At 45.6% G+C, this 288,358-nt stretch overlaps 3 protein-coding genes, 1 long non-coding RNA gene and 2 other non-coding genes across 12 annotated transcripts; 3 read left to right on the forward strand and 3 right to left on the reverse strand.

Annotated features, from left to right (window-relative positions):
• Positions 1–279: 279 nt before the first annotated feature.
• TULP4 (TUB like protein 4) lies at positions 280–185,372 on the reverse strand. Of its 3 annotated transcripts, none has more exons than XM_066372932.1 (15): positions 184,703–185,372; positions 123,349–125,553; positions 72,995–73,123; positions 59,018–59,179; positions 39,895–40,075; positions 36,886–37,020; positions 30,609–30,775; positions 24,570–24,794; positions 22,845–23,079; positions 19,910–20,054; positions 17,236–17,380; positions 16,131–16,224; positions 11,581–11,724; positions 7,004–9,519; positions 280–4,990 (listed from the first exon to the last, which is right to left on the reverse strand). In XM_066372932.1, the coding sequence occupies exons 2-15, from the start codon at positions 123,598–123,600 to the stop codon at positions 4,874–4,876; spliced, it is 4,647 nt and encodes a 1,548-aa protein (XP_066229029.1). In that variant the 5' UTR covers positions 123,601–125,553; positions 184,703–185,372; the 3' UTR covers positions 280–4,873. The 3 variants fall into 3 exon arrangements, with proteins under 3 accessions (XP_066229029.1, XP_066229030.1, XP_066229031.1); XM_066372933.1 differs by lacking the exon at positions 184,703–185,372 and adding an exon at positions 183,908–184,016; XM_066372934.1 differs by lacking the exon at positions 59,018–59,179.
• Positions 130,131–130,286, reverse strand: LOC136401692 (small nucleolar RNA U109). Its single transcript, XR_010750700.1, has one exon. It is a non-coding gene; the product is annotated as a small nucleolar RNA U109 (small nucleolar RNA).
• Positions 184,020–185,462, forward strand: LOC136398693 (uncharacterized). The gene is made up of 2 exons (XR_010750035.1): positions 184,020–184,128; positions 185,353–185,462. It is a non-coding gene; the product is annotated as an uncharacterized lncRNA (long non-coding RNA).
• A 20,624-nt stretch (positions 185,463–206,086) lies between these two features.
• Positions 206,087–220,254, reverse strand: GTF2H5 (general transcription factor IIH subunit 5). Of its 4 annotated transcripts, none has more exons than XM_066372925.1 (3): positions 220,158–220,254; positions 218,852–218,925; positions 206,087–208,937 (listed from the first exon to the last, which is right to left on the reverse strand). In XM_066372925.1, the coding sequence occupies exons 2-3, from the start codon at positions 218,884–218,886 to the stop codon at positions 208,757–208,759; spliced, it is 216 nt and encodes a 71-aa protein (XP_066229022.1). In that variant the 5' UTR covers positions 218,887–218,925; positions 220,158–220,254; the 3' UTR covers positions 206,087–208,756. The 4 variants fall into 4 exon arrangements, with proteins under 4 accessions (XP_066229022.1, XP_066229024.1, XP_066229023.1 ...); XM_066372927.1 differs by lacking the exon at positions 220,158–220,254 and adding an exon at positions 220,119–220,141; XM_066372926.1 differs by lacking the exon at positions 220,158–220,254 and adding an exon at positions 220,033–220,135.
• Positions 220,255–221,212: 958 nt separating this feature from the next.
• SERAC1 (serine active site containing 1) lies at positions 221,213–261,820 on the forward strand. Of its 2 annotated transcripts, none has more exons than XM_066372929.1 (17): positions 221,213–221,416; positions 226,434–226,525; positions 230,623–230,659; positions 231,932–232,068; positions 233,228–233,317; positions 234,582–234,713; positions 237,152–237,273; positions 238,972–239,100; positions 242,105–242,218; positions 244,320–244,482; positions 251,824–251,974; positions 253,178–253,316; positions 254,288–254,382; positions 255,329–255,426; positions 256,561–256,743; positions 258,466–258,609; positions 260,656–261,820. In XM_066372929.1, exons 1-17 carry the CDS (start codon positions 221,379–221,381, stop codon positions 260,790–260,792), a joined length of 2,001 nt encoding a protein of 666 aa, XP_066229026.1. In that variant the 5' UTR covers positions 221,213–221,378; the 3' UTR covers positions 260,793–261,820. The 2 variants fall into 2 exon arrangements, with proteins under 2 accessions (XP_066229026.1, XP_066229027.1); XM_066372930.1 differs by having other exon boundaries at positions 258,466–258,530; positions 260,656–260,718.
• Positions 230,028–230,159, forward strand: LOC136402063 (small nucleolar RNA SNORA72). The gene has a single exon (XR_010750960.1). It is a non-coding gene; the product is annotated as a small nucleolar RNA SNORA72 (small nucleolar RNA).
• Positions 261,821–288,358: the final 26,538 nt, after the last annotated feature.

The raw sequence follows: 288,358 nt of genomic DNA on the forward strand, positions 1-288,358 counted from the left end.
TGTCAGTGTACGTAGCACCTCTGATTTTATAGGTGCTATGACAGCTGCATCTTGAATGGGTCCTCTTCGAAAAGAAAAACAAGAAAAAAAACAAACGCAAACTCAAACCAACTCATCAGGAAGAGAGGCAACCCCTGACCTCTGAGCAAGAGCAATAATGGTAAGAATCTCAGTGTGGGAACCACTGGCGGAACCCTGGGATCACAGAAGCAATGGGAGGGTGTGTCATGCTAATGAAGAGCAGCGATTTCTGCACACAAGCAATTGATTTTTTTTTTTTGATCTGCAAAATTTTATTAAGCAATAGCTGGACAACTCTTACAATTTCAAATCATCAAGAAAAAAAATGAGATTAACCCCCATCTCAATAATAAAGACAGAAAACAACTTGGACAAACCGCACCATTTTGAATGCAAACCATGAATGCCTTCTAGAACACCTCCCTCACAAACTGACACACAAAGTATGTAAGAAGAGAGGCAAATCGGGCGAGCTCATTACAATGCAGCTGGGAGTCTCCACATACCTTGCTTGGAAAGGAAAACAAAGCAGGATGCTGACTGAAAACCAACCAACCAACCCGAGAGGTGCTGAGGCACAGGGGGCAGCATGCCCCTCCCCACGCCGGGCCAGAACGCGCGGGCCGGTCTGGTCTGGTCTGGTCTCGGACCTGTGCACCTGCATTGTGCACTTACGGTTAAAAAACTCAAGGAGAAAGAAAATGGCAGTAGTAATAAAGTCAGAAATTATCTCCAAATTTACAGTACCAAAATATGCATTTATAAACAAATGCGAAAACAATACCCCTTTGGTAAATAATACAGTGCCTTTTTCAGTCAAACGCATAACCCATGCTTTTGTATAACATGAAAAAAATTTTTTTAATCTACAATAAACAAGATCTTAAAACCCTAACCCTCCCCTTAAAAAAACCTGTAAACAGAAAATATAGGTACAAATAAAGGTACAAGAAAATTGCACAAAGCCAAAGGGGAAAAAAAAAAGCCACAACCCTTCAGAGTTTCATCAGCTGGAGGTAAGAAAATACCTGTGCACAAATGGTCAAGAGTTTTGAGTGTGTGCCATTACAAAATCCCAGGAACTCAAACATTTTTGACACATTTGTCTCAACTATCTCTGTTCACAACCACTGACTTGGCCAAAGACGGCCCCACACGGGACACAATGAGTTCCTTTTCCAGAATCTGCATTTGAAGAGAGGGTAACAGTGCAGAGCACACTCAAGAATTCAAGACAACCTAGGCCCACACCTTTGTCTTCTTTCAATTCTCTCTATACAGTCTTTGGGGCAGACAAGTGGCGACTCGTTTCAGGGCTGTTCTCAGGGGCGGCCACTGAGCACAGTGTACTGGCGGGAGGCTCCTTTGTCTCACCTGGAATCGGTGCTGTTGTGTCCTCTTATGAAAACAAACACGACTCCAGATGCATTTTTCTAGAGGTAATCTTCTAAAGACATTACCTGAAATTCCCTGACTTACATTTATTAACACAGGAAAAGAAACAGTCTCTACAAAAAGGCAATGTTTTGAAACATAATCTTGGGAGTGTGTAAAGTGGGGTGATGAAACAGTTCACATTTTGAGCCCTCAGGAGTTTAGAAAATTGTCCAGATCATTTTACAGATGGACAAATGGAAGCCCAAGGTCACCCTCCAACTCTGGGGTGGAGTAGGCTCACCCTGGTCCCCTGACTTTATGCTCCAATTACAGGATGAACGTCCACGTTTTTGCATGTCCTCGTGGGGACACTCGACAAGGGAGCAATGGCCATGGATGAAAATACTAATGCACACAATCCTGACATGTCCTGCCATCGGAGCTTTGACATTTTCTGCTTCCTCTGAACCAAGTTTTTCAGAATATAGCCAGTCGCTGTACCGTGTAGGAATCTGCGCCTTTGGTTTGACGAGGTTCAAGTTAAAACAAGTTTAAAATTGGTTTTTATGTTTGTTAATATATCGCTTCCCTCAAAAAGGCATGGATTTTTAATGTTTACTGGGCTAATATTTTTAAATGTAGGGATTCAATGAGGTTTCTTAATAGTCATAAATTGTTATTAGTAACAAAGTATGTAGAGTTCAATGCTTATAATATTGACTTTAGTAGCATTTAACAAACTGAGACTGACTTAAATGAAAACAATTTTTAAAATAAGTAAAAGCACCACCATTAACTTAAAAGACCCCCGCGGGCTGCAGACACTGTTTAAGCAGTCCGGGCATCTGAGCCACCTGCTCCTGTGGCAGGTGTGCAGGGTGTAGCACCGGGCGTGCAGAGGCTCGCTCACTCAGTGTGCAAACCACCCAAGGTGGGGCCTCGCCTCCACATGGGGAAAATGCTTGTTGGGGAGTGGGATAAGAATTTAGTAAGTTAGGCAATTATTTGCTACAAATACCTTCTCTTCACACATGTATTTGTGGCATTAATTTCAAAGATTTCCCACTGTAGTTGCTCTTATTCTTTAAGAGAGGTTCTAAAAAGTACCACCCTTGATGGTCTTTATATCTCAAAATCCAATCAGAACTTTAAAAACTGAAATTTATTATCCAATAATTCCTTCCTTTGGGACTTTCATTCTAATAAATCTCCTCTCATTTCTTATCACCTTTTATTTTAATTAAAAATAAAATTTTCAAAAAAAGGGAAAATACTTTAGCATATGCTATCTCAAAGAAATCTCCTTTGTATATAACCAATACCACAAAAAATTTACTTTTAAAGGATTAATAAATTTTTTCCCAATTAGAAAAAGATACAAACTGTCCAGCAAACAAACCTTATCATATCCTCTATATTTCTTGCAACAAAATATACCGCTACGGAGTCAGTCATTACAAACATGTTATTTTTCTAAATAAATTATAATATGGGCATAACTCATCAGTACATAGTAATAAAATACTTCTTAACACTATTAAAGCAAGATCAATAATTATCTCTTGGACAATAAAACAGAACTGCATTTAAATTATTTTAGAAATAGGCTATAACCATATTGCACAACTAATAATAACCATGAAAACATATCAAACTACAAAAACTACATAAAAGAATTGTATAAATCTGAATAGATTAATAAATTCTTTTTAGAAGAATTTATCTGCCAAAGGCTAAGTTCACTACTTTGAAATATAAGACGCGAAACTGGTGGGAGCTGGGACGCGTCCTGCCCATATCTGAGAAGCCCCTGTGTTCTCTGTGGGCTGGGGGGGGGCTCACATATGGCATCTTGTCTGGGGGGGGCACGGGGGTAACGCCTGGCATCTTGTCTCTGGGGGGACGTAGGGGGTAATGGATGGCATCTTGCTCTGAGAAAACAATGGGACAGTTTCTTTTCTAAGCTTTAAACAAAAACAGAATTAAAAAAATTTTTTTTTAATTTTCTACTTTTGTTTTCAAACAGAATCCCTATTTCGATAGTTCTTGTGCTCCTGCCCTAGGCGACATCTCCGATATGAACAACTGAGAACAGTGACCAGGGTTGCATACTGAGCAGTGTGTCCCGGAGGGTGGCGTGTGGTGGGACTGGATAATCTCAGGGATTGTTTTTGCAGTGAGCAATCAGTCGGCAGCCACCCTCCTCACAGACTGAGACTTGAACCCACATCCCACGGCCCCTGTGCAGCGAGCAGCTCTTCCTGGAGAAGTCCACCATCTGTCCAAGTGCGAACATACCTCTCCCTCTGAACCCTGGCAAATGCTTACAAAGTTTTGCTTACATTTCTCATTTGTTGAAAAACATCTGTAGTCAATTGAATTTTAATGTAGCTGAGAGAGGGAAGGAGTGCTTCCAAATTAGTATGGTCAGCATTTTTAGAAAAAATGAACAGGGTGTCTGATGGGAAAGATAACGTCTACGGTCACATTTCTCGATTCAACAATAAAAGGGGAGAGGGAATAAGGGTTGCTTGTCAGCAAGTGGGCACCCGGTGACTCTCCGTGGCTCCAGCTGAGAAAACCACTGCCCGCCACACGCTGGGACATCCCCACATCTCCTACCTTCTCCTCAAGTCAGCTATGCCGGCCCCACGAACTTCTGACACATTATAAAACTAGTGGAGTCTTCAATGTAAACATCCTCCAGAGAGGAGCATAGCCCTTGTACTGCTGCAGTCATACGACGCAGACTGCGCACGCGCATGCACACGCACATGCGCTCTCCCTGGCCTGCCGCCCCTCCCCCACGCCCTCGGGAGCATGCCCTGTCCACTCCCGGTGACAGCACGTCCGTGAAAAGCCTACTGAGTCAAACAGTACATTTGCCAAAACACCCTTCATTAATCAAGTCTCCTTTGGGGGAGTAGCATTATACGTGTGAATTAAATGTCCCCCCAAGAGAACCTGTACCTTCAGGATTTTTGGTTGTGGTTTTTAAAAAAAGTTTTGTTTTTACACGAGTGATGTGGAGAACAAAAAGAACGCACACTCACATGTCTAACAGAATCGCAGGCTGCAAGGCGGTCTGTCTTCCTTCCGAAGGAAGGGCCCCTGTCCGCAGTGACGGAGCAAACCCAGTGGAACCTTACCACAAGCAATTATGTTCCCAAAAGAACAACAGCAGGTGCCTCACACCTTGGCTTCCAAATACCACTGTCCTGTATACTGTTTTGTTTGATGAAAAAGAGGAAAAAAAAGAAAAGAAAAAATAAAGATAATAAAGAGTAATAAAAACCCAAACAAATGACAACGCTAGGGGTCAGTGCCCTCCCTGGGCCTGACAGACGTCTCCAGTTTGCGCTTGTCCACCTGTCCCCGGCTCCAGGCCCCACGCGGGCTCCTCATGCAGCTGCGGCGGCAACCAGACCTCTCTGAAATGCCCCTCTGTCTCTTCCTGTGCCCCGAGCCAGTCTCTTCACTTGAGGCGCTGGGTCACGTTGGCCAGGGCGACGGCAAAGGCTTGCACGGCAGAGAAGGGGTACTGGAAGTCCAGGATGTATGCGTTGCCATCGATCCTGCCGAACTGCATCACCTGGGGAGGGGGGCATTGAGACAGACATTACAGGGAAACAAGGCGGGGCAGGGCGCCAGGTCTGTGTGCTCATGGTGGAGACTGGCAACACGGTCCCGTAGACCCTATGGGATCTTTTTGCCAGCAAAAGAGACTGGTTGCCTGGCCTGTGGTGGCACAGTGGATAAAGTGACGACCTGGAACGCTGATGTCACTGGTTCAAAGCCCTGGGCTTGCCCAGTCAAGGCACACAAAAGAAAAAACTACAAGTTGATGCTTTCTGCTCCTTCCCCCCTTTCTCTCTCTCGCTCCTCTTTCTAAAGATCAATAAATAAAATCTTTAAAAAAATAAAGTGACTCTGGTAGGCTTCCACCTCTAACAATGAGTCTGTCAGAAACAAGGGGTTGGAGGAACACTCTGACGCAGTGGGGAGACAACGAGCACAATTCAGGGCATGGGAAGCCCGCCAAATGAAGGGGTTTCTTCCCCAAGGAAACAGGAGAGAGTACAAAGAAGAAACCATGGGCTGAAAAGGCATAAGAGAAGTATCAGTTGTAACTGTTAAATGTAACTGCTCAGAGAGGGACAGATATGGGCACACCTCCTTCCCACACGGCTCACCTCCCCAGCTGCTCTCCTTTGTCATTGCAGTACTGACAGTGGCCGTTACATAACTGTGACATTATGGCACATATATTTATTTGTTTATGCTCTTTCCTTCACTCGTCAACTCCATGAGGACAAGGCCTTTCTGGTGTTGTCACCGCTACAGTTTCTGTACTTACAGCAAGGGTTGCCAAACCCTCTCTGTCTTGGGCTGATAATATTTTAGGCTTTGTAGATCAGATGGTTTTTACCACAAACATCTGCCGCAGCTGTTGTACAGTGAAAGCTGCTATAGAGACTATTTAAGTGGCTGGGTATGGCTGTGTCCCAATAGAACTTTATTTATAAAAAGAGGAAGTAAGTCCAGGATCAGTCCGTGGGCCCTAGTTTGCCTATTCCTTGCTCAGAGGATTGCCAGGCATAGAGCAGATGCTCAATAAATATTTGGTGGGTGAATTAATGAAAATGAGATTTAATACGAAAGGTAAAGGGAATTCCCAGGATGGTGGAGAAGGGTAGTCCTAGAACAACTACTATGCAGCAGGGCTAGAGTGAGCTTTTGGGGTTGGAGCAGGAAGAACTGACAAACTACCCACTAAGCTTACCTCTACAGAGAGGAGACGTACATCCTGCCACAGAACTAGGGAATGACTTAATACATAGAAATAAGCTAACAAACACGACTGGGTAATTATCATGGCTAGCGGGGAAAACCTGTATGAAAAAAATAGGAATGTAATTAAATCTTACTACACAGCTCAGCTGTAAAAAATATTTACTTACTGGCATAATAAGGTAACCAGTGCCTACTGATTCAACTAAGAAAAGGAGGGGAGGCCCAAGCCGGCTGGCTCAGCAGTAGAGCACTGGCCCGGCGTGTGGAAGTTCTGGGTTTGATTCCCGGCCAGGGCACACAGGAGAAGTGCCCATCTGCTTCTCCACCCGTCCCCCTCTCCTTCCTCTCTATCTCTCTCTTCGCCTCCCACAGCGAAGGCTCCACTGGAGCAAAAATGGCCTGGGCGCTGAAGATGGCTCCATGGCCTCTGCCTCAGGGGCTAGAATGGCTCCGGCCACAATGGAGCAATGGCTCAGATGGGCAGAGCATCGCCCCCTGGTGGCCGGGTGGACCCCGGTTGGGTGTATGCAAGAGTCTGTCTGTCTCCCCACTTCTAACTTAGGAAAAATTAAAGAAAAAAAAAAAGAAAAAAGAAAAGGAGGGGAAAGGGGCAGAGTTCATGCCTGTGGCAGTCTCTACTGACCCCATCCAAGAGGATTACTGTATTTGTTTCCCATATTTCCCATGTGGCCTTTGGAAAATGCTCGTCAAAGGTCAAAGCACTGAGACCCTTCACCTGGTTTTAAAAACCCGGAAACACCTGCTGAAACCAGGACGCTGCAATTCCAGCCAGGGCCTGGGGCACCCTTACCTGCCGCCCCTCCAGCTCAATCTGGAAGTTCTTGGCCGACTCCTGGGTCACGCGCCCCCCAAAGTCCAGCTGGTACACCTGGGTGGCCTCGTTCCAGAGAGGCTGCTTGTTGGCCATAATGTACACGAAGCCCTGGCTGCCCAGCCGCCCATCCTCGCGCTCGCTGGCCTTCCGGCACTTGAACTCGTCCAGCTCGCTGGCCGTCCGCAGGCTCCGCTTGCTCTTCCAGCTCTTCTTGCCGCCCTGGCTCTGGTTCATCAGCTCGTCCCCGCTGATGAATAGCTCCGGCTCACTCTCCGAGCTGTCCTGGAACTCGTTGGTTTTATTTAACTTCTTTGACTTCAGCTGGTCTTTCTGACTCTTCACTTTCTTCTTCTCTCTCCCCAGGCGGGGACTGGAGATCAGGGAGTTAAAATCACTCAGAGTCCGTGCCTCCTTCTTCACTTTGCCCTCCGTGATGGCCTGAACATTCCCTTCCTCTGCTCTGCTGTCCAGGCGCTTCCGGTTCTTCTTTCCAAACTTTTCTGTCCGCTGGGGGACGGGGCTTTCTGTCAGAGAGAGCACCTCCTGGAAGTTGTCTGCGGTCTCCATCACCTCTGTCCCCAGGTGGCTCTGGAGGTCAGTGGGCAGTGGGGACACGAGGGGCTTCTCCACCACTAAGTGTGCCTTGGGGGGAAGAGTGCCCTGGGGGTTCTGCATGGGTGGGCACGCACTGTAGGAACTCCAGGGGTGCAAGGCGATGGAGGGCAGCTGTAAACTCGAGCACGTGCTGCTTCCAGGATACATGGGGGGCAGGGGGCAGTAGGACAGGCTGGGAGGGTAGGCCGGCTGCAGGACCACAGTCGGCTCCTGCTGTGCAAACTGTGTTGGGGACAGGGTGTCTTTCGAGGAGCATGGAGCCTGCACTCCTGGCAAAGGGGGGTTGTTATAGCTTCCTGAATATGGCGCTCCCATCCCATAGCCTGTCTGGAAAGTGGCAGTAGGGCTGGCGGGAGACTTGGGGGAGACAAAGGGCACGCGGGACACGTCCAGGTGCTGGCTCTGACCTACGACCAGTGGGGGCAGTTTCAGGGGGTTGGGCACTCCAGTCTGTGCTGTCCTTTCCTGAGGCACCCAAATGTCCTCCCCCAGCACAGGGTCCCACTGGTATGGCGGCGGCCGCTTGACAGCCACAGCGGCCTCAGCCAACGCAGGGTGCCTGAGGGGCTTCTCCGACGGACAGTGCGGGCCCAGGATCTCGTCCTCGGTGAAGGCCGAGTTAACGTAGTCGGTGCGCTCGCGGGCGCTGTCGGCTGGGCTGAGGAGGCTGTAGGAGGACTGTGAAGCCAGCGGGGAGGTGCTGGCTCCCTGTGCGCCCCCCAAACTGGCCTCCGGCCGCCCGGCCCCGCCGCTGCACTGGCTGCAGGTGTAGAGGGTGGCGGGGGGCCGCGTGGCGAACTGTGCTGCACCCTTGAGCTTGGCCGGGTGCTGCAGGGACAGGTGCTGCAGGGGCGGGTGCTGCGGCGGAGCGCGCGGGGGCTCAGGGGGCGCCGCGGCTCGGAGCACCGCCTCGCGGTTATTCCTCCGCAGCGTGGCGTGGATGAGGCCGCCGTCCAGCCGCTGCGCTGTTATTCGGCCAGGAGCCAGTGGGCCGGCCAGGTCTGGGTAGGGGGGCGGATCTCCCGTGGGGACAGAGTAGCGCGGCACCGTCAGGCGGTTCAGGGTCGCGCTGGTGCAGGGTTGGGGCACCTTCTTCTCGGTGGCAGTCAGCCTCAGAGTGGCCGAGCTGCCCGGGCCGGGGAGGGTGTAGGTGTTCTGCGAGCAGAGCACCCGCGTCCGCGGCCGGCACACCTCCTCCACGTTGCCGCTGCTGTCGAAGGTGGTGATCCTTTCGTAGCCCAGGGGCGGCTGGTAATGCACCGCCGTGGGGTACAGCGAGAAGTCGCCCTTCTTCAAGCACACGTCCACTGGGGGCTGCGGGGGAGGCGGCGCCGCAGTGGTGGGGGCGGCGGGGATGGTTCCTGGGTAAGGGGGTGGAGGGTTCAACTTCGCCACCTGGACCTCCTGGGGGGCCCCAAACACCAGCGCGTCCCCCTCAGCAGCCAGCGGCGGCGGCGGCGGCACGGGCCGCAGGGCCTTGGCCGGCTTCTGCAGGTGCTCGAGCTCCCGGTCTCCGTGCTCCGCCGCCGACAGCTGGACCGCCCCCTGCACAGGCGGCGGTGGAGGCAGGGGCAGCTGCGGGGGGTTTGGGATGAGACGGCCCATGTCTACGCCTCCGAAGATCACCTGTCCAGGGTTGGAGTAGCGGTTGGAGACTGGGTACTGGGTAGCATTGTCACTTGCATGCTCAGTTGCCCCCACGGCCGTGGTCTGATTGGTCAGGATATCCAGCTGCACGTTCTGATTGGCCAGTAGGGACTGCACCAGCCCGATGCTCTGCGTCGGGGACATGGCTTGGGCTGAGCTGTGGATGGGTGCGATAGGGATGTTTGCCGTACAAGGTGGGTTGTTCTCAGGTACTCCAGATGCTCCAGTCACTGGAAGAAAGTAAGAAAAGCTGCTTACAAAATACTGCCACGAAACTGGATCTGAATAAGCAAAACTTCTCAACTTATCCAGTCCTTTTGTATAAAAAATGCAATTGCTATACATGGAGATGTCTTTGCTTGAGGCAAGATGGGCCATGGCAACTATGTAGTACTAAGCAGAACTAGGATTCGACAGGGTGACAGGAGAGGCTGGCTGACCATCCCCCGGAACCAGAGTGAAGCCAGCAGGTTCATCAAAAGCTGAGCTCACCCTTCCTGTTAAGAGATGCCCCCTTCCCTGGGGTCCTCTAGTGAGATGTAACTGCTGCATGAATGTGGGTTCTGTCTTGAGTTTGCTATTGCCCCTATTCAAGACCCCTCCTTCCAGATACTGTGGACAGGCATCTTCCCTGCTAAAAGAGAGTTTCTTTGTCATGTCACCAGAATTAAGTCCTGAGACAAAATGTTTTCCCACTCCCTGGAACCATGGACAGAAGCAGCAGCAGCAACAGGAACAACTGAGCATCACGGGGCGGGGGGGAGTAAGAGACTTCTAAATCCAAGATTCTGAAACGGCAGGGAGGGCTATGAAGCTCCCGTGTGTGGGGCTTCACTGCCCTGCAGGTTTCTGTGGTTGCCAACCTGGCCCATTAGGACTCGGTACCCTAGAACATGGGCACCACCTTTGATGGGTCCTGTCAGAAAGCACAGGGCAGAAGATAATGTCACAGGTAAAAACCTGGGCTGAGAGGTCAACCACTCCTCCAAGGTGACAGCTTAAGTGGGGATGCACGTCCCTCCCTGTCCCATGTTGGGACAAGGGCTCCTCTGTGTGAGAGCCAAGACAAGAGAACGTGGGGCCCCTCTGGCCTGGGACCAGACTTTGAGAACCTTGCTTGGGTGTAAGTAGAGAAGTCTCTACATTATTTCTAATGCTGAAGGAGTACTTCTTTGAGAATAGTTACAAATGCATAAAAGGCAGACTAATTAGAAATTATTCTATCCTATTCATCAAGAGAGGATCCCCTACGAGAAAACACTATAGATATTTGAATGATTGTAAGCTGGGATTTTAAAAATATGTACCAGACTTTACCTTTACGTCAGAAAAGGCTTCTACACACTGAGACCTGCACTCCACGTTGAGAGAGAGATTTAATGCACAGGTGTCCCGCCTGTAGCTGTGCAGTCTGAGACACCGGGCTCCGTGGGCACCACGGGATCATCTGAGTCATGCCCTGCTTTAGCAGGGATTAAAAGGGTAAGGACTAGCCTAGGGCCAACTAGCCCGGGGTTCAGCCCTGATCTCACTGAGCCCTGATTAGTCCTTCACTTGCTCTGCATCTGGGCAGGTGACTAAGGATTGCTGTTAGGATAGAACAGGACAGCACAAGTCCTCCGTGACCAGGAGGTGTCATGACCACCTTATTGTCCTTGCTCTGGCAGCTTCCCTCTTCCCCAATGACTGACAGCACGTGACCTTTCACCTGTGTCATGCCTCACGCCCAGTAACCTTACTGAGAAGTTACACCTTTCCCAAACTAAGGCAGCGGGCACAAACGGACAGGCTCTAATCCTGCTGGAGGTTATCAAGAAGACAAGACCACCACCAGCCGACCTGAGAGCTGGACCCGGACAGTTGGGGCTCCCTCTCCCTGTCCCTGTCCCTGGAATGTGTGTCCTGCTAGCCTCCTGGCTCCCAGAGATGCTGCGAGGACACGGCCTTGAGACAGCCGTGTGGCGCTGAGACTAAGTGGATGGTGAACGTGACCGACCCCAGTCAGGGCCTCCACACGAACTTGTAGGAATCTGGCAGTGGGTGTGGAAATCTACTGGTCTGCCCACTGCCCACGATAAGCCTCATCAAGTTCCTCTGCTCATTAAACCTGCCACCTCCCACCTGGAGCGGCCTGCCTCTTTCTTTGGTCTTTCTCTGCCCCGAGTAAGGGGCTGGTTTCAGATTTCACCCAGGAAGCTACCATGGAGGTTATGGAGCAACAGCCGCTCGGTCCCTGTCACAAGCCCCTAAGTGTGGGCTCATGAAAAACTACGTGACGTGTGCGGACACACCTGGTAAGTCATCTTCATCTTCACTAAATACATTCGGGTTGAAGACAGGTAAGTTCACATACTCCATGGAAATCTTTCGAACCTCTGGGAGATAGATGGTCATCTGCCGCGGCTGGAGATGCAGGAGGCTGGTTTTATAGATTACTGGTGGGAGGAGGAAAGACGGTCAGTAGCCACAACAGGACAACAGCCAAATGCCAATGGGCTCACGGCAAGAGAACGGGGGAGGGGGGCGGCAGCTTCTCTGCCCTCAGAAGACAGGTCTGCAAAGGCAGGGCACAGTCTGAGAGCAGCTTTCCCTCCCTCACTGGGCACGACCAGTCACCCTAGCCCCAGTCGGGGTTCAGGGACACCAAATTCTTGGTCTAGACTAGCCACTTTGCCAATGGTTTGTCTGCAGAACCACACATTTAGAATATTTAAACCTACCTTAGACTTAAGTTCTTTTTTGGAATGAGCTGGGGTATGATAGATACAATTTTAAAAACCTCATTTGTAATCAGAAGGATCATTTAGTGGGAATAGCTGTGATAACAAGCCTGCCAAGCTCAGGGCAATCTTGAGCAGCGACAGAGTGGTCTGAGAGCAATGACGAGACTAGGGTGACATGGCTTAGGCGGAAATAAATGCCACCCTTATTCAGGACGGGGCTCTTGTCTTCATGACTTTCAATTCCAATGTCATGATCAGTATAGAGGTTTTCTTGGGCACTTCTACAAGGTTTCTTTAAACACTAAGATTTAATTTGATGAACAGGTATATTTAAGAGAAAGCCTAGGTTGCAACTAAAATATTTAAAGGAGACAAAATAAGTTAAACAATAATGAATTTGAATTTAAATTTCATAGAAGGTTAGAATCAGGATGAAATTGCCTGTCAACTTTCTTTTATGTTTGATACTCTTACCTGTGAGCTAGGTAGAAGTATTTTATTACTATTATTCATTATTTTTGTTTTGTCAAGATAAGCCAAATCCAATCCCCACAGCTGTCACCTCTGACAGCCCGCGGGCTAGGCGGCCCGGTGGCACCCCACGGTGTGGCAGGCCTGCTTTTCTGAGAGCCCTCCGTGAGGCTGGTGCACGGACGGGCGTGCGCCGAGATGACTTCCCAACCCAGTGGCCACCGCGGGTCTCACTCATGTGTTCATCTCTCTTGCCCATAGGAGGGAGTATGAATTTTTACTTTAAAATTCTGGATGGTTCCATGTAGCTTAAGAACTAATGTGTTAAAGTGCTATTCTGTGTTTAGATTAACAAAAAGAACTAAAATAAATATCTCAAGAGGAATTTAAAAAATAACATGTCTATAGGGGGGAAAAAGATGGCTGGGGTTAAGAATGAGATTTTACTGTACTCTTAAATCTTTTGAGTTTATTCCATTTTTCAAAATTAGGAAATGCAGGCCCTGGCTGGTTTGCTCAGTGGACAGAGTATCAGCCTGGCGTCTGGATGTCCTGGGTTCCATTCCCAGTCACGGCACACAGCAGAAGCGCCCACCTGCTTTTCCCTACTCCCCTCTCCCCCTTTTCTTCCTCTTCCCTTCCCACAGCCTGTGGCTTGACTGGTTCGAGCGCTGGCCCCGGGCACTGAGGATATCTCGTTGTATCAGCCTCAGGTGCTAAAAATAGCTTGGTTGATTTGAGCATGAGCACTGACCCCAGATGGGGATGGCCAGGTGGATACCAGTCGGGGCACATGTGAGAGTCTGCTTACTATCTCCTCTCCTCTTGCTTAAAAAAAAAAAGAAAAGCAATGCAATAAATTAAAAATAAATAAAACTACATGGGCCAATTATTCTAATTGCAGGAAACAAATTACCCAGTATGTGAACAGCACTCACTTTTTAAATCCACTAGAGCAGGGGTCTCAAACTCGCGGCCCGCCGAACAATTCTGTGTGGCCCGCAGACTAATCCACGAAGTTCAAAATATTTTGGATAAAATTAAGTAAGCCTAGGGGCCTACTTGTATTTTTCATTTCTCTAGCATCCTAGCTAGATATTAGCTTAGTTAACAGCAGTTGTGATGTGAACTACAGTTTCTGGTCGTTTTGTGACACTGAGTCAACTGCATGTACGATTGTGCTTGTTGTACTGATTTTTTTTTTGTTTTCAACTGCAGTGAGAAAAGTGTTGCGTAACAGTTGCCTTTTGTAGACCTAGTGCGGCCCGCCGAACGGCTGTGATCTTGCTCTGCGGCCCACATGCTGAGTTGAGTTTGAGACCCCTGCACTAGAGTGTCAAAGATGATTTAATAGGGTGCCATATGTAATAGACCGCCCAGGATTCAGAACTAAATTTCCTTTCTTTAGTAGAATAAAGTGGAAAGTTGTTTTAGCTTCACATTAATATGCCAAAATGCCCTTTTGTGTATGTGTATGTGTATGTGTGTGTGTGGGGGAGGGGGGAGGGGAGAGGGGAGGGGGAGGGGGAGGGGAAGGGGGAGGGGGAGGGGGAGGGGGAGAGGGAGAGGGAGAGGGAGGCAGAGACAGACCCCTGCATGTGCCTCAACCTGGATCCACCCAGCAAGTCCACCAGGGAGTGATGCTCTGCCTCTCTGGGGCCCTAGTTCTGTTGTAACCAGAGCCATTTTTTTTAGCACCTGAGGTGGAGACCACGGAGCCATCCCCAGCACTTGGGGCCAATGTGCTCTAATTGAGCCTTGGTTGCAGGAGGGGAGGTGGGGAGGAGGGGAGAGAGATGAGGGGGAGATGTGGAGAAGCAGATGGGCACTTCTCTTGTGTGTCCTGGCTGGGAATCGAATCCGAGACATCCACACACCAGGCTGACGCTCTACCACTGAGCCAACAGGCCAGGGCCGCAAATTTTTTTTTTTTGACTGAGACAGAGAGAGAGTCAGAGAGAGGGATAGATAAGGACAGACAGAAAGGAAGGGAGAGAGAGATGAGAAGCATCAATTCTTCATGTGGCACCTTAGTTGTTCATTGATTGCTTTCTCATATGTGCCTTGACCGGGGGCTACAGCAGACGGAGTGACCCCTTGCTCAAGCCAGCAACCTTGGGCTAAAGCTGGTTAAGTTTTGCTCAAACCAGATGAGCCCGCGCTCAAGCTAGCGACTTTGGGGATTCAAACCTGTGCCCTCCGTGTCCCAGTCCAGTGCTCTATCCACTGCGCCACTGCCTGGTCAGGCCCAAAACACTTTTTAAAAAGGTTAATGATTGCTCAGGCTGGGTAGCTCAGTTGTTAACAGCATTGTCCTGATACGTCAAGGTTACAGGTTCGATTCCGGGTCAGAGCACATAAAGGACTCAAGCAATGAATGCATAAATAAGTGGGTGAACAAATCAATGTTTCTCTCTCTCTCTCCCCTCACCCCAGATTCATAATTTTTTTTTCTTTTTTGATGAGGGGAGATAGTGAGATAGACTCCTGCATGTGCCCCACCTGGGATCCACCCAGCAACCTCCATCTGAGGCCTTTGCTTGAATCAACCGAGCTACTTTTATCACCCAAGCCTGACGCCCTCAGACCAATCAAGTTATCCTCAGCACCTGGGCTGATGCTCAGATGAATCGAGCCACTGGCTGCAGGAGGGAAAGAGGGAGAGAAGTAGGAGAGGGAGGGGCAGGGAAGCAGATGGACGCTTCTCCTGTGTCTTGACTGGGACTCAAACCTGGGACGTCCATATGCCAAGCCGACGCTCTATACACTGAACCAACCAGCCACACAGCCCAGAATTTTCCAGAAATAATTTTATAGGTTACACACAACACACTCAAGATGGGGGCCACCAGTCACAGGTGCACCCAGCCCAGCTAAGCTGGCTTTCCAGAAACGTGTGCATGCTAAAAGGTTAGGTGGCCTAGCAGGGTGGGGGGCAAACCAGCTCCTGGGCCCACGCAGGGACACCCGTGCCCGTCAGGACAATGGCGCACGAAAAGGGCCTCTTGCGTGTCGTACCTTTCAGCCCCGTGTGGCGCGGTAAGTGAGCCCGGACCACTCCCCCCACTCAAGCACAGACAGGAATGCCGAACTCGGGTTCTAGCCCGGGTTTGCGCTCCCTTACTTCCATTTCCTCCCTGTCTCGTGCTCGCACGGACAGGATATTTACTTGGTACTTAGAAATAACATCTATAAGATTTGCCACTAAGCTGTGCTCACAGCCAGCCAGCTGCTTCTTCGAGTCAAATGTTGTCTTGGGGAGTTTCTTTTAACTCAGGAGCCTAAAGACACAGGTACCAAAACCAGCCCACAGTGAAAGGCCAGAAATAAAAACGACCAGAAACCAACTTATCAAAACTTTGATAGAGATTTCAGCTATTTCTGTCATTTTTATAAGTTAGGGATGATATTAAAAAAAAAAAAATGAAAGCACCACTGGGAAAAAAATAATTCAAGTGATCATTCTAATTTTTGTGAAATCACACTGGCTGCAGTCGAAGTTGAGAGGTGAAATGTATCCTAACGCTTTGATGCTGTGAGAGCTCATTTTATGCGGAAGGCCACGGTGGCTGCCATCATGTTTCCCGGGCTGAGTTCCAGCCGGGACGGCGGGCCAGGACGGCAGGCCGGGGTGGGAGTGGTCTTACCTGCACCGAGGTTGGTCGGCAGGAAAGCAGCCAAGCCCACGATCTTAAATTTGGTTCCCCAGATGTTAGACGTGACCTGAGCGAGATAGTTGTGCTGTGGAGACAAACAGGGAGGAAACGTCACCATTTCCACACTTCCTGTTAAGTGAGAATGTCAACACTTCTTGTTGAAAAAGTCACAGGTGCTCCCATTCCAGCCCGGAATCTTCATTCCCCACGCACAGTACCACCCAGAAGACCCAGAGCCCCCCGCAGCACGTCAGGAAGCTGCTTTTAAGCGGGCGTCACCAAGCAGTGCCGCTCGGGCTGGGACTGAGGCAGATGTGCATCTGCATGTGTTTCGGATCAAAAGGCCACCAAAGGGATCTGGGCACGTCTGTCGGCTCCCCTCCTTTCGCGCAGTCCCTGGACTGGAGAGGGTGTCCGCTCTGAATCCATTTTTATCCTTGATGTTTCTTCTGGAATTATCAGCTGCTCAACCCCAGCCTGAAACTACCCAGTGACTGTTTTCTCAGTCAATGAAGTCCAAAAGAATTTAAAAGCTATCGCAGCCATGCCTGCATGAGTGTGTATGCAAAGGCAATCACTAAGCTGAAAAAAACACAGCTCCCCAAAGAGCCCGCGCCCTAAGGCAGAATACAAGGCAGGTAACTGTTTATCTAGAAGGAAGTCGCTGAGAAATGTCACAAGGGAGTTCTATACAAGAGGCTTTGGAGTTAAGTGTGGCTGAGCCAGGGAAGGAAGCCTTCCCGGAGGAGGTGAAGCTAGGACTGGAAGCGTGCAGGCTTCCAGTGACCTAGGCAGAGCAAAGACACAAAGTTGGGAAGAGGCAGGTGTGGCTGTGTCACCCGGTGGGAGAGGGGCGAGGCCTATAATTGCAGGACGTCCTGCGGGATGGGATGTGGAAGAGCGGTAACAAGCCCGCCTGAGGGAAGGGGCAATGAGGAGAACAAAGGAGCTCCGGTGGTTTACACTGGTGCCCGTGGCCTCTGGGCCAGGCATGGAGACGGAGTGAGAGCCCAGCCACCACCCAGTGCACACTGGGGAGGGCAGGAAGCGCGTGGCGCCTCAGACCCGTGTGACCAGCACGGAACCCAGACACTACCTGAGTGATGTCTTCCAAGGGAAACTCTCTCCGGGTCAGGCTGGGCGAGCCAACGGAGGGCTTGCGCATTGGCAGCCGAGGGGACCTGGACATCTCCTGAGCAGCCCGGGACAACTTGGGGGACTTCCGAGCCTCAATGTTGATTCTGCAGAGATCAGGGAGGGGGTCAGGCACTCACAGCAGGAAGGCGCTGTGCCCCCTGGCCCAAAGGCACCCACCTGCACTCCTGGCACACCCTGTGCCTTCCAACAGTCACCGGTGGGTGTCCATTCTTAGGAGCCAGGCCCTTTAACTTAACCAAGTCTCTCTGGCCTGTTTCTGTTTTATGAACAGAACAAAAGGAGGACAAAACTGTGTATTGAATAACACATTTCAAAATAAAGTGAGATTAGATCAAGAAGTCATTTGTAAGGAGCCTCAGAGAATTAACTATCTTTCACTTTCTACTAACTTAACAGTAAATTTAGAAATGTCCACAGGGGTTTGCAAAATCAGTCCCAGGGAAAATGGCAGCTAGAAGAGTTGCTTCTCACCTCATGGCTACAATAATTTTACAGCTCCTAATATACCATTTGGATTTCAACAGACATACCTAGCATTTCACGCCTGCAATATTTAAATCGCGTCAGTGGAATGAAAGCCGTTCTGCTGCCTCTTGATCCTAAATTCTGTCTGTGGTCCTCAGTACCTTTGTAACCTGAGGACACATGTGCTTAACTCAGTCTAACGCAAAGACAGTTACACAACTGAGTATGGTAAGGCTGGGGACATTCTAGGAAAGCCAAGCATTACACCTCACAGGTGCCGCTAAGCCCAGTAAGACACTGAGCACTCCCACAGAAGGGGAGAGGGGGCTGGGCTGCGCTGGCTCAAGCCCCGTGTCAGGAGACTGGCCTGCCTGCTGCATGGCGGGGACTCACACAGGGAAAGACGGAAGGAAGAAGGACCCACTGTGGGAATGGCAACATCCAGAAACCTTAAAAGGACATTCACAGGTAAAGGACTTAGTTATGTGTTAAATGTCCTCTCTGCTTAAGTAACAGGAAAAACTGAAACAGTACTTAAATGTAGAAAAGTTCATAATTTTATTTGCAATTTCAATAAGCTTCTTAGAGCAAAAATGAAAAAATAAATCAGTCAGATGGCTGAAGCAATTGGATATCTGTGTGGGGCAAAAATGGATGCTGGCCTCCCACTCACACTAGACACAACACTGACCAAAGATGGAAGTGTGAAAGCCTGACTACGGAGTCGCTGGAGAGCAGAGGCCTGGCTCAGGACCGCACAGCAGACACAGATGTCCTGAACTGGGCACAAAAGCACAAACCGCAACAGGGCACCTTCATTAACGTAGGAGACTGCGCGGCAATGCACGTCTGACAGAGGGATCCGGGCTCGAACACCTACAGAATCTCCCATCTCAGTAAGAAGTGGGCGAAGACTTGAACTGACACTTCACAAAGAAGATGCCCATATGGCTGATAAACATGTAAAAAGCTTTTTAGCATCATCAGTCATTGGGGCTATTAGGACTTACAATGAAATACCACTGCACGCCGTCCCGGACGGGTATGATTATTCTTTTAAATGACTCTATGCGTACAGGTGAGAATGACAGCAGCTGGCACCCTCACTCTCGGCTGGTGGGTCCACAAAGTCCATAAAAAGACACGTACTAAGGTCTGCAGTGGTTTCATTCACCATAGCCCCAGGCAGTAGACCACCAAATACCTATGAACTGGTGAATGCAGTGAGCACATGTAGTATATTCAGTATAGTAACTTCTATAATGCACACACACACAAAACTACGGACAGACATGGTAACGTGAGTGAATCTCAAAGTCATCATATTGGCAAAAAAAAAAAAAAGGCCAGATATCAGAGTACACATTGTTTGGCTCCATTTATGTGAAGGTGACAGAAGTCAGAACAGTCATTGAAGAGTGAGGGCTGAGTGGGAGGGGGAAAGGACCCTCCCCAGGTCCATGAAGAAGAACACACTTCCCTCCCGACTGGGCAGCTCCGCATCTGGAGGGAAACCGCACCTCACCCTGCAAAGCAACACGGATTGCAGCGCTAGAAGGGATCTCTGTGAAGGCCTGGTCCACCCACGAACGGCTGCAGACACGGACACTGGTGTCCAGGCCAGGGCGTGTCCGTCTGTACAGCCCAAAGGTGGCGGAGGCAGGGTGAGGAAGGTGCCTCTTCCCTGCCACACCACAGCCCTCCCCTCTGCTCTCGGCTCCCTGCCATTCTTTACTACAAAAGTTCAGGGTCTCAAAAATGTTTTGTTTCCTTTTTTTTCCCAGTTACAGCACTATAGGCATTGGATCTGGTATTCTCTTCAGTACATCACCTACACTGTACAACCTCTTTCTAATTTTTCTCACACTGGAAAAAAACAAGTAAGCCAAGGAGCTGTGGTCCCCCGAACCCCCACCCCAGTGCTGACCCCTGGAGAAGCCCTGGGGTTCAGCCAACTTCCTGCTGGGCGCCCTGTTCTGAAGAAAGAAGAAAGGGGAGCTGGGAGCCCAGCCACTGACCTTCCAGGGCGGGGCGGGCGCCCAGGCTCACTGTGTGGCGGGGGTGGTTTCAGTGGGCCCCTCTGCAGGCACGACACAGACCCACCTCCAGAGACACAAGAGTCGGGACACCCTGCAGTTCAGGATTACCTGGGGAGTTTGGGTGACTTGCTCGCTTGGGAGATTTTGGGAGATTTCTTGACAGCCCAGTCGTCACTCAGTTCGATGTCACTGGAGTCCGAGCAGTTGCAGCTGTCGATCACAGTGGAAACCAAGCTGTTCCCGCAGATTTCATCTGGGAAGGCACCACCAGCAAGTGTAAGGAAGTGACGTTACGAGACCTTAACAACGATGGTGACTGGACGCTGCAGGACAGACGGACGCTGCAGGCCCTTTCAACCCTCTGAGCAGTACAAACGTGCACGTGCGTCCTCGTGCCTCCTGACCATCCAGAGTACGGTCGGAACAAAAATTTTATTTAAGACATGTGTAAGACAACATTTAAAAAAAGGCAAGTGCATGTTCTTCTTGTTTCCATAAATTGATTATCAAACAAACATGATTTTAAGTTAATAAAACTGGAACTGGAACTAATTTCATTTTTTGAAAAAAACAAACAAAAAACTCGGGGTCAATGAGCATGAAAAAAACTCACTACTCAAAGGGTTAAGTTACTTGGAGGACACTGACTATAGTGGACTTCAAACGCTGGAGCCCAAGTCCCCTTGCGGATTTCCAGGCTACACCCAGCCCCGCTGGACGGATGTGGGCGCCCTGAAGCATGGCTGCCACCAGCGGGGGCAGAGAGACGCCGGTTCCTCAGGGCAGGAGGCCCCTCCCACTACGGGCCTCTAGGCACCACTCAGAGGGCCGGCAGGCAAGTTCGCCTGAGTGACGGGTCTCGTGTTTTTGTCTTGAGGTATTTCAATCCTGACTTTTCTACTGGATTTGTCAAGCGTTGAGCTGTTTACTACCCAAAAAGGATTATAAGCTGCCTGAGAGTAGACACCTGGCATTTCCTCATGACCACAGGAGACTCAAGGGCCGTGCACGAGGCAGGCTCTGAACACGTACTGTTGGTTTGCTTTGCTTTACGGCACCATTCTTTTAATTACAAACATAAAACATCTCTTTCTCCAAAGGACTGTTAGCTGTTGAGTCAGGGTGTGTGTGGTGTGAGTGATGAAGGGAACGCTGCAAAGAGGAGGGGGAGGAGGGGGGGAGGAGGAGGAGGGGGAGGGGGGAGGAGGGGGAGAAGGGGAGGGGAGGGGGAGGGGGAGGGAGGGGGAGGAGGAGGAGGGGGAGGGGGGAGGAGGGGGAGAGGGGGAGGGGAAGGGAGGGGAAGGGGAGAGGGAGGGGGAGGGGGAGGGAGGAGGAGGGGGAGGAGGGGGAGAGGGGGAGGGGAGGGGAGGGGAGGGGGAGGGGGAGGGGGAGGGAGGGGGGAGGAGGAGGGGGAGGGGAGGGGGAGGGGGAGGGGAGGGGGAGGGGGAGGGGGAGGGAGGGGGAGGAGGAGGAGGGGGAGGGGGGAGGAGGGGGAGAGGGGGAGGGGAAGGGAGGGGAGGGGGAGGAGGAGGGGGAGGGGGAGGGGGAGGAGGAGGAGGAGGAGGAGGAGGAGGGCAGTCCGAGGCTGGGCTCCCCCCGCCCCAGCCCTGGCCCTCAGCACACCACTGGCTCCTCGCACCCGTGCTTTAGTGGGAAGACAGGCACCTACGGGGCAGCAGCAAGCTCCTCACGCCAGTTCCTTCCAACGCTTAGCATGAGTGCAGGCTTCACAAAACTGTGTACCGGGAGGAGCCTGAGCGACAATGATACTGGACGAGAGGCTGACGCACGTTCTGGTTCAGCACCTCACACACTTCTCCCCTCCTTCAGGCACCTCTGGTCATCAGGGGCCCCTTCCTTCCACCAGCCCCTCACCCATGGTTTCCTCTGGGTCCACACCAGCTGCCTCCTGGTTTTCTCACATTGCTTCCTTTCTTCCCAGTCTTCTCTCCCAGTGTCCGCCCGCCTCCCTCCCAGCCCCCATGTCTGCCCCTCACTCTCCTGTACTTGGCACTACCGGAGTCAAAAGACAAAAATCTATCCAATCAAATACTGGCTGGGCAAGGGAGGCCAAGGTTGAAAAAGCCATTGCACTATGCCACTAGGGTAACTGGCCACACATGTCATGTGGCTTCAGGGACATCAGGGGCACTAGCCAGTCTACCAGGACGTGGAAAGAACAAGAATGAAACCAGTGACAATAGCCCTGATTTAACCCACTTTGTTTCAAGGTCAGGCTTGCCAGGCACTGGGGGTGCAGGGCTGACTCAGCTCCTTCCCCCCTGGCCCTCAGGATGTGGGTGGGGGCAGACAGAACCCCAGCAAGACTGCCGTGTGCCTGACACAGGTGACAGGCACAGAGCACGGCGCCGCTCAGTCTGCTGTCACACCGAGCAGTTTCGCGGGGGATGGGGGTGGGGGGAGGACGTTTGGGCTGGCAGGTACTAATGACAGGCATGCGGGCCTCAATAGTCACTGGTTGAGGACACTGGGAGGGCGCAGTGGGCACCAACAAGAACAGAGCCCTCCTCTCTGGAGATGAACAGGGCAGACCTGCAGCGACAGGTGTGCGGTGAGCACCTGAGCACGCCCGCTGAGCAAAGGGGCAGCCACGCAGAGGGCATGGCTGGAGAAGGAGGGAGTGCCTACCATGTAAGATCTCTGTGAGGGAGTTCGGTATCTTCCTTGGTCACCAACTAAAGGGCAGCTGGCAGTGATTGGTGAGGGCCAGAGGCAGCCTGCAGCAGGGCGCCGAGGGGCCGGCTGGGGGTGGGGGCACAGACCTCACCGTGCTCTGCAGGCAGTCTCAACAGCCCCTTCCGGCCCCGTGAGCACCACCCACCGAAGAAGCTGCCACCCCAGAGCCTGTGCCAGCCTCCTCACTGGAAGCCCCAACCACACGAGGCCTCAGGGAACAGCTCTGAGCCTATTCCATGCCAGCCCAACACAGGCTCACGTTCCCAAACTGGGCATGCGCTGTGCACAGGCTGCAGGAACCGCACCTGACAGCGAGGTCTTCAGTCCCTGCGGCGAGCGGGCCCACCTGATTTGCTATCCGTCCGGGGGTCCATGATGACGAACTCCGGCCGCAGCTTGCTGATGCGCCGCCCCTTGAGAATGGGCACGAGCCCGCCCAAGTACTCCAGGTAGAGAGTGTAGCACGGGCCGCCCACCTCCGGGTCGTCCTCTGTGCGCTTCATGGTGCAGTGCAGACGCTCGTTGCCAGCCGAGGGGTAGCTGACAAAGTCTCGCATGTTGTTGGGGTCTGGAATCGGGGGCTGGGGCAGGAAACGGAGAGGAAGGGGAGTGTGGGCTCACTGGTTGCTCCCACGGAGCACACCTGACAGACCAGCGGGGAGGGCTAGCCACATGGCGTGGAACAGTGACTCGTAACTCTGGGTGGACGTCACTTTCCCAGGAGCTTTTATAAAACACCTGAGCCAGGCTCCCACCTCAGACAATAAAACTGGAATGGGGGGGGGAGTGTATTTCCTAAAAGCTCCCCAGGTAACTCTAATGTGCGGCCGGGCTGAGAACTACTGGTGCAGAAGCAAGACTGCAAAGCAACTCGAAAGGAAAAATCACAGTAGAGTCTAAAACTGATGTTTCCGTAAAAAGGAACCAATAAGTCAATCTAATACTCAGAAGCAGAAGTAGAGTGCAGAAAGGGAATGCAGAAAGGAACTTACGGCCCGGGGAGCCCACAGCCCAGCAGCACCTGGCAGACACACCCCGCACACGATCACTGAGCACAGTGGTGTCCGAGTTACTGTCAGGGTAAAGACGCTGCCGGCCTGGGCTGGGTAAGGGTGGCTCCTCCTCCTCACAGCAGGGCAGGCGGCAGGCCCTAATGCTGGGCTGGGTTCACCCGGACTGTCCCGGTAAGTAGCTATGGAGAAAGTTACTCAACTTTTTTTTTCTTTTTTGTATTTTTCCGAAGTGAGAAGTGGGGAGGCAGTCACACAGACTCCCACATGCACCCAACTGGGATCCACCCGGCATGCCCACTAGGGGGCGATGCTCTGCCCATCTGGGGCGTTGCTCTGTTGCAGCCAGAGCCATTCTAGCGCCTGAGGTGGAGGCCATGGAGCCATCCTCAGCACCCGGGCCAACTTTGCTCCAATGGAGCCTTGGTTGCAGGAGAGGAAGAGAGAGATAGAAAGGAGTAGGAAGGGTGGAGAAGCAGATGAGCCCTTCTCCTGTGTGCCTTGGCCAGGAATCAAACCTGGGACTTCCACACGCCAAGCTGATGCTCTACCGCTGAGCCAACTGGCCAGGGCCAGGAAGTTATTTAACTTTTAGAAGCATAATTCTTGCTTTCTTAAGTGGGAACAATGCAGCATCGGCCAGGAAATCAGGACTGAATAAAGCAGACTGATCAGCAGGACGACACAGCAGTCAAGGCTGGAGCACTGCCTCTGCCCTTTGCCGTGAGAAAGCTAATGTCCATCACGCGAGGCGAATCTCTCAATGGACACATGGAATACAATGCAGGTGTGGAGGAAGGAGGTGTGGAGGAAGGTGGCCAAACTGCGGCACTGTACTCCTTTCTCACCCAGACACTTTGGTCAAGGGCAGGCTTGATGTATGTGCTCCTCTCTGGGATTCTCAACTGTCTTCTCTGTCTTTGCCCTCCTCTTTGCAAGGGTGGGGAGGATGTGGGGGAGGGGGTGGAGGAGGGGGGAGAATGGAGAGAGGAGGAGAGAGGAAGGAGGAGAAGGGGAGGGGAGAGGGGGGAGGGGGAGGGGGGAGATGGGGAGGACTTTACCTTGATGGTAGGGATGAAGGCAGTGGAGAGGTAGGAACAGAGGCGAGGGGGCAGGGTCAGCTTGCTGACGTCCTTGTCTTCCCGCAGGGCACTGGCGATGGCCTGCTGGCACAGCAGCTGCAGGCTGGACACCCGGTGCTCCACGCGCACCACGTACAGGGCTGGTCCCGATGCCATCAGCAGCCTGGAGTCACGGTGGCCCCAGCAGACGGAGATGATAGGGCGCTGTGGGCAGGTGGGACACTGCGTGTCAGCTTCACTCTCACGGGCAAAGGAAGGTCATGCATGCTTTTCTGAAGCAAAATGAGCTCACTTGACAGTTTTAGAGACTACTGGTTCTAAATACAACAGAAAATGCTAAACAGTATATTATGCAAATTTAGGACCTACACTGAAGAGCCAGGGTAGAGTCCTAGAAGAGCATACAAAGTTCCTTTACAGGCATTACCTCGGTTAATCGGGTGCCATAAAACCTAACAAAACTGTGGCAACAACATGTCTACCAGGGTGCAGTCGGCCTGGGTGCGCTGTGACATTCTGACTGCAGCTCTGAGTATCTGGGTCCCCATATAACCGGCGGTGGTGCCCATAGCTTGGGCAGGTGGTGAGGAGGTGGACCAGGTGATGGCCCTTCTGTTCTGTCCTGGCAGGGAACATTTCAGAGTCAAATCAACACTGGGTTTGGGCAGGCACTGTGTGACCTGGGGGCTATTAAATAATCCCTGCAAGAGACTCCTTTCTCCTGAGTCAGTGGGGCTGTGAGCATGAAGAGATGAAGGTGTCCCAGTGCGCCCGGGACCTTTCCCACCTCACTACAGCTGTTATGTCACCGTGGTTCTCAACCATCCTCGAGCTGAGGGGGCCAAGAGGAAGGACAGAGCTACCTGGAAGGGGAGAGAGGGGCGCACAGCTTCTGTGGCAGCCTCTCGAGGGGCCTGTGGCCATCACTTGCTTTGAAAAGGCAGCAGAAACTGTGTGCCAGCAGAAACTGCTTGAACTGAAAAAACTCAAAGCTCAGGGGTGCCATCAGTAAGATCAGCCAAGGAAGAAAGAAAGAGGTGAAGGGCTGTGGTGGAGACACAGTGAGAGTTTGTTCACTCTGAGCCAGGCAGATGGTTTCTAATTTAATGAGATCTTGAGGGGTTTCAGAGACCAGAAGTGGGGATATCATATCTTTTACATGAACGAGAAAAGAACAGAATTTTTACAACCCTTTAGTGACAAACATCAAGATAAAAAGAACACATGAAGACACATGCTTAAAATAGCTCCCAGGGTCAGCTAATCCTGGTTTCAACTTCAAAGCAAAGTGCCAGGCTGATGATAATTCGGCTTCCGTTTCCATGCAGAGACCGTGGCTCTGCACGGGACCGCCGAGGCCCGGGAGGGGGACTGTGGAGCCCAGCACTTGTGTCTCGGGGTTCAGAGCACTTCCACAATGGGCCTACTAACAAGAGGGTCCCACACAGAGGGAAGACCCTCCAGAGGCGCCTAATTCAGAACAAGGCTAGTCACTGCTGAAGACAATGCAAACAACTCCGAGAGCCCAGGGAAGGACTCACACCTGTAACAACAGGCAGGAAAGCAGCCTATGAGCTTCCTGAGAACAGGGGAGTTAACCCTCAACGAAAGGAGGCAAATGCACTCTTGCTGAGAGATCCTCCTTCAAGAGTGTAGAAGTCTATGGCCATAAATGCAATCTCTTATTTGATGTTTCCAGTTCCCACCCCTGCCTTCTTCCTTCCTTAATTTTTCACCCACTATCTTACACTAATAATTAAACCTTATAGAATATAAGGTGACCCCTCCCACTTGTTTTTTTTTAATGTCTATTTTATGGATTTTAGAGAGAGGAAGGGAGAGAGCAGTAGAGAGACAGGAACATCCATTCTTGTATGTGCCCTGACTGGGGATCAAACCGGCAACCTTTGTGCTTCAGACGACACTCTCACCAACTGACCTATCCGGCCAGGGCATCAACTTGCTTTTAATGCAAGAAAAAGTTCGTAGAGCTAAAACAAAACAACTGACTGACCAACCGATAACCCAGACCCAAATTACTGATGTCAGCAAGCTTCAGTCAATAGTGCTAACTCTGAAGCCTCGTCAGAGACTCAGACGTGCTGTTATCTATAGTAGTTAGAGATAACAGCTAAGGAGATAAATTATGGGATTTTAAATTACAGCAGGTAGGAGGGAAAGGAAATAAATTACAGTATATTTCCTCATAAAAGCTTCAGCCACAGGCATTGCTATTATGAGTAAATCAGGAGAATCAATTTCAGAGCTGAGGCCGCTGCAAGTCTGGGCTTGGCAATAGCTTTTTACGCAATAACCTACAATCTAATTAACTTGGACATAAATTATCCATTCTAAACCGCATTAAATTATTTTTATAAACAGTTCAGTAAATTGGCTAACTTCTGTCCAGCTAAGAAAATGTCCCTGCCTTTGCACTTCCTGACTAGAACAGCACAGATAACATGTGATTTTAGAATCACCCCAGAGAAGAGTAAATTGGTGCTATGTATAATTAACATTGTACTTGGTTTTTAATAGCATCATTATTTAACTTTATATTATTGAGGCAATTTTTAAATGGTTGAAACAGACCTTCAAATGAAAAAGAATAATTTATTAAAATGCTCAGATACTTTATGGACATATTTCTCCAAAGGAAGACCAGCCAAGCTCCTCTCTTATCCCCCAAACCCAGAGAATTTAAATTTAAGACCCATGATACTTTTATGTCATAGCTGATGAGAACTTTTACGGTAGGTAAGGCCGTCGGGCTCTATTGTATCTAGGCACAGTGAAGATTAGAAAAATGAAGACAACGTAGTCTTCAACTTCAAGAAAATAAAATGAGTACAGAAAAGTGTAATCCATGGCAAGGCATTAAACACCCCAAGGGTTCATAGAGAAGAAGGGCTGAAATCACTGGACAGATTTACAAAAGAACGTGACTAGTTTGAAAGGAGAATGGCAGGAAAGGACACTCCCTGCAGAGGGAACAGCATGGTGCCCGGAAGGGTGCCCCAAGTCAGCCAGAGCAGTGGACAGTGCTGCACGTGCTTGTGTGTTTCAGCACTATCATACACACACACTCTAACAAACACGGAAGTCTTACAACACAGCGTGCTTGTGTGTTTCAGCACTATCATACATAAACACTCTAACAAACACGGAAGTCTTACAACACAGCGTGCTTGTGTGTTTCAGCACTATCATATACACACACTCTAACAAACACACATACACACCCTAACAAACACAGAAGTCTTACAACACAGCGTGCTTGTGTGTTTCAGCACTATCATACATACACACCCTAACAAACACAGAAGTCTTACAACACAGCATGCTTGTGTGTTTCAGCACTATCATACATACACACCCTAACAAACACAGAAGTCTTACAACACAGCGTGCTTGTGTGTTTCAGCACTATCATACATACACACTCTAACAAACACAGAAGTCTTACAACACAGCGTGCTTGTGTGTTTCAGCACTATCATACACACACACTCTAACAAACACAGAAGTCTTACAACACAGCGTGCTTGTGTGTTTCAGCACTATCATACATACACACTCTAACAAACACAGAAGTCTTACAACACGGGAAGGGCTGGAGATTCCCATCCTCTCTTACCTGTCTTCCAGGTAGGCTAGAGACAGCTGGTATGAGATCTGACTGAGACAGCCACACAGCCTGCCAGTTCAGACAACCAACAAAAAGAACTAAAAATATATATAAATACATAACTCAACAACAAAAAACAATCCAACAAAAAACTGGCAAGGGTCTTGAAGAAACATCTCTTCAAAGAAGCAACAAATGGCCAATAAGCAGGTGAAAAAGTACATGAAAAGATGTTCAAAATAACTATCAGGGAAATACAAACCAAAACCTCACACCCATCAGGAGAGCTGCTATCAGAACTAAAACAAAACAGAAAATAACAAGTGTTGGCGAGAATGTAGGGGAGACAGAACCTGGGGCACTGTTGGTGGGAATGTAAAAGGTGCTCCCACCAGGAAAAACAGCATGGCGATTTGTCCAAAATCAGAAATAGAACTACCATAGATCAAGCAAGTCTGCTGGGTATTTATCCAAAAGAACTGAAAGCAGTGTTTCAAAGAGAGATTTGAAACAGAAGTATTTCCTGTTCACAGAAGAATTATCCAATAATAGCCAACAGATGGACAGAACCCAAATGTCCACTGATGGATGAATGGATAAAATGGTGTGTGTTGGTGTATGTGTGTGTATGGCATATTATTCAGCTTAAAAAGGAACAAAATTCTGACACATGCTACAACATGAATGAATCTCAAGAATGTTATGCTAAGTGAAATAAGCCAGTCACTAAAAGACAAACACTGCACGATTCCACTTCTATGAGGTATGTAGAGTAAGTTAAATTCATCGAAACCGAATAGAATAAAGCTTCAGTTTTACAAGATTAAAAAGTTATAGAGATTGGTTACACCACAATGCAATAAATACACTTAACACTACTAAACTTTACACTTAAAAATGGTTAAGAAGGCCCAACCTGTGGTGGTGTAGTGGAATGTTAATCTGGAACACTGAGGTTGCTGGTTCAAAACCCTGGCCTTCGAGGCTCCATTGGAGCAAAGATGGCCCGGGCGCTGGGGATGGCTCCTTGGCCTCTGCCCCAGGCGCTAGAGTGGCTCTGGTCGCGGCAGAGCGACCCCCTGGAGGGGCGGAGCATCGCCCCCTGGTGGGCAGAGCATCACCCCTGATGGGCGTGCCGGGTGGATCCCGGTCGGGCGCATGCGGGAGTCTGTCTGACTGTCTCTCCCCATTTCCAGCTTCAGAAAAAAACAAAAAAAAACACAAAAAAAACCCCTGGCCTTGCCCGGTCAAGGCACATATGAGAAGCACATGAGCTGACGCTCCCCCCCCCCCCCCATTTCTCGCCTCTCTCTAAAATCAATAAGTAAAATCTTTTTAAAAAATGGTTAAGATGGCAAATTTTATGTTATGTATTTTACTATACTTTTTAAAAAGATATATTTAGCCTGACCAGGCGGTGGTTCAGTGGACAGAGCGCCAGACTGAGGTGCGGAGGACCCAGGTTCGAGACCCCAAGGTCGCCAGCTTGAGTGCGGGCTCATCTGGTTTGAGCAAAAAGCTCACTAGCTTGGACCCAAGGTTGCTGGCTCGAGCAAGGGGTTACTCAGTCTGCTGCAGCCCCACAGTCAAGGCACATATGAGAGAGCAATCAATGAACAACTAAGGTCTCGCAACGAAAAACTGATGATTGATGCTTCTCATCTCTCTCTGTTCCTATCTGTCTGTCCCTATCTATCCCTCTCTCTGACTCTCTCTGTCTCTGTAAAAAAAGATATGTTTAAATAATTAATGTCTGTATCTAATTACAAAATACTCCAATCTGGTATACCTGCCTATCTGATGAGCTGCATAAGGTTAGGACATTAGTCCCAAGTTTATCATCACCCATCAATCGTCCACTCACTTGCAGTTCTCTCTCCAGTACACCCTGCTAAGAATTTTATCCTCTATTATAAAGAACCCAGACAAGAAATGAACTGGTCTAAAAGTCTCTGGAACATAAGACCAAATAGAAAGGTGCCTACCTGTACATACTTTCTCTAGACCATTAAGCTTTTAACCACTGTTTAACAATAACTTAGTAGAAATAGAAAAGTTACGTTACTGACATAACAAACATAAATCGGAGTGAATAAATGAAGATTCAGCAAGCACTTCTGCATGTTTCTGATTTCTACGACAGACTGCTTGACGATAAACATCAGGTCGCTCTGCCTACTGCCCGCTCATTCGACTGGGTGATGAAATCAAGTATTTTGATAAACAGGCAAAAACGTCTTTCTCCCTATTTTTCTTGGTTCATACTGCATAATTTAATTAAAGTCAACAAAGGATTAAGATCTGTCAAAGACAAGTGCAGTGAGTACAACCAGCTCACAAGGATTAGTGGAGACCGGGCGTCCCAGCAAGTGCCCCCCACGCATCCGTACTTGCACAAGTGTGTCCAGGGTGAAGATATGCTCCCCACGAACATTGTAGAACTTGACCATGGCGCTCTTCAGGACAGGGCCGTTGGGAAGGTCCCCAAGCTGGGTTTGCCGTTCCATACCAGCGACCGCCAGGAGGTCCCCCTGCGTGCACCACTGGGCCACCACCTCTGAAATCACAAAAAAGAAACGGTCGGCCTGCAGACATGACCCTCCCTGAGCTTTCACTTATGTAGTTTGTAAAGCAGATGCCGAACAAATACATCAGTCTCTCTCCTTTTCTTTCATGAAGACACGCTGCCTACTTCTCTGAAGACAAACAGACTCTATGAAAACCGAGTTTATTACTTAGAGAAGAACTGCAGTTTCCCTGAAACATAACTGCGCCAGGCGAAGACCATCTGTGATAAAGCTGGCGTGTTAAATCTCTGTCTCTAATGCCAGCATTTCCATAATGGGGCCTGCGGAACTCTGAGCGAGCAGGTCAGGGGATGCAGCCCAGGACTGGACATCCTAAGTGTGCTTTTCCCACTGCTGGGTCCCCCGGCTCCCTGAGATGACTCAAAGAGGTTATAAATGCTAAAAGTAAACCACGAGCCAAGCCTAAGTTGATACTCATTTGAGTTCTGTGCACCACGGCAGATAATGTTCAGGTAATGGACATACCTGCATATGAAGGCCCTGACTCTTCCTCAACAGTTATGGGGCTTAGAAACGAAGATAAATACTTCTGTTGTGTGGCAGAGTTGTCAGAGAAATGTCCACAACAGAGATGAGATGCCCCCCTACCAGACTTTCAGTGCCTACAAGAAATGGCTATTAAATGGTTTGTCTAATACTAATGTGAGCCAATTACTTATTCTTGCTGGTAAAACAAGCTGTTAGTAATAAGCTTTTCAGGATAGTATAGCTTTTCTCCCTCAAGACCCTAAGACTGTATGTGCCTTACACAGAGGTCCCCAAAATCTGGAACTCTGGGTCCATTCTGCACAGAGGCTGGACAGGGCCACACATGAGAGCTGGGTCTAGAATTCAGCAGCTCCTAAGTGCTAACAGGTCACATGTGATCATGCATCTGTCTTGTTCATGTATGGTACTGATGCTGACATTGAAACCAGCCATTCTGAGGTCACCAAAGTACTGAACTTCCCTTGAAGACTGGACAGTGACCCCTGGGGTAAGATTCCTCTCCAGACTCAGGGGAGCCAGAGCTTGCTCATCCCGCCAGCCACAGACAGAAACCGTAGGTAGAGGCAGCGGAGGACTGCCCGGAGGTGACTGCAGACAAGCACCAAGAGAGAACCCTGACAGCGAAAAGCTGATGAGAGGAGACTTCCTTGTTCTTCCTTCTAAAAGGATGTGGATAAGGCTGAGTGCAAAACAGCCAATGAAAAATAAAAGAACCAACCACATATCTAGCTGAACAGATTTTTCAAAGATAACAGGGAAGCGAGAGGGTTTGTGCACGCACTAAAGTGTGCTCTGGACACCCAGATGCCACGACCCTTCCAGCGAAGGGCCTCATCATAACGATGAAACTGAAATGGCCTTCTCTGGATGGTACCTTTAAAAACGCAAGGACGTCAAAACGAGGAGCCAGTATACTGACAGGTGCACATGACGGAAAGATGGAGCCGACCACGGTTTAGGGGGGAAATGTCCTGCAATCCTGTAGCAGTGAAGACAGCACTGAACTCCCAGGCTCCTCTGCTGGCCCGCTCTGGTCAGTGCATGAGCAAATCCCTACACCATCCTTTTTGTTATTCATTCATTTTAATAAGAGTCTTTGCATTTTTTCTTTTCCTAACAGAAAAGTGGGTTGTTGCCCTCACAGGGCTGACCTAGATACACAGTCACATTTAGAGGCTGCTCAAAGATGAGCCCCGAGCACTCTAGGTCATTGATTCTGTGTACTAGGTGGGGGCTGTCTGAGTTAAGAATGAGCCTAAATATTTACAAGTCAATGCTTAGGGATTTCTTTAACGCAGTTGAGGACTGGAGTGAATAAATAAAATGGAGTCACTATGGTCAAGCTGCTAAATTATTCAATAAAGTAGGCTGAGGCATGAGAAAACGATTCTATTCTTTAGTCCCGAAACTTAACTTTCTGGGCTTTCCAGCCCTGCATCAATGTGCAGATGCACCTTGGGTCATTATGCGTCAGTCAATGCCTGAACACACATCAAACCCTTGGATGAGCCTGGCCAGGTCGTGGCGCAGTGGATAGAGTATCAACCTGGGATGCTGAGAACCCAGGTTTGAAACCCCAAGCTTGCAGGATTGAATGTGAGCTCATCTGGATTGAGTATGGGGATGCCGGACTGAGCGTGGGATCATAGACATGATCCCATCGTCACTGGCTTGAGCCCAAAGGTCAATGGCTTGATCAAGGGGTCACTGGCCCAGCTGGAGCCTCCCGCCCAACCCCAGTCAAGGCACGTATGAGAAACAATCAATGAACAACTAAAAAAAAGTGCTGCAACTACAAGGTGATGCTTTTCATCTCTCCCTTCCCATCTCTCTCACTCTCTCTCTCCCCCTCTCACTAAAAAAACAAAAACCTCTTGGATGACCATCTGAATGAACTCAAGAAGAAATTGCTACCTTGTCCAGACCACTAGACATCTGAAGACTGCCATCTTGGATCAATGCAAGGGCTAAGAATGCAGGACTGATTCTTCTCAAGAATGTACTTTTTATTATAAGAACCCTTAGCTTTTCTTTCTCTTTTGGAACAGTTTGGGTATTGCCTAGTTGTGTTTCAGGTTTGTAAGTCCTAAGACCCTTAATAAATCTTTACCATTTATTTCTAGACAAAGCCTCCTGACTCTGAGTGCATTAGACACAGTTATAAAGTTATCCTGAGACAGTTATAGTCTACAAAGGCAAGTCAGTCTTTTAAAAGGAGTGAGACAGCATCATAAACCAGTTCTGATACAGATGACAAGGACACCAGTCATTAAGGCAACAGGCTACCTCCTAACACCCTGACGTGAAGTGGGAATACATGAGTGGGACTAAGAAGGAAACACCAGGGCTTGTCCGATTTCAACCAGGGGCACAGCAGTACCCTAAGGAGCTGAATTCCTAGTGCAGGAGTTCTAAACCCTCATAAACTAGAGCAGAATGAAACAAAACTCAAATATTCATTCACTTTCTGCCACTATACTGAAAAGACAAGGACGTAGAAGTCTAGATGTAGTCTGGTCAGGACCTGTGTTGTCCCAGAAACGTTTTGTAAGCTCTGCCTGACCTATTTTAGAAAATAATCCCTAATATCTTTGCCGAATGTTTTAGTAACCATTTAACTTTTTTGAATCTCCAAAAACTAGTTTGAAAATATAACTTAGAAGGGACGAGCTCCTGCTTCCCAGGGACCTCCTCCCACCCTCCGCGGCTCAGCGCTGGGCCGGGCGGCTCCCAGGCACAGAACACTCCCATCTTCCCGAAGCACCGGCTTTTCCGGATGATTCTGAGGGGTGTGTGGATTTTGGGGCTCTTAAACATTTTACACAAGAAAGTCAGCAAAATTACACTATTTTACTTTAACCAACAATCTTATAAATCTTTTTTGGTAAAATATGGAGGCTCAAAATTTGACATGCAGTCAGTGACGAGAACATCTGGTTCTTCTGTGGTAGCAAGAGCCCCTTGCATGGCATTGGTGCTGGGTCCAAAAGGCAGCCGAGCACTGGTGGAGAAAGAGCAGCATCCCTACCAAACAGCATGTGTGCTGCAGCTGTCAGGTGGAGGTCTGAGGTTCACTTAGGCCCCTCCCCCTTAAATGTCCCTGTTAATAATTCGTCTTTTTATTAGCCAATTAGATACATGTACTGGTGTGTGTGTGCACACGTACGCATGCGAATGTCCACATGTACAGAGAGAGGACAGAGGAACAAATTAAGTAGTGAAACATGATGGTAGAATATCAGGTGAAATCTTTTCTTTAATAAGAGTGCTTTTAGTGAGCACAGTAAGGACTGAAAATGTCATCGTCAATGAGGACAACGGGAGAAATCTTAGCCGGAACTGTGCAGTGACAGCTCCGCCCAGCAGAACCGCTCTCTGCAGTGACCTCCCACTTGCCATTCTCAGTGTGCTCAGTGAAATGACAGTAAGAGCAACTTCTGCAAAACAAAGAAACAAAATAAAGCCCAGTCTGAATTCCTTTATTTTACTGCAGTGTGGGGTGGAGTGAGTGAGACATGCTTTTGAAAGCTTGCTTTACTACCCGAGATGTTCTTCTTTGGACGTAGCAGAATGCGCCACCCAAAATATGCCTCCTTGGTATAAGGGATTTTCTGAGAGGAGGCAGATACAAGACTAGCTCTCTACTCTGCCCGTTTGCCTAAGCAAGACATAAATTTATAAATGTGTACAACCTCCCACCAGGAAGGAAGGACATCAAGTAATCACTGAAGACAGCTTCAGACCCTACCAACCCAGAGAAGGCCCTGGACGAATCTACACAATGAACTTTAGGAACTAGCCCTTATCTTCCATCAGTTCCCACAATTTGCTACCCTAGAAATGAGTCTTTTTCCTTTGTTTTGTCACTTCTCCGAAATGTACTGTTCTATTGTTAACATGCCGTGTAATCCCACGTTACAACCAACGCTTTGTTACTTATCACTGAGTGCTTCCCCGGTAAGCACGACGCCTGATTAATCAACTTCTGTTTGCTTTTCTCTTGCCAAGCTGTCTTTCGTCAGTCTCATTTCAGGGCCCCAGCTGCAGAACTCCACCTGGTAGAGGAAAGTGTTTCCCTTCCCTGTATCCTCAAGGAGTAAAAGTCACAATGGAGGGGAAAAGCCCCAAATATTAGAAGTCCTTGAATTTGTGATTCCCAGATTTTTATTCAAGGCACAACTTGCTCAGGAAAATTCTGCAGAGCAAAAAATCATTCTCCTCTCCCTACACACACACACACACACACACACACACACACACGCCTGTGCATGCGTGCACGTGTGACAAGGTGAGGAAGAGGTTTGGTCACGGGGACCATGATCTATTGGGCATACTAAGTTGTTTTGCACATGACATGATTATGGTTTGGTGATAAACTAAAGAATATCATAAGTCGTCTTTCTTGCTAAGACCTTTTTTTTAAGTGAGAGGAGGGGAGATAGACAGACTCCTGCATGCGCCCCAACTGGGATCCACCCAGCAACTCCGGTGCTTGAATCAACCAAGCTATCTTCAGCGCCCGGGGCCGGCCCTCAAACTGATTGAGCCACTGATTGTGAGAGAGGAAGAGAGAAAGAAAGGGGGAGGGTCACACTGCAGTAAAAAGAAAGATGGTCGCTCCTCCTGCATGCCCTGACCGAGGACCGAACTCCAGACATCTGCATGCTGGGCTGACGCTCTACACTGAGCCAGCCAGCGAGTATCAGTACTTTGATACTCTGCCCCTCCGGGGCGTCGCTCTGCCGCGACCAGAGCCACTCTAGCGCCTGGGGCAGAGGCCAAGGAGCCATCCCCAGCGCCTGGGCCATCTTTGCTCCAATGGAGCCTTGGCTGCAGGAGGGGAAGAGAGAGACAGAGAGGAAGGAGGGGGGGTGTGGGGTGGAGAAGCAAATGGGCGCTTCTCCTATGTGCCCTGGCCGGGAATCGAACCCGGGTCCCCCACACTCCAGGCCGACGCTCTACCGCTGAGCCAACCGGCAGCCAGGGCCAAGACAATTATTTTTCAAAAAAACTTACCAGGGTCATACAATCACTATTATTCTAAAATTGCAAAATTCAGAACATTCTAAATGCCAGTGGACACTGATTTTCTCTTGAGATGACGGCATTTCAGACAGTGGTCAGGAAGACATCAGCCCCGTTACAGCCACGTCTGTCTGACAACTGCAGGGCCTCCATATGTCTGTCAAGGTAACTAGACTGCACAACAATCGGTCCCTTAATAAAGCCCTAGAAGTACAGGGGCTTCTTTGTGAAGGTGGCTCACGCACCAGCTGCTGCCTCCCGCCCGCAGGAGCTGCTGTGCAACGCTGCAGACCGGGGCAGCCGGAGGCACACATGGCGCACGGGGGAGGCCCACCCTCTGCGGGGAGAGCGGCAGGTGAAGACAGAGACTGGCGGTTCAGAATCCCTCCTCGGGCGAGACTCGGGAGCGACTTGTCAGGTAGGAAGCGGAGCGAAAGGAAACGGCCTTTACTAACAGGCTCCCGAAGTCAGGAAGAGGTCACTGAAGACCAGGTAGGTCCTGGGTGTACGACACCCAGCCTGGAAGGCCGGCCCCTGGGCCAGGGCTCATCCGCAGCCTCCGTACCTTTCAGTCCTGAGCGGATGACAGTGGGAGACAAGTCATCATAGTTGTTCATCAAGCTGATGTCCCCCGAGGTGAAGCTGACGGTGAGCAGTGGCTTGATGTTCTGCACCGGGATGGGGTACGCTGCCGGGCCATCTGTGGGGACAGAAGTGCCAAGTGGAAGAGCCAACGAGCACATGACCCCACCCCAGGGCCACACATTGGACGGATCTACCAAAGAAAGCACATCTACACCACCCCCAACCTCACGGCCATGGCAGTGCTCACCAGAGAACCCTGGGTCTGCGGCAGTGAAAATATGGATGAAAAGTTTTAACCTGGCTGCTAATGTGCTGTGTTCTAATGATGTGTACATGTAAATTAATTGAATGTCATAAAACATACAGGGTGGAGCAAAAGTAATGCATGAATTAATAAATAACACAAGAATAAACTGTTTTGCGTGCTCACAACTGTGACTCTACTCCTGTCCCACTCTGTAGAGCAGGGGTCCCCAAACTTTTTACACAGGGGGCCAGTTCACTGTCCCTCAGACCATTGGAGGGCCGGACTATAAAAAAAACTATGAACAAATCCCTACGTACACTGCACATATCTTATTTTAAAGTAAAAAAACAAAACGGGAACAAATACAATATTTAAAATAAAGAACAAGTAAATTTAAATCAACAAACTGACCAGTATTTCAATGGGAACTATGCTCCTCTCACTGACCACCAATGAAAGAGGTGCCCCTTCCAGAAGTGCAGCGGGGGCTGGATAAATGGCCTCGGGGGCCGCATGTGGCCCGCAGGCCATAGTTTGGGGACCCCTGCTGTAGAGGAACGGCGGGAAGAGGCCCAGGCTGCACAGCTCAGCTGGTTGAAGCGTTAGGTTGCGGGTTTGATCCATTTCAGCGCACACACAAGAATCAGTTAACAACAACAAGTCAATGTTTCTCTCTCTCCCTTCCACTTTCTCTAAAATTAGTCAATAAATAAAAAAATTAAAAAATAACATTATAAAAATAGAATGGTGGAAAGAGGGATGAAAGTGTTTTCTGGATCCTGGTCTAACATGCAGAGAAAAATGGCTTTCAAGCCTGCTCTCTCAGGGACCCTCCTGAGAACGAGCGGCCTCAGCAGTTACTGTGAGTTCTCCATGAGGCTGTCAACATGAGAGCCCCAAGTCTGGAAAGCAGGCTGCGGGTGCACATGGCTCAAAGTTCTGCTTTGTCCGCAGCGCACACTCAGCATAAAGGAAGTAGAATGCTCTGTGAATTCAAGAAGTATTCACTGAATGTCAAGAAAGGAGTCATGATGGACCACATTCTGGATTCTTCCACGTGTTTCAGAAAGTAGAAGCTAGTCCCTCCCATGGGCCAAGGAGACTCAGGGCTCTCTCAGAGGCTCCCCGAGGCATCACACCTGTGCCACACTCACCTCTGGCGGCCGCCCCAGTGGGCCTGCCTGACAGCTGCTCTCTGTACTCAAGCCCCCTTGCTACCAGGAAACGCCGCTCTACCTGAAACCAAGCTCCGTCATCTCAAAATCACTGCACTGCTTCTGAGAAAGGCAACTGGTTCAAGCAGCAGCAGGCACCGAATTCTGTTCTCACACTTACTCTGGACTTGCTCATAACCTTGGTCTCTAGATCTTCTTTCTTACACTTGTAAGTAAATCCGCATTCAATCTCGTAAAGTTCTATGGTAAAAGCACACTGAGTCCAATGTTTTAAGGCACTGACTTTACTACTCTGAGGCTGGAGAAATGATCGACACTTCATTCCAGGCGGGGTCCTACTAGGAAAGGGCACGGTCACCTCCCTAATGGATCTGTGGGAGCTAAGAACACTTCCTCAAGGTCTACCGATTTCTTTTTTTTTATGTGTAAACATCGTCTTCTATTAAAATAAGTAAAAAAAAAACTCCACACACATACATGAATAAATGGGTACATATGTTCTCTGGGAAGCATCACATCTGGGACAGGAGGGAGAAGACAAGGCAAGAGCAGTGGAGTCCAGCGGGCCAGGTGCTGATGAGGTGATTTTTAAAGACTTCCTCAGACCAGGCCTTCATGGGGCAAAAGGGCCTCACAGTCACAGGATAGGGTAGAAACGGTCCAGCACGTGTCCTTGGCCACCGGGCACTGGGCGCAGTGTGAGCAGAGCCGCCCAGGCTGGGGCAGAAGTCCTGCAGCAGTGTGACCACTTCTACTCAGGCGGTCATCCCTTCCACTATTTCCAAATACAACTTTGTTTTGTAAAAACGGGTGAGTGCAGCAAATGGGACACTGAGGACGAGCCAGGGCTCTGGGCAGGCCATTGCTGACGTGTGCTGACCCTGGCTGGTGATGGCCACAGCAGCGTCAAAGGCTGCCCCTTCCCCTGGGCTTCTCACACATGTGGGGGCAAGATACTGCGTGGGTGAAGGAGGGTGGAGTCCAAACTCATCCCCACCAAGTCTGACACCGTCTTTCATTACCAGGCCCAGTGTGAAAAACAGACCCCAACTAATCCCGTTTAGTGTCACTGTGAGATATGTGGGGGTGGGCAGCAGGTTCTTCAGACTGAGAGAGGGGAGAGCGCCTCCCCAAATTAAAGACAGGGACATGGATGCCTGCCCAATGTGCCAGCCTTCATTACGGGAAGAACTAATGATCCTTTCCTCATAGGACTGAAGCCTGGACTCTAACATTAGGGATGTGGAACACCATACACTAAATTATTGTAATAGCACAGCACTTTTCAGCTTCAGCTCTCTTTATTCTCACTATGCCCCAGGGACGCAGAAAGGGTCGTAAGGTCCCATTTTATATCGAGGGAGACCTAAGCCAGTGGCATTCATCACCCTGGCCAGTGATAGCAAGAAAGGGGGTGGCAGAGAGAAGACAGTCACTTGGAGCACAGAGCAGGCCGACCGGCCCTGCCTCTGGGTTCAGGAGCTCTTCCCAGTGAGGCAGGGCGCTGTGCCCCCAGCACACCTTCCCCCTCCTCCCCACATGCTGTCCCTGCTGAGCAGCCAGCTACCTTGGGGCGGGGAGTAGTCATCGGAGTCTGTGTCGCTCTCGCTGCTGTCCTCCACCAGGAAGGCCGGGTAGTTCCAGGACATGCTGAGGATGCCGTCGGACTCGTGCAGGAGGACGTGGGCCAGCATCCTGCCGTGGCAGTCCATGACGATCACCTGCCCGTCGGCTGTGCCGAACAGCACCTGCAAGTGAGGACCGGGACTGCTGTGATGGACAGGGAGGAAGGGCCTCCGCTTCCCACAACCTCGTCGCCTCAACTTGTTTAGAAGGACTAAATATATTTAGAACCAGAAACACAGACCAGTTCAAGTAACTTGGGGGGGGGGGGATACACAAAGCATTGAGTTGTAAAACTTTAGTTGTCATTGCAAGAATTTCAGTCCTCTAATACTGAAATATGACCAGCAGCACAATAAACACTCATTATGGGCCTAACCTGTGGTGGCGCAGTGGATAAAGCGTCGACCTGGAATGCTGAGGTTGCCGGTTCAAAACCCTGGCCTTGCCCAGTCAAGGCACATATGGGAGTTGAAGTTTCCTGCTCCTTCCCCCATTCTCTCTCTCTCTTTCTCTCCCCCCCCCTCTAAAATGAATAAATAAATAAAATTAATTTTAAAAAATATTTTTAAAAACCCCACTCATTATGTTGTGTGGACATTATCAAATAATACAAGCAAAATCCTGGTTTCATTTTTTGTGGGTTATTTTGTTTTCTAGGGTTGGAGAAGAAGGGTTAAAAAGATAATATTCATTATTTTTCCGGAAAATAAAGAAGTGGCAGAAGTTTGTTATTAAGAATTTCTCAAATTTAGAAGACAAAACTTAGGTGTTTTATCTTAGGTGACCCAAGAAAAAACACATTAGGTTATGTAAGCATGTTATCTAACCATATTTGGAAAAGAAGATGCTTCTGAAAGAGATTGTCTAATGTTTTCACTGTGAATAAGGTGTTAATGTATCAAAAGTTGTATCAATGAAGTATTAATGAAGTCAGCACTTCACTGAGTGCTGACTTTGTACTAAGCACTATACTAAAAGCTTTATCTCATTAATTGTCAATAACCCTGTGAGCTGTGAGCTCAGTACCAGCAATGCTGGAGTGCAGACGTGCTGAGGCTGGCCTGAGGGAATTCCCCGGGGAGGTGGGGCCCAGGGGTGGAGCATGCACTCAGGGCCACGCTGGGGGACTGGACAGGCACAAGGCAGAGCCAGGCACTGGCGGGGCAGAGGAAGGCAGGTGGGGGTTACTCCCTCCCATCAGCACAAGAGCATCTCACAGCAGTACTATCAGGCTGGATGTCCCCGAGGGGACCCTGGGGCCTGGGAAGCAGGACGTCCACAGGGAGCACACTGTAACCTTCTGCTCTGTGGGATGGGCGCTTGCCTCTGCATCTGTTGCCATTAGAACTTCCGACATTTTGTGTCTAATGAGATTTGTCTACCCCTGAGCAACTCAGCATGACAACCAAGCTATGTTTCCATTGCACAGATGCAGAAACAGCCCAAGAGGGGCCAGGCTGATGATGATGAGGCTGTTATGCAGTAAGAGGCCATCTGACTACAAAGAACGGGGTGCAGGGCTTTCTACATCCCTGCCTCTTCTGCTTTTAAGATTTTGACATTAAGCTTGCGGGAAAAGAGCTTTGGTCACAGTGGACAACTCAGTATGCATTTTGTTGTTGCTGCTGTTAAATGAATGAATTAAAGTCAGTGATAATCAAAAGGCAATTTTAGGACATACAGTAAATGCTGATGATTAAGATAGATTAATTGCAAGGGAAGATATATTTCATTTAAGTAACAATAAGCTCACAGAATTTATAAAACTGTTAGAATAAATCAATTTGCATCAAATATTTCTGTAAACATGATCTACATTCTAATGACTGAAAGCTAAAATAAAAAAAGAAGGCTAGAGCTGTTTTTTCCCCAGAGCACACCACTTAAAGAAGAAACAGAGAAACCCAACAGGAACACAATAAAAATCATTTTAGAAACAGCTGAATTCTTGGCGGCCCTCAGAGGAAATAAGTCTGCATGGTGTAGCTGCGAAGGCCCAGTGAGAGCAGCGGGGACGGAGACCCTGGGGCGGCTCGGCCAGCCCAAACTCCGGAAAGCCAGACCCTGCACAGTCAGCAGCTTTGAACAATAATACAGAACACAACTGGCTGCACCTGTAACTGAAATGTACAGTTTACATATCTCAAATGTAAAAGATATGTGGGAACCCCACGGTAAGGCGAGTGTCACGGGCGATCAAGGCTCCCCTCGCCCTGTCCCTACCCTCACTCACTGGTCCAGTGTGTCCTGAAGAGCAGCTCTGTACCTTGGTGCTGGCTGAAGTGATCATTTATCACTGATGACCTTTAGTTTTTAATAACAATAACGCATTAGCAAACAATCACTCTTCACAAGGACCCAGGAAAGGAGTTCTCTCACCCCTCCGTTGTGGGTTCTCGAAGTCCCCAGTCTTCCATTGGTGGAATCATCACTACTTTCATCTCTTTTTTTTAAACCTAATTGGATAATGTTTTAAAATTTTATTTCTTGACTAGAGAGAGAGAGAGAGAGAGAGAGAGAGAGACAGAAACATCAATCTGTTCCTGCATGTGCCCTGACCGGGCATCGAACTGGCAACCTTTGTGTCTCAGGATGATGCTCCAACCAACCGAGCTAACCTGCCAGGGCTACTTCCATATCTTCCCTGTGCAGTTGTCTGATTTCTGATTCCCACAGAGCCTGTCGGCTCTTGAGGACTGGGCCGTGCTGGCTCTGCTCGCCACGCCCTCCCCCGGGCCTGTCTGGGTCCACACAGGGAGTGAGTATCTGTGGAGGGAGGGAGTAAATGCCTCCGCACTGAAGCGTCCTTTTCCATTCTAGAGAAACAGATGCCAGACAACAGAACAGAAACCTGTTCCTGAATTAAGGACCAGTGTACTTAGTGCGTTACCAGTGCTCAACATTACATTACAGCAAAGTATAACAAAAACTGGCCCCCACCCCACCCAACCCCAGCCCTGCAGTTCCCACCATCAACCAGTGGCAATCACAGCTCTCTTGGGAAGAGAATATGCGATAAAATTTGAGCGAAGGAAACATCAGCACTAACAGTCTAGTTGTCACACGGCGATGGAGGGAGTTACTGTTTTGGAACTAGTACGTCACAGATAACGGAAGAACACTGGTACAAGAGGAAATCAGATTTTTAAGAATCGCCTCTGTTACAAGATTTTCATGCCTCATCTCCTCCAGTGAGATAAGGCTTATGTGAGCCACAGACTTGAAAGGAACAAGAAGAGCAGCCTAGTCACGATGAGCACACACACAGCCAGTCTCTGCACTTCTACTGAACAAGGACACACCGCCCCCCCCCCCCCAATTCCGGTGCTCTCTCCCGGGGGCGGGCGGGCTCCTCCCCCTGAGCTGACTTCTCCAGGCCTGGCCAAGGTCCTCTTCTCTCTCCAGATCTCGGGCATGCTCCTGGCTCCAGGGATCCCACTCACGCTAGCTCCCTGCCCAGGCCTCTCCCTAAGCTCTGGACAATCACATTCAATTGCCTACTGGCCACTTCCATGTGTCAAAGGGCCTCAGAGTCCAAATGTCCCAGATGAAACGAGTGATCTTCTCCTTCCCCCATCAATACACACACAGCCAGGCCCTCTCCCCGCAGACTGTGGCCAGGGCTTTCTCTCCCACGTCCAGTACACGGTCAGGTATGTCACAAGTGCTCAGACATCATGTGTGAAGGCCTTTGGGATGCGTCCACACAGAATGAACCTCCCTCTGACCGTGGACCCCACCACACTCGGAACCTGGCTCTGTTTGCATATCTGTCTTCCCCATTAAACCACGGTTCTCAAGGGCAGGTCTGCAGCCAAGGTTCTCACGTGCTGCCTATCACAGGTAGATGCCCAGCGACTGTTAGTGAGTTTCTGCCCAATGCTCTGGCCTTTGCCCAAGTTCTCCTACAAACGAAGGAAGAACTTCTTTAATTTTTTCTTTAAGCTATAGACCACTGCTCTGCTCAAATCCTCCCATAAAACTGGTCTCCAAAAACACTTTGAATTGTAAAATGATAATGAAATAATTTAAATTTCTGTCTCCTATTTTTCCTGCTGTTTCTTCTGTGGCACTGCAGGCTTCCTGTGTGGGCTAGGGACAATGCCCTCTGGAATGTGGACACCAAGAACCAACAAAAGGGTAGAAATCTGAGGGTCCTCAGACCAGATCCGTTCAGTGGCGAACTCTCATAGAAGGGCAGTTTTTACTATCATTGACATTTTTAAATAATTATGGCACCCATATGTAACCTCTTAATTTCAAAGTATTCCACTCATAACTATTTTTAGGTGTATTATTTAAAAATATAGATCAATCACCAGTAGTTTAAAATGAACCAAGCCATAAACCAAAGGGGTTATGGGAAAGGATACAAAATCATTCGAAGGATTTACCTTTCGGAAGATGATGCTATATCATCAATACCATTATCTTTGGACCCTAGCACGCATCTAAATTCCTGAAAGATGACCACATTAGAAAATTTCAGCTACAAAAAATGCATGCTCCTATAACTGCTCCCCTCGCCTGCAGTCAACTAGCATATTGGAGCTGGTTCCAAGGGAACTGACTCTTTCCTCATTTACTTGCTTCTGTGATTTACAGCTGGGGGAGCAGATAACAAAGTGATTACAAATTCCTACTTAGTAACTTCAGCCCCACTGGTGGCAAATGTCCCCATGAGCAACTGAGGATGGGGACCAATGGGCCAGCACTGGGATGTCCCTCTACTCTGTAGGAGCAAACGTCTGTTCTGAGACGCCACTTAAGTCACACCATTTGTGTAACATCTCCCTGTTGGGTGTCAGAATATTAGCCTTCAAATGTGCATCAGAACTTGATTTGAATATTCTGCAACTAAAGGAACAGAGCCACCAAAATCAAGACAGCTGGAAATGACAAGTTGTTCAGTTGATTAATATGCTATTTCCTGGTTTAAAAAATAAGATAAATATAATTTCACAGTTGACTATAATAATCCTTTCTAAAACAGGTATTTTAAGACTCATTGTGATAAATGTGGGAAAGACATCTCACCCAAAATATCTGTAATAAAATAAAATTGTATCTTTGGCTCAATGTGTAATTTTGGAGCTGTGTCATATACTCACAGCCAAAAAGACCACTTAGAAACGACCCATAAAAATGAGAGATTCTCCTCTGTCCAAAGATTTTCAGAGAAGGAAGACAGTCTATCTGTCCCAGGCATCAAATTTAATGTTAAATAATTCCCATTGCTAGAACATTCTTCCTAAAGTCTCTAAGGCTCCATTTTAAAGTTTATTCACCCTTCTAAAACACCTACCGGGTGTCTGGGAGAGGAGGGGAATGGTCTGACTACAGAAAGGACAATTAAAACTCACATATAACTAGAATATCCCCAGAAGGATACACAAGTAACTGGGATCACCAGTTGCCTCAGGGGACAGAACTGGGTGGCTGGGACAACAAAAGAAAAAGGCCTTTCATCATATATCTTTTTAAACATTTATTTAGACTTTTATACCATGTGAATATACTATTAAAACATATATATTTAAGTATATGTATTTAAGTACCTATTTGAACGGGGCAGAAAGAAGTGCTTCAGGACTTATAGCTCTATCAGGTCTCTGGAGCAGGTGCAATGCCCGGGGCAGCCACTCACTGGGCAGTCTGGGGGTGACTGTGCACCTGTAATTCGGACAAGAGATGCTAAGTAACGCAGGGAGGGATCTTGTATCCTGTTTGGTGTAGACAGTCCAAACCTGTTGGAAACACCCTTTCCTTTGCAAAGGACTCAGGACTGGGAGTTGGCTGGTGGGAGTTGCGGGGTTGGTGCTATCCTGCTCACGAAAATTAGGGGACATTTCAAAATGAGTATGAAGCAATAAAGTATCCCCTAACTTTCATGAGCAGTATATTCTGCCTCATAACTACTTTCAACATTTTTTAAATTTATTGATTTTAGCGACAGGAGAGAGAGACAGAGAAAGGCAGTGGGGAGAGAAGCAGGAAGCACAGCTCATAGGTAGTTGCTTCTTATATGTGCTTTGACCCAGCAAGCCCAGGGTTTCGAACTGGTGACCTCAGCATTCCAAGTCAGCACTCTATCCACTGCGCCACCACAGGCCAGGCTAGTTTCGTCATTTCGAATTGATCATCCACCTCCAAGCGCTGGTCTCTTCTGTCAGCTAAAACAGTTAGATTCGATGAGCTCAAATCCTTTCCTGTTTCATAATGCTATGAATCTTTAAAATTCATCTAAATATGTTTCCCAATATATAAAAATAGTAATTCTTCCTGAGGGTACTAAGAGTAAATAATCTCCTGGTCTGGGAAGCGAAGGGCTCTGACTGGCCAGCACCTGTCAGGACGCACAGAGAAGGACACGAGCCCAGCAGTGCCTCTGACTGGCCAGTAGCTGTCAGGACGCACAGAGAAGAACACGAGCCCAGCAGTGCCTGTGACTGGCCAGCACCTGTCAGGACGCACAGAGAAGGACACGAGCCCAGCAGTGCCTGTGACTGGCCAGCACCTGTCAGGACGCACAGAGAAGGACACGAGCCCAGCAGTGCCTGTGACTGGCCAGCACCTGTCAGGACGCACAGAGAAGGAAACGAGCCCAGCAGTGCCTGTGACTGGCCAGCACCTGTCAGGACGCACAGAGAAGGACACGAACCCAGCAGTGCCTGTGACTGGCCAGCACCTGTCAGGACGCACAGAGAAGGACACGAGCCCAGCAGTGCCTGTGACTGGCCAGCACCTGTCAGGACGCACAGAGAAGGACACGAGCCCAGCAGTGCCTGTGACTGGCCAGCACCTGTCAGGACGCACAGAGAAGGAAACGAGCCCAGCAGTGCCTGTGACTGGCCAGTAGCTGTCAGGACGCACAGAGAAGGAAACGAGCCCAGCAGTGCCTGTGACTGGCCAGCACCTGTCAGGACGCACAGAGAAGGAAACGAGCCCAGCAGTGCCTGTGACTGGCCAGTAGCTGTCAGGACGCACAGAGAAGGACACGAGCCCAGCCGTGCCTGTGACTGGCCAGCACCTGTCAGGACGCACAGAGAAGGACACGAGCCCAGCAGTGCCTGTGACTGGCCAGCACCTGTCAGGACGCACAGAGAAGGACACGAGCCCAGCAGTGCCTGTGACTGGCCAGCACCTGTCAGGACGCACAGAGAAGGACACGAGCCCAGCAGTGCCTGTGACTGGCCAGCACCTGTCAGGATGCACAGAGAAGGACACGAGCCCAGCAGTGCCTGTGACTGGCCAGTAGCTGTCAGGACGCACAGAGAAGGACACGAGCCCAGCAGTGCCTGTGACTGGCCAGCACCTGTCAGGACGCACAGAGAAGGAAACGAGCCCTGCAGTGCCTGTGACTGGCCAGTAGCTGTCAGGATGCACAGAGAAGGATACGAGCCCAGCAGTGCCTCTGACTGGCCAGTAGCTGTCAGGACGCACAGAGAAGGACACGAGCCCAGCCGTGCCTGTGACTGGCCAGTAGCTGTCAGGACGCACAGAGAAGGACACGAGCCCAGCAGTGCCTGTGACTGGCCAGCACCTGTCAGGACGCACAGAGAAGGACACGAGCCCAGCAGTGCCTGTGACTGGCCAGCACCTGTCAGGACGCACAGAGAAGGAAACGAGCCCAGCAGTGCCTGTGACTGGCCAGCACCTGTCAGGACGCACAGAGAAGGACACGAGCCCAGCAGTGCCTGTGACTGGCCAGCACCTGTCAGGACGCACAGAGAAGGACACGAGCCCAGCAGTGCCTGTGACTGGCCAGTAGCTGTCAGGACGCACAGAGAAGAACACGAGCCCAGCAGTGCCTGTGACTGGCCAGCACCTGTCAGGACGCACAGAGAAGGACACGAGCCCAGCAGTGCCTGTGACTGGCCAGCACCTGTCAGGACGCACAGAGAAGGACACGAGCCCAGCAGTGCCTGTGACTGGCCAGCACCTGTCAGGACGCACAGAGAAGGACACGAGCCCAGCAGTGCCTGTGACTGGCCAGCACCTGTCAGGACGCACAGAGAAGGACACGAGCCCAGCAGTGCCTGTGACTGGCCAGCACCTGTCAGGACGCACAGAGAAGGACACGAGCCCAGCAGTGCCTGTGACTGGCCAGCACCTGTCAGGACGCACAGAGAAGGACACGAGCCCAGCAGTGCCTGTGACTGGCCAGCACCTGTCAGGATGCACAGAGAAGGACACGAGCCCAGCAGTGCCTGTGACTGGCCAGTAGCTGTCAGGACGCACAGAGAAGGACACGAGCCCAGCAGTGCCTGTGACTGGCCAGCACCTGTCAGGACGCACAGAGAAGGACACGAACCCAGCAGTGCCTGTGACTGGCCAGTAGCTGTCAGGACGCACAGAGAAGGACACGAGCCCAGCAGTGCCTGTGACTGGCCAGCACCTGTCAGGACGCACAGAGAAGGACACGAGCCCAGCAGTGCCTGTGACTGGCCAGTAGCTGTCAGGACGCACAGAGAAGGAAACGAGCCCAGCAGTGCCTGTGACTGGCCAGTAGCTGTCAGGACACACAGAGAAGGACACGAACCCAGCAGTGCCTGTGACTGGCCAGTAGCTGTCAGGATGCACAGAGAAGGATACGAGCCCAGCAGTGCCTGTGACTGGCCAGTAGCTGTCAGGATGCACAGAGAAGGACACGAGCCCAGCAGTGCCTGTGACTGGCCAGTAGCTGTCAGGATGCACAGTGAAGGACACGAGCCCAGCAGTGCCTGTGACTGGCCAGCACCTGTCAGGACGCACAGAGAAGGACACGAGCCCAGCAGTGCCTGTGACTGGCCAGCACCTGTCAGGACGCACAGAGAAGGACACGAGCCCAGCAGTGCCTGTGACTGGCCAGCACCTGTCAGGACGCACAGAGAAGGACACGAGCCCAGCCGTGCCTGTGACTGGCCAGCACCTGTCAGGACGCACAGAGAAGGACACGAGCCCAGCAGTGCCTGTGACTGGCCAGCACCTGTCAGGACGCACAGAGAAGGAAACGAACCCAGCAGTGCCTGTGACTGGCCAGCACCTGTCAGGACGCACAGAGAAGGACACGAACCCAGCAGTGCTTGTGACTGCTGGCAGAGGTCCAGGCCTTGCTGGAAAGCTCAGCTGGGAGAGCACCACCCAATAAGCCAAAGTTGTGGGTTCAATCTCCATCCACTAAGGGGCATACAAAAACCAACCACTGAAGGCCTAGTAAGTGGAACAACAAATCGGTGTTTCTTTCTCTCTCAAATCAATCAATAAAAAAAAAATTAAGAATAAAAAGATAAACAAAGCCAGATACCAGTTAAAGGACAGATTTTGGGGGAGGGGCAGAGACAGAGAGAGTCAGAGAGAGGGACCGATAGGGACAGACAGACAGGAAGGTAGAGAGAGATGAGAAACATCAATTCTTTGTTGTGGCTCCTTAGTTGTTCATTGATTGCTTTTCTCATATGTGCCTTGACTGGGGGGCTACAGCAGACGGAGTGACCCCTTGCTCGAGCCAGTGACCTTGGGCTCAAGCTGGTGAGCTTTGCTCAAACCAGATGAGCCCACACTCAAGCTGCCGACCTTGGGGTCTCGAACCTGGATCTCCCACATCCCAGTCCGACGCTCTCTCCACTGCGCCACCACCTGGTCAGGATAAAGGACAGATTTTAACCAGTAATAACGACTCCAATACTGAAGAGTCCAGCCTGAACTGAAGTCAAGTTCCACAAGTCCCATCTCTGCAGAGACGACTGACTGGGCATTTTAAAGGGACAATGAGGGAGCGGGAAGTAGGAAGGCAGGAAGGGATTCGAGCAGAGTCAGCAACGGGGAAAGTCACAGAAAGCAGGAGGCGGGTTTGCCCACGTGATTAGGTCATCTGGGCTTGCAAACTGCTGCTTATCCAAGTTGGGGAAGGACCCTCCCACAGACACCCTCCTGTCGGGTTGTTTGGAAGCCTTGAGCTTTACCAGGCAAGAACTTAAAGGGCTGGAGTTGTCATCTCTAGCAACACAGCCTTGAGCTGACAGAACTATGCTAGTGTTTGTTCAAGTCTGTGCGTGCGCGCGCGCGTGAGAGAGAGAGAGAGAGAGGGAAATCATTTGTGATGGGAATCTAGTTTTCTAGGCCAAAGTTGAGGCCTAGTTAAGAAGAGGGCTCAGCAGGGGCTGCCTAGAATTTAGTCAGGAGAGTGTCTGTCACTGGTAGTAGCACACGTCACCTCCCTCCAATGTGACACGTGGACAGACTTCAATGCTAAGGATGGGGTTGTTAGCAGAAATGCATTCATGGCTCAGAAATGCCACCCTCGTAAGCTCAGCTTTGCAGTTCAGCCATCTAGACAAGTCTTGGCATTCAGGGAGGGGTTCTGCATCACACGCCCCACATTCTCACACGCACAGTACAGTCCGGGTGCCCGCAGGCACTGTGTGGCCCAGCACCATACTTCAGGGACCATTTCGATAGTTCGTAATCGTCTTGTACAACTGAAACTTTCCACCCACTGAACAGCAGAGGCCCTGTCCCCCCCCCCCCCCCATCCCTCCTGGGCCGCTCCCCTTCTCCTCTCTGCTTCTATGGGTTTGATTACTTTGGATTCCTCAAGTAAGTGAGATCCTGCAGTACCTGGCCATCAAGAGACTGGATTATTTAATTTAGCACAATGTTCCTCAAGGTTTATCCACGTGTTATTCAGCCTTCCTTTCTAAGGCAGGCTTCATTATTTCTTTGGTGTATATACACATATTCTCTCCTTTTTGGTTGATGAACATTTACAGTTACACTGTTTCTACATCTTGGCTATTGTAAATGAGGGTGCGATGAATATGGGGTACAAGTACCTCTTCAAGACCCTACACCCAATTCTACTGGACAGCACCCACAAGGGGGATTTCTGGATCACACAGTAGTTCTGCTTTCAATTTTTTGAGGAACTCCCATATGGTTTTCCATTAACAGCTGCAACATTTTACATTCTCACCAACAGTGTACAAGGGTTCCAATTTCTCCACTTCCTCACCAACATTTATTATTTTGATAACAGCCATCTTGACAGGTTTGAGGTGATATCTGATCCTGGTTTTGATATGCATTTCCCTCATGATTAATCACGTTGAGCATTTTTCATCTATTTGTTGGTCACTAGGATGACTTTTTTGGAGAAATGTCTATTCTAATCCTTTGCCCACTTTAAAATCTGGTTATTTAGTACTTTGTTTTGTTTTTTTGATATTGAGTTGAAAGAACTACCTATATATTTGGATATCAACTACTTTTCAGATATATGGCTTGCAAATATCTTCTCCCGTTCCTGAAGTTACCTTTTTCCTGTTGTTTTCTATGCAGTGCAAAAACCTTTTAGTTTGTTACAGTCCTACTTGTTTCATTTTGCTGTTGGTGTCACATCCAAGAGATCATTGCCAAGACCAATGTCATTTTCCCTAGTGATCTCTTCTGAGTTTTACAGTGTCAAGGTCTTACAATTAAGTCTCTAATTCATTTTCAATTGATTTTTTACACGACGTAAGACAAGAGTCCAATTTTGTTCTTCTTCATGATCACATCTAGTTTTCCTAGCTCCACTTGTTAGAGACTGTCCTTTCCTATTGTGTGTTCTTGGCACCCTTGTTGAAGATCATTTCACTGTAGGATGCGTGGGTTAATTTCATGGATATCCATATTGTTTTACTGGCCCCTATGTCTGTATTTATGCTAATGTCAGACTGTTTTATTTAGTGCAGATTTGTAATATATTTTAAAATCAGGACATGTGATTCCTCCAGTTTTGTTCTTCACTCTCAAGATTGCTTTGGTTATTCCTAGCCCTTTGTGGTTTCATTTAAATTTTAAGAATTTTTTTTGTATTTATGTAAAAAAATACCACTGAGATTTTTATATGGATTGCATTTAGTATGAAGATTTTAACAATTTAAGTCTTCCAACCCATGAACACAAGATGTCTTTCCACTTACTAGTGTTTAATTTCTTTCAACATTTTGTTGTTTTTTTGTGTGTGTGTGCGTTTTCTTTTGTATTTTCCTGAAGCTGGAAACGGGAGAGACAGTCAGACAGACTCCTGCATGCGCCCGACCGGGATCCACCCGGCACGCCCACCAGGGGGCGACACTCTGCCCACCAGGGGGCGATGCTCTGCCCCTCCGGGGCACCACTTTGCTGCGACCAGAGCCACTCTAGTGCCTGGGGCAGAGGCCAAGGAGCCATCCACAGCGCCCGGGTCATCTTTGCTCCAATGGAGCCTCGCTGTGGGAGAGGAAGAGAGAGACAGAGAGGAAGGAGAGGGGGAGGGGTGGAGAAGCAGATGGGCACTTCTCCTGTGTGCCCTGGCCAGGAATCGAACCCGGGACTTCTGCACGCCAGGCCAACGCTCTACCACTGAGCAAACTGGCCAGGGCCTTCTTTCAACATTTTGTAATTTTCAGTGTACAAGTCTTTCACCCCCTTGGTTAAGTTTCTTAAGTATTTTATTATTTTTGATGTTATTATAAATGGGATTTTCTTAATTTCCTTTTCAGATAGTTCACTGCTAGTATATAGAAATGTATGGTAACTAATTTTTGTATATTGATTTTGTATCCTGCAACTTCAATGAATTCATTTATTCTAACGTGTGTATGTGTGTACTCTTTAGGGTTTTCTACATATTCACATCATTTGCAAACACCAAAAAGTTTTACTTCTCCCATTCCTATTTGAATGCCCCCTTTTCCCTTGCCTGACTGGCTAAGACTTCCAGTACTATGATGACTAGAAGTGGGGAGAGAAGTCATCCTCATCTTGTTTCTGACAACAGAAGAAAAGCTTTCAGTTTTTGACTGTTGAGCATATTGGCTGTGAAATTTTCATACATGGATTTTATTATGTTGAAATCTTTTCTTTCAATTCCTAGTTTGTTGAGAGTTTTTATCATGCAAGGGTTTTGAACTCTGTCAAATGCTTTTTCTGCATCTATTGAGATGATCTTGTGGTCCTTATGCCATATTCTGTTAATGCAGAATATCACAATTCATTTTCATATGCTGAATGTCCTTGCATCCTAGAATTATTGTGTATAATTCTTTTTTTTTTTTTTTTTTGTATTTTTCCGAAGTTGGAAACGGGGAGGCAGAGAGACAGACTCCTGCATGCTCCTGACCGGGATCCACCCAGCATGCCCACCAGGGGGCGATTCTCTGTCCATCTGGGGCGTCGCTCTATTGCAACCAGAGCCACTCTAGCGCCTGGGGCAGAGGCCAAGGAGTCATCCCCAGCACCCGGGCCAACTTTTGCTCCAATGGAGCCTTGGCTGCGGGAGGGGAAGAGAGAGACAGAGAAGGAGGAGAGGGGGAGGAGGGAGAAGCAGATGGGCGCTTGTCCTGTGTGCCCCGGCCAGAAATCAAACCCGGGACTCCTGCATGCCAGGCCGATGCTCTACCACTGAGCCAACCGGCCAGAACCTTTGTGTATAATTCTTTAAAAAAAATTTATTGATTGATTTTAGAGAGACAGAAACCGCTCTGTTCCTGCATGTGCCCTGACCAGGTACTGAACTGGCAACATCTGCACCTTGGGAAAATGCTCCAAATGACTGAGCTATCCAGCCAGTGCTGTGCAGGATTCTTTTACTGCGTGGTTGAGTTCAGTTTGCTAGTATTTTGTTGAGGATTTTTGCACTTAGGTTCATCAGGGACATTGGTAATATTTTTGTTCTTATAGTGTCTTTGGCTTTGGTATCAGGGTGATACTGGCCTCATAAAATTGAGATTGAGGAGAAATGGTATTAATTCTTCCTTAAATGTTTGGCAGAATTCAATAGTGAAGCCACCTGGCACTGGCATTTTTTTTGTTGGGAGGTTTTTTTTATCACTAATTTAATCTCCTTACTAATTATAGGTCTGTTTAGATTTTCTATTTCTTCATGATTTAATAGTGGTAGGCTTTTATTCTCTAGGAATTTATTTGTTTCATTAAGATTATCCAATTTGTTAGCTTGTAATTGTTCAGAGTAGTCTCTAATGATGCTTATTATTTCGGTGACATTGGTGATTATGTCTCCTCCTCTGTTGCTGATTTTTTTATTTGAAGTCATCTCTTTCTTTTAGTGTAGTAAAAGGTTTTTCAATTTTGTTGCTCTTTTCAAAAACCTCAACTCTGAGTTTTATTGATTTTTTTTTTGTGTGACAGAGACAGAGAGTCAAAGAGAGAGAGAGAGAGACAGCTAGGGACAGACAGACAGGAAGAGAGAGAAATGAGAAACATCAAATCTTTGCTGCGGCACCTTGTTCATTAATTTCTCTCTCATATATGTGCCTTGACCGGGGGGCTACAGCAGACTGAGTGACCCCTTGCTCGAGCCAGCAACCTTGGGCTCAAGCTGGCGAGTCTTGCTCAAACCAGATGAGCCCGTGCTTGAGCTGGTGACCTCGGGGTCTCAAACGTGAATCATCTGCATCCCAGTCCAATGCTCTATCCACTGTGCCACAGCCTGGTCAGACTATTGATTTTTTTTTTTAATTTATTTTACTTATTTAAGGCTTAAATTTTTTTTTTTTTTTTTTGTATTTTTCTGAAGTTGGAAACGGGGAGGCAGTCAGACAGACTCCCACATGCGCCCGACTGAGATCCACCCGGCATGCCCACCAGGAGGCGATGCTCTGCCCATCTTGGGGCATCGATCTGCCGCAATCAGAGCCATTCTAGCGCCTGAGGCAGAGGCCACAGAGCCATCCTCAGTGCCCGGGCCAACTCCGCTCCAGTGGAGCCTCGGCTGTGGGAGGGGAAGAGAAAGAGAGGAAGGCGAGGGGGAGGGGTGGAGAAGCAGATGGGCACTTCTCCTGTGTGCCCTGGCCAGGAATCAAACCCAGGACTCCTGCACGCCAGGCCGACGCTCTACCACTGAGCCAACCGGCCAGGGCCAAGGCTTAAAATTTTTTAAATTGATTTGAGAGACAGAGAGGGAGAAGGAGAGAGAGAGAGAGAGAGAGAGAGAGAGAGAGAGAGAGAGAGAAAGCAGCATTCATTTGTTGACCACTGAGTTGTGCGCTTGTCGGTCACTTTCCGTACGCACCCTAATAATATGCACCCTGACCAGGGATCGAACCCACAACCTCGGCGTATCAGGACAACACTCTAACCAACTGAGCATCCTGGCCAGAGCAATTTTTCTATTGTTTTTCTATTTTTCATTTCATTTTACTTGGGCTCTAATCATTGTTTTCTTCCTTCTGCTAACTTTGGATTGTCTGTTATTTATTTTACTAGTTCTTTGAGGTGTAAAGTTGGATTGTTTGAAATCTGTCTTCAATTTTTATATTTGTAATGTCTGAATATGAGCATAACAAAAATTGAGGGAAGACCCTGGTCAGATAACTCAGTTAGTTAGAGCATCTTCCTGACATGCTGAGGTCGCAAATTCAATCCCTGGTCAGGGCACATACAAGAATCAGCCAATGATGGCATGTACACGTGAAAAAGAGATTGATGTTTCTCTCTCCCTTCCTAAGTCAATAAAAAAACAGCTGCGGAAGATTACCCCAAATGTCACCTCTAAACTCTCTACATCAGGATTTGAAAGAGAAGAATCCATGGATGGAATCTATGAGCTACCAAAATTCTACGCAAAACAATGCATATAATCATGTATGTGTATGTGCACAGTTTTCTAAGGAATAGGCTCCCAATTTCTATTTGATATTCAAGTTGTCTACAACTCCCAAAGGGTATATAAATCACCACTTTAGAATAAAGAAAATACATGACAAATAGGAAAAAATGGGGACTTCAAACTCACAGCTTATTAAACAGTACTGCTTATATTTTAAAGAGTTAACAGGAAGCAGCCTAAAATCCCATTATGAACAGAACTATCTCAAGATGTGAGGAGGTGGTTTCACCGTGGAGGCTGTATAACTACACGAAGGGCACGCGTTGTCCAGGGGACAGGAAGAGACACAGTGGCCTCTTGCAGTCCACACCTTGAGACTGTGCAGGCACCACTTTAAACATACATTACTATCATTAGGCTGTCTTCATTCTTTCTCGTATTTTTTTTAATTTTTGAGAGACAGCGTGAAGAAGACAGGAAGGGAGAGCGAGGGTGAGAGGCATCAACTCATAGTTGCTTTCGCTTTAGCTGTACAATGAGCTTCTTCCACGTGCCTTGATGGGGGCTGTGGCAGCATGCTCTTGCTCAAGCCAGCGACCTTTGGGCTCAAGCTGGTGAGCTTTGGGATCACGTGGACAATATTCCCTTGCTAGCCAGCCACCTCACACTGATGAGCCCATGCTCAGAGCCAGTGACCCCAGGGTTTCGAACCAGTGATCCCAGCAGTCTGGGTTAACGCTTTATCCACTGCACTTCCACTGATCAAGCCATACTCTTTGCATCAAAAATTTTCAAAACAAGAGAGATACGTGTGACAGAGATGAAAAGGGAATATTATCTTTCTATGTCTCAGTTCAAACTTGACCCACAAAGGTATCCCATACCTTTCTTCTCCGTGTTCAGTTCTTCCAAGGACCCTCCTTGCAAGTGACCTACTGCCTTTTAAAGCAGACAGCGAGCACTTTCCTTGAACAGCTCTTGCCCATTAGCCTGAAGTACAGAACCAGGAAGGGCAGTCGTGGGGACAGAAGTTGTGGGCCAGGAGCCCAACCACCCGCCAACGCCACTCTCTCGGCTTCCCAAAGGGTCAAAGAAACCAAGCCCCAGTGCCTGGCTTGGAAGCTGCAGCCTGTTTCCACTGTCATGCCCATAACACCAAGCTGCCTGCTAGCTCAGCGACTTTTCCAGGACGCAGCACATGCTGCCGTGTCTGTCTCCTCAATGACTGCTTGTACCTCAAAGACGGGCCAAGCCTGACTGGCTGTGCCCCCAGCATCTCCGGGTCTGGTGCCTATCACACTCTGGTGTGCAGTCTGCCGGAGACACTGGGGGCACAGCTCAGCCGGGGGCTGTGACAAAAGCCTGGCGGGTTCCACCAGTCTAGGCCAGGGAAGAATGCGAAGCCAAGACTTCCACTTATCTATCGTTAAGTGACTTCACTTGTTTCTTCACTTGATCATTACAAAACCCTGGGGATTAGGCTTCTGTGTCACATCCTTGTCACAGAGGAGGAGCCGCAGGAAGAGGTCAGTGACCATGCAAGTAAGGGATTGTGGCCCGTTTCCCTTTGAGGAGACTCTACGGACAGTACAAAGCTACAAAATAAAACGTTGTCATACATAAACCCAAATGCTTCATTTGGACACACGCATGTTACTGATAATCAGAGGCCTTTGGGGGAGGGCAAGGGAAAAAATGTAGAGCTGAGATAATCTTTCTAGAATTCTCACAACGCTAAGTTTTTTTTGTTTTGTTTGTTTTGTATTTTTCTGAAGTTGGAAACGGGGAGGCAGTCAGATTCCCGCATGCGCCCGACCGGGATCCACCCAGCATGCCCACCAGGGGGCGATGCTCTGCCCATCTGGGGCGTCGCTCTGTTGCAACCAGAGCCATTCTAGCGCCTGAGAAAGAGGCCATGGAGCCATCCTCAGCGCCCAGGCCAACTTTGCTCCAATGGAGCCCTGGCTGCGGGAGGGGAAGAGAGAGACAGAGAGGAAGGAGAGGGGGAGGGGTAGAGAAGCAGATGGGCGCTTCTCCTGTGTGCCCTGGCCGGGAATCGAACCTGGGACTCCTGCACGTCAGGCCGATGCTCTACCACTGAGCCAACCGGCCAGGGCTAGAATTCTCACAACTCTAAGTTTGAGAAGAATAAAATACTGACCATTTCTACTTGAAAAAATGGAAACATGAAACATATAGTGACTAGAGGAAAGCAATTCAGTAAAAGAAAAGTGATTCAAAATAAAAGTAATAGTTCCATATTATACCACTTACTTTTACTAAATTACACTGCAACTTCTGGTATGACCTGTTCCTGCATTTTAAGGATTCTAATGTACTTGGAAAACACAAGTTTTATATTTACAAAGATTTTAACTAGTCAACACAGTATTTAAAAATCCATGATCAATAGATAATTTTATTAGATTATTACATATTGTTTTATCATGAAAGTAGAACAGGCACATTAAAGAAAATTTTGAGGTTGTTTTTAAAAACTGACCCAGAGGCTCATCACCATAGAATCACAATGTGCTCACGGCAGGTGGAGGACGTGCTCCCTTCCTTCTAGTTCCTCACACCACACACGCAGTTTCTCCCGGGTGTTTACGATGTGGTCATCACACCACATTTACCACTTAGAATCCTGACTTTTTCTCTTAGCGTTTTATCATAAGAGCTCTTCTAGATCACTACACCATCTGTTTAACCACAATCTATAATTTAAGTAACTCCTATGTAATACTTTAAGTGGTTACACCACAGTTTACTTAACCATCCTATTTTTAAACAAATAGGCTACTGCCAAATTTTTACTACCATAAAGAATGCTTTAATGAACAGCTGTTATTTTCTTCCCTTTGTTCCTTTTAGATAAATTCCTAAAGTATATTAACAGGTCAAAGTGGACGACATTTTTTTTAAGACTTTTGACATACTCTACACCAAAATGCTTTCTTAAATATCCAATACACTCTGGTACTAGCAATGAATGAGAATGCTTATTTGATTGTATTCTTATCAATAATCAAAATCATCTGTATTAATCACTAGTTTTGCTAGTAAGTGAAAACATATCCTTGCTGTGCTATTTTGCATTTTTTCCCTGAGAATACTTTTTTACTATATGATTACTGACTAGTTAAATTTTTTTTAAATGATTATTTATGTCCATTATCCACTTATCAATGGGCTTTTTATATTGATTTAAAACTAAATTTGTCTCAATATATTCTGTAATTAAAATGTTAATCCAATATTAACACATTGGTGGGAAATAATATTTTTCCAGTCTATGGTTCATTTCAAATTTTCATTTTAATATTTATATGTACACTGTCATTGTCCTTTCCCTTTATGGTTCTTTAAAAGGCTTTGGAGCCAACCCCCCACCCCTTCTCCCTCCCCCTTGTGGTAGGTAATGTCTAACTCATTTCCTCCTGAGCTTTCAGGGTTTTAACATTACACACCCATATTCAAGATGTATTACCTGCTGGTCATCAGGAGTCCATATGCCACATGTGATTTGACTTTCCAAGTTGATCTCAGATGACCAATGTCTTTGTCCACTGACAGAACCAACCAGGACAAACCCATCTCGATATGAAATAAGCGCTTGAGTCCCATCGTGGCTCCACGTGAAATCACTCACCTTTGAGACACACAGAGACAAAAGCGGTCAATTTGTAACCTTAAAGGGGAAGCACTTTTATAAAAAATTAGATAGAGTCATTAATTTAGCCTTTGGCTAAGATCAAGATGGCTTTAAAGAGAACAAATGTCAATATATTTTTGTATTATAACAATATTATATAATGTAAAAGACATCATTTGAAAAGCATGTGTCAGGGTGGTGCGAATGATAAACCTTGTAAAGACCCTCTGTGGGAGGTAACATCATGTTCATTTTACAGAGAAAATAGGCACAGATGGTATAACCAAAACTGGCAAGACCTTTTGTAAACACATGGTTTCATTTCTCTTGAGTCAATACCTACAAGTACAATTAACTGCTGGTTCATATGGTATTTAATTGAATAAGAAACTACCACACTGTTTCCCAAAGTGGTAGTATCACTTTGCACTCATCAGTAGTAGGAGAGATCCACACTTAGTGTTGTTGGTCTTTCTATTTTAGCTACCCCAGTAGCTGTGTAATGACATGACCTGCATTTTAGTTTTCATTACCCCACTGACTAGTAACTTGAGCACAATTGCATATGCGTATTGATCATCTGTACATCATCTTTTGAGACATGTCTGTTCAAATCCCTTGCCATATGCATCAATTCACATATATGTATGTTGACCTATTCATACATGTCAAGAAGTTGGCCTTCGCCTGACCAGGCAGTGGTGCAGTGGATGCAGCATCGGACTGGGATGCGGAAGACCCAGGTTCAAGAACCCGATGTCGCCAGCTTGAGCGTGGGCTCATCTGGTTTGAGCAAAGCTCATCAGCTTGGACCCAAGGTCGCTGGCTCAAGCAAGGGGTTACTCGGTCTGCTGAAGGCCCATGGTCAAGGGACATATGAGAAAGCAATCAATGAACAATTAAGGTGCCACAACAAAAACCTGATGATTGATGTTTCTCATCACTCTCCGTTCCTGCCTGTCTGTCCCTATCTATCCATCTCTCTGATTCTCTCTGGGGGAAAAAAAAAGAAGTTGGCTTTCAAATTGTGCTGTGAAAATTCTAAATACAATCTGGTTTGCCTTTTCATTTTCTCGGTGGTATCTTTCAAAGAGTAAAGATTCTACATTTTTAAGTCTAGTACCAATGTTTTCTTTCATGGTTCATGCTTCTTCTATCTGATCCAAGGAACTTTTTCCTAACCCGGGCTTGCAAATCTGAGGTTTCCAGAAGTTTAACTTTTACATTTATGTCTGTGATTCCCTTCGAGTTAATTTTTGTAAAGGATGAGAGATAAAAATCAAGGTTCCTTTTTTTCTTTCAAAATACAGATCACCAGTTGTCTCAGCACATTGGTCAGACTGCTCTTCCCTAACTGAAATACCCGGGCATTATAAAATCACCTTTGGCTAACTTGTAACCTACAGTATCTACAGTTGTGTCCAACTTTTAATTTATAAAATTGTTTATTTCGGTTTTCTCTTTCTCCTCTTAATCAGTCTTGCCAGCCGTTTGTCTATGTTGTTAATTTGTTTTCAAAGAACAAATTTACTTGTTTATTTCCTCCACTGTATCACTTTTCCTATTGCATTAATTTCCACTTTTAAAAATGATCTATTTTTATTGTATTTACTGTTGCTCATTTGGTAACTGTAAGAAAGGCAGATACTTATCTGATTAATGATCCTTAGATTATATTAGAAGAATAGAATTTTATTTCTTTCTAATATAAATAAGGACATAAATTTCTCTCATATTACCACTTTAATTCTATCTCACAAATTTATTTATTTTTTTGTATTTTTCCGAAGCTGGAAACGGGGAGGCAGTCAGACAGACTGCTGCATGCACCCGAATGGGATCCACCCAGCATGCCCACCAGGGGGCGATGCTCTGCCCATCTTGGGGCGTTGCTCTGCCGCAATCAGAGCCATTCTAGCGCCTGAGGCAGAGGCCACAGAGCCATCCTCAGCGCCCAGGCAAACTTTGCTCCAGTGGAGCCTTGGCTGCGGGAGGGGAAGAGAGAGACAGAGAGGAAGGAGAGGGGGAGGGGTGGAGAAGCAGATGGCCGCTTCTCCTGTGTGCCCTGGCCTGGAATCGAACCTGGGACTCCTGCATGCCAGGCTGACGCTCTACCACTGAGCCAACCGGCCAGGGCCTCTCACAAATTTTGATATGTGACTTCATCATCATCCAGATCTAGGACTTTACAAATTTCCATAAAATTTATTCTTTAACCCATGAGCTACTTAACAATGCGCTTTAAAGTGACCAAATTTCACATGACCCCATGGTCGCTGGCTTGTGCAAGGGATCACTGGCTCTTCTGGAGCCACCAGTCAAGGCACATATGAGAAAGCAATTAATGAGCAACTAAGGTGATGCAACTATGGGTTAATGCATCTCATCTCTCTCCCTTACTGTCTGTTCCTCTTCTTCTCGCTCTCTCTAAAAAACAAAATTATCAAATTTCAACAATTTCTTAGATTTATCTTTTTTTTAATAACTTCTAACCTAGTTGCATTGTATTCAGAAATCATGGTCTATTAAGCATGATACCTACCAATGGAATTTTGTTGAGGTTTTATTTATACCCTAAAACAGGGGTTGGCAAACTGGCCAGTGGGCCAAGTCTGTCCTACCACCCATTTCTGTATAACCTATAAACTGAGAATGGTTTAAAATGGTGAAGGAAGAAATAAATAGAAGAATGATATTTTGTTATATATGAAATCATAACATTCAAATCTTAGTGTCTATAAATAAAGTTTTACATTTCATCAGTGGAAGTTTTCTGGAAAATCATATTATTTTTTGTTACGTAGTAATTACATAATAGCCTCAATTGTGGCTCCTAGCCCACAAAGCCTTAAAAATTTACTATCTGGAGACCACACCTAGAGAACAGAGGCCACCACACTCAGTGGACTCCAGTGGCCAAAACCTTCTTTTACACAGAAATGAGAAGGCAGAGAAATGCAACACAAATGAAGCAAGAGAAATCCCCAGAAAAGGACCTGAATGAGTCAGATATAACCAAATTACCAGATGCAGAGTTTAAAATAACAATTGTTAGGATGTTCAAAGATCTTAGAACAACAATAGATGGTAATTACAAACACCTAAATAAAGAGATAACAAATATAAAAAAAGACATTGAAATAATAAAAAAGAATCAGTCAGAAATGACAAATACAATATCAGAAATTAAGAACACAATGGAAGGAATTAAAAGCAGGATGGATGAAGCTGAGAATCGAATCAACGAGTTAGAGGACAAGATAAATGAAGGCACAAAAGCAGAGCAGAAAAAAGAAAAGAGACTCAAAAAGTCTGAGGAAACTCTAAGAGAGCTCTGTGACAACATGAAGAGAAATAACATCCGCATCATAGGGGTTCCTGAAGAAGAAGAGAAAGAACAAGGGATAGAGACTTTGTTCAAACATATCAAAGCTGAAAACTTCCTTCAATTAAGGCAGGAAAATGTCTCACAAGTTCAAGAAGCACAGAGAACTCCATTAAAGAGAAACCCAAAGAAATCTACACCAAGACACATCATAATTAAAATACCAAGGCTAAGTGATAAAGAGAAAATATTAAAAGCCGCTAGAGAAAAAAAGGCTATCAACTACAAAGGAGCCCCCATAAGGATGACTTCTGACTTCTCAACAGAAACACTTGAGGCCAGAGGGAATGGCAAGAAATATTCAAAGTAATGCAGAACAAGAGCTTACAACCAAGACTACTTTTTATCCAGCAAGGCTATCATTTAAAATTGAAGGAGAAATAAAAAGCTTTCCAAACAAAAAAAACCTCAAGGAATTCACTACAACCAAACCAATGCTACAAGAAATGCTAAGGGGCCTGTTGTAAACAGATCAAAGGAGAAAAAGAATATAGCAAAAGAGAAATACAGTTTTAAAGAATAAAATGGCAGGGCCTGACCTGTGGTGGCGCAGTGGATAAAGCGTCGACCTGGAAATGCTGAGGTCGCCGGTTCAAAACCCTGGGCTTGCCTGGTCAGGGCACATATGGGAGTTGATGCTTCCTGCTCCTCCCCCTTCTCTCTCTCTGTCTCTCTCTCCTCTCCCTCTCTCTCTCCTTTCTAAAATGAATAAATTAAAAAAAAGAATAAAATGGCAATAAACAAATACATATCAATAACTTTAAATGTAAATGGATTAAATGATCCGATCAAAAGACATAGGGGATAAGAAAACAGAACCCATACATATGCTGTCTATAAGAGACACACCTTAAAACAAAAGATGCACAAAGACTGAAGATAAAAGGATGGAAAAAAAAATATTTCATGCAAATGGAAATGAAAAATAAGCTGGGGTAGCAATACTTCTATCAGACAAAATGAACTTGAGATTGAGATTTGTTTGGAGGTTCTAGCAGGGGAGCGCAGCTACTCGTATACCCTTGACCGAGCACGCAGCTTCAGGAGGGACACACATGGAGCGGTGAGGGAGGAAGGGGACACCCGCCTAGCCAGCCAGATCAGCCGAATCAAACCTGGCGATCAATGGGGTGACAGATGTCGCAGCCAGATCGCCCTCACATCTGACAAAATGAACTTTAAAACAAAGGCTATAGAAGAGATAAAGGAGGTCACTACGTAATGATAAAGGGAGCAATCCAACAGGAAGATATAACCATTATAAATATCTACGCACCTAATATAGGAACACCTAAATATATAAAGCAGACTTTAATGGATTTAAAGGGCGAGATCAACAGCAATACTATAATAGTAGGGGATTTTAATACCCCACTAACATCACTAGATAGATCCTCAAGAAAGAAAATTAACAAAGAAACAGCAGACTTACAGGACACACTAGATCAACTCAATTTTACAGATATCTTCAGAGCCTTTCAACCTAAAGCAGCAGAATATACATTCTTTTCATGTGCTCATGGTACATTCTCTAGGATAGACCACTTGTTAGGGCACAAAAGCAGTCTCAACAAATTTAAGAAGATTAAAATCATATTAAGCACTTTCTCTGATCACAATGGCATGAAACTAGAAATCAACCACAATAGAAAAACTGAAAAATACTCAAACACTTGGAAACTAAATAGCATGTTATTAAATAACGAATAGATTAACAATGAGATCAAAGAAGAAATAAAAAAACTCCTAGAAATGAACGATAATGAGCATACATCAACTCAAAATTTATGGGACACAGCGAAAGCAGTCCTGAGAGGAAAGTTCATAGCATTACAGGCATACTTAAAAAGCTAGAAAAAGCTCAAATAAACAACTTGACCCTGCATATAAAAGAACTAGAAAAAGAACAGGAAGTAAAGCCCAGAGGTAGTAGAAGGGAGGAAATAATAAAGATCAGAGCGGAAATAAATGACATAGAGGCTAAAGAAACAATACAGAGGATCAATGAAACCAGAGGCTGGTTCTTTGAAAAGGTAAACAAGATCGATGAACCTTTAACCAGACTCACCAAGAAAAAAAGAGAAGACTCAAATAAATAAAATTAGAAATGAGAGTGGAGCAATAACTGACACAACAGAAATACAAAATATTGTAAGAAAATACTATGAAGAACTGTATGCCAAAAATCTTGACAACCTAGATGAAATGGACAAATTCCTTGAAACATATAATCTTCCAAAAATCATTCTGGAAGAATCAGAAAACCTAAACAGACCGATTACAACAAATGAGATCGAAACAGTTATCAAAAAACTCCCAAAAAAGAAAAGTTCTGGGCCTGATGGCTTCACAAGTGAATTCTACCAAATATTCAAAGAAGAACTAAATCCTATCCTTCTCAAGCTATTTCAAAAAATTTAAGAGGAAGGAAGAATTCCAAGCTCCTTTTATGAGGCGAGCATAATTCTGATTCCAAAACCAGGCAAAGACAACACAAAGAAAGAAAATTATAGGCCAATATCCCTGATGAATTTAGATGCTAAAATCCTCACAAAATATTAAACCAGATCCAGTAATATATGAAAGAAATCATACACCATGATCAAGTAGGATTTATTCTGGGGAGGCAAGGCTGGTACAATATTCGCAAATCAATCAATGTGATTATCACATAAACAAAAGGAAGGAGAAAAACCACATGATAATTTCAACAGATGCAGAAAAAGCATTTGATAAAATCCAGCACCCATTAATAATCAAAACTCTCAGCAAAGTGGGAATACAGGGAACATACCTCAACATGATAAAGGCCATCTATGACAAACCCACAGCCAACATCATACTCAATGGGCAAAAATTAAAAGCAATCCCCTTAAGATCAGGAACAAGGCAGGGGTGCCCCCTTTCACCACTCTTATTCAACATAGTTCTGGAAGTCCTAGCCACAGCAATCAGACAAGAAAAAGAAGTAAAAGGCACCCAAATTGGAAAAGAAGAAGTAAAACTATCATTATTTGCAGATGATAAGATATTGTATATAGAAAACCCTAAAGTCGCAGTCAAAAAACTACTGGACCTGATATATGAATTCAGCAAGGTGGCAGGATATAAAATTAATACTCAGAAATCAGAGGCATTTTTATACACCAACAATGAACTGTCAGAAAGAGTAATTAAGGAAGCAATCCCCTTCCCCATTGCAACCAAAAAACTAAAGTACCTAGGAATAAATTTAACCAGGGAGATTAAAGACTTGTACTCGGAAAATTATAAAACATTGATAAAAGAAATCAGGGAAGATACAAACAAGTGGAAGCATATACCGTGCTCATGGTTAGGAAGAATAAACATCATTAAAATGTCTATATTACCCAAAGCAATTTATAAATTCAATGTAATTCCAATTAAAATACCAATGACTTACTTCAAAGATATAGAACACATAGTCCAAAAATTTATATGGAACCAAAAGAGAACACGAATAGCCTCAGCAATCTTGAAAAGGAAGAATAAAGTGGGAGGTATCACACTTCCAGATATCAAGTTATACTACAAGGCCATTGTACTCAAAACAGCCTGGTACTGGCATAAGAACAGGCATATAGATCAACAGAACAGAACAGAGAACCCAGAAATAAACCCACACCTTTATGGACAACTGATATTTCACAAAGGAGGTAAGAGCATACAATGGAGTAAAGACAGCCTCTTCAACAAATGGTGTTGGGAAAATTGGACAGCTACCTGCAAAATAATGAAACTAGACCACCAATTTACACCATTCAAAAAAATAAACTCAAAATGGATAAAGGACTTAAATGTAAGCATAAAACCATAAGCATCTTAGAAGAAAATATAGGCAGTAAGCTCTCTAACATCTCTCGCAGAAATATGTAATATTTGCCGATTTATCCCCACAGGCAAGTGAAAAGACAGGATAAACAAATGGGACTATATCAAACTAAAAAGCTTTTGCAAAGGCTAAAGACAATAAGAACAGAATAAAAAGACAAACTACACAATGGGAGAACATATTAGACAATACGTCTGATAAGGATTTAGTAACCAAAATTTATAAAGAACTTGTAAAACTCAATACCAGGAAGATAAACAATCCAATCAAAAAATGGGCAAAAGAAATGAATAGACACTTCTCCAAAGAGGACATACAGATGGCCAACAGGCATATGAAAAAATGCTCAACATCACTAATCATTAGAGAAACGCAAATTAAAACCACAATGAGATATCATCTCACACCAGTCAGAAAGGCGCTCATCAACAAAACAACACAGAAAAAGTGCTGGCGAGGATGTGGAGAAAAGGGAACCCTCCTGCACTGCTGGTGGGAATGCAAACTGGTGCAGCCACTGTGGAAAACAGTATGGAGATTCCTCAAGAAATTAAAAATCAGGCCCTGTCCGATTGGCTCAGTGGTAGAACGTCGGCCTGGCGTGCAGGAGTCCCGGGTTCGATTCCCGGCCAGGGCACACAGGAGAAGCGTCCATCTGCTTCTCCACCCCTCCCCCTCTCTTTCCTCTCTGTCTCTTTCTTCCCCTCCCACAGCCAAGGCTCCACTGGAGCAAAGTTGGCCCGGACACTGAGGATGGCTCTGTGGCCTCTGGCTCAGGCGCTAGAATGGCTCTGGTTGCAACAGAGCTACGCCCCAAATGGGCAGAACATTGCCCCCCTGGTGGGCGTGCCGGGTGGATCCCAGTAGGGCGCATGCGGGAGTCTGTCTGACTGCCTCCGTTTCCAAATTCAGAAAAAAAAAAATTAAAAATCATACTGCCTTTTGACCCAGCTATACCACTTTTAGGAAAATACCCCAAGAACACCATAGCACTGTTTCAAAAGAAGAAATGCACCCCCATGTTTATGGCAGCATTGTTCACAATAGCAAAGATCTGGAAACAGCCCAAGTGTCAGTCAGTGGACAAGTGGATTAAAAAGCTTTGGTACATATATACTATGGAATACTACTCAGCCATAAGAAATGATGACATCGGATCATTTACAATAACATGGATGGACCTTGATAACATTATACTGAGTGAAATAAATCAGAAAAAACTAAGAACTAAATGACTCCATACATAGGTGGGACATAAAAATAAGACTCAGAGACATGGACAATAGTATGGGGGTTACAGGGTGGGGGGGAGGAGAGGGAGAAGGTTGGGGGAGGGGAGGGGCACAAAGAAAACCAGTTAGAAGGTGACTGAAGACAATTGGACTTTGGGTGATGGAAATGCAGCATAATCGAATGTCAAAATAACCTGGAGATGTTCTCTCTGAACATATGTAGCCTGATTTATCAATGTCACCCCATTAAAATTAATAAAAATAAAATAAAATAATGCTAATAATAAAAAAAATTACTATCTGCACCTTCACAAGAAAGTTAACAGAACCCTAGAACATGATCAGTTTTTGTAAATGTTTTATGTGTATTTGAAAAAAATGTATGTTCTCTTATTGGTGGATTCAGAATGTATACACGTCCATTAGGTCAAGCGTATTAACTGTGTTGTTCAGATCTTCTAATATCTTTGTTGATGTGTGTTTTTGTTGAAACCTCTGAGTATATCAATGAATTTATCAAATTTCCCTTTCAGTTCTATTTTCTTCATAAATTTTTAAGCTATCATTATTAATAGGTATATACATATTTAAAATAGCTTCTTGGCAAATAAACTAAAGTTTTTATCACCATGTATTATCCTTTATAAACCAAACATTGCTTTCGGTCTATGTAAAATCTATTTTAGCTGATAGAACTATTAGCTACTTCAGCTTTTCTTATTACTTGATATTTGTCTAATGTATCTTTTCCATTCTTTCAAACTTGCATATGCTTTTAAGTTTTAAGTGTGGTTCTTAATAGTGTATAGTCATGTTTTTAAAAAATATAATCTGCCAAACATTATCTTTTGATTTGTGAATTTAGTCATTTATTTTTATTCTAATTAGTTATACTTGGTCCTGCTTTCTTATCACCTTAAGTTTCTGTCTCAGTTTACACTGCCTTTCTCTCTCATCTCTGCTTACTAACATAAAACGTTGGTACCTACAGCGTTCACCATTGTTTATATTTAGAAATGTACTTTCTTTAAAATTTGTGACATTAAAAAATAATAAGAAAATTTGTGATGTTACTAAAAATACCACATTTCAGGAAATAATAAAATAAATGAATGCAAACCAAAGGGACACGAACTTTTTGCTGCTTTGCCAGCTGGGGTTATGAGTTGACGCCGAATGATCAGCAATCTGCAGTGCGACAATGGCAAGGATTTGCGAGAAAAGTCTTTAACAGCTAGCTGGTTTGGTTACTGGAAAAAGTTGTTTTCTTGGGTAAATTCAGAACCTTGATTTCACTGGTCTTATGCTTTAACCAATTACACTACCTAGTTTTCCTTAAGAACTTAAAACATGTTTTAGAGACAACACATTAATTCTGCAAATAAATTTGAAAAGTCTTTCCTTCCACTTTGTAAAAATAACGCTTCTATTTACATGCATTTTAACTCATTGATCTTGCACAATACTTGTACTAAAAGGAAAAAGATCTTAGTAGAAGGCTAATAGTCATTTAAAAGAATCTCGTCCAAGACACCACCAATCTTACAGTCCCAAAAATGGAAACAGGATGTTTACATGAACTAACTGGGTTGATTACATTAGGTCAGCAGAGTGATGAGAACATGTCACAACTGAAAGAAGCAAAAGCAAAAACAGTTGTGCCCAGTGCTGTAAAGAAGGTGAGCAGCAAGCCCCTCCCACTGCTGTCTTTCAGTTGCAGAGGGTCCCCGTGCTCTCCTCGTTCCACTAACCAGTGTGCTCAGACACGGGCTGGCTGAGGCTGAGCAGGGCCCGGGGATAGCTTTATCTTAGACCTGCCTCAGGGACTAACACTATGAAAATATGCATGCACTATTCCAGACTCAATCATTTCCTAAAAGAGAAACTCTTAAAGCATCACTTAGCTCAGGGGTCTCAAACTCGCGGCCCGCCGAACAATTTTGTGCGGCCTGCAGACTAATCCACGGGCTTACTTAATTTTATCCAAAATATTTTGAACTTCGTGGATTAGTCTGCGGGCCGCACAAAATTGTTCGGCGGGCTGCATGCGGCCCGCGAGTTTGAGACCCCTGATTAGCTTTTGCCAGATGTTTGATTATTTTGTCTCAATGAAAGGCATGTTATATAACAAGGATCACCTGTCATTTCTTCTAAAGAGTATTATTTTCTCTTAGCAGATTTCAAGGATCTTCCTCTTCCAAGTCACAAACTGCCCTGCCTCCCCCAGAGACCGTTTCCGGGGCACAGAGCCTCCGCACCCTCCGCCGCTGATTCCCCCTCACCAAAATGTGTTCTCTGCTCAGATCTGACTTCTCCACAATTAAAAGCAACCATACCTCCTCAAAATGTAGGCATTTAATGATGACAACTGCTCAATGGGTCTTGCAATGTGTAGAATCAGATCCAAAAAGTAAAATTATATAAAAGCATGAATCAGAGTACAAGATACCCTTTATGCTGGTAGAACCCAGCAGGCACAGGCATTTGTGACATTCTCAGTGATCCATGTAAGCTCATTCACCCACAAGTCTGAATTCAGCCTTCCTTTCTTCTTTCTAACATGTCTGCTTGCATCGAATTCTGAATGACAAGAAAAGCTGAGGAATATGATGGTGGTAGAGACCACACAGCTGTTGCCTCTACCGAGGGTTTTCCAATTCAGTGCACTTTTGTCCCTTGATGCCAGGAAGCACCTTTCCTGGGTGTTATGTACTTTGTGAGAAGGAAAGTGCGCAGGCTGGCAACCCGATGTGGTCACACCTGAGTAACGGAGGGGTAGGAGGGAGATCTCTCGGGCATCTCCCATCTAAAGTCTGATCTTAGAATAATAGGGAATACAGTAAAGGTACAGCAGAATTGAAACAATTAAATATGCACTCTGGGAAGCAGGAATAAAAACATGAAGCAACTAAACAGTATTGCTACCTCAAAAATGTTGGAACAATCAATATATTATGAATGCAATACACGCATTTCTGCTAAAAGAGAAAAGTTTTTGTCAGGAAATGAGGCAGTGTGATACAGCACTTTGGACTCAAACCTGAGTTCAAGTTCTGCTTCTGCACCCGTGAGCTTATTTAACAGCATCTCCTGAAAGGGTTCCTGTGGAGACTGAGCCAACACGTGGACGGGAGGCACTGAGCTGGCATCCCCGGCTCCCGGTCACTGCAGCTCTCTGGGTAACACTTTAAGGACCTCATGCTGTCCTAATGAAACCACGTCTCACCTGACCATGGGGCGCTTCTGAGGAAAGAGTTCACACCTTGGTGAACAGGAAAATTACAGCACCTTAGAGACTCTTCCGGGCAAATTCAGAGAAGTGTCTGCAGGAAGCCATGAGGATCGCTGCCTCCAGACCTGAGGCGAGTCTCTGGTGATGGCATCATGGAGACTATTCTAGGGCAGGTGGGTTCTATGCTCGGGTGCTATAGAGGCACTAGCACCTCATAATTCTGTAGACACTCTAACAACTTCTGGAGAAGAATATCCTATGCAGACAATGCCACAAGCATTCCCCACGTTTAGTCTTCCTTAGTCCCAGTAATCCTCTGGGGCAGGCACCGTGAGAGGCCCTATGTTACAGATGAGGGAATGAGGTACAGAGGGGTGTCTCCACTGAGGAGTCACCCACCAAGTGGCATTCTTGGCCTGCATGGTTTCACTCCAGAGCTCATGCTCTTTTTTTTTTTTTTTTTTTTTTTGGTATTTTTCTGAAGCTGGAAACGGAGAGAGACAGTCAGACAGACTCCCGCATGTGCCCGACCGGGATCCACCTGGCACACCCACCAGGGGGCGACGCTCTGCCCACCAGGGGGCAATGCTCTGCCCCTCCGGGGCGTCTCTCTGTTGCGACCAGAGCCACTCTAGCGCCTGGGGCAGAGGCCAAGGAGCTATCCCCAGCGCCAGGGCCATCTTTGCTCCAATGGAGCCTCGCTGCAGGAGGGGAAGAGAGACAGAGAGGAAGGAGAGGGGGAGGGGTGGAGAAGCAGATGGGCGCTTCTCCTGTGTGCCCTGGCCGGGAATCGAACCCGGGACTTCTGCACGCCAGGCTGACGCTCTACCACTGAGCCAACCGGCCAGGGCCAGAGCTTATGCTCTTGACCACAACATCCACCTCCTTGGTGACACAAACTTCTCATGGTCATGGACATTTCCATATCTGTGGCTCTATTAAGAAGGCTAATTAGTAGTCACATGGTAGGTTCTAACTCCTTTTTTTATCACTCTATGGAGGAATGCAGGAAACTAACATGACCTTTTCAGTCAGTCAAAAATATTATACTTACCCTATCAAATAAACAGACTCACAAAGAAAGAAAATTCTACTTTACCCAAAGGTAGATTTGTCTTGTGTGGTTACATCTTATAAAAATCCTCAATCTGCTAATAATAACTGCTAATACCTTTACTCCTTGCAGTGTTCTGTCGTGTCACTGGTCTCTTTCAGACTTGGGGAGCTCCCAGCTTACTTAAGCCACAGAGCAGAGAGGAAAGGGTGAGAACCCTGTCCTCAGAGACACGTAACGCCAGTCCCAGGGAAAGCATCTGGGCGAGGAGAGCAGCACAGTCGTCCTGAGGACTCGGTTCTGGAGCCCTACCTGCTCACCGCTGGGGACAGGTCACAGGGGAAGGTCACGCATCCTCAAGCACAGAAAAGGCGCTCCCTGCAGCCATCCCCACGCGGGAGGAAGAGCAGAGCTGTCCCCTGAGCCAGAGGCTTTATGGAGTGGGGTTTTAAATAGCACAGCTCCGCAGGGTGTCCTTGGAGCAACTATTTTCCTCTGAGGGGGACAAATCTTTATCAGAAAGGAGGAGCTGAGGGAGGACCACAGGCAGCTGTGCTAATTGAGACCTGACAGAAGAAAGTGTAGAAACTCCGCTGGTGAGTGGCTGGGAGAGAGCCGTGCGCTTCCAGCAAGAGACCCACGAGGCTTACGGCACAGGGAAAACACCCTGCCAACGGGAGCTAGCAAGTGATCTTCCAGGAGTGCTCCCCAGGCCCCCAATTTACCAGGCACTCCCCACACTGCGTGCAGAACAACTCACAGGGTTCATTAAAGCTCTAGAACGGAGCATCCTCACGGCAGCAGCACGGCTGAAGGGGAGGAAGTAGGATCCTTCTCCTGGTGATATGCCCAGGAAGACAAAAGGCGGGGTCCTCCTTCCACTTATCTCTACTCCCCGTTTCTGGGAAGAGCTTACTTTGGCCCTGGAACACGGGGGTCTGGGCTGCCTCTCCAGCAGCCTTCCACTGCAAGAGGCCCCGGCCCACGCGCCCAGCCCACGCGCCCAGCCCACGTGCCTGGGCCCTCTCCAGCTGCAGGAGGCCCCGGTCCACCCACCTGGGCCCCTCGGTCGTTGACCAGCTCCACAGACCACCTTCCTTCATACTGAATCCACACAAATATGCCTCCATCCGCGTCGCACGTGGCCAGCTTCTGGTAGGGCTCGTTCCACCTCACCAGCACAACCTAGGAAGAAACCAAGAAGGTATTTACCCCCAGGAAATGAACCAGTACGCCCGAATTACGCCCACCGAGAGCTCAAACTTCAGAACTAAACAGAATGCACAGTTAGAGGAAAAGACTGGGGGAGGGTGTGGGGATCAGGGAAGGGAACAGGGCATGGAACAGCGCGCGCGCGCGCGCGCACACACACACACACACACACACACACACACACACACACACACGGCAGAGTCACAGGGAACCAGACCCACATAAGGGCTTCCTGACAAATGATAAACTATACCATGAAAATGTCCATCGCTATAAAAACAGAGGGCCCAGAGGCCGTCTGTGCCCTGCCTCGCCTCTCACAAGTGCAAGGATCTCTCATCTGATGGTGTATATGATGGGAAAACAATTTTCACAAAATCTACAGTGTATCTGAATCAGGGTATTACTTATTTAGTGCAGAGAGAGGAAAAGATAGGTCTATTTAGTTTCACTTCCCCCCAGTGTGAAATTTCCCATCTCTTTTCCAGACTTTTATTTCCAAATAGTTCAGCATCTAAACAAGGCCAATTTGGAAAACATACACGTTTGAAATATCTAAGTTATTTAGGATTTACCACAGAGGAAAGAGGAAGAAATTTTAAGTTGCAAAAATGTCTGAGTATAAAAATTTAATTTTTAAATTTGAAAAATTTGCCTGACCAGGCGGTGACGCAATGGATAGAGCGTCGGACTGGGGATGCCGAGGACCCAGGTTCGAGACTCCGAGGTTACCAGCTTGAGCACGGGCTCATCTGGCTTGAGCAAAAAGCTCACCAGCTTGGACCCAAGGTCACTGGCTCAAGCAAGGGGTTACTCAGTTTGCTGAAGGCCCATGGTCAAGGCACATGAGAAAGCAATCAATGAACTAAGGTGTCGCAACAAATTTGAAAAATTCTGCACTTGGATAATCACTTTCATCGTCCTCAACTCTCACTCCCTCAACTGAAAGACAGGCCCTGTGGGGGGTGGTCTATGGAATTGGATAAATGCCTAAGGACAGCCCTCAGAGAGCCCAGGAGAACCTTTAAGGACATGGGCTATGACATCATCCCAGGAGCCCAGGAGCCACTGGGAGCCTGTGCTCATTGTGGTCAATGTTGCCTTAGTGTCGTCACCTGTCGGGCCCATGCTGGTGATCGTGTCGACTTAAGTCACTCAGTCAGACACTCAGCTCACACTTAGGCTCATGCTGTGTGATGCTGTGACAGATGCAAATATGGAGAAGATCTGGCCCACTCTTCCAAACAGTCCAGCTGGGAGCCGGGACATCCACAAATATGTGGACATAGACCAACGTGTGCCCGTCAAACTGGGACTATCAAACTAGGATCAGCAAGAGCACACTTGACGTTCATAAGAAAGCTCTGAATCCTGTCTCCTCCCAGGGCCTTGTGCCTAACAAACTACTAACCCATGTGAACACATCGCACCTGTATAAATGTGTCTCCAAATTCTAACTTATACCACTGACCCCTGAACAACACAGGGGGCTTGGGCACTGACCCTACTCAGTCAGAAATACACCTATACTTTCTGATTCCCCTGAACCTTAATTAACTACAGCTATCCATCAGTTTCCATGAGCGATCGGTTCCAGAACTGCAATATACCAACACCCATGTAGGCTCCAGGCCCCTGTATAAAACGGCACAGACTGATGCACAATCATTGGCCATCTGCATCTGCAGTTGGTAGAACTGTGGATGCAAAACCTGGGGGATAGAGACGGCTGACTATATATTTATTGGGAAAAAAAGCATATGGGTAAACTCATGCAGTTCAAACCTGTGTTGTTCGAGGGTCGATCGTGCAGCAGACTGTCAGGTACCTCCACAATGACCAGACCCCTCCTCATGCCATATCTGTGTCCAAAACACAGACCAACACAGAGGCCCAGTCACTTCTCAAAGTTGTATTATGGGCACACCTGATTTTAGGTCCTCAAGTTTGTTTTCAAGGCCCCAGAAAGGTGGGAGTGGTCCCTAGCATTGGTCCGCCATGCATATTGGTATTAGCAATAGTTGTAAGATACAAAATAAATTCCTCAGATTTTCAAGAGGATACTCTTACCCACTTCAAATACACTGCTCACAAACATCAGGAGATATTTTGTCGCTTCATATTCATTTTGAAATATCCCCTAATGTTTGTGAGCAGTATAGTTGCAAGAATCAGAGCTATGAGGTTGCAATGTTGAGAGATGACAAGCACAAGTCAAATCTAACCTAGTTGATGGCTCCCACGCCAAAGGCAACTTCCCTGGATGCGGACAGACCCCCAGCAGCCCATGCACCCACCCCTCTGCCGAGAGCGCCTCCTAACTCGGGTTCCTGCTCTGCGTGTGTGGCGCTCACACCGCCCACTGTGAGAGTGGTATCTGTCACTGCACACTCACCCTCCCTGCACACTGTGAGAGTGGTATCTGTCACTGCACACTCACCCTCCCTGCACACTGTGAGAGTGGTATCTGTCACTGCACACTCACCCTCCCTGCACACTGTGAGAGTGGTATCTGTCACTGCACACTCACCCTCCCTGCACACTGTGAGAGTGGTCACTGCACACTCACCCTCCCTGCACACTGTGAGAGTGGTATCTGTCACTGCACACTCACCCTCCCTGCACACTGTGAGAGTGGTATCTGTCACTGCACACTCACCCTCCCTGCACACTGTGAGAGTGGTATCTGTCACTGCACACTCACCCTCCCTGCACACTGTGAGAGTGGTCACTGCACACTCACCCTCCCTGCACACTGTGAGAGTGGTCACTGCACACTCACCCTCCCTGCACACTGTGAGAGTGGTCACTGCACACTCACCCTCCCTGCACACTGTGAGAGTGGTCACTGCACACTCACCCTCCCTGCACACTGTGAGAGTGGTATCTGTCACTGCACACTCACCCTCCCTGCACACTGTGAGAGTGGTATCTGTCACTGCACACTCACCCTCCCTGCACACTGTGAGAGTGGTATCTGTCACTGCACACTCACCCTCCCTGCACACTGTGAGAGTGGTATCTGTCACTGCACACTCACCCTCCCTGCACACTGTGAGAGTGGTATCTGTCACTGCATACTCACCCTCCCTGCAGAGCCATCCCGCTTGAGAAAAAGGACAGTCAGGGTCATCTCTGAATACCGACACACAGTCATTTTGAATATGTTGTGCCAAAGAGTAATATGTAATTAGAGGTTATGATCCTTAGTTATATTTTTTAACTATAAAAGGTTAATGAAAACTATTTCAACAGGTTATTTTCAACTCCCAAAGGCATTTTAACAACAGCGAGTGATGCCTGCCTGTTAAAACGGTTAGGTGCTAAGGCAGCTTTGCCCTTACAGCGTTCAGTTCACTAAGTGGACATAATCTGGTGCTCTAATTGCAACTAGAGAGTTGTGAACACACACAGGTGGGCCCTCGACACAGGTGAATGGGGAGCAACAAATCCAGATTCACTTCTTTAAGCCTAGATTTTCAAATTCTCTATTTAAATTACTGATCTATTTTTTTTTAAATAGTAAAACCAAGACAGCAACAAAAGTCTTGAACTACACTGAGCATGTCATGAAATTTAGAATTTCCAAATGGTCAGTAAGAGCCAACTGTATAAAGTTCTTTCAGACCCAGTGATGATGTGACCCGAGCCCTGGGGTCCACAAAAGCGCACACAGCTACCTTTCAGTCCCCAAGGCCACAGGGTCGCCACTGAAGTCTGCGATCACTGACAGGCTCCAGAGTGGCTGCCGCAGGATGGACTACGGCCAACGACAGGATACGCACTACAGATCAGGGTTCAATCATTTTCTTAACACAGTGACCACTTATCTACCATGACCCTCCTTACAAAACAGTGTTTGATGACAAGGTGTCATATTTGAGAGCAGAGAGGTCAGTCACATTTTCTATACTTCTGTCTTTTTTGCTTTAACATCCAGGAATGGTTGCATATTTGGTTCACATCAATAATCAAAACCCCAAGTCTTCATGAAAACAGCCGGCATAGCCACAGCATGACACACACACAAAAGAGCAGACATAAGAAATTTTTTTAAGTTATTTCTGATGTCAAAGATTTCTTGGTCTTCTAAGAACAGTGGCAGTTTTTGGATAAGCAAAAAGTTCACACACTCAGCCCTGGCCAGTGGCTCAGTGGATAGAGCGTTGGTGTGGCATATGAACATCCTGGGTTCAATTCCTGGTGAGGGTACACAGGAGAAGCGACCATCTGCTTCTCTCCCTCTTCCCCTCCTGCAGCCAGTGACTTGATTGGTTCGAGTGTCAGTCCGGGGCAATGAGGATGGTTCAGTTGGTCCAAGCGCGTTAGCCTCAGGCACTAAAAATAGATTGGTACTCTAGCACTGGCCCTAGGTGGGGGTTGCCAGGTAGATTCTGGTTGGGGCACATGCAGAAGTTTGCCTCACTATCTCCCTTCCTCTCACCTGAAAAAAAAAAGTTCACAGATTCAAGTGCATCCTTTTGTAATTCCTCATCACCTGAGACGAGATGCAGCAGTAAATGGAAACGTACTCTCCACACGCCCGCACACATGTGTACTGTAAATTCTCACCAGGACAACTGAGTGAGTGGGTAGCTCCCCTAAGTTAGGAAAATAAATCTTTTTAAGGATTCTGGGTTGTTTGTTTGTTTATTTATTTATATTTTTCCAAAGCTGGAAATGGGGAGGCAGACTCCCACATGCGCCCAACCGGGATCCACCCGGCATGCCCACCAGGGGGCGATGCTCTGCCCATCTGGGATGTTGCTCTGTTGCAACCAGAGCCATTCTAGTGCCTGAGGCGGAGGCCATGGAGCCATCCTCAGCGCCTGGGCCAACTTTGCTCCAATGGAGTCTTGGCTGCGGGAGGGGAAGAGAGAGACAGAGAGGAAGGAGAGGGGGAGGAGTGGAGAAGCAGATAGGCGCTTCTCCTGTGTGCCCTGGCCGGGAACCGAACCCAGGACTCCCGCATACCAGGCCGACGCTCTACCACTGAACCAACCGGCCAGAGCCAGGATTCTGGGTTTTAAAATAACGTCAAACTGCTCATGTTGTTTCCCTGAGGTCATGTTCTCATTTCTCCTTTCACTGCCAGGTCCAGCTGCCCACCTTCTTGCGGGCAGCTCATTTCCTGTTCTCTGAATCCTTCCAGGCTATCTGGCCACATCAGGACGTGCCAGAATGTGCTGAGGTGGCCAGCTGTGTTCTCAGTCGCCAGACTAGGTGGCAGGACGCAGGGTGCTCAGACAGTCTCAGGCGGCACTGTCCTTCCCTTTTAAAGGAAAACGGGGCTCGGGTTCATATTGGGCACAGAAGAACCTCGGAGTTGAGGCTGTTGGCTGAAGTGCGAGTTCTTCTACTAAAAAGACCAAGGATAAGCTAAGCTTTGACCTCGGTTTTTCATTATTCAAAAAAAATGCAGCCTGTTACCCTCTCTAATGTAAGCTGATCTATCATTTTATAGGCTTTGCTAGCAATAAATATTTATTGAGGACCATTAGAAGTAGAGAATCTATACTAAAAACACAGGAAGGTCTGCTGGATGTCTGGGCTGTAATCTAACGCCCTAAATAAGTCACTTCGCTACTGACGCCCAGAACTATTTTTAGGAAGAACAAAACTGTGTCAGTTAAACCAATTCAAGGAGATTCACCTTTTACAAGAAAGAATCCTTCAAATGGTGTTAATAAGTATGAATATCATTTGTATTTTATAGAAATATATGGCACCTCAGTGAATAGCCAGTATCATCACTATTCAGAAATATTTCTTTCAACCTAAAAAGAATGTAATTTGAATAAATGCTAGATACAAATAGCTCCAGCAGTAACTCGCTGTGAATGATTATTACCACTTGGTTCTTCTTCTTCTGTAATTTATTAAGTAAAAGAGCAATAACATCAATTGTACAAGAAAAACAAAATGAGTGAGAGTTTAATTTCAGATACATTTACTCATTTAAACAAAGAACCAAGAGTGTCTTAGAATACAGGCTGGAAACAATTCACTGTGAACAGTGGTCTCCAAACTGGTACCCCCTGGCAGGAAGCCCCAATGAAACTGTGGTCGCGGTGACAGCTGAGCCGCCCGGCAGCGCAGAGCCCTGTGGAGCCGCGAGGAGCACGAGAAAGGACAGCGCCAGGCACACAGCGAACCTCCAGTCAAGTGGAGCTCTGTGTTTATCTGTGGGCTGAAACCTCGGGGACATGTCTGGTTAGGCGCGGTCTTTATGTCTATGGTTTCCTCTTCTGACAAATGGTTTGGAAGCTGGTCCCTCTTTCGAGACCCACCTCCTGTCACTTGCACTGCCCACCCAACTCTGTGTCTTAAAAATCCACACCCCGCAGTTCCTGCCCCCTTTGGCCTGGACAGCCCTCTGGCTCTTGGCACCTGGTGGCGAAGCTTCCCCGATAGCCCAGCCACGGCCCCTCGCCACAACCGACCGTAGCGCTGTCCCAGCAGCCAGCACAACCACTCAAGCCCTGCCTCACCCCCTAGGCGTTGTGCGCCTTACCAGCCAACAACTGCTTTGCCTTCCCGTTCTCGGGGCCCCAGCGCTGCATCAGGCACAGTAGGCATGCCGAAAATATTTCTAAATTTAATCCTGAGAACGATTAACCATATTTCTGTAGAATTTTATACCATTCTCTCTCTCTCAACAGTAAGATGTTAGAAAAGGATCAAATAAGAGTTTCTCTTTAGAGGGGACGGCTTTATTGAGACAAAAGTCACATACAATTCACCCATTAAATGTACAATTCAATAGTTTTCAGTATACATATTTAGAGTTCTGCAACCGTCACATGAAATTCTGGAGCACCAACCACTCCCCCCACCCAGTATTCCCTCCAAAGCTAGGCAATCACTAATCTTTCTATCTCTATGGATTTGCCTATTCTGAACATTTCACATGAATGAAATCATACAATACATACCTCCTGAACCTGGCTTCTTTCACTAAGAACATTCTGTAGGTTTGTCCACGCTATAGCATGTATCAATACTTATTTCCTTTATGTGTCCAAATAAATATTCTGTTGTATTGATATGCCATATTTTGTTTAGCTATTCAGTTGATAAACCTTTGGGCTGTTTCTATCTTTTGGCTATTATAAGTAATACTGCTATGAACATGTATACAAGTTTTTATACGAACATACGTTTTCATTTTGGGGGGGTATATACTTAGGAGTGGAGTTGCTGGGTCATATAGTAATACCATGTTTCACTTTTTAAGGAACTGCCAGACTGGAGTCCAGAGTGGCTGCACTGACTTACATTCCCAACAGCAATGTACGAAGGCTCTAACTTCTCCACATTCTTACCAACACTTGATATCTTTTTGATTGTATCCACCCTAGTCAATGAGAAGTGTTTTCAATTACGTTTCTCTGATGGCTAATGGTGTTGAGCACTTTAGCACCTTTTGAATTGCTTTTTGGACATTTGTATATCTAAAAGTGACATCTGGGTGAGGGGGGAGAGGTGAGGGGAGTCAAGAGGGACAGATATAAGGTGATGGAAAATGATTTGACTTTGGGTGATGGGTACACAATGTAATCAACAGTTCAAATATTATAGAAATGTTTACCTGAAACCTACGTACTCTTATTGATCAATGTCACCCCATTAAATTTAATTTTCTAAATAAAAAAATTTTTTTTAAAGTTACATTTAGTCAAAGGAAAGAAAAAATGACAAGCTGTCCATTCCTTGGCTCTCTCCTCTCCCCTCCCACTCAGTCCCCCAAGGACTGGCCCTTGGCTGGGGCGAGGTGGCAGGCCAGGCCCTCTTAGATGAAGCCAGCAACATGGAGGGGCATCTCCTCAATGGAGGTGTTGTAGAAGCTCTTGATGTCCCAAAGAGTCCTCTTGAATTCTTGTCACCATATTAATAGCCACACCCTTACAGCCCAAACATCCACCCCGACTGACTCTGTGGATGTAGGTTTTCCCACGGGCAGAGTTTCTCTTCTTCTTTTTATTATTATTATTATTATTATTATTTTTTTTTTTTTCTGAAGCTGGAAACAGGGAGAGACAGACAGACTCCCGCATGCGCCCGACCGGGATCCACCCGGCACGCCCACCAGGGGCGACGCTCTGCCCACCAGGGGGCGATGCTCTGCCCCTCCGGGGCGTCGCTCTGTCGCGACCAGAGCCACTCTAGCACCTGGGGCAGAGGCCAAGGAGCCATCCCCAGCGCCCAGGCCATCTTTGCTCCAATGGAGCCTTGGCTACGGGAGGGGAAGAGAGAGACAGAGAGGAGGGAGGGGGGGTGGAGAAGCAAATGGGCGCTTCTCCTATGTGCCCTGGCCGGGAATCGAACCCGGGTCCCCCGCACGCCAGGCCGACGCTCTACCGCTGAGCCAACCGGCCAGGGCCAGAGTTTCTCTTCTTAAGCCATCTGAAACACTGACTGTATCTAAGAAAAACTTTTGCTTTTATTTCCATGTAATCCAATTTACTTCTCTCATTTACATGTTCACAAATCTCATCTCCATTCATTCACTTAGTTCAATTTGTTGATAAGAACTAGAAGGAAATGGCCCAAAGACAATACAGGTATTCAGAAAACACAGGTCTGTGGTTAGAGCCCTGGAACCCAAGGGCCAAGCTTGGTGCCTCCAAAGGGCTCTGAACCTGCATGCCGGGGGGGGGGGGGGGGGGGGGGGATGACTTTCTCAGTCCTAGCTTCTCTAGGACACTTGCCAGGAAACGCACAGCTCCACATTCCTTACCGATGTTTGCCAAGCCTTCTTATTGGATAGAGTTTATATCATGAGGCAGGACTACACCAGGGATTAAGAACTCTACCAAGACTCCTGATAGGAATGCAAAATTACCATTCCTAGACTTCACACCTGCTAAATGGCACCAAGCCTTCCACTAAGACAGTTTGTAAGAAACGCAGTTTATACCTCCATCTCTTGTACAGTTAGAGTCACTGTATTGTGTATACCTCAAACTCCATATCGTCTGTGATCTAAGTTCCATCCTTTTCCATTCTGTCTCAGTTGCCATCTCCTGAGTAGAAATCTTCCTGCAGAGTATTTTCCATCACAAACACTATTCGTTGAAGTCGCAACACACCTTTCCATGTTTCTCCCCTCTATCTCTAATATTTTGATACACTGGAGTCTATTTGGACAAGTATGACATGCCCATACCTAAGTGAAATATCCTGAAAAGCTTAAATATTCACCAGTCAAGAAAAACATCTAGCACGTGAATCATGACATGCTGTATTTTCTGTTTCCTGTTAAATGGCCCTATATGACACCTTAATCCAAATAATGGGTATTCACCTTCCTCTTATTAACAGCTGAGTTTCTCACATCCCCTTCCAACAATTCTATTTCCTGTCATCATCTTTGCACAACTAATATTTTTGAATGATTTCACATTTCTGCATTTTGTATTTAATCTAAACCACAAACTCACAGGTGGCGAAAACACCCTTCTTCTCACCCCTCTCCCCACATCATAAGACCCTGTTGCTAGGGAAGAGTGGCTTTTTAATAAAGCTCTTATTAACCAACCGGGAAATTCATGGGAGTGCTCCCTCAATGCCACCACAGACCAATCTCTGATAGAGTCCTAAACGAAAATGATGTCAACCGGTGAGGTAGCAAGGGCTCCCAGCCTGGCACAGCTCTCCGCTGGACGAGGGATGGCTGCGAGTCCCAGCCTTCTCACTCACCACAGCTGCATGAAGGCACGAGCCAGCTGCTGCTACAAGGAGGAGAGAGGACCACCTTCAATGTGCAAGCTGCAGCTGAGCTGACCTCCCACAGGAAGCTTTTCCTGCCAGGGGAGCCCAAGCCCGTTCCCTGCCCTGCTTCCCAGTCAACCACCCCCCCTTCTACGGTGGCCCCTGGGCCACACTGCGCTGCAACCCTCAGTGTCTCCAGTACCTGGCACAGCCCTGCCCCAAGGGCGATGCTCAGCTGTTGTCTGAACTGATCCAAGTGGAAAAGAGGGCACACAGATAGAGTCACATATTATAGGTTTTTCTTTTATTCATTTGGCAACTAGTGTTGACCATGGTTACAGCTTCAAAATCATTTGTATCACAAAATCGGGGAAGGTGAAGAGTGGTGTCTGTACTGCAGAACCCTAGTCATATCATATTAAAACTGACTGACCCTCCTTTCACTTCCCAGTCAAAAGTGGGGAAGACTCCGGCATTTTAAAATGATTGCCGGAGAATCCATAATACCTTAAAAACACTGTACGTTTGGTTATGATTCAGTTTTTTAAAGACATGGTTATTAGCAAGGTCATACCACATGGAAGGTTTGAATCAACTATGGGAGGTCAACTGAGAACTGGATTTTAGGTAATGTTCATGCTTCTGAAGCTCAAAACAGCCCAAGAATTGTATGTAATTTGTCCTCATAATATTCATGTGAGCCTTCATAACTTTCTCATCAGTCAGGGAGCATTTTGCTTTTTTTTTTTTTTTTTTTTTAGTTTTTGATTTTAGAGAGTGGAGAGAGCGGGAGAGGAGGAGACAGGGAGAAGGAGAGAAAGGGGAGAAGATGGGAGAGAAGGGGGGAGGAACAGGAAGCATCAACTTGTAGTAGTTGCTTCTTGCATATGTACATGCCTTGACAGAGCAAGCCCGGAGTTTCGAACTGGGGACCTCAGCATTCGAGGTCGACTCTATCCACTGCGCCACCACAGGCCAAGCAGTCCGAGAGCATGTGCAGAGAAGACAACGTACACAGTTTCATCCGACACCTTTCCATGACTTATCCGTAGAGCTACCAGTAAGATTCGGGCTCCTAGAAATGAGTCCAGAATACTACACTGTTTGTGAGTGATTAACTCCATGGCCACTCAGAATTAGAGAATCCGCACACATCTGAAAAAAGGAAATGGAAGAGCAGCGGGGGTGTATCTCACCGAGGACGATGCCATGCGCAGTACAAGTCAGAAGACGGCACCTGACAGGAAAGAAACCAGAAGGCCCCGCTCAGGTGAGCTACAGACTGATGGGTCTCCACGTGCGGGAGAGCCGCCTGCTTCCTGCTCATGTCTGAGGCCCACGGCTACCCTGGGCACGGGGCCCCAGAGCGCCTTCCGATGACAGAATACAGCTCCGTCTGTGTCACCCGCCACCGTCTGACATTTACTTTTACTTCTGAGCTTGTGGGACGCTTGCACTTAGGACCCAGAACATGCTCAACCGAAAAGTAGCTAGTACAGGCACGCATGCGCCCGGGGCTGCCTGCAGCTCTTCTCCCTCAGGGGGCCGACTGAGCCCTCCTGCTACTTCCGTGCTCGGCCACACCAGCCAGCAGGGCTTCTGTGCTAAGAACTGAACCGCCCTCCTTCTTTCTAAGTTACACAATACACAGAAATACACAAAATAAATGGAAACCGTGAGAGCAAAAATCCGGCTGGGTTTCTTACCAAATTCAATTACAATTCTTTCATATTTAAAAGGCTAGAAATGAAATTCTGCATTAGCAAAATTATTACCAGGATGATGTATGCCGTGTCTTACAACACAATTATTTACTGAAGTACTGGGTTGGCCAGACTACACAATTAAGAGGCAAATGACACTGGGCTGCACCCCAATGAAAATGGAGGCGCCCAAGGTACTTGCACATTTACTGAGCATTTATTCTGCAGCAGACACCAGGCTGGAGCCAGAGAGACAACTAGGCCTGGCATTGGGCTCACACACCCGGAAGGGAAGGGCCAGGGTGGGTGGGTGGCGTGGGGGCAGGGCGAGGCAGGAGAAGGGGCGTGACTGGTTACTGGCTGGTAGGTAAGCACAAGACTGAACCCAGCGAGTGCTAGGAACGCAGGCAAAGAGCCCCAAAAGCAGTGCGGAGGGAGTGGGAGGCTCCCTGAGTCAGTCTCTGCAAGAAAGGGATTCTCAGATGTCCCAGCACAGCACAGCCAGGGGAACTTCAGCACGCCCTGCTAACACACTAATTATCTAAAATCTCTTCAGCGGGCAGGCAACTTCTATTCTGCCCAGAATTCCCTTTCAGAGTGCAAACTGCGGTGAGCTTATTAACAGCTGCAAACAGAAAATTATAATTACACGTTGCCTACACATGCGACACTTAGGATTCCATCCTCAAAATACTGAAGTGTTTAATTTCCCGTGTACAGCTGGTTGTCCCCATCCTTCCTCCCTGAAGAAGGACAGAGGACCCTCCTGAGAAGTGCCCTCCCTGGGCCCAGAGGAGGGGCGTGGAGAAGGCTGAGCCGACGGGGCTTGCTGAGTTTCCCCAGTAAGTCCCCTGAGCCTGTGGCCATGTGTCTGATTACACTTCCTTCCACTTCCCGCCCTTCATCAAACACCCAGGCTGAACCACGTCTTCGCCTTTCATTTCCTTATGAAGGCTTTCCTGTCATGTAAAACTTTCATTAATAAAACGTGTATGCTTCTCTCCTGTGGATCTGAGAAGAGACCCAGCTGAGAACTAAGACGGGGGTGGGGGGAGACACTCTTCCGGCCCTCTACACCGGGTGGGCTGCTGCAACCCAAGGGCGCAAACCGAGTGCTCGCCAGTTCCTGGGATGGACTGCTCTCGCTGCTCTGCAGACAGCTCTCTCTTTCTGAATTCAAACCTTCACAGTTGCCCTGTTCACTGCACCCATGGAAAAGCAGGAGGCCGTCAGTATAATTTATACACCCAAACCAACCTATTCTTGACGTGCTAGGAGGATAGAATTGCAATCTAAAGAACAGCAATTTTCCATCTCTATCTCATGGCACAAACTAATTACTGAAATTCAGTAGCACACCAAAAAATATATTTTTGCCAATCTGACAAAAATATAGGTGTAATTTTGATTAATGCATACCAGACAGCTATTGTGTTGGCTGTTGTCATTTTCTCATCCGACAGATTGAGGGAAGAGGTCAGCGTCCCTGAACAAAGAGCTAGGTTAAAAATTCTTGTGTCACGCCAGTTGCAATCTGCTGTTACAGAAGCAATGTTATAGTCCCACTTGGCCCAAGGAACACAAGAACAGGTGAATTGGTTCGGCAGGTGAGAACAAGGGCTGATACCACTGTCAATCAAGAGGAGGCTACTTTTACTGCAATAATAATGCTCCAAATGTCACACGCTTCCTTCCTGATCCTGCTTTACACTGACGAGGGTGAGCGGGCCCTGCCTCATGCTTTGTTTACTCAGGGCCACCAAGAACGGAGCCTCTGATACCTACACCATCATTGACTGCACGCCGAGAAAAGGGGTGTGAGAATGAAGTTTTTCAAGGTTTTGCATGCATTTCATTGGACAAGGTGAGTGAGATGTTCACATCTAACTTGAAGGGAAAGGAGGACAGCGACCCTACCACGTCCCTGGAGGAACGGAACAGCAGTCTGAGTGCCATGCAGCAAGCATGCCCTGATGTCCTGGTTCCAGCAGGGGCCTGACCCAGCCTGGGCCCTCGGGGTTACTCTGAGACAGAAATGCCCCCACTCATGCAGTTTCCAGAAAGGCCCTCAAAGAGCAGTACCCTGGCTTCCGGGTGCTTCCAGGACCACTTCCCACAGGCTCTCCACATGGGTGTCAGTTTCCACCTAAATTCCTCTTACTGTTAAACATTTCTCTCCCACTGACAAACACACTCCCACTTTTCATAATTATACCCACTCTTCAATCGCAGCATGATCCACTTTCTTCAATTCCTAGTAAACCGATGTAAAAATAGCGCCGCCGGCACCCTGGTCCCCACCCCCACCCTGCTACGGATGGGGCAGGCACCCGAGGCGCCCGCACTTCCCCGACCCCGCCCTCCGGACTTCACCCAAGGACACGCGCATGAACCTCTCCTGGTGACTCAGTTCTATCACAGTGTGCCTGTGGGCAGAAAAGGGGTCTGCAAGGAGACACCTTGTGTAAACAATGGCTATGTCTAGGAGATGGGATTACAAACATTTTATATTCTTCCTGCTGCATCTTTTTTACAAAATAAGTAATCATTTATATAACTCATACACATACACTCACACACACACATACACACACAGTTACATAAAAATTAGGAAAGACGTATTGCATTTGGTCCCCTCAGTATATTTTCAAAGGATCTATTTCATAATGTACTCCTTTTATATATATTACCTCTTCGACGCTACCTTTTTAAACGTTTTGCACCTGAAGTACAGAAAGCAAAGGCTGATTGTCACAGGATTGACTTGATTTGTAAAGAGGAATCTGTCTCAGAGGCAGGCAGGGTTAAGCGCTCTGTAAGTGTTTCTATCCTCTGACTGAGTTGCCTAAAAGCAAAGATGATCTTGCCAAGAACAAGCAAGTGATGAAGTTGGTGCAAGAGCAAATCGGGAGGAGAGGGCCAGGGCCCAGCTCTGCCCACGACAGCTGAGACAGCTGAGACAGGGTGTGCTGGAGGGGAGGGCTTCCAGCGGTGTCACAGCAGTACTAGAGCAACACTCCCCAGCCGCCACCTCCTCACTGAACTCTGAGGAGTGCTCTACTAGTGAAAAGCATCAGCAGACTTTTAGAATGAGAGAGCAGAGGCACAGGAGGCTCCCTCGTGTGCGCAAGGTCTCACAGCTGTGTGGCCTGAGCCACGGTGAGAAGCTGGCAACCGAGTCAAGAGCTAGCGCTGTGTACCTCACGTCACATTTCAGACCCACTCCAGGACCGAGCAAAGTATAGAAATATCAAACAGAGCACATCAGCATAAAACAAAATTGTGGCCCTGGCCGGTTGGCTCAGTGGTAGAGCGTCAGCCTGGCGTGCAGAAGTCCCGGGTTCAATTCCCCACCAGGGCACACAGGAGACGCGCCCATCTGCTTCTCCACCCCTCCCCCTCTCCTTCCTCTCTGCCTCTCTCTTCCCCTCCCGCAGCCAAGGCTCCATTGGAGCAAAGATGGCCTGGGCACTGGGGATGGCCCCTTGGCCTCTGCCCCAGGCGCTAGAGTGGCTCTGGTCGCAACAGAGCGACGCTCCGGAGGGGCAGAGCATCGCCCCCTGGTGGGCAGAGCATCGCCCCTGGTGGGCGTGCCGGGTGGATCCCGGTCGGGTGCACGCGGGAGTCTGTCTGACTGTCTCTCCCCGTTTCCAGCTTCAGAAAAATACAAATATATATATATATATATATATATTAAAAAAATAAAAATTAAAAATAAAAATAAAAAAAAATGTACAGGTATAACCTTTTTGAAAACTGACAATTTTCTAAGCTTTGAGGCCATAGGAGAAAATCAAAGAAGAACAGCATAATCCTCTAAAGAAACATGCACCGGCTAGTGTTTAGGCCTGCAGTGGACACCCCTGTTTCTCTATTATCAGCACTCTCGGTTTCTATGAGGGAGGGAGCCACTGCTCGTCCACACCGTGCTCATGACCGCACTGCACGCCCTGTGCCTCCCAGCCAGCTGGCTACAGAAAGAGCCATCACTCAGGCTGGCCCCCAGACCTTCCACACAGCTGCCGACTGTGACTGCTCCTCAAAGAACCCGACATGTCAGCCCCTAGGGATAGAGGAACTATTTTTCACCTGGCACTATAAGCAACTGGGGTCGTGGAAGCATGGGGCTATCAAAAACTACCTTCTCTGGAAGGAGTTGGCAAGAGAAGACAGTCAACACATGGAGAAAGGGGACCTAAGTGTGTGGAACGAAATGTGGACAAAACCAGACTCTCCCAGGGCATTTCAGCTCCAAGAGGCAGTTTATTCCTGCCTCTTGCAAGGTCATGCAACTTGCAACCAACCTTTTTATAGAAGTTTGTAATCATATTAGTTAAAACCTAAGAAATGATTTGTACAATAAAATCCCCAAATCCATTCTTTGATCTTCCCATAAAACGTACAGTTTTATGTATATAGGAAATACAAGGGGAAAAGCTTTCACTTTTATCGCAGGGAAAAGTTGTCCTTTATTGATTTTAGTTGCAGGATTTAGTGAGAAAATGAAATCCTTTGCCTATGAAGTAAGGTATTTTCAGTAAAAACATACCCAAGCTGGAAAAATTATGAAATTGTCTATTTGGATTTCATATAGCTCTTTAAAACTTTGATTCAGCAAAACCACATCATCCTGAGCTGAGACATTCCTTTTCAAACCTCAGAGCAGCATCAGAGATAAGAACACTGGCCAGTGTCAGCAAGCCTGTGTTCTCTACAAACGCCCAAGGCAGGAGGCCCCCTGCTGTCCCCCGACCCTCAGGTAAACTGCAGTCAGGTCAGTGCAGTCTGTGCTTGATCGCTCCTAGTGAGATGTCAACTAGGACAGTACCTGGACATCATTTACAGAGTAATTTACCTCAATGACTTCAGAAAGCTATTGAGAACATTTTATTTTTCAGGTGTTTTGCTTGTTAAACAATCAAGTAACTATACCTATAGTGGGGGCTTTGCTTGAGTCATTAGAAAATGAGTAGTATTATTTTTATAAGCATTTTATATGACAGATAAGACCAATTTCATTACCAGCTTTCTATATAAACAAAATTTCAAGGCTAATTATTTGCTAGTTAAACATAGAAATTACTAAGTCTTATCCTGTATGAATTAGATGGAATTTGGCAATTTGCTATAATAGCTAGAAAACAAGAAAGATGTGATTATTTATATTTACTCTGGCTAAGCCATTTTATTTATTTATTTTTTAATTTTTTATTTTTGTATTTTTCTGAAGCTGGAAACGGGGAGAGACAGTCAGACAGACTCCCGCATGCGCCCGACTGGGATCCACCCGGCACGCCCACCAGGGGCGACGCTCTGCCCACCAGGGGGCGATGCTGTGCCCCTCCGGGGCGTCGCTCTGTCGCGACCAGAGCCACTCTAGCGCCTGGGGCAGAGGCCAAGGAGCCATCCCCAGCGCCCGGGCCATCTTTGCTCCAATGGAGCCTTGGCTGCGGGAGGGGAAGAGAGAGACAGAGAGGAAGGAGGGGGGGGGTGGAGAAGCAAATGGGCGCTTCTCCTATGTGCCCTGGCCGGGAATCGAACCCGGGTCCCCCGCATGCCAGGCCGACGCTCTACCGCTGAGCCAAACGGCCAGGGCCTGGCTAAGCCATTTTAGATACTTGGATTGCTTAAAGCAGCAAGTCTCTCCAAACAGTTATGTTAAAAATGACAGCAGAATAGATGAACTATATAGAATTCATTTTTGAGGGGAATGTGCTTGAGACATTTACATGCACACTCATGAATATGAAAACTAACTTAAATTTTCAAAGACTCAATAAAGGCAGGTCACTAAAAAAAGATGTCAGTTGAATCAAGTAAAGGTGGTACAACTGTCAAGATTTAGAGAGAATAATTTAGATAGGGATGGTGCACACTGTTCCTTTCCAAGAGGCTTCAGAGGCCTGCTCATTATAAATGGCTGTACCATCAAACAGTACATAAAGACTTAAAATAAGTGAACTGTATGGTATGTGAGTTACAGCTCAGTAAATTGTTTTTGTAAAAACAGAAACCGATGCATGTGTGTGCGTGTGTGTATGTGTGAGGAAAACAACCTGAACTCCTACCAGAAACTTCCGTGGGTAGAACACCGACACTGCTGTGTTTTACACCGAGTAGCACGTGCCTTGCATAACAGAGAAAACATCATGGCGTCCATGTAATGAGCAGATGAAAACACTACTTTCTGGTTAGTCTGCTATTCAAAAATTATGCTCTAAAGTATTGGAAAATGTATAAGGTGCCCATGTACCATTTTCTAATAACTCACTATTTTTTTTTTAAGATTTTTTTATTTATTCATTATAGAGAGAGAGAGAAGGGGGAGGAGCAGGAAGCATCAACTCCCCATATGTGCCTTGACCAGGCAAGCCCAGGGTTTTGAACCGGCAACCTCAGTGTTTCCAGGTTGACGCTTTATCCACTACGCCACCACAGGTCAGGCACTCACTATTTTAACCAACTTTTCTGCCTCTCCTTTTATTTTTTGGATTAACCAACCACCTGCTAGTCCCAACCCCTTAAAATAAGGACATCTACTATGGTATGCTGCATTGGAGAACTTCATGAAGTTTTAAATACATATGTGACTGACAGGTGGTGCTTGACTATATTAGGCATACAGTGACTCTGATGTTCTTAATAAGAAGTGGTTTTCAACTTTTGGTTTGTGCTTCGATGCAACGCAATGAACTTGCACTGCAAGTTTAAATCTGACTGACAACTTGAAACACAGTTGCACATTCATGCAGGCGTCTCTCAGCTTCCGCCCCTCCGTGCTGGACCCACTCGGCCAGCTGTAGCGCATGAAGTTTCCTTCTCATTTATCTTCTGCTTTTACAACATTTTCCCATGTTGGCTACTCGCTCCTGATTTTTCCTATTTCCATAATTACTTCAAGATGAGAGAAATAAACAGAAAATAAATGAATTCTTTCCCAATTTTCAAAGTTTTAAAAACAGCTAATGCGCCCTGGCCGGTTGGCTCAGCGGTAGAGCGTCGGCCTAGCGTGCGGAGGACCTGGGTTCGATTCCCGGCCAGGGCACACAGGAGAAGTGCCCATTTGCTTCTCCACCCCTCCGCCGCGCTTTCCTCTCTGTCTCTCTCTTCCCCTCCCGCAGCCAAGGCTCCATTGGAGCAAAGATGGCCCGGGCGCTGGGGATGGCTCCTTGGCCTCTGCCCCAGGCGCTAGAGTGGCTCTGGTCGCAACATGGCGACGCCCAGGATGGGCAGAGCATCGCCCCCTGGTGGGCAGGGCGTCGCCCCCTGGTGGGTGTGCCGGGTGGATCCCGGTCAGGCGCATGCGGGAGTCTGTCTGACTGTCTCTCCCCGTTTCCAGCTTCAGAAAAATGAAAAAAAAAAAAGAAAGAAAGAAAAACAAAACAAAACAAAACAGCTAATGCTGTGTATTAGATAAAGTTCTCAGCACTTTCTAGGCATTAACTCATTGAGTCCTCTTATAAACCTATGAGACAGCAACTGCTATTGTCCTGATTTTTCACATAAGAATATAGAAAACAGAGATTTAAGAATAGCCCAAGGTCATTCAGCTGCTAAATGATTAAGTGATTAATTCGGATTTCTACCCCAAGTACAAAGACTTGCTATCTGACCACTATGGTATACTGCCTTTCTGAGTTAAGAAATGTCCAGGCCCTGGCTGGTTGGCTCAGTGGTAGAGCGTCGGCCTGGCATGCAGGAGTCCCGGGTTTGATTCCTGGCCAGGGCACAAAGAAGCGCCCATCTGCTTCTCCACCCCTCCCCCTCTACTTCCTCTCTGTCTCTCTCTTCCCCTCCCGCAGTGAGGTTCCATTGGAGCAAAGTTGGCCCGCGCGCTGAGGACGGTTCTATGGCCTCTGCCTCAGGCGCTAGAATGGCTCCTGTTGCAACAGAGCAACGCCCCAGATGGGCAGAGCATTGCCCCCTGGTGGGCGTGCCAGGTAGATCCCTGCAGGGCACATGCGGGAGTCTGTCTGACTGCCTCCCTGTTTCCAACTTCAGAAAAACACACACACACACACACACAGAAATGTCCAGTCTGGCCCAGGTTGATTGGCTCAGTGGTAGAGCACCGCCAGGCGTATGGATCTCCCAGGTTTGATTCCCAGTCAGGGCACACAGGAGAAACAACCACCTGTAAATTACATTTTGTCACAAAGACTGGCCATCCTCCAAATCATTTATAATAAATTTTTGCTTTGTTGAATTTCAAGAAATCACTTTTATTAAGATTTGAGCACTGAAACGCCAAATTTACCTGAAATTGTAAAATTAACAAAGGTAAGTAATCAATCTGATAGCCGCAGCTAGACTTAACTAAAATATTTGAAATGATTATTTCAGCTGTTTGATTGTGACCTTTATAATCAAGGTATTATATAATGTATTTTTGAGATTTTTCCTGACTGATATAAAAGCCAAGCTGTATGGTGCTATGTTTGATAAGACTCTTATGGAGAAGAAGGAGGAATAAAAATTAGAATCAAGGGACTTTATGTACCAAACACTACACTATATGATACACATAATTTATAAATAATAATGTATAATTAAAATATTTATATATTGTATATACATATAATAATCCTCATTAACTTTTTTTTCTTCTTGCTATTTAAGAAAAAAATTTTTTTTTAGCCAAGGCTGGTGGCTCAGTGGATAGAACATCAGCCCGGCATGAGTATGTCTGGGGTTCAATTCCCAGTGAGGGCACATGGGAGAAGTAACCATCTGCTTCTCCTTCCTTCCCTCCCTCCCCTGCTCTCCCTCTTCCCTTTCCGCAGCCCAGTGGCTTGACTGGTTCAAGTGTTGCCCCAGGTGCTGAGGATGGCTCAGTTGGAGCGCATCAGCCTCAGGTGCTAAAAATAGCTCAGTACTCAAGCATCATCCCTAGATGGGGTCGCCAGGTGGATACCGGTTGGGACACATGTGAAAGTCTACCTCACTATCTCCCCTACTCTCACCTTAAAAAAAAATTATTGATTGATTTTAGAGAAAAAGGAGGGAGAAAGAGAGTGAGAGAAAAAGGAATGTTGTTTTATGTTTTCCTGTTCCTGTATGGGCCCTGACTGGGGATTGAACAGGCAACCTCTGTACTTCAGGGTGGTACGCTAACCAACCAAGCCATCCAGCCAGGGCACTCATAACTCTTTGAGGTAGATGATGTCACCATGTCATAGAAGAATCTGAGGTTCAAAGAGCAGGCTACTCAAGGTGATACACTTAATAAGTTAAAAGGATTTGAAACCAGAACCTGCTGACTCCGGAATCCTTCTGCCACAATGTGTTCCTTGTTTTGACTATAACCGCCCCCTGGGAGCCATCATCCATGTGGTACAACCTGATAAAGGAGAGCTGAACTGGATGGCTGACTGTAGAGACGTGGTGACAGCAGCCAAGGACAAGAGAGTCAGTGAGAACAGTCTTACAATGTTGTGTCTGTAGTAAACCGTCATCATAAACCTCTGATATTTTTACCAAGATAGTAAGTTTAGTGGGGGCAGAGGTGCCAGGCCAGTCAGTGAGCATGTACTTTTTTCATTTTTCTTGGGAACTATTGAGTGGTTTACTCAGCTAGAACCTACAACAGAATCCACTGAGGCAGGTAGGACTACATGGGAAACAGCTTTCCAGATAAAAGTATTGTTTGTTTATTTTGGTCAACCAACTCTTTTTTTTTTTTTTTACAGAGACAGAGAGAGAGTTAGACAGGGACAGACAGGAACGAAGAGAGATGAGAAGTATCAATCATCAGTATTTCGTTGTGACACCTTAGCTGTTCATTAATTGCTTTCTCATATGTGCCTTGACCGTGGGCCTTCAGCAGACCGAGTAACCCCTTGCTCGAGTCAGATGAGCCCACGTTCAAGCTGGCAACCTCGGGGTCTCGAACCTGTGTCCTCCGCATCCCAGTCTGACGCTCTATCCACTGCGCCACCACCTGGTCAGGCTAGTCAACCAACTCTTAACCAATTAAAAATCTGACTTTGGGGCTGGGTACTGGAAGATATAATCTGGAATTAATTTCAGAATTTCTAAAGGTACCTCTGGGATGTTTTCAAAGCCGACGGTTTGACTGCGCAGTCTCCTCACGTTACAGACTCTCCAAACACTTATGAGGTGAGCCCCTGACTATGCTCTGAACCAACAAGACCCTCAGTCCCACAGACCCTAGGTCAGGGGTCTCAAACTCAACTCAGCATGTGGGCCACAGAGCAAGATCACAGCTGTTCGGCGGCTGCACTAGGTCTACAAAAGGCAACTGTTATGCAACACTTTTCTCACTGCAGTTGAAAACAAAAAAAAAAATCAGTACAAAATTGTTCGGCGGGCCGCGAGTTTGAGACCCCTACCCTAGGTCTTGCTCCCACAATCCACTGGCTGCAACCAACAAGGGCCCGTTTAGGTCTGATGCTTTGGATGTGGAGTCAACTACTCATCCCAGTTGGGGTGATAATGTTTCCTCATCCCAACTCAGACAGCTGGCTAATGACCTGTCACACTTGGCCTGAAGAAGGATCAACAACTGCCAACCAGTAAGAAGCTATAAAAGTTAATACACTAAACAAGCACAGAGTTCCTGTGCTAAAAGTCAAATTCAAATTATCAAAATTAAATTACTTCATCATAATGTATGCTACATTCAGGGAATAAAAGAATTGGCTTCATATACAAGAAAAAAAATTGTGTTCAGAATATTTGAGGTGATGTGTATTTTAAGGAAAGTATAATTCAGAAGGCTGAGACACACACCCAGAACCCCACCACCGCCTCCCTGCGTCCTGCCGACAAGACCAGCAGGCACCAGCAGACACTCCTCTAAACAGTCTTGTGAGGACACTGGTTCTGAATAGGGAACATCACTTACTCCCTGCCAAATCCATCTTCTTCTCTTCTTCTCCTTTTCTTCCAAGCCTTATCCAAGCCACCCCCTTGGGAACTTTTAAAAAGGGGGTTCAACAGGTATGCCCATCTAATCAGCTCTGCTGAAAGTCATCATTCACTCCTAAAGATCAAATACCAATTCCCTTTCATTGTGCAGTTACCTCACCCGTCCCTGCACTAACTCCATGTGTCGTGTGCCCTGAAACGCCATCCCCGGGTTTTGTAGGTTTCACTCAACCCCTGCCTGCAGGTGCAGTGCCCCGCGGTGCCGGACCGGGAAGCTCTCCAGTGTGCCTGCAGCCTTTCAGGTTTGGCACAGGGCACAGCTCCCACATGATAATATGTGGACCCACCTGTCACCCCACCCTGGGTGCCATCTATCCACCCTATCATCCTAATGGTACATTTCTGTTCATCTTTATAAAGTTCATCTCCAAATTAGTAATCTATGAGCTTGAAAACAGGCACTACCCCAACCTAAATGATGTAAATCCAAACCTTGATAATGGCTAAAATATGTATAAAATGATTGTGTGTGCCACTTCTACTTCAGCCATTCCATTCAAGTCCTCACAACAGTACCACAGAAAAGTAGATACAGCTAAGATTTCATTGACTGCACAAAGTGATGTCTTCACCATCAGACACCGATGGAATGTACACTGGGTAGGCGTCTTATTCTAAGTAAGGTAACAGGAGATAGAGCACCCCAAGTCTGAAGTCACCAGACTGAATAACCACGGGACTCTGAGGTGGGTGCTAAGCAGAGTGAATGGTCCAGGACAAGATGGGTTGAATTTTGTCACAGATTCAACACAATCTGCTAAACTGTTGCAGCAAATGCTTCTTATGACCCATTGGTGGCTAAATTGGCTGTGACCTTGATTCTTGAACCCAACTTCTCCTTCCATTTTCGGTACTGCCTCTCTTTGCCTCTCAAGATCCCCTTTTTGACTTCTCGCTCTTTTTTATTATTATTATTAAATGAGAGGTAGGGAGATAGTGACAGACTCCCTCCCGCATGCGCCCAGACTAGGATCCACCCAGCAAGCCCCTTACCAGGCGATGCTCTGCCTATCTGGGGTCATTGCTTCATTGCTCTACAACTGAGCTATTTTAGCATCTGAGGCGAGGCCATAGGAGCCATCCTCAGTGCCTGGGGCCAACTTGCTTGAACCATTTGAGCCATGGCTGTGGGAGGAGAAGAAGGAGAGAGAAGAAGAGAGAGAGGGAAGGAGAGAGAAGGGGGAAGAGGAGAGGTGGAGAAGCAGATGGGCGCTTCTCCTGTGTGCCCTGGCCAGGAATCGAACCCAGGACTTCCACACACTGGGCCAGCACTCTACTGAGCCATCCATCCAGGGCAACTTCTCAAGATTAATGGTATTATGGTACTGGACTCACTTATGTGAAAAGGACATTGCTGTAATTAACAGCTCAACCCTTGCTTGCTATAATGCCATCTCAACTTCTCAAATGAATGCCAGCGTTAACTGTCCACTGTCTCATGGCACACAAAGGGAGTCAGTGATGAAAGAGAACCACATCCATCCAAGCTTACTACGTGGTGTGTCCTATACCACATTATCAAAAGCATCTCATTTCATCCTACTGCAGGCTTATGAGGTAGAGCTTCTCTATCGATCATCAGCATTTCAGAGGTGGGAACCTTGGGAACCTGGCTCAGAGATTTAAAGTAATGTCACCAAAAAAGAAACTAATAAAGAACGGCAGACAAGGATTTAACCTTTGGTCCATTGGGACCCAGAGCTCCTCCTCGCCCACTCTGCTGCTTGAAGGCACATGGCAAATGGAAGAGAAAGAGCAGGAGTTCCACCATAACCAGATGTGCAGTGATGGAAGGCTACTTTTCCCATTCAACTTTTTGAAGGAAGTCCCCATGACTTCATAGGGCACTGAGCTCAATTCCTTGCCCTCTCCTCCTTAAGGGTCAGTGGGACACCCTAGACAGAGCCCAAAACGAAACAGACATATACACACATAGAAAAATTTTCCTGAACACCTGAACAGTCCAGTCAGATCAGTCCCCAGGAATCTGTTTCTTAAAGTTGTGCTCATGACAGTAAGATAAGACAGCACAGGGATGTCTGGGAGGTTCTGGGAACCATCAAACCAGAGCAGTATACCCACCTCCCCTCACATTCCCACTTCTCCTACAGACATGTACATGAGTGCCTGCCACACCAGACGCCAGCGACAACAGACAAAACACCAGGTTCCCTCCCTGAAAGCTCCACTATCCAGTGAGGGAGACACAGACGTGTGCGCAGATTACTGCACTGCACACGATCAAGTGTGGTGGTGCCGAGTCCAAACAGTTAAGCTCGAATCCTACTCCACTCATGACCTACTTTGACCTTCAGGTTCCTCCCTTCCGAACAGTGCAGACCCGATCAGACCTACTCAGCACCAGCAGGGCACGCTGATGCCGGACGCTGTCAACAGCGCCCGTCGTTACTGCATGAAAATAACCTAGGGCAGTGGTCAGCAAGCTCATCAGTCAGCAGAGCCAAGTATCAACAGTACAACGACTGGAATTTCTTTTGAGAGCCAAACTTTTTAAACTTAAACTAGATAGGCAGGTACATTCCTTATCGAGGTAGCGCCCGCACGTGGTACTTTGTGGAAGAGCCACACTCAAGGGGCCAAAGAGCCGCATATGGCTCGCGAGCCGCAGTTTGCCGACCAGGGATAAGTCATCAGCTTGGTTCCTAGTCGTTTATATGTACGCCTAATGTCTCCTCACTAATTTGCTACAGCTACTTTTTCAAAATGTACAAGTAATGAAGCAGTAAAAACAAAAACAAACCTATGTAGTTATTGGTAATGAGAAAACTACACGTTAGAAATATGGCCTCTGGGATGAGATAATCATATAAAAGTCCTAAGGGACAAAGTGTCAGGATTATTGTAGATGGGGGCCATGAGCTCCATACTCATTAGAAAGAATTTTATTTTAAAAATCAGGTTAGCTAGAGTGTATAAAATGCTTGTCATTTCAGAGTTCATTTCTATTATTAAGAACAATGACTCCTAACCATTACTGGAGCACTCCAGAGCCTTTTAAATTATCTCACGCTAGTCAAATTCTTGAAATAGAAATTGATTTTTAATTCAATTTCCTCTCTAAGAAATACGCCACACTGCACTTTTAGGAGAGTGTTGAGATGTCAGAAAACCAACAATGATATTTCTGATATTATGTAATCCAATAGGTTCTGTGGTTCAATGTTAACAGCTTTAAATTTTTTCCCCCCATCTCTACAGTAGCTTGATGGTCTGATTTTTCTGCCTCAGAGGAGCTAGAGAAGAAGAAAGGGCAGTTTAAACCCATGCAGTCATCTCTTCCAAAGGCCTGCTCAAAGGCCATCTCTTCCAAGTCCTTGCTTGTTTTGTTACTGTTGAGTCTTTGGTTTGCTTTCTTTAAGTCAACTTAAACAAACTGTTTTTTTTAGAGATAGAATAGAAGCCCTTATAATGAAATAAAAGCTACACAAAGCAAGGGCTATCCTGAGGCTAAAGTCATGGCTTTTCAATAAATTTGCATTTTTAAAAATTTTTTTTTCTGAAGCTGGAAATGGGGAGAGACAGTCAGACAGACTCCTGCATGCACCCGACCGGGATCCACCCAGCACGCCCACCAGGGGGCGACGCTCTGCCCACCAGGGGGCGATGCTCTGTCCCTCTGGGGCGTCGCTCTGTTGCGACCAGAGCCACTCCAGCTCCTGGGGCAGAGGCCAAGGAACCATCCCCAGCGCCCGGGCCATCTTTGCTCCAATGTAGCCTCGCTGTGGGAGGGGAAGAGAGAGACAGAGAGGAAGGAGAAGGGGAGGGGTGGAGAAGCAGATGGGCGCTTCTCCCTGGCCGAGAATCGAACCTGGGACTTCTGCACAACAGGCCGACGCTCTACCACTGAGCCAACCGGCCAGGGCCAATAAATTTGCATTTTTAATTGATTAAAAAAGATACAAAAGGAGACATTTCTTGCAATTGGCATCATACAATATTTCTACAATGGCTTTTTGGCACTAGAAGATAAAATAACTATAACAAGTATCTTCAGATCAGAGGAAACTACATAATGGCAAAGTTATGGTAACGCAGAGATCTAAAATCACACCATAAGGATTCTTTGTACATTACAGAATGAACAAATAATCTGCTGAATACTGTACAAATACTGCAAAGATAAACTTATTTAAAATTTAACTCTGCCTGTCCCACCAGGGGCAACCGTGTAATTATGCACTTGAAAAAGTGTGTGTGTGTGTGTGTGTGTGTGTGTGTGTGTGTTATAATGGAAATGGTACTGACATATGCAGTATACTCAAGTCATGCACCGGAAGTTGTTTTGGTGACGCCAATGTGAGGATCCACTCCTCTTTGGGGAGACCAAGGCTCTGTGCTCAGAACACTAAGAAATTAACTGGCTGACGCAGGGGTTGAAGCAATACTTTGCTCTATCCATTGAAGTGTAATAACCAACTAAGCTAATTAGCCCAATTCACAAATGCCATCAGAGACTATTAAAGATAGATGAGTTCCTGATATGCTTTAAACATAAGAAAAAGGCTTATCAGTTGCTGTTCAAATGAGCTAGGAACATTAGAAATTGCACTGAATCAAGCAGTTTAATGGAAAAGAACAACTCAATTTGTTATAAATCATTTTAGCATTAATGATCAAAATTTTACATGCAAAAAAATTGTAATAATTTGATAGAAGGTCTTCTATTTTACCGACAAACCAATCATGAAGAAACAGAACCATCAAAAGGAAATTCATGGATAGTTTAAACTTTCGCTTGAGATGTTATGTGTCACTTTTGATGCAAAGTTTTGAAGGTCAGGTATTCTAAAAACCAGGTAGCACCTCTGTGTGTCAGAGTCGAGGGCTACAGTCAGAGGGAGGTCACACGGGCACTCGGGTCAGAGCAGCACCATCTTCTGCAGGTCCCCTAAGGCCCCATCCTGCCCCCATTACCACCTACTTCCTTGCCAGCTTTCCTAATGCCGGCTCTCACACCCTCTTCACTAGCAGCACCTGGTTCCCTAAAAACGGTAGTCGTCTCTCTGACCAGTGGTGGCACAGTGGATAGAGCTTTGACCTGGGTTACTGGGGTCCCAAATTCGAAACCCTGTGGTTGCCAGCTTGAGTGCGGGATTATCAACATGATCCCAAGGTTGCTGGCTTGAGCCCAGAGGTCACTGGCTCAGCTGGAGCTCCCTGGTCAAGGCACATATCTGAAGCAATCAATGAACAACTATAATGCTGCAACTACAGGATGATGCTTCTCATCTCTCTTTCTTCCTGTTTGTCTCTCAAAAAAACAAAACAAAAATAAAATACTGTAGTTGTCTACATGTTGAGAAGGTTAATTATAACAGAATCACTGAGAACTAACAAGACTGGGATCAAATTAATATTTCCTCAGAATTTCTGCTTGCCAATTTTAATATGCCATTTGTAAAAGTTTTAAATTCTTCAGTCTAATTTTAAAATTTAGCCATAAATGGTTAAATATTACTTTTATTAAAGTGGAGGGCAAGTTTTGGGTTGTGTTCAGCCTTCTTGTAGGTCTGTTTTTTAAAACAGTCTCTGACCTCCAGTTTTAAACAGATACCATATGGCTTCTTCCTGGCTGTTATTTTTCAAAAACTGTTAACGGCAATTTTGGCAGTTCTTCATTAAACATTATTTGTCAAACATAAACAACTCTAGTGATCACCCATGAAGAGACTTCAGCAGCTTGTAAAAAGTAAATTCCACTTTCTTTTGACCGACAGTGACCCCTCTCTATCCTTTCTTGAGTCCCCTTTGGGCCACCCTGGAGTAGTCAGAGCGCTGGGAAACCTGTCACTGCTTCCCAGTGGAAAATGGAGACGAGCCCTTGGTCCTTCAGCGGCTGTCTGTGGAAGCATCCAGGTCTCTGAGGTCGCAGAGGAGAGGAGATATGGGGGGTGGGGGCGGATAGCGGCCAGCAAGCCAATCGGAACTCCTGTGGTTTAGAGAGATTGTGTTCTTGTTTCTTCCTTCAAAAGCCAAGTCCAGCATGAATATAGTAACCAAGAAGGCAAATAATAGCAAGAAAGACTTCTCTGCAGAGGCCACAACACTTTGGACATATTTTTAGGTCAATAACTCATGACCTTGTTTGGCTCAGCTCTGTAAGGACTGCGAAATTATTAGCTTGATTGTGATGCTCCGAACACCTGACTCCACAGATAAACTTCTTTTGTTGCTGGGCGCACACGGGGAAAGTAGAATTTTTGGAGCTGGAAGGGACCTTCAAGAATATTTAGTAAAGCCTGACCAGGCGGTGGCGCAGTGGATAGAGCGTCGGACTGGGATGCAGAAGACCCAGGTTCGAGACCCCGAGGTTGCCAGCTTGAGCGCAGGCTCATCTGGCTTGAGCAAAAGCTCACCAGCTTGGACCCAAGGTCGCTGGCTCGAGCAAGGGGTCACTTGGTGTGCTGAAGGCCCGTAGTCAAGGCACATATGAGAAAGCAATCAATGAACAACTAAGGTATCGCAAGGAGAAACTGATGATTGATGCTTCTCATCTCTCTCCGTTCCTGTCTGTCCCTATCTATCCCTCTCTCTGACTCTCTCTCTCTCTCTGTCCCTGTAAAAAAAAAAAAGTTATAAAACAAAAGAATATTTAGTAAAGATGAAGAAACTAAGACACAGAATTTCTGGGCAGGATGCCTTGTGAGTTCAGATTTTAAATACCATTCACTACTCCAAATGATAGCAATGATAGATAAAATACTTTTAGGAAAAAAGGAAAGGAGGGAGGGAGAGGGAGGGAGGGAGGGAGGGAGGGAGGGAGGCAGAGAGAGGAGGGAGGAAGTCAGTCATGTTTACAGAGAAGAGCACCAAGACACACAGAACAAAAGCAAGCTGGCCACAGGGGCTGAAGCCACAGCTCCACTGTTCAGAACCAGCTAGAGGCCCGAGTGGAACCAGCAGCCAAAAGCACAAACTCACGACCGGGCAGGAAGAAGAGGACAGCACCCGTCTCAGAGAAAGGCCTGGTGCATAAACCATGCGGCTGGATGAAGCACATGGTGCCTGTGGAAAGAAACCGAAAGGGCTTCTGTGGCCATGGTCGGAGGGCGGTCGAGGGCTGTGGCTGAGACAAAGCTGACACCCGGTGGGAGCAGCAGGACACAGAGCTGCAGCCTGTGCCTGGCCAAGGGAACAGATCGGCCTCATCGCAGCATCAAGACTAGCAGCTGAACCTCCAGTAGAGACCCGCTTCTAGGGGGGGGCGAGGTGGGGGGCTGAGACAGCTGTAAGACCACTCACTACACAGGGGCAGGGCAGGGCACAGACTGGACAGAGACTCCCACTTAAAACAGGCTTCCAAACCAAAAGCCCAATACAGAGAGGAAACCCATTTCAAGAAAGACTGACAAAAATTCAACAATCTGATAAAACCACTCCTGGCAAGATGAAAATATGCAAACTGAAAATGACTTTAAAAACATAAATGTGTTAAAACCTTGAAAGAGATAAAAAAGAAAAATACCACTTCCATTTTTTTTTAAACAAAATCAGTCAGACAATGAATCAAGTGGTAGATTTGAACACAAATATTGATCTGAAATTCCGGAAATGAAAAATATGGTCACTGGTTAAAAACTCAATAAATGGGAGAAACTCAACACCAGGAAGAAAGAGAAAGTCAAGCTTCTAGTTTGAAGCTTGATCAGAGTATAGAAAAAGAAATAAAATACCTATAAAGAGTCAAGTAACAGGTGAGAATAAACATAATCTAATAGTATGTCCAGACATGAGCCAGAAGGAAGGGTGGAGGAAGCAATACAGAGCTAACGCTAACCATCTCCCTGAACTGAAGACGGGGCTCTTGATCTGAACATGCACTGGATAAAAGTAAACCTTCTACATGGACTGTTTAAACATCAATGATGAAGAGAGAGTTTTGGAAAAAAGAAAAAGAAAAAAAGTGATAAAAAGAGTTAAAAGGAAATGATCACTAATTAGAATGCAGCGGATTTCTCAAAAGCAGCAATGAATTCTAGAAAGCAATAAAGTCCTATTTTTCCAACTTTTGCGGGAAAACCACTGTTAACCTAGAATTTCATACCGAGGAAGAGGGAGGATGAGATAAGGCATTTTCTGAAACAACAGAACTGGGCTTACTTACTTCCTGCAGACACTTACTCCAGGAAATAGACTGCTCACAGAAATTCAGGGACGCTTTAGAGCTTCACATTCATTTTGAAATATCCTCTAATTTTTGTGAGCAGGATACTTGACTAAAGGATACACATACCTCAACAAAAACAAGTTAAGAACCCTAAGGGAAGAAAGGTAACGCAGTAAGCTAAGAGAGAACCCAAGACGTGTGCAGGTTTCAAGAGTAATGGCTGAAGGCCCTGGCCGGTTGGCTCAGTGGTAGAGCGTCGGCCTGGCGTGCAGAAGTCCCGGGTTCGATTCCCGGCCAGGGCACACTGGAGAAGCGCCCATCTGCTTCTCCACCCCTCCCCCTCTCCTTCCTCTCTGTCTCTCTCTTCCCCTCCCGCAGCCAAGGCTCCATTGGAGCAAAGATGGCCCGGGCGCTAGGGATGGCTCCTTGGCCTCTGCCCCAGGCGCTAGAGTGGCTCTGGTCGCAACAGAGCGACACCCCCTGGTGGGCGTTCCGGGTGGATCCCGGTCGGGCGCATGTGGGAGTCTGTCTGACTGTCTCTCTCCGTTTCCAGCTTCAGAAAAATACAAAAAAAAAAAAAAAAAAAAAAAAAGAGTAATGGCTGAGACAAGTAGGCACCTGGGCTGCTGACTCCCAAGTCAGCATTCTTTCCTCCAACTCTCTGCCTCGTAATGGTACATTTTTCTATTTTAACTTCCAGTTAGCTATAAAACCACAAGTGGACAGCTCCTAAATATTATCAAATATGTTTCACAACATTAGATTCTTATTAATCCTCTCTAAATTTAAGTTCTCTGGAGTGTGATTATAATGAGAAAAAATTCCAAGAGAAGTTTTTATAGTTATTTCCCTTGCTGTGCATTTTCTTGGTCAAATTACCTGTCCCGCAGCAATGTGTTCCATTTCCTCCAAATTCAACCAAAAATCATGATTTTTTTCACCTATTTTAAAAAGTGAAACCATAATTATCTTTGGTTTGCACCTAAATGAGAAGATAGTTTGTGCGTCTCTAAACAAAACTGCATTTTTCTTTTAATATGTTAGGTCACTATTTTGATATGTATACATTAAAGTAAGATGTAAATGCTAATATGTAGTGACTTAATAAAAAACAAAACACATGTGATATATCTTTAATCCAAATGGAAATAGGATTTAAAATAACAACAGATAAAAAAAAATCTAGCTGGCACTCCTAGGTGAAAAAAAAAAAGATACTCTTAAAAATATAACAGTGATTCATATATAGATATTGGTTCCTTTGCACAATCTGCTATATGTTAACATGTTCTCTAATAAAGTCATCTCAGAATTTCCTCATCTTAACTCAAGCAATTATCTGCTTACTATCAGGCTCTGAAAGTTATTTGAACTTTTGTACACACTGCCAGCAAGAGGAATGTCCATAGTTTGTCATGTGATAAAACAGGCAATAAAACGAGTATTAATTTCAAACAGCATATAGTTGGGAAACAAACCCTGATCCTAATACAGAGACTATGGCTTTGCAACTGACTTTCAAGTCAGATTTATTATACAACACTGTCTGTGTACGGGTTAAGTGCAGACAGACATCTCCAACCCCAGGCACCGAAGACTTCACTCCGTGTTGGTGGTCAGACCTTGACAGACCTCGTGCAGTCCGTCCGCTGCTGTGCTATCAGGGACTACAACAGTACTAGACTTTGCTGGAACAGCTTGGCATTTCTGTGAAGGATTATTTGGCTGGGCATACTAGAAGCCAGTCGATGGTTAGAGTCAGTACAAATATCCAAAAGAGCGCGGGCTCATATCCCTGGGCAAGAGCTGATGCTACTCAAATGCTATTTTTAGACACAGAACAGTTATGCAACAGACTACTTCAATGATGCTATGGGATCTTCTATGTAGAATCCAATCAAAGCAATCTCAAACCAGACTTTCAACCGAGAGGTTTTCAAAGCTGCAGAGCTGGAATGTTCTTGGGGCAAAATGAATAAGCCACTGACAATTTTTACGCTGGTGATAGGAGAAGTAGACAGAACAAACACCCTCGTCTATAAGTTAACCTCTTAAGTCAGGAAGAAGTTGGTATAATTTGGGGAGTATGCATGCTTTGCTAGAGAGAAAGCATGAAATAAATGTGGAAGTGGTAACAGATAGCCGGCTCTTCCTAGGCCAAGAGACCTCACATTTCACTCCAGGATTGCTATACGGCAGGGGTCAGGAACCTTTTTGGCTGAGAGAGCCATGAACGCCACATATTTTAAAATGTAATTCCGTGAGAGCCATACAACGACCCATAAACATTACTCATTATCCAATAAAAATTTGGTGTTGTCCCGGAGGACAGCTTGTGATTGGCTCCAGCCACCTGCAACCATGAACATGAGCGGTAGGAAATGAATGGACTGTAATACATGAGAATGTTTTATATTTTTAATGTTGTTATTTTTTTATTAAAGATTTGTCTGCGAGCCAAATGCAGCCATCAAAAGAGCCACATCTGGCTCGCGAGCCATAGGTTCCGGACCCCTGCTATACAGTCTGGTCTTTACACGGAGAATGTACATGCACGATCTTTTTTAAAAAAAAATAAGCAGCATGCAGCTATCAACAAGGTAAACACTTAAAACACTGACTGACTTGAGGAATAAGTTATAAACTATAGAGGCACTTTTCATTAAATGGAATATATAGTACTAATCCACCAGTTAAAGAAAAGCTAATGAGAAGCCAGACAATCCAGAATATTGATTAAATGGGCTTCTGAGGTTTTCTTTCAGGGACCTAAGTTTTCACCTCTTTCCATGCGAAGGAGCAACATACAGCTCCTTTCCAACAGTGGAAAATACTCTACTCCCCATTTTATGAGAATTAGAATGAACTACCACTCTATTCAAATCATCAGTGGATCTGAATGTACTGTTAACAGCAAAAGCTACTTTTTGTGTGTGTGTGACAGAGACAGAGAGAGAGACAGAGGGACAGATAGGGACAGACAGGAAGGGAGATGAAAAGCATCAATTCTTCGTTGTGGCTCCTTAGTCTCCTTGATTGTTCATTGATTGCTTTCTCATATGTGCCTTGACTGGGGGGTGGGGAGCCAGCAACCTTGGGTTTCAAGCCAGTGACCTTTGGACTCAAGCCAGTGACCATGAGGTCGTGTCTGTGATCCCACGCTCAAACCAGTGACCTGACATTCAAGCTGGTGAGCCCACGCTCAAGCCTGTGACCTCGTGGTTTCGAACCTGGGTCCTCTACGTCCCGGTCCGACACTCTATCCACTGTGTCACCCCCTGGTCAGGCGCAATAGCTACTCTTGATACTCCTCTGCTCAAAACCCAGCTCACTAAGAGTAAAAGGAGAGGCACCATGGCAACAGCACCAGGCCTGGGAGAGGAATAAGTGGAACTACCCTCTGCAGGGCTCCTGTATTTTAACCAAATTCAATGTTAATGCAAAATACATTATGATAAATCCAAGATGATGCTATAGAGTAGTTCCCTCCTTATCCATGGGGGGAAAGCCACCGTGGATGCCTAGAACCATGGTTAGCACTGAACCCTACATATACCACATTTTTCCTATACATAAAACCTATGACAAAGTTTAATTTACAAATTAGGAACAGTAAGAGATTAACAACGACAACTAATAAAATGCAATATAAGAATATAGTGTAATAAAAGTTACATGCACGTGTCTCTCTCAGAATATTTTATTGTACCGTATTCACTTTTCTTGTTGTAATGTGAGATGACACCGCCACTTGACGAGACGAGGTGCAGTGAACGACGCAGGCACTGTGACACAGAGTGGGGCTACTAGGAGTTACCTGCACACAGCACTGCAGCCCCTCTCGGCAGTCGATCTGATAAGCAGCAACTAAGTGGCTAATGGGCTGGGCGTGCACGCAGTGTGGAATGCTGGACAAAGGGAAGATTCATCCGCGGAAGAACAGAGTGGGACGGCGTAAGATTTCATCATGCTACTCAGAACAGCACACAATTTGAACTTATAAACTAATACTGTAGTAACTTTGTATGGTGACAGAAGGTAATAACTTGGCCTACCATGGTAATTACTTTGTGATTATATAAATACCGAATCACTATGTTCTACATCTGAAATTAATATTGTAAATTTATAAATTATTTCTAAAATTTTCCATTTAATATTTTCAGACTGAAGTAAACAAGGGAAACTGAAACTATGAAAAGTGAAACCATGGATAAGGGGAAACTACTGCAATTTTTAGACCAAACACTGAAAAAATACGGCAAAGAAATAAAACTGAAAACCAACGGAAAAGTAAAAGATGTATGAAAAAAATTTTCAGTTAATACAAAAGGCAACAAGAAAAGAGGCTCAGAGGAACCAAATAAAAAGGGGATAAGACAAACAGAAAACAGCAAAATGGCAGACATTAAGTCCAACTGTATCAACATCGAAAGTAATTCTGCAACATAAATGCAGCAACAAGCTAATTCCTGGTAGGAAACGGCCTCGCGGGCTACGTCTTTGCTAGGCAGTTTTAGCCAGCAGAGCTCCGCTTGCTCGCGGCCCACTTTATGGACGGGCTCAGAGCCTACGACATGTTGTTATTACGTTCCGCCTCTTATAGCGTTCAGTACACATACGAGCAACAAATACCTACCAAATAAATTTTAGTGAATTTCCGTCTTCCCCTCCTACCTGATTCTGTTATTGGTACCCACTCACTTTGTAACAGAACCCAATTCTTCATAAATGCCACATTCTAGCTGCTGCCACTGCAGGCCAACAATATTCTTTTTTATTCCATCTTCTACATCACTCAAAAAGCTGTGTTAATTTGGAAGGATGATTCTTAAGGCATATGAAATATAATAATCCATCCTCTTACGCAGACACTGATATTCTCATTAGAAACTGCAAACCAAGAAGAAGGTGAGCTAAGGGTCTGTCAGTTGCTGGAGGTTTCCATTTCCTGCTAAGACTCCCAGATGAGCACCAACAATGCCGAGTGTGACGACAGAAACAAGGAACAGTGCCACTCGGCACCTTATGCCAGTGTAGTATCTGTAATCCCTGTTGTGTAGTTCCCAGCCTCATGCTTTGGGAGGAAAAGGAGGAGGAGAGGTGCAAAGGCTTCAATTAGTCTATTTTATCAAAGTAAAAAATTAATTTTGACCATTAGTCCAGATGGCTCAACAGGTACTGAGTCTCCAAGTCCAGACGAAATGAACAAGCAAAGAATAAGAGCTGACCAACACATGAAAAGACAATCCACAGGGGCCAATCCCATAGAGAAGTTCATCACATATGAGACAGAATGTAATCTTTTGTGCGAAGGTTGATTTAACTGACCATATTTTCTGCCTTTGATATACCTAGGAAAGAAGAGGGCCAAAATTAACAAAAAAAAAAAATATTTTCCTTTTTTTTTTTTTAACAGAGACAGAGTCAGAGAGAGAGATGAGAAGCATCAATCATCAGTTTTTCGTTGCGACACCTTAGTTGTTCATTGATTGCTTTCTCATATGTGCCTTGACCATGAGCCTTCAGCAGACCGAGTGACCCCTTGCTCGAGCCAGTGACCTTGGGTCCAAGCTGGTGAGCTTTTGCTCAAGCCAGATGAGCCTGCGCTCAAGCTGGCAACCTCGGGGTCTCAAACCTGGGTCTTCTGCATCCCAGTCCAACGTTCTATCCACTGCGCCACTGCCTGGTCAGGCAAGATTTTCCTTTTTTTAAAAAAAAGAGGGGCCTGACCTGTGGCAGTACAGTGGATTAAGCATCTACCTGGAATGCTGAGGTCGCTGGTTTGACACCTTGGTCTTGCCAGGTCAAGGCACATATGGGAATTGATGCTAAATAACACTTTACTAAACAATGACTAAATTAACAATGATACCAAGGAAGAAATCAAAAGATACCTTGAAACAAATGAACATGAGAACACAACATCCCCAAATCTATGAAAAACGGCAAAAGCAGTCCTAAGAGGGAAATTCATAGCATTACAGGTCTATCTCAAGAAACATAAAGAAGCTCAAATAAACAATCTAAGTTTACACTTAAAGAAACCTGAAAAAGAACAGCAAAGCCCAAAGTGAGTACGCAGAAGAAAATAACAAAGATCAGAGCAAAAATAAACAAAATAAGAGTGTAAAATAATGCAAAAGATCAGTGAGACTGCCTGACAGACAATAAAATGCACCGATTAAAGTGTACCTTTCATTAATTTTGACTACGATTCCATTACCCCAAATATCCTCTTTCTTCCATTGCTGTGGCCTCAGCACACCCACTGTGCCTAGATTTCTGCAAAAAGCCCCAAGTTCCAGCTCCCAGTCCCTCCTCTCCTTCAGTTCAGAACCTGCACTGTACAGACAGAGCTTGTGCAAATACAAACACACGCAGGTCACCCCTGCTTTCACTCCCTCAGCTGCTCCCCATCAGCAATGGCCCAGCACCGTCCTGTACTTGACACACAAGGCCCCCACTTGTCAGTGTCCTTCCCGACGAGGCTGACTCTCAGACAAACAAGTCTTTGCACAAACTTCTACTTACCCTTCCAAGCTGCTTATAGCTCACCTGGTCTGAACCATCCCCTGAAGAATTCCCTCATACTCTCCTCTGAGCTTCCCAAACATCTGTCCATACCTCTACCCAACTACTATTTCACTGTATGGCAAATTTTCTTTGTACTTGACAATGAGCATCTTGAGGACATGTTTTATCTTTTTCACATTTATTGACAAGTTGCCTCAACAAGTATTTTGGTGTTTTCTTTTTTATTTTTTTAAGTACTGAAACAAGAGAAAACTGCCACTCTATTTAGGCTGCCTATATATTTGCCCATGGTGACATCAGTCAGCAAGTGCAGTGACACGGAATGGGAAATGCTGGCCTGTCACACACCACCATGTGCTCCCAGGCTTCACTTGCTCAGTAATGACGTAATGCAGTTGGACACTCTCCATGCCTTAGAGATGAAATAAAAGAAGTTAAAACACATAAAAGTTACTTACACTTTAGCTTCTATCATAGTATTTCACTCGTTCTTTCTGTCAGTTAGCAATTATTAAATACTTTTGTCCAAGAAACAAATACTGGGAGAAATAAAGACATACTAACCTCTAGTAAAATCCCTAAGTTATAGTGGTTATATAATCACCTCAAAAATCCCAGAGGCACCCCTAAGCAAACAGCAGCAGTGAGCAGTGATGGACACCCGAAAAGATTCTTGGAGTAAGGACACAGTGTCTCCTGGGTCAGTGAAGGAATTTCCCTGCAGGTTCCAGAGCCAATTTCCACAGAAAGCACCATTGCTAATTCAAAGGATGAAGTGTCCATATAAAATAAAACTACCTCAGAGAATCTCAGAGTCAGAGGCTTTATTTAGAAGAGTTTTACTGCTAGCAAATTCACATTGTTTCAATTTCTGGGTAAAAAAGGAATTTTAGTGCTTATAGGGACTTTAAGAATGATCTCAGAGATCTAAAATTTAAAGACAGAAAATACAAACATCATTGTTTTTGAACAGGTCAACTAACAAGCAATTCAGCATTACAACATACTTGTTATGTCTCCCCACAAACAGCACTCAATAAAAAGATGTCTAAACTTATTAAAGAAGATGAAAATTCATAGTTGGAAGTTGGAAAGCTATCTTCAAGTCGAGTAGAAAAGAAAACACATGATGAACTTCACTAAGTGCACTACATTCAACTTATCGAGTACTGCCTGACCAGGTGGTGATGCAGTGGATACAGTGTCAGCCTGGGACACTGAGGACCCAGGTCCAAAACCCTGAGGTTGCCAGCTTGAGCATGGGCTCGCTACCTTGAGTGAGGGGTTGCCAGCTTGAGCGTGGTATAAGACATGACCCCATGATTACTGGCTTGAACCCAAAGGTTGCTGGCTTGAAGCCCAAGGTTGCTGGCTTGAGCAAGGGGTCACTGGCTTGGCTGGGGTACCCTAGTCAAGGCACATGTGAGAAAGCAATCAATGAACAACTAAGGTGCTGCAACAACAAGTTGATGCTTCTCATTTCTTTCCCTTCCTGTCTGTCCCTGTCTATCCCTCTCTCTCATTCTCTCTCTCTCTCTCTCTCTCTCTCTCACACACACACACACACACACACACACACAAATATATATATAATGTTTATTGTTCTACAACTTCAAATTTTTCAATTAATTATACATAGCTATAGAACCAACTAATGAAACTGTAAAGCAAACACATCTGCAGTAAGAATAATTTGGGGCAGTAACTTAAAATAGGATTTAAGGAATCTAAAAAAAATTATGAACCAGGTGGTCTGAGCAGACAGACCACACGCCACAGATCAGCGTCAATCCCACGTAAAGATTTCTATGTATTTGGCTTGCTCTTATTTATTTATTTTTGCATCAGCTAGAATCTACACTTTGCAGCCCTAGTTATTTATCAGGAGTAAAAAGTAATAGCAAAATTTATCAGGAAACTTAAGTCAACACAAATACCAAAGAACATTTTGAATGAAAAAACAATCTTATTTGCCATTTCTTTGTTATTTAAACCTAATATTTTAATGGGCGGAGAAAACATGATGAACATAACATATAAAAATTTACTACACCCCCAAAATTAAAGAAGCAATATCAGTCTATGTAGATGACAAATTGATATTATTTAAAAATTTCAACCTAATTATTGAATGAAGAAAGAAAAACTAGAACCATAATATACTACTTTATAGCCCTTAATTAACCACAAAGAAATTAGGAGTCCACAGGATCTAGAAATTCTAGACTCTAGAAGTCTTTTAAAAATTCTGGTGTTGGCCCTGGCCGGTTGGCTCAGTGGTAGAGCGTCGGCCTGGCGTGCGGAAGTCCCGGGTTCGATTCCCAGCCAGGGCACACAGGAGAAGCGCCCATCTGCTTCTCCATCCCTGCCCCTCTCCTTTCTCTCTGTCTCTCTCTTCCTCTCCCACAGCTGAGGCTCCAATGGAGCAAAGATGGCCCGGGCGCTGAGGATGGCTCTGTGGCCTCTGCCTCAGGCGCTAGAATGGCTCTGATTGTGGCAGAGTGATGCCCCAAGATGGGCAGAGCATCGCCCCCTGGTGGGCATGCCGGGTGGATCCCGGTCGGGCGCATGCAGGAGTCTGTTTGACTGCCTCCCCGTTTCCAGCTTCGGAAAAATGCAAAAAAAAAAAAAAATTCTGGTGTTCATCATTTTGCCAATCCTTCTGGGAAAAGATAATCTGGAAATATACAACAAAACTCTGCTCACCCCAGAACCACAGCATTCAGCGTGGCGGCCAACAGAGAAGATGCTTTGTATTTTTTCAAAGGAGCTGAATGAAAACAGAGTGAAAATACCTTCCACACTTTCTTTATTTTTAAAAATATCAACAGTAAAACAATCACCACAATTCATCTTCACTAAAAAAAAAATATGAAAAGTTGACTTTCCAGGCATAGATCTATTCTAGAAAAGAGCCTTCTATTTATAGTAGTTATTATAAATCCTTAGAAGTTAAATGAATTTCCTACTTCATGAAAGTCTTGGCACTTCCAGATTAAGCTAAATCTATTGACTGTTCTGTGGCAACATGAATTGTTTTGTTCTCCTGGTCATCACAAAAGAGATGTGGGTTACCTCAAGAGAACATTTGGCTCTGGATCAGAGCTTTGAAAATTTAATTGGCTCTTTTTCCACGTAAGAAAAATAAGACAGCTGCTCAACAACAGGGCCAAACGTTCCTAAGAAATGTCATACCAGCTGAGAATGAATTTTCTTTTAAATAATTAAATTCTCTATTCTTCAGACATGAAGAAAATTCCATTATACAAGTGAAACGGCTGACCACAGCTGGGGAGCAGGGGGAGGCGAGGTGGGAAGAAGAATACAGAATATAGTTTCAGTATGAATCCATTTCCGTACTTGAACTGCTTTTCAAGTCACTGGGATGGATCTGTCAAGATCAAGCCACACGTCCACCCAATCCACACCCACCAGTGAATTTTCACAACCCTTCGCAATAGTTACAGAAGGTACAAGTTAGGGCCATGGAACAGTCAAGTTACTGATACACGAGGTAATAAACTTGAAACAGTAAGGCCTACCTCAATGTCACCAAGTCCCTAGAACTGTTTTCTCCTTCTAGAACTAAGCCACACCAAGAAGAAAAACACTACTTGTCCTTTAAAATGCCAGAACTATGTCCCTGCTTCTCCCCAAGAAGCTCACACTCAAATACAAATGACAAAATATCAAGTGTAATCAACTTACCTGGGCAATACTCTTAAGACCAAGAATGTTCAAAGAGAAATTTTTAGAAATAAGTGAATGTTTTATTATAAAAAAAGGAACAACGACTCAAAAGTACTTAGTTTGGGAAATGTAACAAATATATTAAAAGTAAGGGAAAAAAAGAAAAAAAAACCCAAAATAGAATAATTTGAAAGCTTAGAGCTGGAAAACTTCTTAGAGATCACTTGGTTTTCAAAATAAAGAAAAGTAACGGTCAGAAGGTAGCTGGTTGCCTGACCTGGACCTGTGGTGGCGCAGTGGATAAAGCGATCACCTGGAACTCCGAGGTCGCCGGTTTGAAACCCTGCACTTGCCTGGTCAAGGCACATATGGGAGTTGATGCTTCCTGCTCCTCCCCCCTTTCTCTCTCTGTCTCTCTCTCTCTCTCACTTACTCTCCTCTGTAATAAATAAATAAATAAATTTTTAAAAAAGGTAGCTGGCGAAGGTCACCCATCTGGTGACATTTGGCACTGGAGCAGAGAACCCAGCTCCCTGCTTCCCAGTCCTTCACTTTGTGGGGAGTTCAGAGACATGGCTCCTAATCAGCCCCTGCTCCCTGGCCCCCTCTTCACTCATCAGAGCACGGAAACAGATCACTACAGCATCATTTTCAATTATTCAGTAGCTGAGGGCAGCCCGCTCTCTCCCGGCCTCTGGACTGTGTGAGCTCCTTCGGAAGATGGACCTTTCTCACAAATCTCTACAGAGAAAGGGCTCTGAAGACCTACAACCATGTCCCCTGCCTGCTCCACACAGAAATAATCACTGTCCCAAGTCTCGCCTCAGTCGGGGTCATGGAGAACAGGCTAAGAAATGTCATGGCCTGGAATCTCTCTTGAGATAACCCTGGCTCTGTGGCAAAGTGCTCTATGAAATAAGGAAGAAACCCCTTGCCTGACCAGGCGGTGGCGCAGTGGATAGAGCGTCGGACGGGGATGCAGAGGACCCAGGTTCGAGACCCCAAGGTCACCAGCTTGAGCGCAGGCTCATCTGGTTTGAGCAAAAGTTCACCAGCTTGGACCCAAGCTCGCTGGCTCAAGCAAGGGGTTAATTAGTCTGCTGAAGGTCCACGGTCAAGGCACATATGAGAAAGCAATCAATGAACAACTAAAGTCTTACAACGAAAAACTGATGATTGATGCTTTTCATCTCTCCGTTCCTGTCTGTCTGTCCCTGTCTATCCCTCTCTCTGACTCTCTCTGTCTCTGAATAAAAGAAAAAAAAGGAAACCCCTTAAAGGAAAGGACCCAGTTAACAGACAAGGATCTCAGAAGGAAGAGACTGATTGGACCAATGGACTAACTCAAAACAGATAAAGAAATCAGTTGTTTTTTTTAAATAAGTTGCATTCCCAATTTTTTTACTGACTGAAACTCTAACTTTGCCTAAGTGGCAATCTCTTTGTTCTTTTTAGCTTACCCTCTTTGCGGCGGGAGTTTAAAACCCACCTGCCTGGCAGGTCTGAGAGTGCACGATCGTCATCTGTCCTGCTACAAGAAGACATGGGTGAAAGATTCCATAACAAGTACAAAGGATATCTCGATTTTCTTCCTAACACTGTTCTGTCAGGAGTCTTTTCCTGACCTCCAGAAAGTATGGGTGAATTCCTCTATAAACCAAGGTTTTCTAATTATGAATCAAAATTGAGATGCAATTAGAAAAACTGATAAATCTGACTAGTTAAATTTTTTTTAAATTTCTGCATGGGAAAAATAAGCAGTCAAAGATAACAAATTAAAAGAAAACATTTGTAATACATATCACAAATAAAACACTAATATCCCTAATACAAAGAACTTATAAAATTTGAAGGCAAAGTGATTAAAAATTCTATAGAAAAATGGATAAGAGATATGAGTAGATGCTGCCCTGGCCGGTTAGCTCAGTGGTAGAGCATCGGCCCAGCATGTGGACGCCCTGGGTTCAATTCCCAGTCAGAGTGATAGGAGAAACACTCATCTGCTTCTCCACTCCTCCACCTTCTCTCTCTTTCTCTCTCTCTCTCCTCCTCCTGCAGCCATGGCTCGCTTAAAACGAGTTGGCCCCAGGTGCTAAGGGTGGTTCCATGACCTTTGCCTCAGGCACAAAGAAGAGCTCAGTTACTGAGCAACAGAGCAACACCCCAGATGGGCAGTGCATTGCCCCCTAGTGAGCTTGCTGGGTGGATCTGTTTGAGCACATGCAGGAATCTGTCTCGGCCTCCCCTCCTCTCACTGAATAAAAAAAAGTTTTTTAAAGATATGAATAGACAACTCATAAGGTATAAAAATGGTCCTTACATACTTCAAAACATATTCAACTTCACTTACATTAAACAATATCCAAATTAAAACTTTACTAGGATGTCATTTCTTATCTAGCAGATTGGAAAAGCTTCACAATACACTCTGCTGGTGAAACTGTGGGAGAAAAGTATATTTTCATATGTTGTTGATGGAAATGCAAAACGGTTTAATCATTATGGAAGAAACTTTGGCAGTATCTAACAATACTACATAGGTTATCACACTTCAATACAGCAGTCTCATTTCTAAGAACTTACCCTAAATATATACCTCTAACAATACGAAAATAGATGCTGTATTATTCACTACATGTTATTTATAGGTACAAACTATAGGAAACTCCCTACACACTCAAACTGGGAGACTCCACGAACTGGTGCACCCACACGATGGACTGGGAGCTGCACGGAACAACGAGCACGGCCTGCAGGGGCGGGGCGGGCACGGAGGCGCCGCCAGGTGGAAAGTGGAAAAGCAAAGTACAGAAACGCACATACATAAAACTAATACAACATTCTGTATCAATTATATCTCAATAAAACGGGCAAAAGAACACACATATATTATGCTCTCTTTCATCAAAGAAAGAAGAGAAAATAAAACAAACATACACACACACACACACACACACACATTACAGAAGGTAATAGAAAAAAATAAACCAGAAAATAATGAAGTATGTATAAAGTGGATGGAGGGGGTAGAAGGAATGTAGGAAGAAGTGTCAGTTCACTGATTATACCTCCTTATATAATTTTACATTTTTAATGCATTCAAAACATAAAATCAACAAGAAAGAAAGGAAATATCCAGGAACTGAAATGAAAACGACACAAATCAACCCAGCTACATTTCAAATGAATTAGTTACCCACACAGAAGTAGAGGGGAATGAATCTGAACAGACGAAGACCACCTGTACTTCACCATGAACAACCAGTGTGGTGGGAAGAGCTGTGGGAAGATTCTGAATTCTCTTGTCTTTGTCAGCTAAAGCTGTCATAACAAAATACCATGGACTGAGCAGTTTACACAGCCAAAATTTTATTTCTCCTATCTGGAGGCTACAAGTCCAAGATCAAGGTGCTAGCAAGGTAGGTTTCATAATGAGGCTTCCTCCGTGTGTGCCCACATGATCACTTCATTGTGCACTGCGGGGAGAACGAGCTCCCTGGTGCCTCTTCTTACGAGGGCACTAATACTATCATGACAACCTTACCCCAAGTGGCCTCATTTAACCATAATCACCTTCCACAGGTCTCATTACCAAACATCACCACATTGGGAGTTACGGCTTCACATATGAATTTTAGGTAAACACAAAGTCCACTAAGACCTTTTTAGCTTGACTGGTAGTGGCACAGTGGATAGTGTCAACCTGGGACACTGAGGTCCCAGATTTGAAACCCCGAGGTTAACAGCCTGAGCACGGGATCATAGACATGAACCTATGGTCGCTGGCTTGAGCACAAAGGTCTCTCTGGCTTGAAGCCCAAAGACACTTGCTTAAGCCCAAGGTCATTGGCTTGAGCAAGGGGGTCACTGGCTGGGCTAGAGCCCCTCCCCCCCATCAAGGCACATATGAGAAGCAATCAATGAACAACTAAAGTGCCACAACTATGAGTTGATGTCTCTCATCTATTTCCTCCCTCTCTCTCTCCCCCTTCCTGTCTCTCTGCCCCCAAAAAAAAAAAAAGCCAATGATATCAACTCTCACATATCCACGTTTGTGGATAAAATATGCTGAACTGGACAGTAATTTTTATACTCACATTTAATTTTGTCCACACTTCTATTTGAATACATCTTCTAATAGTCTTTGAATGCAACCCAAACCAAAAGCCCCACCTTCCTTCATCCCACGAAAATGTATGACTACTGTGTTCTTATCGTGACCCTGCAGAGCCCGGCCCCAGCCCAAGCAGCTTTGGCCTGCACTCCTCTCCAATTCCACACCAAACCTTTCCTAAACGCGTGCCACAGCCACTGACCACTGTTTCTGGGCTCAGTATGGTTCGGCTTTTGTGAAGCAGTGTCTCACAGAAGGAAAACACACCGACATGAATTGAAATCCCAGGTCTGCCATCTTCATCACCCAGCTCCATACCTTGGACAACTTCCACAACAGCTCTGAAAGTCAGATTCTTCAACTTGACAGCAGGGATAATAATAAAGCAAAGCTGCACTAGCTGTTACGAGGGTTAAACAGAACAACGGGCAGAAAGCACACAGAAAATGCGGCCGTATGACTGATGGCCACTGGCAGCAGCAGCAGCAAACAGCATTTCCATGCAACCCATACCCCATCTGACAGCAGGCCAGCTGGGCAGAACCTGGTCCTTCCTCACTGTGTGACACCAGCAGTATCCCGCCCATGTGGGCTCTCCATGTTCACAGAACCAAAGGGGCTTCAGATCCAGTTTACACCCCAATGCCACCACCCGGCTGGCAGCTCTGGCCTGCGAGCATCACACCCTCTCCCCACTCTGCGCTCTGCACCCAGCGCCTCTGCCACTCAGGTTTCCTTGCCCGGTCTGAACAAGAAGATACTCTCACCAGCAAAATAAAGTTAACTATGCTTGTGCTCAGGAAATTTAAAAATCTATTTTTAAAATACCACGTTTCCTTCATTCGTATATTGCTCCTTCCTCCCATGATGAAAATCCTTTTATTTCCTTTTTTCCCCACTCAGGAAATCTTTAAAACTTACTAAAACTGGCAGATAAAGGTAGAGCACCTGCCAAACTCTAACAGGTACATTTTATTACTTTAAATTCCTTTCCAGGATACAAACTTAGATAAGTTTTCATGATCTGTTTCACTTTCATTATAATAAAAGTTTATCTGCAGAAAGTACGGGCAAGTCGGGGGATGGCGGTTTTGGAGTCTGTCTCTTTAACATCCGAGAGCCCTGCAGTCCACTGTGTGCCACATCCAAACCACAGCGCTCCCAGGCAGCCTGAGCATCGTGTCCCCCTCCCCCCAGCCACACCCGTGTAAGGAGAGCGTACCCCCCGGACTGCAGACACCCAGCCGCAGCCCCAGTGCACCCTCGCTGGACTCTGTGTGCCCACATGATACCACATCTAAAGGGCCTGCCTGGAAGGGCACCAGGCAGGCACGGTCACCTGGCATGCTAAAATAGAATTCAACAAGGTGGCTGCTGTGCTAGGAAAGCCACACAGAGTAAGACATTAATGCCAAGTCACTGACAAATTATCTTTAACTCAGAGAGGTCATGGACACACGCACACATAACTTTTCAAACTTGACTACAACTGCACACAAATACATCAAGCACAAAAACTGCCGTATCTGTGCAAATTATTCAGGCAGCCACTTGGTTAAACCTTCTGCCGTTGAAACTGATCATGGTGCAAAATACTGCAAATGGATAGCATCCTCGTTACAACCCCAAATATTTCACAGCACAGTGGAAAAGCACAAAGAACACTGACTGTGGCCCTGGCCGGTTGGCTCAGTGGTAGAGCATCGGCCTGGCGTGCGGAAGTCCCAGGTTCGATTCCCAGCCAGGGCACATAGGAGAAGCGCCTATCAGCTTCTCCACCCCTCCCCCTCTCCTTCTCCTCTGTCTCTCTCTTCCCCTCCCACAGCCAAGGCTCCACTGGAGCAAAGATGGCCCGGGTGCTGAGGATGGCTCCATGGCCTCTGCCTCAGGCGCTAAAATGGCCCTGGTCGCAACAGAGCGATGCCCCAGATGGGCAGAGCATAGCCCCCTGGTGGGCATGCCGGGTGGATCCCGGTCGGGCGCATGCGGGAGTCTGTCTGACTGCCTCCCCATTTCCAGCTTCAAAAAAAAACAAAAAAAAAAACACTGACTGCCTATCCAACAAGGACAGTTTTGTCCCAGGGCAAGCAAAACACTTACAGGTCCTTGTTCTTGTCCAGCCAGACTCCAAAAGCATCCCCCCGGAGACGCACCTGGTGTGATGAGGTGAATATAGTCACATGTTTAGGCTGGAACCAAGGGAAACATGAGGTGTCCATGTCACAAGGAAGATAGATACCACTTCCTGCAGCAAGAATGTGGCCAAGTCTTCTTGCATCACTCAGAAAAAGACTACCTCAATTCTAGCTATTTCTCAGTGACCACTCAAACATCATTTTCACCACAAGACCTGCGGTAATCTTCACCCTTAATTCCTCCAATGATCCAAAGCTTTCTTTCTGTATTTAATTAAATGCAAATGCAGAAAGAGATGTCCAGGGTCCACAAGTCACCGTCATTGCTGGGCTGTGGACTCCATGAGGCATAATCCATGGCTTGTCCTGCCCCACAGTGGCAAGTATGTACATTCAGCACACACAACAGAGATGCAAATACATTATCTGCTGACCGCATATGTGATTTCAAGTCTTAACTATGAAACAAATTATAAAAAACATTGCCTCTGGCCTCCTGAGTCGGACTGGTAACTGAATTTAAGGGTTGTAAGTGATATCACAAGAACTGGAAAAAGTATAATTAAGTAAATAGAGTATGAGGTGCCTTAATATCACTATATACATGACATTCACCATTTCCAAAGACCTTTCAAAAATACATTCTCGGCCCTGGCCGGTTGGCTCAGTGGTAGAGCGTCGGCCTGGCGTGCAGAAGTCCCGGGTTCGATTCCCGGCCAGGGCACACAGGAGAAGCGCCCATTTGCTTCTCCACCCCTCCCCCTCTCCTTCCTCTCTGTCTCTCTCTTCCCCTCCCACAGCGAGGCTCCATTGGAGCAAAGATGGCCCGGGCGCAGGGGATGGCTCCTTGGCCTCTGCCCCAGGCGCTAGAGTGGCTCTGGTAGCAACAGAGCGACGCCCCGGAGGGGCAGAGCATCGCCCCCTGGTGGGCAGAGCGTCGCCCCCTGGTGGGCGTGCCGGGTGGATCCCGGTCGGGCGCATGCGGGAGTCTGTCTGACTGTCTCTCCCCATTTCCAGCTTCAGAAAAAAAAATAAAAATACATTCTCATGGATTCTCACAACTCTAAAAGAAAGGATTATTTCAATTTAACCATGAGTAAACTAATGACTTAGCCAGGACCACACCAGCTAGTTAGGTGGTGGAGCCAGAACTTTACAGTCGAGAGAGAAGGAAAACGCACCCACGGAGGGGGAAGACCTGGCATCACCGCAGGAAATGGCACACACCCTCTGTGTCACTCATCACTATAACACCGTAGCAGGCAATTGCAAATCTACCAAGTCACTTTTTATGAAGAATTTATAAGGAAGATAGAAAACATTTTGCCTGGCCTGTGGGGGCGCAGTGGAGAGAGCATGGACCTGGAGTGCTGAGGTCCCAGCGTGAGGGCCGGGGCTCAGCGGGTCAAGGCACATACAACAAGCCAGCAATGGACAACTCAAGTGAAGCAACTAGGAGCTGATGCTTCTTGCTCCCTCTCTCTCTCCCCTCTCTGTAAAATCAATGGGCAAAATCTTAAAAAAAAAAAAGTTACAGCGACTCTTCACTGGCTTTAATCCAAAATTAGTCAAATTTTCTCACTAGAATTAGTATATAGATCCTTAAACATGTTAAATCCTGTATAAATGTTTTAAAATCAAAAGCGGCTTTCAAATCTTTAAGTTTAAGAAAGTTGATCTCCACCATGCACAGTGATCCAAAAACAGGACGAGGTTCAGCAGTCCACAGTATTCCTCTGGGTCTTCTGGAACGGAAGTGAGCCCCAGGAAGGAGGGCAAAGGTTAAATCTAGGTTTTCAGACTCAACGCAGAGCTCAATGGAAACCTAAGACTCAACTACAAAGGAGATCATTCCTTTTTTTCTTTTAATTGATTTTAGAGAGAGAAGAAGAGAGGGAGGAAGGGAGGCAGAAAGAGAGAGAGATTGATTTGTTGTCCCACTTACTATTTATGCACTCATTAGGTGATTCTTGTATGTGTCCTGACCAGGGATCGAACCCACAGTCTTGGCGTATCAGGACACTGCTCCCTCGGCTGATCCACAGTTTGAGATGCTGTAACTGACATCCAGTTTTGTATCTCACATATCAAGTCTGAGAATGAAGTCTGGAATTAGAGGGTGAAGGTAGGTGGCAGATATAAATTTGGGAGTCACCAGCAGATAGGTGGATTTAAAGCCAACTTGGAGATCCTCTAGAAAAGGAAGTATGCCTGGGGCCCTCAGACAGAGATGGAAACAAGCAGAGCACAAAGAAAGGTGAAAAGTAGAGGGCAAGAACGTAAGCGGAGAACCAGAACAGGGCGCTGTCCTGGAAAACAAGAAAAAGGGACATTTCAACTCCGTGGAATGCCACCAGACATTAACTGCACTAAAGTGGCCTATGATTTTAACAATGTGAGGTCCATGGAAATGTGACCGTTTCAGTTAGAAAGGTAGGGAAAAAAGCCACACTGAAGTGGGTTAATAAGTTAAAGGTAATAATAATAAACGGCATTTGAAAGAATGGGAGGTGAGGAAGTTAAGACCACCAAGACCAGACATTCTTCCAGAAAGTTTACCGACCCACACAGCAAATTACTGTCACTACCAGTACAATCACAGAAAGCTGCTCAGAGCACAGGAAGGGTAAGAGGGCTGTGGCGAGGAAAAGGGAACAGGGATTCCCAAAGAAGTAACCAAATCCAAGGATCCAGGTGAGCCCATTCCTATAGTGATGTATCCCTATAACGAAACCAATTCCACCAACATGCACGACTGCCTGTCTGCTCCTAAGTAAAGGAAATCCCTTTGGATAAAGAATCAGTACTAACCACAGCTAACTTGCAGGACCAGGATATATCTGTAAGAAATTGTTTTCTAGAAGAAAAACAGCCCCAAGTGTTTCAGTTCTGACACGGGCAGGTCACTGAAGCTCTACAGCCAGGGCAGAGTCCAGACGCCACCAGTCCTCACCGGAGCTCCAGGGCCGTCAGGTGGGACCAGGGGTTTGCTCATGTGGTGGGCGGGGTGCAGAGACCGTAACTGAGCAGTGACGCTGGGTCCGCCCCAGCACTTTCCCACCAAAACACCAAAGACAGAATCCAAGGTCTGCAGAGTCTCACTCGGCAGCAAATCTAAGAAACTGAAGCATAGCAAGTGTCGAGTCCACGGGAGGTGGGAGGGGGGTGGGAAACGACTCAAAAATATCTCTAGAAGTGACAAATAGAGAAAGGAAGCCCCAGCTCACCTCGCTGTTGTGGCCCCGCAGGTTGAAGTTTATTCTCTGCGGGGTGTTCCTGTCCCTGCGGCAGTGGCTGGAGGTGAAGGTCACGCCCACGACGCCCCGGCCGTTGCCCGTGGCCAGCCAGCCCTCCTCGTAGTAGCGCCTCCTGCACACGGGCTTCTCCTTCTCGCTCTTGGGCACGCGCCCCTTCCAGGACAGGCAGAGGATGTTTGAGTCGCTGCAAAGGACAGGCCCCTGTTCCACTGCTGCATACATACTTTTTCCAGAGGACTATTTTGCTTCAAAAGTAATGCCAATTGCGGAAAATTTTAAACCAGTTTCTTTCATTGACTTACTCTATCTTTGTGGTTAGCTTGCGCTGTTTTCTCAGATCCCCTTTAATTAAGATTGACCTGGACCTAATTAAAAGGTCAGTATTTTATAAAGATCCACCAAATGCATAGTGAAAAAATTCCTCTATAAAAGATGACGGCAGTCTGCTAAGAAAAGGTAATGCTTAAAAAAACGTGGGGTCCATTTTTATTTTCAAGTTTTTAGAGAAAGAGTGGGCTGACCCTTTGGAGAATGAATGTCATTAGTCAGGAAGCTGAATTTTCTTCTTTTTCACTCAACTTGGTTATTCTCATTCAGCCTGAGATTCCAGTTTAGTGTAATATGATTCCAGAGACCAGGGCTTGCAAATACATAGATTTCAAGTAACTTAAGGCTTTAAGAACCCTTCGAGCTGGCTTTTCTCTTCAGGATTTCAGGTGCAGAGACGGAGCACGGGCTCATCCTCTTTCTGAAGCTGCCTCTAGTGTTTCCTCAACTACACAAATTTCCACTGCTGAAGCTGAAAAAGATTGCATAAAGGGGGAAAAGGCACACAAACTGTGCGAAATGACCAGAGTTTGTGCAGACAGCAGTCCAAGTTTGGAAGAAAAGAAGACTTGTCTGCAGTTCAGAACCCAAAACATCCCACCTTCAAGCCCAACCCAGTTTCCTGGCAGGTCACTGTGTCCCCAGGGAGAGCGGGGCTCTATCTGACCGCCCCCCCAGAGGCCCACACAGCCCTCAGTGCCATGGAGGTATCGCGAGAAAGCCCCTCCACTATGCAGGGCCAGCTCGTTCCAACGCGTGGCACACGCTCCAGGGTTTGGCTCAGTGAGTCCCTAACCCTCCTGCTCACAAAACAAGCCTCACTCAGAACGTCCTCGCCTTTGCCTCCCCCCCACCCCTAGTCTAACTTTGCCTTTCTGCTCCTAAAAATCACATTTTTTCATCTTGAAGGAAAAAAATATTAATCTCAGAATTAAGTCCATCAAGTAATTCTCTTCTTATATATGCAAGTCTTCCTGGACTCAGCAAAAAAGAATCCCATAAAACGAAGACACAAGCAAGGGCCGGGTTCTTCCCCACGGTGTCCCTACAGTCGCCACGCTGTGCCGGTGAACCCTTTCCTGGGCACATTCAGAGCCTGTTTCCCACGCCACACAGAGAGTCCAAGGAAAAGAAGCTTTGCTGGGATGTTCCTTGATATATATTTTGTAATTATCGGTTTCAACTGCTACCTAAGATATTATCCTATAGATGCAGAAAAGGAAAGGGAAATAATAAATTAACATTTCTCGAGTCCAGTCAAGTGAAAGAGGCAGAGAAACCAGTTCGTTGTACAAACGTGTCCCATCAAACCTGAACTGGCTTCCCTCCAGTCATGACCTCACAGGAAGAGTCACTGGTCAGTCCAGAATCTCAGTCTGTCCACATCCCCAATCCACTGACAACTAAAGTACAGACACTGCGCGCCACCACCTGCAGCGCTGTGGACCACGGCTCCCTCGCCGCCGCCCCCAGCTCCTTCTGTACTGCACAGGTATGTTTGAGGCTGGGTCTTTGCGAGGTTTTTTTCTCTTCTTTTTGCAAACTTTCTTTACCCGTGAAGACCATATGGAAAATTGGCCGTTAGTGATGTGTTTTTCTCCCCAGGCGTCTGAGCCCAGTGGTGTCAGGTTGCTCCATCTGATTCTTAAATTAATTTTCATCAGTTGTAAAATGCTTCAAGTGTGCACCAGAGTGAGCCTGTCTCCCCGTCTAAGTATGTGTGCATAGAAGGGTTTTAAATATACACAGACATACACTCTTCAGCGGGCGTGCAAGCGCTCTGCTTTCCTAGTTGCTTCAGGAACCGTCTGATTGATCACAGCTTGAAGGCCCTGGAGTCTTACAAATCTGTAAAACAAAACAGGATATAAAAAAACTTTAAAATGCTGAAGAATAAACCTTCTAACCGAGTAACTGCTATAACTGAATTTAAAGACCCATCGTTATATTTACAAATACCGAATGGAGCTAGCGGTTGGTCAAATTCAAACAGCAAAAGGGTACACCTCACCAATGTAGAGACAACACACAACGTAAGTCTGAATGCCATGTACCGTCTGTGAGATTGGCCAGTGGCTGGGCATATCCAGAATAAAGCCACTGCCTCTGTGCTCCCCCATCTAACCGACTTTCCTAAGACTCTGGGCCCTCAAAGTACACCCCAGGCAGCAACCAGGAGACTAAGAGGCTCGGGAAAGTCATGTGACCTGGTTTTTATACTGTCAGTAAAAGATGTTCCCTGAAGACACAAGGCAGCAGGGCCTTTAAAACCCCTCCCTCCCTGACTGGGGGCAGGTCACAGGGCAAAGCACAGCTGCATTTCTCAGCCTTTAAACTGTCTGCTAGCAGCAAAGTCCTACGAAATCTATCTCCAGCAAATCCACCCTCCCCTCCCTCCTACTCCCTCAGTCCAGACCTGCATCCCATCCACACTGCAAGAGACTGAATGCAGAAGCACAAATGAGAACCCATCTATCTTTCCATCAAAGGCTAAAGATAGTAAATATGTTTAGTAAGAAAACATAGCTATTTTTCAGAAAAAATATATTATTGATAACATCCATTAGGTCCATTGTTTTAAATGAATTCTTAAATTTTTAAAACTTCTCAGTTTTAATTTCTAATATTGTAAGCAGCAATAGCAGACACCCATATAAGCAAATGCTCTTTTGAGTCTTAAATAATTTTTAAGAATATAAAGGGGCTTTGAGATCAAACACTTTGAAAATCACTGATATATGCTAATGCTCCAAAATGTAAGCCTTAAATAACTAAAGTATACAGAATAAATTTCCATAGCAAAAGCACAGAAAAAACTGTTTCATTTTATGTACATTGCTAGTTTTTAACCAAACCTTGGAAGTTACAAAGCATCATATATATTCTAGATAAACAAGGCATATATTTTTAAATCACGTTACTTTATTATGATTCAAGTGGATAATGGATACAAAAATGTAACAACAAATACCACAATCACAGTAGACTAATTACTAAAGGCTGGCTCCTATTTTAGTGCTACCATTAACAGAAATGTGCCTTCTTCCTGTCTTATATTCTCATAAGGATGAGAAAATGAGGATAAAACTGATTAAGTAGCTTTTGAGGTAAATTCGCAGTCAAACCAACACTAGTAAAGGGGTTTAGCATAGAAAGATTAAAAAGCAACTATTCAGCCTGACCAGGTGATGGTGCAGTGGGCAGAGTGTCAACCTGGAATGCTGAGGACCCAGGTAAGAAACCCTGAGGTCACCGGCTTGAGTGTAGGCTCATCTGGCTTGAACATGGGCTTAGTAGCTTGAGTGTGGGGTCTCTAGCTTGAGTGTGGGATCATAGACATGACCCCAATGGTCTCTGGCTTGAAGCCCAAGATCACTGGCTTGAGCCCAAAAGTCGCTGGCTTGAAGCCCAAGGTCACTGGCTTGAGCAAGGGGTCACTCGCTCTGCTGTTGCTCCTATCAAGGCATGTATGAGAAGCAATCAAGGAACATCTAAAAGTGCCACAACTATGAGTTGATGCTTCTCACCTCTCTCCCTTCCTGTTGGTCTCCCTGTGTCTGTCTGTCTCTTGTTTAAAAAAAAAAAAAGAAAAAGAAAAAAAAGGAAACTATTCCATTGAAAGCAGGGCCACAGATATTTGTCTAGCCCTGTTCATAGCAGCAATATTTACAATAGCCAAAAGGTAGAAGCGACAAGTGTCCACCAACAGATGAGTGGATAAATAAGATGTGGCATATACATTCAATAAAATATTCCACCTTTAAAGAGATAAAATTCTGTCTGTTACAGGCTACAACAGGGGTCGGGAAACTTTTTGGCTGAGAGAGCCATGAATGCCACATATTTTAAAATGTAATTCCATGAGAGCCATACAACGACCCGTGTACATTACGCATTATCCAATAAAAATTTGGTGTTGTCCCAGAGGACAGCTGTGATTGGCTCCAGCCACCCGCAACCACGAACATGAGCGGTAGGAAATGAATGGATTGTAATACATGAGAATGTTTTATATTTTTAATGTTATTATTTTTTTATTAAAGATTTGTCTGCGAGCCAGATGCAGCCATCAAAAGAGCCACATCTGGCCCTGGCGGGTTGGCTCAGCGGTAGAGCGTCGGCCTGGCGTGCGGGGGACCCGGGTTCGATTCCCGGCCAGGGCACATAGGAGAAGCGCCCATTTGCTTCTCCACCCCCACCCCCTCCTTCCTCTCTGTCTCTCTCTTCCCCTCCCGCAGCGAGGCTCCATTGGAGCAAAGATGGCCCGGACGCTGGGGATGGCTCCTTGGCCTCTGCCCCAGGCGCTAGAGTGGCTCTGGTCGCAGCAGAGCGACACCCCGGAGGGGCAGAGCATTGCCCCCTGGTGGGCAGAGCCTCGCCCCTGGTGGGCGTGCCGGGTGGATCCCGGTCGGGCGCATGCGGGAGTCTGTCTGACTGTCTCTCCCCGTTTCCAGCTTCGGAAAAATACAAAAAAAAAAAAAAAAAAAAAAAAAAAGAGCCACACCTGGCTCGAGAGCCATAGGTTCCCGACCCCTGGGCTACAACATGGATGAACCTTGAAGACTTTATGCTAAGTGAAATAATCCAGACATATAAGGACAAATACTGTATGATTTACCATATATGAAGTACCTAGAATAGTTAAGTTCACAGAGAAAACAGAATAGTAGTTGCAGGGGCTGGGAGTTAGGTAAAGGGAAAGGAGAATTATTATTTAATGGGTATAGTTTCAGTTTGGAATGATGAAAAAACTCTGGAGGTGGTTGCATAACAATGTGAATGTGCTTAAGGCCATCAAATTCACTTAAATATAATAAAAATTGTAAACTTTGTTAAGTGTATTTCATCTCAATTTTTAGTATCAGGTAAGTTAAGAACAGCAATTATTCAACAGTCTTTCAATGACGGACTGAAAGTAAATCTCCTCAGTTTGGCATTATGAAGTTTTTTACCCTAAACACTAACACAGGCCCATGAGTGATCCTGGAGTTTTTCATTAGGAACAAACGATGCTAATTCTGAATTCTGCTGGTGGTAATTACATCTTATTTTCAGACTATTCCTATAAATCACTAAATAACCCATTCTTGCTTTTAGAAGACTACAATCATAAAACAAACAACACGTGCATAATTGGATTAATGTCCTGAAAGCGGTCTGAGAGTCAGAAAACTCCTAAAATGCTTCCCCCGTTCTAACTTTCCACACTATCTAGTGCCAACAGCAAATGGGGAGCCCGGAATCAGGGAAAGTACATCTCAGAGATAGAATGGTACATTGTTGAGAAAAGGAAGTCTTACAGGAATTACAGTTCTGCTGGATTAATTAACCAACAAATCTTAACTAAACATCTATTACGCAGAAGGCACGGTGTTTCATTCTCTGCCTCTCTTGTCCCCAGTTAGATTATTCTATTTCCTAACTAGAATCTGATTCCTACTTTCCACCAACATGAATAAAATTCACTATTTGGGGGGAAAATGCACTTTTTGGTTATTTTTTTAATCATTTAAATTAATGTTAGATATCAGAGATGACTTAGTAAAGATATTTTCCATTTTACAATGTTGATAAAAAATATTCACTAAAAGTTATAAGAGGCCCTGGTTGGTTAGCTCAGTTGGTTAAGAGCATTGTCCCAAAATGACAAGATTACGAGTTCAATACCCAGTTAGGGCACATATGGGAAACCAACCAATGAATGCCCAACTGAGTGGAACAACAAATGAATGCTTCCCTCCCCTCTCCCTTTCCTCTCCCTTCCTCTCTTTGTTTCTTTCAATAAATAAGTAAATTAAGTCCTGGCGGATAGCACGGGTAGTTGGAGCGTCGTCCTGGCCAGCTCCATTCCCTGGTCAGGGTACACACTGGAACAGCTCAATGTTCCTGCCTCTCTCAAAAAATAAAAAAAAAAAGTTATAAGAATGCAATCTCTCTGGAAAAATCTGGCATAACTAGTACTGATGAAGGTATGAGCACTCTGCAAACAGCCACTCCACTTCTAAGTATGTGCACCAGACACATTCTTCACAGAATCCAGCGGACAGACACAGTCATCTGCAGCAGCAGCACTGTGTACATTAGCCAAAAACTGAAACCAATTTTTGTGTGTGTGTGACAGAGACAGAGAGAGGGACAGACAGGGACAGACAGACAGGAAGGGAGAGATGAGAAGCACCGATTCTTCCTTGAGGCACCTTAGGTGTTCATTGATTGCTTTCTCATATGTGCCTTGACCAGGGAGCTACAGCAGACCGAGGAACCCCTTGCTCAAGCCAGCGACACTGGGCTCAAGACAGTGAGCCTTGCTCAAACCAGATGAGTCTGCGTTCAAGCTGGTGACCTCGGGGTTTCGAGCCTGGGTCCTCCATGTCCCAGTCCAACGCTCTATCCACTGTGCCATCACTTGGTCAGGCCCAATTTTTTTATGTAGGAGAAATATACTATGTATTACTCAACCTCAAAACTGTAAGGTTGGCAGCTCTGAGAACTCCCTTTTAATGTAGCATTCTATGGATATATTCCAAGAAAATGCATATTAATAGTAACAAAGGGAGATAAGAGGAAATTTCAGAATGTAATTCTATTTCTTTCTAAAGAATAGAAATTTAAGAGAGTGGTTAAGCAGAAGGTTGAAATCAGAAGCAAAAAGTAGATTTGAGGAAAAAATATACAGATGTTAGATGAATGTACAGCAGGAAAACCATAGTAGAAACTCTTGAAATGTTCCAAACACCCTAAAGTTTAAGGTTTTAATTATAGACTTGTTTGGCGGTTGAGTTTTTCTAGTTGGTGATGTACACTGAACACATCCTAATTTCTCCTCTAGGGACAACAGCTCTGCAGCTACGGTAGGCTAGTATCTCAGATCCAGCTCTCCGGCTGGTGGGGGTGGGGGGCCTTCCCTCACTTCCCTTTCCACATGTGGCACCAGACCCTGAACTCTTCTGTTAACTGAAGCAACTAGATGACCTGTCTCTAATTACAGTTACTACTTCCCCTGGGGAATTCTCCACAACCCACAAATATCCAGAGTCCAAGGCTGTTCTAACTGGTTCCTAATGAGCTTCAATAGCTGCCTAGAGGCTAGTTCAAATTTGCCAAGACTGTCTTTTAAGGCAAGGCACTTTCAATAATCTACTTGTCATGTGGCTACCAACACATGTAGGGACATAAGTACATACATGGAAGGTTTATAACACCACTGCCAAGATAGCAGAGCTTAATAATACGTCTTAGTAATGATTATACATATATCTATATATAGTACCATTCTCAAAACATGCTAGTGAGACAGTAACTAAAGACATGCACGCATAGTTACGCCAGCGTTACTCCAAAGATGCATTCTTACTGTCACTGTATCAGCATCAAGTCCTTTTCCCATTCACTTGCACTGCAAGTTTCAGAGCTGTATTCCACAGGAAAGTTGTCTTATTTAGAGCAACACCAGCCCTTTAGATGCAGTGCACTGAGGCCCTGCAAAGACTCACATGTCAAGGGTCTCTCTCCTCTGCTTGTGCTAGACCTGTTTTTCTGTTTAACTCATCATCATACAAAACCCCAGACTCCTAGACCCCAATGTTCATCTCATCCGCAGTACCCAGCAGGGCTGCGTTTAACTGTTTGATAAGGCACTAAGTACGCTACATCTTCTAAGAAAAGAGGAAACAATCAATGCTGACTGCATGAGGTTCCCTATGAAGTTGGGGTCAACACCAACCACCCGGAATCCGGGTCTCCTGAAAGCCCAGCGACAGGCACTGCAGCCCGTGTGAGCAGAACAAGGCAAGGCAGAGGCGCGGGTCCGCCACTGTGCAGAGGACAGCAAAGGGGTCCAGTTCCAGGGAAAGCTGCCCCCCTCTGCTTCCTGCGTGCAGGTTTCACAGCCAGTTCTGAGAACACGAGCACCTAGTTATCTGTATGCAGAGAGGCGGGCACGGAGGCTCAGGACAAAGCACGGCACTACCAGTTTACAAGAGAGTGGGAGCGAGATTAAGAGCGAGTCTACACCTGAAACTCAGATGGTGAAACACTGGGATACCATAAATGGGGTTCACTGGTATCAAAAGTCATGTGCCTTAATTTAAAAAGGAGGCCGTTTCATTTATCAAAGTGACAAAGACTGAAAGAAATGGTAATTCCCAATGTCATGTACAACAGTGGTTTTCAACCTTTTTACACTAGGGATGGTGAAAGTAGAATTATTTTGGGAACAAGCATAAGCAAATTCGACTAAGATCACTGGCTCTATACTCTTCATACAACATCAGAACGGTTGACTCTTTTACGGACCAGCACAAAATTTCTGGCAGACTGGTCCACGGACTGGCGGTTGAAAAACACTGATGTAGGTACAGAGAAATGAGACACAAATTCAGTGATACAATTCAAGACTTAAAATGTTGCCAACCTTTTGATTCAGCAATTCTACTTCTGGAAATTGATCATAAGAAAATGATCCTGGATTGTACAAAGACTTAGAAGGACTTCTACCACAGCATTTTTATAAAAGAAAAATCTAAAATAACCTTTTTGTCCAAATGGGATATTAGTTCAGTAAATATTGGCACAGACATAAAACACAATACTAATTCCATTGTAGAAGACTACGGTGACAATGGTAACTGTTAGGTTCAGATCCAGGGGCCCCTAACGGAAAACCTCTACTGAACCAGGCTGAACTTGAAGTATCCGGCACCAGAGCAGCTCCTCGAAGTCCCCACCTGAGTGAAGCCGACTGTGTCCCACCTTCCCTCACCCACCCTCCCACGGGGACAACTTCCTCAGTCAGCACCCCCCTCACCCACCCTCCTGCTTGAGCACATCCCTTCACCCGCCCCATATTTTCCTGCCCACACGAGCCCCCTGGCTAAGTCTTGCTCACTAACCTGATAAACCCCCAGACGGGGTTGATGCCTCTGGGGTCTCAGCCCAACTGTCCGTAGACGCATAAAGAAACTGCTTATAAAACTCATCTAGCCTGTGTGTCCCTCCTTTGGTGACCTAACAGTGACATGTTCAGTAACTAATGTAAAAAGGGAAATTAAAGGTTACTCTCCCAGGATCTTCTGAAGGGCCTGTCCACTACTATATAACTAGATCTTCAGTAAATTACAACAAACGGTGTTTGCTGGACTTGCAGACAAGTGTGGGAAATCTTCAATTTCTTATACATGTCGACACACACAAACATATGAGAAAGTTATAGAGTTATCTGGCAAATTCAGATAAAAGATATAAATTTGTCCATAATTGATCAAATGCTCATATAAGCATCAGAATCAGAATTAGGGTGCCTTATTGTCCCAATTTCCCCAGAACTGCCCTAGTGTTAGCACTCAAAGTCCCACATCCCGGGAAACCTCCCAGGTCTAGGCAAACCAGACAGGTGGTCTCCCTGTCACATCTCTAAACACGGTCCAACCTCAAGGTAAAGACACATTCAGCAAGGCCCACAAAGAAAGCTAAACCTGTCCCAGACTTCTAGCACCCTGTCGTTCTAGGTCAGAGCCATGCAAATCTTGTCTACAGAAACATTCTGTTCTTGACAAGGCCTACCCCCAGTAAAAACTATTTAACCAGGGCCTAACCAATCAGGATTATTGGTCAGAGCCTAACTGACCTTGGGGAAGAGAAATGTCCAACTCCATCCAGCCCCCTCTCGCTAACCTGTCCTACCTAAGAGGGGTGGGAGAAACAAAAATACACCTGCAGACAGCTCAGAGGCAAAAGTGCACTGAACACTCGGATCCAAAGTTCTGGGGATGTTACACAGAGCGTGAGAATAATGGCTAATGACTATTATATACTCAACACTTAATAAAATAGCAAATCTTAAATGTTCTTACCACACACAACAAAAAGTAACTATGTAAGATGATCAAGGCATTAACTAACTCCAAAAAATAAAAAAGACTACCATATGATCCAGCAATTCCACTTATATAGTTATATGACCAAAAGTACTAAAAGAAAGATCTTGAAAAGATATTTACAGACCCATGTTCACAACAGCATTACTCATGATAGCCAAAAGGTGGAAGCAACCCAAGTGTCCATCATCAGATAAATGGATAAATAAAATACACTCTACACATGCAAAGGCCCATTATTTGGCCTTGTGAAATTCTACAACATGGATGAACCCTGAGGACATTATGCTAAGTGAATAAGCCTGTCACAAAAAGGCAAATATTATGTGATTCCATTTATATGAAGAGCCTAGGCCTGACCTGTGGTGGCGCAGTGGATAAAGCGTCGACCTGGAAATGCTGAGGTCGCCAGTTCGAAACCCTGGGCTTGCCTGGTCAAGGCACATATGGGAGTTGATGCTTCCAGCTCCTCCCCCCTTCTCTCTCCTCTCTCTCTCTCTCTCTCTCTCTGTCTCTATCTCTCCTCTCTAAAATGTGTAAACTTTAAAAAAATTAAAAAAAAAAAAAGAGCCTAGAGAAGTCAAATTCATAGAAACAGGAAGAAGAATAGGGTGTACAGGAACTAGGGGGAGGGAGGAGTGCGCAGTTGTTCCTTAATGGGTTTAGTTTCAGTTCTGCAAGATAAGTTCTGGAGATTGGTCACACAACAATATGACTACACTTTACTAGAACCAGAGGCGGACTTAATGGCGGGTGTATTGGGTGTGCTCCACGGGCCCTGATTTCTGAAGGGCCCCGCAAAACCCCAACTTTACACTTTATTCCTAATGACAGGGGTCCAATATTTTCTTCTGCACCCAGGGCCTCAACCGACCTTAATCTGCCTTTGACTAGAACTGTACACTTAGAAATAGTTAAGATGGCAAGATTTATGTTATGCACTTTTCACCTTAATAAAAAAGTGTGTTAACACACACAGATTGAGATGTAATCATTGGACTAGAATGCTTTCCTCTCCCCATACCTAATCATCACATCACTAAGAGCTCATTTACAACAGTACATCATGTCCAACTATCAAGAAAATATTACAAGGCACAGTAAAAGGCAGAAAACACAATTTGAAGAACCAGACCAAGCATCAAAATCAGACTTAGAAATGGCAGAGATGCTGGAATTAACACACAAGAAATTTAAAATACCTATGTTTAATATGCTAAGGGCTTTAATGGATAAAGTAGACAGCATGTGCCTGACCAGTGGTGGCACAGTGAACAGAGCATCAACCTGGGACACTGAGGTCCTAGGTTTGAAACCCAAGGTCACTGGCTTGGGTGCAGGCTAATTCAGTATGGGCATGGGCTCATCTGGCTTGAACAAAGGTCCACCAGTTTGAGTGCAGGGTCGTTGGCGTGAGCGTGGGGGCACTGATATGATCCCATGGTCGCTGGCTTGAGCCCAAAGGTTCCTGACTTGAGCCCAAAGGTCGCTGGCTTGAAGCCCAAGGTCACTGGCTTGAACCCAAGGCTGCTGGCTTGAAGCCCAAGGTCACTGGCTTGAGCAAGGGGTCACTGGCTTGGCTGGAGCTCCCTGTTAAGGCACGTATGAAAAGCAATCAAAGTAGAACTACCACAGGACCCAGCAAACCTTCTACTGGATATCTACCCCCAAAACTCAAAAACACTGGTACATAAAAACACATGCACCCCCATGTTCACTGCCACATTATTTACAGTGGCCAAGACATGGAAACAACCAAAGTGTCCCACGATAGAGGATTGGATAAAGAAGATGTGGTACATATATACAATAGAATACTACGCAGTCATAAGAAATGATGACATGGTGACATTTATAACACATAGATGGACCTTGAGAACATTATATTGAGTGAAATAAGTGAATCAGAAAAAGCTACGAACTGTATGATTTCACACATAGGTGGGATATAAAACTGAGACTCATGCACACAGACAAAAGTGAAATGGTTACCAGGGAGAGGGGGTAGGGGGACGGATCGGGGAATCGGGTAGGGGGAAAGGTGTAAGGAGGGACAAATATAAGGTGACAGAAAATGATTTGACTTTGGGTGACAGGTATACAACATAATATACAGTTCCAATGCTATAAAAATGTTTACCTGAAACCTATGTACTCTTACTGATCAATGTCACCCTGTTAAAGTTACCATTATCACACACACACAAAAGATAAAAAAGCAACCAATGAACTAAAAGTGCTGCAACTACAAGTTGATGGTTCTCATCTCTCTCCCTTTCTGTGTGTCTCTCTCTCTAAAAAAAATACAAGAAAAGAAAAAAGGAAGAAAATTGCTCATTTTGGAAATTTTTCCATTAAGACAGCTGAAAATCTAAAACACTGTACTCTTGGATAACAGTAAATACATCAAATAAAATAATATAATAAAATTTGTCTTGAAATGTTAATACCATTACAATACAGAGCTGCAAGTAGCTAAAAAAAAAAACAAACCCACAAGCTCCTGAAGTTTACTAGGATACCAGTAGTGCAGGGTCTTTTCACAGACGCATGGCAACGCAGGAAACTCAGAACAGTTCCTTTATGGTCTAGCGTACACAAGAAAAAACAAGTTTAGCTTAGTGAAGAAGTTATCCTCTTGCTCATGGCTACAGAGGAGATACAAAACATAAACAGCTTCCTTTTTAAAAAGAGAAAGAACATATAAATAGCTGCTGGAGAAAAATAATGTGGCAAAACAACTATGCATCAGTCCCACTACCACATTCCACTTTCCTAAAAATTACGATGTCTGTACAGAAAGAGGCACCACTGACTCGAGTAAATCTGAAGTTTAGTATGTCTTCTGGATTGTTAGTTACTTAAAACTTTTAAAGTTTATTTTAATACTAACATAAATTTCAGTAATTTTTTGAAACTTACAACTTAAAGTTCTTTCCAAAGAACTAAACTAGATTGTAACAGATAATGGCAGTTATTTTTCTTAATTTTTTACAGCCAAATATTTTCATGAATACCTATACATTGTTTAAGTAGAATGAAAACCAAACACCAATTTACATCATGATGAGGAAATCTGTTTTCATATCTGCTGCCATCTTTTCCACTTGCAAATATAATCCCCTATCATTTCCATGTCTTTCATACAGAAAGGGCTCAAATGGATAGCTGAAATGTGGCCAGCAACTGCTCAAACAACAGCGTCCTGGCTTTGGCCCAGCCTCAGCTGGGCTCCATGGGGGGGGGGGGGGGTGACTCCCACTGGTTCCCTCCTAGTTCCAACAGTAAGTAGGAGTGCCCGACCCTCAGCCAACAGAAGGACAAGGCAGACACAGAGGGCATGCCCGACCCTCGATCCAGGTCATGCTCTGGGGCAGATGGCAGGGCAGGGAGGCAGGGGACCAGAGCTAACCAATGGCCCAGTGCCCACACAGATGGACATACTTCCAATTCTAAACATGTGCTTGGGGCCACACAGAAGCATGTGAGATATTCAATAATCAACAAAAAGAGAGCATCCCAGCTTGGTGAGCAGCACTTACAAATGTGCCTTGCACTGAATGAATGAGTAACCCTCGGCTGTAAAGAAAACTAAACTGCAGCAGAAAATCAGGTGGGAATCACCGTTTCAATCACGACAGAGAGAGCAGGATACAGAAGTCTACCTCATAAAGAAGGCAGCAAAAATATTTTCCCACTTCACCCTAACTCTCACAAAATGACTATAAGACCTTTCTATTTTTGTTTTTTAAATGACCCTAAGACCTTTACGAACAGAATATTTCCTTTTCCTCATAACACTGGCATTGCATGCTTAATCAAGCAACAATAAATGAATATTATAAAATGACTACGAAGTAGTCAGCCCAAGACTAGCTAATATAAAGTTAATACAAAAATACTAAATCTGGTCCCTGAACTTAAACAGTTCACAATCTACCTGTGGAGGCAAACTCACAAACATGAAATAATCAGAGGACTATTAAGAGCGGAAGTGTGGGGCTCTGTACAGGCTTGAACAAGAAAAGATCCCGTGGAGTTGAACCAGCAGCACAAAAGTATATATTTAGCCTGAAAACCAGGAGACCCAAGTCCCTGCACTATCTGTGACATTAGGGTCATGGGGAAGGAAGAAGAGGCATGTATGTGGAAGACATGGAACTATCCCCATTCTAAAGACCTGAGATTCACACTTTGGCCATTAAGTAAGTGGTTACTTAACTACTCAGTTTTTTCACGTGTAAAATAAATGGACCAACATAAATCAGTTCTGAGACCAGCAAAGCACCAGTTTTCTAGCAGGAACTCAGAGCCCTCAAGTGGACAAAGCCTCTGGTCAACAGCCCAGGACCCAATTCCCCAGAGAATGTCTGCGGCTGTGACCCAGCACTGGGAGGAGTACCTAGTATATAGTGAGTGATGGACAAGAATGTGAGGCATTGACAGATGAAGAGATGGGACAAACAGCACAGAACCCGACTCCAAGGTGACTCTCGTTCGTGGTGGCTCATTTCCTCAGCCAGGTTTTTGTCCTCTGCTCACAGTTTAGAGCAGTGAGTGGTCCCCAACCTTTTTTGGGCCACAGACCGGTTTAATGTCAGAAAATATTTTCATGGACCGGCCTTTAGGGTGGGACGGATAAATGTATCACGTGACCGAGACAAGCATCAAGAGTAAGTCTTAGACGGATGTAACAGAGGGAATCTGGTCATTATTAAAAAATAAAACATCATTCAGACTTAAATATAAATAAAACGGAAATAATGTAAGTTATTTATTCTTTCTCTGCGGACTGGTACCAAATGGCCCATGGACCTGTACCGGTCCGCGGCCCGGGGCTGGGGATCACTGGTTTAGGGCTTATAATCAGTGGGCTGCAGGTGGCTTTGTTACAGAAGGGATCTGAATTTACTTCTGCTGAGCCCTGGGGTGCCTCCAACCCAGGAGCACTGAGACGAGTTTCTCAGCCGGGGGTTTTCCAGACCATGCAGGTAGCACAAATTCAACTCTCAAACCCAGGAGATTCAAAGGAAACTTTTTATTTAAAGCTAAGAAGGCTATGGCTGGTGACTCAGGTGGTTGGAGCGTCGCCAAGGTTATGTGTTTGAAACCCAATCATGGGACAAACAAGAACCAACCAATGAATTCATAAATAAGTGCAACAAATTGATGTTTCTTTCTCTCTGTTAAAACAAACAAAAGCCTCAGCTGACGTCTCGGTTGGAGCGTAGTCCTGAAGCACAGAGAGTGCAGCTCGATCCCCAGTCAGGGCACACACAGGAGCTCCTCCTCCCTTTGCTAACGCACGTTCTCACTTCATCCCACCACCGCCCTTCAGAGAGGTCCAGATGAGAGTCCATTTCCCTGAAATCTAGGTCCCTGGTATCAGCAGAGATCCCTCAGGGTCACGTCTCCCTCTCCCTCCCCTCTCAGGAATGCTCACTCCTCTCTCTTTTTCCCCACTTGTAAGTTTTTAACTTCTTAAAATAAAGATGATCAAAGGATGTTTGGTTTGTCTTCTCCAGTATTTCTACTGGAAGTGGTTATAGCAGGAGGGTTTCCAGAATATCCAGGTCAGCTTCCTCTCCAGAAGGGCTCTCTACTCTATCACCTATCACCTCCAGATGTGAGGGCAGGAGTCAGGCAAAGGGTGAGCAAGAGCTGACACCAGGTAAAGCGGTCAAAGCAGGGGATGCCCAGAGCAGGTGAGGGCTTCCAACCAAGCAGCCAATACAGAAGCCAGGCTAGGACTGGCTGGAGAGAAAGACAGTCCTGAGGAGGGTGGCAAGGAAAGACCTGTCAGGGCAAAAGAAAAAGGCAGCAGTAATTATTATTTCATAATGATAAGGAGACTAATCGGAACTTCAGTTCTGAAGGATGACTGAGGATTAAAGAATAACAATGCTGCCCTGGCCGGTTGGCTCAGCGGTAGAGCGTCAGCCTAGCGTGCGGAGGACCCGGGTTCGATTCCCGGCCAGGGCACACAGGAGAAGCGCCCATTTGCTTCTCCACCCCTCCGCCGCACTTTCCTCTCTGTCTCTCTCTTCCCCTCCCGCAGCCAAGGCTCCATTGGAGCAAAGATGGCCCGGGCGCTGGGGATGGCTCTGTGGCCTCTGCCCCAGGCGCTAGAGTGGCTCTGGTCGCAACATGGCGACGCCCAGGATGGGCAGAGCATCGCCCCCTGGTGGGCAGAGCGTCGCCCATGGTGGGTGTGCCGGGTGGATCCCGGTCGGGCGCATGCGGGAGTCTGTCTGACTGTCTCTCCCTGTTTCCAGCTTCAGAAAAATGAAAAAAAAAAAAAAAAGAATAACAATATAACAATGCTTACCTGACTTTACGGGTTCTTCCATCAATTAAAGAGGATAGTTTAAGAATGTAATACTATAACTTGTGTATGAAGCCTAACAAAAAATTCATGATAGGCACACAGATTCAAAGTGAAATTAAAGTCAAGTATGAGATAGCACATAGGAAACCCCACTTGCAGGAAATGAGATGAATGAAGTTGATATTCCATTATTGGAAACAAATTATCAGTTGTGCTATGCTACTGTGCAATCATAAGATTCCGAGCACAGGCCAATTCTTGTCACATTGTATATCACAGAGCTGTTATCCACAGAAATTTGGTTCTACAGCTTGGGGAATAAGTGGACCATCACCAAGGGCTTGGAAACACTTATTATTCTGATTCAATTATTATTGGATGGAGCCAGGCATATGCTTCCAGATTTCTTTTATTATTTCCTTCCAATGTTACAATAGCCATATGTGGGAGATAGTTACAGGTTATTAGCAAAATGAAGCTCAAAGAAGCTGGATAAAGACCCACTCACAACTCTGATTACCGCAAGCACTTACAGATAGATGCACATCTCTATAAATTTTCATGTATTAACATAATGTCCTATATAGGAAATGAACAAACTGAGATACTCAATTGAGACAGAATTGCCCTGGCCGGATAGTTCCTTTGGTTGAAGCATCGTCCCAATATGGGGAGGTTGCAGGTTCAATCCCCAGTTAGGGCACATACAGGAACAGACTGATGTTTCTCAGAACAGACAGAGAGGTCTCTCCCTTCCTCTCTCTCTCAAATCAATAAATGAAAACATTTAAAGAACTGAGACAGGACTGACGTAAAATGGGGTTTATCAAGGAAGATGTCTGCATCCCTGTAGGATCCAAATGCCTGCTTTCAACAGGTGTTGTTACAATAACACTAACGAGATTGAAAAGTGGCAGAAAAAATCAGTTAATTTGTAGTACTGTCAAGTAGTTACATAAATAAAACATGAAAAAATGAACTGTAGAATTTAAATCTCTACTATGCCTCTATCTGATCAGTAGAGTAACCTTTCTTCCCAGAAAATGCTGTTACTTAAACAAGAGAGTAGTCACTGAGTAGCAGAAAAAAGGATAATGATCCAAATTTTCCCTTAAACCATATTTCAATTAAGTGCTATAATCATAGCTGGAGGTAATGAAGAGGAGACTCGGATTCAGGCGATGATTTATATCACCCAGATTCTCAGTCATTTATCAACAGCTTAGCTTTTGGAAGAAACAAATCAATTCTGTTTCCTTTAAGTTCTTATACTATAATATCAAGGTCTGAAATAAAATAGTATTTGTATACCTAAATCTTTATTATATGCAGCTTAAGTGTCTGTTTGTTGCCGATAGCTTATTGGTTGCTTGTGTAACTGTACTAGCCAATGGGGTGAAGTTGCCACGGCATTCAAATAGTCCCGCCTTCTGGCATGCCACCTCACAAATTGAGGTTAAAGATTGGAGCAATTATTATGCTGTTAAGAAATCTTAACACCACAAGGGGTCTTTGCAATGGTACAAGACTAGAGGTTCTCCAATTGAAAAATAATGTCATAATAGCTAAGTCTTTGGCTCCTCTAAAGGTGAAATACATGTCATTCCAAGAATTGATTTGGCTCCATCTCAAACAGAATTGCTGTTTCAATTGAGATGTAGACAATTTCCTGTAAAACTTGCCTTTGCTATGACCATCAATAAGTCTCAGGGCCAAATGCTTAAGCGTGTTGGCATTTTTTTACCTGAGCCTGCATTTGGACACGGTCAACTTTATGTTGCCTGTTCAAGAGTTCGTGAAAGAACGGACGTAAAATTAAAAATAATTGATGGTCCTCTGCAAGGCGAGCTTAAAAATGATAGAAAGATCTACACAAGAAATGTTGTGTACAAAGAGATCTTTGACATGTGAATTAACATTTTATTATTTAAATCACCTTTATTTATTGAGCTAGCGGTGGCTCTTAATTTTTTTTTTTTTTTTTTTTTTTCATTTCTCTGAAGCTGGAAACGGGGAGAGACAGTCAGACAGACTCCCGCATGTGCCCGACCGGGATCCACCCGGCACGCCCACCAGGGGCGACGCTCTGCCCACCAGGGGGCGATGCTCTGCCCATCCTGGGCGTCGCCATGTTGCGACCAGAGCCACTCTAGCGCCTGAGGCAGAGGCCACAGAGCCATCCCCAGCGCCCGGGCCATCTTTGCTCCAATGGAGCCTTGGCTGCGGGAGGGGAAGAGAGAGACAGAGAGGAAAGCGCGGCGGAGGGGTGGAGAAGCAAATGGGCGCTTCTCCTGTGTGCCCTGGCCGGGAATCGAACCCGGGTCCTCCGCACGCTAGGCCGACGCTCTACTGCTGAGCCAACCGGCCAGGGCCTGGGGTGGCTCTTAAGAAATGTACCGCCAGTGGTTTCCTTCATTGCACTCTACTTTAAGCAATTAAGCAAGTAGAAGGGGGAAACCCCGTGGGGCAGTAAGCAAAGGGGCGTCCTTGCCGCCTGCCTTGGGTAATTCAGTTTGAATTAGCAGACACCTTTGCACAAATCATTTTAATTACAATTTATAATATCTAGAACAGCGGTCATTTTGTATGACCGCCGGGCTTTCTAGTTTAGAGATATTCAGCATGGCCCAGGAGAAACAGGAAAGAAAAAACAACTGGACTTAAGTTAGTATTGAGAATTTGTAGCACCAACAAGCATAAACTCAAAGCTTGTGCTTAATGAATAATAAATATGTACTGTTGTTTTAATCAATCTATTAAAAACATGCCTCTGCCTGACCAGGCGGTGGCGCAGTGGATAGAGCATCGAACTGGGATGCGGAAGACCCAGGTTCAAGACCCCGAGGTTGCCAGCTTGAGCGCGGGCTCACCTGGTTTGAGCAAAGCTCACCAGCTTGAACCCAAGGTCTCTGGCTAAAGCAAGGGGTTACTCAGTCTGCTGAAGGCCTGCAGTCAAGGCACATATGAGAAAGCAATCAATGAACAACTAAAGTGTCACAACAAAAAAAACAAACAAACTGATGATTGATGCTTCTCATCTCTCTCCATTCCCGTCTGTCTGTCCCTATCTCTCTCTCTCTCTCTGACTCTGTCTCTGTAAAAAAAATAACAAACAAACAAAAAAAACATAACTCTCTCCAGAAAGAATTTAAAGTACTTTATAAAAAGTGCATATAAAGCCCTGGCCAGTTGGCTCAGTGGTAGAGCATCGACCTGGCGTGCAGGAGTCCCGGGTTCGATTCCTGGCCAGGGCACACAGGAGAAGCACCCATCTGCTTCTCCACCCCTCCCCCTCTCCTTCTTCTCTGTCTCTCTCTTCCCCTCCTGCAGCCAAGGATCCACTGGAGCAAAGTTGGTCCAGGCGCTGAGGATGGCTCTGTGGCCTCTGCCCCAGGCGCTAGAATGGCTCTGATTGCGGCAGAGCGACGCCCCCAGATGGGCAGAGCATCGCCCCTTGGTGGGCATGCTGGGTGGATCCCAGTTGGGCACATGCGGGGGTCTGTCTGACTGCCTCCCCGTTTTCAGCTTTGGGAAAAAAAAAAGTGCATATTAAAATAAAATTACATTATTTATCATCTTATAAAAAGAAAAACAGTTAAGAAAAAGGAGACAGCAAAAATGTTAACAATACGAAGCACAAAAAACTTGGCCTTAAGTATGCTTGTAATCAGGGAAAAAGGAGACTCCGAATGTCTTACAGAAATCTTATTATCAGAAATGAGGAAACTCGTTACCCAGAGAGAGCGTTTTCCCTATTATTTAATTCTGAAAAAAATTAAACAGTGCAGCACTACAGAGGGTCATCAGAAGATGTTAACAATAATGTCCAATGCAATCTCACATGAATGTACAACAGGACTTACACTTACTTCCTATAGCAAACCTGAATAAAACTTAACATCAAAGTATAATTCTGTAAAAGTGGTTTTTTGAGGGCTCAGGTAATGTGGTAAAAAATGTGCAATGCATCAAATAGAGCAATGTCCTTCTCATTCTTCCTCAAAGCATGACTCTCAATCAGACTAGTTAACAAGAACCATGGAGCTTTCACTGGTCTTCCTGTCTCCTTCTGTTTACCTGTGGAATATTGCCACTTGTCCCTGTCATCCCTTTGGAGTGACAGAAGGATAAAAACCAGATTGGGAAAGAAGAATCACTATTTACCCAGGCTGGTTCTGTAAATAAGAAAATTAAGGCAGAGACTTCAACTGAGGAGTCCAAACTTCGAATTACCCTCTCAGATACCAGTAAAATGCATGGAAACAAAGGAGATTCTGGTGTCTTTCTCCCTCTGCCCTTTTGAGTATCTTCCCCAGAATGTCCTTAAACGGAGGCACCTCAGCCGGCCCATGGAACAGGCCATTTACCTCACAGGCACTCACCCAAAGCACAGGGACCACAAAGGATTCAAAGCGGCTATTTTTTTCTCAGATTTAATGTATCTACTACTGTTTCTTTTCAAATAAAATATTTTAAAAATGAAAACCAACTATTTATCCATACATCTGTCTATCCATTCACTCACTGAACAAACACTGAGTGCCTGACACCCTAACCTCTGTGCCAAGCAGTGGAGAAACTATGAATAAAAGACAGTCTTGACTTTCTAATTTAGATGACAAATGACAGTGTTTCTCTCTCCCAACTTACACAGGTAAAATGTGTACTACAGGATAAGAGTGCATCTTTCAAACACTTTTAGAATGTAAGACTCTCTCCTGCTAACCTAAAGATGGCCCAGGACCTCAATTACAAAATCCTATCAATTCACCACCCAACTACAGCCATCTTCCCAAGGACAGCTGGGCTTCCAGCTCCATACCCACAGCCGGGAGGAACTGTGCCAACAGTGTTCATAGCTCCAGAGGCACTGAGGAAGCCATTTATGGGGGAATTCAAATTGTGCAGGGATTCCTCCTGACCATGGTTTTCTCCCTTGGTGCAAAGCAGTTTTTCATTTCCCTAAAGAATTTCTGTAAGAAACTAATTTTCTTTTTTAATTTTTCTTAAGTGGGGGGGTAGAGAGACAGAGTCCCACATGTTCCACGACTGGGATTCACCTGGCAAGCCCCCAATGGGGTGATGCTCTGCCCATCTGGGCCACTGCTTGGCAACCAAGCTATTTTAGTGCCTGAGGCGAGGTCATGGAGCCATCCTTAGCACCTGGGGCCACCTTGCTCCAACTGAGCCATGGCTACAGGAGAAGGAGGACAAGAGAGAGAGACAGAGACAGAGTGAGAGAGGAGAGGGAGAGAGAGAAGGGATGGGGGAGTGGAGAAGCAGATGGTTGCTTCTCCCGTGTGCCCTGACTGCAAATCAAAACCAGGACATCCACGCCTGGCCGATGTTCTACTGCTGAGCCAACTGACCAGGGCCACTAATTTTCATAATAAAAATAAAATCCACATTCAGGCAGCCACTTCTTCCTAAAAGCTAAGAAAAGAAATTCCTAGTGAAAAAAAATGAAGAAAAAATGTCTTTAAATAACCAAGGAAGGCCTGACCAGGCGGTGGCGCAGTGTATAGAGCGTCGAACTGAGATGCGGAAGACCCAGGTTCGAGACCCCAAGGTCGCCAGCTTGACTGCAGGCTCATCTGATTTGAGCAAAAGCTCACCAGCTTGGATCCAAGGTCGCTGGCTTGAGCAAGGAGTTACTCAGTCTGCTGAACGCCCACGGTCAAGGTACATATGAGAAAGCAATCAAAAACTAAGGTGTCGCCTGACCAGGCGGTGGCGCAGTGGATAGAGCGTCAGACTGGGATGCAGAGGACCCGGGTTCGAGACTCCGAGGTCGCCAGCTTGAGCGTGGGCTCATTTGGTTTGAGGAAAAGCCCACCAGCTTGAACCCAAGGTCGCTGGCTCCAGCAGGGGTTACTCGGTCTGCTGAAGGCCTGCGGTCAAGGCACGTATGAGAGAGCAATCAATGAACAACTAAGATGTTGCAATGCGCAATGAAAAACTAATGATTGATGCTTCTCATCTCTCTCCGTTCCTGTCTGTCTGTCCCTGTCTATCACTCTGTCTCTGTCTCTGTAAAATAAATAAATAAATAAATAAAAACTAAAAAAAAAAACTAAGGTGTCGTAAAGAAAAAAAACTGATGATTGATGCTTCTCATCTCTCTCCGTTCCTGTCTGTCTGTCCCTATCTATCCCTCTCTCTGACTCTCTCCGTCTCTGTAAAAGAAAAAAAAAAAAAACAAGGAAGAGGAGGTAATAAATGACCAGTGGAAAGTATCAAAAATAAAAAAGCAATTCCAAAAAAAAAAAAAAATGCAATGGCATAAGAGGACACAGCACCATGCACCTGACCCAGCTCCAATTACCCATTTTCTAACAGGTTTCTTTTCTTTTCTTTTTTTTTTTTTTTTTTTTTTTTTTTGTATTTTTCTGAAGCTGGAAACGGGGAGAGACAGTCAGACAGACTCCCGCATGCACCCGACCGGGATCCACCCGGCACGCCCACCAGGGGGCGACGCTCTGCCCACCAGGGGGCGATGCTCTGCCCCTCCAGGCGTCGCTCTGTTGTGACCAGAGTCATTCTAGCACCTGGGGCAGAGGCCAAGGAGCCATCCCCAGCGCCCGGGCCATCTTTGCTCCAATGGAGCCTCGGCTGCAGGAGGGGAAGAGAGAGACAGAGAGGAAGGAGAGGGGGAGGGGTGGAGAAGCATATGGGCGCTTCTCCTGTGTGCCCTGGCCGGGAATCGAACCCGGGACTTCTGCACGCCAGGCCGACGCTCTACCACTGAGCCAACCGGCCAGGGCTAACAGGTTTCTTTTCTTTGAATGCATTCATATTACATTGGGATTGCTACCACAGATTAATGTTGGATCTCAATTCGAATTAAAATTCACACTAAGGCCTACCTCTCAACAACAATCATTCAAGTTGATAAATAAAAGGAAATGAAAGAATATGTATGAAAAATGCCATTTTCTCACTAAATTGTCAATTGTGACTCCCCAGTTATTAGGAACACCAGAGCCTTACACATACTGTAATGTAAGTCCTGTCTACCCACACAGCCAATGCCTCACGTGTGGCCTGCTCAGGAAGAAGCATCGCCTAACTCCACAACACCATCCAAAACATCGGTCCTAGGGTCTAGGACAGTGGTTCTCAAAGAGCATGCCAGGGTGCACTGGTGCGCCCTAGAAGATTTCCAGATACACCCTATGGTATTCCAGAGAAATATGTGCCTGTTGGGGACCAAAAAACCAACAGGGTTTTTGGAGTTTAGATTTTTGGGGGACAGAGGTGTGGGGAATTGGCTGTAAGCTGATAGTCTCCCAACCCCCCCACCTCACTTGCCTGATGAGGTTACAAAAGGCTGTTAAGCTGTGGTGCTGGATTGTTTACACTACCCCCCATGTTCCCCAGAAAGACTGGAGACAAGTTTCTTCTATCCTTTGTTTGGTGTAAAGTTAAGATGATATGTATGGTGGGGGTTTTCTGCACTCAACACAATTAAGAATAAAAAGAGAGGAATTCTTCAATGTATTGACGAGGAAATGAGAGTCTGCCTTTCAAATATATGCCCAAACATTGAAGAAATTGCTAGGACACATCAGGCCCATGTTCCTCAGAAACACAAGAATGAAAAAACTTAACACATTTGCACCAGGACCTGCCGAATTTACTAAATCTTACCAAGAATGTATCTATATATATAAAAAGATAAATTTTTTTGTTTTTTTTATTTTTTAACCCTTTTTAATGAATTCTAAAAAGCGTAACTCAAAAAATGTAACATAAAAACGTTTTTTAATGTCAGAATACATTGAATTTTGTCATATTTATTTCATTTAATTACCATAAAATCATGCTTGGACTTTATTTTTTCTTTAATATTTGACTTAATTACTATAACATATTTCTCAGAAACTTGTATACAAAGTGTGCCTACAATTATTTGTAGGATTTTAAATGCACCTCAACTTCAGAAAGTTTGAAAACCACTGGGCTAGGGCATAACACTCTAAGTAGAGAAGTTCACATGCTAAATTCCAAGCCAAGCCAGTATGCAGCTGTCTGCTGCATCTGAGAACCTCCTGATGAGCAGGAGTAAGTCTGCTGCATGTCTCAGCAAGATGATGGAGGGATGCCCCGCCCCAGGGGCGGGGCAGGAGCCCGGCCAAGGACACTGTCCCAGTTACTCTCGTGTCAACGACTAAGCCTGGAAAGGGACAGTCTGCTTTTCTCTTTTAATTATCTGAAATTAAGCACTAATGAAGTCATTTTAAACTAATTTTTGCACTGTTTAAGCCATGTGTTAAAAGATTTTGCTCATGGATACAAATAGACTATCATATACTTAGACTAGGAAGTATAAATATTTTCTAAATATAATCGTACCAACTCTATTATTTTCTTCTCATAAAACTGAAATTGGAATATAACCGAAGAGAAAGAGCACACTTTCTACCACACGTGGGCTAAATCATGTTTATATGTAAATTAACAGTATCTTTATAAAGTTTCAACTAGATGGTAGAAAACATATATAAGATTTGAATTCTAAACTATTATTAATTGTTCTATATCATCCAAAACCAATCCCAGTCTTCTGTCCACCCTTGTCTGTGTACGGGACAGCTGACCTCACCCACACGACTCCCTACCATAGGCTGTGACCTATTTCCTCACTTTCACCATTCCTGACATGGTGTTCTCTGCAAGTATTTGTTCAACTAGTTGTCCTAACGGAGGGGAGAATCAGAATAAAAAATAAATTAACTAACTAAAAATCAGGATTAAATAAATACTTGCTGGCATCTATTAAAAAACAAATTAAAGGGCCTGACCAGGCGGTGGCGCAGTGGTTAGAGCGTCGGACTGGGATGTGGAGGACCCAGGTTAGAAACCCCGAGGTCACCAGCTTAAGCACAGGCTCATCTGGTTTGAGCAAGGGGTCACTCAGTGTGCTGGAGCCCCCCAGTCAAGGCACATATGAGAAAGCAATCAGTGAACAATTAAGGAGCCACAACTACGAGTTGATGCTTCTCGTCTCTCTTCCTTCCTGTCTTGTCCCTATCTGTCCCTCTCTCTGTCTCGCTCAGTCTCTGTCACAAAAAATAAATAAAATAAAGTAATAAAACAGATAAAACAATCAAGATGTAAAAACTCATACTGTCAAAGTAACTGTTGTCCAAACCAATGATATAAAATTTTCTCAAATCACACATTATCAATGTAAAATCAAAAGGAAGAGCTAAGCATCCAATCAATTCCATCAACAGAAGCATAAACACCATCATTTAGTTCTGATAACAAGAACATCTTTTGGAAAATGCAGGATCATTTTACATTTAAAGCAAGGGACCAAAATAAACCCCCCAAAACCTTTTATTCTACATTTCCCCTCTAAACGCTCCACCCAAGGGAAAGGTCAGGCGCTGGACTCGGCTGTTTCCTCACGAAGCTGCAGTGTCAGTATGGCTCACTGTCCTACATCAAGACTGGACACCTCGCAGGGGAGCCGTGCTGGGAACACAGACCTGGCCCTTCCCCCAACACCTCATCCAAAGCAAACACGGCACTGCACGTGCTGGACCATCAAGAGGGTTAAGATCCCTCGCAGTTCCGTCACCCACGCCTGGGATGATGGATTTAGCATGAAAGAGAAAGCCCACACCGCCTATGCCTCTAGAAGAGAAGGCCCGACATGAACAAAGGCCCCAGGATCAAAGGGGCTGAGAGCCCCAGGAAGGGGGGCCGGAGGGGTGGTCTATGAGTGAAGAAAGCAGAGCATGAGACAGCCCAGAAAGACCAGAGATTACCGCAGCCAGAAAACGGGGAGAAGGGACATTTCTGGCCCCCACACACTGAGGCTGCCGCAGGAAGCAGGGGGCCATTTCAGGGTATCCGCTTTGCTGAAGCCACTCCTCAGCCTGAGAACCATCAGACGTGTCCTGGTATCAGATGTGCGTTCCAGACGCAGAGCAGGCGCTTCCACACAAAAGCCAAGTTCTTCTCCAGGCCACCAGTCACTCAGAGCCAGCAGGCCTCGTGCGACCCCAGAACAGAACCGCACACAGTCCCCACTGTGCTATCCCAGAGCGGGAAACGCAGCAGAGAACAGGGAGGAGGAGCTGCCCGAGCTGCCCCTGCTGCCACGGCCAAGGCGCTCCTTGCTCCTGGTGGCCCCGGGAGAGATTTCCCCGAGGAGTCCACAAACACATGGGTAGCTTATTTGTAAGTGGGCGCCCCTAGCTGTGACTAAGTAATTCTAAAGAGGCAAGGTCACCATATGATCGCTGCTGCACAGCAGGTCCCCGGAAGTCCAGCTCCAGTCCCACAGTCCTCCCGACCCCTCTCTGAGGTCTAAGGACACACCTCCCTGCCCTGACCTCGCACTGTAGGCGGGTCAGGGTGACATTCAGGACCCAGAAAAGAAGGGAGAAGGATGTCTGCAGTCTAATAACTTGGGCCTCCCTGTTTGCTAAGACACTCCTCGGTACTTCTGCAGAGCAAGTGCTGCTCTCTGCCCATCACTTCTGTTAGTCCAAGTTTAAAACCGAGATTGCTGTGGCAAAGGGATCCTCTGGCATGAGTGTTACCAGTGGGGCCCATCTATACTGATTTACTGATACCTGTCTGGAAGACGGACTTAAGAGCCCAGAACAACCAAAGCAGTCAATAACGGGAGTGAAGAAAGGACAGGGGACAGGAGTGCTATGAACAGGGCCTACGGAAGCAGTCCCATTTCACAAGTTTGCATTGTTTGTGAGACATCCAAATGTCAAGATCAAATAAGAAGCTGGACACATGAATCTGAACATCAGAGGAAAAGCCCGGACGAGAGGTAGTAACTTAAGAGTCATCCACAGAAAGCTGAGTTCTCACAGAAAAGGATGCGTTGGTGAGAGGATGCAGGTGGAGAAGAGGCCCAGTGGGGAGAGAGGATGCAGGTGGAGAAGAGGTCCAGTGGGGAGAGAGGATGCAGGTGGAGAAGAGGCCCAGTGGGGAGAGAGGATGCAGGTGGAGAAGAGGTCCAGTGGGGAGAGAGGATGCAGGTGGAGAAGAGGTCCAGTGGGGAGAGAGGATGCAGGTGGAGAAGAGGCCCAGTGGGGAGAGAGGATGCAGGTGGAGAAGAGGTCCAGTGGGGAGAGAGGATGCAGGTGGAGAAGAGGTCCAGTGGGGAGAGAGGATGCAGGTGGAGAAGAGGTCCAGTGGGGAGAGAGGATGCAGGTGGAGAAGAGGTCCAGTGGGGAGAGAGGATGCAGGTGGAGAAGAGGCCCAGTGGGAGCCCTGGGAGCCCAGCATTCCGGGCCAGGTGATGGTGGGGAAGCCCGTGGAGGGGGGAAAGGCAGTCCAGAGGAGGAAGAAGGCCAACAGCGAACGGGGTCCTGACAGCCAAGCAAGGAGAGGCTGCCAAGAGGTCACCATGGATGACGACCTCGGAGGCGGCTCCATGGAGGCTACTGGTGATCCTGACGATTTTTAGCATCTTACATATTCTTTAAAACTCTAACTTTCATTCACAACACTATCTGTAAAAGCAGATGTGTTCCAAGGAAAAACTCTGACCTAGGAGTGAAGGGTCCTAACTAAGTTCAAGCTCCAGTGAGGTCTTGAGTAAGTCCCTCAACAACAAGGGCATCCATTCCCTCCACAGGTAACACGACTAAGTTTGCCCAGATTCGCAAACACAGGTCCTGAGTGTCCTACCTGCCTGAAGCCCACGGATCAGACCTGGCCGGTTAGTCAGGCAGTGTTCTTTCCAACTGCCAGTCCACATACTGGTGCCAGTCCACCAGAAATTTCGTGCCAGTCCACGAAAGAGTTAACCACCCTAATGTTGCATGAAGATTAAAGAGTCGATAATCTATCATTTCTGGGAGAGCATCACCAGTATACAGACCAGCAGTTGAAGCATCATTCCAAACCATCAAAGTTGTGGGTTTGATCCCTGGCTAGGGCACATAGGGTAACCAACCAATGAATGCACAACTAAGTGGAACAACACATGAATGCTTCTCTCCCCCCCTCCTTCAGTCTCTCTAAATTCAATCAATTAAAAAATATATTAAAAAAAAAATAAAACCCACTAATCAAAGTCCATAAGCTATTTTCCAATATTTAAAACATGTAGTGATCTATTCTCAGTCTGTTATCTAAGTATGAAACATGCACTGAGAACTATGCATCTAAGTTACACAAGCAAACTGCCACACTTCTTTGTTCTTGGCTGAAATCGTAAGTGGCTGTGGAGACACTTGTCAACTTGGGAGGCAGCAGTGGTTAAGGGAGTCCGGATCTGAATGCCTGACTTCAGTCCCCTCGCTGCATGACAATAGCTGTGCCAGGTCACCACTCAAGTCTGTTTCCCCAGCTGTAACCTCGGGATTACAACAGCACCTATCTCAGAGCAGGTGAGGGTTTTCAATGAGTAATCCTAGGAAGATCTCAGCAGGACTGCCTGCTGGCGTTCCCCCTCCCTTTTCACTGTTCCTCCTCAGTCCCAGCTGCAGTCCCCTCCGCGGCCTGACCCGGATGCCGAGTCCACGGGGCTCCCTCCAGACCCCCTGCTCCTCCTCCGTCCCCTCCGCGGCCTGACCCGGATGCCGAGTCCACGGGGCTCCCTCCAGACCCCCTGCTCCTCCTCCGTCCCCTCCGCGGCCTGACCCGGATGCCGAGTCCACGGGGCTCCCTCCAGACCCCCTGCTCCTCCACCGCTACCTTCTCCCTCACCGTGCTCACCACGAAGCATATAATTAAGTACAACTGACCTTGAACAACACGGGTGTAAACTGTGCAAGTCCACTCCTACATGGATTTTTCCCAATAAATAAATATACAGTCAGCCCTCCATATCTGCAGATTTTACAACCACAGATTGAAAAAACTAGTTTCCAACGTGCAGTTGGTTGAATTTGTGGATGTGAAAGGTCAACTATAAAGGTGAGTCAAAGTTACACAGACTTTCTCCTGACCTGTGGTGGTGCAGATGAGGCAACCAGCTGGAATGCTGAGGGTTCCAGACCCCAGGCTTGCCGGGTCAAGGCAAGTACAAGAAACCACTGCTATTTGGTGCTTCCCACTCTTCCTCTCCCTGCCTTTCTCTCTCTCAATCTCTTCTCTCTCAAGTCAGTAAGTAAAAGTCCAGAACAAAGTTACATAGATTTTCAACTGTGTTCGGGCAGAGATGGCGCCTCTAACCCTCTCATTGCTCAAAGGTCAACTGTACAGAACAAACAGGAGCTGTTAATTAATAGCATTACCTTATACTGAACAAAAGTTCTCAGCTATTAATAAGATCGCAGTCATTTCTGGGGCATAAAGGGAAAATAATACAAAGAACAGGATGGTAAAAATGTCTGTGACCACTGGTCTAACTGCTAATTCTGGATGCCTGAAACACATCTGCCCTCCTATCACATGAAACTCATGAAAATCCAGAAAAGAAGGCGTCGTTCGCTTCCCTACGGGCCTGCAGTCTCCCTGAGTGAGGGCCGCCTCCAGTTGACTCAGCAACAGCCTGTCAGCAGTTGTTGAACTAATCTGTTGGTACTTAAACTCCTTACTCCTAAATCCCACTCCTAAATTTCTAATTTAGGAATTAAAGGTTCTAAATTAATTTCAAGTCTCCCAGTAACGCTTTCCACAACCTGCCCCCTTCTCACTGCCCTGTGCACACAGCCCTTTGTCTTTCCTGAAGCAGATTCATTCGCACTGAAATCTAACTCTAAAATCCAACTTTCAGAACCTTTTTTTTAAACTTTGGGAGGATAGTTATATCTAAATTAGAGCTATCCTTTTCAAAATTTCTAAAGAAAGAAACAAGTCCTGAGCTACAAGAGACGAAGCATTTGTGAGTTAGAAAGTTCTCTGCCCTTCCTCTTCAGTGACTTGTGACACAACCCTGAGGGGGCTGGACCTAAACAGCTACCCACCTGTCGACTCAGATGCTTTCTTGATACGTGATAAGCAACAATTACTAACAAAACAAACAAAATAAGAGCAACAATTAATAACAAACAAAATAGCCTGACCAGACTGTGGCTGAGTGGACAGAGTGTCAACCTGGGATGCTGAGGACCCAGGTTCGAAACCCCAAGGTCTCCAGCTTGAGCCCAAGGTCACTGGCTTGAAGCCCAAGGTCGTTGGCCTGAACAAGGGGTCACTCGCTCTGCTGTAGCCCCCCAGATAATGCACGTATAAAAAGCAATCAAGGCCCTGGCCGGTTGGCTCAGTGGTAGAGCGTTGGCCTGGCGTGCGGGGACCCGGGTTCGATTCCCGGCCAGGGCACATGGGAGAAGCGACCATTTGCTTCTCCACCCCCCCCCTCCTTCCTCTCTGTCTCTCTCTTCCCCTCCCGCAGCCAAGGCCCCACTGGAGCAAAAGTTGGCCCGGGCGCTGAGGATGGCTCTGTGCCCTCTGCCTCAGGCGCTAGAATGGCTTTGGTTGCAACAGAGCGACACCCCAGATGGGCAGAGCATCGTCCCCTGGTGGGCTTGCCCCGTGGATCCTGGTTGGGCGCATGCGGGAGTCTGTCTGACTGCCTCCCCGTTTCCAGCTTCGGAAAAAAAAAAAAAGGCAATCAATGAACAACTTACCTAACACAACTTCCAGCTGATGCTTCTCATCTCTCTCCCTTTCTGTCTGTCCCTCTGTCTCTCTCTTGAAATAACAGTAATAAATAAGAAAGAGCAGAGACTACCAAACAACTACCCATATTAAATAAACCAATTGTAATTTGTTTACAATCAGCTAGTATATATAAACTCTGAGACAAAAGTGAAGGCAGTCTCAAAAGGTGCCACAATTCAACTCAGTGGAGACTGGGTAAATAAACGCTAATTCAGACACTTCATCAGTGAACGACTCAGACTTTCAGGAAGAAATATGCAAAGCTTAGGAAGGCTTAATAAAGGCAAGCATCAAATCAATAGATGACGTGTTTTCATTTTAGCTGCAAGAGGCCAAAATGAATTGTGAAATGAAGAAAGCAGCCAAGGGACACTCACGCCAGAAATGTTCACTGAGTGCCTCGCCCAGGCCCCGGTCCAGGCAAGGGCTGGGCGCTAGCATGTGAGGTCCAGCGAGGCCTGGGACCTGCCTAGAGGAGCCCCCTGCAGAGTAGGAGAAGTGAGGCAATAGACAGACTTCAAAACCACCAGATAAATGCCGTAAGCCTTAGCCAGCAAAGTGCTCTGGGGCAGAGCTCAGAGAATCTTGACCCAAGGACTGATCCCTGGCAACATAAAGCTAGGGAGGGTCTTAAGAGAATGATGCAAAGGCAAAAAAAAAAAAGAAGAAGAAGAAGAAGAAGAAGAGGAGAAAGAGAAAGAGAGAGAGAGAGAGAGAGAGAAAGAGAAAGCTCAAATTTGGCCAAAGAAAGGAGAATTTACTGATGTGAACTATACTGAAAAGACTACCCAAATAATAACATGGAAGCAACCCCTCAGTGTCTACCAATAGATGAAGGCATAAGCAAAATGTGGAATATCCATACAACAGAATATTATTCTGCCTTAAAAAGTGTGGACACAAAGGAGCTCTACCTATAATAAAGCTAACCAAAAGCAACCTCACAGGATGGTCTGATCATACATTCTCACCTGGGCAGGTCATGGTGGGTAGGTGCACCTCAAGCTTATAACTTCCATAGTAACTGCTTATCTTTGCCTTAAGCAAGCCCTGTCCGTTGTTTCTCTGCATCTAGGTTAACACACCTTTGAAAGCCTCTTTTCCATACTCCTGGGAAGCAGAGGCATGACCACCCTCAAGAGAGCACATAATCTTGTTAACTGCCCTGTGGCCCAACCCCTGCCTTGCTCTCTCCCGCCTCCAGGTCATCCTCCTTCGTTCCCTCAATTCCAAATACATAAAAGAAGCTGCACACTGTCGTTCCAAGGAAGCATTTTTCTCAGTTTGTTGAGATATTGCTCCCAGTGTGTCCTCTGTTTTGTTTAAATAACCTTACTCAAATTTTCTATAGATTTGGGCACTCTCATATAAACAAAATGGCCTGACCTGTGGTGGCGCAGTGGATAGAGCATCAACCTGGAGTGCTGAGGTTGCTGGTTTGAAACCTGGGCTTGCCAGGTCAAGGCACATATGTGAAGCAACTATTAATGCTTCCCACTCCTCCACCTCCTTCTCTCTCTCTAAAAATCAATAAATAAGATCTTAAAAAATAAGAAAGGACATTCTGACACATGCTATAACATGGATGAACTTGGGGGACATTGTGCTAAATGAAAAATAAGCCTGTCACAAAAAGACAAATACTGTATGATTCCACTTATGTAAGATACTCTGAGTAGTCAAAATCAGAGAGAGAGAAATTATACAGTGGTTGACAGGGACTTGGGGGGCAGGGGTGAACTGTTTAATGGGTAGACTTCAGTTTTATAAAATAAAAAAAGTCTTTAAATATTCCAATACTAAAGACTTTATAATACTCTAGGACAAAGTTAAACCAGGGTTCTACAGAAATAGTACAAGGTTCAGATCTGGGTGGCAATTTCAAGAAGGAATAAGTAAAGTTATACTGCCTAGGTAAGGAAAAGTCTTGATGCTACTGATTAGAATTAACATATTCAATAGACATGAATGCCCTATATTTGACACTTGCTTTCTAATTTCATAATAATTAGCCTGTTCAAAAACTCAAGATTAGCCCTGAGTTTGCCCTCAGATAGCTTGGGTGGTCAGAGCACTGTCCGGAAGCGCAGAGGTCGTCAGTTCGATTCCCGTCAGGGCACATACAGGAACTGGCTCTCTCTCTCCTTGTTCCTCTCTCTCTAAAATCAATAAAATAAACATTAAAAAAAACCTCAGATTATTTTTCCTATACCTATCTCTACACACACACACACACACACACACACACACATGCAACAGAACAGGTTTTAAAGGAACAAACCCTTCAGGACCACAACAGTGGTCCATGGGCAGCAGCTGTCACCTGTACAGCTCAGACTGCAAAAGTGTGCAGCCTGGGCCCTGCTCCCAAACTGCATAACCTTTCTTTTTTTTTTTTTCTTTAATAAATTTTTTTTATTTTTTATTTTTTATTCATTTTAGAAAGGAGAGGGAGAGACAGAGGGGGGGGAGACAGAGAGAGAGAAGGGGGGAGGAGCTGGAAGCATCAACTCCCATATGTGCCTTGACCAGGCAAGCCCAGGGTTTCGAACCGGTTACCTCGGCATTTCCAGGTCGACGCTTTATCCACTGTGCCACCACAGGTCAGTGCATGACCTTTCTGTGCCTCAGTTTCCTATAAAGTAGGATTGTTGGGAAGACTAAATAATACAAAGTACCTTAATTACCTGTCTGCCACGTAGGTAAAATCGCTCAATAAATGTTAGACTACCGTTATAATTGTATTTATATTCTACCCATTAAGTGGTTTTTAAAAATCTGGAATAAAGTAAATTATTTAAAGGATATGTAAAAACAATTACTCGAATTTCGATTTGAAAATTAAAATGGGACAAAGAATAATGAAGAAAAAAAGGCAGAACTTTATCTCAGATTAAAATGAAAGTCTACCAAAATCCTAGCCAATTCTTTGGGAATGGCCATGGGATGCTAACGAGCCACTGGGGAGAGAAGAGGCTGGAGCAAGGACTGAAGGTTCTGATGACTAAGGACCCACTTCACATCTTACTCCACATCCACAGCCTCCCTGTGAGACAGGAAAACTCTGTTTTACAAATGATTAAACCAAGGCTCAAAGACTTTCAGCTAACCTTATCAGAAATCACCAGGCTATTAGTAAGAGTTAATATTTGATATCTGCCTCCAAGGCCCATATGTTTTTCCCACTAAAAACTTGTGTTGCGCCTGACCAGGTGGTGGCGCAGTGGATAGAGCGTCAGACTGGGATGCGGAAGACCCAGGTTAGAGACCCCAAGGTCGCCAGCTTGAGCACGGGCTCATCTGGTTTGAGCAAAAATTCACCAGCTTGGACCCAAGGTTGCTGGCTCCAGCAAGGGGTTACTCGGTCTGCTGAAGGCCCACGGTCAGACAGGCACATATGAGAAAGCAATCAATGAACAACTAAGGTGTCACAATGCGCAACGAAAAATTAATGATTGATGCTTCTCATCTCTCCGTTCCTGTCTGTCTGTCCCTGTCTATCCCTCACTCTGACTCTCTCTCTGTCTCTGTAAAAAACAAAACAAAACAAAACAAAAAACTTGTGTTGCCAGGATAAACAACAATTTCAACTCTACACCGTGTTGCTTTGGAAGAGGAAGGGCAAGTTGTGTACACTAATTTGATGAGAATAAAACGATGTATGATTGTAGGCCAACTCTGTTCTCGTGGACTCCAGAATTTCTAGAGGAAATAACAAATGACCAAACTCAAATTTCATGATAAAATGTCAGAACCGCCGATAAGAAGAGCCTTCCCAAAACTCTGGCCACTCAACGAGGATGTGGGTGTTGTGCACACTTCAATTCTAGTCCATCTTTCCAGAAAGCCATTTGGCAATATGCAGACAGTAATTAAAATCAACAGTGCTAAAGGCGGTCTGGCTAAGGTGAGAATTAATCAAAGATGCCCACCAATATGTTATTCAATATCACTTTAGAAATTCCAGGAAGTGCATTATGACAGGAAAAATAAAAACGTCGTATAAAAAGAAAGATCCAAAAATCATTATTTATATTTATAAATACTATAATGTTCCATATGGAAAACTCAACAGAACTGAATGAAACAGTACTATTAAGAGAGTTCAGTAAAATGGGAAAACATAAAACACCAAATGTATTCATGATAAATGAGCCCTATTTGTTTACTACTCCCTCTCCCAAGTTACCATTTAAATGATCAAACAAATATAAAAGCACAAGAACACTCTGCAGGTAACAGGTCCCATCGACGGGCCACTTGAGGAGCTTCTAAAAGCCATGAAGCAGATGCTGGGTTGATAGAAAGTACTAAGGAGCCTTCCTTCAGCCAGGCAGAGGCGGGTGCGCCACCTCACTGCAGGGCGGAGGCTGCAGCTGGCCACACTGGACCAGTGAGGAAAATAAAGCAACATTCCAGTTAACGCTCGACTGCCACAGCAACAAGCTGACCAGCAAAGGAGTGAAAGTCCTTGATGGTCTTCAAAGACTGACTATTAAATGGCCACAAACTGTACACAGAGGCCTAGCATGCCAGCAGTAGACAGGAGGAGGCAGGATATCAAACAACTGTCTAAAACGCATATGAACCCCACCTCTGATTCCTCTGTATGAACCTAGGCCAACTTCTCGTATCACTTACTTGTTTAGTTTTTCTGTTTGACATGTTGCCATGCCAACCTGGACGTAAGATCTTTGAGGGCAAGAGTGACATTGTTCACAATAGCTCTGTATTCACAGATATGCCAATGACTGGTACCAATGAAAATAGGAAGAGAAATAATAATTCTTTCCCAGCATGACTACTAGGTCTTATGAAAATTATAGTTTCAGCATTGTACGTGTTTTATTCTCAAAGATTTGTGTAATCTGTTAATCAGCCAAGAGACTCTTCCTGCATACTGTCTTGAGATGTGTTCTGCAACTAGTGCAACGTCAATCACTTCTGACAGCAGAAACCACTGCTTCATGGTCTCTCACAGAAGTGGCACTCTGCCAAGTAAGGTAAGCATTCTTTACATAGCCCTTCCTCACTAAACTAAGGCATGTATTTCCTTATTTTATTTATTACATACACCTAAATTCTTTTTATCCAAATGTTCGACCTAACCTCTGAGTAAATAGCAAACAAAACTGAACATCAGGCTTGACAGATGGTGATGCAGTGGAGAGAATGTAGACTCAAGACACCGAGGTTCCCAGTTTGAAACCCAAAAGTCACCGGCTAGAGCAGGGGTCCCCAAACTACGGCCCGCGGGCGGCATGCAGCCCCCTGAGGCCATTTATCCGGCCCCTGCCGCACTTCTGGAAGGGACACCTCTTTCATTGGTGGTCAGAGAGAGGAGCATAGTTCCCATTGAAATACTGGTCAGTTTGTTGATTTAAGTTTACTTGGTCTTTATTTTAAATATTGTATTTGTTCCCGTTTTGTTTTTTTACTTTAAAATAAGATATATGCAGTGTGCATAGGGATTTGTTCATAGTTTTTTTTATAGTCCGGCCCTCCAACGGTCTGAGGGACAGTGAACTGGTCCCCTGTGTAAAAAGTTTGGGGACCCCTGGGCTAGAGCATGAGCTTGTTCACTTGAGCGCGGGTTCATCTGGCTTGAGTGCAGGACCAATGACATGATCCCAAGTTCACTGGCTTGAGCCCAAAGGTTGCTAACTTGAAGCCCAAAGTTAGTGCATTGAGCCCAAGGTTGCTGGCTTGAGCAAATGGTCACTGGCTCGGCTTGGGCCTCCTAGTAAAGGCATATGAGAAAGCAATAAACAACTAAAGTGAACAAAACTATGAACTGATGGCTTCTCATCTCTCTCCTCCCACCTCCGCACTTCCTGTCTCTTTCTCTTTCTTAAAAAAACCTGAACATTGCCTGACCAGGTGGTGGCGCAGTGGATAGAGCGTTAGACTGGGATGCGGAGAGCCCGGGTTCGAGATCCCGAGGTCGCCAGCTTGAGCGCGAGCTCATCCAGTTTGAGCAAGGTTCACCAGCTTGAGCCCAGGGTCACTGGCTCAAGCAAGGGGTCACTCGGTCTGCTGTAGCCCCCCAGTCAAGGCACATATAAGAAATTAATCAATGGACAACTAAGGAACCACAACAAAGAATTGGTATTTCTCACCTCTCCCTTCCTGTCTGTCTGTCCCTCTCTCCGACTCTGTCTCTGCCACATAAAAAAAACCTGAACATCAGTAACTATATAATCCATCCAAAATAAGGATTAAAAAGTAGGACAGTATTGGCCTGGCCTGCGGTGGCACAGTAGATAAAGCATCAACCTGGAATGCTGAGGTCGCTGGTTCAAAACCCTGAACTTGCCTGGTCAAGGCACATATAGGAGCTGATACTTCCTGCTCCTCCCCCCTTTCTCTCTCTCTCTCTCTTTTTTTTTTTTTTTTTTTTTTTTTTGTATTTTTCTGAAGCTGGAAACGGGAAGAGATAGTCAGACAGACTCCCGCATGCGCCCGACCGGGATCCACCCGGCACGCCCACCAGGGACAACGCTCTGCCCACCAGGGGGCGATGCTCTGCCCCTCTGGGGCGTCGCTCTGCCGCGACCAGAGCCACTCTAGCGCCTGGGGCAGAGGCCAAGGAGCCATCCCCAGTGCCTGGGCCATCTTTGCTCCAATGGAGCCTCGGCTGCGAGAGGGGAAGAGAGAGACAGAGAGGAAGGAGGGGGGGTGGAGAAGCAAATGGGCGCTTCTCCTATGTGCCCTGGCCGGGAATCGAACCCGGGTCCCCCGCACGCCAGGCCGACGTGAGCCAACCGGCCAGCGCCTCTCTCTTTCTAAAATGAATGAATGTTTTAAAAAGTAGGACAGCCTGACCTGTGGTGGCGCAGTGGATAAAGTATCTACCTCGAATGCTGAGGTCACCGGTTCAAAACCATGGGCTTCCCCAGTCAAGGCACATGCGAGAAGCAACTGCTATGAGTTGATGCTTCCCGCTAAAAAAAAAAAAAAAAAAAAAGTAGGACAATATCAATCACATCTTTTTTTTTTATGTGAGAAGATTCCCCCATGCGCCTTGACAGGGATCCACCGGGCAACCCCCCGTCTGGGGCCAATGTTTGAAATCAACTGAGCCACTGGCTGCGGGAGGGGAAGAGACAGAGAAGAGGGAGAGGAAGGAGGAGGAGAGAAACAGATGATCACTTCTCCTGTGTGCCCTGACTGAGGATCAAAACCGAGACATATGCACGCCTGGCAATGATCTATTATTCACTGAGCCAACCAGGCAGGGCCTATGTCTTTAATAGCCCAAATTTAGAAGCAAAGGAAATATCCAATACTAATCAAATACAGAAGTAGATTGTGATTTATCTCAATGGAATATTATACAGTGTTCAAAAAAGTATAATAACCCAAGTGACCCTCGACAGATAAATGGATAAATAAAATGTAGTATATAAATATATAGGATATTATTCAGCCTTAAAAAGGAAGAAAATTCTGATATGTGCTACAATGTAAATAAACTAAACAAAAGAAGCCAGACACCGAAGCGGAAATCACACTAAACAAAATGAGCCAGTCACCGAAGCGGAAATATCGTGGGACTTCACTTACAAGAGGTCCCTCGAGTAATCAAATTCAGACACACAGAGCAGGAGGGTGGTTGCCAGGTGCTGGGTTTGGGGGGCAGAGCAGGGTAGAAATGGGAAATTATTATTTAATAGGTACAGAGTTCCAGTTTGGGAAGAAAAAGAAAGTTCTAGAGATGGATGGTGGTGATGTCTGCACAACAGGGTGAATATTCTTAATGCCATTGAACTGTACACTTTAAAATTATTAAAATCATAAACTTTATTATATATTTTATCACAATATAATTAAGAAGACCATATAGAAACATGAAAAATACACATGCTATGAGAAATTTTAATAAACACACAGAGGTGTTTGTAGTCTTGATTATAACTGTGAAAAATACTTATGAGAAAAGAATTCAAAAGAACACACATTGTACTTAAGAGTTCTAATAATGGTGGCAACTATAAGTGACTTTCTTCCAGTTTTTACAAATGGACTGTAGTCTTTTCTGCTTTTTATGTTTAAATTTATAACAACATCAAAAATTGACATACCAAGTATAATACCAAAAGGGCCACAGCTCCCTCACTTGCTGCCCCTTTTTCCGTTCATACATCCGAAACTTCGGGCCAAACCCTAACCTAAAACCTGGTGGTGAGCTCTGAGTACCCATAGGATTTAACGTTAACCAAATGAACAGTTTTATCTTCATTTTCAAAGTTTAAAAACAAACTCAACTTGAGACAAAATTTTCTATCCACCTCACTTCCTTCTTAGCCACTGTTTTTAAGCTACCTCAATTCTTCTGTGGGAGAGGCTGGGTTCTAAATAAGTAAATAAAGTGGTCATCAAATAAAATTCCCTTTTAAAAGGCTGGGCGGGAAAGTGAACCGGAAGAGAATCCGACCAGGAGTGGAGCCAGGGGTCGGCCCTGCGAGGTAACAGCTGGGAGAGCTCGAGCAGTGAGCAGCTTCTCCCAAATTCAATTTCCATCTGTACAGGAATGACTACTTGCTCCACCCTTTACCATTTTTATCAAAAGGTCGAAGGTGACATTTATAAAAATGCTCCAAAGAATACAACATGCTTCATAAACCAAAAGACGGTGCCTTGCAAATGTCCACTGTTAGATTTTTCTGTGTTGTTTGTTATATGGCACTGCATGAAATCAACTCCCTCATATATGATGTTTTCTGTTTTTACATCATTCCTTCTAACGTTTGGAAGGCACTGAGTTTCCCCAGTCTTCAGAGCTCCCTGGCTCTGCACTTTTTTTTTTTTTTTTTTTGTGGACAGAGAGTCAGAGAGAGGGATAGGGACAGACAGACAGGAAGGGAGAGAGATGAGAAACATCAGTTCTTTGTTGTGGTTCCTTAGTTATTCATTGATTGATTTCTCATATGTGCCTTGACGGGGGCGGGGGGCCTACAGCAGACTGAGTGACCCCTTGCTCGAGCCAGCAACCTTGGGCTCAAGCTGGTGAGCCTTGCTCAAACCTGATGAGCCCACGCTCAAGCTGGTGACTTCAGGGTCTCGAACCTGGGTCCTCCACATCCCAGTCTGACACTCTGTCCACTGCGCTACCGCCTGGTCAGGCCCTGGCTCTGCATTTTTAATGAGAAGTATGGCTCAAGACAATCTCTTTAAGACAACATTTCCGGGCCACCTCTCTGCTATGTAGAAAGAGGCCCACAGCAGAAAAGGCAGGCCGCATGGGATAAAGGGTTTTCTACAACCTACAGGCAGCACTCCTCATTTCTTTCTTTTTTTAAAAATATTTTTTTTTATTCATTTTGGAGAGGAGAAGGGGGGGGAGCAGGAAGCATCAACTCCCACACGTGCAGCAGGGCCCTTTCTGCACTATTTTAGAACACCACCTGGCTTTCACATCCTTTTAAGCAGTAGTAAACGTCTCCAACCCTGCTGAAGGGAGGGAATTTGGGAGGGTGAGGGGCATGCAAGAGAGCCTTCCAGGGGCCTCTTCCATTGCAGCAATGTCTACGCAGATGCTAATCTCAGTCCCTGCCGCTCCAGTAACAACTTGTACTTAGACACAATCCACACGCTCTGAAAAAGGAAAATAGTTTGAGTTTTAATTTTAAATACATTAATAAGTCAAATGAGTAATAAACCACCTTTATGACAAATGTGCAATAATGTAGATGCTGAACATTTGAAAAGACAACAAACCAACATGTTTGTCAGTTTCCAAATTCTCACAGGGCACTAATTCCAAGAATTATCAGACCGCTCCTCTTCAGCTTGCAATCACGGAGGGACACTTTCAGATCTCCTTGGGTTACTGCTCCAGGTCCACAGTTCACACGGGGTTTTCAATCCCAATGTAATTTCCATTCATGCAGGGCTCTCAGATTCATGCAGGGGTCTGTGGGTGTGATCACACACACTGCTTTCCATCACCCCAGAAATCAGTGGCATGTGAGATCTATTGATGAACTGGTGACCTGACAAGACAATGACAGCAAGGAAGGACAACCCACTAGTCCTCTTTGACCTCAGTGAATGTGACACAGAAAAATCCAAATTTACAAAGTTCAATCAGTGGATTTAAAAAAAAACTATAAAAGAATTCCTTCTAATAACAGGAATGCCATGCATTTAAAAATTAACAAATTTAATTTAAAATATTATTTCCTAAAAACTTGAGTCTTCAGGAATATATCTCCCATATCAAGTTATTATGCTTAAACAAACTTTAGCCACGATTTCTAGGAGTTCAACTAATGCTAACATGAAATTGGCTGTAATTTATTTTACTGAAAAAGAAGTATAATTTTAAAAAAGTAATTCCACAACTTGTTTAACAGGTTCATTTTCTCAACCTGCTAAACAGTGGTGGTGATAGTGTTGTATTTTGCTTTAGTTTTTGGCTTGTTTTGTTGTGGTTTTGTTTTAATGCAAAGCTCAGTTGTTCCACAGCCTGGGTCCTTTCCTGATTGCTAACCATTAGGGGTGTCCCTTACACTTCTGTAAACTTGTAGCATAATGTCCTAACTGCTCCCATCCTCCCTATACTTACCATTTTTTATGGCAACTCATTGGTTCTTCCCAGAATTCCAGAAGTTTCTGGAACAGAGAATATAGTCTCTCTCAAGACAGTAAGGTCGCAATATTAAAAGGGGCAGGGGTATTGGCAGCCATGTCTGCCACATGGACCGAGGAGTGGAGGATACTTACTCTTCTGTGCTGAGGGCAGCTCAGAGATGGGGGGAGAGAGGAAGGAAAGAGCTCTCCAGATCCAAGAGCAGCAAACCAAAGCCAGAAACACCGGGTCACAGCACTTCCATTCCACTAGTCAACTCCCACATGAAAGGAAAGTGAACTGAAGCTTAAAACCCAAAGGGAGGCCCTGGCCGGTTGGCTCAGTGGTAGAGCCTCGGCCTGGCGTGCAGAAGTCCCGGGTTCGATTCCCAGCCAGGGCACACAGGAGAAGCACCCATCTGCTTCTCCACCCCTCCCCCTCTCCTTCCTCTCTGTCTCTCTCTTCCCCTCCCGCAGCTGAGGCTTCATTGGAGCAAAGATGGCCCGGGCGCTGGGGATGGCTCCTTGGCCTCTGCCCCAGGTGCTAGAGTGGCTCTGGTTGCAACAGAGCAACGCCCCGGAGGGGCAGAGCGTCGCCCCCTGGTGGGCATGTGGGTGGATCCCGGTCGGGCACATGCGGGAGTCTGTCTGACTGTCTCTCCCCATTTCCAGCTTCAGAAAAATACAAAAAAAAATTAAAAAACCCAAAGGGACATCACCACGTTAGAGCATGTTGCTGGTTTTCTTACACATTCTGGTGCACAGTAAGGAAGCAGCCACCATTTTTTTAGGTACAGCTGGCCCTTCATATCCATGGGCTTTGCATCCATACGCTAAACCAACCACATATTGAAAATACTGTTTTTTTAAGAATCCCAGAAAGTTCCAAAATGCAAAACTTGAATTTGCTACATAACCAAATACTATACTCAACCCATGCGAATCAAGTTATGTAGGTATACCCTGCTTTAGCCTATATACAAATACAGGTTACATGCAAATACTACACCATTTTATATAAGAAACTTGAGCATCTGTGGATTTTGGTACCTGTGGGGGCCTGAAACCAACCCCCTAAGGGTACCCAGACATAAAGTGCACGCTGAAAACACCACAGTGATGCTGGCACAACAACAGAAATGTACTTGATGCCGCTGAACTTTACACTTTATGAATGATTAAAATGGTAAATTTTTTATGTATTTTACCATGATTTTAAAAACATGACGCATTAAAAGAATTACAGAGACTGAATCCCTCAGCAGCGGACACTATGCATTGATGTTATTATGCGTGACAGTCATATAAATAAGGTGTTCCCTTGCCATGGACAAGTACAGAACTGGGGTGACTTGGGTGGGCAGAAAAGAGTTGTAGTTTTGGGGGGTGGGGACTGTTGAACCCATGCAGCTGTCTCCTGAAATCAGTAACAATGAAAACACTCCACACCGTCTATTTTCCCCCACCTCCCAGTTCCTGATCAGCACGGTCTTAACATTACTAATTCCTAAGTATTTCGACATAAACTCCTCCAAAGTCACTGCTGGTTTCCTATCAGCCACAAACAGATGGCAGCCCAGAAGAGTCCTGTTCCCATCATGCCAACTTGGCAGGAGGCTCACCTGCCACCACCTGAAACACGATCCCTCCCACTTGTACGCAGAAGGCTCCCAAACACAACTACAATCCTGCCCGGATGCCCACTGATCAGCATCCTTAAAAGCATGGGGGGAAAGTCTCATTACAACTCCACTAATTAATGAACATAGAGAGGGACCGCATCACATCCTGATAGCATTATAGGAAGACTATGTTTCCACTGCAGCTCCACTCCATGGTTCAGGCAGGTTCCTGATGGCACTGGGATGGAGTCCAGTTTTCTAGTATATCCATATGTATGCGAATCAGAGAACATCTTATCATAGCAAACCTGGGAAAAAACCTTTGGAAATGCCAAAAGTTCAATTTCAGATATATTACTATATCCTTAAAATTGTATTTACAATGAAACCATCCATCCTATTTTTATGACCCCAACATAGATTTCTTACTGTAATTTTTTAACCTAAATGATCAAACATTATGACAGATTATTCACAAATTCATCTAAGTTAGAAAGCATGAACTGTGTACACGCACACACACTCATGCATACACACTCATGCACGTGTAAAGAACAGAATCTACACTGTTTACTTCATCAGATTCCAAGCAGAAATGTTTCTCTGTGCTTTCTGGATGTGCCAAGACCTTAAAATTAAACATTGTGCTCCTGGCCTGCTCAGCAAATCAAACTTGACTCTGGAATGCTAAGCCAAGGTTTTCTTTAGCAGGGGCAGCTTAACTTACCTATAGCTCACTGTACTCCTGTCTTTTTGCAGTATTGAAACCTTCAATGTCTCTGCTTTTGCAATGAAGATCAAAATCCTTAAACATAGAACACAAGGCCAGCATGAAGAGGGAGCTACCTCACCAAGGCCGCACGCAGCACCTCCTCGGGGAAGCCATCGCTGACCCTGTGACTAGATCAGATCCACCCAGTACTTCTTCGTAGCAAATGCCTCGGCCTTGGTTTCTTCATAAAATAACAACATGTGCGCTTGACATAATGTGTAAGATTGCTATGAAGATCAAATAAAATGGCACATGTGGGAAAAGGCTTGGTAAACTAAGTGTTATGCATATGAAAACAATGATATTGCTTGCAATGGAAAAAGCTACATGCCACTGTGAAAAACTCTGGTGGGAAGAAAGGCTGACTCCTATTTTAGGTACAACTCCTGTAAGAATTCTACTTCTGGCCCTGGCCGGTTGGCTCAGCGGTAGAGCATCGGCCTAGCGTGCGGAGGACCCGGGTTCGATTCCCGGCCAGGGCACACAGGAGAAGCGCCCATTTGCTTCTCCACCCCTCCGCCGTGCTTTCCTCTCTGTCTCTCTCTTCCCCTCCCGCAGCCAAGGCTCCATTGGAGCAAAGATGGCCCGGGCGCTGGGGATGGCTCTGTGGCCTCTGCCTCAGGCGCTAGAGTGGCTCTGGTCGCAACATGGCGATGCCCAGGATGGGCAGATTATCGCCCCCTGGTGGGCAGAGCGTAGCCCCTGGTGGGCGTGCCGGGTGGATCCCAGTCGGGCGCATGCGGGAGTCTGTCTGACTGTCTCTCCCCGTTTCCAGCTTCAGAAAAATGAAAAAAAAATAAAATAAAATAAAAATAAAAATTAAAAAAAGAATTCTACTTCTACTGGCGTACTTGTGACTTGGTTGGAGGCTCTCCCACATGATCTAGCAGTTCTCTCCAATAGCTGGGACCAACTGTAACACTCTACAGAAACTGCCTTCCAGGCCCGCAGAAAGCCAAAGCCAGTGTCCTCTTCCCTGCTCCTTCAGTGACTGCCCTCTCCTCACGCGGGCACAGCAATCATACATATGCTCACTGCTTTCTACATGGAAGTGTGTGTGTGGGGGGGAGTTCAAGTCAAAAAAGGTTAAGAAAGTTTCAAAGTGTTTTCAGTGATGAGAGGGAGACTGACTGAATGCACAACTAGAAGCTACTGATTCCCCATGATCAAGCCCCTCCCCGCTCACAAGAGTGAGTGTGACTTGCGAAGCCTGAAGATAGGCAGTGAGAGGCATCTAAAGCCTCCCTCTATAACGCCCTTTTCTTAAGGGATTTTAGGAGTTTTTGCTTTGTTTTTTTTTTGTTGTTGTTGTTTTGTGACAGAGACAGAGAGAAGGACAGAAAGGGACAGATAGACAGGAAGGGAGAGAGGTGAGAAGCATCAATTCTTCGTTGCGGCACCTTAGTTGTTCATTGAATGCTTTCTCATATGTGCCTTGACCGGGGGACTACAGCAGAGTGAGTGACACTCTCGCTCAAGCTGGTGAGCCTTGCTCAAACCAGATGAGTCTATGCTCAAGCTGGCGACCTAGGGGTTTCCGACCTGGGTCCTCAGTGTCCAAGTCCTATGCTCTATCCACTGCACCACCACCTGGTCAGGCCCTAACGCCATTTTCATCGGCAGTGTAGGCAAGAAGGCACTAACATGGCTTCTGTTCTACTCAACTTCCTGCCTGGCCACCCCACCTCTTACTTCCCTTCATCCGCCTCCACCTAAGATAAGGGTAGAAGTGAGCAAGCAAGCCACTGAGATTTTCAAACCTATCTAAAGAATAGGACATGCACTTACTATCTATGTCAACCACTCTTCTCATTAGATACAACACATTTCATCTAAGCAATAAAGTTAGAAGACTGGTCCTGGCGGGTCAAAGTACTGATACTCTGGGTTTATTCTGATGTAAGCTCCCTCACAGTGAGGGAGCCTTTCTCCCAAAGACTTAAAAATCAACAACAGCCTGCCCTGGCCAGATAGGTCATTTGGCTATGCAGTGGTCAGCAAACTCATTAGTTAACAGAGCCAAATATCAACAGTACAACAATTGAAATTTCTTTTGAGAGCCAAATTTTTTAAACTTAAACTATATAGGTAGGTACATTCCTTTCGAGGTAGCGCCCACACATGGTATTTTGTGGAAGATCCACACTCAAGGGGCCAAAGAGCCGCATATGGCTCGTGAGCCGCAGTTTGCTGACCAGGGCCAGAGCATTGTCCTGATCCCAAAGGTTGCAGGTTCGATCCCTGGTCAGGGCACATTCCAGAAGAGATTGATATTTCTGTTTTTCTCCTTTCCTCTTTCTAAACTCAATAAATAATTTTTTTTAGAAAATCAACAATAGCTTGACCTGCAGTGGCGCAGTGGATAAAGCGTCGACCTGTAACACTGAGGTCACTGGTTCAAAACCCTGGGCTTGCCCGGTCAGGGCACATACAGGAAGCAACTATAACAAGTTGATGCTTTCTGTCCCTCCCTTCCCCCTTTCTCTCTCTCTCTCTCTTCCTCTAAAATCAATTTAAATACATATCCTGATGTTCCGCTCTGGTCCAAGCAGAAAGAAGAATGAGGTAACAGTACAGGAGCAAAGACATCTCAGGGAATCACAATGGATGCAAAATGGAAGCAGCACTGTCAGTTTGGACAGGTTCTGTGTGGTCCCACACATGCAGAACAGTGCCACTGCCAAGGCAGACAGGTCTTAGGGGCAGATGTGTCTAATAAGACCAGTGAACAAAAAATTTTCCATGTGAATTATATATTGTAAACTGCCACGCCCCACATAAATGCAGTGTTTTGAGCAAAGCTCAGTGCATGTTGCCATTGGTGGTCTGGCCTCTGTAAATCCACATCTAATGCAGCGGTACCCTGAAAAAAGGACATTAGTGGGAAACTGGTGAAATCTTAATGAAGTCTAGAGTTTAGTTAAAAGCAATGCACCAATGTGAGTTTCTTAGTTCTGACTCATGTCCCATAACTGGGTAGATGCTGATGTTGGAGGAACCTGGATGAAGGGTATACACGGACTCCCTGCACTATCTCTGCACTTTCTCTGTAAATCCAAAACTATTCCAAACTAGTAAGCTCATTTAAAAAAGTTTAAAACAACTGTCTGCTTAAAAGAGGAGAGGAGGAGGAGGGAAGGAAGGGGAAGGCAAGGGAGGGGAGAGGGGATGGGAGAAAGGGAATGGAAGGGAAACAATTAAAATATCCAAGGAAGATTTTCTAAGCAAACCATCAAAGTAGAAGCTAAAAAACTGATAAGAGTTGACTACAATGAAAATTTAAATTTTTATACATCAAAATACGTCATAAGTTAAGAGTTGAAAGGCAACTAACAAAGTAAGAACTATTTATAACATACACACAAGGGGTTCATATCCATAACATAGCAAACATTTTATTAAAGGAGGGGGCTCCATGCCCAGGTGCTCTATCTGCCACAACTGCGGTCACAAGTTTCAGATCTGTGACGTGTGCAAACGCCAGCAGAGTCCCCTTCATCACGCCCGTTTCCCCTCGCAGCCCGCCAGTCCCCTAGCCGGGGAGCTCTGCTGGAGGGCGCGGGGCTTCCACACGGCTTTCCCAGAGGCGGCTCGCTTCTGTTTGCCTGACCACTCCTAACCAAAGTCTCTCAGAACCCAAACTCTTCTCTCATGAGTCCCAAATGTCAAGCTTAGCTACTTGGTGCCCACAACAGTGAAAATACCTAAGTCAAACACAACCTAAAGTGTGATTTCTAAGAAAAGACGAAAGTGTGCAAAGACTCAGATTTCTGCACCAGCCAATCAGATAGCTAGGAAAAAGGAAGCAGACAGCATTCACCTCGGGTAGGCCACCTGCAGCCCCATGTACCTGGACTCCTAGAGAGACTCATCTATTCAAAGAAAAAGCATCTTTTTAAATAAAATACAGTTATATCTAACTCAGTAGTTTATATTCAACTAATCTACTTATCTTAGTAATGTTTTAATTACTGTTATTTCTGTGTCTTTAAATTTAGAAGAGAACTAGAGAATTTGAAGAGATAATATCCCATATACAGATATTTTATATGAAGTAAGAATTAGAATTTTGTTAAGAATATTAGGGCCCTGGTCGGTTGGCTCAGTGGTAGAGCGTCGGCCTGGCGTGCAGAAGTCCCAGGTTCAATTCCCGGCCAGGGCACACAGGAGAAGCGCCCATCTGCTTCTCCACCCCTCTCCCTCTCCTTCCTCTCTGTCTCTCTCTTCCCCTCCCACAGCCGAGGCTCCATTGGAGCAAAGATGGCCCGGGCGCTGGGGATGGCTCCTTGGCCTCTGCCCCAGGCGCTGGAGTGGCTCTGGTCGCAGCAGAGCGACCCCCGGAGGGGCAGAGCATCGCCCCCTGGTGGGCAGAGCGTCGCCCCCTGGTGGGCGTGCTGGGTGGATCCCAGTCGGGCACATGCGGGAGTCTGTCTGACTGTCCCCGTTTCCAGCTTCAGAAAAATACAAAAAAAAAAAAAAAAGAATATTAGTCATATTATCATATTAAAAATTAAGCAGAAAGTTGTAAATCTCATGTGAGAGAGTAGAGTATCACATAAAACAATATAGACACCAAGAAACAAGTATTTTTCACATAGAATAGTGTGACCTTGATTAAAACCATGGAACTAAAAATTCAATAGCAAAAACTTTGCATCCCAGTTGATTAACTGTCTTCTTTCAGAAAATTATGCAGACTTCTGTTGCCTTACTTACCTGGAGTTTACTATACTTTTGACAGTTCACTTTTTAAAATAACATTATATGGTAACAGATAGTACTTAATAGATACCAGATAGATACAAAAATGAAGAGAAAGGAATTAAACCAAATCTTAACTCCTAGAAGCTCATTCATGACCTAATTTGTGAATGAGTCCAGACTCCCCAGTAAGCCGCCTTCTTCACACACTCACCTTGGGTCCACCTCACCTTTCAATAGTACCAAAAGAGGTTCAACTCAAACCAATTTTGCTAGTCATTAAACAATCTAGTACAAGGTTTGGTAATAACTGACTGAAATGAAAAGGTTGAAGTGATTGGCTTAAATTGACCTCCAGAGAGCCTGACCAGGCTGTGGTGTAGAGCATCAGACTGGGACACAGAGGATTCAGGTTCAAAGCCCTAAGGTCACCAGTTTGAGTGCAGGCTCATCCGGCTTGAGCGTGGGCTCATCCAGCTTGAGTGTGGGGTCACTGGCTGGAGCCTGGGATCATAGACATGACCCCATGGTTGCTGGCTTGAACCCCTGGCAAGGGGTCACTCGCTCTTCTGTAGCCCCCCAGTCAAGGCACATATGAGAAAACAATGAATGAACTAAGGTGCCACAACTATGAGTTGATGCTTCTCAACTCTCTCCTTCCTGTCTGTCCCTTTCTCTCTCTCTCGCTAGAAAAAAAAAATTGACTGATTTTTGGTACCTATCACATGACAGTGTTTACCCTATTACCCACAAAAAGTTATGGCTGTCTCGTATACACCATAGAAACAGATCAATTCCCCAAAGCCAAGCACATACACGTCTTTCCATGTCATGTGAAAGAGAAAGAACTTCACCATCTGAACACAGACAAAGGACAGCCAAGGAGATTCCTCTTTTATGACCATTAGTCAGCCAGGAGACCACAGTTATTTGCAAAAGACAGAAAGCTAAGAAAGAGAAGACAGTGTGATATTCCATGGCTCTCAGAATTAAACACAATACACCATTTCTGAACCATCAGTCAACCTTCAGTCAGTCTTCTCTACTTATTTACAATTTGCAATAAATTCATAGAAGATTGATCTCAAAACACCTTATAAGTACTGTTGCTTCTTTATCTACCTCTGCAAAGAGAAGTATTCTCAGCCTAGGAGGGACCTACAACGGTACCTAATGTTTCTCTATCACATTTCTTGCACATGAATACACATAAGATACAAATCCAATTCACTACATTGCACCACAAAAAATTTCAAGACAACATGAACTTTAATTGATTAAAAACAGATAAATACATTTATACCACATAGAGTAATATAATTGTGCAGCTTGTCAATGGTCCAGAAAAGGTTTGGTAGTGATTATTTAAAATTAAAGGCTGACATAATTATATAAAATTGAATTATGGTAATTATTTGTGGACTTCACATACCAGCACTTTGATCTCCACCAATAACAGAACCTGTCAGAACCATTAGAATGGTGAGGAGGAAGGAGATACAAAATCAAGCACAAATTGGATGCCATAAATCCAACACGGTTGGGACTGATGCTCTAGTAAGCCGTAATGAATGGGTTGTGGGCAGCACCCAACCCTATACTCCGTTTATTCAGAGCCCCTCGGAAGCAAAGCTGGCTGTGGAGACTCAATACTCCGTGTGCCACCTGCATTCCCACTTGTCACAGCACTACTGCGGGAATGAGAAACTGTGAGTGTTCTATCTTCTGCTAAGAATTGTTGTGTTTTATTCCAAGCATTTTAAATATTACAGAATTTATTTTATTATTCAGGTATAAGGAAATTCAGAAAAATTAACTTATATAGGAAACACAGATTTCATGAAAAAAAGATAAGAACAAAAATGAAGGAGATTTAAACTATTGGTAAACACTGAAAAATGTGATCTGAGTTTTAACTACATTCATCCACCTGCTGTTCCAATGACCCATTGTGTCTCAACTTCTTTTGCTCAGATAAATTAAATCCAGGTATGACTTTTTGAAGGCATTTTTTTGTAATCTGACAAATGTTAATATATAGATAAACTTTCTGATTATTTAACAATTCTAAGCACAACTCTGCCCATCTAAAGTGTCAGCTTTGGGCCCTGGCCGGTTGGCTCAGTGGTAAGAGCATTGGCATGGCATGCAGGAGTCCCGGGTTCGAGTCCCAGCCAGGGCACACAGAAGAAGCGCCCATCTGCTTCTCCACCTCTCCCCCTCTCCTTCCTCTCTGTCTCTCTTTCTCTTCCCCTCCAGCAGCCGAGGCTCCATTGGAGCAAAAAGTTGGCCCGGGCGCTGAGGATGGCTCCATGGCCTCTGCCTCAGGTGCTAGAATGGCTCTGGTTGCAACAGAGCAACACCCCAGATGGGCAGAGCATCGCCCCCTGGTGGGCATGCCGGGTGGATCCCAGTCGGGCGCATGCGGAAGTCTGTCTGACTGCCTCCCTGTTTCCAACTTCAGAAAAATAACCCCAAAAAATAAATAAATAAATAAAATAAAGTGTCAGCTTTGGCTCACCAGGGTTTACATACCCAGCATAAGCTAAAGTCTTATGATGCATGTTTTGACATTCTAACCACTGGAGCCAGTGGTGGGACTCAAATAATTTAAAAACTGGTTCACTGCCCTAATGACTGTTTTAAATTAAAAAAAAAGATATACCGAAAGGTAGTTTATTATTTCATGCATTTAATAGTTAAATAAGAATAAAAGAGGTACACAAAACTAGATTATAAGACTTTTAAAACATTAATGAAAAAATATTAAATAATACATGACAAAAAATAAAACTGTTAAGATATTTCCATATTACTTCTTGATTGGCGTCCTAACTTGTAATATTTTTCATCTACGGACAGAATGAATATTGCTACAGGTGCTTAGAATATGCTGTTGCACAGATGACATTAAAAGAGTGAGGAATGCAAATTTGTGATTTCCACTTAGGTGGCTGCCCAGGCACCCACCTTACAGAGAACCCTGATTATAAGTGCCATTTTAACAACTGATTCGCTGAACTCAACAAAAAATTAGGGATCATTTCTACTTACTGAACCAGTGCAAACCGGCTGAATCCCACCACTGACTGGAGCTGAATTTGTCCATCTGGTTTTGTGGCTAACAGGGTTGTCTGAAGCTTAAAAAACTGATTATGTTCAAAGACAATCCTTATGGTCTCAACAAATGATAACATCACTACTGATCAACTTTTTTATGGATATTAAAATTGTCCACCAAACCTTTTTAGCACTAACAGCTCAGCCTGTAGCTCATCAAGGACTTCTGAAACTACTATTTATAAGGTTCAATTAACAATACACGTGTTTCCCTGGGGTGGTAACATATACTCTTAATAGCCAAAGATGAAGGAAAGGCATGTAGTGGGACAGTAGTATGAACCTAAAAGGTTTTCTACACAAAACTCTTGATTCTCCTTGCCAGAGACGGAAGATCACACACACACAAATCAGAAGTAAATGTCTCATGGCTAAACTAATCTTCCTTTTGTCTTTTGTAAGAAACAGGTAAAAGAAACATTCAGTAAGATGAGAAAATTCTGAACCCAGTAAATTCTGTCTATGACATTGAAGTGGAACTTGAAAACACTGAGCAAGTTTCTGTAAGTAGATATAGAATCCAGTAACTAATTAGATCAACAGCTGAGACTTGAAAGTAAAGATCGAAACTTCTGTCATAAAAATTACTCATTGAAAGGGCTACCTTCTTAGCCCTAACCAGACATGAACAGATCTGACACAACACCCTCTTGAACCCAATGCTTCTTTACTGCCCATTCCACTCCGGGAGAAAGCGTCTAAGTATAAAGACGACTAAAAGAAAGACTAGCAGAAGTAATTTTTACAACATACTACTTTATATTATGTATTTCTAAATCCTTTCACATCCATTAAGGTCAAAATGAAATCTTTAAATTTTAAAAAGTGAGAAATTAGTCTATTTTTTTTTCTTTTTTTACAGATAGAGAGTCAGAGAGAGGGATAGATAGGGACAGACAGACAGGTACGGAGAGAGATGAGAAGCATCAATCATCAGTTTTTCGTTGCGACACCTTAGTTGCTCATTGATTGCTTTCTCATATGTGCCTTGACCGTGGGCCTTCAGCAGACCAAGTAGCCCCTTGCTCAAGCCAGAGAGCGTGGGTCCAAGCTGATGAGCTTTTTGCTTGAACCAGATGAGCCTGCGCTCAAACTAGTGACCTTGGGATCTCGAACCTGGGTCCTCGGCATCCCAGTCCGATGCTCTATCCACTGCACCACCATCTGGTCAGGCGAAATTAGTCTCTTAAATTAGATTGTATATCTTTTTCAAAGCTCTTTCACATCCATTTCAACTTTAATAGTGCTTTTTTTTTAATGTAAGATTCTTGAAAGCAGGTACTTTCATCTCTTTTTTATTTTTATTTTTATTTATTCATTTTAGAGAGGAGAATGAGGGAGAGAGAGAAAGGGGGGAGGAGGAGGAAGCATCAACTTCCATATGTGCCCTGACCAGACAAGTGCAGGGTTTTGAACCGGCGACTTCAGCATTCCAGGTCTATGCTTTATCCACTGCGCCACCATAGGTCAGGCCTAATTGTGTTTTTGATGAAAAACAAGTGATGCCTGAATGGTGGTACAGTGGATAGAGTGTCGACTTGGGATGCTGAGGCTCCAGATTTGAACCCCACAGGCCCACCAGCTTAAGCACGGGGTCACCAGCTTAAGCATGGGATCAAAGACATGACCCCATGGTCACTGCTGACTCAAGCCCAAAGGTTGCTACATTGAGCAAGTGGTCACTGGCTCGGCTGGAGCCTCCCAGGCAAGGCACATATGAGAAGCAATCAATGAGCAACTAAGGTGCCACAACTATGAGTTAATGCTTCTCATCTCTCTCCCTTCCTGTCTGTCTGTACCTCTCTCAAAAAATATATAAAATAAATTTAAAAATATATAACACAGTGAGAAAGATGTTCCAATAAGTCTATATTATCTGCACAGCACTTCTGTACACCTACAGAATAATTTTCTATACTCCACAACCTACTATAGTACTAGTGGAGGCTTTCCATAAACCACTTTTCAATTCTGTTCTTAAAATACCCTTCTCTCCAGGGTAGGTATCCTTGATACCACACAAGTACAAAGACTTCTATTCCTACATACTGATGTGAGAGAAATATATCTGATTCTGAAACATATTTAAAGGGGAAAATATCATAATTTTTAAAATCCATGAATACTCCAAAATTTTTATTTTGACCCATCATTTTCTATGAAAACAAGAAACCAAATAAGATTTGCCCTCTGGTATAGGTGCTAATATGCCAAAAAGAGATGTTAAAGGAAAAAAGTCAAAATTTACCATAGTTTATAGTAATTTATAGAGATGAGGTAATTAACTCAACACTTCTGAGCAAAGATTTTATTTAATTTTAACTGAATACACAGTGGGCATCTATCTCTTTGTCTCCCCTTTCATTAGTTAGAAGCACCCTCAACTCTATTCATGGCTCCTCCTCTATTTCTTATGGTTTTTGTGGGACTGTCAATTGAGAACTATTCTACACACACACACACACACACATACACACACACACACACACACACACACACACACACACACACACACACACACACGGCCAGATGGTGGGCAAGCTACCCTAACTAGAAAAGCTGCATCTTACAACACAAGCACGAGACGATAGCAACTGAAACAGACTTTCCAATAGATGGTTTCTGAAAGCTATAATAGATCCTTGCAGCCCTGGTTCTTGGCTACTAAAGCCTAGTTGTTCTTCATTTGCTTTGTCTACATTATATAAAAGTGCCAAGAGTCTGACCTGTGGTGGCCCAGTGGATAAAGCGTCAATCTGGAGTGCTGAGGTCGCCATTTTGAAACCCTGGGCTTGCTTGGTCAAGGGACATGTGGAAGTTGATGCTTCCTGCTCCTCCCCTCCTTCTCTATCTCTCTCTCCCCTTTCCAAAATGAATAATAATATAAAAAAGTGCTATGCTTACAGTTCTGTAACCTCCCTTTTTCACTCTAACATATCACGGGCATCTTTCCAGACTGGTTAATATAGATCCATATCATTATTTTCAATGGCTGCATGCAATGAAAGTACCATAATCTATTTACTCAGTTCCTTAGTTAAGGTTATTTACTATATAACTGTATATACTAAGTAGTATATACTTTACTACACATCTCTTTGCTAACTTTTCCTATTATTTCTTTAGGATAACTCCTCAATGTGGAGTTGATGACTTAAAAATTATGCAAATCTTACATTTTAATACATAAAAGCAGTTATGGCTAGTGCTCGACTTACGACCACAATTGGCTCTGACAGACCAGTCGTAACATGATTTGGTTGTAAGCTGAGTAGGCGCTATATGTACAGTACTGTGAAATAATGTTATAAAAATCTTTAAGTCAGGCCCTGACCGGTTGGCTCAGTGGTAGAGCGTCGGCCTGGCGTGCAGGAGTCCCGGGTTCGATTCCCGGCCAGGGCACACAGGAGAAGCGCCCATCTGCTTCTCCACCCCTCCCCCTCTCCTTCCTCTCTGTCTCTCTCTTCCCCTCCCGCAGCGAGGCTCCATTGGAGCAAAGATGGCCCGGGAGCTGGGGATGGCTCCTTGGCCTCTGCCCCAGGCGCTAGAGTGGCTCTGCTCGTGACAGAGTGACACCCCAGAGGGGCAGAGCATCGCCCCCTGGTGGGTGTGCCGGGTGGATCCCGGTCGGGCGCATGCGGGAGTCTGTCTGACTGTGTCTCCCCATTTCTAGCTTCAGAAGAAAAAAAAAAATCTTTAAGTCATATTTTATCATAATTTTCTTTCATTATTGTTATATATCATAATTTTCTTTGTTCATTTTATGCCATTTGTATCATCTCTACACCATTTTGTTTCTTATTTTTACATTCGTCAGGTTTAAGTAAAACACTGCATTACCAGTACAACTGGTTTAATATTTGCAAAGACAATTTCCTCTTAGTAGACATCTTGGGAGAGGTTTGATGAAAAATATCCAAGACACAAAACACAAATTGCTGTACCAAGTCTGGGAAAACAGTTGAAATGGTGCACATGGAGATGGTAGTTCTGCTGGAAGCTGGTCCGCCCTGTTGTACGCCCGGCTGGGCAACGCTTGCGCTGCCAGACACAGAGCAGTCCTGGCTAGTGATTGTGGTCGTAAAGTCGAATGGTCGTTAAGTTGTATTGGTCATAAGTTGCATAGGTCGTAAGTCAATCAATATTTGTACTTAGAATGATCCATCAATGTCCACCTCTACTGAGTATACCTGGTATACTGGGAATTATCGTTATCCTTACCCCCATTCCAATCAGGGAAGTGCCCAAATGGTAAGGCAACCAAGACGGTTACCAGAGTAATCATAATAATGTAATATTTTATACTAAGCTTAATCAGTTTGTTCACAACCTGTAAAAGGTCTAAATTCAGTCTAAATTATATTACCACTATACTATTTGAAAAATGGTGTCTTCTTTGGCTTGGACTGCCATAACAAATATGGCGTGGACTAGAGTGGCTTCAACAACGGAAATTCATTTCTTACAATTCTGGAGGCTGAGAAATCCAAGATTAAGATGCCAGTGTGTAGGTTTCATTCTGAGGCTGCTCCTCTTAGCTTGAAGGCAGCTGCCATCTGGCTATGTGTTCACACAACCTCTCTATGTGCACGATCGGGACACAGGGGGGAGGGCGCAAGCTCTCTAGTGTCTCTTCTTATAAGGCCACTAATGCCACCATAGAGGCTCCACACTTTACCCTAATACCTCCCAAAGGCCCCATCTCCAAAATACTATAACTCCTGAGGATAAAGCTTCAGAGTATTGGACTTGGGGAAGACACATTCAATGTATAACAAATTTCTTTAAATTTCATTTATTTAATTACTAATGAAACATTTTAATGTATTTATTGGTTATTTATTTATTTTTTTACAAATTGCTCTGTTCTGATTCTAAATGTGGAACAGGAAGGGTACAGGATGAGCCTGAAACATCTTGTCACACCAGAAAGCAAGGAAGCTACCATAGATTCCTAGAGGCATGCCTTAAAGACTTAGAGCCAAGCTGAATAAGCCAATCTGCCCAAAGATGGGGCAGTTTGAGCACTAGAACAATAACTGAAATGGACTGAAACACATGACATACGCTAATAGAGTTCATAAAGAGACACACAAAGAAAAAAACCCTCACCCATCGCTGTAGAAGGATGCTAGGGAACTAACTAAAGATATTGGGAAGTGGTAAATACCAGGATAATCATACATTATTCCTGCCCTTCCTATATCATCTATATTACACCTCAGCGTAAACCCTACATGCTTTCATACAGCAAATATGCCACTATTAATTATAACATCAACTGGGAAACAAAAGCATCATCTGCATGAGCCACAAATTTCGGAAAGATGTACAACAAGAACATAATGTACGGATTAGTTTTATTCCCCATGGGACCTATATTTTAAAAAGGAACTGTGCAGGCCCTGGCCACATGGTTCAGTTAGTTAGAGCGTCATCCGGACATGCCGAGGTTGCGGGTTTGACCCGCAGTCAGGGCACATAAAAGGATCAACTAATGCGGGCATGAATAAATGAAACAACAAAATCAATATTTCTCTCTTCCCTCCTTCTTTTCTCTCTAAAATGTCAATATTAATTTCTTTTTTAATTTAAAAAATAAAAAAGAAATGTGCATCTGTTTTCCTGTTTTAATTAAACAAAGATAGCTGGAATTTCCAGTGAGAATTCCTTATCGTGATGAGGTTACCATGGTTGTTGACATTTAATGTTAAAATTTTTATAAACAGCCCTGGCCGGTTGGCTCAGCGGTAGAGCGTCGGCCTAGCGTGCGGAGGACCCGGGTTCGATTCCCGGCCAGGGCACACAGGAGAAGCGCCCATTTGCTTCTCCACCCCTCCGCCGCGCCTTCCTCTCTGTCTCTCTCTTCCCCTCCCGCAGCCAAGGCTCCATTGGAGCAAAGATGGCCCGGGCGCTGGGGATGGCTCTGTGGCCTCTGCCTCAGGCGCTAGAGTGGCTCTGGTCGCAATATGGCGACGCCCAGGATGGGCAGAGCATCGCCCCCCTGGTGGGCAGAGCATCGCCCCTGGTGGGCGTGCCGGGTGGATCCCGGTCGGGCGCATGCGGGAGTCTGTCTGACTGTCTCTCCCTGTTTCCAGCTTCAGAAAAAAAAAAAAAAGAAAGAAAAAAAAAAATTTTTATAAACAAAATGCAGTATGTATGTAATACAATAGTGTATTATTCAGCCTTAAAAAGGAAATTCTGACGCATGTAATATGACCAAACCTTGAAAACAGCACACTAAATGAAATAAGCCAGTCACGAAAGGACAAACACTGTATGATTTCACTGCTGTAGGTTCCTAATACAGACAAACTCCTAGAGAAGCAGAATGGTGGTTGCCAGGTCCCCCGCAGGAAGGAAAGGGTAGTTACTGTTTAACGGGTACGAAGTTTCAGTTCAGGAAGATGAAAAAGTTCTGGAGAGGGATGGATAGTGGTGACAGTGGAACAGCAATGTGACTGTACTTAGTCCCACTGAACTGTACGCTCCAAAACAGTTAAAATGATAAATTCTAGGTTATGTATAGCATATCACAAAAAATTTTAGTATGCTTAGTACATTAAAATTTGGTAACTAAATTAACATTATCCCAGCCAAATGAAAGGAATCTGACATCTTAATTGCACAGTCCCTGCAGTCTCAGCAGTCTCACTAAGGCAGGGGTCCCCAAACTACGGCCCGAGGGCCACATGTGGCCCCCTGAGGCCATTTATCCGGCCCCCCGCCGCACTTCCGGAAGGGGCACCTTTTTCATTGGTGGTCAGTGAGAGGAGCACATTGACCATCTCATTAGCCAAAAGCAGGACCATAGTTCCCATTGAAATACTGGTCAGTTTGTTGATTTAAATTTACTTGTTCTTCATTTTAAATATTGTATTTGTTCCCGTTTTGTTTTTTACTTTAAAATAAGATATGTGCAGTGTGCATAGGGATTTGTTCATAGTTTTTTTTTATAGTCCGGCCCTCCAACGGTCTGAGGGACAGTGAACTGGCCCCCTGTGTAAAAAGTTTGGGGACCCCTGCACTAAGGGCAAATATATATAATAATTCAGTAAAGCTTTAGTGATACTGACACTACTTCACAGAATCCTAAAAGGGAACCAATGCAACAACTAAAGCAAGGCATCTGGTGAATCATGTGCATAGCTGGGCCACTCAACCCATTTTCAATCTTTCTCCCTCCACAGAAAGGAACAGGAAAGACAAGAATTGATCTCGTAAATGCAGTGGAACAGATGAAGAACCATGTCCTAGCTTAACCACGCACAAGGCAGGCACTCAATAAATATTCCTGACTTCCAATACCCAGTGAATCTGGAGTAAACCAAAAAGAAAACCTGGTCCCCTCTGTACAGAATCGAGAGAGGGGGCTGAGATCAGCCAGAAGGAAGGCTGCCATTCTCCACCGGTCTTCTCTACTTGGGAGCCCAGCATCAATGTCGGATGGTTCAATGGAAAACAGGTTTCATGTACTAAATGTCCTTTTATGGGGTAAAAAAAAAAATTTCTACTTAAGAGTTTTGGTGGGGAAAAAAGTGTGAATAATCAAACTGCCACTCTTACACCTTCATACAAAAATTAGGAAGTCCAATATGATACATCGTTTCTAAATGAAAAAATCATTGTTTTAAAATACATAGTAGTGAATACATTATATTACTGTTTCTCAGGCACAGCATGCACACCTAGCTTTCCGTTCTGCACCCATGTCTGAAAGCTCCATTGTGTTAAAATGTGTTCCCTATATTATTCCTCTAACTCAGAATTACATACTTCTAACTCTAAAGGTCAACAATGCCTCCCCCATCACATGAAAACACTGCTTTCACAACCCTTACAAAGATAAAGCACTTAAAATTCTTATAGGAAATTCACATCCTCTAACAACTCTGTCAAACCAAGTCAGTCCTAGTATCTAAATTGAGGGACCAAACACTAGATGTGGCTACTCACGATTTATTCACATACTCATGTCCATGGCAGCAAACTAGGAAGAAATGGAGCAGTCCGAGGAGGCTGATGTGGCTATCACTGCACAATGTTGACACCAGCTTGCAAACTGCCCCGCCAGCCGCCAGGAGACTCGGTGGCGGCTCTCCGGATTGCAGTGTGGCTCTGTGCAAGGTGCCCTGTCGCTTCACATCCATCACAACCTCCACCCTGGCAAGCTGGTGCCGTGGGGCCTGCTGGGCAGCGGCTCTCCAGGGCCACAGCCCATTCCCAGTGGCCCTGCCTGCACGAAATACACTCTAACGACTAAGAAATGGGAACCTGACACACACAGGCAGAGGCGGGAAGAAGGAGCCCCCCCTCCCCCAGGAATATTCACATTCTTCAAAACCTCAGAAGTAACTGGCTTTCCCAGTGCTTTTCTTAAAGCATGTCTACTGGGTACTGTATCCTTAAGTAAACGCGCTGAACTCCTGCGAAATAGCAAGAGGGGTCCCCACGTAGAGAAATCCAGGAAACTGCTCCCTGCAAGGGGAGTTGTGTCCAAGGAGGGAAGTGTCTGAAGACTTCCCGATCACCATGGCAATTTAGCAGGTAAGCCACCACATCAACCCCCAATGGGATCGGGTCACCCTCATTTCCTTCCACCGAGCTAGATGGCCCTCACCTTTCCAACCTTGAAGTGCTGTGACAGGAAAAAGTAGACACGTCTCCCTGCTAATTGCCCAAGCGGGTCAAACTTCAGAGCAGGCAGCAGGCACTTGGTTTCGGAGCGCAGGGGAAAGAGGAAGGGTTGGGGTTCGGAGCGGAATCCCCGTGATTTGCCAGAGGAAACAGCACCGACCAGACAGCAGAAGCGCCAGCCTTTCCACGCAGCTGCCACGACAGGTGACCGCGCCGCTGTGCAGACAGCCCGCTGGCCCGGGGCTCCCACGGCGGAGGGCGGGCAGGAAGGGGCCGGAGGGGGGACAGACCCGAGGGCGAGGAGGTGGGCAGGGGCTGGGGGGCGAGCCGCTCAGTCCAGACGCCGGGGAGGAAGCAGAGGGGCGCGGCCCCGTCGCCCCGGGGAAACCGTTTTAAGGGGTTTTCTGGCTCCACAAGTAAGAAAAAAAATGGCTCCACGCCAAACGCCTCCTGATTTACACACGCGCGCACGCACAGCGAGCTCCTCTCTCGCCCCATTTTCTGATACGCGGAAACAAAAGGCGAAAGCGGCTCAGCGGCGGCCAGCGCCGCGCGGAGCCGGGTCCCCGCCACGCTCTGCCCCCGCGCCGCCAGGGGCTCCGGGACGGCCGCCCGCCGCCCGCCCGGCCCGGCCCGCCGCCGCGTCCCCCGCCGCGCCCGCACAGGGGCCTGGCCGGGCTCGGGGCCCCGCGCGCGCCTCGAGGGGACTGGCGGCGCTCGGGCCCGCCTCCTCCGCGCCCCGGAGGGCGGTGGTGCCAGCGGCCCGCGCCCGCCTCACCTCCGGGCGGCCGAGCGGCGGCCTGCGCTCCTCCGCGCCGCTCCGCTCCGCCTGCAGCAGCCCCGCCGCCGCCGCCGCCGCCGCCGCCTCCCTCCGCGTCTCGGCCGAGTCTCCGCCTCCCTCGGCCGCCGCCGCCGCCGCCGCTGTTGGGCCCGGCTCCGCGCCACGTGACCGCGCCACGTGACCCAGGCGGCTGGCAGGCTCCTCGGCCGCCAGCCTCGTGCCCTCGTGCCCGCCGCCTCCCGGCCGGGGTCGGGACCTCGCCGCCTCCCCTCGCGCTCGGTCCCCGCCCGAGCTGCCGCTTGGCCGCCACCCGCTCCCACGAACAGCACCCCCAGTCGGCAGAGCCGCCCGCCCCAGTCCGCGCGCGCGCAAGGCCGCAGCCGTCGTTCCCCGCGGCCACTCCGCGCCTGGACAGCGGGGGAAACAGCTGGACTCGTCCCGCCCGGCCCGGCGGCAGCAAGCGGACCACGGCCGTGTCCTGATTGGCGTGCGGGCCCCACTGCATCGGGGCCGGAAGCGGATATCCCGCTGTCCTCGCTCGCGAGCCACGGGAGCCTCCGCTGTGCTCGGACCCGGAACCGGCGCAGCGCCCGGGAAGGCAGTCGTTCAAGCGTCTTTGAGGGTGACGCTCTCCGACTCTCTTTCAGGTGTCTTACCCAGGAAACACCGGATAGCGTCATTTTAAGGCACACAGGGGAAAGGAAAGCATGGCTTCCCCTGACCTCCTATTAAATCGATGACCTGCCAGGAATGGAAACTTTCTGCATCCGTGTTTTATTTTCCAACATATACAAAGAAATAGCATTGCCAGTTGTGCGGCCACCCACATATGTGTAGTTCTTTTTAAAAATATGCGGGAGTCACCATACTTTCTTCCTTGACTTGTGGCATAAAATGCCCAATAGAGTTAAGTATAGCAGCCAGTTTTTGTAAAGGATCAGAACTTTTTTCCCCATTCTGCCTAATTGCCAGATTTCCCAAATCAGCTTCAGATATAAGAATTCCTGCTTCTATGAATTTTTGGATGTCAGAAAGGAAAGTTAGACTACAAGTCCTTAAATTCTGAAATTCCATGGCTAAGATTTCACAATCTTAGAGTATTGGCAAGTTCTACCTACATTTTTTAATTTTTAAAAAACGTGTTTTTTGTTTTGTTTTGTTTTTGCGAGAGAGAAAAAAAGCGTGATGAGAAACAGCAACTCATAGTTATGTCACTTTAGTTGTTCATTGATTGCTTCTCATATGTGTCTTGACGGGGAGGCTCCAGCAGAGCCAGTGACCTCTTGCTCAAGCCAGCGACCTTGAGCTTCAAGCCAGCCACCATGGGATCCTGTCGATGAGGACTCCACACTCAAGCTGGTGACCTTGGGTTTAGAACTTCAGCGTCCGGGGTCAATGCTCTATTCACTGTGCCACTTCTGGCCAGGCTAAAAAAATGTGATTTTTTTTTTTTTCACAGAGACAGAGAGTCAGAGAGAGGGATAGACAGACAGGAATGGAGAGATGAGAAGCATCAATCATTAGTTTTTCGTTGCTCGTTGCAATACCTTAGTTGTTCATTGATTGCTTTCTCATATGTGCCTTTACCGTGGGTCTTCAGCAGACTGAGTAACCCCTTGCTCGAGCCAGCAACCTTGGGTTGAAGCTGGTGAGCTTTTGTTCAAACCAGATGGGCCCACGCTCAAGCTGGCTACCTTGGGGTCTCGAACCTAGGTCCTCCGCATCCTAGTCTGATGCTCTATCCACTGCGCCACCGCCTGGTCAGGCAAAAAAATGTGATTTTTTAAACAAGCAATACTTGCCTTACATATGTATGCACATAAGTATAATGTATTTAAAGAAGTACTGATAACAGCATCGTTTGATAACAATATGAAACCCCTGAAATTAAGTTTGAAACCTTTAAGAAAAAAATACATTTAGTTTTAAAGTATCTCAAACAGAAGAATCCTCAATTTAAGTATTATGCTTCAACTGAAAGCTCAATATTATGCTAAACATGGTGAGGGATACAAAGGAAGTAAACAAGGTAGCTCCTACCTTCAAAGTCCCTCTGTCTTTCTCTCGCTGTCTTTCGCATGCATGCGCGCGCACACACCACACACACACACACACATGCACGCACAGTGGGATAGGCAATCAGGGTCTGGAGAAAAAATTTTAAATCTGACCCTTAGTGTCAGACTTAAAACAGTTAATAAAAGAAATAGCCTGACCAGGCAGTGGCACAGTGGATAGAGTGTCGGACTGGGATGCGGAGGACCCAGGTTCGAGACCCCGAGGTCGCCAGCTTGAGCGCGGGGGCCCATCTGGTTTGAGCAAGGCTCACCAGCTTGGATCCAAGGTTGCTGGCTCGAGCAAGGGGTTACTCGGTCTACTGAATGCCCACGGTCAAGGCACATATCAGAAAGCAATCAATGAACAACTAAGGTGTCACAACGAAAAACTAATGATTGATGCTTCTCATCTCTCCATTCCTGTCTGTCTGTCCCTGTCTGTCCCTCTCTCTGACTCTCTCTCTGTCTCTGTAAAAAAAAAAAAAAAAAACACAAAAAGGCCCTGGCCGGTTTGCTCAGTGGTAGAGCGTCGGCCTGGCGTGCAGGAGTCCCAGGTTCTATTCCCGGCCAGGGCAACAGGAGAAGCGCCCATCTGCTTCTCCACCCCTCCCCCTCTCCTTCCTCTCTGTCTCTCTCTTCCCCTTCCGCAGCTAAAGCTCCATTGGAGCAAAGTTGGTGGGCGCTGAGGATGGCTCCATAACCTTTGCCTCAGGCGCTAGAATGGCTCTAGTGGCAACAGAGCAACGCCCCAGATGGGCAGAGCATCACCCCCTGGTGGGCATGCTGGGTGGATCCCGGTTGGGCACATGTGGGAGTCTGTCTGATTGCCTCCCCATTTCCAACTTTAGAAAATTACAGACACACACACAGTTAGTAAAAGAAATAAGGATGAAAATATGCATTTGAAGAATTTCCTTGACTTAAATACAATCTATATAACAATATAAATACTTAACAAATACCATCAAGACTGAACAAACAGGTGTTTTTTCTTATGCAAAATGAAAAATACTAACCTTGAAACCACCCTTCCTGATAGCATAGTTTTCCTTAAGGCCCACATGTGTAAACTCTTTCATTCAAGTACAAATACAGCCAACTCTCAGCACATCTATAAAGGCCCTTAAGTTTGTTTTCTGCCTCTGTGGCTTCCCACAGTGTCCGTGATTGTGTGAAAGGTCTTTGGAGCAAAAGTCTTCATTAAAATCCTGCTTCTACGGCCTGACCTGTGGTGGCGCAGTGGATAAAGCGTCGACCTGGAAATGCTGAGGTCGCCGGTTTGAAACCCTGGGCTTGCCTGGTCAAGGCACATATGGGAGTTGATGCTTCCAGCTCCTCCCTCCTTCTCCTTCTCTGTCTCTCCTCTGTCTCTCCCTCTCCTCTCTAAAATGAATAAAATAAAAAAAATAGTTTTAAAAAAATAAATAAATAAAAAATAAAATAAAATAAAATCCTGCTTCTACCGCTTACAAACAAGTGACAAGAACAAGAGACCAAGCGCTGCTTCTTGAACCACACATTCTGCTGCTTTTACTACCCCCGGGGCTTTTGAGATAATTTATGTAAAGTACTTAATATAGTGTGTGATACATAATAGGTACTCAATCAAAAATAATGGCTCCAGTTTATGAAATGCTTACTAAGAGCCAATTACGGTGCCTTGTTGGTTCTTATTTTTACTATTCCTTCTGTTCCCTGTGACCGCTGGGGGGTGCCCTCCATCGCCCATCTTACCCAACACCACCCCTTAGGGATCTATTCTCTTATTCTGCCTTTTCAGAATGAAAAGGGTTTAAGATATTTTAACTTGAAGGCTTATTTATAGTAATCTATTAAATATGTTGTGAATCTACATGTTAAGCTTTAACAAAAGTAATTATGAAATGAAGATGATTGCCTCTCATTTGGAAATCTGAGGCAATTGGGAGCCATTAGGAAGGAGATTTGACAATGGGGACCCTTCCACTGGCCTTTGAAATCCCACTCATCCAACAATTCTCATTTTGTTGTGTTTGAGAGACTCTTAAATATTAGAAAATTTGGCAACATGTTTGAAGAAATTAAACCAATCCGTAATGATTGTTAAATAGTAATTATTAATACTAGAAGACAGTGTTTCTCGTTTACGACTGTGGCTTTATTTACTGGCTGTCTTTTAGCTCTAGGTTCACCTTCGAGACCAACTTCTTACTACCCTGATCAAGCTCCCGCAAGTTCTGAGAGATAACGTGACCTTTCTTTGAAAAGTATACTATCCCTACATGTACCTTGCTTTGAGTCACACAATGAGTTCAGAGCTCAAACTGGACCTGATAGGTACCTTGGTAACAGTATGACAATTAGGTTGTGATGTAAATATTTCACAATCATCACCATCTGGCTGTGCACCTGGGAATAAGTGTGGGCCCAGCACAGAGGCTGCACCCCACTGTGTGACTCTAAGGCCAAGCCTCAAGGCCCGAAAGGCATCAGAAACCATAGCCAGGTGCCTGGGTTGGTCTCTGTATCCCTCTCTCCCCATCATGTTACTCTAAGACATCCCACATACCGAAGATCCAGAAGCTCTTCTCTCAAAGGCCCTTTTTTGCCTTCCTATCACCCAGCATCCCTGGTCCTATCTCTCCTCCTTCCTGGCAACAGTATAATTCAGAACCCAAAGTTTGTGCTGACTAAAGCCCTTCAGCCACCAAGATATTCAGCACAGGGCTCAGGAAACTGGATCCTGGATGTAGGAATATGGAAAGTGTGCATGGCAAAGGAGCTAGAGCTTTTGGAGAAAAAGATGCAAGCCTTTTGTCTATCAATAGATCCTGAGAGCCAAAAATGCCAGGGCCAGCTTAGGCTTCATTACAAAAAACATTCAGAATTAGGAGGAAGTGCCCACGGTCTGTTGTACTGTGCATAGCCAGCTACATCTAACTGTTCCTCTCAGTTCTGCACACTACTGCAGTCACATTTTACCAAGGACATTAATTAGTGGCAGCACAACCTAGGTAGGGTGACCAGGATGGTAAGGACATTAGAAGCTATATTATAATGTTATACAGTTTTATAAATAGCTGCTGAAGACAACGTTTAACCTGGAAAGAGACAGAAGGATATGTGGGTGAATGTGATCACGTGGGCATCCTATTACTTTTTAATTACTGAGCTGCTATTCAATACTTTGGACAAGGCACTGTCCAAATCAAGAGCGGGTGTGCGTGGGTTTGTGGAAGAGATTTGGTTCAGGTAAGGAAGAGCCTTTGCAACAGGACGGTCCTGCAGAGAAGTGGCAGCCTTGTAAAGTAACCTGGAGCCCACCTGCGCCTCTGCTTTCACTCTGGCGAGCTGGGCTGGATCCGGAAGGTAACTGCAGCGTCCTCCTGAGGGCGGGGTCTCCACGCCCAGAGCCTCTGCCTCGCCTGCCGCTTCCTCTTGCCCACCCTGCAGAGTGCCTCCTGAGCAAAGGCGACGCTGCGGCTGCTGGGCAGGCCCCGGCACTGCTCAGCACTCTGGAAAGGGGAAGGCGGGACGCAGCCGCTCCGCTGTCTCAGGGCCCTCACTTCAGAGGCCCCAAACGCAGAGCACAACAGATGGAATCTGTGCCCTGCACCTGGGCCTGGTCAGGAAATGGCTTTTATTTATTTTTTTTTTAAAGGATTTTATTTATTCATTTTTAGAGAAGGGTGGAGAGAGGGAGGGGAGGAGCAGGAAGCATCAACTCCCATATGTGCCTTGACTGGGCAAGCCCAGGGTTTCGAACCAGTGAACTCAGCGTTCCAGGTCGACGTTTTATCCACTGCGCCACCACAGGTCAGGCAGGAAATGGCTTTTAAAAAAGAGACTTGTTATAATTATCTCCTTCCCCCACCCAGAAGAGAGGAGGCGAGCAGGCAGCCATACTTTGCCCCCCCCCCCCCCCCCCGCCAGTCGAAGTTTCATTCTACTTCCTCCTAATCTTTTCCTTTCTAAGGGTCTTCCTTGAGGCAGCCCAGAGTTCTGACCAGACCCCCAACAGGTAAATGCACTTGGGTACCATTTTTTCTTTAAGAGTAGTCAATGGTCTTCCAAAAGGGACTCAGTGCCCTTAATCCAGCAACTATGAAAACAGAGAGACCACCACTGTCTTGGGTAAACTTTCTGTTTTTCCTGGCAACGTCCTCAAACTGCCTCACCCCTTAATATGCAGAATTGGTCCTGACCTGTGGTGGCACAGTGGATAAAGCATCGACTTGGAATGCTGAAGTCACCAATTCAAATCCCTGGGTTTACGTGGTCAAGGCACATATGGGAGTTGATGCTTCCTGCTCCTCTCCCTTCTCTCTCTCTCTAAAAAATGAATAAATGCAATCTAAAACAAACATATATGTGCAGAATTGGTCCCTAGGAGGAGAACTGATTTGTAAAAGAGGTCAGTGGCCCACTCTACGGCCAGCCCCGGCCCAGGGCCCAGAAGCCTCTGTGGGGAGGCCCTGAGAGAGGGAGAGAGCAGAGCAGACAGAACCGGAGGCCCGGTCCTGGTGCTGCTCAGGGGAGCGGGCCTGGATGTGCTGAGGCGGTGCTCAAACCACTCCTGTTGAAGCTGGCTGCTCTCTGGGCAGCTGCTGGCAGGGGAGCCCTGGAGTTGCGAGCAGGGGGCTGTGGTGGTTGGGACGGCAGAGGGTCAGGCTACAAGGCTTGTAGCTGCAGTGTAATGTATGAAACAGACTTCACTTAACCATCAAACACCTCAAACACTCTGGGCTTATCTGATAACCTGTTTGTCATACCTTGTTTTGTTTTAGCCACCACATGGATGAACTGAAGAACTGACATGGTCACCAGGCCTGGGTTGTCATCTGGACCACCACTTGGCGACTATGACATTGAGCACATTACTGCATCTCTCTGCCTCCATCCCTCAGTCTGTAAAATGGGGAGGGGGTAATGGTCCCTGATCCCTTCCAACTCCAAAATCCTACAGCTTTCTCAATGGAATTGTCACAGGGAGAAAGACAGAGGGCACCGTCTTAACCTGTGGCTGCTCTACTGTTTGGAATATTTATACCAACCTACTATGAGGCTCATTTTACTAAGCCAAGGGAACGCGAAGAACAAGGTTAACCACAAGGGGCCATGGGCTTGGCTGCATGTAGTTTTAGACCTCAGTACAATTCTGAAAAAATAAAGGAGCAAAATAAGTTTGCAAGGGGTAGACCTCCCAGTTAATTTACTTCTTCTGCAGTGAATTCATCCAATTTCTGCTTCCTCAGCTAGGAAGGCTGTAGAGGAAGAGACAGCATTTTAAAATGAAATTTCTATCTCCCCTCTCTTCCTTCATTTTCTGTCCCCCCTCCCCACCCCCTCCCCGCCCTTTTCTCCCCTTGACCACAAAACCAAGATACCCTTGGTAACCAGTAGAAAGTCACTAACAGGACAATGTTAAGTATTTCTCTATTTTGGAAGAGTCGAACAAATTTTCTGAGAATGTAAGTGCAACAAACACAGTTGTGCCGACAGCCTCTCTCCCTCTGTGCTTACTAGTGACCCCACCTTATTAAGCTGTCCATGTCCTCCACATGCCAGTGTGCTCTGGGAAGCCAGGCCGCCCCTGAGCCCCTGACTGGTCTCAGCTGGTGGGCCTTACTGCGGACCAGCCGCAGCAGCACCTAGACGTTGTTGGAAATGCAAATTCTCAGGCTCCACCCCAAATTCCTGAGTCAGAAACCCTGGGGTGGGGGCTGAGCAATAATCTGTGTCTTGTCACACTCTGCAGGTGGTTCTGGGGCACATGCCAGAATCATTGGAATAAGACAATCCTGCCAATTCTAGTTTTTTGTTGTTTTTGGGGGGGTGTTTTTCTTTACTGAGAAGCACGGAGACAGACAGACTTCCGCATGCACCCTACCGAGATCCACTCGGCACTCCTACCAGGGGGCGATGCTCTGCCCATCTTGGTCGTCACTCCATTGCAACAGGAGCCATTCCAGCGCCAGAAGCGGAGGCCATGCAGCCATCCTCAGCACCCAGGCCAGCTTGGCTCCAATGGAGCCTTGGCTGCGGGAGGGGAAGAGAAAGAGAGAGAGGAAGGAGAGGAAGGGGGTGGAGAGGAGGAGGGGTGGAGAAGCAGATGGGTGCTTCTCCTGTGTGCCCTGGCTGGGAATCGAACCCGGGACTTCTGCACACCAGGCCGATACGATACTCTACTGCTGAGACAACCAGCCAGGGCCTCTGCTCTTTCTTTAGACACAGACAGGTGATCCTGTTGAGTCAATTAAACACGAGGGGACTCTGCTAGGGAAGCCTTCTGGAAACAGCTTCTTAGTTCTAAAAAGGAAATATAAGGACCCCCTTCTCAAGGTATCTGTGGGGTCTGTTTTATAATAACACTAAGATACCATTTACATTTTTCACCTCACTCTCATGAATGGACACTGGCATTTCCCAGAGGTCACATGATATGCAGAATGCATCAGAATGAGCACGGGGGCAGAGGTATGAGAACCTACCTGCTCATGAGTAAGCCCGAAATGAACAGATTCGTACAAATGTGAAACCATGCCACTCTTCTCATGAGAATTTTTTTATTTTGGAAAAGTTGTTTTTTCATGAAAATGTGTTATGCTAACTCATAAAGGTTTATTGGAAGTGAATAAATAATTGTCTCAGTTTTAATTTATAAAGTGGTAAATATAAATAGACATGACCCACATTTCTTTTTACAATGCTAAAAGCTCTTTGGGGTTTTGGGGTTCTTAATTTTTAAGACTATGAAGGGAAGAAGTCCTAAGTGAATCCAAGAGCTACTCTTTGGGATGAGGATGCGGTGGCCGGGCCGCTGCTGTCATCTTGTGACCAGGAGAGGAGCAGCCTACCCAGGGAGCATCTGGGACAGCAACAACTGGCCTGTGAGGCCGCTGTGTCCCACTGAAGTCCCAACCCTGGTGTGGATTTACGCACTTTTACCATCTTAGAACTTCTCGTTCTCTGTGCTGATAAATCCCCTTCTTGGTTAAGCAATTTTAGGTTGGTTTTCCTCTTATTAGCTAAAAAATCTTCCTAGATGTTTACCAATAGGACCAATGGATACAAATATCAAGTCATACCTATATACTTAAGCATTAAGCTCCAAAGAACACAATCACTTATAAGATACTCAGTACCTTTTGTTAATATAAAAAAACTAAATAGAAGAAGAGAATCTCTGAAAGGTTTAAGTATTTATGGACCAGACTGCACATGAACTGAGTCTCAGCAACGATTTACCTATATTGAAGTAAATTTACCCAAAATAATGCAAGTTTGGGATATTGTAGCAGAGATGGGTAATTGTCTGCCAAAAGCCTTCTCATATGGTAAGAGTTGTAAATAGGACGTCTCTACCCAGACAGAGACTAGTGCCCTGCACACAGATACATCCCACCCCACCCCACCCCACATGCCATGACTGATGCTTACTGATCCGGTGTGAGAAGCAGCAATGTTTGTCACTTCTGACCAAGGCAGGTAAGAAACAGGTGCAATCACCACCCTGTCTCTTCCCCTGGCTGCCAGTTAGATGCAAAGAAGGTGAGGCCCCAGGATACAAAGCTACCAGATGAGAAGGGCCTGGATTTCTGAATCATTCATGAGAGAAGACCACCAACAAGAAATACCTCGGTGTGGCTGCTAACAGAGGACAGAATAAAGTTTGTCCTGTTAAGCATCTGAAGACCTGCAGCGAATGTTAACACAGGCACTAAGCTACCCTGAAGTGCTGAAGCTGTAAGAAGGCATCAGGAGAAACTCTGAGGAAAAAGCTTAAGTCTGATGTCTACTATTATATGCCCATCTCTAGTGCCTAGAATTGTGGCAAGTAGTGATTAAATGTGATGACTAATGGAATGAATGAATGAATGAATAAATGAATGAATAGATGGATGATGAATGAATAAATTAAGCATTCATTTGAAAGTTGCTAATGGTTTGGAATCAAGTAACACTAAATTACATTTGTGGAAATGGCTCATATGTTAACTTGTATTTATTTCTGGATATTTATGAGTAAAAGGATAACTGGAGGTATTCAAGAATAAATAGATTGGGCAGTTACTTGGCAGGCATGTTAGATGTGATAGAGAAGGCTCAGCTTGGACAGGAGACTGGACTAGTTTTGTCTTAATATTTTCCGATCTTTTAAATAAAGTGATTAATAAAGTTAAGGATTCTACAGTTAGCTGTTTTAATAATGAGTACTATTTTTAGGTTTTTAAGTTGTAATATTAAAAAGTAAAAATATGTGAGATGATAAATCTCTCCCTCTAAATGGTTTTCATATCAAACACCAAAGTAATCATTATAAATGAAGTACATGTAATTACAAGCAAGGCACACTGCAGGAAGTTATTAGCTTCTGGAGTGCTGGGCTTGCAAACCTAAACACATACAGTGATAATAAATATCAACTGGTATGCCATTATGAAAAATACTTGGTTTTGATATCAGTTTTAAGAAAGACTTAGGTCTTATATGAAAAATTTCAGAGGATGAGAAGGTAAACACACACTGACATCCACTGAATTTTCTAATGACTTTTTTTTTTAGTGAGAAGAGGGGAAGTAGAGACAGACTCCCGTATGCACCCCAACCAGGACTGTAATCCACCCAGCAAGCCCACCAGGGGGCAATGCTCTGCCCATCTGGGGCCCTTGCTCCGTTGTAACTGGAGCTATTCTAGCACCTGAGGCAGAGGCCATGAAGCCACCTTCAGTGCCCAGGGCCAACTCACTTCAATGGAGCCATGGCTGCAGGAGGGGAGGAGAAAAGACAGAAAGGGAGAGAGAAGCAAGAGGGGGAGGTGTGGAGAAGCAGATGGGTGCTTCTCCTGTGTGCCCTGGCCGGAAATTGAACTCAGGACATCCACACACCAGGCTAATGCTCTACTGCTGAATCAAACAGCCAGGGCTCTAAAGATTTCTAAATGTTAATTTTATATGTCTTCATAATACTAAAAGATGGAATAGGAAGTTGGCTTGGAGAAATAAGACAACACAAAGTCCACAGATTGGATAGTTTCTCTAGAAATGATTCTATTATATATATATATATTTGTCTTAAATGGTTCATACTTTCTGTTAGCCTTCCTGTATCTCCTGAACAATGGAAGAGATGCTGTGGAGTAGACTAGTTGCCTAGCAACCTGAAATTAGTGAGACATGTTCTCTTTCATTGACTTGATTTTAAATCAAGCTCTTCAAGGTCAACTATGAGATAAAGGACAAAAATGTAAAAACTCATAATGCTAGCACCACACAATCAGCTTTAGGAACAAAGTTACATATCATGATATTGATGTTGGTTGAGAACATATTAAATTTAGTCTAAAATATTCTTTTTTCCCTTGGTGATTAAACTTATTTACAATGGCTCTTGTTCAAGTGGTAACTAGCTGAAGAGACAGACATGTTAATTAGCTCAACTATAATGATTTCACAATGTATATGCATATCAAATCATCAAATTGTATACATTAAATATGCAATTTTTCATTATAAAACATACCTCAATAAAAACAAAAGCAGCACTTCTGAAGACCACATAGGTTAAGAACAAATCAAAATAAAATAGGAAAAGTACCGGTACTCTGAATTTAATAAACATGAAGACAGAACAACACAAATGGCTCTTGCTGATGGAGACGGCTCCGCAGTCTTTTTCTTTTTGTTTAACAGTAAAAGTTAGTATAGATGCATAAGGGGAAATTTGAGGTCTGAGGCCAAGAAGCCTTTGTAAAGCTTTCTATACAGTGGTTTCAAAAGAAGAAAAATATACATAAAGATACTGTTTGTAATCCTCAACTGTGCATGTTTATAAAGTAGAAAATTACCCCTCCCCCCTTTTTTTGCCAGTAGAAGGAAAATGCATTATTTCTCTGACAAGTCTAAAATCTAAATTAAGTTCAGTTATTCCAATATATTGCTTTTCAGAAAAAAAAATACATAGTTTGTAGCAGCATTTTATTTGTCTACCCTGACACAGAGAGCAAAGGAAGGACAAATTCTAGGTCATGGAAGGTCTGGATCTCCAAAGCAGAGACAATGATGTCTGTAATTTCCAAACTCTTGGTTAGAGCGCCCCCTACTGGAATAACTTAGTACCATGCTATCAGACTGGCTCAAGGCTCAAATTTTTAACAGAAGTTAACAGTGTCACATATTCAATAGGTCACAAATTCCTTTTCTGTGGCAGAGGGAAAACTTCCACATTAAGTGTGAATTTTTAAAAATCCAAATTACATCTTCCATTTGCCTTATAACTGATATGTACACTGAGATTTGGGTTAACATTTGCACAGGGCTTATGACCTAAGTGTTTAAAAATATTCATTTAACCCTAGCAACAACTATATGAGGGAAGAACTGATACAATCTTTATTTTACAGGTGAGAAAACTGAGATACATAATAGATTTATTTCCTATGTATTCGATATTTTAATGTTATAGCACATGGTATTTCTAAAAATGTCATTTTTCAGTTTTTCAGCTAGTATAAAAAACGATTGCTGTTTATTGATCTAGTATTCTATGATTTTGTTAAGTTCAATTATTGTCTTTTGCCCTGTCCGGATAGCCCTAATGGTTGGAGCATCATCTGGAAGCTCAAAGGTTGCTGGTTCGATTCCTGGTCAGGGCATATCCAGGAACAGACCAATGTTCCTGTCTTTCTCTCTCTTCCTCTCTCATTAAAATCAATAAATAAACATTAAAAAAAATTGTTTTTTTCAGATTTTATAAGGTTTCAACATACACAGTTATGCGGTCTGTGACCATATCAGTTTTACTTCTTCTTTTACAGTCTGCATGCCTGTTATTTTCCTTGACTTATTGTACTGGGGAGGACGGCAGTATAATGATTAGGAATGGTCAAGGTGGATGGATATTCTTGCTTTGTTCCCAGTTTTAGGGGAAAGCATTCATTCCCCCCCACACACACACATTAACTGTAGTTATTTTAATAGATGTACTTATCAAATTGAAGAAGTTACCGTATTTTTCTAGTTTGTGGAGTTTTTTTTATCATGAACATGTGTTAAGTTTTTCAGATACTTTTTCTGCTTATATTTGATGATCATATGGTTTTTCTCATGTATTCTATTGGTGTAGTGAGTCATAACAATTAATTTTTGAGTGTTGAAATAACCTTGTTCAAATGGTCATGACATATTGTCCTTGTTATATATTGCTGATTACACACACATTTCCTTGCTGCATATTACTAGATTCCATTGGGTAATATTTTGTAAGGATTGCTGTGTCTAGTCTCATGAGATTTTAGTTGATAATTTTTCTTGTAATATTTGTCCAGGTGTGGTATCAGGGTTATGTTGACCTCATAAAATGAGTTGGGAAATGTCCTCTACTATTTTCTCAGAGTTTGTGTGAGACGGTATAATTTCTTCCTTAAATGTTTGATAGCATTTCAACTGGGCCTGGAGTTTTATTTCTGGGAAGATTTTTAAAAAAATTCATTTTAGAGAGGCAGGGGTGAGAGAGAGAGGGTGAGAGAAAAGGGCGGGGGGAGGAGCAGGAAGCATCAACTCCCATATGTGCCTTGACTGGGCAAACCCAGGGTTTTGAACCGGCGACCTCAGCATTTCAGGTCGACGCTTTATCCCCTGCACCACCACAGGTCAGGCAGGAAGATTTTTTTATTAAATATTTAATTTCTTTAACAGTATAAGGCTGTTCAGCTTTTCTATTTTATGTTAGTCTTGACAAATTTTATTTTTTTAAGGAATTTATTTCATCTACATTTTCAATCTGACTGGCATAAAGTCCTTTGTAAATTTTATTATGCTTTTAATCTGTAGGATCTATAATGATAACCCCTTTCATCCCTGAATTTTCTAATTTGTTTTTTTCTATTCTCTGAAATTCACTGAGACTTGTTCTATGAGTCAGCATATGCTCTGTGCAATGACTGTGTCATGCACTTGTAAAGAATGAGGATTCTGCTTCTTCGGGTGAAGTGTTCTGTAAATGGTTCCCAAATCCTCTCTGTCCTTAGTCATCTTATACTTGCTCTGCTCCAGCTCCAGAATCAGCCATTCCTCCAAGGACTCCTGATCTCTAGCATTTAGAAACCAAGGTCTGGGGCTTGTACTAGGAGGGTGTCACTCCTTCCAGGCCCTTTCAGTACACAGAGGACATTTTTGCACACGCACACATTTATAACTATTTTTAGAACTATCTGGATATATTGTAGGTGACATGTTTATCGTGAGTTTATACCATATTTCCAATTCCAAACCAACAATCCCGTGTTCTGTCTAGCCTTCCCCTTTCCGTGTTTGTAAATCTTTCAATGAGAAGCGCTACTATGCTCCTCAGTATATTTACTTACTGGCTCAATGTAGCCCATTTCCTAACCTCTCTCCCCAGCGCCGCCGTCACCTCTGCACCCTCCCTGCACTGCTCTGACGCCTCCACCACCAGCCTCTGCACCACCCCCTTCCCTCCCCTTCTCCATCCCACCACTGTCCCTCCGCCTTGCCACCTTCTGGAACCCTGGGGCATCCCTCTTCCTCTGAGCCTCAACTCCTCCCATGCCTGAGTTTCTGTGCCAGGTCTGAATGAAAGAGAGAAAGGGAAGGAAGGAAAAAGAAGCAAGTATTTTCCCATCTCCTCTGTCTCTCTGGTGCTGCCCGTGGTACCCAGCAGATCCGGTCTTTCTCTGGTATCCTTTCCCCTCGGCCCGAAGAGCCCCTACAAGGATTTCCTGTAACACAGGTCTGCTGATGACAGGTCTCCAAGCTTCTGTCTGTCTGAAAGTGTTTTCATTTTGACTTCAGTCCTGACGGGTATTTTTAGAATTCTCCTTTGACCGTTCTCTCACTTTCAACAATTTCAAGATGTGTTTTCTGGCCTTCACTGTTTTCCATGATGTATGTGATGAGTATATTTTTTCCTCTGGCTGCTTTTAAAGACTTTTTCTATCTCTTTGGTTTCAGCACTTTGATTATCTTGTACGTAAGTATGGCTTTTGTTTATTTATTTTTACTGATGTATTCAGTGAGAGGAGGGGAGGTAGAGATTTGGTCGGTGGGGGAGCCCCCCTGCGGGAATCTCTGCTCAGTCCCTCCTGCTAGCGAGCCCCCCCCCTCTCTCTCTCACACACACACACACACATACACTCTCACACACACTCTCACACTCTCTCTCACACACACTCATACTCTCTCACACACACAGTCTCTCACACACACACACACTCACACACACACTCTCTCACACTCTCACACATACACTCTCATACACACACACTCACACACACACACTCTCACACACACTCTCTCACACACACTCTCTCACACACACACACTCTCAGTCTCTCACACACACACTCTCACACACACTCTCACACTCACACTCTCACACATACACACTCATACACACACACTCACACTCACACACACTCTCTCACACATACTCACACACACACACTCTCTCTCACACACACACACTCTCTCACACTCTCACACGGCCTCAGGTTCCTTAGCAGCTGGGCCCACTCCTTCCCCTCTTGCCACTGCGCCAGGAACGGAAGTGGTTGTAGACGTCTTCTCATTTCTTTCTGGGCTTAGTTCATGTAGAGACTTTGGTGACCTCAGCCTTCTTAAGAGTTTATAAAGCAAATGACCTTGTACCTTATCTCACTTATTCTCATGGTTAGAATGAGAGCAATGTTGTGCAATTTTTTTTTTTTTGTATTTTTCTGAAGCTGGAAACGGGGAGAGACAGTCAGACAGACTCCTGCATGCCCTCGACCCGGGATCCACCCGGCACGCCCACCAGGGGTGATGCTCTGCCCATCAGGGGGCGATGCTCTGCCCCTCCGGGGCCTCACTCTGTTGAGACCAGAGCCACTCTAGCGCCTGGGGCAGAGGCCAAGGAGCCATCCCCAGCGCCCAGGCCATCTTTGCTCCAATGGAGCCTCGGCTGCGGGAGGGGAAGAGAGAGACAGAGAGGAAGGAGGGGGAGGGGTGGAGAAGCAGATGGGCGCTTCTCCTGTGTGCCCTGGCCAGGAATCGAACCTGGGACTTCTGCACGCCAGGCCGATGCTCTACCACTGAGCCAACCAGCCAGGGCCTGTGCAAGTTTTATTAAATGGAAATTGAAGTTCAACATTTTTTTTTTTAAATCCTGAAATTTTCTTTGCTCTGAACAGTTTGATATATAAATTTTCAAGTTAGTACAACCCTGACATTGAAATGACTTAAACCACGAGTCAGGCAGACAGTAATCAAGTAAGGTGACACAAGGAAAAAGAACCCAAATTCTCCTTTCTGGGTTCGGGGCAAGGAGGGACCAGTTCTGGACTGCGCTGTTTGGTGAAAGGAGGAGTTCCTGGTGGGCTGGGTCTGTTCTGAGCCGACTGGGAACTCCTTCCAGGTCAGCAGCCTGAAGATGGGTTTGGGGCAGAACGCCAGAGGCAACCAGAAGGGGGGTGGGGGCAGGCCGGAGCCTAAGCTGTGGGCTCACCCATCAAGACGTTAAAGGAGCAGGGACGGTGAGCAGTCCAGAGCACGAAGAGTGGCGATGAGCCCACGTCCAGGTGCAGTCCAGTTCAGACAGTAGGGTCTAGGATGTCTACCTTCTCTAAACGCGTGGCCATGGACACCCAGAACTGCAAAATGCACTGGAGAGTTGCAGGAAATAAAACAAAATGCTAATTTTCATTGGGTTACAGTGGAGAGGTTGTGGCAAATATTTTTATTTATTTTATTTTTCTATTATAATACTATATATTGCTTTTAAAAGGAGAAAGTTAGGCCCTGGCTAGTTGGCTCAGTGGTAGAGTGTAGGCCCGGCGTGTGGAAGTCCTGGGTTCGATTTCCAGCCAGGGCACACAGGAGAAGCGCCCATCTGCTTCTCCACCCTTCCCCCTCTCCTTCCTCTCTGTCTCTCTCTTCCCCTCCTGCAGCCAAAGCTCCGTTGGAGCAAAGTTGGCCAGGGCGCTGAGGATGGCTCCATGGCCTCCGCCTCAGGCACTAGAATGGCTCCAGCGGCAAATGAGCAACGGCCCCAGATGGGCAGAGCATCACCCCCTGGTGGGCATGCTGGGTGGATCCCAGTTGTGCACAAGTGGGAGTCTGACTGCCTCCCTGCTTCTAACTTTGGAAAAATACAAAATAAAATAAAATAAAAAGAGAACGTTAACATTTAAAAGAAGTGTACATCTAATGATTCTAGGTGGAATAACAGGATAAATTCTGTCACCACGCTGTATAAAATTAGCAAATGATACCATTTACCTGCTGGGCATGGCCTGAGGGAACCTGAGTGGTCAGGTGGGCAGGAGGCGGCTGTCGGCTGCCCGCTCACGCCCTGTCGGGATCCTTCTGTGTTGCGGGTTCCAGGTCATTGCTTCCAGGGCCCTGCTGACGGGGTCACTGGGGACAGATCTCCTGTGGAAGAAGGGGTGCCTTTTTCTTTCTTTTTTTAGAGACAAAGGACAGACAGACAGACATGGCTGGACTTGTTCCATTTATCCATGCCATCACTGGTTTTCTTGTACGTGCTGTTTCCGGGATCAGACATACAACCTCAGCATATGGGGACAATGCTCTACCCACCATCTTTTCCTTTCATTTTTCTTTTCTTGAGAGGGAAGGAGAGAGATGAGCATCAACTTATAGTTGTGTCACTTTAATTGTTCATTGATTGCTTCTGATATGTGCCTTGACTGGGGGGGGGGGGGCTCAAGCAAAGCCAGTGAGCCCTTGCTCGAGCCAGCGACTGTACGCTCAAGCCGGTGAGCCTGCGTGCAAGCCAGATGAGATCATGCTCAAGCCGGCGACCTCGGGGTCATGAACCTGGGTCCCAGGTCGATGCTCCACCCACTCCACATCACTGGTCAGTCAGGTCCTGCCACCTCTTTCTAAGACACAGAAAGGCAATGGATAAGGCAGCTCTATGCTTTCCATCTGTCAATAGGGACATCTCGGAATTTCTATTCCTTTTACTAACAACTTTGACCATTTCCGGTGAGTAAAGAGCCTGGCTTTATTCTGGGAAAGGTGTATTTGGCCTTCTCTGGACCGGGCGACATTACAAAGCTTCTTCTCAGTAACACCATACCATATTACTTGTCTTTCATTCCAGGTTTGTCCCTGGAATTGGGTGGGAACAGGAGGGAGAGTTTCAGGTTGCATGCTTGAAAGGCACTTGGTTGAATAAGGGCTATGTGAAGAATGCTGGGAACACCCTTATCTGATCCATTCATCTATCCCTGTAGCTCTACAAATCAACTTTTCAATCTGTCCCTTGTCCAGAGTGGCTCCTTCATGGAAGTTCTCCTCCAACGTGAATGTGCATAGGAATCACCCGGGAAATCCATTAAAATGCCATCCTGACTCGGTAAGCTTGCAGCGGGCTCCCAGGTGAGGCCGGGGCCGCCTGTCTGCACACTATCCTTGGTGTAGCCGGGCTCTCGGGCCTTTCAGACTCTTATGGCAAGATGGAAAAGGAACTGGGGGCTCCCAAAGGAAGTCTGGTTACTGAAGGAAAAGGGTACTTCCTCTAGTGGAGGCCAGGGCTTCTCAGAGTGGGTTGTGGACTCATGTCGGGGCATCCAAGAGTACTAATGTAGCAGCAACCAAAGTTTGCCCTTTCCAGGCAAGAAGCCGGCCTCCACTGTGGTGAATCTGAGGACCCTAGCTTTGCAAGAAAGACTGCAGCAGAGTGTGTGTGTGTGGGGGATTCTGTTCATCAGACTGAGGTCATAGAATCTGGGGGTGCTGAGGACTCCTAAGAAGGGATGCTCACCTGGACACTTGCAAGAGAGGAAAAGCCCAAGCACTGCCTGTCCCTGGCATAATTATTTAAAAATAACCTCAACTGGTTTCTTGTGTTACTTGAAAGTCTTTCTACAAGGAACTGCCACCTGGCAATGTGTGGATCTCAAGATCAGCTGTTAGCCTGACCGGTGGTGGCACAGTGGATAGAGCATTGACTTGGGACACTAAAGTCCCAGGTTCAAAACCCTGAGGTTAGGCCCTGGGTGGTTGGCTCGGCGGTAGAGCGTCGGCCTGGCGTGCAGGAGTCCCGGGTTTAATTCCCAGCCAGGGCACACAGGAGAGGTGCCCATCTGCTTCTCCACCCCTCCCCCTCTCCTTCCTCTCTCTTCCCCTCCTGCAGCCGGGGCTCCATTGGAGCAGGGTTGGCCCGGCGCTGAGGATGGCTCTGTGGCCTCTGCCTCCGGCACTGGAGTGGCTCTGGTTGCAGCAGAGCAACGACCCAGAGGGGCAGAGCATTGCCCCCTGGTGGGCGTGCCGGGTGGATCCCGGTCGGTCGGGCACATGCGGGAGTCTGTCTGACTGCCTTCCCATTTCCAGCTTCAGAAAAATTAAAACAAAACAAAAAGAAACCCCCGAGGTTACTGGCTTGAGCACAAGCTTGCCACCTTAAGTGCAGGGTCACCGGCTTGAGAGTGGGGACGCTGGCTTGAGTGCCCCCCCCATCAAGGCATTTATAAGAAGAAATCAATAAACAACTAAAGTGATGCAACTACGAGTTGATGCTTTTTCTTTCTCAAAAAAATTTAAAAAACCAATCAACTGGCCCTGGCCGGTTGGCTCAGTGGTAGAGCGTCGGCCTGGCGTGCAGAAGTCCCGGGTTCGATTCCAGGCCAGGGCACACAGGAGAAGCGCCCATATGCTTCTCCACCCCCCCCTCTCCTTCCCCTCTCTCTCTCTCTTTCCCCTCCCGCAGCCAAGGCTCCATTGGAGCAAAAGATGGCCCGGGCGCTGGGGATGGCTCTTTGGCCTCTGCCCCAGGCGCTAGAGTGGCTCTAGTCGCGACACCCCGATGGGCAGAGCATCGCCCCCTGGTGGGTGTGCCGGGTGGATCCCGGTCAGGCGCATGCAGGAGTCTGATTGACTGCCTCCCCATTTCCAGCTTCAGAAAAATACAACCCCCCCCCCAAAAAAAAACCCAATCAACTAATTTTAATTGATTTGAGAGAAATATTGATTTGTTCCACTTATTTAAGCATTCATTCCTTGCTTCTTGTATGTGCCATGACTGGGAGTTGAACCTGCAACCTTGGCATATCCGGATGACTGAGCTACCTGGCCAGGGTTAGAACTAATTTTAAAGTTTATTCAAGGGGCCTGGCCTGTGGTGGCACAGTGCATAGAGAGTTGACCTGGAATGCTGAGGTTACTGGTTTAAAACCCTAGGCTTGCTCAGTCAAGGCAAATATGAAAAGCAACTACTGCAAGTTGATGGTTCTAAAATCAATAAATAAAATATTTTCTTTAATTTATTGATTTTACAGAAGGGGGAGGAGCGAGAAGAATCAATTCATGGTTGCTTCACTTCAGTTGTTCACTGACTACTTGTCACATGTGTTTTGACGGGGCAAACCCAGGGTTTCTAACCAGCAACCTCAGCGTTCCAGGTCAGTACTCTACCCCACTGTATCACCACAGGCCAGGCATAAAATCTTTTTCTTTTTTTTTTAATTTTTTTTAATTTTTTAAAAAATTTATTTATTTATTTATTCATTTTTAGAGAGGACAGAGAGAGGGAGAGAGAGAGACAGAGAGAGAGAGAAAGGGGGAGGAGCTGGAAGCATCAATTCCCATATGTGCCTTGACCAGGCAAGCCCAGGGTTTCGAACCGGCGACCTCAGCGTTTCCAGGTCGACGTTTTATCCACTGCGCCACCACAGGTCAGGCCCAGGCATAAAATCTTAAAATAAAGCAAGCTCATTCAAGGGGGCCCTAGATGGGTAGCTCTGTTGGTTGGAGCATCACCAGTGCACCAAGGTTACGCATACAGGGCACATACAGGATGCATAAATGGGTGAAAGAATGAGTCAGTTTTTTTCTTTCTCTCCTCTAAAATAAAAAAATCCAAAACAAAACAGCCCCCACCCCAAGAGAAAAAAAGCTTATTCAAAGAATGTGCTAGGCTGATTTTATTCTACAGGGTACGAGCAGGTTTACAGTTGTGAGCATGCAAGTTTATTCTTGTATTTTAAAAATTAATTATAACAACCATAAATCCACTTTTATGAGTAAGTGTTCTGTGAGAAGTGTTCTAATGACATACTATATTATTTTGGGATGGTGGGATAAAGAATTACCAAACAAAACACACTTAGAAGTGATTATGTGCCAGGTACTGTAACAATGAGTGTTACACGCTTTATTTTGCTTAATTCTTAAAACCACCCCATGAGGTATTATCGTGATTATTATCTGCATTTTACAGATAATGAAACCAAGATTAGTAATTGTAGCCCCAAATCATCAGCTAGTCAATGGTTAAAACTGAAATTCAAATACAGAATTCTTGACACCAAAATTCATGCTAGTAACCACTATGCTGTGTTTTGTTATTGAAACAAATGCAGGCATATTATGTACTAGAAAAAAATATTAACTTAGAAACTTTCAAGGGAAATCTTCAAGGACATACAAAAGCAGACAGAACATTAACATTCACTAAGTTGCAGACTGTAGATTTTCCTAGATTTTCCTCGGTGTCCCTTCCCCCTCCCAGATCCCATTGGGTACCACTTCACATTCAGTCGTCACGTGTCCTTAAGTCTCTTCCGATCTTGTATTTCAGTCTCGCCTTATTTTCGTGTCCTTCATGGCTTTGAGGACTGCTGGCCAGGTATTTGTAGGATTCCCTTAAATTTGTACTGGTCTGATGTTTTTTTTCACGTAAGACTGGGGTTGCTTTTAGAACCCCAGGGTGAAGCACTCTTCTCATCACATCAAATCAGCGGTACATATTCTTGACATGGCTATCTTGGACGTTAATTCGGATCACTGGGCTAAGGAAGTCTTCTCCAGGTTTCTCCGCTGGACGATTACTTTCACCCGGTCCAAATGTCCTCTTTGGAAAGCACGCCACTAAGTGCAGCACATACTCATGGTAGGGGACTAAGCGCCCACTGGACGGAAAAGTATCCACAGAAGTGATTTGGAAAGACCCCCAGGGAATTTTAAAGGTTGAGAATCACTGACCTAAGTCAATTATTATTCTTTTCCTCTTTGTCAATGAGTCGTCCAGGGACAGACAGGTGGGAAGATTCTGGGAAGGATTTTTCTCCCTGATTTCAAGTTACACCACAGAAAGTTTTTCTGTGTTTTCTCTGCTGCCCAGTGGAGCCTTCCTCTCCTTGTTTGGGTTGCTGCTATGAACAGAGTATCTTGGAGCGGTAGCCACTGTATTGTGACAATGATGTAGTAAGCCAGGAACAAAAGCCAACATTATGAGGATGACAGAGGAGAAGCAGTCTGAACCATCTGGAACTGTCTCCAGACTTCTTGTTATATTATATTAGACAATTACACTTCTTTATTGTTTAAGTAACTCTTTGTTGCTGTTTGAAGTTAAAAGCATTCTGATTGATTTCAGAAACAGAGCAAGAGGAAGCATTCATTTGTTGTTCCACTTAGTTATACAGTCATTAATCGCTTCCTGATATGCCTTGACTGGGGACTGAACCCACAACCTTGGTGTTTCCAGATGACACTAACGGACTGAGCTAAGTGGCCAGGTCCACCTCATCTATCTTCTTAAAAAACTGTATCTATCCTTTCCATCTAGGACATGGTAAGTACTTAATAATTATTTTTGGAATGAATAAGTGGAGGACTGAATTGAGCTAAAGAAGCTATTATAATAGCAAGAGAATATCAATGTAACTAATGCCAGTGTATCTGCAATTAGATTCAGTACTTCTATTTTTTCTTAAACAAATATAATAAAGTTGTACATATTCTGCTACTGGAGAAAAATTAGTATGACCACTTGATAGTGGTAAAATTTTTTGATACACGTTTATCAAGTTCAAGTTGAAGTTTAATAAAACTATGGATTTTTAAATGCCTGTAGTGTGGTTAAAGCAAACAATGGTATACCTGCGTGCAACAATGAGAATGAAAACACTAGCTGGCTCTTTAAGAACAGGAGTGAGGAGGGTGGTCAGGGGTACCAATTCCCGTGCAGTCGAACATCCATGTATAACTTCTAACTCCCCCAAACTTAACTACTCATAGCTTACTCTTGGCTGGGAGCCTCACCAATAATATAAATAGTTGATTAACACATATTTGGTAAGTTATATGTATTATATACTGTATTCTTGCAATAAAGTGAGAGAATAATGTTATTAAGAAAATCATATGGAAAATACATTGGGTATTCATTGGAAAAATCCACATATAAGTGGACTCTCACAGTTCAAACCAGTGTTGTTCAAGGTCAACTGTATAACGTTGTGCAATAGCACACATGACTCTCACAAGTAGAGTGCTGAGTAATAGAGCCCAGAAGGAATTCACGCAACATGACCCACTGATAGAAAGCTCATAAACAAGCAAAATTAGTTTATGCTGTTCAAGGTCAGCACAGTGTCTACCCTTAGGCGTTTCTAGGAAAGGGCTTCTGGGACGGTGATAATTGCTTTTTCTTGATCTGGGCACTGGCGATAGAAGTGTGTTCAGTTCATGGAAATTCTGAGATTTGTACATTTATGACTTGTGCACTTTCTGTATGTATGTTATATATACTTTGATTAAAAACTTCTCTGAAGTTTCAACCTAGAACAAAACTAACCATACCCACACTACAAAAACTCACAACTATTAATAGGAACAAGCAAAGCAAAATAGGCATATAGGCTAGACTGATAATTAAAAGTCACATTCCATTATATTCTTAATGCATTAAATTGGAATGAAAAAGGTAGGAAAACCATATACATTTATATTTTAATAAAGGACAATGAAAGTCAAATTATAGCCAACTGTTAAAGCTTTTTTTTTTTTTTTTTAATTCTAATATACTTGCATTGAAAAAACAGAAGATAAAAATTGGTTCAGGGCTTTTTTTCTGAACAAATGATACTCCAGTCTTCCCCTCAGCATGCTTCTCCACAGTATGTCTAACCTGTCACCTAAGATACTAAATGGTAACAGTCTCTCGTATCTGTTACATTTAATTCCTAACTGGTCAATATCGAATATTTTCACTTCTGGGTAAGAGAAAAAGCATTTTGGTCCATTAATTCACCTACTCGCTCCTGGAGGACATTAACCAACTCTGCTATTACGAAGACGTGTGTGTCATCAATGTCTTGAATGATGAACTTCTTCCCTAGGGCATTTGACTCATCCAAGTACAGCAGAAACTGCTTCATGGCAGGGTCACTGCAGAGATAAACACATGATGATGAGAAACCTTATTGTCAAATTATACCAAAACCCAAGTGATTAGAATTGAGCACGTAGAATATTTAGGTTAATTTAAAAAGTCCTAAACTCCCACTCTGCCTTAAGTGCTAATGAGTTATAAATGTGGCTTCATTTTAGAATTGTTAGTGCAAGTTTAAGAGAAAGAGGGCAATGATAATTTCTTTCTGAGAGAGTCACAGAGGGAGGGAGGTAGGGAGGGGAAGGAGAGATGAGAAGCATCAACTTGTAGTCGCTTCCCTTTAGTTGTTTATTAACTGCTTCTCATACATGCCTTGACTAGGGGCTCAAGCAGAGCCAGTGACCTTGGGATCACGCTGATGATCCCGCGCTCAAGCCAATGAGCACACATTCTGGCCGACAATCTCTGGGTTTTGAACCAGGGCCCTGAGCATCCCGGGCTGATGCTCAACCACTATGCCACCACCGACCAGGCATCAATTAATACCATTTTAAAAGAATAATTTGTCATTGGCAAGTGAAAAAAGTAATGTCCAAAGCTTTGTGGTTAACAGACCTAGAATCACAGCCTCCTTAACCGATTTTAAAAATGGATGTCCCTACTTGTCCACAATCATGACATTTAAAGAGCCAACAGCTTTTCACTACCACGCCAGTGACAAATTAACTTACAAAACCAGTTAAATTGACACTTTGACAAAGCAGGCTGTACTGCTAGTCAGATTTGGATGCAACTCTGGCTTTATCTCTTACTGTGTGACTTAACATGTACTGAATCTTCCAAAGCCTCAAAGTAAGTCTATGTAACAGAATTGTTATGGAAATTAAAGGAGAAAAATGCCAAGGACAGTATTTGCTCTGCAGCAGGTACTCAAGTTCTTTCCCTTCCCTAAAATTCTGAACCTGTAAATCTGAACTGTCATTCAGAATCTTTTTGTGTGTGTGTGTATTTTTCCGAAGCTGGAAACAGGGAGGCAGTCACAGACTCCCGCACGCTCCCGACCGGGATCCACCCAGCACGCCCACCAGGGGCGATGCTCTGCCCCTCTGGGGCGTCGCTCCGCTGCAACCAGAGCCATTCTAGCGCCTGAGGCAGAGGCCACAGAGCCACCCTCAGTGCCCGGGCCAACTTTGTTCCAATGGAGCCTTGGCTGCAGGAGGGGAAGAGAGAGACAGAGAGGAAGGAGAGGGGGAGGGGTGGAGAAGCAGATGGGCGCTTCTCCTGTGTGCGCTGGCCGGGAATCAAACCTGGGACTCCTGCACGCCAGGCCGACGCTCTACCACTGAGCCAACTGGCCACGGCCGTCATTCAGAATCTTAAAAAAAAAAAAATCCTAACAAAATATCTGAGAATACTGAGCTCAAAGACAAGATCCAAATTCAATTCTACTTATTGTGATTTAGTTTGGAATGAATAGGATAGTCAAAAGGATATAATTTCTTGGATTTACAGAAATAGGTCTCTCATAAAAGCCTTGAATCACAACAAAAGACATTCTTCAGATCTAATATACAATAATGTATTTGGCAAAAACATAAAAATATCAAGATGCATACGGATTTTTTAAATTCTTTATTTTTTTTGTATTTTTCTGAAGTGAGAATCGGGGTGGCAGAGACAGACACCCGCATGTGGCCAACCGGGATCCACCTCGCATGCCCACCAGGGGGCAATGCTCTGCCCATCTGCGTGTTGCTCCCTTGCAACAGGAGCCATTCCAGTGCCTGAGGCAGAGGCTATGGAGCAATGCTCAGTGCCTGGGGCCAATTTTGCTCCAATGGAGCCTTGGCTGCGGGAGGGGGAGAGACAAAGAGGAAGGAGAGGGGGAGGGGTGGAGAAGCAGATGGTCACTTCTCTTGTGTGTCCTGGCCAAAATCAAACCCAGGACTTCCACATGCAGGGCCAATGCTCTACCACTGAGCAAACTGGCCAGGGCTGGATTTTTTTAATTCTTAAAGAAAAAATAATCTTACATTTGTTTGGTTTCTTGACGAAATGTCAACATGAATTACAAAGATATTAATTTAATTCAAAAGAGGTCAGTGTAATTTAATAAACAATACAAATGTTTTACTTCTTTCACATATAAACGTAGGTGTAAGTGAAGCCAACACTGTAAAAGCCTTATTTTAATCACTAAATGAGTATGGTTCATGGTATATTAACTATTAATAAAGTGAAGACCTCCTAGTGATTTTAATTACCTTCAACTTACCACTAAAATGATTTTGCTAACAATAAACTATACTATAAAATGATGTGAATAAATAAATAAACCCAAGTCAGAATTGACACCGGTTTTAAATTTAGTTTCCAGTATGTTTATCTTACACTTAGATTATATTTACATCTATTTACTTAGGTTTGGCAAAATTCAGTTCTGTTCTATGGTTGTAGTATTAGAACGGCCATTATCAGTGTGAGGTATTGTTAATTTGCTCAGAAGTAGTACAATTGCTATTTTAAATTTTATTCACTCACTTGATAAATACTTATTAAGTATCTATCATGCGCCAGGCATTATTCCAGTCCTGCAGATTTGCAGTGAACTAAGAACCCTCCTTGTCACAGAGCTTACATTCTAGTGGGGAACACACACACACATACCAGAGGAGACAAGAAATGCGTGTTGAAAGTGACAGGATCTTGCAAGTTTAAATAAGGGAGTACAGGAAAGCCTTACTGCGCAGGGGATATCCGAACAAACGCGAGGAGGGGTGAGCCATGTGTGTGGTGATGTGGAAGAGCGTCCTAGGGCAAGCGAACAGCAAGGCCAGGGTCCGGGAAAGGGGCCACAGAGGGTAGAGCAGTGGGAGAGAGGTCAGAAAATTAAGACTGGTCCAGACCAGCCCTGGCCAGTTTGCTCAGTGGTAGAGCATTGGCCCAGAGTGTGGAAGTCCAGGGTTTGATTCCTGGTCAGGGCACACAGAAAAAGCGCTCATCTGTTTCTTTAACCCTCCCATTTCTCTATCTCTCTTCTCCCACAGCTATGGCTTGATTGGAGCAAGTTGGCCCCGGCACTGAGGATGGCCACATAGGCACTAAGAAGAGCTTGGTTGCTGAGCAATGGAGCAATGCCCCAGATGGGCAAAGCATCACTTCCTAGTGGGCATGCTGGGTGGATCCTTGTTCAGGGTGCATGTGGGAGTCTGTCTCTGCCTCTCCTCCTCTCACAGAATAAAACAAAACAAAACAAAACAAAACAAAAACTGGTCCAGATGACACAGGGCCTTGAAGATGATTTCAGGGACTTTGGCTTTTACTAAGTGATATGACTTAACTTACAAACTGACTTAAATTTTAAATGTAAGGATCATACTGCCTGCTGGGTTGAGAAAAGCCTGGGGAGAGAGGAAGGATGGTGGCAGAGCAAGGGTGGAAAAGGGGCACCAGAGGGAGTGCCTGGGAAAGAGGAGGTGGTGGTCCGAGGTAGGTGCTCCAACGGAGACCCTGGAGGTGGCAGTTTGGTAGGGACAGGTGTGGGTCTGACTGCGAGTGAATGGCCACAACAGGGTGGAAGACAGACTCATTGGAAGAGGAGGTCAAGGAACTCAGAGGACAGGATATTGAAAGGACTGTCCACATGATATCGCAATCACTTAATTTGAGAGGACAGCTACTGAAGAGTGACAGCTAGTCTTCAAGGAAAATCCCTCAAGGAAAGATGTGGGTGTTTGTGGGTTACTACAAAATGGCTGGTCTAGTAGTCTGATGGCATGACATTCAGAACTGGGGTTTCTATGGAAAAGGGAGGAGATGCTAGGAGAATTGCTAGAAGTGGCAATATGAGGAGTAATTCTGGCCCAATGGTACCAGAGGTACTAGAGAAAAAAGTCAACACTTGGTAGGGTTGTGGGAGTGGCAGTATGCTCAGGAGAAAGCCAGGTTTGGTTCCAGCCCAAAGGAGAAGGGGGATGGAGAAGGAGGAGGAAAAGTTGAGGAGGCCAGGGATACAGGGACTCTGCTGCTACCTCAGGGTAGAGGACAAAGTGGAAATGACGGGTAGGCATGAATTTAACAAGCACATGTACACAGCCACGAGATAAGCAGTGAGGGACGGCCTGGGAGTCTGCGGCCTTTCGGGTGACTGAAGACAGGAAAGGATAAGAAGTATGAGAACGAGGTCTGCAGGCAGATGACGACTGGGAGGCGGAAAGGAAACAGCCAGTGATGGACAGCAGAGAGACTGCGGGTCTTTGACAAAGACAGATAATGTAGTGGTCACAGATTTAGACAGATACAGATGTTAAACTGAACATTTTTAGCAACTCCCTAATTTTGGCAGTTTATACAGAATAACAAATGAAATAAATATTGTAAAGCCGTAACACACTGTACACTGAAAATCTCACTGAGGCACACAATTTATCAACATTGACAAAAATCAGGCCACAAAACAAAATTAGAAAGCTTAAACAGCAATTACAGAGCTCGAAGGAACCTGGGGGTGATCAGGTTCTTCCAGGTGTTTTCAAAATGCAAACGAGACAGACCCACAGGACACGGACCCCAAGCTTCAGCTTCCCCACAACTACTACTATTTTCCTGTTCAGACTCTTTTTAAAAACTTAATTGTTCTGCTCAACTTTTCCTGGCCTGTACAAATTAAGGGTAGGTGGGACAGGGGTGGGAATAAAGGGAGAGTAATGGAAAAGTAGGCAGGTGTGGGGGACGGACAGAAGTCCTCTGCTTTCCTGCTCTACACCTGGGCTGCTCCTCCTTCCCTGCCATAAAAGGGCAGAGGACTTACCTTTCTGCCTCAGGTCCCACAAGACGCTTAATATTTTCTATAAAAATCACTCAGAGGTTTCTCAGGATATATTTCACACAACAGGACAATTGTTTTCTGTTGGCCCTTTAAAATCAATTTCAGGTCCAAACGTAACAGTAATGAGGACAAATATGGACAATATTAAAATTGCTCTCCAAATGGGATATACTATCTTGTTACTGTCTGAGCTCAGGGCATTCAGATGACACCAATTTACTCTAGTAATTGGCTGCTATACAAAGTATCAGCGCCAGGGTTAAGTGGTTATAAAAAATAATGTCTACATTTCCAGATGAAATAAATTAACATCATTTCAGTGAAATGAAAGATAAAGAACTGAAACCAACATGTGTCTGAAGACTCACATCTGTGCTTTAAATTATAGTGTTTTCAAAATTTCCCATTTGCATATATGGGGGAGGGGGCAAATTCTACCTCTCATCTGGTTCTTTTGGCTGGTTGAATAATCAAGCCAACATAAAATAGGGTAACAGGCGGAAATCAAATTGAATTTCCTGCTCAGGGGAACCCCACATACAAGATAAGGGGGAGACCTCACGTTCAAAGATGTTCAGAGACAGAACAAGAAAATGAGGAACATCTGACATCCTTGGTAAAGGACTGAGATAAGGTGCCTGAGGCTTCAGAAGAAAGCAGATGTTGGATAATTACATGTTTGCCCTGCCCTACAGACAGGTCTGAGGTTATTTCTGGTGACAATTTTTATTATGGGCAAGGCCCCTAATTTAAATTCTTCTGGGCCTGATCAGGCAGTGGTGCAGCAGATAGTGTCTGGATTGTGAGGATGCAGGTTCAAAACCCTGAGGTCGCCGGCTTGAGCATGGGATCATAAACATGACCCCATGGTTGTTGGCTTGAGCAAGGGGTCATTAGCTCACTGGAGCCCCCCATTTGAGGCACATATGAGAAAGCAATCAATGAAGGACTAAGAGTAAGGCAACTACGAGTTAATGCTTCTCATCTCTCTTCCTGTCTCTATCAGTAAAAAAAAAAAAAAAAAAAAAGACAAAACACACACATACAAATTTAAAGTTAGCTTTAGATTTTGATATTTGATAAGCCTTGGGAGAATTGAACCTTATATCCATGCACCTTAATTTTCAGTTCACTGATAGTTGGGCCTAAACCCACCACTAAAACCCGGTTCACTTGCTGCTTTACTGTAGACTCAAAACCAGCTCGAAGGAACTGACAGGGAGTTTAGATCTGGCAGTAAGGTAAGCCACTCCTAGACAGGTGTCAGACTAAGACCCCCTTCTGGAACTAGGCCATACCTGTCTGAGAAGTATTTTGCTGGCTGCCTGGACTCAACAGAACAGCACTACTGAGATTTATGTGACCTTGTATGATGATGTGACTGGAATTTGGAGAGAAAATCACAGGACAATGGAAGTAGATCCTTGAATGGTTTGCCTATAAACTCCAGACCTACGCAACTAAGTACTCAAATAACCTACATGCTTCACACAATCTATGGGTTCTATCAGAGAACAAACTTACACTGATGCTGTATTACTAAAAATCTTCTCTTTGGCATCAGATACAGACATGAGGGAAACAAGGATTTTCCAGTTATTACTCCTACAGACATACACACCTGACAGTGACAGAGTTCCCACAAGCCCTAGCCATGCCTTTCATGAATCTGTTCTTAGGCCTGGAATCTTTCGGGAAGATTTATATTGTTGGGAAAACAGCCTTTTAAAAAATTGTGCAGGCCACACTTTAGAATTCACCTTGAAGGGAAAAATTACTTGCAAGGACAGTATTCATCTACAAAATAAAATTTAAGTATTCCTAGTGTGAAACAATACTCCATTGGGATCATCAAATTTTAGCTAAGTGCTTCTAGACTTTAAATGCATTTTAACAAGATCCTCTGTATGTACAATTCTGATTTAGAAGATTTGGGGTGAGGTCTGAGATTTTGTATTGCTAACTCCAGATGCTGTTAGTTTGGGGATTACAAGAGAAAGATGATAAGAGGGCCATTAGAGCCCAGGCTAAATTCAGAGGCTTGATAACCCAACAGCAAATCAGGCACAGAGCTCACCCAATCAAGGGAAGAAAACTAACACCTTGGTTCCTTTTATAAATCTGCATGCTTTGTCCTTAAGACAGAACTGAAAGCCTGCAACTGAAATTTTAACGAGTCTCCCAGAGTTGTGCTCTTTAAAATGCAGCCCAACCACTGTATTTTTTTCAAATTGAAGCAGATGTTTAATACAATCCCAAACATCATTCCAAAAGGATTACTTTGGAAACAGACTATTAGTCCAAGGTCATTCTAAAATAGGCAGCAATGACAAAAAAAAAAAAAAAAAGGACACGGGCTGGGACTAGGGAAGGTAGTAAGTGAGACTGATAAAGAAGAGACATCATGTATCACTAAGGAAGGGAATAAATGGCGTCTGACAACTGTTTAGCTATTTGACCAAAAAAGGGACTAATTTAGATCTTCACTTCATAATATGCCTCCTTCCAATAAATTCAGGCAAATGAAATTTAAAACATCAACAAAAACAAAAATAAGAAGCTCTACCAAAGAAAAGTGAGTCTTTATCAAATCCCATCGTTAAGATTAAATTTAGGAGGAGAAGAAACAAAAGGGAAAACTGATAGGTAATAACTGTGTGTACATCCTCTTTGTTAAAAAATAACATTAAGGCCTGACCTGTGGTGGCGCAGTGGATAAAGCGTCGACCTGGAAATACTGAGGTCGCCGGTTCGAAACCCTGGGCTTGCCTGGTCAAGGCACATATGGGAGTTGATGCTTCCAGCTCCTCCCCCCTTCTCTCTCCCTCTCCTCTCCAAAAATGAATAAATAAAAAAAATAAAAATAAAAAAATAACATTAAGAGACCAACCAGGAAATGTTTCCATTAGCTATAACAAAGTAATAAGAGAAAGGAAGCACAAAAAGAAAGAAAGAAGAAGAAAGTAATAAGGGAAAGAAAGCCTAGCAGTTTTCACCAAAAGAAAACAGCACCCTGTGTTTAGATTTCCCCAAGTGAACACCTCTCACCTCTCTAGCACTTTATTCTTTTCAACATATATTCTAGTCTTTCACATTAAAAGAACAAAGAAACCCAGAACCCTGAGTCCCTCATCCTCTCCTTCTTCCGTTACCAGCCCATTTCTTATTCCTTTGCTCATTATCACAACAAAAACTTCTCCAGTTTCCACTTCCTCACCTTCCTTTCTTTCCCTTTTCAACAGTATACTCCTGTCTGGCTTCTATTCCACCTTTCCATCAAAATAGCTCCCCCCACCAAAATCAATGGCCGCCAGTGTCATTTTATTCCATCTCTTACCACCACTTGAACAGCCCACTCACCTACATGAAATACCCTAACTTCCCTCCTACATCACTGGCTGTCTGCTTCTGAACTGCTTTTGTTGGTGTCTCCTCCACCCCAACTCTAAACTTGCACTACCCATAGACAGCCCACTGGTCACATGTCACTACTGAGCACTTGAAATGCGAACAGTCTGTGAAATGTGCTGTAAAACACATATTCGATTTTGAAGCGTGAATATGAAAAAAGACAACACAATTTTGAAGTCTTAGTACAGACTCTGAAGACTTAGCTCATGTTGAAACATTCTGGACATATTGGGAGAAATATACCAAAATCACCTGCTTCATTTTACTTTTCTCATGTGGCTACTAGAAAATTTAAGACTGCATATGTGCGCCTGACCAGGCGGTGGCGCAGTGGATAGAGCATAGGACTGGGACGCAGAGGACCCAGGTTCGAGACCCCGGGGTCGCCAGCTTGAGTGTGGGCTAATCTGGTTTGAGCAAAGCTCACCAGCTTGGACCCAAGGTCGCTGGCTCCAGTAAGGGGTTACTCGGTCTGCTGAGGGCCTATGGTTGGGGCACATATGAGAAAGCAATCAATGAACAACTAAGGTGTCGCAACGAAAAACTGGTGATTGATGCTTCTCATCTCTCTCTGTTCTTGTCTGTCTGTCCCTATCTATCCCTCTCTCTGACTCTCTCTCTGTCTCTGTAAAAAAATAAAATAAATAAAAAATTAAAAAAAAAAAAAAAAAAAGACTGCATATGTGCCTCACATTATATATATTTGTAAAGGACAGTGTTGCTATAAATGCAAGAAGTATTCTAGAATTTGGACTTGCTCCTGCCTTGCTATCACAGTAAACAGTACCATTATGCATATACAGGAGGTCCTCGGGTTAGGACAGTCTCAACATACGCTGTTTCCAGTTTACGACACTCCCATAAAAACTTAAAAAAAATAATTAAGACATGAGTATTTCAGCTTACACTGTTAAAAGTCCTACTTACGGACTACACCTGCAGCGGAAGAATACACAGTAATGCGGAACATGAATGAGTTGGAACCCCAGTACCCTTACTTATGCCACTTTGGGCTGTTAAAACTGCAAACATTCCATTTGTGTTAGGCTATGGTGTGTTTTGACTTACCCCAAAATTCGGGCTACCTTACTGTGGTAGGAATGTTAACTGTGGCATGACCCAAGGACCCCCTGTAATGGCTCCTATTTAGGGCATAGAACATAGACAAGAGTATTTTCAGATAGTGGGAGTGTCTACAGAGCAGGATTCCCAGATAAGACAAGTTTCTGGGGAGACAAACAAGTGAGGACTGAGCAACACTGGTCCAGCAGGGCAGGTGTTCGGCTGCGTGAAAACTAAGCCCTACATTAGCTTGCTTTGAGGAACTGAACCTTCGCCAGCATTCGTGGCTTTTCCTTTGAAATGCAGGTCTAGTTTAAGCAACCTTCAACTGACTCTTTTTTTCTCACGTTTTTTTTTAGACCATAGTTTGTGATGGTGAAGTCTTACATAGACCCTAAAATTCTAGTCAATCCCTAATGGTTTTAGAACACCAGCTCTGTTCCTCTAAAGACAACTAATCTAACAAATACGCTACCTCTGACCATGACTTGGTGGAAATAATGCCAATTATATGAATTCAACAGAAACATTGAAATCCAGCACCAGGAAGATACTTTGTAACCAAATAAAAAATGAAGTTGGGGAAGCTGATAAACTTGATTCATTCAGATCTTAAAACAAAGGAGAAAAAGAATTAAAAAAAACCCCTCAAGTATTAAAACTACTAACCATTCTATCAGCACTCCTTTCAGGACGTTGACCATCTTTTCCTCAGTCAGAAGATGCAGGTGGCTTTAAAAATGCTAACAAAAATAAGGTGACATAAAATTCAAAAGCACCAACTTTAATACACAAGTGGAGACTTACCTCTGAAATGAGGCAGCATATGAAATAATAATAAACATTTCAGTGTGAAAGACAGGGCTAAAGGAAACATACAGATATTCTTATCTTTTAATAAAATTACACTAGTCTATTGGAATATTAATGTATAAACCTTACTTGCAAATGAATTCTACCCAATCCTAATAAAAGCAAGGGGCTTAACTACATTGCTGTGTCCAACCCAGCTTTTTTTTTTTTTTTTTGTATTTTTCTGAAGCTGGAAACGGGGAGAGACAGTCAGACAGACTCCCGCATGCGCCCCACCGGGATCCACCCCGCACGCCCACCAGAGGCGACGCTCCGCCCACCAGGGGGGCAATGCTCTGCCCCTCCGGGGCGTCGCTCTGTCGCGACCAGAGCCACTCCAGCGCCTGGGGCAGAGGCCAAGGAGCCATCCCCAGCGCCCGGGCCATCTTTGCTCCAATGGAGCCTTGGCTGCGGGAGGGGAAGAGAGAGACAGAGAGGAAGGAGGGGGCGGGGGTGGAGAAGCAAATGGGCGCTTCTCCCATGCGCCCTGGCCGGGAATCGAACCCGAGTCCCCCCGCACGCCAGGCCGACGCTCCACCGCTGAGCCAACCGGCCAGGGCCCCAACCCAGTTTTTAAAACATTAGTGGAAAGATTCCTCTTCTCACCCAGGGGTATGACAAAAAACAAGATCCTGGGAGGAAGGAATCACAGAATGGTAGCTCTGAAAGGCGCCTCAAAAATTGTAGCTCCGGTCCAATTAGCTCGCTCTACAGATGAGATAGAGCCTTCGAAGAGACGTAGTTTCAACCCCGCATCCCCCCAAAAGGGTACAAGGTAGGTCTCCAAACTTCTGGTCTTTTACCAAATGAATTACGTTCCCCAGGAATCTATGCTAAAAGAATACAAAATAAAACCACCAGTGCCTGACAAGCTAACCTTTAAACCCGACGACACCTGGTCGAAGGGCAATGACTCCCCAAAGGGAATCCACGGGTCAATCACTGCGGGCCAGCAGCCGGCCTCGTCAGAAGGGGCCGGGAGGGTGCAGGGCACCGACCTGGACCCCAGCACCTGGAGGACAGGCTTCCAGGTCTCTTAGCTCCCTCCTCTCTTCCTTCGGGACCCCTTCCATCCTCCACGCACCCCACTTTCCACTCTAGCTCGGAGACGAGACGCACGTACCTCCGCCCACAGACCCAGGAGCACCTCCGAGTCGCGGAAAGAGCACGCCAGCGCCAGTTACGTCATCGCGTCGCCGACGCCCTTGAGGGTGGGAGGCGGGGCGCGGGCTAGGCCGAGGGGGCGGAGCCGGCAGCGGTGGGGGCGGGGTCACGTGCCGCCCGCCACCGGGAAAGGTGGTCTCCTTGCTGACCAGGCCCTCAGCGAGCAGCTGCGGGCAGGCCAGGCCCACCTGCCGCAGGCAGGTAGGAGGGGGAGCCCGGGCTCATGGGGGCAGACGAGGGCGTCAATGAAGCCGGGCAAAGCGAACAGCTGGGCGGGTGGTGACAGGGCTCGGCTGGGAGCGGCCGGGGCGCCCCCGCGTGGCCGGGCTGCCCCCGACTGACCCGCTGACCCCGGCCGGGCCGGAGGTCTCTCTCGCAGCCTTGGCAGCCCCCTCTTCCCCGGCCGCCGCCCTCCTCTGGTTCCTCTCCGAGACCCAAAGAGCACGCGCGGGTACCACCAGGGGGACGCGATCGTGACGGAATAATGAGAACAGGGAGGCTGAAACCGTCTCCGCTCAAATCGGAACCTTTCCGACCTCAGATTCTAGCTCTGACCCGGGAGGCTTGAAGAGATTGAATGCTGACAGGTCTTTGGACGCGGCGACGATCATTTTAACCCGAGAGACCTCAGAATCTTCTAAAATGAATTCCTGCCCCACATTCTGGCCTCTATTCTAATAGCTCTGTCTTTCTCCGTTTTTACCGGTGGAGATAGGAGGTTCGTGCTTTCTGCTCCTTAGGTTAAATGGTACTTCCCCAGTTGAGCTCACGATGCTGTTTACTCCGTCCGTTTGTGTGATTTAAGAACCCAGCTCTTCCCTTTAGTTCCCTTTTCCTGTCCCTCAAATCTTTTCCCTCCCATTGGGCTCCAGATTGTTGCGGCGCATGCGCGCTCCGGTTAGTGTGCACCCCAAGTCTAGTTCTTCCCAAGTACCTCTGGTTTTTTTCTTCTTGCATGCATTCTTCTCCTTGACCATCACAGTGAACCCCCCTCCATTCTTGTGCTTCAGGTGCCGGCCTGATGCCTGCACACTAATGACCTGTGAGGACTCTAAAAGTCTCTCAAAGTACACTAACCCGTCTCTTTCACCGCACTTCAAACCTGCTTTTCTTCCTGTTTCTCCGAATCATCCAGATTGAAAATCTCCAATTATTCAACAAACCTTTTTGGGCACGGAATATGTGTCAGACACTAGTCTACACACTGGGGTTACAAAGGTAAACAAGCAACTCTTTATAGTGAGTGCAGAGAGACATTGAAGTCAGTTAACAGAAGGTTTCCAGTGGTGATGTGATGGAGTGATTGGAGGCGTTACTTTGGTGAGTTGGTGTCAGAAATGGCCTTCAGAGCCCCCATATTGTTTAACTTTGGTGAACGCTGGGGAGGAAACAGCCCTCCTGACAAAATGATTGAAATATTTATCAGGAAGAGTAAACCTACATAAATAGTTAAGAGAAGTTTGAGACAGATGAGTAATGCTATCAAAATATATAAAACTATAGCATTTAAAACAGTGTGATAGGGCCTTGGCCAGTTGGTTAGTTGGTTAGAGAGTCACTAAAATTATACTTACAATAGATTTCTCATGAACAACAAGAAATACCAGATGAACTATCAGTTGAAGTATCATTAATGCGCTGGAGGAAACCTACTGTTAATCTCGGGTTCCAGATCAGTTCTGTTAAGAAAGATGAAGGCAGGGACATTGCTTTCATGTTCATTGCTTTATCTCCAGTGCTTTTGTTACTGGAAAGGGGGCCTGACCTAGGGTGGATCGACCTAGGGCTGACTGGTAGTGTGTCGGTTCTTCGACGTTGTGCCCATTGCAAGTCTTGTGGGGTCCCTTAGAGCAGTGGTCCCCAACCCCCGGGCCGTGGACCGGTACATTTGGTACCAGTCTGCAGAGAAACAATAAATAACTTACATTATTTCTGATTTATATTTAAGTCTGAACGATGTTTTATTTTTTAAAAACGACCAGATTCTCTCTGCTACATCCGTCTAAGACTCACTCTTTTTTTTTTTTGTATTTTTCTGAAGTTGGAAACGGGGAAGCAGACAGACTCCCGCATGTGTCAGACCAGGATCCACCTGGCACACCCACCAGGGGGTGATGCTCTGCCCATCTGGGGCATTGCTCTGTTGCAACCAGAGCCACTCTAGCGCCTGAGGCAGAGGCCACAGAGCCATCCTCAGTGCCCAGGCCATCTTTGCTCCAATGGAACCTTGGCTGCGGGAGGGGAAGAGAGAGACAGAGAGGAAGGAGAGGGGGAGGTGTGGAGAAGCAGATGGGTGTGCCCTGGCTGGGAATCGAACCCGGGACTCCTGCACGCCAGGCCGACGCTCTACCACTGAGCCAACCGGCCAGGGCCTAAGACTCACTCTTGACGCTTGTCTCAGTCATGTGATACATTTATCCATCCCACCCTAAAGGCCGGTCTGTGAAAATATTTTCTGACATTAAACCTGTCCGTGGCCCAAAAAAGGTTGGGGACCACTGTCATAATGGACGGGAGAAAGAGGCAAGCAAACGCACCTGGGGGAAGAGGAAAAGGGGAAAGGCAGGCAGGCAGGCACGCAGGTGGGCAGGTGGCTGGCTGGCTGGCAGCAGGTGGGCGGGCAGGCAGCTGTGCTCACAGAAGGGAGAGCAGCTAGGTTCTCCATCCTGAGGGCTTTTAAGGGTGGAGATCTTAGAGGTGGTCCCAGGGGAGGATCTCAGAGGACTACTCATCAGCTTTCCAGGTGCTTCCTTTTAGGGTCTTGGTCTGTACCCCAGGGCAGGGTTCATTAGTTAATGCAGCTGGTCCTGAGGTCAGCGTGGCATCATGGCATCACTTGTCTGGTTTTGATGCTTTTCTGGGCTTGGAGCTAAAACACAACTGAGGCCTAGATGTTATCCCTCGGGGTTAATGCTTAAGAGCTATTCTCCAGCCCCCTTGTTTGTTGCCCCTCTAAGGAGGTCTCACCCACACAGCTAGCAACATGCCAGGGGAGGAAAGGTCAGAGGAGGGCCCAAACTGCATGACCAGCAATAGGAAAGGCGGGGTCTACACCACAAGACCAGCAATGTGCTAGTAGAGGAGAGGCTGCCCGGGGGCGAGGCCCTTGGTTTCCTGGGCACCTGGGCCTTTCTAACCTGGTGACGTCTGTGACTGGCCTATAGTCCTTGCTCTGCTTGTGTCTGTCTAACTGCCTTCCACACTTTGAACAGTTCCTGGTTCATTAGGGACTCAGTAAAGTATTTGTTGAGTAAATAAACACTTTAAAGAAAAGAGAAGTTGACAAATGTAATGCCAGTACAAAAAATTGTAAAAGCCTCTCTCAGGTACTAGTATAATAGATTGTGCAGACAAAAATTAGTAAGGTTGTAGAAACTTTTAACAACACGCTTAGCAAGCTTGATATAATGGATATGCTAAATTCTGCCCACAATTCCGAAGCATCTATGCCAAATAGCACAATAAAAAGATAATCTTCCAAAATTTTATATGTTTAGAAAGTAAAACAACCCTTTAAAAAAAAATCCATGGATTAGAAGAAATCACAGTGGAAAAATCAAGGCATATAAAATTTAAGTGAAGCAAAACATATGGGAACTTACAGTCTTCAATGAGTTTATGAAAGAGCAAAAAATGCTTATAATACGGTAGTTAGGCATTATTGAAAAAGTTAGGAAAAGGACAGGGTGAGCTGAAAGAGAAAGTAATGAAGAGCTAAAATGGAAAACAAAATAAAATAGACATCATACGAATGGTTAAGGCAGCTGTATGCTCAGTAAGGGCAAGGGGCTGCTCTCCCTTATTTACTACAAACAGGTTTCCATCCTTGACAGGTAATAGGAGCTTAATAAATGTTTGTTGAATTAATAATGGAATAGATTAGCCAGAACTGTGAGAATAAAATTAGAAGATAGGGCATACTAGCTAGAGGAGGAGAAAGGAGGGAGTCAAATGCTTCAGACAAAGCAAGATGACTGAAAGTGGATTTAACACAGATGTTTCTCCCCAGTGACTTTGAGAGTGCAGTTTCAATGTTGGAGGAAGACACACTGGGAAACAATCATAAAGAAAAGTGAGAGAAGAGGCAATGGCTACAGGGCACTTGGGTCCAGGGAGATTTTTTTTTATTTCCGTTCGTTTTCATGTTTTGATGGTTTAACATTGGACAGCCAGTATTTAGGCAAAGAGTGTGTGAAAAGACGGAATGTGTGAAGATTGAGAAGACAAAGGTAGATGGTGAATCAAGGTCCCCACAGAAGTGAAGAGAGATTGGGGTCTAGAACACAGGCCTTTAAAACAGTGACCTTTACAAGTTTACCTGTTGCTGAAACTATTTTGCTTAGTCATCAATTGATGTGCTGGAATCTGAAGAAAAAAATTTTAAACTTTTTGTGCGTGTATGTGTTATCTCTAACATACATTTGTTACATGTGTACATCAAGTAATTTCCCACTAATCTCTATAAAGCTGCTAGAAATTTTTTATATGTTGAACCAAAGGACCATTTTCCACATGAATCCCTCAAGAAAAAAGTGCCTCATCCTAAGAGAATGTGATATGATTCTAGAATACTGAGTTGTCTAGAAACAGTTGTGTTATATCGAGATCATCTTTACTCAGTTTGTGAAGTGGTGGAGAGTTTTCCTTTACTGAAGTGCCCACAATGAACAAGTGTCAGTGATTTTAGGTCCTGACTGGCTGGCTCAGTGGTAGAGTGTTGGCCTGGCGTGTGGATGTCCCCAGTTCAATTCTAGGTCAGGGCACTCAGGAGAAGCGCCCATCTGCTTCTCCATCTCTCCTCCCTCCTGCAGCCATGGCTCAACTGGAGCAAGTTGACGCCAGACACTGAGGATGGCTCCATGGCCTCCGCCTCAGGCACTAAGAAGAGCTCAGTTGCAAAGCAACAGAGCAGCAACCCTAGATGGGCAGAGCATTGCCCTGTAGGGGTCTTGCTGGGTAGATCCTGGTTAGGGTGCATATGGGAGCCTTTGTCTCCCCTCCTCTCACTTAATAAAAAAAAAATAAAAAAATTTTAAACAGTTTTGGGTACCATCCTGAAGGAGTTGGAGAAAAGCTAAATACTTTCAGGGGTCCCAAGTAGATCTTCCATTCAGAGTTGCTTTTCATTTCTGTAGGGTCTTCAGCCATCAAAGGTAAATATGAATACCTATCCATATGCACATATGTGTGTGTGTGTATATATACTTTAAAAGACATTAAAAATTTTAATTCCTTTATTGATATCTTTATTATATGCGGCTTAAGTGTCTGTTTGTCGCCCATAGCTTATTGGTTGCTTGAGTAACTGTACTAGCCAATGGGGTGAAGTTGCCACGGCTGAACACAAATTGAGCAGGTCAGGGGGAAGGTGAACATTTGTTTGCATTGGCAATCATCTGTTTTACATAAAAACTACGTCTTAACGTAATTTCTTTTAAGAATGCCTCCTAGAAAATACAGCACTGAAGAGGAGATAAAAGGAGCTAAAGCTGCACAAAAACAGCTTTCTCAACAAAAAGAAACCACTGAGCAGAGAAAGACAAGGCTTGCTTCAGTCGCAGAGCAAATGCGTCTTTCTCGGCAAAATGAGACTGATGAGCATAGAGAAACAAGGCTTGCCTCAGATGCAAGACAAAAAAGCCTGTCTCGACAAAATGAGTCCCTTGAACAAAGGCAGGAGAGAAATGCAAAAAAAACCGACAGAGTCATGCTGACCAAAACGCAAAAAGGATTAAAACAGTTTCAAACGGAGAAACTTTAATTTTTGAGCATTCCTCTGGTGACATGAATATTAAATGTGAACATTGTCAGTCCTTAAATTTCAAGTTAGAAACTAATCGATTTGACCACCCTGGGTAATTCAGTTTGAATTAGCAGACACCTTTGCACAAATCATTTTAATTACAATTTATAATATCTAGAACAGCGGTCATTTCGTATGACCGCCGGGTTTTCTAGTTTTGAATAATAACCTATGTTTTCCAGTTTTCTACTAATCATTGTTTACAATTGGACACAGTTTGAAGAACAAAGTACTAGCAAAATATTCTAATAAGTCAGCTTTAAGTTTTTAAGGGAGAAATATACTTTTTTTAATTAAAAAGTTTTTCCCTGGTCTTGAAAAACATGATTCTGTGGGCAGTCCAACTGTGATTGTGACATGTTCTTATGATTAAAAGAAATGTTTTGAATTACATGCCAAACTAAATTTGTTATAATTGTTTTAAATACACAGAATGTCTCTGGCTGCTTATTGTGTCATTTGTTGTAGAAGAATAGGAACCTCAACTCCTCCTCCAAAAGGCAACACATACTGGAAAGATATCAGTGAGTACAGTTTAAACAATAATATTTTTTTATAGAAGGAGTAACCAGTTTCCAAGGTGGTCCACAAAAACTTACTTAAACCATGATATGTCTCAGAGTTGTTTATGTCTTTTCTAGGTTAATGGTCCACCCCAAATTGGGAGGCCCAGAGCCAGAGCACACCCCTTCTTCTAGGGGATCTTTTCCCTTCCCTGTGTTTCCTGTCAGAGTCCTCCTGATCCTTCTGAACTCAAGCATTACCGCATTGCCATGCAGCAGCTATTTATTAAGCTGCAAAACACAGTGCCAGGCAACTGTAGCAGGTCCTGTGAATCCAGTGGTGAGCAAGGCTTGCTTTATGGGAGCTCAGGGTCTAGCACCAATCTGTCTTTATTTATCACTAATCTATATTTGTAAAATGAGAAGATTGGCCTCGGTCATCTTTCAGGTGTCAGGTATTTATATACTGTTTATTTCGTGTGGCAGGTCCTAGCCTATCCTAGGCCCTGAGGCTACAATGCAGGCACACCTTGGAGACATTGCAGGTTCAGTTCCAGGCCACTGCAATAAAGCAAATGTTGCTGTAATGTGAGTCACACAGATTTTTTGGTTTCCCAGTGCACATAAAAGTTATGTTTAGCCTGACCAGACGGTGGTGCAGTGGACAGAGTGTCGGACTGGGATGCAGACAACCCAGGTTCGAGACCCCGAGGTCGCCAGCTTGAGTGCGGGCTCATCTGGTTTGAGCAAAGCTCACCAGCTTGGACCCAAGGTCACTGACTTGAGCAAGGGGTCACTCTGTCTGCTGAAGGCCCATGGTCAAGGCACATATGAAAAAGCAATCAATGAACAACTAAGGTTTCGCAACAAAAAACTGATGATTGATGCTTCTCCATCTCTCTCCCTTCCTGTCTGTCTGTCCCTATCTATCCTTCTCTCTGACTCTCTGTCCCTGAAAAAAAAAAAAAAAGTTATGTTTACACCATACCATAGTCTTTTAAATGTGCAGTATTATTATATCTAAAAGGCAATGTTATATACCTTAATTTAAAAAATACTATTGCAGGCCCTGGCCGGTTGGCTCAGCGGTAGAGCATTGGCCTGGCGTGCGGGGGACCCGGGTTTGATTCCCGGCCAGGGCACATAGGAGAAGCGCCCATTTGCTTCTCCACCCTCCTCCCCCTCCTTCCTCTCTGTCTCTCTCTTCCCCTCCCGCAGCCAAGGCTCCATTGGAGCAAAGATGGCCCGGGCGCTGGGGATGGCTCCTTGGCCTCTGCCCCAGGCGCTAGAGTGGCTCTAGTCACGGCAGAGCGATGCCCAGGAGGGGCAGAGCATCACCCCCTGGTGGGCAGAGCGTCGCCCCTGGTGGGCGTGCTGGGTGGATCCCGGTAGGGCGCATATGGGAGTCTGTCTGACTGTCTCTCCTCGTTTTCAGCTTCAGAAAAATACAAAAAAAAAAAAAAAATACTATTGCAGCCCTGGCTCATTAGCTCAGTCAGTCAGAGCGTCGTTCCAAAATGATAAGGTTGCAGGTTTGATCCCCGGTCCGGGCACACACGGGATGCAACCAATGAATGCACGACTGAGTGGAGCAACAAATGAATGTTTCCCTTCTCCCTCGTTTCTTTCTCCCTTCTTCTCTGTCTCTCTAAAAATCAATCAGTAAATAAAAAATTAAGCCCTGGCCAGATTGCTCTGTTGGTTGGAATGTCATCCCAAAGCACAGAGGTTGCTGTTTTGATCCCCGGTCAGGGCACACTCAGGACCAGCTTGATGTTCTTGTCTCTCTGTCTCTGCCTCTCTCTAAAAAAAAAAAAAAAGAAAGAAAAAAGAAAAAAATGTTTTATTGCTAAAAAATGCTAACCATCATCTAAGCCTTCAACAAGTCATAATCTTTTTACTGGTGGATGGTTTTGCCTTCGAATTGTAAAAACTGCAATGAAGTAAAATTAAATGAGGTGTGACTATTGAAGAACACCCAGTCCCTGTTCTCAGGGAGCTTCCGTTAGCTCTTTACATAGATCGTTTTTATTTGTTTTTGTTTTTATTTGTATTTTTCCGAACTTGGAAACAGGGAGGCAGTCAGACAGACTCCTGCATGCGCCTGACTGGGATCCACCCGGCATGCCCACCAGGGGGCCATGCTCTGCCCATCTGGGGCGTCACTCTGTTGCAATCAGAGCCATTCTAGCACCTGAGGCAGAGGCCACAGAGCCATCCTCAGCGCCCGGGCCAACTTTGCTCCAATGGAGCCTTGGCTGCGGGAGGGGAAGAGAGAGACAGAGAGGAAGGAGGGGGGGAGGGGTGGAGAAGCAGATGGGTGCTTCTCCTGTGTGCCCTGGCCGGGAATCGAGCCCGGGACCCCTGCACGCCAGGCCGACGCTCTACCACTGAGCCAACCGGCCAGGGCCTAGATCCGTTTTTAGGATAGACACTCACCTAGAAAATTCTGTGATTCTGTATTTTAAGTATCTATAAAAAGAGGAGTGGGGACAGAAGAGGGACCTTTTGTTTCCTCTCATTTCTAGCAGAACAGACTCAAGGGAAGTGAATTTTCTTTAGGGTAGGAGACAAGGCTGAGACGGGATTCTGGCCCCCAGAGCCCAGTGAAAAGGAATGTTCTAGTAAGAAGTAACAGGTGGCAGCAGTGAGCAGGAAGTAAGCTGGCTGCTCCCAGGACCGCCTGGTGAGGTGGGGAAGGAAGTCCAGGAGCCATCTTGGGATGAAACACGTCCAGGGAGTTGGACAGCCAAGAAGCTCTTTGCACAACTGCTGACCTCTCCGCTGCCGGCCTTCTGGAGCTGCCTCTTCCCTCTTCTGCCAACTCCAGGTCCTCAGGTCGGGGATGTTCCTCTCTCTGCCGGAAGAAGCGGGAAGTCGACTGGAGAGTTCCTTTTCTCAGCAGGGAGGACGAATGTGCTCTCACAGCCTGAGCGGGAGCTGTGACAGAGGGCTGCCTCTACAGCCAACCAGTTACAGCTGACAGGTTGGGGGCTAGCCGCAGCACTAACTGTCACCGCTGACGGTATCAGTTGTGTTCAGTGCATGTAACAAAAACTTGACTACCGTGGCTTAAATTAGTAAAGTTTTCATTTTTCTTACATAACAGGAAGTTGAGACAGACAGGTTAGGACGGGAATTGCAGTTTGGCGATCCTTGTCTTCCTCCTCCATTGTCTTTATTGTCTTAATGGTGAGACGATGGTTGCTGAATCCCTGGACATCAAGAGGCAGAAAGGCCACAAGCCATCTCGTGTGACTTTGGCTTTTTATCCCTGTAGCCTTCCGTCTTTATCTGACTGGCCACCGTTGCACTGCAGCCATTCCTCGCTGCAGAGACGTCTGGGAATTAGACAGGGATCAGGCTTGTTTGTAAGGATTAGGGGTTTTATGTGTCCTGAATAGACAAGTTCATGTGTTTGCCACTAGGTGTTTTTAATATTAAAAAAGAGTTTTCCAAGTTCTGAACAAAAAAATTATAAGTACACTTGTAGAACGTAACATGTATTTAAAATGGGGCTGTCCTGCGAATATTCTCGCTGTTCTGATTTTGTAATAATCAGGGCAAGCTAAACATTCGCTATATTAAGACCATGCATGTGTCCCCAGACCTAGTCTTTTCCCTAGGTCTGGCTTTGTAAATGCTGGGGATAAACCAAGAAAAAAGAAAAAATAAATAAAATGGGGCTGTTTACATATGGTACTTAACCACCAATTATAAAATAATTACTTTGGGAAGAGTCCTTTTATCTCCCTAATAGACAGACATAACCCCTCAACGCAGTTGTGGTAGGAGAATTATCCCTGCCCCTCTACTTCATTGGCTGTGAACTACAAGGAGTCAGAAGGGAAGTGAGCTCCCTGGACATGGTGTTCAGTGGAAGCAGTGTGGGCCGGGGCAGGACCAGTGGTGCTGAGGACACCAGGGTCCCTGCTGATGGGGGTGGGCGTGGCAGAGTGCTGGAGGGAGGAGAGGAGGAGTGTGAAATGTAGGTTATATTTTTATACTCAATGCTTATTGGTTCATTCAGTTGTGTCTGGAGATAGTGAGCCTGGTGTTGATAGCAACTAATTATATTAATAGAAAAATATCAATAACTTCTTTCTTTCTTTTTGAAGGAAATATAATCAAGTTTACTGGATCACTTATTTTAGGGTAAGTGTCAACAGTGAAATACTAGTTGGCTTCATGGCACTGCTGTCTGAAATCCCAGTGGGAGAGATTTTCAGGGAGCGTGGGGGTGTGGAAAGGCACAGATGTGGAATTAGGTGGAGATGACTGGTTAGTCACTGGCTTTACCACTTACTTCAGTATCACACGCTCCAGCCACTTCCCTTCTGAGCGCTGGTTTCTCCCGGGTCCATGTGATGGGGTTCTGCCCCCCTGGCACCACTGCTGCAAGGAAAGCACTTGACCCGTACAGAGCAGGGGCTCCCCAAGGAGCTGTCACACACCTCAAGTCACGTCTTGCTTCAGCGTCTGAAGTGGGCGAAGAAGGTAAAAATCAACTGTAGTCAAAATTATTTTTGAAAATCCTACGAATCACCATAAAGCCCCTAAGAAAGAAATTGAGGCTGACTGAGAAAATGAATAGATTGACATCTCCTATCTTGTGCTGTTTCAGAGGCCCTCGCTTTAATGAATGGAGTGACTCTCTTTCTGAACATTGTATTTTCCTTTCCTTTTTTTCTTTTTTGGAGGGGTGATATGTATGTTAAGTGCATGTCTAATACTATTCTACTGTTTTTGTTAATAATACTTTCACTAGTATAAATATGAAACAACTCTTAGATGCTAAAATGATAAAGGAGATAGATTTGGCATTTTATCCAAATACATACATTTCTTCATGAGAGTGTGAGGCCAGGCAAAACAAATTTAGATGATTTTTCTCTTTGACTTATTCCAGCCAAAAGATAAATGAGTACTTTTTTTTGTAAAGCAGTTTCTATTCCTGAATGTAACTGTTGATATCACAGTTATATTCAGGAATGGAGTGATAGTTGATCACACAACTTTTAGCAAAGAATTTCGTCTTTCATGGTAAGCATGATAAAAATACTGAACACATTTGCTCTTTCTGGCTGCTCAGATAAATCCCCACGGGAGAAGAGGATTCATTCAGACCTTCTCTCTTTTCCTCTGATGCCAGCCACGGTCTGGCCCCCCCCCCCTTTTTTTTTGTCTTACCTGCTTTTGCTTCAGGGTAGAAAGCTCAAGAGAAGGTTTCATATAACTGACGTTACTCGGCTCTGGCTCCTGACAGAGGCCCGCCTTTGTGTCTGCGTTGAGGGAGTGTGTAGGTCAACTTGATCTGGGAAACACCTGTCTTGTTAAAAAAAATCAATAAATAGAAATTTTAAAAAAATGACAGTTATGTTACATTTAGATCATATATTTATGATGATTTTTTTGTTTCTTTTTAAGAGGTTCGTTATTTCTTACATACGAAGTTCTGGCCCTGAAGAAGTCTGTGACATTAGATACTCAAGTGGTAGAAAGAGAAAAAATGAAGTCATATATATATGTGCATACAGTTTCATTAGATAAAGGAGAAAATCATGGTAAGTTTATGGTAAAATAATTCCATGTTTGTGAAAAATGGAAGGTAGTTATTGGATTTAGAAATGAGTACTTAAAACACAATATACCTCAAATACGTTCTGCTGACTCTAAGAGCCACCAAACCCTGTGAGAATCAAGTACCTAAAGAGCTCACTGAAGCCCAGACCTCGGACTGCATGTCTGCCCAAGGCTGCAGGCCTCCTCTCACTCGGCGCAGGGAAGGTGGCCAGCTGTTTCAGTCTGACTCAGAGCTCCACCCGTCATGGGGACCGCCAGTTTGGAGGCTGGCTCTCAGTTTGGCAAGCATAAAAACAGGATTTTGTCACTTAGAGATATCTGATTTCAGGGATCTATGCATTATGCCCACTAAACTGATGAGATGGATTTATAAATATGAACACAAACTTATTTACGCAGGGAAAGAATGTGTCATAAAGACTAGAATACCTGTCTTGACTAGTCAGAACATTCCCCTTCTTCATAGTTAGTCATACAGACACTTAATTAGTAATCACGTGATTGCTTGATGAATGTGAAATGTAGAGCAGGGGTGCAGCTTTTCATGGAGATATGGGGCGCCTGGCGAATCACCGGCTTGACTGACAGCTGTGAGTTCCCACACTGGCAGTGAGGGCCACCGCGCCTGCGCACAGTGCGCCTCTCAGTGGGCCGACTCTACTGCTCCCGCCTACCAGCTGCTACTGTTCATTAGTCTTTCACTGTCCTGTATTTCACCATGCTTTTATAGGGTTACGATTTCAACTGCACAGATCATTTTTATAGCTTATAATTTACCTCACTTACCTATACAGTGAAACTTAATCTCAGTAAGATAGCTCTAATCTTAGTTTGAGAGGGACTTTCCTGATTATAGCTACTCCTCTGTTGTATAAGAGGTTTTTTGTTGGGTTTGGTGTTTTATTTTTGGTTTTTTACCTTTCCCCTGATTTGGAGAGCAGTCCTTTTATGGGATTTAGAGTTCTGTGTTCCCATAATGGTTTTAGTTGCTTTGATAGTGATAATAAAAATGGAAGGATGCTATTTTATATTTTCTTTTTGAAAAAAACCTGGAGTTTAGTTTATATTTCTCTTTGAAGTTATTGGAGCGTGGCATAAAGCGTACGTATTTGGTGTTATTTATATTTGTAATCACTTTAGGATTCACGTACCAGGCAAGAAAAGAGCTTCACAAAGCAGTAAGACAAGTATTGGCAACCTCAGCCAAGATATTACGGGGTCCTTTTGCTGGTGAGTATGAAATATTTAATTGGGAATCCCGATGAGAATTCTGAAAGTCATTTGATAGTTGACCTAAGATATTTTCCCATTTTATATACTAACATTTATTATAGCAGTAAAAAAATGATAACGTTATTCTCTTAGGCTATATTTAATTTTAAGGCTTGATTTCTTGGACAGTTTTTTCATTCCATCTTTGAAGATTATTGTTGGTAGATATTTGTAAATAAATATAGAGAGTAAATACAAACTTTTCAAAATTTAAAATTTGGCCCTGGCCAGTTGGCTCAGTGGATTGAGCATCAGCCCGGCATATGGAAGTCCCAGGTTTGGTTCCCAATCAGGGCACACAGGAGAAGTGACCATCTGCTTCTCTCCTACCTCCCTCTTTCCCTTCTCTCCCTTTTCCCTCCTGCCGCCAGTGGCTTGATTGGTTCAAGCACTGGCCTTGCACCCTGAGGATGGCTTGGTTGGTCCAAGTGTGTCAGCCTCAGATGCTAAAAGTAGCTCGGTAGATTCAAGCATTGGCCCTAGACAGGGGTTACCAGGTGGATCCCGGTAGGGGCACATGCGAGAGTCTTTTTCTCTATCTCCTCTCCTCTCACTTAAAAAGAAATTGTTAGGAAATCTTTTTCCATGCTTTCTGATAATGAGAATATTGCATCAGAAATGTAGATTTCACAAGCGGCACCTCTACAATGGGGAACTAGCTATAAAAGAAAAGGTGGGAAAGCTTTCTACAATTCAGAGACTAAGACTTAAATCCTGGTTTTAAAAAGCAGCTCGAAAGATATTTTTGGGACAATTGAAGAAATTTGAATATGGATTTTAGACGATTTGGGAGGATTTTTGTTAGTGTTCTTGGGTGTTATAATGACTTTGTGATTATATATAGGAGAATGCAGCCTTATTCTTAGGAGACTCAGTGTGAACTGTGAAAGGGTAAAAGTCAAATGTCTGAAACTTTCACATAGTTTAGGAAAAAACATGCATACAGATTGAGCAAATATGGCAAAATAACAGTTATTAAATCTAACTGTGGCAGGCATGTGGATATTAATGTATTATTCTTTTAATTCTTCCATAGGTTTGATGTTTTATGATGAAAAGTATTTTAAGGAAAAAGAAAAAGACCAGAGTGTAGTGAAAGCAACATAGTATATAAAACAAAAGCACATAGATAATAAATCACTACACTAATAAACAGGAGGATGAAGATGTTGCCTCTCACTGTTCACACCGCTCACATTGTCGTCTTCTCTCTTTTGCAAAGACGCCTTCAGTACAGTGGACGTGGAGGATCACGAGTGTGCCGCGTGGCTGCTCCTGAGGCAGAGTCAGAGCGCGGACAGGGCGGCCCGCCTGCAGGCGGTGCAGGAAATGTCGCGGGCCCGTCACTGGCACGGTAATGACCCCGACGCACCGCATGCCGCTAGCCAGCTCTCCATTTCTGACACAGAAGAGAAGGGAAAAGATTTTAAGGAAGGGAAATAATTCAGGCAGTCTAAAAAATATGTTAAAAATATTTCCAGAGGCCCTGGCCGGTTGGCTCAGCGGTAGAGCATCGGCCTGGCGTGCGGGGGACCCGGGTTTGATTCCCGGCCAGGGCACATAGGAAAAGCGCCCATTTGCTTCTCCACCACCCCCCCTTCCTCTCTGTCTCTCTCTTCCCCTCCTGCAGCCAAGGCTCCACTGGAGCAAAGATGGCCCGGGCGCTGGGGATGGCTCCTTGGCCTCTGCCCCAGGCGCTAGAGTGGCTCTGGTTGCGGCAGAGCGATGCCCCGGAGGGGCAGAGCATCACCCCCTGGTGGGCAGAACTTCGCCCCTGGTGGGCGTGCCGGGTGGATCCCAGTCGGGCGCATGCGGGAGTCTGTCTGACTGTCTCTCCCCGTTTCCAGCTTCAGAAAAATACAAAAAAACAAAAAAACCAAAACAAAACAACAAAAAAAATATTTCCAGAAATTAAGAAACTCCAGTGAAAACCCACTGGTTTGTTAACCAGATAGATGTGTTTGGGAAGAACCACCTCAAAGGTGGAAATATTTGTGTAACTTTGTACCAGAACTGAGTTTTATTTGATTAGAGAAGCTCTTGATTCTGGTAGTCATGGCCTCATGTTGTAGTCACATGTCTTTTGGTTCCTGTTTAATCTATTTTAGTTGCTTGCTGCACCATACGATTGTATTTGCTTCACTTGACAACTGGCAGTAATACTAATAGTTAGTCAAATATATGTAATCTGTGTGTATATATCAGTTTAATGGGTATTTAAAATATTTCACTGTATTTAAAACTCAAATTTTTCAGAAAAAGATATGTGCAAGAGCTCAGATCTACTGATTCTAGTACAGAGACTAACATACTTTGTGAATAGCGTCACCTCACACAAATGAGTAAACAAATATACATAAACAATGTTCTCAAAGAAAAGTCTCAGAATAAGGTCTCTGCCTCCACACAAGTTAATTAGTTGAGTGGTTGGTAGCTATAACTATAATAATTTACAATGTAAATATAATCTTATTTCATGTTAATGGAGACTTAGAGTAAAAATCTTTCTTTAAATCTGCCTTCTAGGACTTCAGTTCAGACTTACTGTATCAGAAAAATCAGGGTTGGAGCCCTGGCATGCGTGTTTTTAAGTTTCCCACTTGTTCCTAAAGAACTTACCCAGGTTATGAACCACCATTAATTAAAAAGAGTGTCTGCTGGCCCTGGCCGGTTGGCTCAGTGGTAGAGCGTCGGCCTGGCGTGCAGAAGTCCCGGGTTCAATTCCTGACCAGGGCACACAGGAGAAGCGCCCATCTGCTTCTCTACCCCTCCCCCTCTCCTTCCTCTCTGTCTCTGTCTTCCCCTCCCGCAGCGAGGCTCCATTGGAGCAAAGATGGCCCGGGCGCTGGGGATGGCTCCTTGGCCTCTGCCCCAGGTGCTAGAGTGGCTCTGGTCGCAACAGAGCGACGCCCCGGAGGGGCAGAGCGTCGCCCCCTGGTGGGCAGAGCGTCGCCCCCTGGTGGGCGTGCCGGGTGGATCCCGGTCGGGCGCATGTGGGAGTCTGACTGTCTCTCCCCGTTTCCAGCTTCAGAAAAATACAAAAAAAAAAAAAAAAGAGTGTCTGCTTCAGTGGTTGGAATTTTGTTTTGATACATCTCTTAGTCCATTTGGGCTACTATAACAAAATACCATGGACTGGTGGCTTATATAACCAACAAAAATGTATTTCCCACAGTTCTAGAGGCTGAAGTTCAAGACCAGGTGCCTGCATTGTTGGTGTCTAGTGAGGACCCGCTTTCTGGTTCAGCTGGCCATCTTTTCTTTGTGTCCTCCCCTGGCAGAAGGGACAGGCACTAATCCCATCATGACCTAATCATTCCTCAAAGACCCCTCTTCCAAATACCTGACACTGGGGATTAGGTTTTAGCATATGGATGTAGGGGGACACAAACGGTCTGTAGCAACACACAAAAAATGTGCCGTGATAAATCATGATGGCTAAAACAAAGTGCCACCTTTGGAGCCTCGGACTGTTTATTCATGGGCATCACAGAAGGAAGACGTCATCCATTACCAGAGACAGTAGACCTAAATGGAAGCACAGAGTTCTGGAGCAGCCAGCAATAGCTTTCATATGCTAGAATTATATTTAAAGATATATGTTGAGGAGAACTGTGAGGTCAGGTATGGAAATGATGGGTATTTAGCTTATTGACATTGTCTTTTTGAAAATGTAACTTGGGAAATACAAACTTCTAATTTAAAATTAGAGTGCTTTCAAGTAGTTTTTCCATTTAATCCTTGAAACAACATTAATCCAACCTGGGAGCTAACAGCATACTTTTCTGATAGATTACCAGTACAGGACAATCGCTCAAGCCTGTGATCTGAGAACTCTTATTGGTCTGGCACGAAGCAAAGAGAGTGATCTTCGTTTCTTTCTCCCTCCGCCTCCTTTACCATCTTTAAAAGAAGTAAGTAAATAAAATAATGCAGTGAATGTAAAACTGTCTAATGTATAGTCTTCACTGTGGGTACAGAATAAACATGCAGAAAATAGTCTGTGAGCTACTCTGAGAAGCGGGTGAAACAGTGTCGAGCTGAAATTGAAGTTTTCAAACAGATAACTTGATTCCCTGGGAGATGCCGTTTCTCTATATTACTTTCCTCTTTTGGGTACTGGGGGGCTCTTACACCAGAAGACAGCTTCATAGCTTATCACCATGGATTGGTCCCTTGATGTAAGGTTGCTTTTAGATTAGTTTTTCTCAACTTCAATATTATTGACATATTTGGCCAAATAATTTTTTTTAGTTGGAGGGTGTCCTGAATATTGTAGGGTGTTTAACAGCTTCCCTGGCCTCTTCTCATGAGATTCCAGTAGCACCGCCAAGTTGTGACAACCAGAAAACGTTCCCAGATATTGTTCAGTGTTTCCCAAGGTGCCAAACACCACTGGAGGCCCACTCCATTGTTATCCACATGTTAATACACAGAGAGAAACCCACCGGGAACCAGAATGTGGACGTGAGCACATTTCCTGAGGACCGTTCCTAGACCGGAAAGTGAAAGTCTGAAACGTTGCTCTCAGTTTCTGACAAATAGAAAAACAAATATACCAGATGTAAGCTATTAGGGAAAGATCTGATAATGATGAGTTCTGGATTTTAAAAGCCAGCTTTAGTGTAATAATTACTTTTGAGTCAGAATGTGAAGTAGCCCACGAGGTGGAATGTCGAGCTCCACTCTTCAGTGGGTCTCAGATGAAAGACCAGACATGAAGCTATGCAATTCAAAACTAAATGATCTGTTTACCTGGGTGGCTGTTTTTTTGTTCTTTGTTTTTTGTTTTAATTTACAGAGACAGAGAGAGAGAGTCAGAGAGAGGGATAGACAGGATCAGACAGACAGGAATGGAGAGATGAGAAGCATCAATCATTAGTTTTTTGCTGCACGTTGCAACACTTACTTGTTCATTGATTGCTTTCTCATATGTGCCTTGACTGCGGGCCTTCAGCAGACCGAGTAACCCCTTGCTCGAGCCAGCGACCTTGGGCTTAAGCTGGTGAGCTTTTGCTCAAACCAGATGAGCCTGCGCTCAAGCTGGCGACCTTGGGGTCTCGAACCTGGGTCTTCCACATCCCAGTCCGACGCTCTATCCACTGCGCCACCACCTGGTCAGGCTGGGTGGCTGTTTTTTTTGTTCTTTTTTTTTCAGAGAGAAAGAGAGATAGGCAGGGACAGACAGACAGGAACGGAGAGATGAGAAGCATCAATCATTAATTTTTTGTTGTGTGTTGCAACACCTTAGTTGTTCATTGATTGCCTTCTCATATGTGCCTTGACCGCGGGCCTTCAGCAGACCGAGTAACCCCTTGCTGGAGCCAGCAACCTTGGGTTCAAGCTGGTGGGCTTTTTGCTCAAACCAGATGAGCCCACGCTCAATCTGGTGACCTCAGGGTCTTGAACCTGGGTCCTCCGCATCCCAGTCCAACGCTCTATCCACTGCGCCACCGCCTGGTCAGGCAGGGTAGCTGTTTTTGAAACTAAAATTAATTTATCTCTGTGGGAGTTTTTTTGTTTTGCTTTTTTGGCTTTGATTCTTTGGGTACTTTTTGTTGTGTTCAGTTGTTGGGCTTAATTATGAAGAATTGATTTTGCTATTATTTCAGGATTCTTCCATCGAAGAAGAGCTCAGAGGCTTGCTGGCATCTCTCCCTCAGACGGAGCTGGACGAGTGCACCCAGTACTTCACAGCTTTGGCTCTGAGTGAAAGCAGTCAGAGTCTGGCGGCTCAGAAGGTGAGTGCAGCGGCTCATTCAGGACGTACTTCTCAAGGTCAAGTGCCAGGGGCCAGCACTCAGCCTTAGAGCAGTCATTCATCCACCAAGGGAGCGGTCTGTCTCTTCCTCCTTTCCCACCGTGTGGGAACGTGGGCGCACACCCGCAGACGTGGCTCCTCCGGTTGACTTCAGGTTGTTTCCCATATCGGCCACATCTTGGAATCACTCCGCTGATGACCTTGTTTTCTTTCTGATGCTCAGAATGCCCTGCCTGGTCACTAGACCCTTTCATTAGGCTGACCTCATCGTCCTTTTTAATTTACCCCCAAGGTGGCCGTGAGAGCACCTTTGTTTTCTTATTTGATGATAAGATGTCCCCGGTTCTTATGGACTCTTCCTGCCGTACAACAGGCATTGGCTGCCCTCCAAGGAGATCTGGCTCTTCTTAGCGGAGAACAGTGGCAGAATCCCACACCCTGGCACGAAGGGGACACACCGTATTGTTCTACGCAAAGGCAGAGCAGACCCAGGGCTCCCAGCTACCCTAAGGGACAGAGCAGAACAGTTACCTTTTCCTTAAAAGGCCTTAAATTCCTCTTTCCAGTTCCACTTATATTTTAAAATACCAGCTTTATTGAGATACAATTCACAGTCCATAAAACTCACCCTTTAAAACGTATATTGAGTTTTATTACTCACAGGGTGGTGCAGACATCACCTCTCTCTTATTTAGAACATTTTCATCCCAGAAAGAAACCTGAACCCATTAGTGGTCATTGTCCATCCCCCTCCCTGGCAACCACTGTCCATCCCCTCCCCACCTCCCAGCCCCTGGCAACCACTGATCTACTTCCTCTCTCTGTGGATTCGCCTATTCTGGCCATTTCATATAAATGGCTATCTTCCAATATACCACCTTTGATGTCTGACTTCTTATATTCAGTATAATGTTCAAGGTGCACCCATGTTGTATCATGTATCAGCACTTCATTCCTTCTTATTGGTCAGTAACATTCCACTGTGTGGATACACACCACATTTCGTTTGTCCATTCATCAGAGGATGGATATTTAAATTGTTTCTTCTTTTTGACCATTTTGAACAAGGCTGCAATGCACATTTGTGTACAAGTTTTTGTATGAACATATGCTTTTAATTCTTCTGGGTATATACCTAGGAGTGGAGTTGCTGGGTCATACAGTTTGCATTTACTTTTTGAGGAACTTCCAAACTATTTTCTACAACAGCTATACCATTTTACATTCCCACTAGCAAGGTATCAAGATTTCAATTTCTCCACATACTTGCCAACATTTGTTATTATTCACCTTTTTAATTATAGCCATCTCATTGGGTGTGAAGTGGCATCTTCATTCTGGTTTTGATTTGCATTTTCCGAATGATTATTGATGTTGATTATCTTTTATATGTTTACTGGCTATTTATATATCTTCTTGGAGAAATATCTATTTAAATCCTTTGCCTGGTTGTCTTTTTATTGTTGAGTTCTAAGAATTCTTTATATACTTTAGATATAAATCCCGTATCAGATAAACTATTTGCAGATATAATATTTGAAAATACGTTTCACTTTCTTGATTGTGTCTTTTGCAATGCAAACATTTTTAATTTCAATGGAAATTCATTTTATGTGTTCTTTCCTTTTGTTGCTTGATAAACAGTACATTACACTAGAGAGGAAGGCATGAATAAGAATTATCAAATGGTCAAACATTTTGAACATTGACTAGTAGTTTTGCTAAACCACAGACCCTTTAAATTAACTCAAAATGCAGAAACGTGTGGGTTGTGTTTGCTATAGGCAACTCCAGGCGGGCGACGTGACCTTGTGCTGGTCCTCTGCCAGCAGGTGGTCTGTATGCGCAGTTATGACTCTTGCTCAAATATAAAGCGCTTCTAAAGGCGATCCAGTGATAAGTCCTCCTCCCACCCCTTCCTCTCCCTGCCCCCTGTGCGCACACACGGAGTGGTACACGCTCTTTTACACAATGGTGGCATACTCGACACACTCTTGCCCCTCCTCTTTCTCAGTTAGGGGTTATCTTGGAGGCTGGTATGTATCAATATATGAAGAGACTCAAAAGCTTTTATGCTCACACAGCATTCCATGTTACAGCGGTGCTATCGTTTATTTAACCAGCCCCTGCTGACGGACATTAGGTGGTCTCTATCTTCTGTTCTTACAAAGAATGCTGCAGGGAACCAGCCTGCACACTAGCTCGGTTGAGAGTCCCAGCAGCAGAGTGACACGAACGCCTGTTTCCCCAGCTGCCGGATAGGGCGGTCTCACCATGCGTGCGTCTCCAGACGAGCAGGTTGGGCATCATTTCATGGACTTCCTGCGGACTTCCTTATGTGATCGTTGCTCATTCTCCCAGAGCACTGTTGGCATTTTTCTCACTGACCTTCAGATCACTGCAGATAGTGACATTAGCCCTTGCTCGGTGGTAAGAGTTGAAATGTCCTTTTCCCAGTTTTTTCTTATAATGCTGTACTGTCTGTTAGGACGCGTCCCACTGCTCTTCTGTTTCATAATTCTCCTAATTCTTCTTGGCTATCTTCCATATGCACTTGAATTTTAATTTGGGAAGAATTAAAAACGCTATGATCCTGTCATCGTTGCCTTTAATGCTTTTCTCTTTTTTATCATTTTGATGAATAGACTGAGTAGATTTGACTAGCACAATATGACCCTTAATATGACCCTAGCACGTTACCATCAGCTGGGCTTTCCTTATGTGATGAGGAACTGTGTTTGCACTCGTACTTTCAGATAAGAGGACACGGGGGGGCAGAACCGAGAAGGATTCAGAGCTTGTTCTCTTTCATGTTTTCTATTCTAGAGAACGACAGTTTGCATAACTAAAGTCCCCACAACATTTAGAGTCCTACGCAGCAGTCCTAACATACTGTATATAGCACAGTGACTTTTTTTTTGTCCAATAAAAAATATTAGTCCTTTTTTTTTTTAAAGTAAAGGTTTGAATTATCTTACTTTCAGGGTGGCTTATGGTGTTTTGGAGGAAACGGACTGCCTTATGCTGAGAGCTTTGGGGAAGTTCCTTCAGCGACGGTGGAAATGTTCTGTTTAGAAGCTTTAGTAAAACATTCCGAGGTAACTTACATTTTCAAATGTGGTTTACTTTCATGATCACATTGAAAAAATTTTACATGTTCATTCAAGGGAAATTATCCTTTTATTATAAAAGGGGAAGAAAGCTTTTTGCTTGTTTTTCAATTTCTGCTTTTACCCCATTCAACTGTTCAGATTGATCGTTATGATATAGCAGAAATACATGAATTGCAGTTTTGCTAAGTATTTCTAAAATGGATGTAATCTTAATTGCACATGAAGAGAGCAATGTATTGTCTAAATACAGCATTTAGCACACTGTCTTCTACCTTTCTCAGATAATTTTACAGGTAATATTATCAGGTAGTTAATTTCTATTAAATCATCTGTCAAAGATGTGTCAGGGTAGAGAAAAGAAAATACTGGAATGACTAAATTTTAACCATTGCATGTATCAGTGATTTTCAAACTTCTTGGCATTATGACAGCCTTTCTTTCACGATCATAGTTTGGTTTTAAAAGAAAAAGGTCACAGATTTTGTGGTGCATAAACATTACTGTATGAAAATCACTCAGGAAGCATATTAAAAATGCACATTTCCTGCTCACCTGTGGCAACTTTAATTTCCTGATGTGGGTGGGCTGGGGTCTGGAACTTCCGCTTGTACCAGGCATCTCCGGAGAGGCTGCTGCACGTGCTTCCTGCTCGGCCCACCTGGGAAACGTCATCCTAGCCGTGCCGCACTCTCCCGCTGAATTGTGGGAATCCTTAGACATGGCTCGAAAGCATGGTGCTTTCCGGTCTTTAGTTCCCGCCTGTAGAATTAGGAATCAAGGACAAAGCAGAGTTAGTAAAGTGTTGGACTACAGAAGGGAGTTGGGGCAGCGAGGTTGAGTTTTTGTGATTTACGTCTGGCTTCTGAAGCAGTAGATACATCTTCAACAGAAAATACAGGACGTGGAATATAGTAGTTACCTCTCCAGAAGCCCTTCAAGTGATTACATACTTGATTTATGTAGAAAAGGCATTTACTTTTAAATGCATGCAAAATGTGATAAAATTTAATAAAAATTTAGAGAATAATTGTTGCATATACATGAGTGACATGGTATCATGTTAGTGATTAAAGCTAGTGATGAAAGAGCAGGACCATGCCAGTGACCGTGGCAGACCATAATGACTTACTGGTCAAGTCTGTCTCTTACTTCAGTATACATATTTCCTTTGGCTTTTTAAAAAAGTCTCTTTTTTTCCATTAAAAATTCATACCCCCTTTTCTCTTTATTTTTACTTGATCTTTCTCTTTAATAAATTGTATGACTCGTAAGTGTAGGCCAGCCCAATAGCTGTGAGTTTGTGTGGGCCAGATGTTGCTTATCTCTGTGGGGCCTGTCACTTGGACAGGGATTATTTCCTGTTATCAGGTGGTAGGTTTCTCAATGGTAGAGAACATTCTAAGGTCGTTTTTTTGTGTGTGTATTTTTGGTTTTTTCTTTTTTTCTTTTTCAGCAAGAGAGAAAGGAAAGGAGAAAGATGAGAAGCATCAACTCATAGCTGCAGCACTTTTGTTGTTTACTGATTGCTTCTCTTATGTGCCTTGACTTGGGGAGGGGGGCTCCAACGGAGCCAATGACCCCTTGCTCAAGCCAGCGACCTTGGGCTCAAGCCAGTGACCATAGGGTCATATGATCCCATGCTCAAGCTGGATGAGTCTGCACTAAAGCCTGTGACCTCAGGGTTTTGAACCAGGGTCCTCAGCCAGGCTGACGCTCTATCCACTGTGCCACCACCTGGTCAGGCCATTCTAAGGTAGTTTTAAGCCCATCAAAGTATCACTAGAAATTGAAACAGTTCTGTAAAAATAATACTGACAGGTTATATCAGATAAAGAGCTAAACAGGGTAACTTTAAGAATAAAAATTTCAGAAGTCCTGCTGAGATGACTTATTTCTTTGTGATCGTGAAGCACTTCCCGTGCAGATAGGGGTCTGAGTATTAAGTCAGCTGAGAGGAGAGGCTGGGTGGTTACTCGGGGTCTCTGTCCTTGAGCAGGAGCCACCTGGCTGCCCGTCAGCATGCTGTGTCACCTGGCGAGTGAATTTGTACAACATAAAGTGAGCTGTCATTAATTTATTGTGCTAGATATCCACACATTGTGATAAGATTGAAGCAAACGGAGGCTTGCAACTACTTCAGAGGCTGTACCACCTTCACAAGGACTGCCCTAAAGTACAGAGAAATATAATGCGTATCATTGGAAATATGGCTTTGAATGAACATCTTCATTCAACTATAGTTTGCTCAGGTAACAACTTTATATGCTGAGTATTTTGGATCCAGTGCTTTGTTCTCCTACCTCCACCCACCCTGGTATATTCAGTTTTTTCTTTTGTTTTTTTTTTTCTTTCTTTCATTTTTCTGAAGCTGGAAACAGGGAGAGACAGTCAGACAGACTCCCGCATGCGCCCGACCGGGATCCACCCGGTACGCCCACCAGGGGCGACGCTCTGCCCACCAGGGGGCGATGCTCTGCCCATCCTGGGCGTCGCCATGTTGCGACCAGAGCCACTCTAGCGCCTGGGGCAGAGGCCAAGGAGCCATCCCCAGTGCCCGGGCCATCTTTGCTCCAATGGAGCCTTGGCTGCGGGAGGGGAAGAGAGAGACAGAGAGGAAAGCGCGGCGGAGGGGTGGAGAAGCAAATGGGCGCTTCTCCTGTGTGCCCTGGCCGGGAATCGAACCCGGGTCCTCCGCACGCTAGGCCGACGCTCTACCGCTGAGCCAACCGGCCAGGGCTATATTCAGTTTTAAGTAGATTGAAGACTGCTTAGGGCTCGTTAGGGGTCCTTAGAGCGTATTTTAGTGTAGGGCAAGGAATTGCCTGAGATATGTGGTCATCTACACCTCAGGTCATCGGTGTGTGCACAGTCACTAGGGAGCAGTTTTTGCTGATGACCATCTAAATGTTTATATCTCTGATATGAGGGATTATTAGAGACCAAGATCTGAATGCTGTATGTGCTTATTGCTTCTGGGGTGTCTTTCTTCTTGGCTTTTTTAGTGGAAAAAGCTAGGTGATACATATATGTGTATATATATACACACATTCGCATACATACCTACACATATACAGTTGATTCTTGATCATGTTTGAAGTGCACGGAACCACTTATTTGCAGATGTTTTTCAATAAATATCTGTACTGTTTTAGGTCAGCCATTGGGAGTCTGCAGGTCAGAGAGCTAACTGCATTGATCGGTGCCATTTTATACAGGGGACTTGAGCATCTCTGAATTTGGGTATCCGCAGGGGGCCTTGGAACCAGTCCCTCACAGATACTGAAGAACAACTTAAGTTTTTGAGGAGTCTAAAGTTATATGCTTATTTTTGACTGCATGGATGGGGTCAGTGCCCTAACCTCTTCATTGTTCAAGGGTCAACTGTATATGAATAGTTTTTTGTTGTTTTTTGTTGTTGTTTTTAGTGAGAGAGATAGAGAGACAGACAGGAAGGGAGAGAGATGAGAGGCATCAACCTGTAGTTGCGGCATCTTAGTTGTTCATTGATTGCTTCTTATATGTGCCTTGACCAAGGGCTCCAGCTGAGCCAGTGACCCCTTGCTCAAACCTGTGACCTTTGGACTCAAGCCATTGACCATGGGATCATGTTGATGATCCCACACTCAAGCCGGCAGCCCTGCTAAGCTTTTGCCTTTTATAATCTAGCCTTGGAAGTAACTTCTGCCACACTGTATTGATTAGAAGCCAGTCACTAAAGCTAGCCCGTCTTAAAGGGGAAGGGATTTACAGACGGTTTAGACTCATCACCTCTTAACGGGAATATTGTCAAAGAATTGGAAGACATATTTTAAAATCACTACAAATTTCTATTCTAGGTATTTAAAGCTGTAAGTTTCCTCTATTCTGCTTCAGAGGTACCCCTTAAATTTTGGATATATTGCATTTTCATCATTATTCCATTTGAAATATTCTCTAATTTCCCTTGTGATTTTTTTCTTTGTCTCATGGGTTACTTAAAAGTATACTCTGTAATTTACAAATATTAAGGTTTTCTAGATATTGTATGTGTCTGATTTCTAATTTAACATTCCATGTCTTCAGAGAACATACCCTGTAAAATTTTAGTCCTTGGAACTTCATTGAGACTTAGTTGATGGCCTATTTAATGGTCTATCGTGGTGAATGTTCTACGTGTACTTGAAAAGAAAGTGTATTCTGTAGTTGTTGGATGAAGTGTTCTTTACATAACAGCTAAACCAAGTGGGTTGACAGTGTTGCTCAAATCTCTAGATCTTAACTGAATTTTGCCTAGTTCTGTGAATTATTGAGTGACACATTAATTCAGTTCCTCAGCTGTGATTGTGGATTTGTCTGTTTCTCCCTTTAATTCTGTCAGATTTTCTTTACGTCTACTTTGCTATAAAACAGCCACACTGGCTTTTCCTTAGGCTTGCTGTTTGTGGTGCATATCTTTTATCCTTTTCCCTTTTGCATTCATTTTTTTTTTTTTTTTTTTCATTTTTCTGAAGCTGGAAACAGGGAGAGACAGTCAGACAGACTCCCGCATGCGCCCGACCGGGATCCACCCGGCACGCCCACCATGGGGCGACGCTCTGCCCACCAGGGGGCGATGCTCTGCCCATCCTGGGCGTCGCCATATTGTGACCAGAGCCACTCTAGTGCCTGAGGCAGAGGCCACAGAGCCATCCCCAGCGCCCGGGCCATCTCTGCTTCAATGGAGCCTCGGCTGCGGGAGGGGAAGAGAAAGACAGAGAGGAAGGCGCGGCGGAGGGGTGGAGAAGCAAATGGACGCTTCTCCTATGTGCCCTGGCCGGGAATCGAACCCGGGTCCTCCGCACGCTAGGCCGACGCTCTACCGCTGAGCCAACCGGCCAGGGCCTGCATTCATTTTTATGTGACTTTTTTAAAAGTAAAATTTATTGATTGATTTTATTGGAAGGGAGAGAGAGAGACAGGAATATAGATCTGTTCCTGTATGTACCCTGACGGGGGATCGAACCAGCGACCTCTGTGTTTCAGGACGACGCACTCACCAACCAAGCTATCTGGCCAGGGCATTTTTTTGTAACTTAAAAAATACATCTTCTACAGACAGCATATAGTTGGATCTTTAAAAAATATCGTTTGGTAACCTCTCCTTTCCAGCTGACGTGTGGGGGTGTGTCCCCTTTCCTGAAGCCGTGACGCTGTGTGGCGCCGTACCTTGTGTCTGTGGTGCTGTCTGCCCTTTGGATTTGTTTTCTCATTTCCTGATGTTTTGGGGATTCCTTGGGTATATTTTACATTCTATTATTATTCTTTCTTCTTTTCTGGCTTTTAATACTGTATTTTTGGTATATTTCAAATGGTTGTATCCGTATCAGCTTATCTTGAGTTAGTTTCATTCCATTTCCTATCTGATGTGAGTTTCTGACGACAGTAGCCTTCAGCTTAAACCCCCACCGCCTCTGTGGTATCGTTGTGGTGTATTTCCTTCTGCACAGGTTATAGACTACACAGTGACTGTCATTTTTGTTTTAACAGTCAAATGACCTTTAAAGAAATAAGAAAACAAGTCGTTTTTATTTACATATTTATAATACCCAGTGCTTCACCTTTCCTATGTTATCTAAAGTGCCATCTTTTGTCCTTACCTTTCGGCCTGAACATCTGGGTCTGCTGGTGACGGAGTCTCTCACCTTCCATTTTCTGAAAATGCCTCGTTTCATCTTTATTTTATTACTCAGGGAAAGATACTTTCCATTAAGGAATTGTGTTGACAGTGCGTTTCGATCAGCACTTTAAAAATGTCACTCCACTCCTGGCGCCTGTTTGTCTGATGAGAAGTGGCTCCTTATTCCCACTCTGAGATGCAATGTCTTTTTCCCTTTGGCTTCTTTTAAGGTTTTTATGTTTGGTGTTCAGCAGTTTAATATTGTGTGTGTGTGTGTGTGTGTGTGTATCTCACTCATGGTCCACTGCACGACTATGTCTGTGGTTTGATGTTTTTGATCAAATGGGGAAACTGCAGCCGGTGCACCCTCAGCTGTTTTCTCTGTCCCTCTGTCCCCTCCCCTCTGGGACACCAGCTATGATATTAAATCACTTTACTGCTCTGCACAGGTCATTGCTCTACTTCTTTTCAAAATACTTTTTTCTCTCTGTGCTTTAGATGGTTTCTATTTTCATTTACCACTGAAGGGGATAGAGAATTGATAAAAATTATTATTTTAAAAAATTACCCTTCCCTTAACCAAAACCTGACTTTACCTCAAGTCCTCAGTCCTCCTGGGTGGTCTCAGTGTCCACAGGGAGCCCTCCAAATGGCGCCCCTCAGTTCCTTGACCTTCTCATCATCACCAGCTTCCTTCTCTGTACCTGCACCCGTACAGTACTCACTCCCGGCCACACCTGAGACCTACCTGGTCATGGCCTGAAACCACTCACCTAAAAAGCCAGTAATCCCCGTCTGAGCGCGTCCCAGTCTCTGAGCACCTTCCCTCGTCTAAGCGCATCCCAGTCTCTGAGCGCCTTCCCCCCTCTGAGCGTGTCCCCCTCACTTGAGCCTGGCTTGCATCTGCTGGCACAGTGACGGTTTTCCTCTGTGGACTCCGCCCTCCGCTGAGGGCTTTAGCGCCCCCCCCATCATCCTCTGTGTTCCTTACCCCTCCTGACTCAGCCTTTGTCCCCTCACTTCCGTGCCCTGCAACTGCTTCCCCTTTTATCCTTTTAACTCGTCCTTGCTCAAGACCCCAACACCGGATAAAACCACTTACCCGTTTGTTCTGTTGCTGAGCATGGAATCATTGCGATTGCTTGTCGCTGTGTTTGTAAAATCAACCAATTCAAGGGCTGCTCAGCAGTCACGTTCCCGGTTAGCACGCCTCACTCTTAGCGGTGACCACACCGTCTCCGCATTTCTCAGACCTCCCCCATTCCCTCCCTCTCAGCACAGGACCTCTCCTCGTACTTCAGACAGTTAGGACGGGACAAGGCACTTCCCTCCATGTCCCACGACCACAGACAGACCTGTCCTCTGGCTTTCCTTCCTGACCATGGGAAGAGCACCGCCTCTTCTGAGACCTCCAGTCGTGCGGCTCCCTCTGCCTTCACTTCCCCGAAACGCCCGCTTCCCTAGCCGCTGTGGTCCACGCTGCCTCTTGGCTGGCCCCTCTGGTCAACACACACGCGAGGAAGAAAAACAAAAACCTAATGTCTTGATCCCACATCGCCCTGAATTTCCATCTTTTTTCTCCATTTGGTAGTGAACCTTTTGAAAGAGATAATTGTACTTTCTGTTCAGCTTCCATTACTTCTGAATTCTCCACTTTGAATTCTGCCGTCTTACCCAGTTTCTTTTTTGTCCTTAGGCATCCTGTATCTTTACCTGTGCGCGTGCGCGCGCGCGCGCACACACACACACACACACACACACACACAGTATATACATACATACATACATGAGGATGTATAGATATGTATGTATGTATATCTTATTAGCATCAGTCTGTAACTTTGGCATTCAGATTTACAAAAGTCAGCTATCCACTATTGGTGAGGATATGTGAAAACTGGACCTATATGCTCTTGGTGAGAATATAAAGTGATAAAGTTTTTGTTTTGTTTTTAGTTAGAGAGGGAGAGAGATGAGAAGCATCAACTCATAGTTGTAGCATTTTAGTTGTTCATTCATTGCTTTCTCATATGTGCTTTGAGTGGGGGGGACTCCAGCCGAGCCAGTGACCTTGGGCTCAAGCCAGTGGCTGTGGGATCATGTCTATGATCCCACAGTTGTGACCCTGTGCTCAAGCCAGATGAGCCTGAGCTGAGGCTGGTGACCTCAGGGTTTCAAACCTGGGTGCTCAGTGTCCCAGGTCAATACTCTATCCACTATGTCACCACCGGGTCAGGTTAAAGTGATAAAAGTTTTTTGATAGGCACATAGTGGTATCTATTAAAAGAATATATATACTATTTAACCTAATAGTAATAGCTAGAAATCTCTCCTGCCTAAATATTCATGGATGTTCTTAAAGATTTGTGTACAAAAATGTTTATTGGACTGTTGTTTATAGTATGGATAAAATGAGAACAGGCTGATTGCCTGCCAGTAGGAATAACGGTTAGATAAGCCATAGTGTACTCAAACTGTGCCACGCTGCGATGTACACGGAGGCATTCCAAGACCTGAGGCTCAGTGCAAACCACGTCACGGGGCAGCAGGCCTGGTGGGACTCACTTTAGGTAAAAACGCATCCAGAGCTAGGGCGTGCTTATATTACGTATATGTATAAATTACAGGTGTATGACTGGATTTCTTTTATATATGACTGAATTTTTAAAAAGGTTTGGCAAAGCTCTGGCTGGTTGGCTCAGTGGTAGAGCATCGGCCTGGCGTGCAGAAGTCCCGGGTTCGATTCCCGGCCAGGGCACACAGGAGAAGCGCCCATCTGCTTTTCCACCCCTCCCCCTCTCTTTCCTCTCTGTCTCTCTCTTCCCTTCCCGCAGCCAAGGCTCCATTGGAGCAAAGATGGCCCAGGCGCTGGGGGTGGCTCTGTGGCCTCTGCCTCAGGCGCTAGAGTGGCTCTGGTTGCAACAGAGCAATGCCCTGGATGGGCAGAGCATCGCCCCCTGGTGGGCGTGCCGGGTGGATCCCAGTCAGGCACATACGGGAGTCTGTCTGACTGCCTCCCCCGCCTCCCCGTTTCTAGCTTCAGAAAAATACAAAAAAAAAAAAAATGTGGGTGGAGGCTATGGGGACAGGTGCTATCTATGGAGTAGCTGCGCTGGGCTTGCTAAAGGGCAGGTTTTATAGAGACGACTTTTGTAGACTCTTCTCCTCGCTCAGAGGAATCAAGTAAGGTGACTGAGGTTCCACAGTAAGTAGGCGGGGGCAGGGTTCTGAGCCTCCGACCTCAAGGCCCGCATTCTGTCTTATTCTAAATTACATAAATAGCACATAATAGATTCTCTTCATATATACTTCAGAGAACACAGATACAGCAAAAAAAAAGTTAAGTCCTCCTTTTATAGAGTACTCTCCAACCCCAACTCCCTCCTAAGAGGTAATGACTATTTGGTGCCTCTTTCCAGACCTCTGCTGGGGGTGGGGTGCACCCTGCACTTTCATATACAGGAGTCCCAGGTTACAACTGAGGCACGTTCTGTAGGTTTGAAAATGTTTAAGTACTTACTGTGCACAGAAAGGTAAAAATAGTATGTTAAGTTGCATTTAATAGGTAAATGTATCTCTTCTGCCAGTCAAGATGAAATAACTAGTATTAACTCGCTGAATTTAATAATTCTTGCTAAAAGCAAAATATAACTTTTCTTACTGTTTATAACCTCATCTCTAGTACTTGCAGCTTTTGTTAGACTTTCTGAGTAGAGAAAACGGCTTTTGAAGCCCTGCTACCTGCTTTGCGAGCTCTAAGTGGTACCTGGCCGGGGCCACCATGGCGCAATGCGGTGGGACCCAGAGCACCCGAGGGAGAGTGGCGTGGGGCGGTCGGGCGCTTCCAGAGAGACAGGAGCTGAGGTTGGCCTTTCCGAGTCATTTTCAGGCTGCAGCCTCTGAGCCCTCGGAGGTGGCGTGCTGTCGGCATTTAGGAGGTGTGCTCTCTCCCCAGGCTGGGTTTCCATCCTGGCAGGAGCCATGAAGTCGCCCTACATCATGGAGGCCTCCCATGCCGCCCGAACCCTGGCTAATCTAGACCGGGAGACGGTGCAGGCAAAGTATCAGGACGGGGTGTACGTGCTGCACCCCCAGTGTCGCACCAGGTAAGACTGCAGAACAGCTCCTTGTCCCCGTGGGCACAGAAGCCTAGAGGGCTTAACATTTCATTCCTGCATAATTTAGACAAGTCACCCACCTTATTCACGGAATCAGTTTCTCCGTATTACCCTCGGAGGAACTGCAGGCTGTCATGAAAATAGGGAAGTCACTAAGTTATCGGGGTTGTTTAGATCAGGGTTCAGTCCACGAGGCTGCACGCACCTTTATCACACATCACGCTTCAACTCTGCACACGTGTTTCTGTGTTTCCCCGTGTTTTTCATGAGATGTAATAACTGCTCTGGGTTGTAGAGGTCATTCGGGATGGGCAGGGGATAGGACATGATTATTTATACGCAGGCAACTAAATTAGCCTGGGCCTAGGCCTCAAGGGCCTGGAGAGGCCCACCAGCTGTGAGAGCCTGGCCGGCGGAGTGAGTTGTAGTAAACCTGACGCGTGCTCCTCCTGACGGTTATTGCCCGTCAGCCTTTCCAGGCGTCACTGCTGAGAGGTAAATACAGAAAGGACCACACTGGAAAAGTTATGTCTTTCTCAGACTTTTTTTCAGGCACTTTAAAATAATACCTTAGAAAACAGCAAAAACTTTAATTTGAAAATGGATTGGTTACTTAATTCCAATTTGTAAATGAAATACGATGGTATTTGTGTGTTGCATAATTGTGTACACCCTATATGACACTTAAAAATATGTAGATAGTATATTTACTTGCATCTGCATATTTTTTAAATGTCATAGCCAAAAAAAGTTACTTTAAAATGTCATTTGCTCTATTTCTGACAAATGTTATCCTTGAGAAATTTTTGAAAATCTCTTTTGTGCCTGCAGACTTTGAAACTACACTATTATGTTAATTTGTGGGACGCTATCATGGACTTCTTTGGAGGGGGATCTGACATCTGTCACTTTACTGATCACTAGCTCATTGCAGTTGAGTTTGGTTGGTTCACCTGGCTAGCTACGTGTCCATTTTTATAGAGCAGTGAGCACACTCGTGCGCCTTTGCCAAATTCCTTGTGGGGTTCCTCAGTAAAGCCATGCTCTAACGCTTGCCTTAGTTTTTATTTTTATTTTATGTCATATATTATATAAGCCTGCTAAGCACCATCCAGAGAGAGCGCTATGTAGACTCTTGCCAAAACAATAATGTGTTTACTCTGCTTCTTTTAAAACTCTCTCCCCTATCAGTCAGCCCATTAAAGCAGATGTCCTTTTTATTCACGGCCTTATGGGAGCAGCATTCAAAACGTGGCGCCAGCAGGACAGCGACCAGGCTCTCGCGGACCAGGTGTCAGAGGAAGCCAGGTACACAGCGTGCTGGCCCAAGGTGAGGACACGCGGACTCTGCTGGGCGGCTTTCTCACAGCACACTGCAGTCACTGGGGCAGCACCCTCGTGGTGACTGCTTTCTGTTCCCACTGTGATAGTCTTCCATGCAGTTCTCCTTCCCTCAGGGCCACTGTGGTCACGTTACGTGCACAGCGGGGCTTGTCACCCTGCGTTGTGTGATGTAGGGTATAGTTCATGCTCTGAAAGAATATTCCAGTAAGTAAAAACGGGGGGCAAGAACCAGTCATCATTCACGTCCAGTAAAAGTATAATACAACAAATAACACATTACATTCATGCTAGTCGGCTAGTTCTCTGATTTTAGTAGTTATAAGAATAGAAACACTTTGAAGAAGTGTGTCTACTTGGGTTGCTCAGAGAGCGTTAACACTGAGATGAACTCACTGAATGGAAGTTATTTGAAGCTCAGGGCAGACTGACACTGAATACTGGGCACAGGTTCTGGATTTGTCCCTCGGCTGCTCACTCACCTTCAGCAAGGCTCGTCAGGCGTTCTGCTGACCCTGAAGGACGGGAATGACCAGGATGACCATCGGCCTGGGTCCACACAGACCGAGCAGTGGCTGTAATTAGGATCTGAGTGCGCTGGTCGACTGACCATCAGACCATACCGTCTGTTCTCAGAGCACAGCTTTCTGTTAGATGCTTTGAAAAGGCCAGCTTGATCTAGACTCAGAGACAGGTCTTGCTGTTGGCTACAGCAGATTAAAATGGAGAATATTCTCAACACCTGTATTGGCCTCATGCTATAAATACCGCTGTCACCTTGTGACCAGTGACATAAAAAGATAAAATGCTGGGGGTGTTTCTAGTCACTTTGACACTCGGTTACAGCATGCTCTGTAGTCCCCAGTATTACAGGAGCCCTTTAGTTATGAATGTCAGTTGCTGGGCAGTAACTTGGACGGTGGAGATTCATGTGTTCTTCGTACTTTTTATTCCACACAGACGTGGTTGGCAAGGGACTGTCCCGCTCTCCGCATTATATCTGTGGAGTATGACACCAGCCTCAGCGACTGGAGGGCGAGGTGCCCTATGGAAAGGTAACGGATGCTTTGGGAGGACAGGGTCCTGGCCACACACTGGCCCTCTGGGATGGAGGGGACTTTTATCTTTCGAAGCCACAGGCAGAATTTTCTTATGAAAAACTAACCTAACCTTTTCTCTTTCTTCAAGAAGGAGGTAGCTATAGATAAATTAATGAAATAGGCTTAGAGTGTCAGTGCTGGGCTCCTACATTGGTTCCCTTACAACTATTCTAACAGTGAGGACCATGGTTCCTGTAGCAACATCTCCTTCACTCCTAGATGTAACTGTGGTGGGCACAGTTGTACCGGCTAAAGGAGGCAAAGGAAATGATGCTGAGTGATAGGGGCTCCTTTATGTCACTGGATGTCACATGTGCAATTGTACATCCAGGCAGAGCACTGGACTTCTGAGCTCAAGACCTAGGCGGTAGCCAGTTCTACCTCTGACTCACTGTACGACTTAGACAAGTCATTTAACTCGTCTGTGGAGCCTGTTCTACAATTGAGCAAGTCGGTCTGAGTCAGTGGGCATTCAACATAAATACGAGCAATGATTCAGCAGCAATGACAGCCGACGTCATGTAGAATCACAGAAGAGACCAGGCCTGTTGTCAGGCCACATAAAGGGAAAGGACACATGGCCTAAGTGGTGGGCAGCTGGTGTGAGACCTAACATTGACCTGTGAAAATTGCCAGAGAAGTATCAGATGCTCAAGCAATGCTTGTATAGTAAATGATGGGCGTGTCTGCACTGAGACATGCCCAGTTAGGCCAGTGTGACCGCGTTAGAAGCAGGGAATGCGCGGCTGCAGAAATCGATCAGAGAGAACACGGGAGTTCCTGACTCTAAACGTGGCACGTGGCACTGGTCCAATAAACAAAGGTCATTGCCTTAAAAATTGGATAGCAAAGTGGGCAGGGCATAATAGCCTCCTGTCATGCCTGTTTTCATTTTGTCCAGGAAGTCCATCGCATTCAGGAGCAACGAACTTCTTAGGAAGCTCAGAGCTGCTGGTGTTGGGGACAGGCCAATGATCTGGGTGTCACATAGCATGGGAGGTATGTCTCATTCCTGCAAAGCGACCATGGTGAGGGCACTGTCAGCCACCCAGGCTACCCTATGTCACTGCAGCTCTTGTTTTACTAAGTAGTGAACCTTTTTCCCCCTAAATAAGTGGTTTTGGCTATGGCTAGGAGTTTTTAAATTACTATCTCCTTCCGTGCTATTTCTTTCTCTGGAAGGGGGACCACTAGTAACAAACCATGTAAAAGGGATGTGAGTTTGGCAAACCTGAAGTTTTTGTGTAGTGGTAGCAAATAAACATCAGAAGCAGCCTGTGGCTTCCACTATTCCTGGCTGTTCCCAGGGCTCCGCTGGCTCCTGCGCCCTGGCCACTGCAGGGCCATTGCTGCTGCGGGCGGGCCCACAGCTCCGCCCTCGCGCCCGCGGCCCCGCCCTCACACCTGGGGGGGGGGGGGCTCGAGCTTGCTTACCCTGGCTGCAGGTGTCTGCTCCGCGGCCCCAGCGCTTGCCTTGCTGAGGGCCACCTGCCCCTCCCAGCCTCTCCCCAGTCCAGTTCTTCATGCTCCTCATCCGCCTTGCAGTGGGCCTTCTGCAGCTGCTGCCTAGTTTACCTGCTGAGATGCTCAGGATTGCTGACTGAGGCCAGGCGTTTTGCTGAGAGGAAGGTAGATGTTGCCTTTTGAATCCTGAGAGATCCAGTGTCACCATCTCTGGGACCTTTGTGTGCCACGGCTGGCTTCAAGCTCGGTCGGGGGACAGAAGGTGCCTCTCTGGGTGCACTCTGTGGAGGCTGTGCTTGATGGGACTGTGTGTTTTTGGCAGTCAGTACCGTCCTGGCACGGGCTGCTGTGGGCGGGGGGCCGCGGCTGCATTTCACCCCGCATGGCAGTCCTCACTCCTCACAGCCTCTGTGGGACGGTGCGGCCTGTGGTGCCCATGAGTCTGTACAGTCGTGCTGCTTGTAGGCACGGTTCTGATCTAGAGGAGCAGTCTTATCCTGCGTTGATACTTTAAGGCCTTGCTTATTGGACTGCAGAGAATTACTGCTTAAACCTTTTAAAGAGAGCACCTCTTCATCTGTATCTCTTGTTTTGCCTTCCTGGGGTTTTAAAAACAATGGAAGGAAGGAATATAGCTGATGCGCTGTCTTTTTCCTTCTCTGTGGCTAGGTCTCCTGGTCAAAAAGATGCTGTTGGAAGCGTCTCAGAAGCCAGAAATGAGCACCGTGGTCAACAACACCAGAGGGATGATTTTTTACAGCGTCCCTCACCACGGGTCCCGGCTGGCTGAGTACTCCGTTAACATCCGCTACCTTCTCTTCCCCTCCTTGGAAGTCAAAGAACTCAGCAAGGGTAACGCCTAATGACATACAGGAAATGGGATCGTATTAGCAGCAGCTGTTCAGGAGCGGGAGGAAAAGACAGTTTAACCTGACCAATTAGATTATTAGTATATGAACTGTGTGGTGCCTCTCATGGAAAATTTTTAGTTTGGAGTTTTCTTTAATACCTTCCCTTTTTGTCTTAAGCCATTATTTGTTCAAATGTAACAATTTTAATGTTTTTATTTCTTTGTGACAGAGACAGAGGGACAGATGGGGACAGACAGACAGGAAGGGAGAGAGATGAGAAGCATCAGTTCTTCATTGTGGCTCTTTAGTTGCTCATTGATTGCTTTCTCATAGGCATCTTGATTGGGGGGGTACAGCAGACCGAGTGACCCCTTGCCCAAGCCCCCGACCTTGAGCTCAATCTGGTGAGCCTTGCTCAAACCAGATGAACCTGCGCTCAGCCGGCGACCTCAGGGTTTTGAACCTGGGTCCCCTGTGTCCTAGTCCGATGCTCTATCCACTGCGCCACCACCTGGTCAGGCATGTTAATTAAATATTTAAAAATGTTAAAGTTAGATGCTTTGAGTATAATTACAAGTTACCAATTAATTGCTTTTTTCCATTAGTTTGGAAAATCAACTGTTAAAATATGCACAAGCTTTGAAGAGTTTCACCATAGTAACTACAAAGCACTGTATACAGAGTGGGCAAAAGTAGGTTTACAGTTGTTTGTATGGAAAATAATATAATAAGAATAAACTTGTGGTTTGTTTTTTCTTAAAGATTTATTGATTTGAGAGAGAGGAGGGGGGCATTGAGAGGGGAGGAACAGGAAGCATCAACTCGTAGTAATTGCTTCTCTCCTATGTGCCTTGACTGGGCAAGCCCGGGGTCTGGAACCCACAACCTCAGTGTTCCAGGTCAATGCCTTATCCACTGCACCACCACAGGCCAGGCGAGAATAAACTTATGTTCTGTGTAGTCACACCTGTAAATCTACTTTTGCCTACCCTTGTACTTGTTTTAAATAATAAGCATTTTCCTTTTTTCTAGAATACCTATTAATCAGAATTTGGAGCTCCTGGCTTGAGCCATAATATGCCAATTGTCTTTTTAGTCATATTTTTTTTCACCTTTATGGAGAGTAACTTGACTGTCTTCTATTGCTGAATTTTATTTTTTGTAGTCAAATTTTATTTTCCATAAGCTCTTTCTTGTTCTGTGATCTAGTATGTTTTGGAATCATTCTAAAGATACAGATTCGTGGATTTCCTGAAGTTCCTCCGGGTCCCCCCCAGGCCTGTGTCTGCTCCTCGGGGCCGGGTCCCTTAGGCTGCAGGCTCTCCTCTCAGATGTGGTGCTTCCTGGTTGCCCTTTCCTCCTGGAGGCTGAGGGACAGAGCGGGCTGGGCACTCGGGGACTGTAGGCTGGCTTTCGTGATAGGCGGCTGCGCTTTAGGGCGGGTGTGGGGTGTCAGCCAGCATGCTGCGGACCCGAGTCCGCACACCAACTGCCTGGGGGCTGCTTCTGGCCGGCTGGTCACGGGGAAGTCTCCCCGGGCGCTGGCCTCGCAGTTCTGTGCTGGGCTTAGCCCTTGCTCTTGTCTATGGGCTTTTTAGGAAGGAGAGAAGATAAGCCACCGTCTCAAATTAGAACGCCAATTTGCTAATTTGGAAGATTAATGTGTTTATCCATTTATAATAAAACAGAACTTATCACAATCTTGTTTTCTATCATTTTCTAGATTCTCCTGCACTTAAAGCACTACAGGATGACTTTCTGGAGTTTGCTAAAGACAAACACTTCCAGGTGCTAAATTTTGTCGAAACACTGCCAACCTGCATTGGCAGCATGATTAAACTGCACGTGGTGCCCGTGGAGTCAGCAGGTACTCCTGGCGGAGCTCGCCGGCCATCAGGACCTAGCCATCAGAACCTAGTGTCTCAGCTTTAGGAAGGTCTAGATTCTCATTGTTAATCTTTTTAGCCGTAGATTAAAATTCCTCTGCAAACATCTAACCTTGGCATTACCCCTCTCCTCCCTTCATTTAAGTGATTAGATGGCAAAGGTCAATTGGCTCACTGTAAATTAGCCATCAACAGTGAACTCTGTCGTGTTCAGAATACAAAGCCCATGTCATCTGTTAGACTGAATGGGGCATTTCATTTAAAAGACCGAAAGCTGTATGCAGACACCTTAAAAAGATCAACTAAAGGTATGGAGACCTTAGTAAATAAATGGAAGAGATATGAGGACTATTCAAGCAACAGATTTTGTTGGAAAAGAAAAACCTAGTGTTAGAAGCACAGTCTCCTCACAGTGGTGAGGTAGAGGGAGAGGAGCTGTCCCTGCTCCTGTGGTGACGTCTGTGTCACAGGCTCTTGGGGCGTCCGGCCACACCAGTTCTCTTCCCCGCCCCTACTGCAATGTGCCTGGTGGCGAGCCCGTACCTGTCACGCCCTGGGCGCCGCGGCTTGTCAGACCCTCCCCTGGCCCCCTCTGGAGCTGGGTGAGGGGCTGCCCTGGGCTCTCAGAGATCCCTGTAGCCGGGACTTCTCAGATGGTTCTCTGGTTTGCATAGCAAGTTTTGTCCTAACTTCATCTTATATTATCTGAATAACATAAAGAAGGTTTAAGACTCCAGTGAAACCTAAAGATGGTTTTCCTCCAAGTCATATGCCGTGGGGCGAGGAGTTACTATTTAGTAAAGAACTTGAAGAGGTCAGGAACAGCTTCTGGGTGTTTTTTTAAAAAAAAAGACTTTGGAAGCTTGCAGCAAATGCATAGTTAATACTATGGACCAGCTGCTTGTGGTGACATAGCCTTGTCATAATTCTGCCTCCGCCCTCTCCCGTGCCACCAGGAGGCCGTCTCCTCCTGCACCCGCACCCCACCCGCACCCGCACCCGCAGCGAGCGGCCTCCCTACCTCCTCGCGTTCCCGCTCCTCAGTGGGCTCTGTGGGCTCCCCCGCCTCGCTCCAGCATGACATCATCTGGCTCCTCCCCTCTCCAGCATGACATCATCTGTCTCCTCCCCTCTCCAGCATGACATCATCTGGCTCCTCCCCTCTCCAGCATGACATCATCTGTCTCCTCCCCTCGGTGGATGGCCATGCGGCTTGGGTATAGACAGAATGGATCAAGTTTATAAAATAAACCCTATAAAAAGGAGTGGTCAGGGAATTATGGAATGACTTAGTAACAACCTTCGGGTACATAAAGGTTTTGAAGATGACAGTGCTTCGACTCAATTATTCACTATTACATTAGCAAGTGGGCCCGAACACAGGCAGAACTCGTGAGCGTGAATTCGTTACACCTGCTGAGCAGCCACCCTGGCAGGACTGGCCCCAGGCAGCCTCGCGGCAGTGAGGCCTCCGGCTCCTCTCCTCTCAGAGTCCCTTCTCACAACCACATCCACACTTGAGACCTGTGGATTTCTGCCTCTTTTTTTTTTTTTTTTTTTTTTTTTTTTTCATTTCTGAAGCTGGAAACGGGGAGAGACAGTCAGACAGACTCCCGCATGCACCCGACCGGGATCCACCCGGCACGCCCACCAGGGGCGATGCTCTGCCCACCAGGGGGCGATGCTCTGCCCATCCTGGGCGTCGCCATATTGCGACCAGAGCCACTCCAGCGCCTGAGGCAGAGGCCAAGGAGCCATCCCTAGCGCCCGGGCCATCTTTGCTCCAATGGAGCCTTGGCTGCGGGAGGGGAAGAGAGAGACAGAGAGGAAAGCGCGGCGGAGGGGTGGAGAAGCAAATGGGCGCTTCTCCTGTGTGCCCTGGCCGGGAATCGAACCCGGGTCCTCCGCACGCTAGGCCGACGCTCTACCGCTGAGCCAACCGGCCAGGGCTCTGCCTCTTTCAGTACGGATGGGGGAGGACCTCACATTTCTACTCAGGCTTTATTGACATGTTCTGTTTTCTTCAGATTTAGGCATCGGAGATCTAATTCCCGTGGACGTGAACCATTTGAACATTTGTAAGCCAAAGAAAAAGGATGCTTTTTTGTACCAACGTACCTTACAGTTCATCCGTGAAACCTTAGCCAAAGACCTTGAAAACTGACGACTGTCCTCCGGTTTTCATGTGACTACGTGCGGGAGAGGTGGTGTTCCCGTGCCTTTGCAAGCAGGCATGTGGACACCGTCACTGTGGCATCGGCGTGGCCCGAGGCCGTGGCAGCTGCCGAGCAGTCTGCAGAGCACAGGCAGGTGGCAATCAAAGACTGAGGCTAGCCTGGCTGCTTTTCACATCGAGGAATTCCACACGTGCCAGTTTATGTTCTGCATTGTCCCTGGTGAGCAAGCTGCTTTTGTCACCCGTGACTGTCTGTGGCTTATGCTGGAGGAGCGCTGATAGCTATGAAGGGGAGCGGTCGTCCGCTTACCATAAGTGTCACCTGCAGAGGGCCTAGAATGGGGACACAGTGAGCGCGGACAGAAAGGAGTCTTTGTTCTGGGTTTCCACGTGCTGTACATGTTTACAAACACGTCAGTGTAAGTCTAACAGGTTAACTTTGTTAGACCTGTCGTCAGCCATGGGGCAGTTCCTCGTAAGTTTTTATTTTCATATTGCTAAGAACAGATATTTCTCATTTTAAAAAAATTCCTAGGTTTTAGTCTTTCCAGACTTGAGCTACCTACACTGTCATTTTTCCCAGGTAAAGTAGCTAATCCATTACTGAGCAAAGTGTGAGATACAATGCTTCTAAGCCATTATCTATATCAGCAATACTTAGTGTTGAGATTCTTAGATTCTCTGTAGGCTGATTAAAATATACCTTTCTTCCTTGATCACCTGAGCTCCAGCAGGTGAGACATTGCAAATCATGTTGATGACCTTTCCTTTTTTTAAGTAACAGCATTATAGAGATAAAATTCACCCTCTGAATGGAATCCGTTAGTTTTTAGTGTATTTACAGAACTGTGTAGTCATCACCACAGTCTAATTTCAGGACGTTATCCCCCTAACACCCTCTGGCCATCAGCGATCACTCCCACCCTGTCTTCCCCCAGCCCCAGCAAACCCTCACTTACTTGGTCTTTACGGATTTGCCTGTTTTGGATGTTTCATATAAATGGAATCATAGTGTATGTGCTCTTCTGTGTCCGGCTTCTTTCTCTTAGCATAATCATTATATAAAACTGAATTACTATCGGTTTCAAGGCTCATTTATGTTGTAGCAGGTGTCAGTACTTCCTTTTCGTGGCCAAGTAATATTCCATTGCATGGATATACCAATTTTTTTGTATTTTTCTGAAGCCAGAAATGGGGAGGCAGTCAGACAGACTCCCTCATGCGCCCGACTGGGATCCACACGGCATGCCCACCAGGGGGGATGCTCTGCCTATCTGGGGCGTCACTCTATTGCATCCAAAGCCATTCTAGTGCCTGAGGCAGAGGCCACAGAGCCATCCTCAGCGCCCAGGCCATCTTTGCTCCAATGGAGCCTTGGCTGCGGGAGGGGAAGAGAGGGGCAGGGAGGAAGGAGAGGGGGAGGTGTGGAGAAGCAGATGGGCGCTTCTCCTGTATGCCCTGGCCGGGAATCGAACCTGGGAGTCCTGCACGCCAGGCCAACGCTCTACCACTGAGCCAACCAGCCAGGGCGATATACCACATTTATTTACTCTTTCACCAGGTGATGGACAGGTAGACTTTTTCCCTAATTTTTTGGCTATTATACAGCTGTGAACACTCATGTACATTTTTTGTGGCTATATGTTTTTCCATCCTCTTGGGTATGAACAAGGAATGGAATTGCTGGGTCATAGTAAGCATATGTTTACCACTTTGAAGATGATGGACATTTGTAGAACAGGGTAGTCCAAGCTGAACCTGGCATGCGAATCTGGAGGTACACTGGGGTCATCAGTAAGCCCTATCTACATCTAATTGTTTAATTTTGCAACAGCCTAACAAGTAACTTAACCACATATGTTATGTAGATAACAGTGAATGTGATGGTTAGCAACAAACTATAGAAATGATCCCTGAAAGTATAGTCTTGTGATAGTTAGCTAACAGCAGCCAGTGCTAGCTAATGGGGTTACTTGGGGAGAAAGGGTAGATATGTTTGATTCATTTTCTTTCTCTATTTTCCATGAGCTGTGGTGGCAGATGAACCACGGTTGAAACAACTGTTCATTAACTTAGAGTAATGGAATGGAACTCCATCCTTAAAATCTTAATACAGTATAGCTATTAATAGCAATAGCTGTGCTTTATAAATAAGGTCTGGGGAAGATCCAGGGTGGTACTAAATTAGTATAGATTTTTCAGGCATGTTACTTGACATTTCTTTTTATTCTGCCTGTGAAATGGATATAGTGGACACAGGTTCACCTCATCAGTTTTGTGAGAATTAAGTCTATAATGTTTTTAAAATAACTGCTGCCTGAAAAACACTTTAAGAACACATATGAAAACATATGTACTTGAAATAGTTTTAAACTTAGACCATCAATAAATTGGTTCTCTGAGTTTAATCAGCTTTTCTTCAATATTCTTTCTGGGGAAAAAAGTTCAAATGAAGCTTCATATTGCCTTTCCCTTCACGTGAAAAGTCACTTTTAATGATCTTGTTTAAGAAGGAAGTCACTTGGCCTGTGGTGGCGCAGTGGATAAAGCGTCGACCTGGAATGCTAAGGTTGCTGGTTCGAAATCCCAGGCTTGCCTGGTCAAGGCACATACATACAAGTTGATGCTTCCTGTTCCTCCTCCACCGCCTCTCTCGCTCCTCTTTCTAAAATCAATAAATCTTAAAAGGAAAAAAAAAGGAAGTAGACAGATACAAGTTTTACAGAACAAACATAACAAGCTGTAAATAAAGCCAGAGTGAAAATGAAATGTCTGTTATCCCTACTTATACTAGAACCTTTGCTTTTTAGTTTAATCCAAAGTTAATTCCTGGATTGTAAAGCTAACTTATAATGAAAGTCAAATATGCATTGATTCCTGGGACCACTAGAGCACCTGGATGTGAACACATTCGCCAAGCATTTGCAATTTAGGTCTTAGAATATTTTGATATCTGGGGTTATTAGATAAAACATTTTAAAGAGTACTGGTCCAAGATGGTATCATAGGAGGCTCCTGAACTCACCTGTTTCCATGGACACCAAACATACATGTGGATCAGTTCCCTTCGAGAAATTAATCAGTAAACGAGAAAATGCCCAAATCAAAATGGGTGGGGAGGGCAGATACACACATATACCATAACCCTGTCCCGGGCACAGTGAGGCCAGCTGGATAGAAACTTCCAGCTTCTCCCTGAGGGAGGCAGGGTTTGGACCCAACATCTAGTGCCCCACGCAAGACTCCCACCCAAAGGATAGGCCTGCAGGGACTCAGCCAGGCTATATCCCCCCCCCTCCCGGCTCAGTGCAGAGACAGGAGGAAGGCCCATCTCCCAGTCCTTCCCAGCAGGAGGCCTATTGACATACCTTAGAAGCTGCCGCTCTGAGGGTCAGGTTTCTAAATCAGCACACAGCTAGAGGGCCACCGCCATCCTCCTTGGAGACTGGTAATGCCAGGGGGTGCCATCTCCCCTTCTCCCTCTCGCCCCCTCCAGGTCATGGGCATTGCACCTTGGGAGGAGTCTGTGCCCCAGCTTTTGTGACTGCTGCCCAGGGAACACGCCCCTTGATCACCAGGCTGTAATGGCTGGCCACTGGGGCTTGTGTTTGTGGGACCCACAGGACCCAAGCAAACACATAGTTCTGCATATGGGGCATGCAGAAACACTTCTCCCAGTCTTTCCGTGAAAGAAGTCTATCCGCGCATTTTCAAAGCTGCTGCCTGAGGATCCAGCTTCCAATCAGCCTGCGTCTGGGTGCTGACAGCTCCTTCCCCTGGGAACCCTGACAGGTGTTGGAGGACCCCTAACTCCTGGGAGCCACTAAGAACAAAGAAGGGGGCTTGTGCAATCATGAAAATCCTTAATAGAGGGATAGCTTGCTGGATGCAGAACACAATGGATACAGAAGGAAAGTTAGAAAATAATAGATGATAAGTTACCATTCAACCAAGAGACAAAACAGATACTATCAGGGAACAGGGACCCACGTGTCTCCACAAATTTGCATATTGAGTATATGTAGCCATAGAAAAGACAAAAAGGAATGAAAGTACTGCATTCTAAAACAAATGAGTTCAAAGGCAATGAACCAATGTGCTCAAGCCCAGAGGAACCTGGGAAATATGGTTAATCAGTTCTAGTTCCATCGTCTTAGGTTAGTTTCAGGTAAGTTAAATTTAATACTTCTTATACAATGAAATATACCTTATTCATCTAGTATTTTACTGTGTATTACACATAAAGAAATTTCTAGACTAATAATTTCTGGATAGATTTTGGGTGAATTTTTACCTTTTTTGTACTTTACTATAATGCTGAGTTTTTGTATTTTGGCCCATAATTTACTCTAAAAAGGCGGCTCTAGAGAAGTCAAAATCCAAATTATAGATACATTACTCAAGTTACTGCAATATAAGCTAGAATATATCTCAGAAGAACAAAGATTAGTTGAAATGTGAGTGAAAAAAGGAATCTTAAAAATTATAACAGACTTCTGCTTTCAGTAATAAATAGCACAGGCTTAATAATTTGGAACAGTCTCTCAGAAAGGACAACCCAAAAATCTGGATTAAATGTTTTTAATTGATCAAAGTGCTAACAAGAAAATGGGGCATTAACCAAAAAATAGAAATAAAAAAGTAGGAAAAAGCAAGAAACCAGAGAGACACGCAGTCAAAACTACTTTTGCTTGAGGCAGGGATGCCACTACCATATTTGACAGACCCTCTGTGCAGACAATTGCCAAAAACTGTCCCCAGCGGTCAGATAATTTTTAAAAGGGCTTTCTTCCTCTAGCACAGATGTCAAAGTGTAGGGCTCACCAATAGAGTCTGATAATCCGTTTGTTAAGCTGGGACAACAGAGTGCTCTTGACACAAAATAAAGGTGACCCGGAAGTTAACACCTGTGTCTAAGAACCGGATGCCAGCATCGTTGCATTCTGATGAGACTCTCTTCCTAGTTCATAGCTGAGATTGTCTCCCTGTGTGCTCATATGCTGGAAGGGATGAGGGATCTCAGTGCGGTCTCTTTAAGGACATTACTGTCTTTATAAGGACATTAATCCCACTAGGACGTAAGGACCTCCTCAAGGCTGAACCTCCTAATACCATCATCTTTGGGGGTTTAGATTCCAACCTGTGAATTCTGTGGGAACACAAGAATTCAATCCATAATACCTTCTTAATAATAATAGTACATAGCCTGACCAGACAGTGGCTCAGTGGATAGAGTGTTGGCCTGGGATGCTGAGGACCCAAGTTTGAAACCCCAAGGTCATTTGCTTGAGCACAGGTTCATAGACATGACCCCATGGTTGCTGGCTTGAGTCCCCCAGTCAAGGCACATATGAGAAAGCGATCCATGAACAACTAAGGTGCCACAACTATGAGTTGATGCTTCTCAACTCTCTCCCTTCCTGTCTGTCCCCGTCTGTCTCTCTCACTAAAAAAATAGTATATAAATGATGTATCTTATATGACATAGCATATTAAGTATATTAAAATATAGTAAATTATTAGAATTTTATGAGAGATTAGCAAGGTTGCTTGATGCAGTCAATAATTAAGTATACTAGCAAAAACAACTGAATTTTAAATTAAAAATTATTGTTTATTCTATATAATAATGGTATTAGGGTTATAAAAGAAAATCTTAATTAGAGATACATATTGAAAGTATTTAGGAGTCAAATAGCTCTGATAGCAGAATTGATTAAAAAAATTTCAGCAAAGGGAAAACATAAAGCAAATATAGCAAAATTAATTATTATTAAATCCTGCTGATGGGTACATAGGTGTTCAACCTAGTCCCTCTAATTTCATATATGTTTGAACATTTTTATAACAAGTTGTAAACTCTGAGAAACATGAATGAAATCCTTAAATGGAGGAATAGTCCACTGACCCTTTACACTGAAGAGTCAATATTGTAAATATGTCTAGTCTATTCCATTCAATCCCAGTCAAAAATTCCAATAGGTCTTATTTTTTAAAATGAAACTTGATAAATTGATTTTAAAATTTATATAGACTTATAAAGGGTCACAAGTAGCCAAGAGACTCTTAAGAAAAAGAGGGTCTGTTTTAGCAGGTATCAAAGTTAAGTGAAACCAGCCAATGAGTATTGGCCCAGGATTGACAAGTAGATGGGTGGACAGGCCAGAGAGCCCAGGAGGCAGAAACTTTGGATTGGCACTGTGGGGAGCTTGGAAAACCTCTCCCCACACAGACATTCCAGTTGTCAAAGTTAGCAAGGATGTCACTCAAAGTGTGTAGACATCGATCAGAAGACAACACATCAAGAAGCATGTATTCAACGAAATGTAAGGAATCTCGTAAGAACCATGGGAGGTCATCACACCGGAGCAGCAACTAGACAGCTCCCACTCCCCTGCACCCCAGCCCAGCCCAGCCCGCCCCCAGAGCTGCCTTGCAGAAAGACCTGTTCCACTGGGGTACAGAGGGATCAACATCATCAAATCTCGCTCTTTTCTCTCTAACACACACACTTTTGTACTCTATAACTAAAAACGTTTTTATTTTATATTGATGAAATCACTTCAAAAATTATTCCTGCACTTGACCACAGAGCAAACCTTAATAAAATGTACAGAAGCCATAGTCTCAGGTCATAATACAATAAAACTAGGAGTTAACCACTTTAAAATGCCAAAAGACCCTTAATTCCTGGGAAATTATGCGGTCTCCCTTGGATCAAAGAGAAAATAAAAGTAAATTAGAACCTAGACATTAATGAAAAGCAGAATCGTGCCCAAATCGTCAAGGTGCAGGTAAAGCTATAATCAGGGGAAACTATGTAACTTTAAATGTCTTAATTGTTAAGTAAGAAAGACTAAAAATAATGGAGCTCAGTGCTACTTTTAATTAAAAAATTAGGAAAAGAACAAAATTAAACAAAAAAATGTGCAAATTAAATAACTTTAAGTTAATGAAAAATGTTTTTAAAGCTAACAGATTTTTTTTAAAAACCAATAGAAGGGATTGATAAATCCCAATGTTATTTCAAAAATGTCAATAAAGTTGAATAAGGCCTTGAGAAACCTAATGAAAGAAAGTGAGAGCAACAGTTGGTTATTTAGTAAGTGGTATAGTATAGCGATCCCTCAGGAAGATGATATTGGATCCCTTACCTCACACCATCTGTTAACAATATTCCAGGTGCTTTGAAGAGTTTTCATTAGCCTGGGCAAAGCCTATAATCTTAACCACTCTGACACAGAGATTTATTTATATTTCTGTTACCCACTACAGAATAAAGTCCGAAGCTGTCATTGCAGGTCCTCTGATGTTTTTTCCCATCAGCTAACATCCTTTCCAGCTGCATAAACCCTACTTTGCTAACTTGTCAAATTCTTAATCATCTCCTCTCAAATCTTCCCTGCCCGTCTGTTCACAATCACTCATTTTTGCTCTCCTGCCTCACTGAGTTAGAGGCCATTCTATAGACACAGCTGATGTTGAAACCTCTCTCTCCCACTGAAGAAGGTACTGTAACCAGCTCTTTCATTCCTCCCCATCCGAGTTCAGGGCTGTGCATGCAGATTAAATGACTTCAAAATGGTACTTACTGGTCAGGAAGGACTAGTCATCTTTATTATTTCGAGGCTGTCAGTATACCCTTATTCCTGAAAATCATCAGAGAACATTTATAATATACAGGAATGGGCATAAACAGGTTAAATTACCAGCCATCATTACCTAAAAGATAAATCATAAGTAAGGATATGAAATAACAATAATAAGACAAATACAAATAAATAACATAATAATTAATAATACAAGAATAAACTTTCGTATACTCACAATTATAAATCTACTTTTGCCCCCCTCCATGGTTTTTGGTTAATTAGCTGAAAATAAAACTAGACAGAACTTGAAAGACTGTTTACTCTCTTCTCCTACCTCTATACAGTAATGCACTCAACAAATCTAGCAGTCTAAGATTTTATAAGAGTTTGCTATAAGATTTTACAGAAAATAAATTCTAGCATCTTTCACATCTTGAACAACCAACTTTGGACTAAAGGAACAGGAGTCTATAACCAAGGATCATGGAAAAAGCCACAACGAGACGGGTAGGAAAGGTGGAGATTTGAAGGGTACCACCTGGCTCCCAAGAGCAAGCGGAGCATGAGGGTCCAGAGGGACTCACACTGAGGGGAGGGTCGCCCTGAGAGGTGTAGGTCCTCAGCCCCAGGCCAAGAGCACCAGCCTAGAGCCCCAGAGCCTGGAAGACGAGCCCCCACAGCGTTTGGTGGTGAAGAGAGCAGGGTTCCTGCCTACAAGAAAGAGATGGAGTTCTCAGATATGCAGACTCTGTCCTTCAAGGGCATGCGCAGAAAATCTCCTTCACAGCCACTTACGGGGCACCGGTGGAAGGAGAGCTGAAAGGACGGGAGTTCTGAGAGGAGAGTGTGAAGCTGGAGGCCCAGGGAGAGACCCGGTGGGGGACAGTCAACAGAACTCCTGTACCGAGTCATTCTCCAACACCACAGTCATCATCAGTCCTGGATGGAGCAGTGTCTTCCGAGAGGCACCAATCCTGAGGGAAAGCAACTGCTCTGCCTCGGGAGTCTCTCCTGTGCCAATCATGGTGACCAGGTGGTGCTGAGAAGCCAGGAGGCAGGGCTGTGTCAGTGACTCAGATTGTTGTTGAGGCCGGAGCGTTCCCTCACACTCCGCAAAGTCTAAGACCAGTAATCCTGCCTCACGGCAGACTCAGTACCAGCTGTCCAGCATGCGGGCAGACCACACATCTGGATCTCAGAGGCCACACCCTACTGAGGTTTCTGAAAAATGTCTGGATAAACTGACACCTGGTACAGAGGTACAGAGCCACACCCACTACCCTTCCTCATCCCCGAAGGGCTGCGTGCTCCAGACTCTACAAGAGGTTATTTCAGTGACCGAGTCCACAAGCATCCAGCAGACGAGGCCGCAGGAGGCAGGACTCACAGAACCCTGGCATTTTAAGCAGACCTGACCTCAGACCTAGAGCGGGCAGAAGCCAGCCTAGGTGTGCAGCTGGCCATTTCTGAGCACCTGAACCAAAAAAGGTAGCCAAAAATTTTGGATTTCTTGTAGATCCAAGAAAGTTGCTAAGGACCAGTCATGGGCAGTGTCTCCCACTGGTGTGGACTGGGTTTCTATGAGGGAGGCCCAGGACTAGGGCATCCAGTGTCCAGCTGCAGAGAGCATCGCTTCTAGACCTAACACCTTTGCTAGAGTGGAATCCTAAGGATACCTGTAAACGAGTTCAGCTCTCTGAGACCAGCACCAGCACAGCATCTCATGTACATTAGATAAGGTGGAGCTTCCCATTCAGCTGGCCTGGGTGCTGGATATCCTGCCCAGTGGGCTAGATTCCAAAGGGGAAGAAGAGAGGCCTGGAGCATGGACATTTAACATGAAGGTCTTTCTGACCCTACGGATAGATCTGGTCAAGGGCTTAGCCACTTTCTGGTGGGGGAGCACAGTCAGGCCCAAGAAAGGACTGTCTCAGTCTTTCTCCCTGAGACCGGGTCTCACCAGCTGTAAGAATGTCAGGAGAAGGGACTGTCAGTACCATTCAATCTGAACCTGCTATTCACCTAGCTGGGTAGAAATAAAATATAAGTATTCAGCAGTGGCTGAGGAATTAGGCTCTGGAGTAGGGGCCACATTCCCCATACTGAGGTCCTGAACAAGACACCCCTGAACTAGGGGGTCCCACTAAAATGGCACTCTCAAACTCAGCTGCCCTAACACAACCACCTTGCAACCTGTAGACGAGGTTGGCTGGCTGAGAGCAGTCTCAGCTTACACTACAGACTTTCTACAGAACTTCTTGGGAAGTCCAGGCAGCAGCAAATGGAGGTGGACCAGATGAAAACTGAAGGCCCATCTTATGAAGCTTGTGGATTTTATGGAGCTACTATCATCACTGAGAAGGAGAAAACTGATCCTTACACAAAATTTGGCTCGTTGCTGAATACACATGCACAAATACAGACACAAACAGCATAGAGATCAGTAACTGCAGACAAGAAGCTACAGCTCTGTCCTCTGAACCTTCATTGCATGAGTCATGGGGACTTGGTTTGGCTGAGAAGCCAGAAGAAAGGGGCATGTCAGTGACCCAGTTTTGTAGGTGTGGAGGCTGCAGCTTTCCTCATATGCTCCTGAGCCTCAGACCGATAATTCCACCTCATGGAAGACTCTATAGAAACTGTCCAGAGTGCAAGCAAACAACATATCTAGGAATCTGAGGCAACACCCACCGGACTCCTAGGACCACACCCCACTGAGACTGTGAAAAATGTCTGGACAGACTGACACCTGGGGCACAGAGGCAAAGTCACACTCCTCACCTTTCCTAATTCCTGAATTGCCGCAGGCTCTAGAATTTTTTCCAGTGGTGGAATATAAAATGCAGTTTGCAGACAAACATTTCAGAAGGTGAGACCCAGGGAATCTTCGCATTTTAAGCCGAACTTCTTCCAGGCCCCATGTGGATTAAAGCCAGCCTAAGTTTGCAATTTAGGATTTCCATTTGCACCTGAACCAACGGAAGCAGATACAAACTCTGGACTGCTCGTAGCTCCAAGAAGGTTGCTGAGGGCCAATCACAGGCAGTGTCTCCTACTTGTCTGCACCGTGTTCCTGCCAGGGAGGCCCAGGGCTGGCACATCCAGTGCCCAGCTGCAGAGAACATTGGTTCAGAACCTAACAACCCTTGTAGAGTGGTATCCGAAGAAATGGCTTCTCACACCTGGCCCAGCTGAGGCAAGTTCCGCTCTGTGTGATCAGCACCAGCACAGCGGCTCATGAGAATTAGATACGGTGGAGCTTCATATTGAGCCAGCCTGGTGCTGGATATCCTGCTCTCCAGGGTTAGATCCCACAGGGGAAAGGACAGAGGCTTGGAGCCTGGACATTTAAAGTGTGGGTCCCTGTCAGCCTATTGTTGGATTAGGTTGAGGGGCTTAGCCACATGCTGTGGTGGGGGCCACGTCAGCCCTAGAAGAGGACCCTCTAAGTCTTCCTCCCTGAGACCAAGGTCTCACCAGCTGTAAGAACTTCTACAGAGGAGACTGTTGGCCCCAATTTATGTGAACCTGCTGTTCAACTAGTTAGGAAGAAAAGAAATTTGAGTATCCAGCAATGAGTGAGGGATGAAGCTCAGGTGAGGAGCCACATTCCTGATACCGAGATCCTGAGTAAGAGACCCCTGAAGTAGGGGTCCCACTGAAATTGGATTCCCAACCTCAGCTGCCCTAACCGAACAAGCTTGCAACCTGTGGAGGGTTTTTTTTCAGGAGGCCAGTCAGAGACCAACTATAGTCTTTCTACAGAAAACTCATTGGGCAGCTACAAGAAGAGGTGGAGCAGCTGAGAAATGGAGAAAAATATTGCGGAGCTTGAGGTTTTTATGGAGATTGAGTTTTTTATGGAGCTGCAGGCATCCCTGAGTGAGAGGAAGCTGATCCTTATACACTGGTTGGCCCCTTCATACTACCCAAGCCCAGAAAACACAGATACAAACAGCATAAAGAGCAGTAGCACAGACATGTGGCCCACAGCACGTAACAAACAACAGCTGACACCAACCAGGAAGATCTAGAACCAACACAGTAGTGGGTGGCAGACAGCACCAAACCTGGCCTGAGTTAGCTACACAAGCACCACATCCAAAAGAGGTGCCTAGCAGGCAGCAACAATATGAAGAATAAATACACCCAACAGGACAGACATCGGACAATGTGGAATACAAATGACCCATAGAGCCAATCAGCCTTAAGTAATAATCACAGTCACAAAAGGACCATCTGCATTCAATACTCACATACAACAGAGGGAAAATCATACCCTCTAAAAGCATTTTTAGAACAAGGAAAACAGGTGGCCTGGACGTTAGTACCAACAAGCCTATCTTCTTCATAAAGAGACCACAAGAATTCAAAGTCAGACATTGCCACCTAATACACAGAAAAAATGGGCCGACAAAGAAATGTGACCCAAATGATCAACAGGAGATATTCCCTTAAAAAGAACTGAATGAAATAGAAGTAACCAAACTACCAGATGCAGAGTTTAAAATAATGATTCTTTTTTTCCTTTTTTTTTTTTTTTTTTTGTATTTTTCTGAAGTTGGAAACGGGGAGGCAGTCAGACAGACTCATGCACCGCATGCACCCGACTGGGATCCACCCGGCATCCCCACCAGGGGGTGATCCTCTGCCCATCCAGGGCATCGCTCTGTTTTGACCAGAGGAGGCGATGCTCTGTCTATCTGGGGCGTCGATCTGTTGTGACCAGAGCCATTCTAGTGCCTGAGGCAGAGGCCATGGAGCCACACTCAGCGCCCAGGCCAACTTTGCTCCAATAGAGCCTTGGCTGCGGGAGGGGAAGAGAGAGCCAGAGAGGAAGAAGAGGGGGAGGGGTGGAGAAGCAGATGGGCGCTTCTCCTGTGTGCCCTGGCCGGGAATTGAACCCGGGATTCCTGCATGCTAGGCCGACGTTCTACCACCAAGCGAACCGGTCTGGGCCTAAAAGAATGATTCTTAGCATGCTCAAGGATCTTAGAGTAACAATGGATGGGTATAATGAGCACCTACATAAAGAGATAGCAAGCATCAAAAAGGACACTGAAATCATAAAAAACAACCCATCAGAAATGACAAATACAATATCAGAAAGGAAGACTGCATAAGAAGCAATCAACAGCAGGACGGATAAACCAGAGGATCGAATCAGTGATTTAAAAGAGAAGGTCAACAGAAGCACAGAAGTAGAGCAGCAAATGCAAAGAGGAGCAAAGAGACTGAGGAAACCCTATGAGACCTCGGTGACAACATGAAGGGAAACAACATCCCCATCATAGGGTATCCTGAAGGAGAAGAGAATGAACAGGGGTTAGAGAACCTGTTTGAAGAATTCATAGCTGAAAATTTCCCCAAACATGAAGAAAAGGTCACACAAGTTCAGGCAGCACAGAGACTCCCATTAAAGAGGAAACCAAGGAGCCCTACACCAAGACACAGCATAACTAAAATGCCAAGGTTAGGAGACAAAGAAACAACACTAAAAGCTGCAAGGGAAAAGCAGTTCATTACCTGCAGAGGAGCCCTCATAATGACGATTTTCATCTTCTCAACAGAAACACTTGAGGCCAGAAGGGACTGGCAAAAAATATTCAAAGTGATGCAAACCAAGAACCTACAACCAAGACTGCTTTCTCCAGCAAGGCTGGTATTTAAAATGGATGGAAGAACTGAAAGCTTCTCATACAAAAAAGACTCAAGGAATTCATTACAACCAAACCAGCACTTTAAGAAATGTTAAGTGTTCTTTTGTAAAATGAGCAAAGGGAAAAAAAAGAAAAAAAAAATCAAGTAAAAGTGGATTGTAGATTTAAAGAATAAAATGATAGATTCTAAGATTGCAATGACATAGGCAGACCTTCCAACTGCCACGTTCCAGAAGCAAATAGATTTAACCTAATTTCAGACAATCATCTTGAATAAACCAACTTTGGACTGAATGAAGTGGAGTATATAAACAAGGATCAAAGAAGAAGCCACGCCGAGAATGGTAGGAGGGGAGAAGACAGAGAAAAGATTGCCCCCCTTCCAGGGGCGAGCTGTGGCTGAGGGGTGGGAGGCACTCTTACTGTGGGGAGGGTTTCATTGAGAAGTGTTCACCCTCAGGCCGGCAGCCCCAGCCCAGAGCCCCAGAGCCTGGAAGTGGTGCCTACACAGTATTTGAAGGTGAAAAGAGTCCGTTTTCTGTCTGCAAGAATGAGATGGAGCTCTTGGAGACTCAGGCTTCATCTTAAAGGGCCTGCACAGAAGGTCTTGTTCACAGCCACTTACTCGGGGCTCCGGTGGGGAGAGAGCTAAGGAAACTAGAGTTGCATGAGGAGAGTTTAAAGTTGGAGGCCAAGGGAGAGGCTCTGTGGGGGACGGCCATTGGAACCTATGTGCTGAGTCATTCATTCTCCATTACTGCAGTCACCATCCTTTGTGGGTGGTGCAGTCCCCTCTGAGCAGCACCAGCCTGGGGAAAAGCAACTGCTCCATGCTTGGGAGTCTGTCCTGCACCAGTCATGGGGACTGAGTCATGCTGAGAAGCCAGGAAGCAAAAGGCCCGTCAGGGACTCAGTTTTCTGGTGGCTGCAGATTTCCCCCACGTGCTCCTGAGTCTACGACTGGAGCATCCTCCTCACAGGAGACTCAGTTGAAACTGTATGGAGTGCAGTCAGACCACACGTCTGGGCCTCGGAGCTCACACCCACTGGACACCTGCGACACGCCCTACTGAGGTCTGTGAAAAAAGTCTGAACCGACTGACAACTGGGGTAGAGATACGGAGCCACACCCAGCAGCTTTCTAATCCCTGATGGCCTCTACCAGACACGATACTCTACCAGAGCTTTTTTCAGTAGCCGAGCCCAACAAGCAGACTGCAGACAGAGGCTGTAGGAGACCTCAATAAGAGACCTGTGGCCTTTTATGCAGACCTTTTCCAGCACAGTGTGGGTAAAAGCCAGCCTATGTTCGCAGCTTGATATTTTCATGTGCACCTGGGCCCAGTAGAGACAGCCACAAACTAGGATTTGCTTGTAGCTCCAGGAAGATTGCTGAGGGCCAGTCATGGGCAGTGTCTCCCACTGGTCTGCACCTGGTTCATGAAAGGGAGGCCCAGGGCTGGCACACGCAGTGCCCAGCTGTGGAGAACATCAGTTCAGGACCTAACAACCATGCTAGAGTGGTATCCTAAGGAATGGCTCCTCACACCTGGCCCAGATGAGTTAAGTAGTGCTTTCTGTGATCAGCACCAGCACTGTGGCTTATATGCATTGGAGAAGGTATAGCTTCACACTCAGCTGGCCTGGGTGCCTGATGTCCTTCCCTGCTGGGAAAGGGAAAGGGAAAGGGAAAGGGACAGGTAGAGAAGGCGAAAGGAGGCTTAGAGCATGAACATTTAAAGTGTGGGTCCCTGTGAGCCTATTGTTGGATCTGGTCAAGGGGTTTTGACACATGCTGGGGGGCCGAGTCAGTCCCAGGAGAGGACACTCTCAGTCTTCCTCCCTGAGACCAAGGTCTCACCAGCTGTAAGAACTTCTATAGAGGAGACTGTCGGCCCCACTCGATCTGACCGTTGTTCATCTTGTTGGGGAGAAATAAAATTTGAGTATCCAACGATGACTGAAGGATTAGGCTCTGGAGAAGTGGCCACATTCCCCATATTGAGTTCCTGACCAAGAGGCCCCTGAAGTAGGGGTCCCACTGAAATTGTATTCTCAACCTCAGCTAACCTAACTCAACAAGCTTGCAACCTGTAGAGGGGTTCATTGGGTGAGGCCAGTCTGAGACCCCACTACAGTCTTTCTACAGAAAACTCGTTGGGAAGACAGGCAGCTACAAGAAGAGGTGGGGCTGCTGAGAAGTGGAGTAAATCTAATGGAGCTATGCGTTTTATAAGAAGCCTGAACTAGTAGTGTGTAGCAGACAGCGCCAACCCTAAGCTCAGCTAGGTACACAAGGAACATGTGCAAAGGAGGATTTTAGCAGGCACCACACCGTACAAAGAATAAGTACACACAACAGTACAGATATTGAGCAGTGTGTCATACACATGATCATCGTTGACCCTTAGAACAAGGAAGCCTAAAGGAATAACCGTACTGAGAAAATGAACAATTGCATTCAATATTCACAAACCACTGCAGGGAATATAGTGCCCTCAAGAAGCATTCTTAGAACAAGAGAAATTGCTGGCCTGGAGGTCAGTTCCACCAAGTTCATCCTCCTCGTAAAGACACCACAAAAATTTGAAAGAACAAGAGAAATTGCTGGCCTGGAGGTCAGTTCCACCAAGTTCATCCTCCTCGTAAAGACACCACAAAAATTTGAAAGACAGCACTACCTAATACACAGAAAAAAAAGGCAGTCAAAGAAATGTGACCCAAATCAATCAAAAATAGAAATCTCCAGTAAAATAAATAAATGATATGAAAGTAAACAAACTACCAGACACAGAAGTTAAAATAATGATTCTTACGATGCTTGTGAAATTTAGAGCAATAATAGATGGACATAATGAGCACGTAAATTAAAAGATAGCAAACATCAAAAAGGACATTACAATCATTAAAAGAAAGCAGTCAGAAGTGAAAAATACAATATCATAAATGAAGCCTGCACTGGAAGGAATCAACAGTATGCTGGATAAAGCAGAGGATCAAATCAATGATTTAGAAGACAAGATAAAGGCACATGAACCTCCATGTTCATCTCAGCATTTTTCACAGTGGCCAAGACATGGGAACAGCCTCAATGCACTTCAATAGAAAATTGGATAAAGAAGATGTAGTACAGATATACAATGGAATACTACTCAGCCATAAGAAATGATGACATAGTATCATTTACGACAACATGGATGGACCTTGAGAACATTCTACTGAGTGAAATAAGTAAAACAGAAAAAGCTAAGAACTCTATGATTCTATGCATAGGTGAGACACAAAATTGAGACTCATGGACATAGATAAAAGGACAAGGGTTACCAGAGGGAGGGAAAGGGAGGTGTGGAAGGTGGTTGAGGGAAAGGAGAGGGACTTAATGAGAAACAAAATATAAGGTAACGGAAGATGATTTAACTTTGGGTGATGGATATACAGCATAATGGATCATCCAAATGATGTGGAGATGATTTCTCTGAATTTATGTACTCTGGTTGACCAATGCCACCCTGTCCAATTTAATTGTTGAAATAAAAAAAAAACCAGACAAGATAAACATAAAGAAGTAAAGCTGAAAAATGTAAAGAGGTGCAAACTGACTGAGGAAATTTTAAGAGACCTCAGTGACAACATGAAGAGAAACAACATCCACATCATAGATGTTCCTGAGGAAGAAGAGAATGAACAAGATTAGAAAACTTGTTTGATGAAGGAAAAAGTCACACAAGTTCAAGAAGCACAGAGACCACCAAAGTTAAGAGACAAAGAAAGAATACCAAAAGCTGCAAGGAAAAGCAATTACCTGCAGAGGAGCCCCCATAAGGATGATATCCAATTTCTCAACAGAAAGTCTTGGGGCTAGTAAGGTTTGGCAAGAAATATCCAAAGTGATGCAAAACAAGAACCTACAACCAAGACTGCTTTATCTAGCAAGGCTGTCGTTGAACATTGAAGAAGTACAAAGCCTCCCAGAGCAAAAAAAATTAAAAAGATAAAACACTGAACGAATTCATTACAACCCAATCAGTACTGCAAGAACTGTTAAGGGGCTTAGTATGAAAAAAGAGAAATTGAGAAAAAGAAAAATGTAGATTTAAAGAATAAAATGGCAATAAATAAGTATGTGACAATTATAACCTTAAATATAAATGGATTAAATGCTCCAATCAAAAGACATAGGGTTGCCCTGGCCGGTTGGCTCAGCGGTAGAGCGTCGGCCTAGCGTGCGGAGGACCCGGGTTCGATTCCCGGCCAGGGCACACAGGAGAAGCGCCCATTTGCTTCTCCACCCCTCCGCCACGCTTTCCTCTCTGTCTCTCTCTTCCCCTCCCGCAGCCAAGGCTCCATTGGAGTAAAGATGGCCCGGGCGCTGGGGATGGCTCTGTGGCCTCTGCCTCAGGCGCTAGAGTGGCTCTGGTCGCAACATGGCGACGCCCAGGATGGGCAGAGCTTGCCCCCTGGTGGGCAGAGCGTCGCCCCTGGTGGGCGTGCCGGGTGGATCCCGGTCGGGCGCATGCGGGAGTCTGTCTGACTGTCTCTCCCTGTTTCCAGCTTCAAAAAAGAAAAAAGAAAAAAAAAAAAGAAGTGAGTTCATGGTGTGGTGAAGAAGCAGCACTGTGTTGTTGGTAGGGGGGTGGGGGGTGAGGGGCTGCGGCTTGGGAAGCATATGGGGGGCGAGGGGCATTGGCAGCCCCTCAATCCAAATGAGCAAATCTAAAAAACACCACCTGTTGTTTACCCAAAAATCCCCTGGGAACACGCGGGGGCGGGCGCCATGGCAGCGCGGAGCATGTGTGGGCGAAGGGCTGCTGCAGCCGTTCAATATAAATGAGCAAACCTAAAAACACAAGACCTGTCCTTTACCCTACATTCACTTGGGGTGGGGGAATAGGAGGTAGAGGCGAAATGAGGGTTGAGGGGTGTAGAGGGGATAATGGGGGGTGAGGGGTGTAGGGGGGTGGGAGGTGAGGGGTGTAGGGGGGTGGGGGGTGAGGGGTGTAGGGGGGTGGGGGGTGAGGGGCTGCAGGGTGGGGGTTATAAAGTGCAGCATAGGAATAGGGAATAGAGTCAATATTATTGAAATAACTATGTATGGTGTCAGAGGTTCCAGACTTTTTAGGGGGATCACTTTGTAGTGAGGGGATTGTAAAGTACAGCATAGGCGTAGGGAATAGAGTCAATATTAAATTAATAACTATATGGTGTCAGAAGTTCTAGACTTTTAGGGGGATCACTTTGTAAGTTATGTGCATGTGTAACCACTATGCTGTACACCTGAAATTAATATAATATTAAATGTCAACTAAAACACTGGGGAACAAAATGTTGCATCCACAAACACACTTGTTCTTACCTAATTCGAGCGTGCTGATCTCAAATCTGACATTAGTTTTTCTCTACAAGCTACAGTTCTTTTGCAATTCAATATTTTAGGTTTTTCATCTTATTGTAAAATTTTCAACATTTAGTTTAACAATGAAGAATGTCTTCTTGGGCATCATCTTTGTGAAAATATAATAATTTATAGAATGCAGTAAATACACTAAAAGATATGATTGCATCAGTATTTGTCTACAGTTTTGAAATAGAACATATTCAAACATTTATTTTAATCATAAAATTTGCGCAAAACTCATTTAAATTCTATTCAGGCTAAAATTTGCATTTGCAGCTCTTGCGTTTGTGTACTTGTTGAGGACAATCTCATTTGATGCTTCAACAGTAGTCTGCTCATCACTATCAGCTCAAAGATTTTCGGGAAACTTAACCACGGTGACTGTTCAGAAGTGAATCTTTTTTTTTTTTTTTTTTAATTTTTTTATTATTATTGTTTTTAATTTATTTATTCATTTTAGAGAAGAGAGACAGAAAGAGAGAGAAGTGGGGAAGAGCAGGAAGCATCAACTCCCACATGTGCCTTGACCAGGCAAGCCCAGGGTTTTGAACCGGCAACCTCAGTGTTCCAGGTCGACACTTTATCCACTGCGCCACCACAGGTCCAGAAGTGAATCTTAACACTCATGTTACATCCAATGTCTTGCCAAGACTGGAGGCAAGTTTCTTCTATTCTTTGTTTGGTGTAAAGTTAAGATGATTTGTAAGGTGGGGGATTTGGATTGATGATTAAACATACGGAATTGTCTCTTGAAGCCTTTTGGATTTCTATCAAAGAAAAATATGTGGCAATATCTAAAAGCTTTGAACATTTTACTATAATTTTCAACGTCTAATTTATATGAATTACGATTTTCTACCATTAACACAATTAAGAGTTGATGTGTGCTCATTATAATTTGTTTCTAGGAATTTATTTCTTCTTTGATCTCATTGTTAACCCATTCGTTATTTAATAACGTGCTATTTAATTTCTAAGTGTTTGAGTATTTTTCAGTTTTTCTGTTGTGATTGCTTTCTAGTTTCATGCCATTGTGATCAGAGAAATTGGCTGATATGATTTTAATCTTCTTAAATTTGTTGAGACCACTTTTGTGCCCTAACATGTGGTGTATCCTAGAGAATGTACCATGAGCACTTGAAAAGAGTGTATATTCTACCGCTTTAGGGTGATGGTCCCTTCTTAAAGTTTCAGTCTTACTGGTAAAATAGTTCTTTTGTTTGTTGATTTTATTTCTGAGTTCATGAAACTGCCAAATTGATTTTCTTGGGCATCTCTTTTTTTTTTTCCAGCTCTGCAATTTTTACTTCTCTGTCTTTTAAACAATGTATTTTTATGTATTTAAATTTATTGTCTGGAGGGTTTAAATTTTCTTTCTGAGTGCCTCGTTACCTAGGTTGTTAATGGTAATTGATGAATCCTTTTTTTGGTCTAGGCATCTGTGAGAATGAGTCTGGTTTTTTATTTCCTTTTTTAAAAAAATTTTAAATGTGAGGCACTTTGCTGTTTTTGTAGGTTAATAAGTCTTTTGTTTTCCAGTAGGCCGGGCCGAAGCATAAGTTTTTAGTTTCTCTTACACTGTCCTAGCTTCTTGGGTCTCTCAGAGAGTGGCAAATACCCTGCATTCCCTAAGGAGGGGAACATCTCCTCTGTGACCAACCAGGTTGCCATACTTAGGGGCCAGCCTGAGTGTGCGGGCTAGTGGGGAGACTTAGAAGCAAGAATGAGTGGGCTGGGTGAGGGGCCATCCTGAGTGGGCAGGCTAAGATGCCATGTTCAGTGGGCAGGCTGAGTGGCCACACTGAGTTGGTAGGCTAAGGGTTCAAACTGGACTGGCTGAGTGGCCAGGTAGAGAGGCCAGTCTCAATAGCAAGACTGAGTGGCCAGATAAAGGGGACAGACTGAGTGGCCTGCCTGGACTACCATGCGGCAGAGCCAGGCTGAGGAGCCATGTAAATTGGGCAGGGTGAAGGTCCAGGCTAAGTGCCCAGGCTGAGTGGGCAGGCTAGGGTCCATGTGCAGTGGGAAGGCTGTGTGGCAAGCGGAGGGGCCAGAATGAGTGGGCAGGCTGAGCGGGTAGTCTGAGCGGCCGAAGGGGCCAGGCTGAGTGGCCATGTGGAAGGGCCAGGCTGAAAGACCATTCTGAGGGGCCATGCAAAGTGGGGAGCCTATTGGCCTAGGCTGAATTGACAGGCTAAAGGTCCATATTGAGTGTCCCGGCCAAGGGACCAGCCTGATGGGCCAGGCTGAATGCCCAGGCTGAGCGTCTGTTCTTAGCAGTCATTCCGGGGTCCAGGAGGAGGGGACATGTGGAATGGCCAGGTTGAGAGTCCAGGTTGAGTGGGCAGCCTGAGGGGGCAGTCAGAAGGGCCACGCAGAGTGGGCAGGCTGAGGGCCAGACTGAGTGGCTAGGCTCAGTAACCATGTGGAGTGGGCACACTGAGGCGCCAGGCTGAGTGGCTTGGGCAGTGAGCAGGCTGAAGGCCACACTGAGTAGGAAGGCTAAGGGTCCAAACTGAGTGGGCAGGTTTAGTGGCCATATAGAGAGGCCAGTCTCAATGGCCAGGCTGATTGGCCAGACTAAGGAGCCAGGGTGAGTGGGCACACTGAGATACCATGTTCAGGAGGCAGGTTGAGTGTCTGGGCGAGGGGCCAGACAAAGGGGACAGACTGAGTGGCCTGGCTGGACTGCCATGTGGAAGACCCAGGCTGACAGACTATGTAGAGTGGGCAGTCTGTGAGTCCATGTTTAGTGGAGAGCCTGTTGGGCTAGGCTGAGTGGCCCAGTTGAGGTGTCAGCCAGATGGGCCAGGCTGAGGGGCAGGTTGAGGGTCCAGGCTGAGTGGCCATGTAAACTGTGTAGGCTGAGGAGACAGGCTGAGGGTCCATTCTTAGCAGTCATTCTGGGGGCCAGGGGGAGGGGACATGAGGAATGACCAGGGTGAGGGGCCAGCCAGAAGGGCCATGCAGACTGGGCCGGCTGAGGGCCAGACTGAGAGACCAGGCTGAGTAACCATGTGGATTGGGCAAATAGAGGCACCAGGCTGATTGGCTAGGCCAGTGGAGAGACTGAGTGGCCACACTGAGTTGGTAGGTGAAAGGTCAAACTGAGCGGGCAGGCTGAGTGGCCAGGTAGAGAGACCAGTCTCTCTGGCCAGGCTGAGTGGCCAAACTACAGGGCCAGAGTGAGTGGCCAGGCAAGGGCCCAGACAAAGGGGACATACTGAGTGGCCAGGCTGGACCGCAATGCGAAAGAGCCAGGCTGAGGGGACATGTGGAGTGGGCATTGGCGCATCCATATGGAGTGGGCAGGTTGTTGGGCCAGGCTGATTGGATAGGCTGAAGGGCCAGACTTAATGGGCAGGGTAAGTGGGCAGTCTGAGTGGCCATGAGGAGTAGGCTGGCTGAGTCTAGCCTGAAGTTTCATGCTAAGGTGCCAGGATCAGGGGCCACGCAGAGTGGGGATGCTGAGAAGCCAGGCTGAATGGGTAGTTTGTAGGGCCAGGCTGAGGGGCGATATGCAGTTGTTGAGGCGAACGCAAGATACGAGTGAGGTCAGTATTTTAAATGCTGGAGTGGGAGGTGCTGTATTCCAGTGCGGACGAACCATGCTGTGGAAGGGGAGCCAGGGGTTGGAAGAGTTTAGGTGAAAAGGAAAAGAAAGAGATAAGTCATAATCTACCAGAAAACGAAGGTCTTGTAAGATGCGAGAGGTTTAAGTGTAAGTTAAGCTTGCAACATGAAAGCCTTTGAGACTTTCTAAAAATAAAAATCTTGCTACTGAATAACACACATTGTTCATGTGTGTTGCACTGGGTATAAGAGTAGGTTTGTGTCACAGAGAAGATGCCTGTTTTTTGTATTCACATTCATTGCTACCTTCAATCGTTCACTTGTCCTCTGAGCTTCTATTTCTCCTTTTATAAAATACAAATATTAATAGTGACCTTATAGAATTATTCTGAGAAGTAAAAATAATGATTACAGAAAAGTGTAAATGAAGCACATTGTAAGCATGTACAGTGTAGTGCTTTCACAATCAGACATTTTACAAAATGACCCCATACTTTGTCCAGTATCCACCCTCTGCCCAGCATAGTTATTAAGCTCTAATTGACTCTGAAGGTGTGAACAGGCGAGTAAGGAGCATCAGGCACTTCAGAAACGCCTCCGATGGGATGTGTATCTAAACCAAGCGGAAGGCAGGACTAAGTATCTTTTCATGAGAGGTTTCTGAGTGTTTGCACAAATGGACATGAACCAGCGTCATCATCACTTTTATGCACAGACACGGTTCTTTAGGTAACACAGAAGTTTACCTACATGGCCTACTCAAGTTCACCTGAGAAGTCCTTTGTGTGATTTGGAAATAGATATTCAAAGTGTGTACCTTGTAGCCTCACTGCAGATCTGAATTTACAGCATCCTTTGGCGAGTGCTGGAGGGAACAGTCATCTTCAATGTTCACAGAGAGGCTCCAACCAGCTGGCCGTCCCTCAGCCTCTGCATGTGCGCCAGACCTGCAGACCCAGGCTTCAGCCCTGTTCTCTCCTAGCGTATCTGCCCCAGAAGCTGAGTGAGGACAGAACAGGGATGTGTGTTGTAAGGTCTTTTCTCCACCAAGGAAGAAGAAGGATGTAGCCACCGAGTGTGGAACAGCAAAAGCTTTATTTAGTAGAGCGCTTCGTGGACAAGGTTCTCTGGTCCGGGGGACTGGGGCCAGAGAGTCGCGTAAAATATCCCACGTGGGGGTGAATTATAGGGTTGGTAGAGTGGTCATGTTCTTTTTCGTAGGGCTCCTGGGAAGTTTCTTTTATCCGGTATGGGTGTGGGCAGTTCCAGCCAAATTCCCGAGCCTGGTTCCTCACGTGACCTTCCCCCATTGCCAACCGACCTCCCATTCCGACCTTTTATGTGAGATAGGGGCGCCTCCGCTGTTCATCTGGCTACTTCCTGCTGATTAAGGGCGTCGTGGGGAAGGGAGGTCGGAAGGTGGTGGCTCTGAGGGGAGTCGCGTGTACAGTTGAAGGAACATCTATTAGACCGTAACTCGAGAACCTTCGTGGATGGGTTCCTGTAAGAATCTAAAAAGGAGCAAATATGAGTGACATGCTGATAATTAGAAGAGGGTCTAGGACAGGGGCAGCCCTGGTGAGCATGGGTGGCTGTCATTAGGAGTTAAGCGGGTTGGAGAAGGAGAGGTCCTTCTGCAGTTTCTCTTGCAGATGGTGGAGGACCCCATTGCTTTCTTCCTTTGGTCAGTCTCATTGAAGAGCTTTGCTTCCTGCTTTAGCTCACTCTGGAGGCAGGTTCCCGGTGGGAGGGACAGGAGCAATAGGAGGGTGTGCAGGGCCCGACCTTTTGGTGAGCAGGAGACGGGTAGGGCCCAGTGGTTCTGACTGCCAGCGGTCCTGCACGGGGGCAAGCTTGAGGCGAGAGACACGGTTAGAAATGAGGGTAGTACTGAGTATGGGCGAGCCCTTGTTAGTGAGGATGGTGTTGTCAGCTGGATAGTGGCTCTGAGACTTTGTAGAATGTCCCACCCCAGAAGGGATAAAGGGTATGATGGCATAACTAAGTGTTAGATTCAAGGAGTACTGACATGCTGGGGCTGCCAAGAGTGTACAAGGTCCCTGTGACGCTGAGAACAAAGAGTTCAGCAACATCCTGCATTGAGTCAGAGACCCTTATCCGAAGTTTTGTTTGAAATTCTCCACTGAGTAATACCCCCCCTGTAACTGCGCACGACCTCCCTAGCCAATGACTAACAGCCACATCAAGCTTCTGTATGATGCTTGCTCATCCTAGACAGCCACCCTATAAAAAGGAGCCATTTTAGAAGCTCGGAGCTGCAGTCCCTGTGCAGGTTTGGGGGGCTGCAGTCCCTGCGCAGTTTGTTGGCTGCGCAGGTTTGGTTGGCTGCAGTGCCCCAGTCTCTTCGGAGGCGTGGGTTGCCTGCAGTCCCTGCGCAGGTTTGGGGGGTTGCAGTGTTCCCCTGTGTGGGTTACCTGCAGTCCCTGCGCAGGTTTGGGGGGCTGCAGTGCTCCCTTGCATGGGTTGCCTGCAGTCCCTGTGCAGGTCTGCAATAAAACCTATAAAATTTATTTTGGGTCTGCTCTAGTCTTTCTCGCCAGAATGTAACTCTAAGAAGGAGTGCAGAAAAAAGTTTCTCTATAAACCGCATGTCGGATGGTTTGAGAAGAATAAAAGAAGGGGTCCCATCCACTCCCTTAACCGCAGCCTGTGAGGGAACTAGGTTGCCATTTAGGGGCCAGGATTTAACGAAAGTAAAAAAGAACATTGTAACTGGGAAATTACCAATACCAGGTTTGAGAAACACTACCCTGACAAAGTGTCAAGCCCTACTAAAGACCTTAAAGGCTCTCAGCCGCCACGAGTAATCAGCCTTTGATTAAATCCTCAAAGATCTGTGGATAAATAATGGCCAAAAGGAACCACCTGAGCCGTCCTGCGATGTGCTCTGGGGGGACATGGACCTCAAAGTGGTAGCAGAGAGGAACCGCCTCAGCTCAATCATGACGACATCCGGAAGGCACCGAGCGAGCCGTCAGTGGTACAGTCACATCCCGGGGCCCTGTCTCCTCCTAGAGTCCAGGAAGCGGAAGAGGAAAGACTGTCCTGTCCTCACAAGGGCCTACCGGCTGTCTTCACATCATCCTTCCTTCCGCTCAGTTATGGGGGAAGAGGACCCTGCCAGCGCCTGAGGAGAGGACTGTCAGACTCCCAGTCGTGGGCCAGGGATCCAGGGCTTGGCCCAACGTCTGTAACCTGCGACCCATTCTCTGGCCCTGCCCATGGGCTGTCACTCCAGCATCTGAGATGCCCAAGGTCCCTAACCTGCGACCCAGCCTCAGGCCCTGCCTGCTGGGCTGTCACTCCAGCATCCGGTACAAAGTCCCAGGTCGGCACTCCAGCCACCGACCCAAAGTCCAGGGCTGGCGCTTCAGCAACTGGCAGGCCCCTGGGCTGTCATCCCAGAATCCGACCCAACGTCCCTAACTGACACTCCAGCCTTTGGCCCCGCCTCCCAGGCTGTCACTCAGGCATCAAGTCCAAGGTCCCGCCTTCTGGGCTGTCACTCCAGCATCCAGCCCAAGGTCCAGCCTCCTGGGCTGTCACTCCAGCATCCAGCCCAAGGTCCCGCCTCCTGGGCTGTCACTCAGGCATCAAGTCCAAGGTCCCGCCTTCTGGGCTGTCACTCCAGCATCCAGCCCAAGGTCCTGCCTCCTGGGCTGTCACTCCACCACCAATGTTTCCAGCCTGCTTTCAGCAACGAGCCCCGCCACCCTGGCCCCTGCTCCAGCATCCCGCCCATCACCTGGCCAGCACTCCAGCATCCAGTCCCCGGGACCAGTGCTCCAGCTTCCAGCACCAGGACCACCGCTCTACTATCCGGCCCCAGGACCAGCGCTCAGCCTCTCGGCCCAGAACCCAAGGACACCACCTGCAGCCCAGCCCTCCAGCCTGACCCCACCCACAGCAGTGGGAGTAAAACCCCAGGAAGGGCCTCTGATGGGGGGACTCCAGCCTCTCCAGGCCATGGCCAGGGCCGGCGGAGGGTGACAAGGTGAGTGCTAAGCATATTGTTAAAATGTTTTTGCTGCATTCCAACCGATGCACAGTCATCCGTTAAAAAGAAGCATGTCATGCCTGCATGACAAACTTGTTGAGGCCAACGCAAGATACGAGTGAGGTCAGTATTTTAAATGCTGGAGTGGGAGGTGCTGTATTCCAGTGCGGACGAACCATGCTGTGGAAGGGGAGCCAGGGGTTGGAAGAGTTTAGGTGAAAAGGAAAAGAAAGAGATAAGTCATAATCTACCAGAAAACGAAGGTCTTGTAAGATGCGAGAGGTTTAAGTGTAAGTTAAGCTTGCAACATGAAAGCCTTTGAGACTTTCTAAAAATAAAAATCTTGCTACTGAATAACACACATTGTTCATGTGTGTTGCACTGGGTATAAGAGTAGGTTTGTGTCACAGAGAAGATGCCTGTTTTTTGTATTCACATTCATTGCTACCTTCAATCGTTCACTTGTCCTCTGAGCTTCTATTTCTCCTTTTATAAAATACAAATATTAATAGTGACCTTATAGAATTATTCTGAGAAGTAAAAATAATGATTACAGAAAAGTGTAAATGAAGCACATTGTAAGCATGTACAGTGTAGTGCTTTCACAATCAGACATTTTACAAAATGACCCCATACTTTGTCCAGTATCCACCCTCTGCCCAGCATAGTTATTAAGCTCTAATTGACTCTGAAGGTGTGAACAGGCGAGTAAGGAGCATCAGGCACTTCAGAAACGCCTCCGATGGGATGTGTATCTAAACCAAGCGGAAGGCAGGAGTAAGTATCTTTTCATGAGAGGTTTCTGAGTGTTTGCACAAATGGACATGAACCAGCATCATCATCACTTTTATGCACAGACATGGTTCTTTAGGTAACACAGAAGTTTACCTACAAGGCCTACTCAAGTTCACCTGAGAAGTCCTTTGTGTGATTTGGAAATAGATATTCAAAGTGTGTACCTTGTAGCCTCATTGCAGATCCGAATTTACAGCATCCTTTGGCGAGTGCTGGAGGGAACAGTCATCTTCAATGTTCACAGAGAGGCTCCAACCAGCTGGCCGTCCCTCAGCCTCTGCAGGTGCGCACAGGCCTGCAAACCCAGGCTTCAGCCCTGTTCTTTCCTAGCGTATCTGCCCCAGAAGCTGAGTGAGGACAGAACAGGGATGTGTGTTGTAAGGTATTTTCCCCACCGAGGAAGAAGAAGGGCGTAGCCACCGAGTGTGGAACAGCAAAAGCTTTATTTAGTAGAGCGCTTCGTGGACAAGGTTCTCTGGTCCGGGGGACTGGGGCCAGAGAGGTGCGTAAAATATCCCACG

The sequence above is a fragment of the Saccopteryx leptura genome, chromosome 3 (assembly GCF_036850995.1).
Source record: "Saccopteryx leptura isolate mSacLep1 chromosome 3, mSacLep1_pri_phased_curated, whole genome shotgun sequence".
NCBI lineage: Eukaryota > Metazoa > Chordata > Mammalia > Chiroptera > Emballonuridae > Saccopteryx > Saccopteryx leptura.

Coding starts and splice junctions, on each gene's coding strand:
- TULP4 (XM_066372932.1), bottom strand. CDS start 123,600: ATGTATGCAGCAGTGGAACAGGGGCCTGTCCTTTGCAGCGACTCAAAC. Junction 24,795..30,608: donor CCCTGGACACACTTGTGCAA/GTACGGATGCGT, acceptor ACCTGCCCACAG/CGCCCTATCATCTCCGTCTG. Junction 9,520..11,580: donor AGATGAAGATGACTTACCAG/GTGTGTCCGCAC, acceptor ACTTTCTTCCAG/TGACTGGAGCATCTGGAGTA.
- GTF2H5 (XM_066372925.1), bottom strand. CDS start 218,886: ATGGTCAACGTCCTGAAAGGAGTGCTGATAGAATG. Junction 208,938..218,851: donor AAAGGAGTGCTGATAGAATG/GTTAGTAGTTTT, acceptor TTATCTCTGCAG/TGACCCTGCCATGAAGCAGT.
- SERAC1 (XM_066372929.1), top strand. CDS start 221,379: ATGTGTCAGACACTAGTCTACACACTGGGGTTACAAAG. Junction 230,660..231,931: donor ACTGGATCACTTATTTTAGG/GTAAGTGTCAAC, acceptor TTTCTTTTTAAG/AGGTTCGTTATTTCTTACAT. Junction 254,383..255,328: donor GCGAGGTGCCCTATGGAAAG/GTAACGGATGCT, acceptor CATTTTGTCCAG/GAAGTCCATCGCATTCAGGA.